Below are 243,793 nucleotides of genomic sequence, written 5' to 3' on the forward strand. Positions count from 1 at the left end.
CAAACTATGCGATAGGGAAATTTGTCAGCCAGGCTTTCCAGGAACGATTGCATTGATTTATCTTCAGCGTGGTATGTCTCAACAAGATTTCTTCAAACACTTCATTCTTAAAGCTATTTCCCTTTAAGATACTCCTGACATTGCAGCTTTTATAGCTTGAAGCGCTAGAAGGTTGCTCCTCAGACGGTCGTTACTTCACAAACAGTTGTGGTTTTGACAGTCATGGGCTATGCACTGCGAAATCCCAAATCTCGGCACCAGAGACTGGAATTCTCCTTTTAAAGAACAATTCTGACTTTCCTCAAAGCTTTCTTATTTTATTTCTCTTAGTTCCTTGTTATACTTCCTGGAGCTGAAAAGGGATTTTTCCCTTCCCATGAGCTTCCTACATACCACGCTCGTGAGCGTGTTCTCTCTTGTGCCTATCCTCCCAAAAACTTCTCTGCCGTGGCAGTTGGCTACATTACAAGTGGAGGATGTAGAATAATAATATCCCCTGGGCCCCTTGACGCCAGGATAAATCCTGCATGGCAGCCACAGTCACTGCTTGTCCAGGAGAGCTGCAGCAGGACAGATAAGAAAGGCATGCGTACTGCGAGGAGAGGCTCCACGGGAGGCAGGCGCCTCCGCAAAATGGGAGCTCTGAGCACCAGGACAGAAGCGCCTTGGATATGCAGACCAGCCAGAAAACAAGGAGATATCCTAATTCCACAGCAAGTTCAACCTTTTTTCCATTACGGACTCTATAGCTTGAAACAGTTCCTGCTTTAATCCGGAGCCTCCTCCAGTAAGACCACAGCAGCGTTCATCCTGAGCTGTGAAGGGAGAACGTTTGAAAGCTCAGGCTTGGCAGCTTTGTCTGGAAAAGTGTTGCTGCTGCCATAATGCTCTGGGAGAACGACAGAGAAAATGTAGGCTGCTAAAAATTAAAAGGATGAATAATGTAAACAAGCTGATTAAATTCTGTAACCTCTTCAACTTCATGGCTCTAGGGTGGCTTAAGTCCTGTTAAAATGAATGGATTCTGCAAGCTGGGAGGAGGAAATTAGAGTTGGCTAACAGAAAAAAAAAAAAAAAGGCAAAAAAAAGAGCAGTGTGCAATAAAAGAAGGCACAAATAGCTAAAGAGAAATTGCTATTTTATTTTACCCATCTGGTCTGCCCTTGTGGTGATCTACCTCATTATTGTGTGTGGTAGAAAATGGTAAGTGCCTACAGACAAGGTTTTACAGAATGCAAGTAATTTTTTCTACCTAGTTATCCTATCCTGTTTAAAGGATGTTTAAAGAATACCATGCCCAGAGCACTTTCCAGGGTAATTGTGTCCGTACAAATCTAAAATATGTTCAGATATAATAAAGCAAATTTCCTGTTCTGTCCTGTTTCAAAATTCCTGAGATGCAAAATGTCTTCAAATTAAGGAAAGTATGAAGGGTAAAACTTCTTGCCAGCCATTCCTTTCTAGCACAGACTTATTTTCACTAAGATTAATGGGTATGACTCCATATAATAAGGTAGGGGAGAGAGTAAACATAAACTATTAAAATTGTCACAGGTTGTCATTTTTGCGTATGTGAACCTAGAAGAGACATGGGATGTTTTGTGTCTCTGTCCTTTGCCAAAACTTTGTCAAGTTGAGAAGCTTCACCTTCTCTGGGGTGTCCCAAAGTACCTACATGATGTCAATCCTGTGAAGCATGTGCCCATTTTGTCTGCAGCTGGACAAATGCATGCAGCTGGAGAGCTGTCTTTGGCGTTACCATCAACATGCTTGTCAAGCCCTGTGGAGGACAATATAATGCAAACACATGGTCACAGGTTCCCTTGGGATCCTTGAGGTTCAGAGGTGCTCTCCACTGCAAAAGGACACTTGAGCCAGTAAGGGTGCAGACGGGCAGCTGGCACAGTAAGAGGTGCAGGTGATGGGATGTCATATTCTGAACATGCCAAAATGGGGTATGTGTACCCACAGCAGTGGAATAAGACAGAGGAAATTTCTCTTTTCCTCAGGGAAGTATGGGGAAAAGCGTCACTGAAAGAAATCTGTGCAAGTCTTGAGCTGGCAATGTCATTAGCAGAGGAAGAGGTCAGGCAGAGTAGAAATGCACGTACAGATTCACGCTACCTAGTGAACACGCTTCTGGAGAAACACACCAGTGTTGAAGTGCACACTTTGCTCTGAAAAAGGGTGATGAAGCTACCACTCTGGAGGTCTTGCATCAGAGAGGAACATGATGTAATCAACTGAAATATCTCATGAAATTATCAGTCCTCTTTCTTCTTCTCATACCATAAATACAGCTACTGTCCCACACGAGGAATCCTGGCCAGGCAGGAGAACGACTGAGAGAGGTTGAAATAAATGTTCCAGTAAGAATCAAAGCAGTAGAGGGACTTCAGTGAGTTCAGTCCCTTGTCATTTCTGGCAGTCACATCAACTAACCCCATAGGTTTATAAGTGATCAAGCTCTATTTTACAGATAATTAGATTATTTTTTTTTTTGCCTTAATGCCTCCAAGTAGAAAGCTATTCCAGATCTTCATTGTAATAATGTCTAGAAGTCTTCTAATTATCAGCATAAGCTTCTTTATAGCCAGGTTATATTAGTTCCTTAACCTAAATAACACTTTCTCCGCCATGGGATTTCCTTTGTTAATATATTTGGAAAGACCAGCCATAGCCCCTTTCAGATATTAATAGGAACCTAAACAACCCAGGCTGGGTTTTTTCTTATTATTTACACATGCTATCCTTAACAAGTGGGAGCAGAGGAGGGAGAGGTGGGAATCTGGGGACACAATCTGCATTAAACTTGAGTCAGAGGGTTAAAGAGGCTCATCATTCAGAAAAGAAACACCCCCAGGTTCCTCCCTTTCTAAACTTGTAGAGGAGTTAAATAGTTCAGACAAAACTCTGATCTTCAATTGCCTGAATTGCGCTAGATGCCTAAATATTGCATTTGATATAAAATAAAAACGTGCCAGTGAATGTTACCATCATTATAAACTCATGGGAAGGAGTTTTCATACGTGCACTGAACTTTCTGTCATTGGTTTATTTTCTCATCCTGGCTTGTTTGATTTTCGTTTACTTATGATAATAGAGGGAAGAGAAACCTCAGCTGGTTTTCCTATTCAATTTTAAAAGCATTGGTATAATTTCAAGCACATAAGAGACAATATCGTATTGTTAATGTGTGATTTTATAAATTCTTTGAAAACTAAACTAAGTAGCACTGTTTAGACATTAATTATATAGAGACAACCTTTGATATAACCAAATACAGTGAATAGAAGCTGAAATTAAATAAAATCAAAGTAGAAGTACAATACAAAACTACAATAGCCAGAATAAGTGAACTTTGGAAAAAGTTATTTAGAATAATGGGAGTTTCTACAGCAGCAGCAATTTTAAAATCAAGACTGTATGCTTTTCTAAGATGTATACATGATCTTAGAGAAGAAATTAACTCAGTGAAGTATTTAGGTTATACTAGGTGTTCATAGTAATCCTGTCTGTCAATAGTAACCATCTATTTAAAATCATTAGATGTATTGTAAGATTATTCAAACTGCTCTAGGCTAAAGCTGTAAAAAATGAGGTAACTCCACTGCGGAGGTTAAGCTGGTAACTACCTACTTTAATAAAAAGTTGGAGTGGCAGCAAAAAAAGCTTATACACCAATATGAAAGAGTTATGCTTCCTTTCAATGATTGTGTCCTGTTAGGATTAGTAATTTCTCTGAAATAATGAATACACTAGGTAAGGTATTCATTGATATGGGTGGCTAGGGGAAACAGTAAGACTTGCAAATTGGTTCCCATTTGTGCTTAAAAAAGCAATTGGAATTGAAAATCCTTGTGAAATTTCTCCATAGGTGTTGAGGATGCTGAGAGAAGGTGACTGGAAGATTTCTACCATACAAATTTTGAACAAAATGCCAGTAAGGCCACAGGTTTATATTAAGTACAAACACACCCCAGTACATCAGACCTGCCCTTTAATGTTCAGCATGAACAAAGCATCTCCATATTGTAAGCAAGATTTATCCCAGGAAAATACAATGTGATATTAAGCAGATGCTGCCCTTCAGTCACCAAAACATACAGCTGTAGAAATGCTGTCTGGAAGAAGCCTCTGGAGTCATCTAGCCCAAAAAACTGCACTACTGCCAGTTGTCAGCCCTGTCATTGCCTTGTCACATCTTGAATTCCTGTGGAGAGGGAGATCCCATAACATCTCTGGGTACCTGCTCCAGTGCTGCACTGCCACCTTACATTATTCCCACGTGCTGCCTGCCAGAGTTTCCTAACACCCAAACTGAACTCCCATTCTGTGGGCATTGCCCTCTGCTATAATTTAAATTGAGAGAGCTTCAGTCCATCATCCTCGTAGCAACCTTTCCTTAGCAGGATTGCCCCTTTGGCAAGTTTTAACTTGGTTTGCTCTTCATCTACAGTCATGTAACTTCCTCTACCACTTTATTCATAGAATCTTTTAGGTTGAGAAAGATCTTTGAGATCATCAATTCCAGCTGTTCACCCAGGGCTGCTAAGTCCATCACTACAGTGCCTTTGTGCACCACATCTACATGTCTTTTGAACACTTCCAGGGATGGTGACTCCACCACCTCCCTGGGCAGCCTGTTCCAATATTTCGCCACCCTTTCAGTGAAAAATTTTTTCCTAATATCCAAACTAAACCTCCCCTGGCATAGCTTGAGGCCATTTTCTCTTGTTCTATTGTGGTTGTCTGGGAGAAGAGACCGACCCCCATCTGCCTACAGCCTCCTGTCAGGTAGTTGTAGAGAGCTATAAGGTTTCCCCTGAGCCTCCTTTTCTCCAGGCTAAACAATCCCAGTTCCCTCAGTCGCTCCTCATAAACCCTTCCCCAGCCCCGTTGCTGGTCTCTGGACACGCTCCAGCACCTCAGTGTCCCTCCTGCAGTGAGGGGCCCAACTCTGAACACAGTGTTGGAGGTGCAGCCTCACCAGTGCCGAGTACAGGGGGGCGATCACTGCCCTAGTCCTGCTGGCCACGCTGTTTGTGGTACAAGCCAGGATGCTGTTGGCCTTCTGGGCCATTTTTGCCTCCCACTGATTAGTTACATTTCTTGGCACTCCAATATTCCAAATTTTAAGGTCATTTTAGTATTCTTTGATGGGGAAAAGCATTGCATTTCCCCTCACCTTGTAACATTTCTAAGATTTAATTCTCCATTCTGCTTGGCTTATGAAGCAATTGAAGGACCGACTCCAAGTTCACTGAAATCTTACGGGAAAGATCTCAAAAGTGCTGATTTGATTTCAGCTTCAGGTGTGCAATTTTGACCTTCTTCAATACATTGAAGAAGGTCATTCCAGAAGTAAAAGCGCAATAAGACTACCAGCAGTAAGGTTCCCCACATATAGCATGAAGCTTAGCAACATGAACTAGTGCAAAGGGTAATGATTTCACCTCTGTGTCCAAGTAGGTGTGAATCCAGGCCTTTTGTATTCCTCAAAAAAGTATAGAAGAGGCTGAAAGGGGGAAAAACATGAGGAACTTTCTTTTTGACATACTGGTGGTGGAGCTTTTGACAATAAGTATTAACTAGTTTCATGTTTCTCTTCTGCAAGATGGGGAGAGAGGAGCATAAGACAAATTTTTTACTAAGTGCTACCCCATGTACAAGGTACAGTCTTTTGAAATATCAGCGCTCTTTTAGAGCATCTGCTCTTCAAAGGAAAAAATGACAACTGGTTTGAATAGGAAATCTTAAGCCCTAAGCATAATAGATAAAGAATGTGCATGTCTTTTGATGTAACCAGAAGTCTTTGATGTATTTATAAAATCTTCCAACTCATCTTGTATTTTCAGACAGTTAATATATGGATTAAAACAATTAGCTATAACTAACACGTTTTACAATGTTTTAAAGCTGTTCTCCTGGATCTTCCCTTTTCTTTCTTCACCGCTGACACGCCTGCTACTTTTGGAAGCCATATCACTGGTTTCTATAGCCAAAGGCAGATGTGTTAATACAGAAACACTTAACGACCCAAACAAAGCTTCCATAATATAAATGGAAACTAAAAGCAGAGTGTGTGTTGGATGAGGGAAACCAGGCTGTTGCTATGCGGCTGGTTTCATTTATAAAGCTGACAGTTCCCTTGCTTAGGAGAGCAAAAGCCAAACTGTACTTTCATTTCATGACATGACAGTATAATCCACACTAGCTCCACTGAGGTCAGTGAATTTACTCTCAATTTATCTCTTGGGGAGCAGTATTTGGCCTTCACTAGAACAGGATTTCATTTGCCACCTTATAAGATAAATGTGTTGGAGACATTTAAGAAAACTCTAAACTGAAGTACTTATTCTGTAGAGGTACCAGTGTTATTAAAATCATCTTATTCCTTTTCAATGACTGTCATCTATGAAGAAAAAAACTCTTTCCTCTGGGTTTTGGGAATTTTGTCAGACAAGCACTCACCACTACTCCTGCCCTGCAATCTGAGAATAATGCCTTCCCTGAAGCCCTCCTTTAATAGCTCCACACTTGTCTGGTGCTTCCATTTCATAGAAAAGTTGTTGTCCTCAGAAAATATCAAGAACTCTTTTGGCTTTTTGGACACTTATGAGTATTTTTCATAATAAAAACAGTTGTTTTCAAATCAGCAGAGTGCAATTGCATGTGCTAAGAGAGTATTCACATCTCCTCTGCTATAATGAATATGTCCCAGGGCTGTGGTATCTATCTGCCCTTTCAAACTGCCTGCTTAATTTCCCCTGCAACAACACAGCACCTGCTGCTCATTTCACCATGGGGACTCATGGTGAATTTTTTCTAATAATATTCATGCATCTGTCCTGCACACTTTCTTATGTGAATATCCCTATTACTTCTCCTTCAATCAGCTTACTTTGTTTCTATGACCTTTCTTTTATGTATAACTAGGGACTCTGTGCTATGTGAAACTTTATCACAAGTGCCACCTGGTCTTAAGAGTTGTCCACATACCTGAATGGCAGACATGATGTACCAAACACCAAAAATAAAACAGAAAGCCTCTTGGTCTTTAGTTCATGTATTTTATGCTTTCAGAGAAGGTTTTCTCTGTAGAATCATATGGTTTAGGGAAAAATGACAACAAAATGCTCTTTCTGCTTCATATCTCTTCTGTCTTACTGTCCTCTCATCACTTCTTTTTTTGCAGGTCAGTGCAATTGCTCAAACCTGAGTTATTGTCGATCATTACTGCAGTTAATAAGTAATGCTTCTGCTCTTTGCTTGATCCATTGCTTTCTTAGAACTCCACAGATAATGCCACCATGGCTCTTTTCCAGTGATGTACTGGACAAAATGGGGGCAGGATTCAGCCTGGGATTAAGACATATAAATTGCGTTGTCTATGTTTGAGCCACAGGAGAAAATCACTTGCTAAGCTCAGCCTGAATGTAGATGCCTCATGTCAACTGAGACATGCCAGGACGTCCAACATATCCATAAAGGACAGGCAGGCATGACACTAAGTCATGGGAGATCTGGAAAAACAGGTCCAAGCAGAAAGCCCTAGAGCATCTAATACTATGTTTAAACATCTACCACCAGGCAACTGCAAGCCTGTTGCTAATACTGTCTCTTTTTAGATGCGCTAATCACAAATTAATCCTGCCTTATGTTACACAAGAGGGTCAGTCCAGCATGCTTTATTCAGGCAAGAACCACTCCGTTGGTGGATGGGCTTTTGCCTGAACAAGGCCAGTTGGTTTGGGTTTCTAAGCATGTCTATAATTACTTTTAATGCATTATCTACTTGAAATACGTGGTTTTGTTTAGAATATCCTTTGCTAAAGGCAGGTTTGTTATTTTTTTCCTAAAAATAAATGCAGGTGAAATCTGCCAGATTTGAAGGGTTTCTTTTCCATTCTCATGCCATAACTTTCAATTTTTGCTTCCTGTCTAGCACATAGGTTTCTCATTATTTCCCTTTGAATTGCTCCCAGATTCATAATGGGCCCTGTCTGCACTCCTGTTAATAGATGTAATAAGCAATGGATTTTGCTTAGCACTTTGTTGCATCAGGCCTGATCTTCACACATTTTCTGTGGGAATTCTGCAACATTATGGGCCAGACCTGTGGTATGATCAAAGAATCAGCACAACTTGTAACTGGTGTAAGGGCAGTTTCCAAGATTTGAGTAGTGCACGATGATCATAGAATCATAGAATCATGGAATCATTTAGGTTGGAAAAGACCTCTGAGATCATCAATCCAACTGTTCACCCAGGACGGCCAAGTCCATCACTAAACCATGTCCCTATGCACTACACCTACACTTTTTTAAAATACCTCCAGGGATGGTGATATCACCACTTCCCCGGGCAGCCTGTTCCAGTGCTTCACCACCCTTTCAGTGAAGAATTTTTTCCTAATACCCAAACTAAACCTCCCCTGGCATAACTTGAGGCTGTTTTCTCTTGTCCTATCACTAGTTATCTGGGAGAGGAGACCTACCTCCACCTGCCTACAACCTCCTTTCAGGTAGTTGTAGAGAGTGATAAGGTTCCCCCCAAGCCTCCTTTTCTCCAGGCTAAACAACCCCAGTTCCCTCAGCCGTCCCTCAGAAGACTTGTGCTCCAGACCCTTCACCAGCTTCACTGCCTTTTTCTGGACACGTTTCTCTAAACAAGCTGATGCTTTTCAGACTTGACCTGAACCACGTTTTTGGTGCAGCTGGCCTCTTGTCTTTAGTCCACATTTGTAAATGGATTGCTGCTCATTGATTCTGGAGAATGATCTTAAAAGTCTTCCAAAGTGGCATCTATCACACCATGTTAAGAAGTTCTCTCCCAGTTTGCACCACTTAATAGTGAGTAATAGTAAATGAGAAGCAGAATCTGGAACACCTTGTTCAAACTGTTCAGATGTCCCATCCTCTCTCTCTGCCACCTCAGCAAGGAGTGTTGTGCGTTGTCATAGGAGCTCCTGCTCTGGAGCCTCTGCTTGACTTCATAGCACTTGGGGCTGAGCAGCTGCACCAGTGGATAACGTCCTTATACTCCAGATTGTCTCCAGCAGAGTTTTGTTTACTTTTGACCTTACAAAGATGAATTAATCATAGCCTTTGACTTCTGATTTTTTACCAGGAAATGTCCTTTCTCCTGAATTAAAAAAAAAAAAATCCCGTAGGCTTGGTTTTAATAAATGTGGCTTATCTTCTTTTGGATTTTCTTTATAAATGTGACTCTCCTGGTTTTGCAAACTCCTCCTCAAATCTCCTGCTGGTGCCCCATGCACATACATCAGGCAGATGAGTAGAAGAAGACAGGAAGAAAAACTACTGTGTTTCAGTGAAGCTGCATTATATTTCCACATAATGCCTTGAAAGAATGAATAACACAGCAAATTAAAAGGAAAAGCTACTCAATGGAATTGAGTGAATTAATGAGAAATAGACAAATGCCAACATAAAGAAAAGGACTCAAAACATGGTAAGGCAAGGAACCAAGAGAAGACAGTTCAATGAAGCCCACATTCAACCTTTAAACATAATCTTTTCCCTTTTTAAACAAAAATAAAAAGTTAGAAAGGAAAATGCTGGAGGTCTCCTGCAAGAAGCTTAAAAAAGAAAGTAATCAAATGGCAGGAAATACGAAAGTTCGAATGAGGAGTAAAGGCTTGGAAAAGATGCCTGGGTCACTGAGTCTGATCCTCTGCCATTTCAGACAATCTTTCTGGTAAACTGAGCAACCACCCTCAAACTAGCTGAGCTTTTTGTCCCTTCACTCCTAAAGGGAGGCCACTGTGACATTCCTAATTTCCTGTCTAAATTTGTCTAGGTTAGTGCAAACCACTGATTTTTTTTGTTAGCATTATTAATCAACTTCAGTATCCTCTTATATTCACCCCATATGAGTTACTAATACAAAGGAAACTTTTTTAAGAACAAGTAGATCTAAATTTCTCCTTTATGAATACATTATGATTATCATGAAATTTAAGTAGTAAGCGTTATCTTGCATGTAATAATAATATTTTAGAAGAGTATTTAATAAAACTCCTGATAAATAAATCAACCCATAACCAACAAAAGTAAGAGATACAGATCAACGATGCATATTTCTGGAAACTGAAGAGCATGGATGATGCAGGCTAAGATGAGTGATAAAGTTTCCAGTGCCCATATCAGCTTAAATTTCTGCTGTGGCCTTAGGGTGTCACTTTGCCAGTCTGTGCTGTGCTGTCCCCATATTCACTAAAATGAAAATAGCAGCATGTCACAGTCACCATGAGGGTGAAGGGTTTCAGATCCTGTGATAACAATAGTTATAGTTTAAGTTGACTAGCAACAGGTGTTTATCGTGAAAGTGCTGCACCCTTAATTCTTATATGGGACAGACATATGTTTCATATACAGTACATGAAGTGTGTGTCATATTTCATATAGCAATACTGAAGACTGCAATATATTAAAGCTTCTTTCATATAATGAGCTCATCTATGATCTCATAGAAACTAAATCTTTGAAAATTTTGCAATGGCTATAACATTTGTAAAAGTACTTGTACCATATGAACTGCAGTACATACTCCCCAGCAAAAAGCAGATAGCATCCTAGTCACATCATGGCACATAAACATATTAGTAAACAGAAAATTCTAGTAGTAGGAACCTAGAATTAATTAAATACTGGTAGTGAGAACCTGAGAAGTTAAAGAACCCTGAATATTTAAGTAAATCACAAATTAGAGGGGGCTGCTTGCTCAGTCCTGAAAAAGGCATTTAGCCAAATGAAAAAGTGAGTGGAAAAGGGGAAAACCATTAATTTCCCTCAATTAAGGGAAAGTAAAGGAACTTCATTACTGCAATTAATCATAGAAAAAACTAGATAAAAGTGAGTTGATACAGGGCCAAATTATTCTGTGTTCATACACAGAAACACTTGACTTGGCCGAGAGTTTCACAGAATGCATTAGTTTATGTGGACATCAAGGTGTAACTCATGTCACCTGCCTTTTGGTGTTTACACCTTTCATAGTCTACAGGGAGACAGATCTTCTAGGTGTCACTCACAGCATTTTAGATGCCAGGTTTAGAGTGGGACGAGTCCTGCCTAGTTCCCAGCACTGACTATAAAGTGAGGTTAGACACCCAGCTCAGAGGCCGGTGCGCACTGTGGCGTGTGGCCTGCATCTACAGCAGGGTTCAGCTGCCTGGACACAGGTACGCCATGTTGTTTTGGCCATTGCTGGCGGTGTCACCTGCCTCCTGCTGTTCCAGCAAGACACGGGTTTCCCAGTTGACCCGTGTCATATCTGCTGTTGCCATGCACGTACCTTGATAAACTGTGTCACCTGACACAGAACTGTGTGCCTGCATTTAGGCAACTCAATGGCCTTCAAAGGCCCGTGGCATTAACATCAAAGGGGTATGTAAAATACGAACAAGAAGCGTAATAGAAAGTTTAGTGGAGAAGGGAAGGAGAAGGGAGAAAGCGAACAACTTCAAAAAGGATTTCCTGTACACTTAAAAGCCACCGCAATTTAATACGTCCTACATCTGGAAGTCCAAATCTATATGCTGATTAACCTGGACTACAGTTTGAACCCTTTAAGTGAAAAAACAGGTGTTTATCCAAAAAAGGGGAATATTCTTAAAACCTAGTTGTAAAGTTCAACCACTCTAGAAAGAATAAACCACTCTTAATGTTTTACAGAAAAAAGAAAGGCAAAGCAAGAATATTTCAGACTGAAACATGTGGCAATATCACTCTTTGCCTGAAGATTTTTTATTACAGAAAAAAAAAATATTATGACTGCATTTACCTACTGGAAATGAAAGTTCATCTCGTAACAAAGGGGTGTGAAGCAATTACATTTGAAATTGTCTTTGCATGGGGAAAAAAACTCCGTGTGCATGCAGATCTGTATATCGTGAACATGATTTTTGGAGAGGTTGATTTTTGCGAGGAGAGGGAGGCTTGCACTGAGCTACATAATGAAAGCACTAGCGTATGCACTTTGTGAAACAAGATAAAGGCTATCATCATATCCTTTCTTATTAGAGAGTAAGGTACACGGTGGGTGAAGCAAAGAATATAAAAGATTTCTCTTACAAGGCATTTCAATTGTTGCTTCTCCATTTAGACACATTGGAATAAAGCATTAAAAACACCGATCTTCTGTGGTATTGAAACCAATCCCAGTGGCCTTGCACAATTTATCTGCAGGCACTTGAACAACCTTCTGAAGTGACCTAACTCTCTCCAGTGATTAAACAGGAACGTATGCGTCAATGTCCAGTACTCTGAATCATGTGTAAGGTGGACATCTAAAACCATCTTCTCACAAGTCGCCTGAATTATTATATACCTTCTTTCCACCTTGACCTACCCTAGGTTCATGGTCATCAATGATTTTTTCCTTCATTGATTTATTCAGTCTCTTTCTGGTCATGTTTAATTATGGTTCCTGTAACATCCTGCAACAATAAGTTTCACTTTTTCTTATTAACTATTGTGTGAAATAAAGAACTGATTTGCTCTTAAGATTTTGTCCTTGGCAAAATGGAGGTGTGTTAAAATTAGACTACGACCATCCTTGTGTAAGATTAACTCTGTGTGTTACAGAACTTTTTTAGCCTTACAGATAAGAATCCCATTTGAGAAGGTGTCCATGTGAATTGTCTTCAAGACTTAAATGACAATTTTTCTGTTGCTTCTTCAGAACTTTTAAAATGAGCAGTTAAATGCACAGTGATTTTTTCTAAAATCTCCAACAATTGTACAAGGCTGAAGTAACCTATTTTTCACTGTTTGCAGCCAAACTGCATGAAATGTTAGCCCACTGAGTTGCAGACAGTCTTTTTATTACAAGGGTATACAGTGCCTGCCACAAGGGAGACATAATTCCTGGCTCTTCCTCTGTGGCTTTTTTATTCTCCCTGAGCAAATATGTTCTTGTCAGCGCTGCATCTAGAGTTTGGCTGGGTGGCTTCTGTATTCTTTCATTGGCTGGCCATTTGTGTTGGAATTAGCATTTGCCTAGTCATCTGAGACACGGTGTCAACATCTGGAAAACATTGGGGACATTGAATTTGTACTTTTCTTGTGCTTGTAACATTGCTCATATCCCTTAACATGAACTATTTTTGTTATGTTTTTAATATTAATTTATTGAATGTGTGGGTAGATTTATAATGATTCCATTTTATCATTTTAGATATATACAACTTTATTTTAAACAATATGCTTTCCAAGAATTTATTTCACCTATTGTTTCAATTATGGCTATGAAATAATTATCAGAATGGATAGTTATAAACATTATGTCTGTTTGGTAGCAAGTATTTTGCTGTTGACTACAAGAATCAGGAAAACTGCAATACTTTACTCAAAACACATGTTCAGACCTAAGATGCCTACTTGACAGAGGGCATTTTCTGGATTGAATCTCTCTGATGCATCTCATGAGCATTTTCTATGAAAGTCCTAGGGGTAATTTTACACTATTGAGTATTTTATGCCACATGAACCTTTCCCTCTTCCATTCTTACTGTTCTGTTGCCCACACCATTGCTTTTTAGGTTTTTTTACAGGTTGATTTAATAATTTATGCGCAAATGCTGTTTACTTTTTTTAATGGGAAGTGGGCCCAGTTTCTTAGCTCTTTTTTAGGTGAATTTAAATATTAAATATTTAGGTACTTTTAGCATAGCTGATCCTGCATGCTTAAAGCATTAGAAAATTTATTGGCAAATACCAGATCATATTGAATGAATCACTTACTATCTCTGTGCAATAGTTGTCTCACCTTTCAATCTAGGGACAATAATCCTTACTGATCTCATAGGGATAAAGTCACTTATGCAATATGTTGTACAGCTCTCTAAATACATAAAATATAATGTGTGGTTGTCTGTCATTACTATTAAACACCCATTGTTTCAAAGTAGATCACTTTTCAGATCATATCTTTTCAAAATGAGTTCATTGACATTAAAAATTAATTTCTGTCTGAATTTAATTGTATATAGCACATAATTCTTATTAAAGAGAGCTAAACTGTCTTAAATTATGAGAAATTTTGGTTTTGAAAGTGAACAAGTGAATATAACTAATGACTTGACATAGAAAAATAAAGAAGACTACAAAAACTTTGGTGCATTACTCCAGTTCAAATTGATTTTAAACGTTTTCTTCAGTCCTCATAGAAATGCACCTAAATCTTTCATAAAAGGCTCTCACTCAGAGTACATCATAGAATCGCAGGATGGTTTTTGTTGGAAGAGACCTTCAATGATCATCTGGTCCAACGCCCCTGCCATGGGCAGGGACATCTTTCACTAGACCAACTTTCTCACAGCCCCATCCAACCTGACTTTGAACACTTCCAGGGGTGGGACACCCACAGCTTCTCTAGGCAACCTGTTCCACGGTCTCACCACCCTTATCATAAAAAAAAGTCTGCCTTATATGTAATTTAATTCTACACTCTTTCAGTTTAAAGCCATCCCCCCTTGTCCTATTGCTACATGCCCTTGTAAAAAGTCCCTTTCCAGCTTTCCTGAAGGCCCCCTTTACACACTGGAAGGCTGCTAGAAGGTCTTCCCAGAACCTTCTCTTCTCCAGGCTGAACAACCCCAACTGTCTTGGTCTGTCTTCATAAGAGAGATGCTCTAGCCCTCTGATCATCTTTGTGGCCCTTCTCTGGACTCTACTCCAACAAGTCCACATCCTTCTCACGTTGGAGGCCCAAAAGCTGAATTTAGTACTCCAGGTAGGGTCGTATCATAGTGGAGCAGAGGGGCAGAATCACCTCCCTCGACCTGCTGGCCACACTGCTTTTGATGCAGCCCAGGATGCGGTTGGCTTTATAGGCCGCAAGCACACATTGCTGGGCCATGTTGAGCTTCTTGTTCACCAGCATCCCCAAGCCCTTCTCCTCAAGGCTGCTTTCAAACCATTCTCTGCCCAGCCTGTATTTGTGTTTGGGATTGCCCCAATGCACATTCAAGGGACCTTGTACTTGGCCTTACTGAACATCATGAGGGTCACACAAACCCACCTCTCAAGCCTGTCAAGGTTTTTCTAGTCAGTGGGAACTTCACTGGACTGCCACAGCTTCTCAAGTCTGATGGACAGTGGCTTAGCCACTTCATCTGCCAGTTCCCTCGGGACTCTTGGATGCATCTCATCTGGTCCCATGGACTTGTGCACCTTCAGGTTCTTTAGATGTGCTCAAACCTGATCTTCTCCTACAGTGGGCTGTTCTTCATTCTCCCAGCTCCTGCCTTTGCCTTCTGTGGTTTGGGTAGTGTGACTGGAGCACTTGCCATTGCTGGGGCAAAAAAGTCACTGGGTACCTCAGCCTTCTTCACGTTCTCTGTTTTCTACTGTCATCATATGATAAAATTCTCTTTCTTTAAGAAAAAAAAAACAACTCTTTTTTTAAATCAAGCAGCTGAACAATAAATAAAAGAATACAGGAGTCCATAAACCCTTTTTTTCACTGTTTTTTTTCATTCTAGCTCCAAGCCTCAAACAATAGAGTTTTAGTCATTTGCAACTGTCTATGATCCATAACACTTGTTTTTAATCAAGAGAAATTCCAGTTTGATTAATTCACACTACAATGTGAGTGTAGGCATGAAGCCCTCCCACAATTCCTGAGGAAGCTGTCCCACTGCGCTGGCTGGATGGAGGAATCTCTGTCATGATCACATCCAGCAATGCATGGCCCTCACAGGAAAGGAACTTCTTCTTGACCTGCTGGGTGGAAATCTCTCTGCGTCTCCCACCATCCAATGAAACCAAACCAAAACAAACTTTTGGATGAGCTTCTTATAGAAAAATGCCTTCCATAAAGCTCTACCCAGACAACAAGCTCACAGTCTTTACAAGCACTCCTTCTTTTTCTGATGCTATCACCTGCCTGACAGTAAAAACTGACCCTCAAGATCACTGCCCTCTTCAAACCTGTGCAGCTTTGGACCTTTCCAGGTTGTGGGACATGTCAGTCTCGAGTACCGTACAAGAGACAGCAGGCCTCAGTTTACGGCAGGTTTTAGGGCATGTTGGGAAAAGACGAGGATAGAATACCTTTCCCCACTGTTTCATGGAAAAACGTTTTTCTCTGCTGCATGATAGTAGGTAACAAAATAAGAGGAAGATCAAATACCTTAAAAAAATAAATTCTAAAAAAGGAAAAAGAGACTAACATTTCAATGATGTGAAAAGGAAGCTTTTGGAGTCTGATTTTATATGAATTCAGTAAAAGAGGAGATATTGGGCTAAGGGAATAGATGCCAAACTTAGGCGAAAGAGTAACGTAAAGCTGCAGCTCAGAGTAGACATTTAATTATCCTTTTACAATTAGGTCACCATTTAGGAGGGTAGAGGGAAGGTAATACTGCATGTGTCTCTCTTCGCTGAAGGCATATCTACAGGTAACAAATGAGCAAATATGGACACAGAATAGTTGAGAAATGCCATGCGTGATGTACAAGAACCCATCTGTTGGAGTAGGCATGGTGGGTTTGCTTTGGGCAGTGTGGCAGCAATGCACTGGGATGGGCTGTCCGTGTGTTATTTGTTAGGCAGTCCCGTGAGGAGCAGGTAGGGCAAATCCTAAGCAAAGCTGCTTTGGAGAGCTCTCTTTCTGAGCCCTTATGGCTGGTTGGAAGCTGCTTGAAATGTGGAGTCTGCAATTAAATAATGTCCCTTTGTCAGAAAGTGGAGAAAAGGATAAATCCAGATAGATGTAAATGCATATACTTGTAAGGAAACGTGTCAAGTAGTTACTGTATTCCCACAGTAATCAGACGAAGAGATGTGCAGTAAAAAAGGGAAGAAATAAAGGAGCTGAAGAGGAAGTAATGTGGAGGGAAATCAAGGGTAAGAGAGAAAAATGGAAGACCATGAGATTCATGTATGCATTGACTAACACTGTTTAAAAGTCAGGCTAGCAGGCTTTTTGGTCAAGCATGCAAGTAAGTTACTTCAGGTTTGCTGTTAGTTTTTTCTACAAAATGCTGATCATTGATACGTTGCCAGAAGTAGAACAGAGTCACAGAGCGTAAGGGGCTAAACAGGGGGGCAGGCTTTTGGTACTTCAATGTAGTCCCTGGCTTTCATTGTAAAGAAGTTAGTATCACTTTTCCAACTTTTTTCTAAACAAAGGAAAACATTTCCCTCTTTGAGTTTAAGCACCTAAGGCAAAATGCATGACTTCATCAGGCATTCTGCTAGTTAATAGTTAACTATTTTAAGAAAACATTACTAAGAGCTCTTTGTCTTAACTGAATGAGCAGCTAAGTTTGATGGTTTAAAACTGGCCTGGAGAGTCTGCAGAGTGTATATGCATGTAAGAGGGACAGGAAGAGGATAGAAGTACTCAGGAAAAAATAATCTGAATAAAATATACTACACCATGGTCAGACTGAAATGAAGACATAAAAATAAACATTGCAAATATTTTCTAATGTAAAATGTTTAGTTTGAGTTCTGAGCTAAAAAATTTAAACTCTGTTTATCACTGAGACGGCAATCCAGATAGCTGCATTGCCTCCAAAATCGCTAGCACCATAAAGCACAACTAAAATTCTGTGAGATACATGGTACAATTTAACTTGGTGCACTTAAAAATGCAAAAAAAAAGAAAACAAAGAAACAAACAAAAAAAACAATTCTCACCCAAACCCAAGGAAACTACTTTAAGTATTTTGCACTGGTTTTCTCCTAAGGCACTGAAAGGCAGTAAGACTACATGACATTACAAATCAACAGAGACTGTTTTTATGCATTCCCTCCACTCCTAATCTTACTCTAAAATCAATGGGAATTATCCAAGGCTTCAGGAACATTAAATTCCCAAGACATTTGTGATTCCAAGAAAAGAGTGAGTTGATCATAAAAATCAATGCCAATAGTCTGGTTTATCTCTATTGACAACTACTAGCAGCAGAGTGTTGATTAGCATCCTCTCCTTCCCTCATTTCTGCATCCACCCATGTATTAGTTCAGAATCAAGTTGCCAAACTGGTGTTAAGATTTTAAACTGTTTTGTGCTTTCTTTCTTTCTCCTTTATTCTATTGGATCCTAGTCTCACGTTGGATGACACATTCATGACAGAAATTAAACTTATTTTATTTCACACAAATCCCTATTAACTTTAATTCTTATTGCCACCACAATCTCCCGTAGTGTCAGTGCAACTGATGCTGACAGCATCTCAGCTGTCTTGCCCTAGCCCTGGAAGGCACTAATAGGGTGACCGTGGGACTTTGCTGCTCTCTCTTTGTCAAAAAGAGTGTCTAGGAGCTGCAGTGCTGAAATTTTGGTGCTGTCAGAAAGGAGCTTGTCACAAGTACCCCATGGCTCCCACAGCTCTTTGAGCACACCCTGTCAAAGCTACATATATTTTCTCCCAATGTCAGCTGTGTCACGAGTCCCACTGGTTAAAAGACAGGTTGTTGCAGGGCTTTGCTGAAGAAACATAATAACTAGACATGAGTTGTCTCACTGGTTTTTCTGGCTCACAACTAGTTTAAAATAGACTATATTTTGTATGCTCTTTGCTCTTACCGTCCTGCTTTCTTTTTTGACTCTTTATGGCAGTGTCTCTTACTTACACCTAAGTGATGGCTTTACTGAATGAAGAAAAAGGGACATAGAGGGTTGTGCTGCTGCTGTGTGACTTGGTAGCCACGCATAGTCCCTTGTGCCACCCACAGTGCAACAATGCTTTCCACTTCCATGCTCATCTCAACGACAGCAGCCACCAGTGCTGTTAGCAGATGTTCCTTCCTAAAACAGCTTGGCTTAGTCTCCAACAGCAAAGAACTCATGCTTCGAGGCCATGTCAGTACCTCAGTTTTGAGATGGCTGGAAAAAGGTCCTGTGCAAAGCCAAGACCCATTATAGAGAAGAGGACCTCACTTCCCTTTCCCATCCCCAGTGATCAGGGTATTTGTTCCTGTCTTTTTGTTTCCTTGCTTAATTTTGAGAGGGAGAATGTGTGGGTGATGGGGAGATTGTCTTACATTGTCTGAAGGAAGCAAAGTTCAGTACTTCAGATTTGGAAGAAAGAGAAAGAAGGAGATTTTATAAAAAATAGAGAAAACTGCCTTAAGTCACCCTTTGCCTTCCATCCCTTCCATGTTTTGTCCCCCCGAAAACACAGTCCTGTTGTCTCCAGATGCAGGGAACAAACTATTATTAGATGCTGCAGAACACTGCCTGGGTCCTCCACGTTTATCTTTAGTTGTCCTGTTATCTTCTCTGATTGCAGAAACACGACCCTGCTTCTTTCCTGGCTGCTTGTAAAGAATTTCCCAGGCTCAGGCGTGACTTCTACCACCCTGTCCTTCTTTCTGTAATCAAGGTTCAGTTTAGTTGCTCCAACTTACTGCACGGACCATTAATAAATGGAGCTACAGAATTTCTAATGTGACACTCTGTTGAGCCTTCATAAGTATTCAGACTGAAATATTGAAGGATATTGTTTCTTTAGTGGTGGAGTTGCCTGTGTTGAACTTGTATGGGGAATTACATGGTCACTGCATCCATCAGAGTTCCTGGGTATTTTTTCTTATAGTTTGCAAGACTAATATCAAACCTGATAAAACATCTATGAAAGTTTCTTTTTAAGACAATTGCAAAAAGTACTGGTATCTAAATATGCTCCAGCTTATTTAAAAATTGAAAACAATCCCACAGTTGCTGCTTTTATGCTTTCTAATGAAACACACCCACACACACCCCTTTTTTTTCAGGTTGCCTATGTACAGAGCATAGAGGTAACCTAACCTACAGAGTATTTAAATATTAATTTCAGGCCCTGAAAATAAGATATTGAGTCTCAAAAACCTAAGACCAACACTTTTATTTGCTGAATTAAAACAAAGAACAAAAAGAATTCTCTAATTATAGGTCATGTGCAATTAACTAGAAGGTCAGACAAAAAGTTATTGAGAGAAACTTGCAGGCAGTGTGGGTTGTCAGGGAAGGAATCTCACTTAATGGAGCCCTGCAGCACAAATGTGTGAGGCTGTTTGCAATAACCTTGGGGTGCTTGATAAGAAATGTAAGATGCTTTTGCTCTGAGCTACTTCTCCAGCTTTCCACTGGTTTACCATGGAGTCAGTCCCCCTGCATGAGATCTTTGACAATTCTGCTATAAATTGCATCCTTTCAGAGGTGCCCTGAAGCCTACCTGTTTGTTCCCTCAGGATCTGCATAGCACAGAGGCCTCTGTCACCTTTCCATATATTCTTCTCTAATGCTCTCCGAAATAGCTTTCCTGACCAGCTATAGGATTAAAGCTAAAGAAAACCAGAGACCACTAGCTTTGTCCCTGATGCTAAGCAGAGGAATTCTCCAATCAGTGGTGCTTATCAACAGCCAAGAAACATCAACTTCTAATGCCAAATGTGTGCTGGGGTCTAACACATTGAGGGCTCAGAATTAGACGGCAGTAACATGTGAGGCATTTTCTACTGGTTTCATGGAGTTAATCCAACCTTATTCTAAGAGTTAATGGACTCAAATCTTTAGCATACTCCTTTGAAACAAACCTTTTTCAACTGGTGTGATGCTTCCTGAGATGGGATGCCAAGCCATGGAAAACACGAGAGAGGATGGCAAATCGGTCGTATGTGCATGGAATCTTCAGGCCATTCTGTAATATTTCTAAATGGGTGCCAAGCAGAGCTATGTGAGGACAGAGCCTCCCTTTTCATGGGGAAAAAAAGCCCGAACACCTTTCAGTTAAATATGTTTTTAAAACACAAGCTTCAATTCAGAACAGCACCAATGAGAACCTGAACAGTTTTTACTCTAATTTTTCTTCTTTATCAGATTTAATTTGCATGATCCTTCATTCTCTTACTTCTCATTAGTAAAGAAATCCTTTACTGCGGTGTGCATTGAAGAAAAATGAGCTCAGCCAGTTGAGGAGTAGACTAACATGAAGTGCTTAAATGCAATTCTCTAGAGACATTGATGCTACCTCAGATTTTTACAAACATTCTTCACTACCAGATAGACTATTTTTAATATGAAATTTCAACAGACATAAGCTATCAACATTCTGCTTTTAAAAATATACATATTAATACTGTTCTTCATCTTTACTTCTTCTAGAATAATAGTTTTCTAAGGAAACTTCCACCTCCTATTGCAGCATTTTCTTTTTGACTCATTCTCCTACAAATCATTCCTTCCAATTTTCAGAATTATATGGCCACAATGTGGCTGCATAATTCCTGTATGATCCATTGAGAGTAATAGGACTGGATTGCTCTGGGCAGTTGTTCACCCTGAGGAAGTAAGCACTAGGTGGAATGAAGCAGAAGTGTCTGTTTCTGGTGGATTACATGGGAAAATGAAGTGAGTGCAAAGCTGACAGGACACCTGAGTGCATCTGATTTGTCAAGAGACTCTGCTGCCATCAGGTAGCTTTCCCATCAGTCAGTCATGCCTGCTTTTATAGGGTTGCCATCTCATTAATTTTAATAGGGTTGCTTGCTTGGCTCTGAAGGTCAACACTGATTAAAATTGTTTCAGACTGTTGCTGATAAACTGGAGCCCAGCTGTAATCCTAATAAGAGGTCAAGAAAGGTCATGAATCAGATCCTAGTCGTTTTGGACAATTGGGCCAACAGTTGTCAGAAGAGGGAGTGCAACTAATAAGCGCTTACAAGTGACCCAATAAACAAGTTACAAGGAAGCAGCAGAAATACTGAGTCCTGTATAAAGTCAGAAGTATTAGTTATGAGGCCTGAAGTACCAGTAGTAGCCTTTACATTACAAGGCATTATTCCAGCAAGACATCTCTTTCCCTCTTTCTCTTTTTTTTATGATACAAGCTGTAGCACTAGGTAATTACACCTCAGGTAAACATCCCAGGCTCACTTTGCAGTCAATAGAGAGAAAGATGTTCTTCTAAGTTCAATTCATAATTTTGTAAAATCTCAAATAAGCCAAATGAATCACACCCTAGAGCAGGGGTCCTCAAACTATGGTCCTTGGGCTGGATATGGCCCCCCAGGGTCATCAATCGGGCTCCCAGTATTTACAGACCCCTCTGCCCCTCCCCCGCCGGGGGTTGGGGGGGGAAACCAAGCAGCCACAGATGACGGCCTGCCACTTCATCTGCGCGCCGGCCCCCGGGTTAAAAAGTTTGAGGACCCCTGCCCTAGAGGTTTTCTCTGTTGTTAAGACTCTGAAGTTTAAGATGATTCCATAATCTCAGATGCAGATATCTTCATTGTTACTATCCAGAATCAGCAGACACGAATCACACTGAAAGGTACTGTACTTGTGAAGATGCTCTGCTTTTATTAATAGAAAGGCACAGACTCAAGGAATGTGTTCTTGTATTAAATACATCAACTTCTAGCCAAACCGCTGGTCTCCATAAACACTGCATGAGGAAACATGTAAATGCAGGTCTTAATGTGGTTCCCTAGTCAGAGGTCTCAGCTGGAAATAGACCAAGCTGTTGGAGAAAAAACAGTACTTTGGAACACCAACTTTTTTTGCAAAAATTCCATAGAAAAGAGATGGTTGAACCTGGAGAGACCTTTGGTGGCAAGCCTACGAGGTTTGTTTCAGCCAGCATGCTTGCCTGCCCAAAAGCAAAGAAGGCAAAGGGAAAAAAATGGACAAAAATATCTTTTATTAATATTACTACCCAAATGGCTCTTTTGCAGAGCCCTGCATCTTCAGGCTGAATCTTAGTAAGCTGAGATCTACATGGGTAACCAATAAATCAAAAAGCATATAAGACTTTTTTTTTTTTTTTATGAGAATTTGTTAATTATTAGGATAATCACAAAACCAGTACAAAAAACAAACTGTGAATTGCTTCCTTTTTTTAAAGGCTGGGAGATGCAGAAGTGATAGATGAACTTCCAAAGGGCAAAAGGTACAGTTTTGCTTGGATGGTTTTCATGATACTAATTTTGTCTTCTTTGGCTGGAGAGTCTTGTTATGTACCTTCACAGGACAAACCTTCCTGTAAAATTTCTTGATGTTAGTTGTCTCTGAATTTCATGTGAAGATGTTCTTTTCTTGTGGAGTTTTGGTATTGCTGCCTCTGATCTCAGTCCACTCCTAACTGTTGAAATCAAGTAAGCTAAGTGAGATAGTTTTGAGCTTTAAAAGAATTACATTTTGAGGCTTCTTACTGAATGCGATTATTTCATTCCTGAAACAGGGCCTTGGCTTCTTCAGGTGGCTGAACAGGCTGTCAAACCTCTATGGTCTCTGCTTAGATGTTTGCTTACTGACTTTGCTCATTTCCTACTTGCTCAGGGAGTCCAAAGCAAGAACCTGGGCATGCTGGAAAGGTGTCTAGAACAGGGCATGCATAAGGCCTTATCAGCTGTGTTGACCCTGGCTGTTTGCGTATGTGATAGCTGGAAATTACAAACCTGCCCAAAGAAAGGACGTGGAAGGCTGACTGACAAAGTTCTTCTTTCAGGTGGCTGAACAGGCTGTCAAACCTCTATGGTCTCTGCTTAAATGTTTGCTTACTGATTTTGCTCATCTCCCACTTGCTCAGGCTGGTGCAGGTAGTGTTACTTGTAAACAGAGCTGTGAAGATACATGCAAGGGAGACAAGTGACACCTCAAAACAGCTTAGATATGTGCATTTCCTTGTAACTGAAGTAAAGCCGTAAGCAAAGAGATGTAAGACAAGGGTGATACCAAACCTCTGACTAATGGCCCACTTTTGCAGAAAATTGAGGTGAAGACAAATACTGAAATGAGCCAGGAGACTATTGGGCAAAGAGCTTTATGAGAACTGGTCTTATAGCTCATACTGCTAGTACTGACAAGAAACTGAAGAGTTCTTTCATGGAAAAATTTGGGTTTTTTTTCCTAAACTTCCTGCAAAATAAACAATCCCAGCCTAATTAGTCATAGTAATACCATTGCCTGGTCTGAACAATGTAACTTTTGATGGTCGACCAGTTAGAAGTCCAGACCTACCTCAGAAGCCATATCTTGTATTTGTTTTCAAGTACTCATCAAATCCAAAGACTTTCAGACAAAAGATGTTGACCTTAATATACTAACTTTTCAATATTTTTTTTAAATGGGAATATTTCCAAATAGTTCAGAATAATACAGAATTTTTTTTCTCAGCTTCAGAGAGCAGCTGGAAGCAACTGTTGAAAAATCTCTGTGAGTGATGTAGCTGGGCATATAAGGATGATACATTTCACCCTGTGTCAATTGAATAAAAAAATCGGTGTTTGACCTTGTTTACTATGCTTACTCTATATTCCATTGATGAGCTATCCAAGTCTGTCTTCCTTTCCCAAAGCTGCCCTACCTGTATTAGATATCTATTTTTGGAAGAGGCGAGCTGCCCCTGGAAGTCTTTCTCTCTCTCTTAAGTTAGGTGAGACAAATTAAAATCTGAAATACCACATAGTAGTAGTTTGCAAACTCATAACGGTGCATTCAATCTAATCAAATTTAGCAGTGTGCAATAAGTTGTATAGCCTTGATTTCACCCTCCTTATTTCAGTCGCATTATTCTCTGTCTTTCAGTAGACTCCAAATGTCACAGAGATGTTTGGGACAAGAAGCAATTGATAAAATTCCCAATCAAAGATATTTTGACTCTAATATCAAGAACAAGAGCAAGTGACAGGAAAGTAGGGGAAATGGGAAACTTACCTTGCACAAACATATTAGAAGCATAGTAGCTGTGCTTACATTCCTTCAGTTTATCACTGTTTGGTGTTCGTCTGAGGAAGGTGATATTTAACCTGATGATCTGCAAGACAGCTATAAAAATGAGTTTCTATAGCACTGCTTTAAGCTGTGGCCATGCTGAAAATGCCAGGGAGCTGGGTGAGGTATACCCAAATTGGGACAGTCTTCTATAAATGCAGGTTCTCCCACTTTGCTGTGGTAGATCATGTAATTTCCATACATCTGGGTTGTTTGTCCACTTTTTTGCCCATTGCCAAAGAAGAAATATTTCAGAAATATTTCAGAAATAAATTCCCATTCCCTAACATTTGATTCCAGTACCCCAAAATGACCTTGACAGCTTAGGAGAAACCCCAGCACCAGCCTTCCACGTCCTTTCTTTGGGCAGGTTTATAATTTCCAGCTATCACATACACACACAGCCAGAGTCAACACAGCTGATGAGGCCTTATCCATGCCCTGTTCTAGACAGCTTTTCAGCATGCCCATGTTCTTGCTTTGGACTCCTTTCCCCTCTCTGCCAAAGAGAGCTCCAGGTCACAGTAAACACACACGAGGTCTTGGTGCAAAGTTGCTCCCTTGATTTGCTGTGCACCCATGGGAGGTTGCTTGCAGTTCCGATACAGAGTCTCCTGCTGCAGTTTTTGCCTGCTGTTCAGCAGACAGCATTTTTTTTTCATTTTTTAAATTTTTTTTTCACATCAGAATTGATATATGAAAGAACTGTCTTCCACTGCATTACAAGGTAGAGGAAATCCTGATCAGAGGTTCGACAACTTCTGGTCTGGGTTGTTTTTTGCAGGTTTTTTTCCTCTTTTAATATGATACTGAAAAAGAACATCCTAGAGTTCCCCACATGGTTTTGTGAAACATTTACTGGCACTGAAAACACTTTATGGATTCCAGCCACTATTGCAATATCTTTGATCTGGAACTGTGACTGCTCCAATAAACACATTCTCTGTGCATGATGCACTGTACTTCTTTTTCACCTGGTCTGTTTCATTTAAATGCTTTCCTCTCTGTGTATTGCTTTTAACTCTTTAATATTACTATTTTAAATGTTACGCTTTAATAAATACATACTGATTTCTCCCAGGTTCTTAATACAGTCGTGTAAAGCAAGAAATAGTATAAAAAAAATCTTGGGAAAACATAAATTAAACTGGTTTGAGATGAGAAGAAGTAGCCTAAATTTTCAGACTTGCTGTAGAAATGTGTAAGGTACAAGTACTTTTTAGCAATGAATGTTACATTCCAAAGCAGTGCATTGCTATAGCAAGAAGTCTCAGTGTAGGACAGAAGTGGTTCAATAACAAGTGTGATGAAACAGAAAAAGAACATCAGGATTTACTTTCAATAATTTCAGGGCAAGCACAGCAGCAAAACTGCATTCTAAATGTCAGAATAAATATTCCATGCTCAGAGACTGTATCCAATCTATGCAACACTGACCTATCAGTTACACCAGCCATTTGTCTACTGCATTCGGAGTATGGGTTTTAAAACGAGATGGTAATCACAAATTAAGGTTTTCAGGCAACAAGTCAGAACAAAACAAACCTGTAGAAGAACAGGTAAACTTTTGAAAAGAAAAATTGTATAAACAATTCAGGAGCACAACAGCCACTGATTTATTTCTTCTTGCCATGATCCATTTTCACTCCAACAAAAGATTTCTTTCTAAGGGCTTCTAACAAAAGGAAACATGTTTACAGATGTAATCAAATATCAAGGATAAAATAAGACATTTGGAAAAATCTTGAGTGTCTTATGCCAGGAAGAAAGACTTGTTTCCAGTAAACTGATTTTGTACTCCTAAATGAGGTAAGCATATTTTAAAAGTCTAGTTACGTTCTAAAACCTTTCATCTTTTCCAGACATGAATGCATTTTTTCCACACTAGACTAGGAATTCAGTCAACTGGACACTCAGATGCAACTGATCTGATCAGACATAGATGTTTACATCCAAGCTGGTCATCTGGCTGTATTACCTAGCAAGGACTTAACAGTCGAAATTCATCTGGAAATGGGTACCTCACTTCATAAGGTGTGTTTCTATGCATGCGATAAAAGCCAAATCCTAGGAGTCCCTCTTTCTTTCCTCTGACTGTGAAAAGAGGTATGGATGTGCAACCCAGGTATCAACGTTTTTGTGGTAGACATCTCAGGTCAGGTAGGATGAATACCGATTTGAGGGTCAGTTACAGACAACACATCCACGTTACTCATATCATGCTATAGAGCCATCTTCAGTCTTCATTTGCAGCTAAAAGCAAGACAGGAGTCTTTCATCTCTATCTTTTATCATTCTAAAGTAACGGCCGTTATGCTATGTCAGACAGCGTACACCAGCCAGCAAATCTCATTCAAACAAAACGTGCGGTTTTTCAGGATGGAGGGTAAAAGCAGTGTTACTTTCAAACACAGACATCTTCTTGATGCTTTCAAGGGGTTTTCTACCTACTGTGCCACAGGGCCAAGGGCAAGAAAAATCAATATGTTATAGTTACCTACTACCAAACCTTCAGTCTTTGAAGCCATTGTCCTTTTCTTCCTTCCTGACAAGAACTACACATTTGACCAAAAAGCTCAGATATGTCAGGTCACCACTTTGTTCAGGTTTCGTTTGTCTTTTATATTTTTATATTTATATTTTTTTATATTAAAGACATGTTAGTATCAAATAAATCCTAGTAGATAAAGGATTTTTTTGCCTTCTGGGACTTTGTTATTATTTCCAGCTCCCCCTTGGTTAAAAGGTGTTCAGCTGCACTCCTTGGCATGTCTGCATCCTTTCTGTTAGTATTCCCAAACGTATTGCCTTTTAAGCTTTCTCCCTCTTACCACATTTGACAGCAGTGTCTCCATTTCAGCCTCGGTGCATTAGCGAGCTTGACTTCTGCAACACAGAGAATTTCTATCTGGTTTGGGGATATTGCCTGGGTAAAACATACGATGATTTGTCATTCAGGCTGTGCTGCAAATTGGAAGCTTTATTATACCTGACAGCTGTTGAAGAGGGCGGCGGTGAGGAGGGAAGAGCTGCCTTGTGTTCCAGGCTGGCTGGTACTGGAGGGAGCGACCCAGAGTCCAGCTGTACATGCCACTCCAGGCTGCTCCGGGGCTGTGGCGGTCCCATCACACAGGGCTCCTGTGCCCACTGCCCTGTGCCCTTTAACTTTATGTATTGTAATGCATTAAACTAGGATTCCCATCCAAACAAGGCAGGGAGAAGTGGGAAGTACTCTGGGCTGTTTTCTTTTCAAAAAGGCACTCTTCTTTCAAACTCAGTCAGTCCCAGATTTTTACGAGTATGATTCAATTGCTAGCTCGTTGTTAGAGGGTAACCATTTTGTCTTTTTTCAAAGTAGGAATGAATAGTCAAAGTATAAATTCTTGATTTTCCAGTAAAGGGGCTATAACTATAATGCCATTCCAAACAATGGCTCTAATTCTTTCCACCCAATACTTTTATTTTCCCCCTCTGCACTAACTCATAGGAATGAAGCTCATATCTCTGAAAAGTATGTTTACTGATATATGCATTTGTGGGAAAACATAGGTCCTTGAAGTAGTAGTTTCAGAATACAAAGTGATGCAACTGAGAAACTGCCATTACTCTTGCATATCTCCTCTGGAACACATTCATTTCTTCATGCACGATTGCTTTTATATGTGCACTGCTTGTGATCTTGATTTTGGTTTAATTAACTTATTCTCTGTTCAGAAAACATGTAGACATTACCACCTGACCGAGTCTTAATTTAAATATGTAGAATAGAATAAAGCCAAACAGAACAAAATAGAACAGAACAGAATCAACTTGTCAATGTAATTAATATAGGATATTCTAGCATTTATTAGTTTTTAAAGTGCACTTCAGTCATATGCATATTTTAGCTTTTCTCTGGAATCATAATGGCTAAAATATTATTTTCTCTTCTTGAAAAAAGAAGTGCTGCATATTGGACAATATCAAGACATTTGCAAGTAGTTTAAACTATCATGAGATCTGTCAGAAATTGTGAAAGTTGGCAACGCTGTTGAGCACCAAGAATTTACTATTTTTTTGCAAATGATAAGAAATTACTCTTTTGGACTTCTTTGTTTATTTGGAACACAAAGAAGAAAAAAAACCCAAGATTTTATTTTTAATTGTTTATACTGAACTTGTCTAATAATATTTAGAGAAAGATATTTCTTTTGGAGCAGTAGTCTTTATTCCCAAATCCTTTGTCTGGGTGGCTGAGTGTGGCAGTTCTGGGTAACAAGGAGTATTGGAAACACTGAAGAAATAAGGTTTTGGCCTTCTTTTGAGTGGTGTCTATAAAGTGGAGTCTTTGCTTGGCTGATCAGACTTCATCTGTCTGGTCTCCCTCTGCATTCAGCTGCAAGAAATAATCACCTCCAGCCACATCCTATAATGTCAGCTGAAAAGCCCTCTCTGGGTGCCTACGTGTCTCCACGGAGGGTTCCTTGATGAATACTGAGAATAGATAGACAGTTTTTATGGAAGGAAAAAAAAAATTAGATGAGATGGATCCCTCCTGATTGATCATGAGGGGAAAGAGCCCTGCCCCCATCCTGAGCCAGTGAAACCTGCTACAATAACTCATCCAGGCTTTAAACAGTCAAAGGACTGGCGATCCTGCATTCCTCCGTACATGATGAGGAAAGCTTCAAAGGGAGCTTGTTCTTCACTCAGACTTCAGCAAAAATACTAGGTCAAAGGTTGAGGGTTTGTAAACTAATAATCCCCAGATGACAGGACAGGAGCCCTTACCAAAATTCTTTCCCACTTTTTTTTTTTTTTTTTTCCTTATTTCTTTACTTCTATGGCGGCTATGTCAGAAAATGGCCAAAGGAAGAGAATTTTTAACACACGCAGCAATGCTGCAAACATCTTCGGTAAGGAGGGAAAGCATACATACACATTTTCACATATACATTTTAAAAAAAAACACGCATAAGCCTAAAATAAGCTTATGGTTCAACTCACTGAAGGCTGTATTAACATTTGCAACAAAGCTCATTTTTGGTGTTTTCTGTCTATCTTTTTTTATTTGTCTTGGAGTTACCTGAATTGTCCACTAAAGAGGAAAAACAGGAATTCAGTTGATATCCCCACCTTTTTTGGTAAATGAGTTATTAGAAAAGACAAAGCAGATCCTGGATGCAAATTTCAGTACACGGTCTGTACACAACCAACACGAGGCTTTGAAGTTTCATATGGGAGACTTTGTAGCAGGGAATACAAGCAGAAGGTTTGCAATGACCTGAGGTGCTGAAATAGTCTTTAGGAGAACAACTTCCAGTGAGAAGCATCTGTTGTCTCTCAGCCAGCAATCTCAACCTGTGCAAGATCAGGAGTTTATCTCCAGGAAGATTTCTCCAGCTCAAGCTTCCACAGCTCAAGTACTCTTGTCTCTGAAAAAACGTGAGACAAAACAGCTCACTCTTTGGTCCCTCATTGCTTGATCTGTGAAGGAATTTCTTTGCTGGGATTTCTATATGTGTATATAGATAATGATATCTACAGCTACACTAACAGGAAGAAAGCAGTGCTCTCCCACTGTACAACCACACTTCTCAACACACGTAAGGTGTCGCAGAGCTGAGCACAAGAGTAGGGTGGTCACAGCTACTGATGTCGGGGAGGTATGGAATTTTTTAACTACCCAGCAGTGGGACAGAGGCTAGAAAGACTGGACTGTGCTAAGACCTGACAGCAAATATTGAAAAAACATTGAATTTGACTCCACAGTTTTCTTGGACCATTATGGGCTTTGTCTGAGAGATGTATGGTCAGATCTGATATAACAATCATTCTGTATATGGGACCCATCAAATCAGCTCATTGGTTTTCTTACAGCTAGAAATATGGATGAAAAATGGACATAACTGTATCAATTTAAAGGTTAGGTGCTCAGTCTGAGCTGGTTATCCACGTTCTACTTATAACTACAGAGGTGAAGGAAGAATAAAAAGAATTTTGTTAGCAGCTCCTCTCATGCCATCTGGGAATTATTAATTTGCAAGCCTTCACACTCTGACTGAATTTGTGCTAAAGTCTAAGTGGGAAATCGCTGCTTTGAAGCTCTTCTCAGCCTCATGTGCTATGACAACCAGATCTCTGTAACTCAGCCTGTCTGAAGCCCAGACGAATTGCTGTAACAGGCTTCACCAGCTCAGGGCAGGTTATTTATGCCCATACTCATTACTCCAAGTGGGAACTATCTTCACTTGCCTAAAAGATAGGCGGGTTTAACCTTTCAAGGTCTGCTTAAAAAAACGCTAGAAGCCTTTAGAGGGCAATTCAGCTACCTCTTATGGACACCTGTTTTAGGACCTGCTGAAACCTTGAGCTGCAGCTCTCCCTTTCTCCCTCTTTCCCTGATGACAGGCAGCTCCCAGCGACCAGCCCAGAACAGGCATTTTCTCCAAGGATTACAATGAACCACTCAGAGAAAATGGCAAAAAGAGGTGTGGAAGAGGAAGACAAGATCAGTGGGCATAAAGCTAAAGAGTAAAAGGGTTATGGCATGTAGTGCTTCACAGGTGGAAAAATAAATTGCGCATCCATTCATTTAGTCACGTACAACTGCTTCCTACACAGCACTGCTTTTTTTTTGTTCCTGCTGGGGGCTTTGTTCTATCCTCCATCCAAAGGAAAATACTTCATTTTTTCAGAGAAATAGCTTTGTCTGCAAAATTTTTTGTCTTTGTGAGCAATGACCAGAAAGAGTTGAAGGTAAAGCCACAGAATAGTGGCCCCTGTCCATGTATTCTACCTCCAACATAGCCAGTGTGGTTTTCCTTAAGAATAGCCAATTTATCATATAGCAAATACGCAACATGCTCCATATCACTTATCATAGCCAAAAATACATGACAGAGAAAAGAAAGAAAATGTTCAGTGTTACAAAATCAACAGACCTCATGCTCAGAAAAATGTAAGCAATTTATTGAGAGTCTAACTGGTATCATTCTGCATGATCGTAACAAAGCGGGGGAGTTTAATTGTTGGGGAAAAAACAATCAATCTTTTACTAGAATCTGAATGATCAAGGCAAAACATGGCATTGAGCCCAGCTTTAATAACATTCAATGACATATGAACCTTAATTTTCTTCAGTAGAAAGGTATTTTTGTTAAGTACTTTTATTTCTTTCTTTTGGACAGATATTTGACTACTGTAGAGCATGTAATACGCACAAGCTGCCTTCAGTTTGTTTTGTTATAAAGTATGTGTTGTCCATTTCTGGATTAAGAAGATTTTCAGAACTGGAAATCCCTGAATATACCATTTTAGATGCTTTTAAGAATTTTCTAAGCCCTCTCTGGTAAAATAGATTAATTAATTAGAAAGCAATTTAAGTTGGTATAACTGGCTTCCATGGAAATAATAAAATCCCCAGCTCACAAGCTGTAAAACTGCATTGCCCTTTAATACGAGCATATCCAATATTTGATAGATCTGTGATCTTTGATTTTTTTTTCCAGAAATTGTCCCAGATTTCCCTCGTATATTTTCTTTGCACTGGCTTATCTGCAAGGAAAATCCCAGCTGTTGCTAAATCCAAGTACAACTGAAAAAACCAGACCTTTGAATTTTCCCACAGCACTTCTGCTTCTGCACTTCCTAGATGATGGATGAGGATTGGTTTGAGTCCAGGAGTTTTCCTGTGCACTGTGCCATGAAAAGGTGGGGGTGAAACAAACCAGGAGAAATCTCAGCTAGGTTTTGTTGGTTTTGACCTACGTTTCCTTCTTGTAGTCCCATTGTATATACAAAAGTTTCACCATTAAATTCTGTTCTCGCAGGCAGCCAGTGAACCATCCTGAAGTCAGATGAAATTGAAATATCTCTATGAATATATGCAAAGTTAAAATCTGTCTTTTAAACATCTGTAGACAAAACCAGTTCTGCTGAGGGAACCTAATACACCCTTGATTACATATATGATGCTGGGAAAGGTTAGAAAGAGTCCAGGGAAGAAATGTTGGCCTTGCCATTAGCTTTCATTCCCATCATTCCTAGATTCATCCTATATAGGTACATTCTCATGCAGTTAACTAAAAGCAAGACGTTTTGTCAGAAAACAGAGTTGTATCCAGCTCTGGGGCCCCCGACATGAGAAGGATGTGGACTTGTTGGAGTAGGTCCAGAGAAGGGCCACAAAGATGATCAGAGGGCTGGAGCATCTCTCCTATGAAGACAGACCAAGACAGTTGGGGTTGTTCAACCTGGAGAAGAGAAGGTTCTGGGAAGACCTTCTAGCAGCCTTCCAGTGTGTAAAGGGGGCCTTCAGGAAAGCTGGAAAGGGACTTTTTACAAGGGCATGTAGCAATAGGACAAGCGGGGATGGCTTTAAACTGAAAGAGTGCAGAATTAAATTACATATAAGGCAGACATTTTTCTATGATAAGGGTGGTGAGACCGTGGAACAGGTTGCCTAGAGAAGCTGTGGGTGTCCCACCCCTGGAAGTGTTCAAAGTCAGGTTGGATGGGGCTGTGAGAAAGTTGGTCTAGTGAAAGATGTCCCTGCCCATGGCAGGGGCGTTGGACCAGATGATCATTGAAGGTCTCTTCCAACAAAAACCATTCTATGGTTCTATTAAAACACCCCGTGCATTTTAACATTTGTGCCACTATCCTGGTTCCACTTTATTTCCATTTGATTAATCTTTCTTTTCCCCCTTTTTCTCCTTCCCTCCCTGCCCAAACAAAAATATTTCAAACTACCGGACAATGGAAATTTTAGAAAATGTGATTCTCCATTTCCTTTTTGGATGGAAAACAATCCAAAACCTCATAAATGGCCAGAAGACTGGGAGAAACTTTCCTTCTCAGTTCTGTTGCTAACAGTTACATTTGACATATTGGTGAAATCTTGATCCAATCATATCTGTACAAAAAAATTCAACTGATTTTAACAGGAGCTGCTTTCATATCATATCTTACATCCGCTGATTAAGTATGATTCTCTACTGCCAGAAGATAAGAGGCTACTCATTAGTACTGGTCTAGATATTGCTATTTTAACTTTTATCTGGACGTCTTACGACAGGAAAAACCTCTTCTCTGTTAGATATGTAACAGCCAGCGTGTTACAGCCAGGGTTGTTTCTTCTGAACTGCAAAACGAACCCGGTGTCTTTGATGCTGCTAAACTGCAGAGCCACATGGGTTTGTATGCAGCTGAATGAATTTTACTATACATTTAATAGACCTTGTTACATCTCTAAAGCCAAAGAAGATATGCATACTAGTGTCATCAGTGCTTAAAGGCATCATTGCTGGTACTTGACCTAACAGTGTCAAGCACACTGTTAATTATAGTTACATTAAGTGATCGGAGTAAAAACTTGCTGAATTTCAACTGGTTGGAAATGGCTGGTTGCTGCCCTGCTGTTTTGGTTGGATTCTAGCATTAAATCAAAAGGTATGTGAGTGAGTGTTTGAAGATTCCCAATGGTTAAAAATTGTAATATGCCAAAAGGAGCATGAATGACTCACAGCTATTTTAGGAAGAGCATGCTGCAACAAACTTAAAACCATTATGATGGATTTACAACTGCATTTATTTTCAGTACTACCTCCTGCTATAAAAAGGTGCAGAAATTATTTCAAGTCTCTCTTGCTGGATGAAAGGCCCTCACAAGCAGGGTAATTTTAAACTACAGGAAAACAAAAGGAAGCACAAAGAAAAGGAAAACTGTTTTCCAGTCACAGTCTTTTTATGAATTACTTAAAACAACTGATTTCAGCTGATAGTACCTTTGTGAAGTCCGAAGACATTAACTGATTTTTATTGATCTCTATTCTATTGTAGTAAGCCACTACCAGCTCCACATATAATGACCACAGTCTGACAGCCTTTGTGATGATACATTTTGAAACCAAGTAAGTTTTATCACTGTTCATCACTGCCTTTAAATTCAACTGCAAAAATGACATCATGCTCTCACATAAGCAATTATCAATGTTTGCTCTGGGGACCTTTGACTTTGAAGAGAACTAAATGATATGGCTGTTTGCATGCATAATATCCTAATATTTGCACAGGCTAGACATATTTGCACAGGGCTGTGTTTATACAGGTTCCTGTCTAAAGTGGCTAGCTAAAAACAAAGTCCCTTCCTAAAGCTAGGCGATCATGTCAGCATGGAAAGATGCCGGGTGGACTATATCAGGCAAAGGACTTCACAGGCTTTTTGGATCCAAGCTGTTTTCAGGGGTTCAGCTGCCTCAAAACAGGGGGGTCTTGGGCTTTGCTGCACTTCCCTGCACAGATGCACCCCAGGGCTGCATGAAGAGCTGTTCGGTGCTCAGCTGTGTGTCAGGGCTCTGTCTGCAGGCAGATGGCCAGGAGGATGGGGCACAGGATGGCATGTGCTCCTGCACCCTACTCGCAGCTAGAGTTAAGGTGCAGCCAGTTTAGAAACAGCCTTTACATTTTCACTGGAGGCTGAAATTATCTGTAATGGCTTACAGGTTTAGCCTGGATTCTGTAAACACTTAAGCATTTGGGAATGGTCAGAGCCTTGGCAGTGGTGGTGCCGGAGTAGCTCTGGTGCCTGCCGGCGGAGCAGGGCCATGCAGGCAGGAGGGATGCTCGAGCACCCCGTTCCATCCTCCCGGACCAGCGGGTGCTGAGCTGGTGCTGAGTGAAGAAATGAGCGCACACAACTTACCAGGAGGCAAGCCGGGCGAGGTGTGCTGGGGGCCGTGCGACAGCACGCTGTGGTGGGCAGCTCTCCTCTCCCTCCCGCCGCGCATGCTGGCTGCCTGGCTGTGCTCCTCAGGAACAGATATACATCATCTTGAACTCGTTAAAATTGTCCTCATCTCTTATGGCTTTTTTTTATTTCTTCTTTTTTCCTTACACAAACAAACAGTCTTTACCCTCCCTTCACCTACAAAACAAGGGTGATACCCAGCGATCTGGTAACCGCTCAGGATATTTATTTTATTACACTGGCCTTTCACTTCTGAAGATTAGAGAGGCCTCCGGGGGCCATGAAAACCTTAACAGTGAAATTCAAAGGGACGTGGAAATGTTTTGGTTTGAATTCATTAAATATCTTACATGTGTGAAAGCCTTCTTTACTAGTTTTTCTAGTAAGGCCAATATGGCATGTTGTATTCTGGAACTGGGTTTGATCTGGGACATCTCTCCTGTGAAAAACATCTGGCTGAGTCATAGGAAGATGGATGATGTCTCTGCTCCAAGACCCAAGGCAGGGAGGGATCTGTGCTGCGTGGGGAGGGAAAACGCTGGGGGACAGCAGGGATCAGCAGGATGTACCTAACCCGCCCCACGGGCAGGGCTGCAAACACCCCTCCCGTCTCCCCAGACTCAGGGCAGCCATGGGTCCCACTGGAGGCGTTTCTGCCCCGAGTGCCCCCCTGCAGCTGGGGAGCAAGTGTGTGGGCTCAGGGGGTGATGCAGGAGGGACTCCTCAGAAATGCTGGGACTGTTTCAGTGTTAGAAGCCACAGCCTTCAAAAATTAAGGCTGTAACTGTTCCTTCTCAGCTATGAAGGCTTCAGCTAATGGTTTTGGTAGGAGCAGGTGCCCAATTAGCCAAACAAGAGAGCAACCACTGGCCTTGGCATACAGCAGAGATACTCAGACCAGGGGTGAAGAAATCTGAGGGACTGACACAATTTTAAGAAGTAGTTTTGAAGAAATGTAAATGCATCCATAAAATCCCTGGCAGATTCCCTTCTTTGGTGAAGAAATTAAGATGCCTTTTGTCCCCTGTTAAAGCTTTATATTATTGCTGTCACTTGGAAATGCTGCTGAGATGTTTCTTTTTAAAATGCTGTATTAAGAAATCAGAGTCAAAGGCACACAGGTGGCTTTTCTGTCTGGCTGCTAAACGGCTGTCTTAGAAAGTATGCAGCTCTATTTTTAGGGAGGAAATGGGTTTGTGGATTAAAATTCAAAGGATAAGGTAAACAATTGCTCATAAATCTTTACTGTGAAAGATTATTTTTTTTCCTTCAGTGCAGGTTACTGCTTTCACAACATGTTGAAAGAGATCCTCACTGTTTTTTTTTCCCTATATAGGCTACGCAGGGTCTCAGGTGAAGTAATAAAATATGTCAGAGCAGCACAAGTGTATATGGAGGAGAGAGGGGCGGGGGAGGTAAAGCCAGCAAAATTAGCTTCTGATAGTCAACTTTCCCAGCTGGAATTAGATTATGCCACTTGTGAATATTTCATAGTTACCAGCTGAAAGACATCTAGTCAAGCAATTAAAGCCAATCAGTGGAGGATCTGAGTGTTTTGCTTCCTCAGTCAGCTAAATTAAGCTACAAGTTGTAGCTTTTTCTCCTGTTTTAAGGGGGGGGGGAAACAAGAAAAATTATATACTTCTTCCTACTGGCAATGAAACGCAGGTACAATTTTGTCAGCAAGTGAGGGTGTTGCTGAGGGGTAATTCTGCCCCCCGCAAGGCTGGGGGAATGGCTCAGGGGCTCCTGTGGGAGGCAACATGCTGGGGAGGGTGGGCATGCATCTGTGGTCCCCTGGCCCCTGCGAGGGCATCAGGGAAAACCCTCTCTTCCTACCTGACAGCACTGGAGAATGTTTGGCTGGCTGAGGCGGCCTTCCCCCGCTTCTAAGCTAAACTCTCACCGATGTTAAAGGCAACAGTCTGAAGGAGGCAGCAGGAGAGCTTCGTGCTGCAGCTCAGCCCTCTTTTTTTTATCTTGGGGGTTTTTTTTCCCTTCCTCCTTTTTTCTTCTGATGTGATGCTAGGGCCATGGAGCAGATTACTTGCAGCAGAGAGCAGAAACAAAGTTCTTTCCTGAGGACCGGTGCATCAAGAGAAATTAAACCTAATGCTCATTTTCTAGAATAGCATTAACTTCTATGAAGAAATGAATTGTTCAGCTGGCCTCTTAATCTAGATGACAGTTTTATTACAATTAAAATATCACTTCTAGGCGGCCCTTTGTTTGCATTTGACAGATTTTATTGTGTTTATATAGGCTAATGAAGCAGAATGAAATTATGCAGCTTATATTAAATTTAAATGACTGATTTATTGTATTTAAAACCCAAAATTTATCATGCATGCTTTTTAATGCCACACAAACTACATTAGTTCACTATGGTGGTTTATATTCTACTTTGGTGATTTGCCCAACTGAACAAGGTTTTGTGTGTGCACTAAAATAAGGTGAATGAATGTCCAAAATAGTTAAAACAGAAAAGACTGTTTTTAACCATTTTAGAAGGGTAAAAGCATTGTGATGCTAGGTCTAGCCTGTGCTTCAGGTCAGTGGCTCTAATTTCATGGGTAACTATCAGTGATTTCACTGAAGGGCTTTGAGTTTTTGCCAACTGAGCTCAACTTTCCATCCACTCGTTTTCATTGTTGAGCTTTCTTGTTTCTTATTTTTATTGATTTGGCAAACTCTTATTCACCATTGAACATGCGGCTCAAATTTTCCCTACAGCATACAGTATTTGATAGAAAGGAGCAGCGAGTATTCAGGTTTCCATGTAGGTACTGAGCTGATCACCATAAATCTGAATGCAACCTGATTCACATTAATTCTGATTATGGAATCCCTCTCACTTTACTTTAGATTTCTGTCCCGTAAGATGCTTACAGCTCATCTCATTACTCCATGTTTTCTTCCTTCATTAGTAGAGAATTAGGTATGTGGTGAGATTCACTGAATATGTATTTTAGATACTGACTTTAGGATGAGGTGTGTCTTGCTGTAATGCCTCTATTCCATTCCATATAGAGGAAGCCAAAGGTGATTAGTTCAGATGAAGAAGACATTTACAGTACATTAATCTTTTAGTCAGATTAATCCCATGGCTAATATCTGAAATATTGCTACAATATTTTCCATTCACAGTGAATACTGGTACTTTTTTTTGTCAATATAAGCAGAAATTAAGGGCTCGGGTAAAACTTCTTGTAAATCAACCTCCAAAACAAATAACTGAAATCTCTGCCATTAGGGTGTATCAGACAATTCTAGGGAGCTTTAAGTACACCAAGAAGTGATATTTAAGAATAGCCATTCTGCTGAAAACTAGACCTTTAGGGAATAAATTAATTTCATATATCCAGCTTGAATCTGATAACCAGATCTGGCCAGAGGAACTACGGAAGGAGAATTTCAGAAGATCGTTTTTCTTTTTTAAGAGCAGTGCTTGGTGAACTCTATGACATCACAGATTTATTCTCCTTTGTAGTATTGCTATGTCTTCAGCTTGGCTTTCTACTTTGGCTGTTAGCTCATTGACATATATTGTTCCATATGTAATACTGTGGGGAAAGGAAGATATCAGGGCTGATTTTCTGCTCAGTTATTAAAATGGTATGATCGAGTGAGCAATTTAAATGATTTCTGTGATTAAATATGTAGTGTAACAATACAGATATTTGTGGGTATGAGTAAGCTGGACCTAGGAGTCAGCTTCAGTTTCTAGGACTTTATGCAGGATGATGAGTCTCACTGCCCTCCTCCTTCAGCTCCCAGCTGTCTGTACATAGGATCCGTAGTATATGGATTTGTCTTGCCTGTAGACTTCCAGCAATTTCATCAACAGAAAGCCTTGTGTTATCTCCAGGATTCACTGTGCTGATACCAGTTTCTGTTCAGTGTAAGCAAAGATTTGGTAGCTTGTATTCCTTTGTGGTGCCAACCTGAATTGTAGAAAAGTAGGTCTAAGCAGGAAACCAGGTGGAAATAAGATTCTGGTAGATCGTTCCTACTTCTTGCTAACTCCTTGTTCAGCCATGGAAAACATGTAGGTTTGCACTACCTATATTATACAGGCATATGGCAAGTGCCATGCATCCCAGAAAACAGGATCTTCTTTAAAATATAAAGACTCTGATTCTGAAATACTTAGGTTTTTATATCTGATGTGAGGAGTGGCTGTGTCTGGTCACATAAGTTCAGCATAATTTTCGTTTGCATGACTCACTTGAGGAAATAATACTTCTTCTCCATTGAATTTCTAGTGAGAAAAGTTAACACACCATGTTAGAACAAAAAAAAAACCCAGTACTGATGCTTTGAATAGAGGTGCTTTAATGTACCACAGTCATCCTCCCTAAAATCAAGGTGTCAGGGCCTAGACCGAAGCCCCATGTGTTACCCGTTTCAAAGTTTCTAGCCTGAGGGTGGATTTGTGTCTATAAAATGGGTCCAGGGTCCCGACCACAGATTGCGTGAAGGGCCCAGAAGCTCTGGCAATCCTGGAAAGCTCATTAGTGAAGAGTATGTGTTGTCATGGGAGCTTTTCTTATATTAAAAACAAAACAAAAAAACAAAACAAAAAAAAAACAACCAACAACAACAAAAAATACTAATGTGCCTTTGAGCAAGTGAACAATATAGTTCCTCCTTGGAGCAGCATCACCTATTCCTTTCTGTCTGACTCATGTGGCTTCTGTCCTTTTTGCTCTGTGTAAATCACAGTGATGCAATGAGTCTTATAAGCAAAGTTGTTCCTGTGTGCTAATGATGTGCTTGCCCACTTGGCATTATTAAATAATGCCTAGGTAAATTGTTGTATTTTTGTAGTAGATAATTTATTGTAAAGTAAATGTCAATTTGCAATGTAGGAAAAGATTAAGGATTGTGACAAAAAAAAGGAAAATGTTCTTTGTAGATGAGCTTGTGTAAAGAATATGTACCAAGGAAGGGTCTTGTCTCTGTGTATGGATCAGCTGTAAGTTGGGCACGATCTTTGAAAGTGATGCTGTTCAGACTTACAGATCTGAAGAAATCTGAAGAGACATTTGATGCTGTAGACATCGTATTGCCGCACTTATCTGGGATAAGACACTGGTGGTTTCTTTGTGATAATTGAATCATGGAACAGTCAGAGTTGGAAGGTACCTCTGAGGATCATCTAGTCCAGCCCCCTGCTAAAGCAGGTTCACCGAGAACAGGTTGCACAGAGTCATGTCCAGAATAACTTCCTAGTTTCATAGGACAGCAAAATTAAAAATGTAAATACATGATCATCTGCTGATTTTCCCCTTATTTTGTGATGTGAGGAGTGACTTGTTGCTTTTTCCTCTAGAAAGTTTTGGGTGCAAGTTGGACAAGACAGCTTCATGGAGGGCCTGAGAATCACAGAGGACTGTCTTTACTCAAAACTAACCGGACAAAGCCCTAAAGGTATTAAATTTTTATTGACAACTCCTGCTGTTAGAGATTCCATGTTTTCATTTTAATGCTACTGTTTTCATTAAGTCATTTGAATTAAGGAAGGAAGATACTCCATTCTGCAGTTTACAGGCAGAAATCTGTCTGTTAATGTATTTAATCGGCCTTTTAAACCATTGAGACTCTGCAGTCCAGGCTGTATATAAGACTATATGGAGCAGCAGCGAATATGCCAAGAAAGCAGTCAACCCCTACAGTTGCCAGAAAAGGTGTTAAAATTTTTCACTGTTCTAGTAGAAGCTCACTGAGATATGCAAAACTTGTTCGTTAAGCACCACCGCCGAGTGACAGATGCTGACATATATAATTTGACAGCTGCAAATACCAGGTACTAGAAAGTGTCATTTCCCATAAGTATAAAATAATGGGTCATTATTCCCTGACAGATTAAAAACCAAGTACTATGAATAAATGAATCTGTAATCCTGCGTACTTTAAAAGAAAAATAGAACATTCTTTTTCTTCTTCCAGAAATAAAGGTGATTTCCTTTGTTCTCCTCTCACCTATGTGCATTGCCGCCAATGGCCAACCCACTGATGAGGTGGAACAGAGAAGGGAGTCACTCACTTCATCTACTTAAGGCATTTGCGACCTTTATGCTTCCACACCAGGGATACTGGCTCCCCAGATAGCCAGTGCAGAAACGACACGTGCATCCAGCAGGTAGCTCAGAGGAGCAGCTTGCTGCCTCTTGCATTGCGAGAGGGTTCCAAGAGCACAGGCACCCTGGTTAGGTGCCCAACATGAAGGGTGCAAATACATGCTTCTCGAGGGTTGCCTGTCCCGCTTTGTGTTGATTGATAGGATGCACATCGTTATGGGGCCCCACAGGAGGGCTCAGCTGTGATGGCTTCTTGCCTTTAATTCTGAGCCCATGTTTCTGCTGCTGGGACATCGGCTACAGTGACCTTCCTCAGGCAGACAGCTAACAGTGGGGAACCCCTGAGATTTCAGAAGGAGCACCATTAGAGATGTTTTTCTTCCTCAGGGCAGGGGAAAATCTGACCACTGGCTGAAAGTGAAGCACAGGAGGAGCAGAGACAGATCACACTCAGCAGAGCTCTGCTGGGGCTGTGCTTGCTGTGCTTGCTGGAGGGGACACATCTTTCTGGAGGCTGGAGTGATGCTCTACCTAACGCAGCCTGAATCCTAAATCGAGCCACTGGGCACCATTCCTGATATGAATACACTTAATGCAATTAACAGGAATCTAGCTGATGTCAAATCGGTTTCCAGTGCTTGTCGGATCTTACCAGCCTTGCAACTACAAGTATGGCTATACTGAACCCTGTGATTAGCGATTAAAACACTGCTATATCTTCTTTCCTCCCTCCTACCCAATTATCAAACCCATCATCAATGTAATATTATGTTGCACTAGCTGCTGCTGAGACCGAAGGCTGTGCCCCTGCTGAGGTGGAGGATATTGTCCAGTCACAATAACTCCATCATTGTCATGGAAAGGAGCATGGCAGGAGCTATGGCAGTGCCTTTGAGTCACTGGAGAAGTCACCTGAAGAGAGGGTATCTCTTGACATCTAGATAAGTAGGCTCTGGCAACCCTTCCCAGCAGCTCAGTGAGAGCCAGGCAGCTCATTCCTGCTGCAGAAAAGTGCTCCTTGGTGTCTTTTGGGACAGTGTTTTCTTTTGTGCGTTAGGTTCTTTCAAAAAGGAGCATTATTTATTCACCTATTTCAGCTTCTTTAAATCTATGTGCCTCAGATGTAACACAGGATAGGGCCATTACAACTGACAAGTTTGAGCTCTTGGATAATAGAGGCCCCACAGAATTTCATTCTAATTCCTGCATTAGGCACTTCCTCGTTTTTTTTCATGTGAGTGCAATCGTTCACATAAAAGACAAAGAAAATAATGCCTTCACCCATTACTTACTGAACCTGTGTTGGTAAGGTTTTTAACAAAATACTTAAAGCATTTCAATTAATTTAAAAATGTAACTTGCATTATCCTGCCAGAGCAGTATAGACATTTAGATGCTTTGGCAAATCATGCCCTGTTTGAGGTCTGTTCTTTGTGCTGATTTTTAGTGAATTACTCTTGCTACTGTCTTTTTGTGTGACATTAATTAGAAGCATGATAAAACCAGCTGGAAAAACAACATTGAATTTAATGGGTGGATTTCCTATTATCTTTAGTGTTCAAGCATTTTTTGATGTGTCTTCTGCATTTAGCACAGTATCCTTCTGCTCTGTGACTGGGCTCCTAGGAACTATAATCATATAAATAATTATTAGATGGAAGCTAAAAACAGCACGACTGTACTGAACAAGTGTGCATGATTACAAATGTGTCTGTATCAGTGGGAGTGAAAGAAAGTGAATATGCCTCAAATGTTCAGATGTTAATAACTCATTACTCAGGGCTCATAAGTATTTGTTTAAGGGATGGATTAAAGGGAACTCTTCCCTTTTCCCCAATCCATTTGTTTCTTCTCCCATATTTAAAAATTGACAGCAGTTCAGAGATCTGCAGAATTTGTTGAGGTTTTTCCATGTTTCACTTCTAGAAGATTTTATCTTCAGGCTGCCAATTATCAGGCTGAACTAGTTAAAGGACACATTTCTGGATGCCTCACACCAGTATTTGTGAACTCAGCCTCATGTTATCCATGGCATAAGATGCCAGTCTTCCAACACCAGTTCTGTTGACAGACACTGGGGCAGTTGATTGGCAGTGAGGTGTACTCTCAGCTTCAGGTACATACTTCTGAAGTCTTTGAAGACAAAAAGCATTGAAACAAGTTGGCAGATAGGAGATTACAAAGCTGCATAGCCAGCATTTCACAAATGAAATGAGTGTTTTTCCTCGTGTCTTAGGCTCCACATCAATCAAGTCAACTATTAAAGAGCTGTTAAATATTGTTACAATGATTACTTGAGGCAAGGACCAAACTTCTATACTTTTATAGCATATGTGAGATACATGTATTTAAAGTAACGCTGGTTAACTTTCAGAGAATATAGGTAACTCTTTTAAAAAAAAATCCTGTCATATATTAATGCATTTTTAGCCCTTCAAGGGCAAGATTTAAAAGGTGAAGGAAAAAAATCAAAAAGTAAGGTAAAAGCTTCTGTTGAGGGAGCTGGAATGCATGCCTACATGTTATCATTTTCCTCTTTTATTTCTACCAAATTTCACTTTGGTACAGCAGATGGCTATAGTAACAACACGTCTGTCTCCTTGGTATTTGTTGGCAGTCTAGTTTGCTTTTGTGTGTATAGGGTAGGAAGAAGCTTTAAAGGCAGTAGCTCAGGATGTGTGGTGCATGGAGCACTAGTAAAGTGGTTGAGACACCGCTGGCAGCAGAAGTCTGCAAAGAAACCATCATATCAGAACAAAACCAGCTGTCTGCCAGCACCATAAACTTTAGGAAATGTTGTGGGTGATTAGTTGCTCCTCTTAATGTGTGAAAGTTGGCCTGACTGCATACAGGCAAAATAAACTCCCTTTTACTTCTTACCACTCATACATTGAAATCACAGAACATTATGGGATTGATTATAAACCATAAAAGCCAGGAAGTTCAGTTTCAGAGTGAAAACCATGGCAATGACTGTCTCTTTCTATTTGGATGTCATTGCGTGAAAAGCCAAGGTGAAATGAAAAGGAACAGGAAAAAAAAAACATCAAATGGGAGTGGGACAAAAAACTCTAATGGGAAAAGCAACTCAGTCAGGAAGGAACACTCAAGCATATAATATAAGGCACCTGGCCTCTCTGAAGCTTTTGGTTTTTTAAGTAAACCTTAGTGGTCCTAGAACAACAGCACAAGAACGTCCAGCAAACACACATTCTGCTGAGTGCCACATAGTCTTTCCCCCAAAGACAGAAATCCTTCCCATTTCCACCATCCCACTAGCTGGAATATTCTAAATAAACACCTCTTCAACCAAAGCAAAAAAAGAATCTGGATTGATTGAAAAGAAGAGAGTATAAAAGGGGGTTTTGTTATGAAACCCTTCAGTTAAATTTTTTTGAGATAAACTGTTTTGAAGGTCATTTTAAAATTGAATCAACTGTGATTGTAAATCTGGGAATTTAACATGGATTAAAATTATCCTTGTTTTGTGCTGCAAGGCAGTTTGAATGTTTCTTTCTGTGAGGGATTTCTCTCACTAAATTGATTATGAAATAGGTGTAAAAACCAAGGGTGGAAGGTGGGGCTGCTTAATTTTATTTCTCTTTTATATACCTCTGAGCCTTCTGCTTTAAGCAATCATAACAAAGATAAATATTTATATAACACCTGCCAGTCCATGGCTTAAAAGCACTTCACACACTTCAATATATACTATTGCACAGACAAAGGAAAAATACAGTTCTAGGGTGAAAGGTAATTTCTAGCTGATGGCAATGCTGGAAAACAGAAAGTAAACAGGGTTTAGAGCAAAGTAAACCAGAACTATTCAAACTGGGAATTGACTAGAACAAGCTAATACTTCCACTCCTGCAAAACTTGTCAGTGGGAATTTCAAAGCCTGATTTTCCTTATCTTTTGTAAACAGGCTGAAAATCTTAGGCCCCACAAAATAAACGGATGCTTTAGTACTTAGTCTAACAAAGGATAAGATTTTATTCCCCCAATTTAGTAAGATACAGCCTTGGAAGAAACGGTAAGATCTGAGTGAAATTGCCCACAAGGAGTTAAGAGGGGCTGTATAAATGAATAATGCTTTTTGCCTAAGCAATAAAACTAAATTCTTGGGTAGGGGGAGACCGCAATATTTTTGAGTGCTTTTTCCTCACAAAAATGTCACAAAAAGATTTTCTTCCATTCAGCATGATCCACTTCATTGTATTTACAAGGAAAGTAAAGGAAATGAAGACTTTTATTCTCAAACATGCCGGTTTTGCTTCTTAATGCTGGTCAGCAGCCCAGTGATTTAGGAGGCCTCCTCAGGAGAATACCAGGACTAGCAGATGATATCAGAGAGATCTTTATTTTTTTTCCTGCTCTTACTGGTCAACAATGAGTAAATAATTAATGATTTACTAGAGAAAGCTGGGGAGCAGCAGACCCACGGGCCTTAGGTAAAAGTCCTAGAGGCTGCTGATGTTCACTTTCACCCTGTGAAATGCATATTTAGAATTTGTGGAAAGTAGGACACCTCCGAGAGGAAGGCATGAAAGAGCCCTGCCTCCAAATGCCATCTCACAGGACAGATTTATTTCATAAACATAAGCAAACTTCTAACTTTTGCATGTGTAACCTTAATTATAGCAGATTTCAACATTTTTTTCCCCTTTTAAGCCAGTTAAGAGATTTTTCTGCTTACTGGGGAGACTATTTTAAGAATCAATTTAAATATCCTAAATGATTCTGTATAAATAGTACAAATATGCTAAATTTAACCTTTGAAGTAGTTCTTAGCTCTTTTGCTTCCAAAATGAAATCGACTGAATAAAAATTGCTCTGGATTAAAGCGGCATACTCTATTTCACACTCGGCAGAGAGAGACCTCAGCCCAGGGCTATGAAGGTAACTGTTCTATAATGAGCAGCTTTGGTCCCTAACAACTTCAGGTGAGGTTTCACAAAATTTCCATCACGTTCTCTCAGATCCCTCAGGGTCAGTAGGAGCCAATTTACTCACTGCCAGCCACATTGGTCCGAACCAGCTGGAACAGGGCAATACTGCTACCTCAAGACACTAACCCTGGCCCCGGGGTATTCTAGCTCTGTAGGTGCAACAGTTACCCTCCCCTAATCTTTTCTCCACCCTTCCTAGGAGGGATGGTTGTTGCTAGCCCAAGCAACAAGTTGCATTGCCTCTTGTTCAGGATCAGTATCTTTCAAAGACAGCTACAGATCTCCCAACGAGGGTGCTGTGCTTTGCTGTGACTCCCAAAGCTTTTGAGGACAGCCTCCAGCACATGGGAGAAACTTGGCTTATCATAGCCAAGCCAGCCTTCTGGCACCCCCCTCCCACCTTTTGGGGCTCACAAATCTGCCCTCTCCCCAGTCTGAGCTGGTGCTCTGGCATTGCTGAACACAACCTACTTCCTTGGGTCACCTGCCTGAAAGTAAGAAGCAACACACCAGAAGAGTGTTGCTTGGCTGCTCAGCATGGAGCTATCAGCAGCTACAACCTCATTTTCTCATGGGACTTCCCTGACCTTCAGGCTACAAAAGAGCACAAAGAAAAGCAGTCTTTGCCTTTGCTGCTGAAGCTAGGCCACAGGAATGCGTGAGGCTGGGCCATGGCATGCAAAGGGAAGCTCTTTAGCCCAACTGCTATGGCATCTGCTTCAGAGGTGGGAGACTTCAGTGTTCTGTCCTTGTTCCCAAGCCCGGTAATGTATTGTACGTTTAAGAAAAGTAAGAAAAATACATAAGCAGAGTTGGGAGATAGGGTGGGAGTGCAGAGCTTCCTTCTACTAACTGCAGCAATATCTCTCTTCTCCCTCCTGCCTTTCTCGTGTTAATTTTACTGGGGGTGGAGGGCTGATGTCAGCCTCCTGAAAAGAAGTTATGGGGGTGGAAAGCCCTGAGCCCTCATTTTCTGCTTCCTGCTCAATGCTCTAAGCACATGTAAGATGCAGGCTGCAGCACAAGATGCATTTCCACAAGTTCTCAGACATTTTTCATGGAAAAAAAGTGAGCAAATGCTCTGAGACTTTGCTCAGGCACATGGTCCGGAGCGACAGGAGGCTCCTGTGATCTCCAATACAGGGAAGAGGTGAGACTTTAAATACTCTGGTGTTTTCATTAGCTAACATCAGGTTTTGCCTGCTCTGTGTGGTGGCTACTGTGAAACCCATTCCCTTGCACTTAATTCTCATTATACTTTTAAAAGGATATTTAAGCACCTAACTTGGGGCTGTAAATTGCACAGAAGCCTAAAGATTGCATGTGGTAATGCTACCCGCCAAGGAGCCTATGCCTTTTTCTAGATCTGGCCAAATGCTTTACAGGGAAGGCCTTTTGCTCAGTTCTCTCACTGTGTTTACACATGTTTTAGAATTGCCATTGCAAAATAAGAGATTTCCGTGCTCCAAGGGCCTCTGTGCATTCCCTACACAGATTTTGCTATGCCAAGGGAAATGCTTATTCAAATAAGAATGGTGGTAAAGAAAGTGGAGAAGAAAAATATCAGGACAGAAGAACAAAACTGCATTTCTTCTAGTTCCATCAGCTTGGCCATATTTTCTTCCTGACAGCAACTTTGAAATGGCAAAGGAATTCCTTCTTCCAACTCTTCCTGTGACCTAAATGCATAATTGATGAAAACGTGTTGGTTACATGAAAGCCTCACAGAAAGCACCAGGAAAGCACTGCAGATATTTTTTTTTTGTGCTTTTGCCGCTATGTTTTTACAGATGTGATACGTGGTTTAAGAAGCCAAAGCAGACAGTAGTGCTTTAGCTCTGCCAACTATTCCAAACAAAGGAAAAGGTTTCTTTCCCTTTCCCTCCAGAGTATCAGTCTATCAAGCTGGGGAAAAAAAAAACAAACAAACAAAAAAAAAAAAACCACAACACTTTAATTGGCATATCTAAGAAAATTCACGACCAAGACTGCGTTCGGAGCAGACGACGGGCAGGTGTGACCGCGGACAGCCGGGCCCGCGCAGCGGCCGCGCTCAGCCCGCGCTGGTGGCGGCGCCGTGCCGAGGCTTGCAGCGCCACCTGGCGGCCGCCAGCCCGCCCCGCAGCCTGGAACAGCTGCTCGCAGTTGCGGCGGCACCTGGGGGCGGGGGCGCTGGGGCACGACATACCCCGAGCGCCCGGTGCAGCGGCAGCGTGAGGGGGGCGTTTGCCCCGGCCTGGGGCAGGGGTGCCCGAAACGCCGCCTGCGGGTCCGGGGGCAGTCAGTGCGGAGCGCCCGGGTGGCACTGCCAGTGCTCCTCCTGCACTCGGGGACGTCGGCCTCTTTCAAGTGTCCTCTGGTACGTGAACACCCTTATGATCGATCAGGTCTTTGAAGCTCGCAGAAAATCTAAAGGTGAAAACAATTGTGGAGCCCTTTTGGCCCTGCAGGAAAGGGATGAGGACGGAGGGTGCTGGCTGCTGTGGTGAAGTGCCAGCCCATCGTGCGGGGTGCAGGTGGAGCTGTAGTAGGTGTAAGGATGGGTTTGGTTTTGCAGTGCTCTGAGGAAGGCAGGCTGTGTGCATCTGGAAGAGAAATAAGCTAACTGCAGCTGCTGGCACGGCTGCGTAGCGCGGTGCTGAGTGCTCCTCCCCTGACAAGCTGTGAGCCTAGCAGCAGCAGGCGGTGGGAAGACAATGGTCAGGAGACCTTCTGAGGACCAGCTGGAAAGTCAGTCCCAACAGGGAGGATCCTCAGCCAAGTATCTCAGTTCTCCACCTTTTTCCTCTGTGCGTTTCTGTTCCCAGAGCCCTACAGCGCCAGGACAATGGGGGTGGGAGGAGGTGGTGGTGGTGGTGGTGGTGGCCCCTGGCTGTGTGGGGAGGAGGTGATGGCTCTGCTGCTCTAACTGCTGTTTGCGCGTCGCTCTAGGTAGAGAAGGGCACCTGGTGTTTCCATGTGTGGGGCCCGGTGTACCCGTGGTTTGAGGGAAAGGAGTGGTGCAGACTGGGCTTTGCTGGAGGCTATTTGTGCCAGGAACCACGGGAATGAATACATAAATGTACTGCTGAGGGAGCACACAGGATGAAGGCATTGCCCCTGCGGGAGCAGGAGTGCAAAGGGTCAGTCACTTGTTTCTTGGCCTTTATCTTGTGTCAATAGTGAGTAAAGAAGAGTAAACTTCTTTGATGGGGGTGAGAAGAGAAGGCTCACCTTTCTGCAGAGCCATGTTGTGTGATCCACAGAAGAGCAGGTCCTGTACTAGTCTGTGAGGGGTTGGCACCAGGCAGCTGCATGTGCTCCGGCATGTCCCTTTGCCATAGGAAGACACTGTAGTCTCCCCCCTCCCTCCCGCTATGCCCATCAAGCAATCACAGCTGTTGTAGGGTTTTACGCCGGAGAGGATGGTCTCACAATGTCTGAGTTTGGCACTTGCACCAGCCACTTCTCACAGATCCCTGGTTTCCCTGCACACGCAGACTTACCTTGAACAGCAACGTCGTGATGGTTTCAGCAGGGAGGCAGATGGGCGGCAGGAGCCTTACCTTCAGTTCTCGCCTCTCCATCCAGTGAGCAAATGTAACCGCTGCGAAGAAGGCTGTTTCCTTCCCTGGCCTAATGGATATGTTCATGGAGAATGAAACGGCTTCGGTAAGAAAGGCAAAATACTTCATAGGCTCCTGAATGGGGCATTCTCCTGAGAAAAAGGGATCTTGGCAAGGGAATAGTTCCCCCTTTTCCCCCCATATTGAGGAAGCTTGAACACCAAGCAGCCAGAATTATAACATGGAGCCAGAAGAAGAGCAAATGAGAAAGTGTATGCTACTGTGGTCTATATGTACTAGACCATCAGATGAGCAAGCTGGCCTCTGGTCCTGGTCCCCTCAACATCTTGTCTTTTACAATTCACCAGCAGTGAATGTTTATTCAGTGGAAATAACGTTGGGAACTAGAATATTGCTTAGTTAATGACTTTGTTCCTGGCAAATTTGCATTCTGCTCGATAGTCCCACTTCAATAGAAAGAGCAGATGTGTTGATTTGTTTGGGGTTTGGGTTTTTTTGGGTTATTACAGAAAAGCGGGGAGGCAGAATGGGCTGGGACTGAAGGTTGAACAAGAAGAAAGGCAGAAGTGTTAGGAACAGATTAGGAAATGAGGAAAGAAGGAGGGGGATAAGGGTGTTAGTTACCTGCCCTACCTAATCATCCTTACACAGAGGGAAAATGGTACCCCTGGAACAGTGCCTGTGTATCTGGAAGGAGGCACTCTGGCATGGTGAGATTACTAAACAGGAGTTACTGTAGCTGCTGAAAGCGCAGGGATTTCTGTTGCCTAAACCCAGCTTGGCAGAGAGAAAGGGAATGGTTTCATGTATGTTCCCACAGGCTTGGAAAGGAGAGGTGCAGCAGAGACTATGACTTATTCCTTGTGCTCCTGTGACTAGTGCTTTGTGGTAATGTTCCTTAAAAGTTGAGATGTGGCCAAAACATAATTCACATTCAATGCTGATTATCTGTGATGTGGAAAACCTCCAGCCAGACTGTGTTTGTACCTCTAATTATAGTATCACTTGAATTAGTTAATTGAATAAATAAATAATATGATGAAACAGGTGCAAAAATGTAGGGCAGAGATCAAAAATCATTAATTACTGCAGTCATCCAAATGATGATTAATCTGAAGTAGTGACTGTGTAGAAGATTAAATATTCTGGTCAACAACAAATGGATGTTAGGTGTTCTGTCCTTCGGCGTTGTCTGTTGGGTTTTTTTCAACCATTTGAATATTCTGTGCCAGTGAAATACCTTAAGGAATGAGAAACTGTGGACCAACTGTTCAGAAGTCTGGAAACCTGGATTTTCAAAAGTGAGGAATTTTACGGAGACAAACTCAGACTTTGTCCATTCTGTTCTTGTAGCTGTACTTACATGAAGTCAAGTACTGTGTTCAGGCTACAGTAAGTCCTAAAAACCTGATGGATCCCCCTGGTATGGTAATCATGAGAGTATAAGCAGGAGCCAAAGTTCCCTATGAAAATCAAAATATGGAGCCTGCATCTCAACATCACTCAGAATAGCCAGCTGAGATGTCTGTAAGAAGTCTAAAATGCTTGTAGGACAATGCTCCTTCTGGCTTGCCAGGAAGCCAACCTGAGCAGCAGTTAGCAGAGGAGGACCTGCAGTGGGGTACATAAGTGAGCTGTGCTTATATCAGCAGGTCAGGTGCTGCTCAACACCTAGAAGACCTGCATTATGGGGTTTAGGACATTTACCTAACATTAGGTAATAGTAGCTAGTGTGAAAAAAGAAAGGATGGTGATGGCATCTTTTGTGTTTTGTTTTAATCCGGAACTCAGTGCTGACCAGGGCCATTCTGGGGACTTTTGTAGAGTTTGTGTCCTCCCCCTCATCTCTGAATTGCAGCAGAACTTAGGTCTCTTTCTTCCCAGGCTGGGGGACTTGAGCAGTCTGGTTGCCCTCTCCAATTTATTCAGAAATTTTGGTGCCTAATGGTCATCTAATCTGAGAGTCAAGTGAGTAAAATCTGTCTCTAGGCAAAGTGCAACTTTAGCAGTGATCTAAACATAAATATACTTTATACATCTTAAGGCTTCATAATAGGGAAATACCTTTCTATGTTACCTGGTGGGAAACCTTAGAAGTAGATAACTACAGTTCATCTCACTTTTTAATTATTTGGAATGGTGCTTTGCCATGGCACAATTATTGCAGCCACTCATTCTGCTGCATTTATCAAAGGAGAAACACTCAGCTAGCATTTGATGCAGCAGCCCTGCAGCACTCCGCATCAAATTATGTGCAGCACAGTCACTGCCCAGTTCTCTCTAGCAGCTATTGAAAGAAAAAGTTTACTTCAAAGGTGGGGAAAGTTGTCTTTAAGAATATATTAGGAAAGAAAAACAATAACATTGGTTGTACTTGATAGAAACGGATGTGATTTTAGCTTTAATTTAGGTATTACTCCTTCTTAGTGATGAAGCTAGCCAGTGAATGCTTCACAGGGGATGGTTCTCCCAAGAGTTAGATACCTCTGTGGATGTAACTTTGAGACAATGAAGCAACTCTTCCTAGCTAATACAGTTGACTATATTACTTCTGCCCACCCCCCCACCCCCCCACCCTTTACTGAATCTTTGTGGATTAAGAAAGGCTGGTTAATCTGTAGGGTATGTGCTCTATAAAGACAGCTGGCTCACACAGACATTGCTCTGAATGTCGTACAGGCCAGGAATGGACCACAGGGGCTTTGTAAATCCCCACAATGAGCCATGCACTGATTATTCAGGCTGCAGAATCATTTCTCAAATGAAACACAGCTGAAGTGCCAAATACTGACTCTCCCCGATCCGGCTGTTACATATGGTAGTGTCTTCCTAACCAAATGACTGCTGTGGCTGGGGAAAGCACTGTATCTATAGGAACACTCAGATTGTTTTGACCCTGACTATATGAGATAATTCTGAGGATAACAAGGGTTGAAATCATTAACTGTGCTTCTTAATTATGCTCAGAATGCAAGAAAGATTAAAGGAGGGATGCAGAGTTGATCAAAAGCTGTAGCTACAAGTCAGCAATTCCTGTCTTGTTCTGCCCAAGACCTCACAACTGCTTCGGGATACAGTTCTTACAGTCATGTCCCAGTTCCTGATGGCTTTCACTGTGAAGTCACTAGTTACTGGTTGAGATGGTGAATGTGTGTAGATTGATCTGTGCAAATGCAGCAGCTATTTTTCTGCAAATTTCATATTTTTGGTATTGCTTTGTGATAGCAAGCCAAAAACCAATCAAAAAACTCCATGCAGTATACCAGTGCCAGTAAGGCTTGTGTTTGCTGTGCGTGCCCTCCAGCAGGCAGCAATACAAAATCCTGTATGCCACGAGAGGGGCTCGTCCACCACAGGTGCACCTTTCCTGTGTGGGATACAGTGTCTGTGCTTGGTGGGCATCTGGGCCACCACCATGAAGAGGAGCTGGAAGCAACGTCACAGTTGGAGTAGAGGAGCAGGACAGCACAGGGGAATGATGTTGTTTGTAGGAAATACATGGGGAGGAAGGAACTCCTGAAAAAGCAAAAATGCTCATGGATGGCAATAGGCTGCTTGGTTTAGCCAGCATGAGGACCTAGGCAGGATCCACAGTACACAGCTGTACCAGGGCAGCGCTGAATTCCTCTCAGCTTTTCCCAGCTGTGCCATCACAAGCAATGACAGGTAGGTCGAGGGCTCAGTCCCCCATGTCCAAATAGAAGCTACAGGAACTATTACTACTTAACTTGCTGCATGCCTGATGCCTCCTGGCTTTTTGGTAGATGCGCTGGAACGTGTTAGGGCCACAGCCATCCAGAGAAGAAGCCAGAGGCTCTGGGACTCCAGCATCAGCTTCTGAAATAAGTAATTTAACTTAAACTAGGATGTTGCTGGTCTATCAGTTTTATCAGACTTGTTCTGTGAAGCTTCTGTAATGCTTCTTTTGGATAAAACATTAATCAATGTCCCATTTGCAAAAAGCCATAGTGCCTAACATACTAGCCAAGCAAGTACAAAATCAGGGTGAAGCCCATATTCTTTGCTACTACCTAAAAGTTAGCCTCTGACAGAGATTTAAGGGATGTTTCATCCAATTAAATGGGCATGATTGAACCTGCCATTTTCAGTCTTTGAGCTTAGCTCTGAGTAATATGTACAAAGACTAAAATCATAAGGGCTTTGCAACATCTAGCTTTAAAGAAGTTTCATGGTTATTGTAAACAGAACAAGCTGGTAGGAGAAATCTTTTTTTTCTTCTCTTTTTAGATTTCTTTAATAAAGGATTTATGATGCTGAAATAAAAAACATTTTGCTCTGAAAATAAAAGAGCCAACTGTCAAGCCTGATCCTTTGAAGTCCACTGCATGAACTTTACTAACACCATACTTAATATTAGCTAACCCATAACTGAGTTAGATAACCTAAATCATTCATCAGGCTTGAGTTATCCCTATAGGTGGGAAAAGAAAAATCAAAATCATACAGAGAAATTAAGATAAATACTTCTCCAATTAGTAAGATGTTCAAGAAATGTTTTCAGTACTGTAGTCAGTTTTATTTAAAAAATAGAGTCCAAACATTGTTTTTTATAAGGTGCAACATATATACCATTTTACACAATAAAAAAAAAATAAAAAAAAACAACAACAAAACCAAGCAAAACTATATTCATAATTGTAGTATCATTTCAACACGGAATCAGTGGGTCTCCTGTAATTCTAAAACTTTCTTTTTCTGCTTCATCAAAGCATAAGAATTAATGATTAGTATCACTTTGACAGCCAAAGCGTCTGGCTAACGTCATCCACGTTCTGTACTTGAACAATAAACTTTCTGGTACAGATTGCTTCAAGTACACATGAGAAGCTGAATGTAACTGAACACAATTCATGCAAAACAAAGGTACAATACTGAACTTGCATCATTCAAAAGTTTTTATTCTCTTGTTTACTTTGACATCTTCAAAGTCCAACTGCTTCAACACAAGGATTGAACTGAGGCTGCATAAAGTGAGCACTATATACTGAAGTATTTATGTAACTTTCAGATTGATCAGGCTACGTGACTATTTTGAGCTCTACAAATTTAAATAAATACTTAAGGCTGAGATCTATGCCTCTTGGAATAACTTCTGAGACATATTTGGGAATACAGATGGGAAACAGTGACTGATAATGGACTTGTTATGGGGAAATACATTAAATCATTACATCATAACTGTATTTTTTGAGAAAAGCATGTTATTAATTTATAGTAAGAGTGTTCCCCAGTTGGATGCTCATGCTAAAAGCAATGAAGACTATAGCATGGAGGAATTTTTCTAATCTGCAAAGTCTGTCCCTGTTTCAAAGCCCTCCTTGTCACTCTAGCATCATCTCAGCCTTGACAATGCCAAGCAGCTGAAGTTAGCTATGACTATGCCATTTCTGGAGAGCTAGGTATCAGTCCCTGTTCTAAGGCGGTTCATCATATATTGAGCAAACACTGGAACAAGGAGCAGCCGTACACGTTTACAAATCCAAAGCTTTTTTCCTTGATGGCTTAGATATTTAAACTGTTTCTTCTAAAGAGGAACATGTTTGACAGAAAAAAGCTGTACACCTATTTAACTACCATCTACTTGGGTGGTAGTCCCAGGGTCAAACTGCACCAGCAATGAGTGCATAAATCTCAATTCCTTCTGTTGTTGTTTCTTACAAACCACCATGCGGGTTTTATGGATCCTGTTTTCAAGCCCTGAGGGCTCCTCATACACAGGCTAATAAGACAAGGCAACAAGATAGCACAGGGCTGACTGTTGGTTTTAGTGGCTCATGCCTCTGCGTATTAACATGAATTAGCTACACAAGTTTATGCCTGTGCATAGCCACAGACTGAGTTTAAGCTGATAACCCAAATCAATACCCAAGTGAGTTTGTATTCATGGCCAATTTAACCTCGGTTAGGTGACTCCATGCCTTTCTCAGGAAATGGCCACGTTTTCCCATGTTGATATACCATCCTGGTTCCTGCTAGCAAACATTGCCCTCAGTACTACAAATGCTTCTCAGAATTAGTTCTGCCATGGACTACGTTATGATGCGACATGGACTTAAATTTTCTTCACTAACAGAGAAGGCTTTAGACTTCATTTCCCTGACATATATGAAGCCTCAAGTTTGATTTCAAATAACAGATGAACTCACTTCCCAACTTATTGCTCTTGCCTGTGAGCCGAAGATGTATTTAGAAGTGTCCGAGTGGGGACCTGTATGCACTCTTGTTTCCTATGTGAACATAAAGAAAGATGGAGGAAGTGTTCATCAAACGTGTGTATTAACATTAAGAGCTATAAAAGTGAAAAGAACACAGTCCTTCAGTTTTAATTTCAGAACAAGATTGCTCTCAAAAGTCAGCCTATTTATGTTAGCCAAAATCCTTTAGATTCCAGTAGTTTTGGGTAGAGACTGACATTTGAACTAAGCCTTGCTTGGATTTAGTTGTGGGAATGGACTGATTTTATTTTGTGACGGCATCTCTCTTCAAATGAGGGAATCCAATGTTTACAAGCTTGTTTGTTGGCTTCGTTGGTGTTTTAGGAGTTTGGCTGATGACAGCTTCACAGAATAATGTAAGAAACAACAACATTATGTTTTATTTCCTATTTTCAAAAGGAAAGGGTTGCTCTGTTCTATAGTCCACATAGTTTTAACAATATTCCTTTAATAATACATTGTACTGCAGATGTTCAGTTAACAAAAAGTATACACACTGAAAAATTTATGGGCTTTGGCCAGAGCTACATGTATTTATGTCAGCCCATTGCAAACACTATTGTTATATGAAATACTTTGCAAATTAAAATTATCCCTTTACTTCCCTTTCTTTTACCTAAACAATTTGGGCCATACTTTGTGTGAATGCAGTGGGACACATGCCAGAAGGAAGCAGGGTCACTGGAGATAAGAGAAGGAATTTGTGAATGTAACTTCAGGCATCTAATTTGGGGTGGACCTGGCTAGTTGTCTCAGTTCAGCGAAACAATAATCATGCATATTGCCTACAGGCTGGGTCAACAGTCTGGCTTTTGTCTGGACTAAGCAACAGCGTCTTCTGGCATGAAAGGACTCTACTCATCTCTGCCCATGAAGACCATCTGGACACAATGGACTCAAGCGACTGGTATCTGTATGAATTTGAACAAAAATACCAGAGGTCTTCCCTAAATGAAGAGACTAGGCTCTCAGAGGGTCTGAAGGGGATTCAGAGTATCTAAGTTAGGATGCAACCTCTCTCCAGTCTTTAAGCTTCTAATTATAAAGCAAACACTGGGCAGTGTGGATTATATGTTACTGACAGTAGAATTTGGTCTTCTGTTACTAATAGCAGTATTGGCTAAAGTGCTAGTATATTAACACAGACAGTGCTGACCCTGTGCATCTCACACAGTACCAGAACAAGGGTTTTGGAAAATTTAGCATTTTTACCTGAGTAACTTGGAGGTCCCTACTGGGGACTGTTAAATCTTGTGTTCTTGGTGCAAACAGATCAATAATTAAAGCTTTGCTATCGTCATTTGCATTCTCAGTCCTTTGATCTTGTCCAGCCACAGTGCTGTGGGCAGTGATTCCATAGTCCTAAGAACTGGCAGATGCATAAAGAGTAGATCTGCTGCAGAATAAATGTCTGTGACTGTTAATTCAACTTCAGCAATCCCTCAGCAGGTGCACACAAATGCTAAGAAATAACAATGATGAAAAGGAACTAAATGGAGAATCAGGAATCAATGCAGAGCTTCATTAGTTTGTGAAAAAATATGATGTGCACAAGGCCAGAGAGCTGAGGGATTCAATCTCTTGTCACTAACATTGATGAGTAATGGATACAGTCTCCCTTAAGTGCTTTTGAAAACTCCTCCACAGGCTTCTATGTTTTTTCCTGTTGCTACAGCAAACTACATAATACTAAATATTAAAGTACCTGAATGCAAAATTGCATAAAAACAATAAATCCTTACAAATAAGTCACATTTCAACAGTAATAAAGGGAACTTGATTGACAGAAATGCTAAACTGTATAAAATGTAAAGGACTAAAGCAGGGAGCAGGAGACACTACGTTTTAAAGTGAGATGAAGTGTGTTCTTGCTCCTTTAACTGCAGTCTTCATTCACTTAACTTTTACAAAAATAAATGAAGATGACAAAAACTTTCATTTTAAAATATGACAATTTTTTTCCTTCATGAAAATGGTGTAATTCAGTAGCGAATAAATAGCCATGATTTGAGTAACAAAAGCAACTGGCATTACTCATACACGCTCTCTAGTTTGGAACACAAATCTTTATGTCTCCTAACAACTTATACATAAAAAGTATCTGCTAGTCTTTACACCTGCCTCATGAGTTACTGTGAACATTGTTGCATCCCACTGGCGCTCCTGGCTCTTTGTCTCTAAGCACCAAATCACTTACACCCACCAACCCTCCAACTGAGCTGTTGGGAATCTCGTTAAGCAAACGCAGCTTGATGCCCGCAGCTGCTCAGAGCTTCCAAACTGCCTTCCTCATTAAGTAAGTGCCATCCTGCATCCACTCCCTCCGTCAGAGGCATAGTGGGCCATTCCTCATACACATTACGATTTCTCTTTAAACAAAATGAAACACCGAACATAGCCTTTGTGTTAATCTAGAAGGGACTCCTCTGGGGTTACTTTCTTCTTCCTTTACCAGTCTAGTTAAACATGATAGATTCAGGGTCCTGGTTTGCCATTTGAGCCATATGTCTTAATACATCCTTTTTAGTTATGATACCCAGCAGCCTCCTAGAGGAGAAAAGGAAAGGAAAGGTCAACAATCATCTCATATATCATCCGGGTTTTTTCCCTGTTCAGCTGTAGGGACATTTTGTGTGTGCTTCCACATAGCACTGTCCATCTCATCCATTCCCAAATGGCTATCTTTTACAAAAAGCATTCGCACCTCATGTTTTGTTATTACCCCAGCCACACTCATTAAGTGAAATACTTTGGATTGTTACCTCTTTTTGTTGGGAACATGACTTAAGTGAGGAGCTACAACTACTGAAACTTTGTACAACAAAGTAATGAGTTTCCTTAGGCTCAGACTGCAGAGGACCAACAGCACAAACTCAAAGCACCGATGCCCTGAGCTATGGTGTGGGGTTTAGTAATACACAAACTAAGCTAAAGCACAGACTTTCTGAAACTCTTACTGTCCAACAGCATAATTCCTTCAAACTTGAGAGATAATTTATCATTTATGTGAACCTAAATGAATTATACCTGCTAAGATTGATGAGGCTTATGGGATGTCTGGCCCCAAGAATCAAAAATTTCCAGACTGTCATTATTCAAGGGCTTTTATTTCCAGTCCTTGAAGACCACAAGGCTCTGAATTTTGAAATTATGGTATTGTTACAGGTTTTCCTCCTCTAATTTCATGTAAGTGCTAGAATTCAAGATAAACATTTCCAAATCCAGGCACCTCAAATCAGGACCTAAATCTGTGTCCCAGTAATGGCTTTTCTTTTCTTAATGCTGAGGACACTGCATAGATAGTAACAGTTGATACACAATATTTTTTAATAACAAAAAGTCTTTTTGCAGAAGACTAAACTTTAGTCTTCCACATTTGAAAATGGTGGCTCTAGTTTTGCTATCCTGTTGTAAAGTTTCTTCTTACCACTAAATCCTGGGATGAGCAATGATCCCAGAATAGCTCAAATCCCATTGGAATTATGGGGTATTATTTCTAGTGCACATAGGGCAGCTTTTTACTTTCCTAATTTCATGTTTGCCCACACTTCTTCAGCTGGTTTTTGTGGACTTTTGGTTTATACACTTTTCCATTAAAGAAGGCTGAACAGATTAATTTTCCTCCACTGACGGCTTTATCACAGTCTTCAGAAGCATCTAATCCAGCTGGAAGTCTAGAAACAGGCACGTTCTTTGGAAACAATACTACTTGCCAAATCTGCCTCTGTTGGAAACTCAACAAAAGTGGGAGTCAGAACAGTTTGGTTTGTATTTTTCTTCACCTTATCTAAATGCCAATACACTAAAGATTTGAGAGAACAGAATGAAAACATGACAACTAGCAAGTGCCCTTTTGGTTCTGAGTCTGACTTCTGCTGCTGCCCTGGAGGGACACTAGGCAAGCTTCCCCAATTCTTCCGTTCACAAAACAGATAAAATCAAAATATTCACTTGACTGTCTCAGAGGTGCTGATTATTTGGCTTTATTTGTGTCTATATTTGTGTCTATATTTGGCTTTAAACAGGAAAAACGGTGGGTTTGTTAATGCTGAAAAAAAAATCAGATTCTCTAAGCATGCTTGACTTAGCATCTACTCACCCACTGCGAGTGACAAGACACTGCCGGAGTCCGAGTTTCCGGAAAATATCTACCACAGTCTCCATTGGCGTGTGGTCAGTGACAGTGAAGGGGCTCAGGTTGAGAATACGCCGCAGCTTCAGTGGATGGGGACTGTTGGGTGGCAGTTCTGGGGGGTCTTCAGTGAAATACACGATGGAATTGCTCACCACCCCATCCTGGCGCTGTCTTGCATTCTCTGTACAACAGAAAGATCAAGGTAGACAGCGAGTTAGGCTTAATAATAAAAGAAAACAAACAAAAAATCCTCCTTTGGAAAGCAAAAGTAGTACTTGCTCTTTATTCTTAGTGTACTGAGGTCCCAGAAGTTGGGGTTACTGAGCAAACTTGAATTTCCTTGAGACATTGTTCCCTTGAAGTAAATGTAAGTGATACTTTTACAAACATATGCTTTTGCTTGGTTGGGATAAAGCTTTTCTGAATAAATAAGCAGCTCACTGCCTTCACAGACTTCACTGATCCAACTTCTGTTCAATTCAAATAACCATATGTAATTTCCTCCATTGTGAGAATCACAACAGAAACTTCTATTATATGCCTGAAGAAGCGGAGTCAACAGCTGTGTCCCAGTCAACAGTCCCAGCTGGCTTGGAGCAGCATGTTTGTTCCCAGACTTCTCAGTGGAGTTGGGGAAATCTGGGCATGGTGAATGGATTTATGAACACAAAAGTAGGGAAAGACAAATTCATGTCGCAGGGATCCAAGGGCAGCGTGGGTGTTGTTCTAGACCAATACACCTCTCTGGCATGCAGGGTGGGTTTTGTGGTTTTGCATTTAATTCCTTAAATAGAGTTTGAATATCTAGTTCTTAAAAGGGCAGAAAAAATTAGCATCCCACTTAAAGGAAAATAGTGAAGGGAAGAACAATATATAGCAGTAAATGAGCTTGATACAATTTTCTCAACAGTACATTTTTGACTACTTTCAAAAGTTCAAAAGCTATTATTCATACTTTGATCAAACTATGAAGTCAACTTCACACTGCATCTGGGGTTCACATGATCAGTGCAAGCCTTTTACTTTAAAGAATGCTTCAAGAAGAATTCTTAGCATAGAAGTAGTTTATTTTTAGTGTTTACCTCATTTCTACTTAACAGTACAGGTTTTGGACAATTATGACACAGATTTCAAAATGATAGAAAACTTCTCTCTCCCCAGAAGCACATCATGTGTTTGGCTGTGACGGTTTAACTCATCTTTTTTTTTTTTTTTTTCTTTTCTTTTTCTTTTTTAATTCTTAGAAATGCTTAGTATTATTATCTTTGATTAATACATTTTGCTTCTGTTCTTGAGAGGTACAGCAAATCAGACATACTCAAAGCATATGTATATGTTCTTGGAGCGCATTGACATCAATCAAAGTGCAGAAGCCTGCTCCTGTGACTTGTAATGTGTAGACAGTAATGGTTTCCAACATGTTCCAGCTGCACTTTTTTTCCGTTTAATGATCATTTTCTTGCAGTATTTCTGGAACTGGAGCAACGCTGACTCTAACCTAACATCAGTACAGTATATGATTTTCAACCTTCTCACCCCTCCTATTACAAGCCCTATTGCAATTTATAAGAATGATGCTAACTTGGTCTCATCTTGTTTTGATTCATACATCTAACTTCAAGTGTGAATATGCCTGTATAGCTCTTTGATATATGATCTGTGCTAAGAGGCAACATTCATCAAACTGAAGGCAACTCCCACCCTTTGTTAGAAACCCTTGACAGCTAGGTATTTCCTTCCTGAAGTGGTATTTCCACCCAAAGCAACAGGCCCAAGCATTTCAGTTACCGCATCGTGGCTCCCAAGGCATCAATGACCCTGAACAACAGTGATTAGCCAAAGCCATGACTTCACTCTTCAAAGTCAAACATCTCTCTGGAGAAATTTGAATGATGTAGTACTACTGAGCAAACTCCATGGCATTAGAAAAATGGTGGACTTTGTATGCAGCCTCACTGGATGGGGGAGTTAGAGTAAAGGTAAAACAGAAGAACAGATCATTTTTGCAGTCAGTGGGTAAGAAAAACAGATATAACTTAACAGAAAGAGCAAAGCAAATGGATGCCGATGCCTGGGTCTACAGAGTAATCTATGCCGAAGGCTCATGAAAAATGGCCTGTCATATTCAGGAGTTCACAGTTCACAGCCTGTATCAACTATACTGCTCTCTCAACTCCACATTGGGAAAAGTACATTACACAGGCCACGTGGCTCGTGTCCAAGACTCTGCCTTTTGTACGATGCCTCTGAAGCTGGCCAAATTTAAGAAGAGCTTTACAAGGTCAAATACTCCCCTCCATAAGACTGTAAAGTAGGTACCATCTAAAATGTAGACACCTATTCCCAGAGGTCATCTCTTCCCACCTGACCTCCCTACCTGCTCAGCAAGGACAAGTGGAAGGACGCAATCCTCCTGAAGGTGCTTCTGAGCAATTGGAAGTGGCATTGCCATTCATTTTATAGGGTCTGGATGCATTTCTAGAGCGGGCTTAGTGCTCCACTTAGTAAGAAAGATATTATGTAGGGGTAAATCATGAGGTGGAGAGCTGCATGTGAGGGAATCGTAGTATTTATTCCCCAGAGTGTTTCCTGGACCACCACACTGCTGATGCACAATTTGTTGGGCCAGAGAAAGAAGCTGAAGCTTCTTGGTTGAAAGCAAATCTCTACATAGTGCAATGTGTTGTCATAGAGGCACCAAAGCTAGTTCAAACTGCGGAGGCATTCTGCAGGGCACGACGCAGTGACAGAAGAGATACTCGTTTGAGCCTGACTGCTTTTCCGAAGACCTCATTGCTTGGCTACAGCTCTGCATAGCCGGGGCTTATACTGTTGCCAGGCATAACTCCAGTATCTCTGGATGCTGTCGAACCGAGCAGGAGATAAGAACTCGAACAGGAGAATAAAAGATGCTTCACCACATGTGGTGTTTACCTCTTGGTAAGTAATTTTATACTTCAAGGAGACTTAGTGACCTTTACTCCATGAACATAACTACGAAGCAAACTGAGCTGAAGGTTAGCAACACATTAGCTAGTGTGTGGTAATGATGAGCAGTGATGACTTCTGTAATTAATGCAAAGGAACTTTTGCCTTCAGTGAAAAAGGATTAGCTATGAAAAAGCTGCTAGCATGGTACAAACCCAGAGTTTTCCCATGCCCTGTACTGGAAACATATAATGTGTCTTTTGGAAAAGTGAAACCAAATACAGATTTTAAATTGCAAAGACACAAACCTTACTGAACAGATTAACTGTTTATCAGAGTCAGTACAGAATGACATCAGGAGCTGTCATACTCAACCCAAGAGAAAAAGGGTCACCAGAGTTTCCTGACAGCTGAGGATTTTAGGAAAACTTATCTATGCAGAGAACTTCTTAATTTTAAATCTCAGTTTTGCCTCAGATCCTATAAAAGATGCTCTTGATTAGAGCTGATCAGGAAACCGTACCTTCTCCTCTGGAAACTGTGAATATTAAATGGTTTTCAACAGGAAAACATTGTGATCTGGTATGTTCAATGACTTTGTTTATAACTGATATCTTTGTTATCAGTGCATAGCTGGACTTTTTCACACATCTAGCAAGCCCATTCAGCCATGTTGCCATTTATAACTTGAATAAAAAGTCTCAGTTCCTCAAACTTCTCTGACTCGCTTCAGACAGCATCTGATCTTTCTGCTTTTAAAGTGAGGGCTCTGTGTCTTCACTCCATGCAATTTTCCCACTGACATACCTCCCTGCAAAGGAGACACAAAAGGCTATAAAGTTAGGATGGCGGCAAGTGTTACAGCCACAACATGGCACGGACAATGTGAAAGACAGGCACAGAGTAGGCCAAATACACCTAAATTCATATTTTTCACTTCTCACAGGGGAATACAGAAGACATTTGAAAATCATTAGCAAAAGCAGGATGAAATACAATTTGTTTTACAAATGGTATCAGCTCTTGGCATTTACACATTTGGTGAAGTTTCAGATGCTTTCCTAGCTTGACCATACAAAGTATCTTTTGTTACTACCAAAAGAAGATTAGCTCTCTGAGAAAATCAAGTTGTTTGAAAGGGGTATTGCATCTAGCAGCCTTGGAATTCCATCTAAGTGTCTAATATCCTCTTAGACTGGTATACAGAGGATTCATGGAGACTCTTTTTTTACTCATTTTTGGAGGAGGGAGGGAGGGAGGAACAACCAGTGATAGTGGGCTTTTAATGAAAAAGTTAGATACCCACACTTGGAATTACAACTGTAGTTGTAAAATCCTTAATTACAACAGTACAATTAGAAGAGCTATAGAACTGGCACTAAGGCCTGTTGTGCTTTCCCATGTTTTGAGAAATTAGTGACAAAACTAAATGCAAAATGAATTGAGTTCATACATTATTTTCTCTGTAACTGAAATAACAACTCACACCACAGAAAGGAAAAAATGATAAAATAATTTCTTACTGAAGAGAATTCCTTAGTACAATTTAAGGAGAGAAAACTGGACTTTGTCATTTCTTTTCTTCTGCATGTAATATTGATGCAGCATTAGTGACTTTCTGCTATAGGATGAGGAAAGGGGAATCAAGTGACAGCTGAGTGCCCTTAAATAAATGGATATAAATTTTAGGTCTAATCACTTAGACTGAGTCTTTTTATGTCTAGGAGATGGATGTAAATATGCATCAGAAAACCACATGCTTTAAAGAGCACTGTGATTTCAAATTTTGTTACAGCTTTTTAAGAAGCAAGCAGAAAATTATTCTCTAAAATAGCACTGATTTTTCCATTTATGGATTTTCTGTTCTGAAGAATATGGGAGTTTCCATCTGAGACAACAACTTTTTAAAGGTACCAGAAGCAGAGGGGTGAAAATGGCCCATGCAGAGAGTAATTCCACGTCAGGGAGATGAGGATATGCCAGATATTCCACTCCCCTGCAAAGTGCAAGGCAATCACACCCAGCCAGCAGCCTGCTTGCCTACCCCACTGGCCTTCAGCTCCACAGGACTGCCAGAATTGGGAGTGGACCATGGGGGTGATCTGGCAGGCTTGCAGACCTCTGCAGCTCCAGATACCCTGGGAACAGGGAAGGTGGGTTAACACCGCTTTCACCCAATATGCCTGTCTCTTCAATCCCCACCTCACCATCAGGCCAGTCAGGAAAGGACCTGATGGGTCAAAACTTTTAATGACCTGGATCGGGCTCTCAGGCAATCAGCCAGCTATCCACTGGATGCTTGACAAAATTCAGTCATCTTTACCAACAACATCCTCTACTGAAAAGTTTTCCACCCCTAGCACAAAATACCTGCATGTGAGAAAAATTGATAGAGCAACAGAAAGGACAGGGACTTGCACTTTGTCACAGGGTGACAAAAGTTCACGACTGCCCCGGGTGCTGTTGGCAACCCACGGAGACTGCAGGAAGCTCAGTACTGCAGTGGCTTTTGATCTGGTTGTGATAAAAATCCTGGCCATATGAGTCAAGTTTATCTCTATTGTCTCTAGCAGAATCAGAATTGTATTGTAGTGACAGCAAAACTAAGCCCACAAATGTCAAGCCCACAGAAGTCTACCAGGTGGCATGCTGCAATAGAAAACCTTCCAGCTATAAGTCCTAGCAACTAGTAAAAGCCAGACCTGGTGAAGAAATTCAGTTTGGTTCTTATTTACCCAGTCTTCAAAGTGAATAACACCGGTAACTTCCTACCCTACCAAAATTCCTTTCAAAAATGAAACTTAAGTACACTAATACTCTACTCACTTATTGCAAGAATCAGCTCTCGTCTCTGTGCAAATCCAATAAGTCTCTCCGAGTCTTTTGAAACCACTACTGGAAAGCCATTGTAATCAGTCTCTTTGATTAGTGTCTCAACATCCTCCACCGTCATACTGTCCTGCGTCAGAACAGAGAGAGGAGCTTCACCACGCCGTGGTCTCATGACATCAGTTGCCAGGGTTCGGTGGGTGAATTCATCCTTCACATCCAGAAATGGGTAGCCGTTCAGGTGAATGTGAGCTTCATAGATCCCTTCTTTACCAAAGGCATCTGCCACCCACTTGCTTGTGACAGCTGCAGCCATAAGAGGTACAATGTACTCCAGACCTCCAGTTAGCTCAAACATAATCACCACCAGAGAGACCGTCATTCGAGTAACACCACCTGCCAACAAGGAAAGCAGTAAAGTTTCCCTCATTGCTCTTGAAGTATACACACTAAGCAACTCATTTCTATTTTTGAGTTTTACATTCAGAAAGCCATGAGATTTTTCATGCTGAGTACTTTCCCTGTATATTTTGTGAAGTATTTTGGGGCTTATTTCACTGAAGAAAGAGATTTTTCATTTACTGTGATTTTCATCAAAAAGATTGAGTGAACTTACTCAAGCCAAAGATGGTAACATTGAAAAGCAAATAATGAATGCTAAATGACTAAGCTATCAAATGACAAAGCATACCAAAAAATTAGCTATACTGGATATCTGAGAAACTAAAACTGAATCCTGCCGTTAGCCCTCTAAAATGACTCCAAGAATCAGCAAAGTACCACGGCTGGAGCAGGTAAGAGCATCAAGAGCCAGCCTTCACGTTGGTTTACCTATCACATTCATACTAAAGAGAAAGCTACGCATTATCTTTGGGCATGACATATTTACAAAATCCTAACTAAGGCCAGTTTAGGGCCACTGCAAGAGCTATGTTACAGCTCAAACCCTAGCTTTTGATACCAGTATAACATACAGCTTGAACTGTATACAACTTGGTTTGAGGCCATCTAGGCATGCAGCCATAGACAAGGTTGTAGCTGTATTTTTCAATCTAGCCTTTCCGTATTAATTTCATAAGAAAGCTCCTTACTCCTTCAGTTTACATTAAAGGATAAAAATAATCACAGAACTGCAGACAAGTGTGCATGTATCACTGAATTATTAGGTAACATTTCTTTGCCTCTGTTCAAAAGGTAAATGTAATAAATCTGCTATTTTTAGGCCTTAAAATACAACACCATTTTAGATGAGAGAAATCAGAAACAGGTCATTAAAAGATGCTTTTAATCTGGCAGCATACAGGAAAATTTAATTGTTGATCATTTAACATGATGATCCCTATATGACTTTCATCTGAGGAATGCCTTAAACTTCTGACTCTGAAAAGCTGACAGCAGATAGCAGAGTAAGGATCATTTAATACTTACTTCATATCTCTTACTCTAAGTCTTTGGCTTAAGAACGAGCAGTGACCATTCTGTTGTGTCTCACCATACTATTAAAAACACTGCACCTTGATTTGGACCTTTTAAAAGAAGAAGTGATTGCCAACTAACAGATCTACTGAAATATCAGAGCAAAACTTCTGTGGATCATTTCTTTTATGAACATTAAGGTCATTAATGGACTCTTTTTGGTTTACTCTTTTTGACAGTAAGGTTCATCCTAGCTATTTTAATGTGTCTACACTGCTGTAGGTGTTCACATCCAAAGGGGTGATCCAGATTGCTTTTATAATCTCTAGAGAAAAAGAGGCACTTCTGAGGCCAAATTCATCTGGTCATTTGCCTGGTTTTAGATGTCTGCTGCCAGACAAAACTGATCTTTCCAGTACCTCATTTTTCTGTTTTAACTGTGAAGGGTGTCATCGCAGCTAGCTCAGATGTTGAGGTCTACATCACAGACTTTAAATTTAGACAAGCAAATCCCACCCTTCCTTCCTCTATAACTGATCGCACAAATGATCCTGCTTTTCCAACATGAGACTCCAAAACTGAAATTTTCCAGCTTTTCCCTGAGTACATCTTTCATCTCAAATCTATGCAATTACATTAATCATGTGTTTACCTCCCCACGATTATTTCATCATCTAATAATAGTATCAGCAACAACAACAAAAGGAAGTAGAACTTCTATACAAGTATAGAAGATAGATATGGTCGGGCAAAAATGTGTTCAGACGGCATGCTTGTAACATTCCTGTTGCATCTATGACTAGAAATTTGATGTGTGAGGTATCATTCAATGACCTTGCTTTAATAGTTAACAGATCATTCCTGTTATGTCAAATAAATCCTACTGATTGAATGGAATCAGATATTGGCCTAGGGTCAAAATGAAAACCAAAATACAGCCCAGTTGATCACAGTGTGACACACAGCAAAAATAAGACCCAGAATTTTCACCTCTGTATAGCGTAAAATTCGACCAGAACTGGGAATTTTATTCCCTGCATTGAGAGAGACCACAGTCTTAACAAGGAAGTAGCTTTAGTCCAGCTACAGTGGATTCATTACATCGAAAAGGAAAAAAACAAGCAAAAAGACTCCTCCCTGGAAAGCTGTAGCCTAACCTTAATTCTTTCTTTCCTTCTATGTGCTTTTCAACAGATTACACGGATTACAAGATTACAGTTGGTGACTGCAAGCCTCGCTGTTGACTATCTGGCAGATCACTGGAGAGACCGTTAGAGGAAGCTGCCCATGATTCAGCCCACCACATCTGGATTTCAATTCCTATTACATCCAGAAATGCTAGCATAGCATCTAACACAGACACAAAGCCCTCATAAACACTTTGTAGCTCCCAAATATCGCTGTTATTCATGCACAAACCAATGATCAGCAGGTACTGTACCCAAACAAGCTGCTGCTCCCACCATAGCGTAAAGACCCGGTGTGACGCAGTCTGCACCAGGCCTGCACCAGTTCCTGAAGATGATCCAGTCATGATGGTGATACGCCAGCTGCTCTACTCCGATCCCAACCATCCTGCCAGCCATGGCTCCAACAGCCATGCTGGGAATGAAAAGGCCTGAAGGGATCTGGAATAAAACATAGATACATGAACACCTTGACAAAAAATTACTAATAATGAAATTAGTCATCAAACAATCTATTATTGGCAGCAAGAGAACCCAGTTTCCTTATTAGATGCTAGCTTAGAAGGCCATAGCCTTATGGCAGCCTACAGTCGTGTTCCCCATGGTGTGAGACAGGTTTCTGCAGTGACTGAGTTTGTGTGGCTACCTGTGTATTAACAGCTTTATAAAATGTTAATGTGGGGGTTTTAAGTAATTTTGAAACCTACCTGCTGCATCACACTGAATTTGATAGATAAATGTTGTTTCTGGATACTTGTCTGCTTTTAAAGTCAAGATGTTCCTGGTTTTGCCTTTATTGCTTTCTCAGCAGGAATTCAGGAGCTGCTGATGGTTCCATCATGGGCCTGAGAATACGCTTCACTGAAAATGACATCTTGATTTCACCCTCTATCACATGCAGTACTTTATAGTTTTATTGCTACTCTTTCAGGATAAATCAGGCCAGATTTTAAATTAAATGTCAAATGCAAAATAAAAATTCAGAGAAAGGAGGCTGACTGCTCAGAGGCAGCTATTTGTCCATCTCAGTTTGCTATATATTTTCCAGGAAGCAATATGAATCATTATCTTGTTATCTGCTATACAAACAAGTCACAGGTCCTTAAAAAACAGTATTAAATTGAAAATAATTTAAAAAAAAACCCACCAGAAAATTAAAATTCACTTTGCCTTGGCTAAGTGCATTTCCTTTTAGATGTCAAGTGCACTTGCAAGTTGAGAAAAATTTCCTGGTGGGGAAGACAACTCAGATGTGTGGCATGGGCTTGCTCGGAGTTCTTGTTGTTTTTAGAGAAGCGTTGTAATATCTTTTTAATTCTGAAAATACACCTTGAGCTTCTAAAGAACTAAACTAGCAGCCTCAGCATGGCCTGGAGGTGTTAGGGCTGACAACAGCAAGTGCTATCTCCCCCACCATATGATTTTGCTGATACAGTTGGATTGAGTTTTCTAGAATTGGTGGGTAAAGCTATTTTGTCTGTTCTTTTACAGAATGGTTGAAACTGTCAATTACTTCTAACAAATTTTAAACATATAGAGTAAATAAAGAACCGCATATCAAATAAAGAACCAAACTCAGAAGTTTTTAAACAAATGAACAAGCCTAACAACTGACTGCCAGCCAAAAATCCGTTTCTGCAGTGAAGGCCATCTCATTTAAAGTCCTCTTCCAGAAATATTACACCTGCAACATCTAATTGCTCTTAAACTCCCACTTGTTCTCCCTGCTCAGGAAATCAGCAGGACGTAGTCACTGGTCCTGACAGACCTACCATTCAATAGGTCTTGTCATCAGATGGAGAAAAAAGAAAAGAAAACAAAACTCCAACAACTTCCTACTGTATTTTGGGTACAAGGCCTTATAAAAGATGGATCCTCAGCTCAAGAGCAGTGTTTAAGGGGAAGATGAGATGCTTTAGCTTTGAGTGTGGTATAAAACATAAAATATGGTATAACTCAAAAAAACCCTGTATCATCATCTGCTCCAATCAGATCTAGAACTAAATGCTCCGATAATTTGAGATGTAGACAGACAGATATGTGCTTTATATGGGCTCTAGCAATCACAGATATATAGAACTCACCACAAACATCTTTGTATATATGGAAAGCTTGGATAAATTGTTGTTGGACCTTTCATCACTCATTTATGGAGAGGAGGAGGATGGGAATGAAAAAGTTGCAAATCCAGAATAATCAAATCATGCACCTATCGGTCCTCTCTCATTCCCTCTTTTTTCCTTAAAACGGTGCTTCAAAAGATTCAAAAATAGAACTTTTCAGCAACTTATATTTTTGTGAGTTTTTAACCGTGCAAATCAGTAAATGTGAAGCTATTACTTCCCTGAGCATAGCTACCTTGAGGCACATTAAGATATTAATTCAACAACACAAACAACAACGTAAATAGCCCATATCCCTGTGAGAGCTGAAAGACAGCTGCAGTGGGAATCATCTTGAATTTGCTTATTGGCAAAAGTGGATTTAAATTCCCACCCAAATTTCTTTTTCACTCAGTGAAATCACAGATAACTAGAGGTGAAAGAGCATCCCTCTCCTGCAACAGGGGCCAGCAGAGCAAGGTGCTGGCAGGCAGGTGAAGTGGCAGGCATCTCAATGATGCCCACATGGGTGAGTGTAGGTCAGAAGCACACAAACCCTGCCAGATGAACCATAGCTGCTGACAGCAACTCATCTGTGCCTTGTGCTCATGACAGCTTCTGCGCCTGTCCCTGATTTACCTTCATGCCGAAAGTGAATATTGTGATGACAATTTTAAACACCAAAGCCAAGGCGAGTTGCCACATGGCCGTGTAGACTCCAGGGCCAGCAGGTCTGTCGGGAATGTCATCCACCGGCCGAGTCATGTTTGGGTCATTGACATAGTCGCAGAGCTGTGAGGACTCCAGGGCACCACAGTCATTGAAGAGCTCTGAGATCAGCTCGCTGGTGCTCCTCCGGGTGTAGGGGTTGGGGTAGGCGATGATGGCGGTGATAGCCGTTATCACTATGACCTCCAGGACTGGGTATTTCCCAAGTCTGGTGGTTTTTCGTCTCCTGCACCAAGCGATGTTGCATCGGATAAAGAGGGTCCCCCAGAGGCCACCGAAGACACCGAGCAGGATGAAGGGGAAGAGCTCGGCCATGTACCAGGGGGTGTGGTACTCCACGTAGAACAGCACCAGTCGGCTGTTTCCAAAAGGATTGATGGACCTCAGTGTGAAGGCAGCCACAAGAGCAGCAAAAAATGACCTCCAGAGGGTTTTCAGAGGAAAGTAGTAGCTGACCTAAAACCAAGCAGAGACTATAAACATTTCACTGAGTGTGACAGAGGGAATTTGCTTTAATTGCCATCACCGTGTGTTTCACCTGTGACTCTATGTCTCACTTTACTGGGAGCACTAGTCCTTACCACAGCCAGAACATGTTGACAAAAGTATTAGAAAAGGCATTTTCAGATTTCAGATAGGGAGCAGCAATCAGTTAAAAACTGATAAATGTAAAGCCAAAGTTGCTGGGTAGAGATGGTAAGGTGGGTGCTCAACAGCTCTGCCCATGTGTCAGCACTCTGAAAGCTGGAAAAGCCTTAGCACAGGGACACATTTCCAATTTGAAAAAAATCATTTATTTGCCAGTGCTGTTCTCCTACTCAAATTAAGCTAAAATATCTGGGTATTTGTTTTTACTAGAAATCAAAGATTATTTTTGCTTTAGAAGAAAAACAAGCATATAAATATCTGAAAAATAAAGAGGAATCATAGAAAAAAGGTATCAGATGAAAATATATTTATTAAAGCAAGCGAACTGCCAGGTCTCACCTCTTCAAGACTGAAAAGCACACCTCCAATCGGAGCCCCAAAGGCAACAGAAACTCCTGCAGCAGCTGCAGCCGAAAGCACCTACAAAGCAAACATTTACGTACGAGGCATGAGTCCTTGGAAACACTGAGCATTCAGACAGGGAAATTAGAAATTAAGTGATCCAACCTCACCTCTCTTCTCTTCCCTTCATTCTTGCTGTACTTTGAGAAAAGGCTGCTGAAGAAGTTCCCGCAGCAACAGGCCACGTGGACTAACGGCCCCTCTTTCCCGAGGCTGAGGCCTGAAGATACCACCAGAACCAAGGTGACTGTTTTGATTAAAAGTGTCCACTTGCCCAGGTAGCCCCTAATAATGAACCCGCTCAAGATGGTTTTTATCTGGAAAGCAGGAAGAACATGTTGAAGAGCTGAAGAGACCTTTTCTACTCTGAACTCACAGATGGAGTTAAAAAAAATTGCAGACTGCTTGAAAAGAGACAGTGATGGAAAGAAAGAAACCACAGGTAGGGTGACTTTCCCACAGGGATATATATGAGCAGGGGTTAAGAAGACCACACTTTTACTGTTGTGGGTGGTCCCCTGCATCAGCAAGGACTCTCACAGAGATCAATAGAAATATGAAACTCTTACATATCTCCTTGGCTTACAGGATCAGAGTTAAACTAGACTCAACTTTAACAAAGCAGAAAAAAAGCAAATAAACAACCACAGACTTTCCCCAGTTGAAACAAGGAAAAAAAAAAGTTATAAATGTTTGGAATGGCCATGCCATAAAAGCATGCAAGTATTATGAAATGAGAAAGTCCAAGAGATCTTACTTTAACACTTTTCCTCTTAACTTTGCATGTGAGTGGCTAGAATAGACACAATGCACATGCATTACACATGGGTTTCAGGGTGAGATTTGGGAAATGGGCTGGAGCTGAGCATCACCTCATGAGGCATTTACCACTTGGATATTAGATTTACAGGTAAGTATCAAAACTTTAAAAACACTTACAGACATATCAAACATGTAACAAACAAATGTGACTACTTTGAAACATGGAAATTATTTAAATATTTCAAATTATTTGTGGGGGGGGTGAGGGTTTCTTTTTGTAATTGGCTATGAAACATTTGGACGCTTCAACTAGAGATGAAGAAAAAAAAAGTAAGCCAAGATGTCTAACATTTGGGCTGTTGATTCTGTCTGCCAGATTCCTAAGTAATAATCCCAATGGTTCTACAGCCTTTTAACAAAAGGCTGCCCTGATTTCAAAAATTTTGAGTAGCTATGCTGTTTGAATTACAGAGTTCCTTATTGTAACAGCTTAAACATAGACTGATGCTCAAAATGTAAAACATTGAAAACCAAGTAGATATCTTGGCTGCCATAATGCTCTCACACCAGCATGATATTGTGTACAAGGACACAATTTGCAGAAGATGAACACCAGGCACTTTTCAGGTATCCCAAATGATGGGCATCTCATATCTTCAGTAGCTTAGGAAACCTTGGCTTTGTAGCCCTCCCTCTTAATTTTATTTTGGTTTTGTTTAAAGCCTAGTGTAGAAAAAGACTGATTCCGTAACTGAACAAAGTCATTTAATCCAAGGAAAATTCTATATAATCTTCTAGTAGGTATGTGTCTCAGCCACAAAAAGTTGGAGTCCATGAAGTGATGACTGGGAGCCGTTAATTTTTAATTCAAGCTCTGGCATTGAAGCAGTATGTACATTAACCTGTCACAATGCCATTTGAACATTTTCTACTATGTAAAATTTAGATGGGCACCATAAAGGCAAGTATACAAAGGAATGAAGCAAATGAGATGGAAAGACAATCTCCTCGTTCCTATGCTATCACGTAGTACAGTTCAGGAGTGGGAAAAGACAACAAATTATAATTTCTTTGTTTTGTTTGGTATTTGGTTATTCACCCACAAAGGGAAACTCACCTCTGGGATTCCAGAGCCACAGGCATAGGGAGCAAACACTCTGACCAGGGAGACTGCCAGGAAAGCAAAACATAGAGCCCACATAATGTATAGAAAATAGTTTAGAATGTAAGCACTTGCACCCTAGAAAAATAATAGTAACAAACATTGTTAGACAAATGCAGGTTGGTAAATCTCACATTTCTACTAGGGATCGTGATGGCATTGAGCTTGGTCTTTTCATTTACATGCTAGTTGCTGCTTTTTCTCAGGAAGAACACATGACTTTTTATACTCCAACAATTTTATTAGTCATGGAAAGAAGTAGCATACTAATATATACCTAACCTAATCCATATAGTCTGTTTGCAAGGAACCCAAACACCTTAAAAAGAACATCCTTCAAATGCTAAAAAATTAAGCCAACCACAAAAAGTTCCAAAACATCAAACAAACCTGTCATAAGGGCAAAAGTAACTGGTGATACAAAAGCAACTTAATGAAGGAATCTGCTATGTTCATTCCATGGTGGGTGACAGGGAAGAAGACCCTGATACATCTTTTTCTGAGGGCTGGTATTCAAAGATCAGCTATCCATGCAGATGCTGATCTTTTCAAACGACATCCCTGTGTATATCAGTAGCCAGCTCAGTTCACAAACGGGAAGGGTAACACCATAAATAATTTTTTTTCTTCTATATGATGCTCTCTATGATAGAGTTGAAAATCATTTGAAAACACAACAGCTTGACAGATTGCACACAGACACATCTCGGTCATTTTTGCCCTGATATTTTAGAAGCATTCCAGTCAATAATGAAACTTACCTTCAAACTGAATAGCTTTACTTTACTTACAGAATGGAAATGCTAATGATCATTAGCAACCGTTGACTGTGCAGTGCCATAGTGAAAGCATAGTCAATATAATATAATAATAAGTACATATTTATATTATATAAATATAATATAAATAATAATATAATAATATAAGACCTTCAGGCTTTCTACGTGCGTCCAATGGTCAAGTCAAAACTGTTGTTAAAGTCTGCCTTAGATATCTCTCCCTCTTCACAAGCATAATTTTTAGATTAATTTCAAAAACCCCACCCATACAGACAATGGAGAATCTAGTCAGAGGTATCAAATTGATATAAGGAGCTTAAGGCTTCAGGCAATCTCCTCTAGCAACATGACACTACAGAATGAAAAACAAGATGAACCTCAGTGTATGAATCGGTATGAATCCTTCACCTCTAAGTGAACTCTCCCTACCGGATGCAATCCCAGCTGCTCAGGAACATCAGGGCCCCTATATCTGCTCTGCAGAACAGCAGCCTGGATATCAACATTATGATAAATCAAGTAGGAAACCAGGCATTAATCAGTTGTACTGTGTCTTCAGTTAACAGAGCAGGCCGAGCCCATTTCCCAGTCATAAAAAAAAAACTAGAGCTAAGAAGCATCCCTGTTTGCAAACCTGCAAGGAATCAACCTTTAACAGCACAGATGCTTGCTAGCCTCATTTTCCAAGTCTCTGTCCAATTGAAAAGACAGTAAAAGAATCACTGCCCTTATCCTTATGGATATATTTGGAAGAAGGGCAGTCTGTTAGGGTCCTCTTGTGCTTGCTGAAGTTAGCAGCTAGCTTTGCTGATAACAGCAGAAGAGCACTGCTATGCCATCCGCCAATGCCCTGAGACTAAGCAGTCATGGATCCCACACTTACAGTGATTGACATCCATCTGTAGTAACCACGGATCTTTGTTGCTACAGCTGAAGACAGTCTCATGAATGTCTTCTCCTAGTGCTTTCAATTACAAACAGCTATGACAATATTTACTCTTCCTCCAGAGAAAACTCTGCCCCAGGGCAAAATTCTCCTGTCAGTGTGAACCTGGAGTAACTCCAAAGAAGACCAATGCCATTACAAAAATTTGGCCTTACAACATTGAATGAAAGCTGTAGTTTTGCTTCTAAATTCACTGGAGTCAAATTAACTTTGTTTCTTTTTACTACTTCTTCTTTCACATGTCAGAAGTCATATGAAAACTATGTCAGCTCATTACTGCAATCACACATACACCTACAGCACTGTGGCAGGACCCCACAAGAGTCTATATGGCCAGTTCAGTCTTACCCCTTGGGACAACTTTCATTGTTACATTTTCCAGATATCTGGCATTCTGCAGGTCCAATTGCAGCAGTTTCTAATGATTAGTAATAAGAAAGCCTTTGGGAAGTGAAGTAGTTAGTAACTCAGTATAGCAAATGGCTCATTTCTCATTCATTACATGATCACAGCGTGGGTTGTGATCGATGGTGTAGAGTCCATCTGGAGGCTCGTAGCCAGCGGTGTTCCCCAGGGGTCATTACGGGTCCAGTCCTGTCCAACTTACTCATCAATGACCTGGATGAAGGGATCGAGTGTACCCTCAGCAAGGCTGTGGATGATACAAAACTGGGAGGAGCGGCTGATACACCAGAAGGCTGCGCTGCCACTCAGCGAGACCTGGACAGGCTGGAGAGTTGGGTAGGGGGGAACCTAATGAAGTCCAACAAAGGTAAGTGTAAGGTCCTCACCTAGGGAGGAACAACCCCATGCACCAGTACAGGCTGGGGCCTGACCTGCTGGAAAGGCAGCTCTGCAGAGAAGGACCTGGGAGTCCTGGCGGACAGCAAGTTGACCATGAGCCAGCAGTGTGCCCTGGTGGCCAAGAAGGCCAACGGGATCCTGGGGTGCATTATGACAAGTGTGGCCAGCAGGTCAAGGGAGGTGACCTTCCCCATCTACTCTGCCCTGGTGAGGTCACATCTGGAGTGCTGCGTCCAGTGCTGGGCTCCCCAGTTCAAGAGAGACTGGGAACTGCTGGAGAGGGTCCAGCAGGGAGGGCTACAGAGATGATGAGGGCACTGGAGCATCTCTCTGATGAGGGAAGGCTGAGAGAGCTGGGCCTGTTTAGCCTGGAGAAGGCCGAGAGGGGATCTTATCAATGCATATAATTATCTTGAGGGCGAGTGTCAAGAGGATGGGGCCAGGCTCTTTTCAGTGGTTCCCAGTGACAGGACAAGGCACAATGGGCACAAACTGCAGCACAGGCAGTTCCACCTGAATATGAGGGGAAACTTCTTTAATTTGAGGGTGACAAGCACTGAAACAGGCTGCCCAGAGAGGCTGTGGAGTCTGCTCCTCTGGAGAAAGAAAAACCCACCTGGACGCATTCCTGTGCAACCTGTTCTTGGCGAACCTGCTTTATCAGGGAGTTGGACTAGATGATCTCCAAAGGTCCTTTCCAACCCCAACCATTCTGTGATTCTGTAATTAGGATCGGTAAAAGCCTTATGCATGTATGCTGGAAACAGAGACCAAAAAGGCTTATCAGCAGAGACGATCCCGCTAAGGCCTTTTCCACTAGTGGCTCAAAGGATTCACCGGGGCAATAACAGTAATGAAGCAAGTAAGGGAACTGAGCGAAGTTTTGTATTTTAGTTTGCAAGGTTGAGCGGTGTTTCAGATCTGGTGTCAGTCCAGTTTAGGTACAAATGGAACACAAAAACGACCCTCACAAAGTCAGAATACAGAAATAAACCACATCCCTCAGGATGCCATCCAATGCTTGTTTTCTCCAGAGGCCCAGAGCTCTATTCTGACTGACTGGGAATCTCACAATTTGCAGACTCCCTCCTGTGGACCTTACAGAAATGCGCCTCCTCAAGGCCCTCAAGACTGACAGATTCAAGGCTGCAAAATTGGAAAGTGGGTTCCAAATATAGAGGGACTTCCCTGTCTTGCAGGTCTTAGCTTCATGACAGGAGATCCAAAAACCCAGGGATGGGAATCCAGTCCATTGCTGGATCCAGTGTCACAAGCTACAGAAAACATGGGGTCCGTTCCTCTAACTTGAATAGGTGTAAGGCACCAGAAAAAGGGCCCTCACCTCTAGTGAAGTTGAGGTTGGGACCAAGCTGGATCTGCAGAATAGGGAAGGTGCAAGTCACCAGCTACTGGCTAGAGATCTAGCTGAAGTGGATGGCATCTGCTGTGCTTTAACACATCCAGTCCTCCAGTGAATTTGAGGTTTTGAAACTCCCTTACATCAAAAAAAGCTCCTCACCTGTTCTTTGAAAGCAGTTCAGGACCCGAGGGATGAAGGATATAATTGGGCTACAAAAACAGTGATTAGGGAAGAAAACATAGCCTGGTACATGTCTGATACGCTATTACGTTTTCCATAATAATTTATATCAGGACTCTGCTTTGGGCTTATTTCATAGGAGAACTAGAATGAAAACATTTTTCAAGAAATGCCATAGGAAACGTCACAATTCTCAGTGAGAAGACATGTACAGGGTTTATCACAGCCTTAAATCAGCAAAACCACAAGGAAGAAATGATCTAAATCACAGTCCCAAAATGTCAAATATAGTTGGCTATGATGAGAAAGAGTCATAGTCATTCATAAAAAAGAAGACGTGTCTGACCAGAGTACCTTTAGGAAAATTGTTTCAAATACTTTTTGCCTAAAATGTGCTCCAAATTAGTCCTTCTGTACCCTGCTGTTTTATAGGGCTGTTATGGAAATGTCAGGCACAAAGTGAAGCAACGTAAAAAAAAAAAAAAAAAAGATAAAAAAGGAAAATTATCCTGAAACCCAGTCAAATTCAGTGTATTCTGTTCCCTCCTAGAGTTTCTGCAGCTACAGAAATCATGCAAGACTTGCCCATTTCTTAAACTTTTTGGTACCAAACAGAATTTTTACTTTCCATATTCATATTTTTGTTGGGCTTTGCCTGGGATTTCAACGTAACAGTATATTATTAATATTTACAGCATTCATCGGTCTGTGGCAGCCAGAAACCCACAGATCTTAAAGGCCCATTTGTTTAGAGAAAGAGCCTAAAACTAAGCCAAGATGAACCCTTTTTCCCCTGCTGTGACAGTACACTAGCAGGTGAGAAGCCCATCTTGAATACAAAGTGAGTAAAGTTTCACAGTGCCCACCTAGCTGATGCCTTTCTTACAAGCCACGGCATACAAGAGTCATGACTACTGATTTCAAGTAGCAGGTGAAAGCAATAAATTTTCTGAAGGATGTACTCCATTTATATATTTGAGCCTTTCAGAGAAACAGCGTGTCAAACACATGCACAGGATTTTCAAGTCCCATAACAATTTTAACAGTCTCCTCATCTTTCCCCTCCCGCATTTTTTTTGTTCTCTTAAATTACAACATCATCCTCAGTCCTGCAACTTTATACCAGGGTAATATTCTTCACTGTTACAAAGAGACAACTGCCTAAACCATCTTGAAGACCAGTGCAAACTGTGCAAACCTCTGGCAAAAAGGAAGCTTGGCACTGCGGACTGGCAAATGTGCAGAGATTTTTGCCTGCGATTAAACGGTGGCAATATTCAGGAACAGTGAGTACCTCACTACTTTCATTACGGTTAATTAGAACTACGGAAAATTGGGCTATACATATTCACAGACACTCTCATCTAGTAGTACTTGTACTGTAAACCTAAAGCAGCATTGAAGGGAATGTGAATGACAAACTTGTACAGTGACGAAGGTGCCCTCAAACACTTTCTGCAGGATCAGACAACCTCCATGCTGGGGGAAGAGCCAAGACAGTCTGAGTCACCCATTTTTTAACTGCCTGACTGGAGATGATTTATCCCATAGAAGTATATATTTTCTTCTCCTATTATTGACCAAACTGCGTTATCAGATATTTTTTTAAAAGTCCCATTACATACTTAAGCCAGTTCTCTTCCAAGCCACGTTCATCCCACCTCCATGTCATATTCAATTTTTGTCATATTCAAGTCACCTGCAGAAATGGGGAGGAGGGGGGATCCAAGACAATAAATCTGACCAAAATGTGAGTTATGAAGGGATCAATATTATTCAATACATTGAATAGCTTAGGTTGAAAATAAAATGTCTTTTTTTGTATTTTTTAATGAAAGTGTCACCTGCTAAAGGAATATAGAAAGAATTGTTTTGATTATCTTCAAAATGAAACTTTTACCTGTTCTGCTTTGAAATAGCATCCTTTGTATTTAAAATTACTACAACTTTGAGCAAAAGGTATAGAGAAAACCCCAGTCTTAAAATACAAGTTTCATGTCAGTCCAGATCAGCTTTTTCCCTTCCTGCCCTCTCCCCCTGCAAATTGTTCACTTTGGCTGTCTCCCAGGGAGCCCATTATTTCCCCAGCCTTTGGCGCTAGCTAAATGTTTTGGTATTTGATAAAGAAACTGGTTGCAAGGGTGTAACAAGCGGTTCTTATGCAGCTTCCACTACTACTCACAGCATTGGAATACACAAAAACCATCTGCAATCCCCAAAATTGCCTCTTAAATGTATTTGTTAGGCATCATCTCTTTTGCCCCATAAAACTTTGTTTAAAGGAAAAAAAAATTGATAGCAGCTCAGGTTCCCTGGTGAATATGTTATGAGTGTTATGAAACACTTTTAGTTTAATACTGCTAAAAAGAGAAAGCATTCTTGCAGTTTTCCAATTTCCATCACACATGACACTGAAACAATAGGACCTCTTCCAAGTTAAGCAGGTATTGCTTGTGGAAATGTCTTTTTTTGCAGCACATTCAGTTCATTACTTTCTCTTTCAGAGATACTCTCTGGAGGGAGCATCAGCAAGTATGAAAAAGGGCATTGCCTGGCCTGCTGTGACCCCAACCTAATCAGGTCTCCCGTACCTCAGACTGGCCTACAAGAAGTTCAGACCATTTCTGCCACTGGGGACATTTGTCCCTGTCATCGAATGTAGTTTCATTAGATGTCCAGCAGCACTGCTCGTGGCTGTACCAGAAGGCAGACAGGCAGACACCCTCCTTCAGGTCTGTCATCCAATCCACAGCTAAATCTATCACTCCAGCTAACGTGCCTGGAAAAAGAAATGCAGAAAGAGAAACCGTGGCATTAAAAAATATCAAGTTGCAAGGAAAATATATCCAATTATAGCAACAGAAAAAAAAAAAAAAAAACAAAAAAAAACCATGATCTGGGGAAGCAGCTGCAATGCAAGCATGAATACACCAAAGAACTGGGGGCAGTCACTGGGGGCAAAGAAACAGGCACACCAGCTTGTTGTTTAAGCTTTAATGGCCTCTCATCAGCTTTCATTTTAAATATCGCAATTCTCACACTGACTGATCGCTGACTAGGGAAGGCATAACTGACGTAGGGCCTGATCCTGCAGCCTGTCCCAGGCAGGTGCACCATTTGACTGAGGTAAGGAGGACATCATGCGGGGTCTCTGCGCACATACTAAGCTGCAGGTCTCAGACCACACTGTGTATTTTGGGGCAGGGGAGGAGAAGGAAACGTGTGTTTCCCTACAGCCTTACTGGTCCCAACACAACAACCTTTTAGAAGAACGATTTCGGTACAGAAACAATACGGATGCCAGATTCTGACTTAATCACTGAGGAGAATCGGGCTCTCGATGTGCACCCTCATTAGCAATCCAAACATGCAGCAGAAAATTATCCTTCAAATCCTTTCTGTACCAAACCTACCCTTACTTCAATTTTTCTCCAGTAAATACACAGAGCTACAGTGACACCCGGTGGCCACCGAACACAGACACAGGTAAACTGGCTGTGGCCAGGCACAAAAAAAGAAAATCCTGCTTTTCGAGGGCATTTGCCTGGCAGCAGTAACAGCCTGCCCAGCAGCAGCACCCCCAGAGCAGGTGCCGGCTGGGAGGGGGAGGCTGGGAGCAGCCACAGCACAGCACGGCAGGGCTGCGGTCGGTCCCCGTCTCCATCCTTTCTGGAAAGCATTAAAGAGTCACTTTAGTGTTTTCCAAACCCCTCTCGTACACAGTGGAAAGGAGAAGTCAACATTATTTTTACGAGTAATAATTAATAGAATTTCAGGAAACCAGTAATGGATTTAAACCGAATTTATCAGTGCATTTCAGAAGAATTAACACACTGGGGACAAAAAGGCTTTGGAAAATGCAAAATAGTTTGGGTTTATGTTCCCAAAACTTTTAGCTTTGTGGCTCCTGCTAAGAACGCAATTACATGTAGCAGGGGTGGGGACTGGTCCCCTTCCCACTAGCAGCTGGGGCCCACAGGTGGCTTCAAGAGCCCGTTTATTCGACCTTGACCTAAAGTTTTCTGCTTTTGATTTCTGTGAAAGAGAAAAAAAAGCTCATTTCAAATGATTCAGGCACGTGTAACCTGTTTTTTATTCCATAGAACAGGAAAGAACCACCAGTGTTCACACAGCCTTACACATAAATATATCTTCTCACCCCTTCAAGAAGGATACTCATCCCCACACTGACAAGCAATGTGACTAGAGTAGCAGTGAAGAATTTTTGTTGTATAGGAATAACCTGAAGAACTATACAGATATACTAGACAAGATCACAAAAAGAAGGGCTGCAGAAGGGAGTAATGACGTCTGTTCCAATTATTTTCTATCATGAAGACCTTGCCTTTCTCTTGCTTAGCCTATTCCATTTTCCCAAGTTTCTATTGAAACAATGAACCATATTCAGATGATCATATATCACTGTACTACTAGTAACGTCAGCATGTGTAGCTTACTGAGTTTTGCAGTAAACTCTAAATTCTCCAATTTTCTGAAAGTTTAAGAAACCATACGAAGAATTCTCATCCCTTGGACACAAGCACCAAATGCTGTGCCTCTTACATCACTTGATGGACCTCAATAATTACCCCAATCTTTAAAGCTCACATCACACTTAACCAGGCAATTGAGTATTAATGCTGCCTAGCAGAAGGTGCAAAGGAAGGCAGGCTTTTGAACGGTTTTCCCCGATACAGTTAAAGAGAGTGAGGAACAAACATGCAGTTCTCTAATATAACAAGCTCACATGCACCCCAGTACCTGTAGGAAAATGTGCTTAATTATGCAGCTGATCTAATCCCTTTCTCCAAACGCTTTGGGACCCACATAAGGAGGAAAATGCTACATGCAATTTACTACACTTACTTCACACAGAAGAAAATCATGAGAGGGCAAGATCAACACTTGCAGGATAATAGTGCAACAGTGAATGCTTCACAAGACACATGAGCAGGGTTAGAAGTTTTCCAAGTTCTGAATCTTTTCAACTTCAAGTGAAATTAATGGAAGTTGCAGACTATTCAGCATCTCAGAAAGTCAAGTCTTTAATTTCTTGTGCTTACCATGGCTGTCTAGACTGTAACAGAGCATAAGTTTATCTCCTTACTTCTCCCATCAAAGGAACTGAACTTGTTCCCTTTCTATGTAACCTCCTGCCCAGAATGAAAAATAATGAAACACTCCAAAGCCAGGGAATGCTGAATTTCAGTTTAGATATTCGACTTTTACATGTCTCCTTTTCCTTTGGATAGTGATAGCTAATACTCATGTTTTACAATGCCCTAATGAGAATGCTAAAAAATTTCTTTGAAAACAGTTTTCCTGATGCACCTGTGCCAGAAAACAGCATCACCCAAGTGGCTCGGCACTGAACTGCAAAGGGGATTTTTGCACATCCAGCTCCAGTACCAGAGCTTTTCAGCTTTACTATGATAGCACTTTTTGTCACATAGCTTTACAAAACACAGACTCTTCTGCTGTTCTATAAATAGCATATACTTTCAGTTGGCTAGTAATAATGGTTAGACTGAGGGGTGGCCCCTGGTCTGCAGGCAAGATGGAACAGTAAAAACTCAGAATTCCTTAAAAATAAGTTCCTAAAAATTCAGCACCCATACCTAAACATTTTTAGGCTCATTTCCCCATAGATTGCTTTATATTTCTCCAGAAACTGTGCAAACTTTCTGACCGAGACAGGCCCCGGCAGTGCTCAGTATCTTTTCTGGAACATTGTACCAGCAGTTTTCACCTGATCTCCACATCTAACAGCACTTGTGGGTGTTCCCTTTCCTGCCCCCTTCCCAAAGTGAGCAGGATATGGCTCCCAAGAACCCATTTCCAGAAGCTACTTAGTTCTACTCCAGCCACTTGACAGTATCATACACCATCTTCTCCTTCCATATAGCACCTGAGAGGGTTGGAGGTCCTGTGGGTACACATCTCTGAAGCAGCCTGGGAACCAGCTGTGGTGGACTGTGGTGGCAGCAAGGGGCTCCACTCAGGCTAATTTATGTGTGCACTTGTGAATTTTTGGTCTGATCCCAAATGGTTGCTGCTACATTCTTAATATACTTTGATGTTACTCAAGGCATACAGCTCTAACTCTGAAGCTGACCCTGCTGTGTGCAAGAAGCCAGAGCAGACCTCCTCCAGGGGTCCCTTTCCCACCTACGCTTTTCTGGGACTAACGAAGGATGCAGGTTTGACAACACTCCAAAAATGACAAATCATACTGCCAAATGGGACAGTCTTCTCCTTCCCCCCATCAGCTCCTTCCCATCAGCAATATTTTGATTGCTTGTGGCTCTGTGGTGACCAGCCCTGCTGAGAACAATGATCAGCTCAAAATTAATCTGGCCAAAACCCATTTTTTCCACCAAGTCAGTTCTCAGATTCACTTTCCTACACAGCTACACATGCACAAGGCAACAGGGCCCAATGACAGGGACACTGGAGGGCAAAGATTGCTCCTTTTGGCCACATCAGCTTGTTGTTGGCCATGAGCAGGCAATATTTCAAGCAGAGAGGGAAACGACGCAAAGTGCCTCTTGATTGCACCATCAACTTCACCTCCTTTCTTCCCAGACCTGGTTAAGAAAGCTCATCCACTCATCAATAACCCCCCCAACTCATCAAAGGGATGTTGACCCCTCACTGAGGGGGAGATGGTGCCTCTCCATCTTTTCCCTCTCCCAGAAACACTGAAGGCACAGACCACGTGTCATTTCGATCGCAGGCAGAAAACATCTACAGGGCTCAGCCCAGATCACAAGCACGTGATTCACAAGTCCCTGTTCCAATTTAAAAAGAGGCAAATTTGATTAGACTCTTTGAGGTAAACCACGTTGCTCTTCACCCTTGTCACTGAAAAGGTTGCACAAGGTCACGCATCTCAGCTGCAGCTTCCCCTGACCTCCGTTCCCAAGCTGGACCTGGCAGCATTAGAGCTTATCAGAGGTCAGCAACTCTGGCTTCCAACAGCTTTGAGGATTTCAGCAGGAGGTTTCATTGCAAACTGAAACCAAAACAAACATTCTGGGATATTTTTACTAAAACGGGACCGTGTGAGTGTGCACCGCATTCTCTGTGTGAGTGAGGGGATTACTGACCTGCTTGTGGGAGGTTGCTAGAGCCCTGAAGGGCTTGCTCTAACTTTATTTGCAAACAGAATTCTCCATCCCAGATGGCAAACCCTGGCCTTCAGGCAGTGTTTGGCAGCCCTGGTAGTACACACAGGCTATCAGACTCTCTTCCCATCTCGCCCTCCCATCAAAGCTTTTGTGGAAACAAGCGTATCTCTACAAAATAACATAATTGGCCAAAAATGTAACTTCAGCAACATTTTCTCAAGAACTTCTCCAGTACTTCTGAGACTCCTGAACAACTGTAATAGACATATTAACTTGATGGTTGGTAAGCAGGAAATTCATACCACTTGGAAACTGTGAAACTTCACATCACGCTTTTACCAAGCAGCATGATACAAGAGCACCCTGACATCACTGAAAAGGCATTAAAAATGGCAGCTGTTTCAACTTGGTAAGACAAGTGCAGCTTTCCAAGTTGGAAGATGTGCTAAAATGAGCACAAAACAGGAGCAATTCAGGAAATTAATGGATTTGCCATCTGAGTTTGAGCAGGGTGTTAAATATGTAATGTCTGTCTGTCCTGGAAGCAGATCTGAAACTCAGTCTGAAACTGTTTTCCCTTCATGCATATATAAAGAAGATGACCCAGTGAATATAGCAATTTACAAAGCTCTCCTTTGAATGTCTACAGCCAACATTTTCCCTTCATCATCATATCTACTTGCAGAATTAAAGTGAAGACAAGAAAGAAAATCCTACCAATAAAATTGACTTCTGTGAATCAAAGATTCAGAAAGTCAAAGTAGCCCATCAAGTGTAAAGCGCTCAGATGCATATTTCCAAAAGCAATAAAAAATCCCTCTACTTGCAAATAACGCTTTTTCTAGGTCAGCACTCAGCAGGAGACTTTGCAAGAGGGTATTTTTCTTAAGAATTATAACTACATGGATGCATAGCTGTCTTTTTAGCTTGAAACATCAGTGGAGAGGCAATGAAGTAAAAAGAGAAGCTGATGGTACTGCAGCAAACTTAGGTGAGATGGTTTCAGGCATAACTGTAACGCTAACGCACACATACCTGCCAGTAGTCCTATGAGAAGCATTACAACCCATCCTGACCAGGCATCCAGCAGACTCTTGATAAACTCCCATATGGATTCCTTACTTTTGCTTGTAATCTGAAATTAAACAGATATATATAGACATGTTGCTGATTCAGGCTGATACAGTTTTAGTGTATAATGTTTAAAACAAAAAATATTTAACCTCCTAGAAGGTGTATACAATTTCTCTACTGCCCCCAGTCCCAATCATTTTTGAGGGATGTTCTGCTGACTAAGTTGCTGGAAGTCCTTTCATATTTACAAACTCAAGACAAACCACGTCCAGATTTTTAGAAGTCCTCCTCAAGTCATACAACAAGGTAGGAAACAATAACTTCAGAAAACCGCTTGTTTCTCTCACCACCAGGATGGCTGTAACCCAGGGGCTGTGAAGCATCAAGGCCAGACACCTTTACCTTTCTGTGGCGGTCGGTGTCACGTGATTTCTCCCGTAGCCAGTCGATGGTGTGGAAATCTTCGTAAGTTCCAACATCAGGGAAAGGCTCATCCAGAAAATCCATCAGGTTGCCAGAACCATTCATGTCTCCTGCATTGACCATATTAGGGTCTGTGTGTAGAGGGAAAATAAGTATGTCAATAAATTCATGCAGCTTTGCCAGACATTTCAGAATCAAGTTTTCCAAAATACCTCCACAAACCACAAACTCAAGAGAGCGTGGGTCAGCAGTCCTGCTGAGGACTTACTGAAATCTGTGCATTGCCACTAGAAAAAGTATTTTGCTGAATACTACTTCAACAGCTTAGGAAATCCTAAAACACACATACAAAAAACACAGTGCCCATGTGCAGAAGTACCAGCTTTCTTGAAAACAGCCGCAAAACCCAAGATGGTTCAGGTCTTCTTCTGCAATGATGCATCCTGATCCCATGGCAGAAGTGCCCTGCCTGCAGGGAGACCATGGAGTAGGCCAGGTCACCAGCTCAGAAGACAAAAGATAACTCACTAGAATTTACAGTTCATCAGGAAATGCAGATTTTACATGACACCATCAGTCATATCTCTGTAGCGTTGTCTGGTTTTGCATGCTCAAAGCTCCCTGCATTGCTTCGCTTTCCTTCCACTGTTCAGAAGGCAAAGCTCAAGATCACGGTATGTCTGCTTTGCATGAGGTCTAGAAATGCAGTATCTTCCTTAGGTTTGTTTCTCAAGGCTAGGAGCAGAACTATTCTTGGGAGAAGTTCAGTGGTCACCCTCTGTCCCATATACAAACTTTCCAAATCTGCTTGTAAGAAAGCAGGGGGACAAACCGACATCACATGTCCTGCTAAAGCGCAAGAGGAAATATGAAGATGCCTATCCCCAAACTAAAACAAGCAGTTACCAGAGGCATTTGATAGTTAAAGAGGAGATCAAACTAGGCTGTGAAATAATACACACTCTAGAGTATGGCACACAGGCTAAGTGGACATTTTCAGCCCAGAAGTTTTGGGGGACATGGTTTCTGGGTTTACAAACTACAGATACAAGAGCAGAGTCACATCCATGCCCATTGCTCTGAGGTCCTGGAAACAATATCTCCTTCATGCAATCCACATAAGCAAAGCATGAAGAATTTAATTCATAACGACCGTACCTCTCTTTCCCACAGAGAGTTTAGCAACATCTGGCTAGGTGGAAAAATGACTGTTATCTCCTTTAAAGGTCAGGTCCCAAAGTAGTCACTAATATGACAAGCTCCAGAAATGGCTGACCTCATTCCTGGTGAGAGAAGCCTTTAACAGCATGAGAATCTATTAAATGAAGTGGTTTAAGCACACAGGGTTGGATTAATCCAACTTAACTTCAGCCATCCAAATGTTTGGTGCCTGAACGGTAAGAACGACCTAGGCTGCCTCTAAAGACAGAGGAAGATGTGTGCAAAGGTGTGTGGCAGGAGAGTGCCTGCTTCCTTTAAAGATATTTGGTCAAGGACCTTTTTCAATGCCACAAGGGATAATAAGCAAAGGAGGAAGCCTGAACAAGAACATAGAGGGACACAAACCTGATGCAGATGATAAGGGAGATGGGAATGGGAACCAAACCTGGTCAGTCACACCCACTGATGAGGGTAGTATAAGAGTGTCTGTTCCAGTGAGGTTGTCTGATTGGGCATCTTGTCAATTGGGAAACTACGGGAGACAGTGGGGGAACTGGGAACAAAACACACAGAGACATAGACTTGACAAAGCAAACATGGAGGCCATGACAAGAAACAAACTTCATCACTCATACTAATTGAAGAGCTGTTAATTGTGTGTGTGCCTCTGGGATACATGGTCAGCTTTGCTAGTGGTTGAACTTGTACATGAGAAAGTGGCAGTCGTGTCCCCCAACGTGGGCAGAGACCTCGGGTCCATGGGCTGGGCTCCAGCAGGTGGGCAGGAGGGTCCTGGGCCAGGATGGCTGGAGGAAGCAGCCCTGTGCTTCTACATCACTTAACAAAGTGTTGCTCTAAAGAGTCATTGATCCCACCCATCCTAAAATTGGTGCCTGGGAAACGGGGTCTTCCAGAGAGGTTTGTAACCTGAAATAGCAAGCCAAAAACAAAAACAAAAACAAAAAAAAACCCCAGCTAACAGGGCGTTACAAGAAAAAAAAAAAAAAACATAGGAAAACACATAAGAAAAAATGGGGACAGACACAGACTTCAGGGGGTTTATAGAACTGACCCAGGAGAGTCTTGACTGACACAAGATAACTTTTGCAGATCACTGGTGAGGCTAGCACGGTACTAACAACTGCTACCCGCTTTCCTCCATCAGGTATGGAAACACAGACTTCACAAGTAAAGAATTTGGATCTTTGAATCTGTGAGGAAATCTCCCAGTTTTGTAATTGGAACAGGCAAAAATATGGCAGATAAGCTTTTAAACAACAGCCCACGCGCCCTGCTGCTCTGCTCAGTCCCCCTTTATTGGCTGCCTTTTTTTCTCCTTCTCTCCATTTTCAACAGTTTTACTTGAATGCTCTCCATGTAATATTTTTCCCCGGTGAGGACTGTAAGGATATAACAAGCGTGAATACTCAGCTTTGTCAGTGTCTGCTCTTTGCACTCCACTGGGTAGGACTTTCTGGACGACACAGACAATGTGCTTAGCACAAGCAGCTGAGAAAAGCATTATCTTGCAGGCAACCAGCAGGTCACCATTATAATGCTATAGAAGCCTTTTTAAGTGCGGAAATCAAGTAATCTCCAAGCACCGTGACATGTTTGTCTGAAAGAGAATCAAGCAAGGGAGCTGCAGCCTGGAGAAGGAAACCAAATGCAGAGCAGGTGTCCCTCACCGCGCTGCTGAGCACAAATAAGCTGCTGCAAGATTGAGGAGATTTAAAAAGCAGCAGGTAAGAGGAGTGCCAATTGAACTAGCAATACTTTGCCAGATGAGAGCACGCTCCTACATTTACCAAGGGAAATGACAGTCTGAAGGTGGGATGCTGTGGCTGACACCAGGGGGCTGAAGTTGCAAGTGGAGCTTGAATTCAGTGTCTTGTATACCATGACCAAGAACCGGAATGGAAACCTGAAATGAGGTGAAAGGATAAGACCATGCTATTATTTTGTAACGCTGTGATATTTTGCAGATCATTTATTTCACCCTATACTTCCCAGACAGTGAAGAAGGACCTGTGAAGAACATGCCGTTCAGACTGCTTGCCTGCATAAGGCAGCCCTCCCTGCTACATAAACAAACTTCTGGGAACTCTTGTGCTGAAAGCATTGGCAAGTTTTCCTTATACTACAAGAAAACTACCCAACGTGCTAGTTATATCACATAAAAAATAGCTTCTTGAGTATGTTGTCAATGCCCAGCACATGACAGTATTGTGATGGATAATACCAGGCCAGACCACAAGTATGTAGGGTAATTACAATCTCAGCCTGAATCTACCCCAAAAATACGTGCTACACAACACGTCCAGGGAGAGAAAAATGTGCTAGAGACCGCAGGGACATGGAAGACTGAGAAAACAAACAAAGTTTAAACTAGGTAGCGTACCAATACCTGGAAATTGCAGCTAGCTGAATGATGATCCGCCTTACAGTTCACTTCAGGTACTAACTACACATCTGAAAACAGAGATGTGATACCAGATTATGCAAACCCCAATTTTAGTAAGTAAAACCTAGCTACAGCACTTTTGAACCAAGTACTACAGCATTCCCATCTTAAGTCCTAGCACTAAGCACTACAAGTATCTCTTTCTCTTTATTTTGCATTTATTTATGTCACCTTACTTCAGCATCTGAAATAATCTCTAAAATTTATTTCAGGAGAAGGTAACTTGCCCTCTTGGAGATGCTTGAAAACATGCTTCCAGTTCTACTGGCAGAACTGGACCCTTACACATATAACTCAGTTATATGTATTTGAATGCAATACATACAAGTTAAGGGCAAATTAATCTCATCCAAACATGAATTTTAGCCACGTGTACTGCAGCAATCCACTCCAACGATGGCAAAAGTATGAGCATTCATGATGCGAGTTGTCTCACCCGGCATGAGAAATCTGCACTAGACTCTGGCCACTAAAAACTAGACTCCTTTCATTGCTGATGAGAGGCAGTAAACTCTATACAGATGAAATTTATCAGATCTATTTTAGATATTTACATTACAAAGAGATTGTTTCCCAGAAGTGCTAGTTTCTGTTTACAAAGATGTCAGAGGTAGACATCCACATCTCCTCAAATGAGTCCAACACTACCAATACAAAAGAAAACACTGCAATACCATTACATGCAGAATTAGTAACAAATGCAAGTCACAGTCACTTGAACACCTGAGCACCTAAGAGATTTTGATACTCTGGCAGAGCTTATATACACTGAAAGCTGTTGAATCTTTCTGAGTAACTGACATACGTATTTTCCCCCTTCGTTGTTCTGTGTCTTAGACATCCTTGCTGTCCTTTCCACTACTTTTCCAGATGCTGATGCAACACAATTTGTGCAAGGGCAACCATCTCCTGCTTAGTCCCTCATTCTTTTCCTAATAATTCCTGGCATTCCACCAGCTTTTCCTAGGGCAGACATCCAACATTTTCACTGAGCAGTCTGCTGACTCCAGGCTATGGTCCATGAAACTCAGTGGCCAGTTTGGAGCCCATCATTCTGTGGTCTCTTAGGCACATTCTCCCCATTGCTTTGCCTTTTTTGACTTTGAATTACATCTGCTATTTTATACCCTGAAATACAGTAGAGAGCCTTCTTCAGCATTTAACAGTAAGCTCTCACTTTTACTGGCTAGCTTAGTATATATAGAACTGAACATTTTTGTCAACGCTCTGCTTTAATAATTGTAAACAGGTTCTTGCTGAAAACTGAATGAGGAAACAAAGAAATCTGACTGAATTACATAGTTCCTGAGCTCAGAGGGTTCTGGTTAGCAGATTTCCCTGGATTTAGACCCATGCCAGACTACTGCGGTCCTATAGATGGAACAAAGGCCCAGCAGGGATCAATTCACAAATTGAGAGAGGCCACAGCACTAAACTGGCAATTGTGTTTCTTGATAGAGGCTCTCCTGGCTGCCACATAATCCTAGATACCTTCCAGAAACCTTCGGCCAGGTCAAGCTGATATTCAGTCCCAGATCTCTCAGCTAGCCACGCTTGGCACACAATATTCTGAAGCAGAAAGGAGACATTGCCCTACAAATGCTGGAGGTGCTGTCTGAGAGCAGCTGGAAGTAAGGGTCAAAAGACCAAAAAGATTGGCCCCTGAGGTTTGATGACTATCGGATAATTTGTATTTAACCACTGAAGCCTCCTACATAAAGAAAGCAGAGATTAGTGCAAACAACCTACAGAAGCCAGAGTGCAAACACAGGGAGCTGCCCGACAGGCTGGGACACACCAACAACCACAGCAGGTACTGCATGGACTGCAGGTCTCTTCTGTTACATTTACTCACTTGTTTTTTTTTTTAAAGAACCAGAAGTATTATCATATTTAAGGTCATGGGTTTTCTGCAGGTCTCACAGTGAGTAAACTCATCATGTGATTGGGACCAGTTGTACGATACACTGCAGCTTGGAGCCAAGTTTTATAGAAGAGAGATAAATTACATTTACAATGGGAACGCTGACAACCTCTCAGCTTTATAGCACTATTACAGTACGTGCGAATGTAGAAGCCACAGCCAGAAGAGCTCTATTGATGAACTGACATTCTAGGTATTATGTTGACTGACTGGTCGGATTTGAAACGTATTTGACATGGCAAGCACAGACCAAAACATCCCATGTTTCAAAGAAGCTGAAAAGTATACTGATGGGAAACAACCAGCTGAACCGTCATCAAAGGAAAAGTCTTGGCCCTGGCCTATTGCTATTAGACATGCTAGTTCCATGCTATGTTCTCCTCATCCTGTTTTCTGTTTTAATTGGATACATTGCACTGAGGCAGGCAGTACATTTTTTTAATGCAAGTCCAACGAGTTTCAAGTTACTTTCAACAGATCACAGTTACTGAATTACTTCAACACTTCAAAAGTTTCTAGCAGATGAACATTCACCTACATGCTTTCATCTGTGTGCCGCTTTCCTTGAAGACAGTAGTGGGGGAGTTGCAATGTGAAACATCACAGTGTGCAGGCAGCAAAGCACACCTCTCTTCAGCGACTCTTCTGCTGTAGCATAAGGAAGAAGTGAACCCGGCAAGAGGCTGGGGGAAGAAAACAGAAGCCTGAAGGCCAGTTGCAAGTTCCTTAATTCACATTAGTTTGGAGTGACTTTTCCAGGGTGTTCAAAGTATCACCTGTCCCGTATCTTCCAAATGTGGCATGAGTTAGCTGACACACAAAAGCAGAAGACAGTGCATCTCAGGACTTTTCTAAGCTCTGGCACCAATACACATACAATGATATACGTACAATACTAAAACGAGGAGATTCTACTCCAGACACAATGCTTTTGAAGTGATTCATGGTCATTTCAATTATGACTCCATCAGGCTGAGCATGCCACTGATCTGAATGGTTGGTCAGATTAGCACTGCTCATACGGCATGACATGATGGCAGGTACTGCACAAACTAAGGAGCACGGGGGCTGTGAAAATCCACGGGATTTTCTGTAGTACTCAATAATGAACAACGCAGTCTTACTGGTTTACTAACTGGCAATCATCACAAGCCCCCTTGGCGCTGACGGATGGTTTGCCACTCGCTGTGCCCTTAATACTTGTATTGACTGTTCCTAGTACCATATTTTCAAAACAGCCAAGCATGGTGTCCCAGCCTCATGGCTGTCACCTGCTCAATGCGATCTGTCGAGCAAAGGCACCTCACCTTGAGAGCTGGGTTCTTTGCCAGCATCCACCCACCCCTCAGTCCCAAGGGATTTAGACACAGCCACAGAGATGGACGCAGAGCATCCTCCACACAGGCCTCGAATCCAGGCAGTTGGGAGGCCAGCGCTGCTTGCAGCGTGAGCTGAAGAGGTCAGCGTTGAGAAGGAGTCCTAAAAGGATGAGGCTGAGAGAGAAAGTTCCTAGAGCTGGGCACAGTTACACCACAGGTCTTAAGAACTACCTGGCCAGAGAAAATGGGGCCTGGTAGCTGAGGAAGTCAGCAAGCAAGATTGTTAAGAGACACCTTGAAAGACATGAATGGAAAGTACAGGGATATGATTAGGGGTGTATGTCTTTTGGGGAGGGGTTGGAGAATGAGGTCTGTTTAGTCTGGAGCCAGGAAGGCCAAGGGGGGGTGTTGTGTTTGTGTGTAATTCCCCTTCCACTGCCTGCCACGTAGGAGAAGACAGTCTAGAAACAGCGATGTGACATCACACCCTACAGGATATAGGAGGCAGGGAAATGGTTATGAAACATTCTTCTAAACAAGAATTAAGATGCTGTTGGGTAGCAAGGAAGATGTCTTCAGCAAAAGCAAGCAGGCTGACTCATTGGCAAGTTAAACAGGTGGTTTTCTGCAGGTCAGAAAATACCCATGAGCAATTTAAGACTATTCACCTTAGAAGCCTCAGACTGAACAAGCCGATTGATTTATTGACCTTCTGTTTTAACAACGGTATTTAAAAAAAATAAATATTACAATGGCTTTGGATCAGAGCAAGGTTCAGGGTCCTGGAAAACACTGAACCCAGTTACAGGCCTTTTTGGAAACATAATACGGCACACTAGAAGTGGAGAATAATTAAGTTGGGAAAATACAGAGGGAAGATGGGATATTAAAATTGGCAGATGCCTTTCCTGCAATTCAAGGACTAATTCCACAGCCTCTGTATACGAGTAAATAGCACTGCAAACCCTGAGCCTCCTGCCACACAAGCACAGGCAGGCTGCAATATTGGAAACGTTACTGTAAAATATTGCAGCATCCTACTGCATGGCCCCACCATCACATATTAAGGAGTTTCCTGCTATGAGAGTGTGGGCAAGCTAAACACAGTCGCATCTTTGATGTGCAGCTTTACCCTGAGTAACCTCTATGGAAAAAATTATGAAGCCACAGCAGAGCTCAAAAAAGACAGGGCACCAGATCACAGGGGAGAGTGCCCAGGAGAGAAAGGGAAAGCGCAAGGGAACATTTGGGATAAATGGTGGAAAATTGAGGCAGAAAAGGCTCTTCCAGACCAAACCGCAGCTTCTGACCACCTCTCCTCAACCACCACACATGCTTATGGGGTGAGTGCAGAGGACGTAACAGGGCTGGCCAGGAGCATAGGTGAAGGGAGGCATGGAGGGAGATGGGGCACACCAGCGCACCCCAGGAGCTGATAACCAACCATCGGGGCTTTCCAACCCTTCAGCAACAGCCACACTCTGTCTTCTTTTCTCCTTCTGGGAGGCCTCTGGTCACCACGCTTCTCTTCCTCCAAGGGAAAAACCTTACCCCAGTGTCCTGCACCCCACTCCATCCCAGGACAACGCTCCCTTTAGAAACCAATTCCTTTTGGTATGAAGTATCATGTGTCTGATCTCTGTTCAAGATTTCTTGGAAAGTCTGAGCAAAATTAGTCCAGCTGCTGAGTTATGTCAGAAAGGAAAGGAGGGGGGGAAATCCCAGCTCTTTCCCTGTGAGCTTCAAGTGGAATTTTGGCTCTATATAAGAAAATGTTAAACTCACGTCTCTGGTTCCAGTGAGTCTTAAAGGTCCCTCCAATAAATTTAGTTGTTAGCGTAGATGTCAGGGCTGTGGAAAAAGCAGGAGGGAAGCATTGCTGACTCTGGAACATCCATCTGCATTTTTCAAACAGAGCTGAAACATCTCTATTAAAGGATGCTCTTCTGCTAACAGTCCATCAGCTTGGGCAGATGAGCCCCATGGGCCTGCATAAATCCCACATGCCCTTGTTTCTTGAAGGAAACAAGATTTGATTAGATAAAATTCAGAAAGCCTTCAGCATCTGGGGTAAAAATCAAAACTTCAAAGACCAGACAGACTGGAAATCCAGCTACCAGTGTAGCAACATATATAGTTTCTGTTCTTGATTTCCCTCTAGTCCGTCCCCTTCTTCACAAAAAAGAGGGGTAATTTCCCTCCTGGAGCAGCTATTTTTACTGCCAGAGAGCTCCAAGCCAGGGCTGAAGGGTCAGGATTCCTATGCAGTTTTCCTCCTCATGCCACACAGCTGAGCTTTGCAGCACCAGGTTTGGTTTTTCAGTGCTGCTCTGTCTCCTCCCTCAGAAAATGATGGGATTAAGGGGGGGCAGGGGAGCGGAACAGTTCTTGGACTGCAAAAAAGGCAAATACATTCAGAGAGAACAGAGTTTCACTGTCAGAAGGGAAATGCCCTAGTATATAGTCACTCCTAAAAAGCTCTCCCCATAAATGGGGTGTTCAATGGCATTAAACACACCTCACTGAAAACCTTTTTAAGCCTTCAGCTTGAAATAAAGCTGATAAACCTGTAGTAGAAAAGCCATTAATCTGTTCTACCACGTCACTTCTCATGATTTGAGTCGAGGCAGTGAGTCACTTTCACACAGAGAGGGTAACATTTTCCTGCTTGATGCCGATGGGCTGCACAGTTACAGACAAGGTACTTCGCACCGCCAAAAGGAAGCTCCCCCACCCACAAGACAGGGAAAACTTTTCCTTGGGGTGATGTTTGAGAGCAACACGTCAAAAGTGGTTTAGAAATAGAAGCCTACAGAACGCTGCCAGCGTTCCTCTTTGGGCATTAATGATTGTATGTGATTTTTTTCTGTTCTGCCGGGCTAGAGATGAAGACATCGGAATACCTGGTGTGTATGTATGCACAGGCACACAAATGAATTCGGCTCCTGACCTACAGCCTGATCCCATTTCATTAGATGGGAAAAACCCAACACACACACACACTCTTCGAGCACCCTGCAAGCTGCAGCCTGATAGCAAAAGCAAACTGGAAAAGGACTGGTACCTATGCGCACTATGTCACTGTTTGAAGGTTGCGCACCATGCCAAGCCGAGAGCAGCTCAGACCTAAGAGAGGCTCACGCGACACAGCACCGACCACCAACACACGCGAGAGTGCCCTGAACCACAGGTGAGCCAGGGGGTGGGAGCCTCCCCCTTCCCCCTGCACAAGCCCTGGGCTGCAGTCGGGATCCCGCTCACTATCCTCTCCAGGCCAACAGACAACTTCATGATGAAGCAGTTCCCAGATCCAGGAGGTTATGGCATTCTGGAGAGCCTGTTTGCTCCAGGTAGATGGTAAGGACCCAACCCCACGCAAACATTCCCCTCCAACACCATCTCCTCCCTCCTCGTCTAGTCATTGTTTAAAAGCCACCAGCCACTACCTTTGACAAGGTACTACCTTTACAAGGCAGCCCCCAGCCCGCACAGGCACTCAGCACCCGTGGGCATGGGTGAGCCAGGGCACGGCACCACGGTGCTTCTGGGCAGAGAGCCCTCCAGCTAGGGATGTTTCCAGGGTCACCCATTTTATACTAAACAACTGCTAGAGGACTAAATCCTTCATCTCTGAGTTGCCCCAGCATAAATTTTAACGCCGGCACCTTGTCTTTTGTTGCACAACAGATGCCTGACTCAGACTAGGAGACCAGGAGAACCACCACCCCGCACATATTTCCATAGGGTATTTAAATATGCCCCGGGGGGGGGAGAACCCATTGCATTTTTATAACCCATGTGTGGCAGCCCTGCTGTGCACTTCACATAGGCGAAGAGCCAAGCCTCATCACACCTGGTGAGCAAGAGCACAGCTTGATCACCGGGACCAGTGCTGGAGAGAACTGACTCAGCCTTGACTTCAGAGGGAGTCAGGAGAACAAACCCAGCATGGGTGCTGTCGGGATGCAAACCCCTGCCACCTCATGTCAGTCTTGGAAAAAAACCCAGAGGTTCTGTTGGAGAAAAATATTTTTTTTTTAACTATAATAATCAGTTATGAAGAACCATTGTCCTTTCTTACTTCAATAATTCATCATATCCTTCCCTCCCCTTCATTTTCTGATCCTGACACGACTGCATACCTGATCACTAGAAACCAGACCTTATCTCTCACCGGGATGTACAGCTTCCTTCAGCACAGGAGATCCAGTCTCCCCCATGAGTGTATGGGTGAGCACACAGAGACCCTACGCCTGCCAGATTTTCAGATTTTTCCAATAGTGGGAAAAATTCATTTGAACAAAGAACAGGATTTTCAAGAATAAGAAAACTTCCTGCAGGCTGGGAGTGAAAAGTCACCTGACTTTCTGCCTGGTGAAGCTGCGGCTGAGTCATCCTCCATTCTCTGGCAAAGGCACAGAATTATTTATCAGAATTCTTAAAGAAAAGGTGTCATTTCATTTTTCTGACTAGCATAAGCTCAAAAACTAATGCATCTTCTTGCATTCTAGCATTTATATTAGAATAATTTTTAAAAGTAGTAAAATATTTTTTAAAACCTAATATACATTTAAAAAGCAATACAGAAGAGAAAAAGAAACCACAGAAAAGTCACCGTTTTTTCTCCACAAATACATGTCTTCATATATTTGTATAGAGTGCGTAGTTAAACACCCACACCAGGAAAAGAAAGCAGACTCTGGACTTTGCTTATGTAAATACCAACAGTCAAAAAAACCAGTTTAGCATGGATTTTTATGCCTTTTGGTGATTAGCATTTTGTGTAAGAAGTAAAAACCTGCTTGTCATCTTGCATGTTCCTCCTGGAAAATAATTTTTCACGCTTCTGTTAGATGACAAGCAAAACCTACCTTACACTACAGCAAATTATGCAGGAAACCTGCCGGACTAAGTACTCTGAAACCACATCAGCAAAAATTAACAGTAAAGGAAAAGCCTCTTTCCCCAAATACATCTATAACCCCCTAAGCAAGTTAATCCTCATTCCTTTATAAGCTTAGACACATCTGTCTGTACAATAACTTCCTTTAGGCATCCAGGAAAAAATAAACCACCAAAAAACCAACAACAAAACAAAACAGGGAATGCAAGCGAAACACTATTGCTGCTTTCTCTCTCTGCATGACTGGATGATGATGGCTGCTCACGTAAATACAGAATTCAGCAGACACCCGAAGGAGCCATAGCAAAATACAGGGACAAAGGGCCTTCTTCAGCTTTAAAGCTCCATCTGGCAGCATTTCTAACGGAGATGTCAGCCGGGAGATCAGCACAGAGCCAGCAGGCAGCCTCTGCACCTGCAACCCCTCTGCTTGCAGAGAAACTGTGCCGCTTTATTTTCAGCTGAAACTCTGCCCAACAGAGCTGGAGCTCTAGGATGGCAGCACTCGAGCAATTGGGAAATCAATTTTTCAAAGAATTATGCTGCTTACCTGCAATGCAACATCATTTAGCCCAGTCCCAAAGATTTTAATAGCATCCTTTCTTGGGTGGTATGGCTGCAAAAGCAGTGATGTCATGGGGAGGAAGCAGTAACAATCACGTGACTGCATCCTCAGTCTATAGGATATCTGACAGGAGACGGGGACAGAGGGAGATGGACCAGGCTGTAATCCCACAGGATTAAACTGCAAGCCTCTTTACCCTGCCCTACCTACTCGGTCACCATTAGAACACGTGCGCCTGTTTTCCTCCCTAACCTGAGCTAATTATTTTTGAAAGGGGTTGTGGATTTTTTTGCGACAGCAACAACAATACATTTTTCGTGAGGAAAAAGCACGGTAAGTACGCAATGTGCACACCAAGAAGCATTCCTGTTGACGCCACAGCAACACCCAGGTGTCGGATTTTCTTTCTTTCATCTCTTAAGAAATATGTCATCGCAGCAGCTTGGAAATGAGAGAAACCACAATTTCACCATCCCTTGCGTTTTTCCTTCTCCCAGTGCTCCATTTCAAGCTTAACCAGACCGACTTCCTTCTACCTTCTGCATCACGTTCAAGCTCTGCAAGCTTACCTCAAGGGTTTCACCCCTATTACCTTCCCTTCTTTGTTCTCCCCACCAGCCAGCCAGGCAGCCCTCCACTTGCAGACTTCTGCCTTTTCTTCAATGCAACTGTCACTGCTTGAGATTGTCCTATATGCCAGCCATCTCTTCCTTTTCAAAACTTCTGTTTTAGTTTTTCCATCAAATATTTAAAAACTAGAACATCCTAAAATGGTGGGGGGGGGGGGGGGGGGGGAAGGCAATTGGCCTGTCACATTTTGGTTAACTATTACATCTCAGAATCATATTTTGGGGGGATCTGGGGGTTGTGTTTTCTTAATTTGGGTTTGTTTGGTTTGCTTTTTTAAACGATTTTATTATACTCTACAATGTATTTGAGCTCTAAAATGAAATAATAATTTCCAAAGTTCTGACTCTACATACTGTGCACAAGCCACTAGGCTCACGTTCCACAAGGCACAACAGGTTGTAACTGTTCTTGGTAAAGATTGTGTACGTGTTTGTACATGTGCAATGTGTTTTATTTCAGGACATTCACCTTACTGCTCGTTTTCTCATATTTAAATATTGTGCAGACTGGTTTTACCCCTAAGGGTATCCAGGGATGTGCTTTGTATTACCAAGCAGATGCAACAGCTAGGCAGAGGGAGATCTTGCACAAGCCACGAAAACATCCAGGGGTGAAGGAAGGCACACGCATGACTTCCACTCACCTCAAAGGCTAAGGAATGCAGTTCTGGAAGACCTTTTAGTCCCAGTGTGTTTAAGCAGGTATTTATGGATGCACGAAGCAGGTAGCCCCGGCCCAGCAAAGCCAGCCAGTTGACACAGGGTGTACAAACCCCTTTTTCAGAATGGCTATACGGCTCCTCCAAGTGTTGTCTATAAGCTGAAGAAAGTTCTTGTACTCCTTATTTCTGGTACGGACTCCCCATACAGAAGCCACCTGTTGGATTTTATTGTGAAATTTGAACACTCAGCTTGCTTCACCTGAAGTTCTCATACCTTTCTGGAGTGAGGAGCACACCTTGAGAGAAGAGATTTGATTAATCCCTTCACAGACAGCACAGCAGATCACAGCTCTCTACCACTCCCCGATCAGTAACAGCCCCAGGCCTATTATAACAATGTCAGTGAGGTTTGGAAAAGCGATAAAAGCCCTAACTTCCCGCCATGGGCTGTTCTTTGGGCCCGTTAAAATCAGTATTAATAGGCCAACTGAATGCTGTGGAGGAAGTTAAATTAAGCGCTCAGTGTTTGTTTATTTTCTTGATAACGTATCTGCAATTTGCCTTAATCAGTTTATGAGGGGGAAATACGGAAAACAGCAAGTTGCTTTTAATTGGTCAGACACAAACATCTGCACCCGGGAACTTCTGTGCCACAAGACACACACTGTAACACAAACACCGTGCCCTAGACACAGAATAGTAAATTTTGTGCACTAACCAAGTGAGCACAAGGGTCTCAATTCCTCTTTTTTTTATCCTGGACGGACTTTCCTCAGTTCACTTCCTAATTTTTCCTTGCCTATTACCACAGTTGAACTCAATGAGTCTGCTGCTGAATGTGTATTTTTAGTTGGATGGTCTAACCGTAAAAAAACTAAAGGGACAGAATACCTAATTCTCTATAGAAATTGTGATTCTATAACCTAGATATGTATGTTCACATTTAAGAGATTATTAGAAATAATAAGAAACCAGAAACATTCCTAAGAAGCTTTTAACTCCAAGAATACTGAGATTTTCCAAAGTGCAAGCAAATCACTTAACTGACATTTACAGATTCCAAAACCAAATCAGCTTTACTCTTTGGTATTTTCTTCCAATGATACTCTGTCAACTGTGTGGTCTCAGGAAAAAAAAAATACTCTTCACATAATGTTTTTGGAAAGATTGTTCTTGCTTTTGCTAGCCTGCAGTTTCTCAAGTCTCTCTGTAAATACATTTTCCTCCTCTCAAAGGAGACTGGAGTCAAAACACACTGTAAAGTGCCCTCTTCCCTAAAAATTCAAACTTCAGTTTTACATCCACTGGAAACAAAATACATAGTTCACATACTTCCTAGAAAGAAAAATTGCTCTTTTTTATACAGCATTTGTCTTGCAAAGCACTTACAAGAACCGCAGCAAGAAATACATATAAGACTTCATTCTTATAACAGAACGCCCATATCAACATACCCGTTATAGCTTTTGTTGTTGATCCCGAGGTTGCTGAGACAGAGACGGTTGGTATTCCACATGACTATTTCTAGCAGACCATTTAAAAATAACCTCAACTCTGTCATAGCCTTAATGCCTTGCAAATACTGGACAGAGACAGGAGTCACATGTCAGTGCTATTATTTTGCCTCAGCTCCTGCAGCTGAGGGTTGCAGAGAAACTGAGAAATGGCCTTTCTGTAGTTATACAGGTTTAACGCTTCCTTTGTGAAAACAGTAGTAACGGTCAGCCTAAACAAGTCAAACGGTATTCTTTTGAGTAGCTTCCACCTAGGAATTAGTCATAAGTAAGATATTACAGAACTAAAGATGTCAACTTACTTGCAGTACGGATCTACATAGTACAAGCCTCTGTTGGGGGGGAAAAAAGGTAGTTCAAGGTGTTGTTAAGTGGAACTACCCATGAATTCTGGGAATACTCAACTATGAGCCTCCGATATAGCTGTCAGCCTATGGTGAGCAATAAGCACATGGGAGAACATACCGGCCATTCCTTAGACTCTGCACCCCTTTCAGATCTTCAGTGTAACCTCTCTAGGATCTCTGATGTCACAGATTTCCTCTTACTTCTTTTTGAAAATTCATTACATTCACCTAAATGACATTGTTATTCAAAATACAAAATTTCTTTATAAAAGCATCATGAATGTGGCAAATATAAACCATTCAAAAATGTCTTTAACATATAACAAAACTCTATTTCTGTTTATGGCAAATTATTTATTTTGTAGAAGAAATACTTTCAAATAATACAAAAATGACACAATCATACAGAACTGTGACAAAAACGAGAGAGATGAATACTGAATATGATAACTCATTACCACATCAAGACAGAACTCATTACAGCAGTCAGAATCACAGATGCACAAGAGACGCTGACAACATCTCACAGCAGTCACTATTTAAAAACACCAACTGAACCCCCTGACAGAGAGGCCACCAGACATTGCCCCTTCATTATACAGTCACAAAACAATTCAGGGTGGAAGTGAGGTCCCTATCCCAACCCCCGCTGAAAGCAGGCCTAATGTGACCAGGATGCTCTGGGCTACGTCCAGTCAAGACCTCAACCCCTCCATGGACACAGCTCCACCTCTCTGGGCAACATCTTCCAGTATCTGACCATCCTCATGGGAACACGGTGTTGTCTGTTCTCAGTATACAGCAAACATTTCTGGTGCCACCGCACAGTAACTTTTGATAAACACTACTACGTAAAGGCCTCCACTGAACATGAGACATCAAATTCTGACTAACTGGTCTTTTCAAGTAATGAGCACTGAAAAGCTTGCTGTCCCTAGAAATTTTACCCAAACACTAAAAATTTCTTACATTATTTGATTTTTATCTGCATAGTTTCTGAATATGTCTAGTTGTGCCCAAGGAACCCAATACACACCCACCAAAGCTTACTGGCAAAAACAGACTTCAGGATGGTTAGCATGATAAATGCTAAATATAATTTAATTTCATATATATTGCTATACGGTCAAATCACTTGATGCCTGTAATGGTTATAGGCCATCCTAGGGAATGGGGGATACTACTTGAATAATAAATGTCTGCGTTAATCATCCTCATTGATTAATGATTTAGGTTTACAATCTTTTTTCCATCACTTTTTGCCTCAGCTTGGACAAGTAAAAGCGATTAGTTTCACTTTCAGGTTTTCCTGATCTTTGAGAAGGTAACAGAATATAAGCTCTTGAAACTCACAAAGAACACTGACTGACTTACAAAATATTTGAAAATATTCTGATTGGTTCTAATAAATTTCTTTAGGTTTTGGCTGTTGGTGTTTTGATTTCCTGACATATTGGAATCTAGAACCAATGAAACCTTTACTTTAAGAGACAGCATGATCTTCCTTCTAGGAGATTCCAGCCAGCAATTTGCAAGGTTAGTCTTGTGTTGGGCACCTCTCTTTGTAGGTAATGTATAATTAGAAAAATATGAGAAACTATTATAGTAGCTTAGTAAAAGAAGTATTTTTTACATACTTGCAGGATGCAAGGACACAAAACTGGCATTCTCGGGAATTCAGGGTGACAGTCTTTCATTAAAACAAATGGTCACAAGTGAAATTATTTCTTTGCAGATTTTAACTGGTCCAACTAGCAATCAAGTGAGGTATACCTTCCAAAATTATACACCTTCTCCCCTGGAAAGCATCACTGTTCAACAGAACTTGCATGCAGTAACCTCAAAGCACATCCTTTAGGATGAACATGTATTTAAGCACCCTTGCTTAATGCAGCTGCTTTCTGAAATCAGCACATATGTACTTTCCTGCATGAGATCACTTCAAAACTGTAGAAATTACTATAATAATACTTTAGCGGTCTTTCCACACAGCTAGCTCAGATTGCTCTTTTAACTCCCTTTTCATTAAACAGCAAAACAAAGACCTGTCACCCTTTTCCTTCCTCCGTTTAAAATGAGAATCTAGTTAAGAATATAAAGATATTTTAGACACAACTGAAATGAAAACAATCTATTAGTGCACAGTAAGAACATGCAAATGAATTCTGCAATGTTTAACATCACTTCTAATCAGTGTTAAACACATTGCAGGTGATAATATTTTGCTATAACACAGACAGTGCTAAAGGATACAATGTACGTAATAAGCTACAGATAATAAAGCTGAAAAAAGTGACAATTTTAGAACATAGTATTTTCATTTCAGGTATCAGAAACAAAACCAGCTCAATGGTTCCATTCTACTGTATGACAAATACTGAAGAACAAAATTTCAGTCTTAAAATACATCTTAAAGTAGGTATTTTCCTTCAAGGAAAAAAGGCACTATAAATAAATTACACTACAGTGAATTTGCCTGAACTCACTTTGTTTCTGTCTTCCAGCCTTTAAGTCAAATAAAACAGCATAAAAACTGTACACGCTCTTAACAGGATAGTCGATCTTTTATAAAATAAGTTGTCTTCAGAGATGTCAGTTTCACAACAAGGAAAAACCAAGCCTTGTTGCAGTCGCCATTATAAAATATATATATATATATTTATATATATGTTTTTGTTTACTTTTACTTTTTTTACTTTTTTTATTTTTTACAAAATGTGTATATTAGCTTTCGCACTTTTTTTTTTTAAAGAAAGTTGGCTAATCTAATAACTTCATTAAAATAAAAGCGATAAATACTTCATGTTTACAATGCAACATGTCATACATCATCAGCTGGCAGAGGAGGTATGTTAATCCTTGGTCTTGTAAAAAAAGCTATCTTCTCTCTGTGATCAAAACAAGATAAAAAGGAAGTCAATCAAATATATGCCTACTTCTTTCCCCCACCCCCAAGAACATAATATCTTTACTTACATACTGAACTGATGGTTTATTTGAATACAAGAAACTTAAAACTATTAAACCTCACTGTATACCTTTGGCAACTTTCTGTTGAACACAATTACAGGTTTTGAAAATTTAGGTAGAAGCTTTATACAACTCATTGAACATCAGTCATAGTGGACTGTAAAAGGGTTTCACAGGACAAGCCCTGCATAAGCCTCTTCTGCAATGCAATATTCACCCTTGTACATTTTCAATAATGCCTACCAAAAAAAAGGGGGGTGGGGAGGAAGATGGCATTCAAGAGTTATATTTTTACTTCTTTATTGAGCAAACAGTATACGCTGTAAAGTGTCACAAGAAATGGATGTTTGCATAAAAAGAGCAAGAATTCAAACAAGGAAGACAACTTTTGCTTCATTTTCTACATCTCGTTTTATTCAATTCCCCATTTTTGTATCTCCATAGACAAAGCATAACCCCCTGTGTCTCATTACCAGAAATGTAAGATGTAAAAACAACCCTAAAATTTGTTCCTTTTAGTTCCTCCTCACCTTTGTGAGAAAGACCTTTCCAATACGATTCAAGCAAAATAAATTACATTAGAGGACAGACAGCTTTCCTATTTCACTTAAGTATACATTTTCCCTGAAAAAAATTTCTAAAAAACTAAACACTGGACAAACAGTATGATGTAACACTGTAGCTGAGCTGCCCTCCATGTCTATGCTGCAACTAACATTTTCTTTCTCTTACTGTTACTCTCCCAATGAAAATTCTAAAAATTTTAATGCTAAAGTAATGAAGTCTTCCTGTGAAATGCACATTATCATTGTCCCTTCTACACAAAACAGACTGTGAGAAAAAAAAAATAAAGCTAAGAGAGGACACATACCACGTGAACACAGATGAAATAGGAAAAAAAATCCAAAGAAAAGGCTTCTGGAGAGAAAGCTCAAATACTATTAAGTCCTTTTTAGGGAGAGAGTGTTACTAGTAATGTTTCTGTATTACATTAAACAAATTTGCATTGAAGAATTGACACAGCATTTGAACTTAAGAGTGACTAGGCTAAGTTGAAAGAACCACCTACGTTATGTGGGCACTTGAAATTTTTATTATTTCTTTTTTAAATTTCACGTGTTTTGGAATTGTAACACTGCTGTTTTACCATAGCTTTGGCTCTTTGCACTATAAATAATTCAAAGAAAACTTGTGTCCAAATCAATATACAGTTAAAAATCACTGCCTATATAGAAGACACAGAATTTAAGCCAAATGCTTCAGAGTGCTGCTTTAACCTCTCTAACGAACCGTTGCTATGCTATTTCAGTACCCATTACCACTTACCTAAAAGTCTGCACCTGAATAGGCTCCTTCTGATTTTGCCCACGCAACTGGTATATTTCTTTTGATGCTTTCTTTAGCATCTTTTCAGCTGCTTGCTCTTGGTGATGTTCAAATTTGGTCTGTCTGGTCTAAAAAAAAGAATATAATACTTAAAATGGTCACATGAATAGAGAAAACATAAGAATTCCCACGTTAAAATAATAGATTTTTTCCCAGTCACCACAGTAAAACCACACAAGTATATTGTCCGAAATAACTGTTCATCTAAGAACTATAAATTCAAAAGACTGAGAGGATTGTTTCATTTCTTAATGTTCTTCAGACATATATGTATTCAATTAATGAAATTTACAGCACATAGATCTGTCAAATAAGACCTTAAAATAAATTCAGGCTCACTCCTCAGCTCTGATACTCCAATGACAATTTTGTTTGTTGTGCAGTTTTTGCCACTTTTTGCCTCTGACTTCTTTGTCCAAGAATGGGGTGGGGTGGGAATCAAAACACATAATTAGGGAACATTCCAAATACTTGTAAAAAATGAAATATCGAATCACTATAAATTTACTTCAGAGATCTGCAGTAAGAAAATTATTAAAGTTCCAATAATAAATATCTAAAACAAAAACAAACCAAAAAATGCCATCGGCAAATAGTGCCATTCTCTAGTAACTGTCCTCAAATAAATACACAGTTTGGTAATAATCAATGCAATGCCTTTTGTTGTGCTAACTTCCAAGAACATAGAAGCAACATTCATTGTTTAACGTTCTGTAAAAACAGCTCTTTAGACATCTTGTCACAATCAATTTTGAAACCAGAAGTTTCTGCGCATGTCGAGTGCTCACTGATGTTACCATACCTGCCTTTCTGCTTCCTTCAACAAGTTTCGGAACCGCTCATCCCGAAGGACCCAGTGGGGTAGATCAGTCTGCCCTCTGTGTTGAGCATCTTCCAGACGCTGTCTCAGCTCTCTTAAAACACATATCTCCTCGTTCAGCTGTCTCTGTCTAGTTCTGGATGCCTGGAGATCCAGCTCCAGGTCTAAGGACGTCCTTGCCATAAGCTCAGCCAAAGATGATCTGCAGGACTGCTGAGTTATTAGGATTCAAATAAAATATGCAATATATTACTCTCAACATGGTATATTGGTCTATTTTTAGCTATATAGAACATACATTTCCTGTACTTATATCACATAGTCTTTCCTGACACAAAGTTTTGGAGAGATTATTTGAAACCCACAGTGAAAGGCTAACTAGGTGTAAGTGGGTTTTGTACCATACATAAACTTTCTCAATTAATGCTTTCTGCTACCTCCTTTTACAGTTTCCTTTTGGCTTATAAATATATTAACGAAATTTATGGACTAAACTTTCATGTTATGATGATAATAAAAGGGTTGCAATATGAAAAACTCATAATGGAGTCACGGTGTTGGAAAATACTGTACTGAGCAAGGTTCCCCTTAAAGAGGGCTTTATTCAATACTGGTTTTAAGATACATTCTGCATCAAAATGGGAGGCACGGCTGTCTACTTCCCTATACCAGCAAGAAATTAACACCTGCTAGCCCGGCTAAACACTATGCAATTTATATACAAGGCATGAATGCCTTACCTGCCCTTCTCTGCACACTTGTTCCGAAGCGTGTGGGGTGGCACAGGAGCGAAAGGACAATTTAACCTATTCATAACTGAATACTTGGGCCTCAGACACCGCGGTTTGCTAGGCTGCATGGGAGGGGAGCTGGGTGTTTTACTGTCACATTCACACACACTTCCCCAGGCCTGCACTCTGCATCATAAACTAGATTTTAAAGACTTAACAAAGTTTCCATCTAAATCAATACAAATTCAGTCCCTGTAAAACTAATTTTTGTCTGCCACACTTTTTTTCCCTCCTCGGTAACTGTTCACAACTATATCTCACTTCTCTGCATCTATCTTTTAGCTTAAAAACCCCAAAACATGCCCCCCTTCCCCAACTTCATTACAGAGGCCTTACACATTTCCTAAAAACATCAGAATGTACCTGTAGACACCTAAAGCTTAGGTATAAAAGTACCAATGTTCTAGCAACTCAGTGAAAAGTAGTAACCCGTTTCCCAGGTATACCTGCTTATATCGTAGAGTACGTCTCTCCAATGTATTCCGGACAAAAGGGGACTTCCTTGGCAGAGTTGAACTGTCACTGTCACTGCGATACAGCTGATTAGAAAAGATAGTGAAAATGCAGGCTGCTTACAAGGTTGTCTACATTAAGAATCCTGAATTAACCTTCTTCTTTTTCTTTTGAGATTTATTTTTAGTAAGGTACTGAAACTGTCTTGTTTTAAGCATTTTATTTTTTTCAGCTTTAGTTATTTATAAAAATTTATATATAATTGTGCTCATACTGTATAGTTACAAGAATTCAAGAAACTTCAAAACTATCAGTGTTTTACAGGTAAGTTTCATCAAGCATTCTACTAAATATCCAAGAGAATGTAACCTAAAAAACGGGAGAGGGGAGAGTTAAAGGCAATATTTCTTCCTAAAGCATTTACTGCCACTGGCACAAAAAATACAGCCTCCCATTTTTTTCCTCTCTGATTTTAAGTAAATGTAGATTAAGTGAAGGTGTTTAACAGTCTTTTCCTTTTTGCACTACCTTTGTTCTGATGTGTGAGAGTGTTTTACTCACATTTCCTATATCACAAACAGATATGGAATCCAGAAATCAAACTGTAGAATTTGAAGGGGTCCACAGATGCACTGTGCGCAATGTAAATAAAGAGAGCAAAACCAAGACGGTCCTTGGTTTAGAAAAGGCAGAAAAGTTAAAAATTGTTACTGCATTTTCAAACACAAGCTCCTAAAAGCTTATGAAAGAGTACAATTAAAACCATGTGCGTTCCGCCAATATTGCAAACCTCAATATCCATGTATTGACCTGCAATACTGTGAGCCAACTGCTTATAAGCCTTTTGCCACTGAACACTGCCATCAGCTAAGGTGAACTTGAAAACTGTTGTGCTGATCCTCAATTACTTGCACCAGTGCACCCAGGAATCCTAGGTCCCACTGTAACCAGGGGACCTCTTCCTCACTGCGATGTTTAAATTCAATGAAAGATTATTCAGTAGAATCAAAAAAGTACTATATGTTTCTTAGAAGAAGTTATAAAAAAAAAATATGTAAAAAACACTTGTGTGGAAGAACCTCCCCACACTTCTTTTTAAGTCTTACTCACTCTGCAAACATATTGACTTCGGGCTCCAGGCGAGAAGGTCTGGGAACGAACAATAGTGCTACTGCGAACAAAAGCAGAACCCCGTGGCCTGCGGCTAGTTCTCTCTTTTGGAAGAATAGCAACTTCTTCAGGAAACAGATCCTCAGTGTTAGTTTCCTTATCCACCTAAAATTTCAATGAAGGAAAAAAAAATTATTTTTTCCTTATTTTCTCTCTGACCAAAAACAATCGGATATTTCAACAATATAAAAAGTAAACAATTTGCCCAGCTAGCTAGGTTCAAGTTTTAATGAGCACTGAGAACAGAGGATGAATCACCTCATTTTTAAAAAAGTTTTAAAACTAGGTCATTCAAAATTATAAGATTACTTTTCAGAAGCCTTTGCTGGAACAGTAACAATTATGAGATGCAGTTATAACGTGAATCATAGCTGCAGAGCACAAGAACATTCAGCATCGGCAACTGGGCATTAACCAAGCTACCACCTGATCTCCAGCCTCAACAGAAGAAAACTGTCACCTTTCAATAATCAAGGTGATTCTGAAGCAAGCAACTACCTTAAAACTGGAGAGAGTTAAAGAAACTCAACAAAAGGGAACTGAAAGACTGTTGAAGCAATGACACAAGAACACTAAAATAATCAGAAATACAGAAAACATGCTACTTCAGCAAAGCTTTTAAACTTTAAGATAACTCCTCAACAGGAGGTATGATCTTCCCTAAAGGCAACATGTATGGTTTATGTTTCTCTACTTCAATGGAACTGTGCTGATTTCAACTTGTTCAGGATTATTTTCAGTGTCTCATATCTTGAATACAAAAGATTTTAAATTCATCAGTTTCAGCACAATCGTTCTGAAAACTTCAGCTGTATTTATTGTAACATTGAAAAAGGAATGCAAGTCTTAAAACATTGAGCTTCTTTCTTCACAATTCCTTCAAACCCCCTTATTTCGAAAAGCACTGGAATTTGAATGTGATCTCTTCTGTTCCAATTTCAGGTCAACATAGATATTGAAATGAGTACATCTTTAAAGATTAGATAAACACCACAGTAAAAATTGCTTGCCTTTTGATATAAAAAACCCTAATTCTGTCCAGAAATAACTAGTAAACAAAAACCCTCAGCTCTAAAGAGGGTGTTTTTAACAACTCAAAAGGCACACTTCTGCCACAAAGGCAGTGCTTATACAGGGTTGTCTATGTCATTTCTGGTTCTTTTCTCTCCTGATCAATTTGGACTCAAAGAGCAGCAGTAACACACTTTGTGTGCGCCAGGCAGCGTGGCAGTTTCCGTACTGCAGTGTCTTCTCTCATTACCTTTAGTGGCGGAGGCTGCATTTTTCCAGAACTGTACTGGCCTGCTTGAGTTGCAAACATGTGTCCAGCTATTGAATCCCCGCAAAATGGCTCTGGATAAGGAGGACTAGTCTGGGTGCAATTACTGCATCCACTGTCAACAGATTCTGCTTGCCAACTCCTAAAGTCAGAACATCACAAAAATTTTGTAGGTATTAAAAAAACCTATGCAATTATGCATCATGTTTATATATTTCATTATCCAGGTTGGTTTATCACATTATTTCTCCAATAAATATACAGAATTTTCAAAAGGAGAACATATCCTGCTTGCATTTGTGCAGAAGCAAACAAGCAAATACATTTCATGCCAAAAAAAATAATCACCTTCCTTAATTTTCTGAAAGCTTATGTTCTTGTCTTTATAACAACACTAAGAAAACAGTAACAAAGACAACAGCGCAACCAATGTAACAAACAAGGAGTATTATTAATGATAGTGTTGCAATAAACCTTAAGCTAGTAAGAGCTGTGTTGCATGTTCACTCCATAAGCATTGCAATGTGTATCTTTGACATTTTCCCATGTCGACACAAAATTTTATTTGTTTTTTAGTACAGTGCTGTTGCAAACCCATGACAGTTGCCTCCTTAGCAAAGTTTGTTTGATGTAATGTCTTCCCACTCCCCAAATTCCAAGTCCTCTAAAGTCAGCCAGCTATTCATATACAATTTTCTCCCATTTGCACATCATCGCGTAATAACAGAATTTTATACTTATAACAGTAAGCGGGAGCAGACCTCAGACTAAGGACCTGCTGTTTCTCCTGCTGTATTTCAGACAACACCCACAGAGTAAATGTCGCTCAGCTGTTTGATGAGGTATTTAAACTACTTTTACCTTTCTGATATGGCTTCTGCCTGATCTTCCTTTCTTTCCATCTCCAGGATTTCCTCTTCTGTGTACTCCAGTTTTACCCTCTCTTCTGCCAACTCTCTCTCAACTGCTTCCAGCTGAGCAGTGGTCCTAGCTAACAGGGCTGTCACTGCATCCTGAAAGGTAAACTAGACTTCAAATAAACCCATTTGAACAAACCAATGTATTTAATGTATATTATTCAGAGAAAATAAAAATATAGCCACTGTATGTTCCTTAAAAAAAAATACAATCAAATCTGTCCCGAATCTTCACGAACAAAAAGTACATGGTGTTCCATGAACACTTCTCCTCACAGAAACTGGGCAAACTTGATCTCACTGTGGAGCATCATCTAGCAACTTAGATCAGAAAAGACCTCTGCAGGTCACCTAGTCTGGTGTGTCCTGGCCAAAGCAGGGACAGCTTCATAGCCACGTCAGGTTGCCTAGGGCCCAGTCAAGGGCTGAAAAATCTTCAAGTATGGAAATTGCGCAGCCTTTGTTGACAACGTCTTGAAGTGCAGTGGCAGAAATTTTTAATGAGTTTTAGTGTGTTACACTGGAAGTGTGTGTACAAACATACACAGAGTACTGTTTCAAGCACCTGTCCAGGCATGGCCTAGGTTTTAATTATGCTTTTAAAATCCAGCTGTTGCCACAAGAGCTAAATTAAGATACTACCTTCTGTGCACCTCAAAACCAAAGCGCACCCAAGATCACAACTAACCACCCAGCAGGTCAAATAAAATAAACAAATCACTTTTTCAGAGCCATACTGTTTTAACTGTAGTTACATTTCCAGAAGACCGAGGAATACTTTCTTCACACTGGTTTTTGTTTTTTGCTCTCTGAGGGTCTGAACCAGTGAAGATCTGAACAGTATACCAGTGAAGCTGCATCTCACCAGAACTCTCTGCATCAGTCAGGTTTATTTGAGCAATGCCCTGCAAAGAACAAAAAGCACTGACCACAATAAGATAAACACACACTGCAGGATAGACACCTTCTCATTTAAAGAGTATTTTACTTATAATGTAAAAAAACCCACTTTATCAAATACCAATACTGCCTCTTACACAGAGACAGTTTTGTTCTCTTGTGTTACGATGTTTAAAATAATGAATTTCTTGCCTCTTGCTTACTACCAGGAAGGGTCAGGGTAAATACTCAATATTTTAAGCAAAAAAAAAAATAATTCTAAGACTGATGTAGATACAATGGTTTCAGCTGACAGCTCTTAATATTTTATTAAAAAAACCCTCCCATTACAAATCAGATTTTTACATTTGCTTAAATTAAAATTACTTGACTTCAGTCTGTGTTCTTTTGAGACAGCTATATTCTGAGATACCCTTCCATTCTCTGGTCCTCAGAGGCACCTTCCAAAGGGAAAAAAATGTTGTGTAAACCAATTTTTTTTTTGTCTGCCTATTTATGTAATAAATGGGCCATAAAGGAATTTTTCTACTTTCCAAAGCTTTTTTTTTTTTTTTTTTTTTAAATCAGTTCACTAGCTGGACCTAGTGATAATTTTACATTAGCTAGCCTTTAATTATTGCTTTTGGCTTTATCTGGCTATCTCTACAATCTGTTAATTTCCATGCTAATGCTAAAAATATTTTCATTTATATCACTGGAAAAATCATGGAAAAATTGTTTTCATCTCTTACAAAACAAATAGCTGGATGCAATAATTCTAATCGTAAAGGCGGTAGGCAATGTATACAGAAACTGCATTCAACTTTAAGCAGGTAAAGAAACAGTTAATGAGAAAATAATAATAAATAATTGTATTGTTCGGGCTCTGTTTAAACAGGTGTATAAAGGACAATGGAGAAAAGGTTCTGAGACTAACAAAATAATGTCCTATTGGGATACAATATGTTACTGAGTACATCATTTCATGGCAGTATATTGGAGGCTACAAACAGAGATGCCTTTTCTCTTATATATAAAACAGAGATGTTTTCTAATTATTTTCTTGTTTTGATGCAGTGTAAGAAAGAAACATGTATTGAATACTCACACTTTTGCATCAGAGTTAGGAAATGCTTAAAATGTGCTGGGTTTAGTTTTACAGGTAGAGGGTAAAGCTGTTTTCCTGTCGTCAATATTGGAAAAAAAATGTATGTTGACTCTTAAGATGTCTAGATGTCTGACACTGCCCTACACACTGTATTTATTAAGCACCTAGGAAAGCACGCCAAAGAAGCTGTTACTAACTGGGTAGAAAATCACCATCAAGCCAATTAATAACTATCAGTACTGAAAGTACTGATTAATATTTCACCTCCACCTCAAGATTTGGAGCTCACTCGAAAGATGAGGAAACCAAGGTGGGTCTGCTAGCAGTCTGTCACATGCCTGCTCTGACACATTTGTTAACAGCCTGGATGGTGGAATAGTAAAAGTATTTCTGCATTTCTTGGTGATGTCAAACACAGATTGTAACACTTATCAGAAAAGGATCAGAATTCAAAACCATGTTAAAAAATGGGATGGATGTTCTGAAATAAAAACATGAAATGCAAAACGACAAATTTTACACTCAAGAAGAAGAATTCAAATAAATTAAAGACACGGGGAATAATTGGTTGGTCAGGGTTATAAAAGATGAAAAACTGGGAACGAAACAGCAGTGCTGTGGGGTTGCAAGAAAGGCAATTGCATTTCTTTGATGTTTTTACATGAGCTATATATGCTAATCATGGAAAATAAAAACTCCCTTATCTCAACATTGATGAGACCACCAGGGAAGAAATAAGCCAACTTAAGGAAGTACAGCTTCAGAAAGCTGTAAGAAAACAGAAATAGATCTTTCAGCAAGGCAGGGCATATGAGTAAAAGGTTGAGGGAATGGAAAGACCATCCCACAAGTTTAGCAGATTTACTTCTCTATGTAAGTGAAGTTTAGAACTATTTGACAGAAGAAGTTGGTTTTATTTTTTTCTTTTATTCCCTGTTATGTATAAATATTTCTATAACCTGGGATAAATGCCAGCCTGGCTTCTGCATTTAGGAAAGCATTAAACTGGCATAATCTAATTGAAGGAAAAAAAAAAAAAAAAAAAAGCAGTCATCAAGAACTTCAGAAATATATGGATGATTAAATAGATGGGAAAAACTGTAATCTGAAGAGATGTTGAAAGACAGAGGCCTTGTTGATAGAGGCCATCAAAGCAGTTCCAAAGAGAGGTAGCAAGTATTTCTCAATTTTAGAAAATTGTTATTTTCCATTTAAGCAAAAAAGGGCAATGAATATAATGTTGAAACATACTTCAATGCACCTAACCTTAAGAAACCGTGGCACTGTTTCTCTCTTTTTGAGCAGCATTGTTACCTTACCCCGAAGTATGTTACCAACTACTGTATGTAAACAAAGACATTTCTCACAAAACTACACTGACTATCAAGGAGGAAAAATTCCTACCAACATAACCTGAAGACCTATCATTTTTTTGCTAATTCAGGAATAGTTAAAAGTGCCCTAAACTTAGGTTTAAAGGTGGACTAACAAACATGCATTCTTGACTAGATTTGCTCAAACAAACACCTCTTATCCATAGTCCAGCAAGACTACCCAGTAAGCTGCCTCTACCTCTTAACTACTCTGATAGGCTCACAAAAAATTCACTAACCCATTCAAACCTCTCACTGAAGTGGCAGCCCACTCACTTCAAAATAGCCATGATATCAGCCTCAAAGCAGGTTTATTTAAGCATATTTATATTTAACAGCTAAATGAAGCTAACATTTAACACATCTAAACACAATTAACACAGGTAACCTATCTAAACAATTGCTACATTTATTTGAATGCATCTTCATCAGATGCCTCGCTCAGTTTGAAGTAAAAGTTTGTGTAACAGAAACCTGTCTGGACCACTATTACCCTGCAACAAAGTTAAGACTGATATAATAGTAGTCCTCTTTGCCCAGTGTTACATAGCAACAAGAGGCTTGGATTTTTTATTTTTTTATAGGAAACTATTTTAATGATACTGATTCATCATGCACACATTACAGTGCCATGCAGAAACAGAAATCTTGAGCACACTGTAGCCTAAAAGCTGTCATATTAAGTTTTGGGGGAAAAGTTTAATTTTCTTCTTACACAATCCCTTCTTGCACCAAAATTTAGCAACAGCAGATTTTTTTCAACTTTCTGCAAAGCAGACATTTGTGAGAAATGCATTCAATCAATAAAAAAATAAAGAGTTATCTACTCAACCCCATTGCAATCAATGTAAACCTTGTATTGATTTTCAACATGCCTGTGCAATATAACAGAAAACAGTAGTATACATAACATTACTTTCAATACTGCTTAAAAAGCTCCAATTCTCAACCTCTGCAAATTTTGCTAATAATTTCCAAGACTTTACATAACTTAAAATGCACATATTTCAACTTTTTAAAAATCACACCTTTTTTTATTAACAGAAGTATACTTATGCATGTGAACAAATGGATACATTAACATGTAACTCCATCAGCACTTCTTATAGAAAAATATTCACCTTCTTTTTTTAATCTTAAAAATTATTCGCCAAATAACTTCAGTTTCCCATATCACATAGCTTTTAAGAAAAAGAACCACTTACCAATAGTTCTTCTTGTTGCTGATGGTCAACTGAACAGATATACAGCTGCAGTGATTTTAATTTCAAAACGCTTGAATGCACAGGGATTCGGAAGACTTCATTAAATATTAACGGCATTTGGAATTCCAAAGCTCTAGAGCAGTAAGTGGTTGGTGTGCCTGACTCAAGTGGTGGCAAATAAACTCTCACATGACTGAGAACATCAAAACAGAAAAACAGCACAATTCAGACAAAGAAAGCTATTTCACATTTCTCAAAATCAGGCTAAGTAAAAACATCAGTGTAACTGCTACATTAAGAATCTGCTCTGGGATCTCCTTGTTACAGGAATTTAATTTGTATTCTTAACACAGAAGAACTGCAAAGCTAATGTGGAAATGCTATCTTTTTCTAACTAAAACTAATTTATTTTTTTTTAGTTAGGTAGTTTAGTCAGTTTATTTATTTCAAGCTTGGTGCTTAAGCACAGGCACCAAGCAGCACTAGAGATGCCCTGAGGTATCCAAGGCATCTACATGGGGCTAGCAAGTACGACATAGGATCTATGGGAGAGCTATAGCCTTCCTCTGAGCAGCAGCAGCTGGAGGCCAGGTGCTATGCTATGATATGTCAAATGGAAACACATGCCTATGTTTAGGCAATTGAATTGCCCCGTGTCACTGATCCATTTCTTCCTTCCATCCACTAAGCATACCCTCCCCCCCCCCCCCCCCCGCCCACTTAACAAAAGCAGCACAAAAGGAGGGCAAAAGAAACTTGCAATCATCGCATCCATCTGCCATCTTAAAAAAAAAATAAAAATTAAATATCTGGTACCATTTCATTTGAGACTCCAAGCCAAAAATAAAATCTACACCAGTTCTATCTGGCAGAAGACAGCAGAGCTACTTAGAGAAGGGTTTCTCTGTTCTTCCTGTCCTGGCTGCTTGTCCAGCCCCCCCAATACCCTGGGGTTTGTCATACCTTTCCTTGTGCCAGCAAACAGCTTCATGCAACTGTGCTGTGAACCGGTTTAGAAAACCTATCTGGGTTAAAAAGCTAACCTGGCATAAAAAAACTCCCCAAAACCACCAAACAAAAACAAATAAAAAAAATCCACCCAAAACCCCTCAAACTACAAACACCAAAAAGACCCTCAAAGCTAAAAAAAAAAAAAAATAATAATAAAAAAATCCAGCTCACAGGCTCATTCAAGCTGACTACACAGCTACATGAACCCTTCTGGCACCACCAGAGAGGGGTTGAGACTGACAGGCAAGTAAACAGAGGACAATTGGAAGAGCTCACTACAGTGGAACTGCCGCACTGGAGTGTGAAGCATCAGTTAGCTAAACGGCTTCACATCCTGTAAAAAAGAAATCCAAATACTCTGCTCAAGGGCTGCTGCAGGTAACCTCCCCACCACTGCCCCCAGCAACTGATTCAGTGAATGTACAGTTGCACTGAGAAGTTCATTAAACTGGCTAAAAGCTTTTTCTGGTTTTGGTAAGACAAACTTATTTTTTGACCAGTCAAGCCAATTGATTTACCCTGCAGCCATTTCTTGATTCCAGCCCACAGTTAAGTAGAAGGATGGGGAACAGAACTGCCTTTTTGAGAGTCATTTAGATGCCCAACTGCCTTGATGACAATGTCCAACAAACCCTCTGGAGTAATTTTTTTCTTCAGTGACTCTGCTTTACTTTCTTAGATGATGCCGATTTCTTGTTCTAATCGCAAGGCAACATGGCTGAGTACTACTCAATACTCACATTTTCTCCCTATCACATGCCTTTGCATCCACACTGAAAACAAAGTAAAAGGCCAACACTAATGCACTGACCTAATGTGAAGAATTTCCACTAGAGGTTTGCAGGGGTAGCAAGATGAAGCATTCTCAAGAAAGCTCAACTCATTCAGTAAGATGTATATCAATTTAACAACTCGCACAGAATGACTTCTTTTACAATACAACACCTCCATTTTTCCCGCTTTCAAACAACCTCTTCCAGAGATAAAGATCAATGATTTTCATGTGCCAAATTTCTTTAAAATATGCTAAGATACATATCACTAGATAAAATGGTGGTTTATGGCAATGTTGGCATTATTTAAGAAACACTTATTAGAATAAACTAAATAACGTTCTATGTGATGTGATATGGAATGTTGAAAAGTAGCACAGGCTGTCTGCACTTGTTCTCAGCTAGTACTGGTGTTAACACTATCTTCAGAGGGTCTTTCACACATACTCAAGGAGCTAATGGCCACAGAAGTCTGCAGATCTCCCAGCTGGGGTTTTTGTTGTTGTTTGTGTGGTTGTTGGTTTGGGTTTTTTTAAAGATAAAGGACAAGCTATCTCTTTTACTGATCAAGATACACGTTGCCATAAGAATTTGAGAAAATTACACTACGCTTATTCTGGGATACATCACAGATAAGCTGTAGAGGAGCTGTACAGGAAATAATATTTCTGGAATACTGCAAATAATGTAGACAGCTTTCTGGCCAGAAGGCACTTGGTGATGAAAGCATGACTTTTGACATTTTTGAACAAACTTTCCTGTGCATAATAAATATGTAAGAACAAGGGTCATTAGAGACCAGCCTTGTTACCTGACCAGTATGACAGAGGTTCCATAAAATTAACCCTTTCCTCATGTAACTGAGACATACCATCTTCTCAAGAAATGGCTTGATTTTGCATGAAAGCAAACAAATCTATGGTATTTACGACTGTGGCACAAAACAAGCAATGATCAGACTTTAGGTGAAATTTAAGCTTACATTTTGCAGTTTTCTTTAACAACTAGACTAGTAAAGTTCTTCAGCTGTAATACATGGACTAACAGACATTCGCTTCCACTGTCATGCCTGGAAAATAAATTTCCTGTTAGTCACCAAGGATCAATACTGTGTTTAAGAGAGAGAGATGGAAGATTAAAAAGATTTAAAGAATGTAAAAGCACCTTTTGTGTTAAACTAATCTCTTATAAAAATCAGTTTGAATCAAAAGCAATTACAGATATCACACTGATATTATTATTATAACATTATTAATAATATTAGCTACAGTAACAAAGTTATCAGAACTAAGAGAATTAAACATTCCATTTGAGAAGAATAAAATTCCTTACTGTGACTCTTGATAGTGAACAGGTTTTATAAAATACATCCTTTGGTTTAAACAGTTACACCATATACATACACATTTTTGTGTGCATGCACATTTGTAAAAACGTGTCAGTTACATTAGACAAATCAGTTGCACTATTTTCATTGGTTAATGAAAACAAATTAAAAACACCTACTCTTTCACATCGGCATCAATTTTGAAATGGAACAAACAAATCCGGCTGAGCTTGGGAATTAATTTTCCAAAGAGTAGAGATAATTCTGGAGGGCTGTCTAAGGCATGGCATCCTGCTTTGCACTGCTATAATCTGCCCTTCTCCACACTACTCCCACTACCAACAACAGCATGCCGTAAGCACAAGATTTCAAAGCTATATTTGGGAACTGTATTTGTATTTGTGCCTCTTCACCTGTGACTTTCCTAAGGTAATCCTTTATCTGGCATGAAAAGATCTCACTCACAGAGACATATCTCTATATCCATACTCACACTAACGGTCCAGACAATGAAAATAAATGCTACTGAAAGTAGTAATGAAGGTCCTTTTCTCAGCCAGCCTTGAAAGGACATTGAATGAACTGTGGTTAAGGCACATCTCCAGCACAAAGTGGCATGTGACTGACTGATCTGCACATCTGCTAAACTTTGGCTGTCAGTTCAGGAGCTTAACACAATCCACTGCAGTTTAGTTCATTAAAAAGTTAAAACTAAACCCAAGAAAAGTAGTGAGCGATTCCTGCTGACTTGACAGGGAGAAAGAGGAGTAACTACTTACAGAAATCCAACGTGTATTTGCGGTTCTTCATTACCGGCAGCATCACCATAAACAGGCTCTTCCAGATCTTCATTCCTGCAGGAACACAAAGTACTGTAAACTACACACTGACTTCAGCTGTTAAAACATAATGAAATTAACATTTATTTTATGATTTGTGGATGTAAGCAATTGTTTGGTAATACAGGAGGGATTGGTAATTTAGAAGGAATTGAGATACCTATTTAAAAAACACATAGAATTATTAAGTCACAATTTTAAAAACTGAGGTCTTAGCTCTTTCAAGATATTCAGGTTATTTTTATACTTATCCTGTCTTCTTTTTCTCTTTAGCATCCTCAAAAGCTTATCTGCTTCCCAGTTACTGTTTATTGTGCTAAAACAATTGTATAAAGTAACATGTCTTTATCCATCTTTCAATCACTTGGTCATCCTACACATTTTTAGTTTTAGCAATTCATATATTTCCTCCTTGCAGTTTTACTTTTATCACATGCTACTCAGAATTTTAAGTCACACTGTATAATTTTATTTTGTTATAGATGGTTGAAATAAAATCCTGATTTAAGACTAATAAGTTGAGAAAACTATCTTTCAAGGGAGAAATATATGGCGTTAAAATGTTAATAAAGTAAAAGGAACTTGGCACTTGTGAAGATGACAGTGGAACTGCAGGTAAAAAGTTTCTTCTTTCCTTTAAAACGTGCAACCTAATATTTTTATGTTACTAAGAACTAGCAATTTTGAATGCGTACTCAGAAATTTACAAGAAATTTTTTTGGACCATGTGGTAGAACAGGAATATTTCCAGCTTACTATGAATTTATACACCTGACCTTTTGCTTAAAGCTTCAAACACGCCACTGTCACTAGCCAGTGAATGATCTGAGAGACATGCTGAAACTCGCCTGGCTCTCCTCTCCGATCTTCTACCACTGTCTCCTCGCAGAGTTACAGCTGTCACAGAGAAAAAAGTAAAGACAACATCAGCTCAAGGCAATCTCTTAAGAATTAAACAAGAAGCGTTTATTGTACCAAAGCTAAGAGCAAAACAGCACAAATGCAGTTCACTGCTTTTTCATTTAACTTTAAATTAAAAAAACCTAGAGTACAATTGACCGGAGATTTTCTGTGGGAGAACTAAGGAAGGAAGTTTGTGGCTAATTTCTCTCTGACAAGACTAAGTATAAACCAACTGCATTGTTGTTAAATGTTTTTCTGGTAGAATAATCCCTCCTGGAGGAACACTTAGATTAATTCAACATATGTACACATGATATCCTAAACTTAAGATTTACTTACTGAATATACAATAGGTTGAAAACATACACAGAGACTAATTCTTTTAAGAAGTTATCTGATAACACAATGCTAAGTTTTGTTCTCATTTGTTTCCTAATACAAAGTCTCAAAGCATTCTGTTTATACCATCATATAATAGCAGCTTTTATTTACAGTCTGAGAAGCATTATCAAAAAGAACCAGCGCTTTCCAACTCACTCAAGACCATTTTTTTCAAATTCTTGGTGAATGACTTTGAAAACTGACTGGGGGAGGAGAAAGCAACGCTCAACCTCCTCTCCCAGCCTTCCCTGAATCATCGGCAACACCATAAATAGCAATAATTTTCATGATGTAAATGTATCGACAAAAATTACATTATATATCAGGTTTTGTACAGGTATAGCAGCTACCAGTCCTTTGAAGTATGTGCACAAGTGGTAATGCTCAAGAATTGCATAGGTAAGGTTTGACACTTCAATGACAGCTCCTAACTTGAGGTTGTTTTCTTTTGAGTCCTAGAGAGAATCATTAAATAGACTTGTGGAAGTGTAATTACCAACTTTCCCCTCTTTTGCTTAAGGCTCAATGGCTGTCCTCAAAACAGAAAAGCAAGTGCAAAGAGATGCCACTTCAAAACTGGGCAAAGCATCTTATTTGTTTCTATTTGTGCTCTGAAACTTAAGACACCATGGGAACATTCACAGTTTCAGCAGACAGCACTTGGAGTGACAGTAGCCCAGTGCATATCGCATGGGAGACAAGTACCAGCTGTCTGTTATGTACAGCTTACTGCCTCCCACCAAGGATGAAACGCATCTTAACCAAAGTAACAACCTGTTAAGTACCTCTGTTACACATTATCTTAAGGCATCACAAATAAAATCAGCATTTTTTGTGCTGATTAGTATTAGTACCTAATCATTAAGTTTCCTTCAGCAGAATGCCAGCCCACAGCCTGAACTCCACCTGCAGAGCCCAGCTGAGGTACAGTGAGCCACCCCGCTGCATGTGACCCATCTCACCTACCACCCAAGCACCACCAGGACAGAACATGAGGACTTGAAGTTTGATAAAAGTTCCCCAAATTAACACTGCTGTCAACAGAAATGTTTGGCTGAGGTTAGCTTTAACCCACTGTGGGACAGGCAGACAGACAGGATGCGCTGAGCCCCGCAGTCCTACACCAGCCAGAAGTACACTCCTGTTATCAGGCCACCAACACCACAAAATACCAAAAGATGTTCCAAAAATCACAAGGTCCTGTTTGGAGACAAAATTCCTGTATATCAGTAGAGCCAGTTCTCTGTCCCTTTGGTTCTATAAGTAGCCCTACGGACCCGGACCTCCCCTCCAAATTCAATGTTTAGTCATCTTCAGCCATGTAGGAAATTTATCTGCTGACCAGGAACAGCCCAACCTGCATTTGTCTCAATGCCTGGAGAAAGAACCACCCTTTCTCCCACCTCCAATTGTACATGATCCCACCTTTACTGTACATGACACACTGTGTACTGACACTCATGTCATCCTCACCACAAGTGAGAGCCAAGTTCAAGCTAGCTTACAGAAAGCAAAAAACCTGTATTTGAACTGTGCTCTCCTCTGTATCACTTGTACAGTGTGGTGGGTTGGGGGGTTTGGTTGGTTTTTTTCTTCTTCTTCTTCTTCTTTGCTTTGTGTTTTTTTTTTAAGAACTTTTAATTTGGTAAGCCCACCTCTGAGTATTTATCACTGCCACTGGTATTTACGTAGAATCAAATCTAGCACTCTGTAGAGACATCTCTTAATACAAAAGCTTCCCAATAACTTTAAATCTCTAAAAAGAGGCCAAACTTTGGAAAAGTATGTAAATTTTGTATGAAAGTGCTCCTATAATTTCTGTACTAACTTCACCAAGTTACACTAGGATGACCTCTTTCTGTAAATAAGCCTTTGGCTCACCCCTCTATGTGAGCACTTTGCATAGGTGTAGTGGACAGAAGACCTCACAGGCTCTCTCCTTTGGAGGCTCCTGTTCCCAGTTTGTCTGGAAGGAAAAAATGGTCTGAAGCATCAATATAATGTCATTAAAAACTGACATTTTACAACAATGTTGTGTAATCTGGCATTCACTTGCTTACTGCCTGCAGGCAGTGGAAGAATTTGATAACATCTGGACAATCCCAGTGAATCTGGGAGAGATGCAAACACCAAAACATGGCCTTGACTAGAAAAATAATAAAAAAAAAAAAAAGGTCAGCAGGAAAAATTGGTCAAGAAGAAAGAAACATTAGGTTTTGGTTTAAACAGAACATGGTTTTGCACAGGTTTGAGACCTTTCAATGCTGGAAGCTGAAGAATTGTTTTAAAATAAAGTTTTTATGATAGACAATTACCTTTCATTTTCTTATTTAAGTAACAAAATCAGTAAACAACATATATGAATTTCCAGAACTGCTAGGTGCCAAAGCTTGCTAAACATGACAGTTCTGATTAAAAGAATATTCTCAGGTGTCATTAGCTGGAAAAGTGAACTTCAAAGGAAATTTTGGTGTCTAAGATTTCATTAGCTAAAAAAAAATACATCAATAAATGTAAAGCATGTTTCACAAGCTTAGAAAACTGGCAAATACTGCACATCAGCTCAAAATGCACTAATAAAAAGAGTCAAACACTCTCATAAAAACTAAATCAGACACACAAACAGACCTTACCTACCATGATGCTGTCAGGCATTACTATGATATAATAAAGCTGAAGGTTGCAGAACACTTTCTCTAAGAATTTAACTACAGCCATGACTATGCTGTTTAGTTAACATATCAAAAAAAATAAGTATGCCGTAATGATTAAACAGATACAGCACAATATCAAACAAAATCAAATGTAGCAAAATCTCCTATTTCTTCACATGCAACTAAAAAAAAAATAAAAACAACTAACCACCAACCAACACTTCACACAGAAAAACACACTAGGAATTACAGGCAAAAACAGCACAGTAAGTAATTTCAGGTTCACTTACAGTGAATTTTTCTCTTGTGCCGCATGAGAAACAAGACAAAATGAAAAGCAGACAATGATAAATCATCTTTTAGATCTATGACAATATTTTGCAAACAAAAGATCATTTAGGCATTAAAGGAAACTTGGCACTTGAAAGATTATTTTAGGATAGAAAGGAAGAGATAGTGAAGATATTAAAACCCCATATTTTATTAAGATGTTTCCTCCCACTCCCAGATTTATAAATACGATGGGTTTGACTTCTCAGGCATAGTCCCTCATTTACACATGCCAGCATATTTCACAGTATATCCCCAAGACAGATGCAGAACAACAAAAGAGCAGATCAGCAACAGAACATCAAAACTGCAGCTCCTGAAGAACTCCTTGAATTTGCTCAAGTGCTGCTTCGGTGCAAAGTATGTGCATTTGATTCAGTGTTAACCCTCCTGGCCCCCAGAATTTGCAAAAATTACCTCATGTCTTGCCTAATGAAGGAACAGGCAAACGATTTGTCGGAGCCGAGACTTACTGGTTTGCGAGTGTCGCATTATGCTACCAGACCGTTGGGTGGCAGCAGCAAAGCACGCTGCATAGTACCTTTGTGAAAACCACCTCCCCGCAACTGGGGGGTCCCAAACTGTGATATACGAGCTTGATGGTCCATCAAATTGTTCAAGAAAAGAGTACAAACCCAAAACAATTTCAAAACTTCCAACTGCTACTTGCAAACAACTGTATTATAATTGCAAACCCACCAGCTAATGAGTGTAAGCTCAAGGTAGTCATAACTCCAGGCAAAAAAAAGCAGAAACATTAAACAATTTTCCCTTAAGCAACTCTTTTCAAATTCAAATATTAAAAACGAACAAACAACAACAAAAACAACAACAACAAAAAAAACACCTCTCAAAAAAAAAGACAGGCTGGCTACCTTTTAACCATACATTCTCCCAATCTGCCTCAAAAAGCAACACAAAACACAGGGAAGTCATAACCCCTGTACTAGAAGCTGGAGCTGTACAGCACAGCAGTGACAGCAGGTACCACAGGCACGTTCTGCCAGAGGTTTTCAGAGAAACAGAAATGCGTAGAAACGTGACTGAGAAGGGAGAAAAGGAAAACCAAAGCAGGAACTCAACCCTCATCCTACTGCTCCCTAGGTCCTCAGACCAGGCCTTCACTTCTAGGAAACACGTACGAGCTATAAATGAACTACTAACATATTTTCACTTACCACAATGGGTGAAGACATGCTGTGGTCTGATCTGAGGTTTAAAGAAAGCCTCAGGAAGCCTCTTCATGGCACTAATTTAAGCACAAGCTTACATGCTGGTCTCTGGAATTCTGTTTATTTTGGTCTGAAAGCTGCAATATGGGCACTAGAAATGTTTACATCTAGTAAATGTAAACTCTGCCAGCACTATCTTCTGGCAGCGCTAGTTGTGTTAAGGAAAGTAGGTGAGTCTAGACTCAAATGCTGTTTGAGTAATATAGGTTTTTTAGCACAGTGGTGGCATTTTCTTTTTAAAAATAAAAAGCTGAAAGCTTTTCCTTAGATACTGTCAATGTTCCTTCTCATTATCACTTGACAAGATTTTGGTAGGATAGTATAATAGATTCTCTGGTTATATTTCACATTATTCCTGATGTTGTAGGCCCCGAATGCAACATTCTATGCAACTGCTAACACAAGAGTTTTAAATGTAGAAATGGGATGGGAATTACAATCTTTACTATTAAAAATATTCTCTAAAAGCCCTTCTCTACTGGTATGGTTTTATTAGAAATACAAGAAAGGCAACACACAAAAACATCATCATGAAGAAATACTCTTTTTCATTTTACCAGTTCTTCATTTGGTTGATTAAAACAGGAAAAGAAAATTCTCATGTGCTTGTATGCTCAGGTTTTTAAATGTTTGCTCTTTAAAAAAAAGTTTCTTTCCTCTTTTGATCTCTCTAATTTATGTTTCTCAACTGTAGTGCCTCAGAAGCTTCCACCAATGCAAGCTAAAGCAAGTCCATTAACTTCAGAGTCAAACAGGAAAAGAAAACTCAACAGTATGTGTGTTGTGGTAACTGCACACAGCTCTGCAGTCACAGAGCACAGGTCCTCTGAGACAACCACTCGAGTGGACACTTAACTTCTCACACAGCCCCTGCAAAAGATGCTCCTTGGCTGACAAAGCACTCTGCTCCTGAGCACAGGGCACCTCGCACTCATGACCGCCATGGCACTGTGGCTTCTGCTCCACTGCAGAACTTAAGACATCATCGGAACATGGTCGGGGTGTGTGTGCAAATTCAGCATGGAGTCAGCCAGCCTTCAAGCACTGTCAGCAGCATGACCTCATACCTGGTTTTGTGGTTGGGGTTTTTTTGGGTTTTTTGTGTTGGTTTGTTTGTTGTTTTTTTTTTTTTTTGGGGGGGGGGGAGTGGGGGGGTCCTATCTCTCCTAGGTTTGTGTTGCATTAGCTTGTAAGAAGAATGGCAACACAGGCATAACTGTGGGCCTCAGATGTAATTAAACCATACTTTTAAAAAAAAAAAAAAATCCAGTCCAAACCAAAATATTTATTCCTTGATATGTTGCATTCCAAAGAAAGTCCATATTCCATTCCCCATATTCCACACAATTAATCACTATTTTAAAAACTATTTACAATGATTTCTCTACTCTTTCACCTCTTTGCCCTTAATCTAAAGTTTGGGATTTGGGGGTGGTTTTTTTCATTTGGTTAGGTTTTTTTAACAGCTAACATATACCATGTAATTTTTAACTGATGGAATTATAATAAGCCAAACTGAGGAACAATCTCTTCTGTGCTAATATACTTAGCTCTGTGTGACATTTTCTATGATAATGTGACCAAAAAAAATAATGCCCAGAAACTCACCTCCACCAGTTTGGACAGCAGTCAGCTGTGGTCCCATTTCTCGCAGCCCTTCATTGTCCACAGGGTAAGTGGGTGCCTGAGACGAGCTCGTTCCTTGTGTATCATCATCACCCAATGCTGTGGTCTGAGCCCTGAGCATTTCCAGAGCTCCTATGCTTGCCATCTCTTCAAAACCTTCTGACATCTGAGCCAAGGGAGAATCTCGAGATGCAGAGAGAAATGGCGTGTCCAGAGGTGAGCTTGGTGGGGACAACGATGACAAGGAGGACCGCGATGACAGGGACGCCAGGGACTGCGGGGTATCCAGAGACCTCCGCTGCTTATTGAAATTTGAGTGTCCAATTGGATCAGCATATGGCACATCCTTTGTGAGAGACTCAAAGGGAATTATGTCAAAGCGTAAATGCTGGCCGTAGTCTGTAATGCTGTCTGATTTGTCATACTGCGGAAGGCCATAGATGTCCGTAAAGCTGACTGAGCTGAGGGAGCCTCTGCTGGAGGCCAAGGATCCTCGACTGGAGGCCAGGGATCCCCTGCTGCTGCCAGAGGACATTGTGAGAGTGCTAGCCGACAGACTACAGCAGGCAAAGAAAGAGAAAACAAAAAAGGCTCTTTCAAACATAATCAGAAACACCAGCGCAGACATAAAAATGTCAATCCAGATTACACAAGCAGTTCTACATGTATTCAGTACAGCGACACAGAGAGATGATTTGGCATTTTAAGGTCTAGCTCATGGCTCTTGCCCTAGTCTCAAGCACAGCCATGACTGGAACAGCAGAACTGACAACTAAATCAGGACCAAGTGCCTGAAAACAAATGGTCCAACAGGACAAGCCTACTCTTTCCTCCAATGTGTAAGCAGCCATAATTTGGCAGGTAAGAGGCCAGAGCAGGATATGCATCAGTGGACTCAATGTAAAGCCAGGAAGGGTAATTACCATGATCCAGCCTGAATTTACGTTAATGACTGGTCATAAACATATCAGGCAGAAGAAGTGCAAAGGGATTTGGAAAGTCCTAACAAACTGTTGTGTAAGCCTCACCCTCACAGTTTTTCCAGTGAAAAATAGAAAGGACTTTAGGATGAATCCTATTCCAGTTCCTCTTACCAAATCTCAGACAGTGAGAGAGAGAAGAATATGTGACAGAGAGAGATGAAGTGAGACACAGCAGGAACCGAGCTTTTGATGTTGGCATGGTGTTGAGCTGACAAATCCCGAAGAGCTGCATCTAAAAAGGCAGCTGTGAGTGTGAATATGCAAAATGTTCTGGCCTTCTGTGTGGGTCTTAACACATTCTCATATTTAAATGGCAAAATTCTGTCATCTCACCAGGGATCAAAAACCCCTCCTTTAGAGAAGGTATCACAACATTAAAATCTCACAGAACTTCAAAGAATGTTATCTTCGTATTAGTAAAACTGTAACAATATTACAACAGGTCTTAATTATGTATCTTCTTTTCAGAAAATGAAATAATATATAAATTCCCAAAATACATAACAATCTAGCCCAAATAGCTATATCTAGCTCTCTCTCTCTATATATATGTAAATAATACTACTTATAAAACTCTGTCCAAATCATCACATTCCATACACCAAACTGTACAAATTTTGCAAAAAACTAATTTACTTGGCATGTATACATAGAAGTACTAAAAGGTAAACTTTATAGTTCATTAATATTCTTCTTTGCTGTAGTTACACTTCAAAACCTACCGGTTTTACATAACTCACCTTTTTAACTGGGAGTGTAAATATGAGGTTAAACGTGTAGCTTCTTCTAGTTGCATAAGCAAACAATTTCTCTTTTCCTGTAACAGTATCCTACAATTAAATAGATACATATTACTATTTTTCTTCATTACAGTAGTGCTGAAGAAGTGCTAGGAGCCTTCCAAGTACAGAAAAATATTGTTGCATTGCAGTTTGGAATATAAAAAAGTTTCACTGTTTAATGAAAAGTTTTAACTTATGCAGCTCATATGAAGCAATGATAATTCCAGCAAGAACACAAGAACCAAGACACCAGAATTCTCAGACAAGAAAAGTAATTGAGGCACAATGTAAGAGTCATGATGTTGAAAGTACATTACAGCAATTAGCAAAGTCATAAAAACTCCTAGGTAAAAACATCAGACTCTACAAGATTTTTTTTTCCCCTTGCATCAGCCTGATTGTGCCAGTAAAATACAGAGAACTACTATAACTTTCATTGCCTTGGCAGGAAAAAAAATATTCCAAATAGGCCTATTATCCAAGCTAATTAGTGTCGAATTTCAAAGATAAAAAGAAATTTTTTGGAGGACTTCTGTTAAGCAGTAACCACAAAATTCAACTTTGTGCTCTAATTCTAGTTGTTTCAAGTGTGTTTAAATATAATTATATTTAAGCAGGTGATACAGCATATTGAATACCACGCTATGATAAAAATCTCTTGCTGCAACTTATTTTTTGCCCATTCTAATAACAAGCAGCTGAATTACTCAGTACCATTGCCAATGGGAATGTACCTATAATGCTGTCTCATACACCTATAACATATCTTAAATTCTGTAATTTGAGATTATTAAGACTTCAAAGAACAGATTTTATCCACTGATATAATTTATACTTTTCCTTTCCATTTATCCTTTTTCTGAATCCAGAATTAGAAGTATTCCTGGTGGTTTGTTTTTCCAAGCCCAATCACTGAATTTCAAAATAAAATCAGGGTGGTAATCTGTTTTGTGTTGCACATGTTTATGTCCAAGGAAGTTACTGCTCCAAGCCCTGCATTCACAAGTTGGCTGGAAACTGGGGTTCTGACATACACTTTGGAGAAAGCGTATCAAAACTTATTTCAGTGTTTCCATCCTTCCTCAACTGCAAAGACAGCTGTTAGAATTCAACATATTAATGGGCAGGAAAAACAAAACAAAACAAAAAAACCCGCACAACAAAAAGGGAGTCATTCTAGATAAAACAACAAAATGACAGCACTAGTTTCAATAAACTTTGTATGTTTAAGATACAAAAAAATATGTCTTTGTTAGCAGTAAAAACATAAATCTCTCAACTTCTTTGGCCTGCAAATTCACCAATTCATATTCTGGCAAGGGGCTGTTGCGCTACACTCCAGCACTCCACTGCCCTCTGAGGAGGCTGCCTTCGTTGCAACCACACAGCAGAAGCTGCACACCTGAGCCCATGCAACACTGAAGCTCTTCTGCTTCTGTGGACCCCAGACAAGATTAACCAAGTGGTGCAAGGAAGGCAGGAGCTCAGTTATGTAAACTTATATGACAAAGGCACTGCATGAGGAAACCAAAAGAAAAAGACAAATGGATGCAAGAAGCTTAACTGACTCAAAAGCTTGCAGGGGAAAGAAGGGTTATCTACACCACCTACTTTAAAAAATACACTTAGGAACCTACATCCCACAGTCACCAACGCTGTATAGGTACCTGCGCTAAAGGGCAAGTGATGCCTCCAACCCACACCACCAGCCAAACTTAAAAAAAAAAAAACAACAAAAAAAACAACCACCACCACCCCCAAAACCAAACCAACCAACCAACCAACCAAAAACCCACACCAATTAAACCCCACATCTATCATACAGATTTTAAGGTAATAAAGTTCTGCACATAATTCAGCGCCTTTAAAACTCAGTAACTGAACAGAAAAGGTAATTATTTAAAGAGGAAAGTTCTTCGTATTTCACCATTAGGAGAAAGTGGAAATAGAAAGGAGAACTAGGAATAGTTTTGGTTATTCCTGAGCCTAAAACAAACAAATAAATAAATTAGGGCTACTAATAGTTAAGTTTTCTTCCATTTTTTAATAAAAAAATAGAGCACCCTTCAATATTATTCTAACTTCTACTCAACTTTTTGCTAGCATTTGAAATATCAAGTATCGCATTGGAACACTGGTTTCCACAGCATGAACTACATGGAAAAATAGCTTGGCCTTCTTTCCAACATAGTATGCACTACCTAACATGAGAGCCCAAAAACAACAAATAAAACTTACTACACGGCAGTGTAAAGTGAACTCCCTTTTCTGTCAGCTTAAGCTGGAAATGCAATGTAACGATACTGCAAAAATTACAAAATATGTAACATTGAACTGTAGGCTGGCTGTGAATTTTCTATTTATTACCTGAATTTACTGTCTGAAGTAAGCGTTTTCAAAAGATCTGAAGCTTTTAAAATTTGTATATGGAAGGCACTTCCAAATATCTTAAAAGTGTCTTAATTATGTAAATATTAACCTTTACACAGAACACATTAAAGCTAGTTCATGTAGTTTTCCTCAAGTGTCAAACCTGGGGTTTTACCACTAAGAGAAGGAAGGCAAGGAAACAAGAACAAGTACTTTCTTGCTTTCACTGGAAGCAGTCTATGGTAACAAGAAGAGGTGAAGAGGTTTTGTCCATTTCTTTGGCTACAAGAAAAACTGTGCAACTTTGAAATAAACATAGTGTTTCCACTAATATGTTTGGGGGGTTGTATGATTATACATATAACTTGGTATTTAAGTTTTCAAGAATGACTCTATTTACTAAGTTCTCTGAAGGTTAGAGTTGGGATGTGGTCCCACTGCTGAGATTGCAAATTAAAAGGAAACATTTACTTACAAAAGGCAGTAAAATCTTAATTATTTAACTTTCCAGTTACAAGGCAGGAACCAAACATAGGAAAGGATCTTTGTTCTGATGCTTTTGGAAATGAATGTTACTCCACTGCAAAATCTTTCACTATCCAGGTACTGTTATTCAGGTCTCCGTTATCAGACAGTATTACTCAGACTTTTTCCAAGCATTTTTTTGTGACTCTCTTCTGATCTATTCTTCCTATTCAGAATTTTTAGACGAATGAAATGAGAACTAAATAGTTAACACCACCCTAAGTCTCCTTCAGAAAACTTCAAGCCCGACATTAAATAAAGGCAGCCAGGAGCAGTCTTTTCCTTTTTTGAAAGCAAATTACTCTAGTAACATTTTTGTTTGTTTGTTTCTTAAACATAGTGAAATTTCCTACTCCTGCTTTTGAAACTACGTGTATGGATCTTATAGTAGATAAGAAAACAATTTAAGTCCCCAAACCTTTCAGTGGCCCCATGAGCAGATGTTGCTCGAGCCCGCTGAATTTCATCCTCCAAGCGCCTTTTCTCTTCCTCCAAACGTGCAATGTCTTCTGGGGATCGTCTCTGCTGACTGATGAGCTGCAGCTCCTGAAGAAGAGCCTCCTTCTCTTTGATGAGCTGAAGACGGTCCCTGTCCGCTTCAGCCATTCCTGGCCAAGATTCATTATCTAGCAAGGCCAGCTGCTGTTGTATATTTGAAACTCTTAAAAAGAGGATAAATATATTTCAAAATGTAGAAGAGACAATGATGAAGACAATAAAGAGGAAAAATATCAAAATGTGAAGATTGTTGACTTCTATGATTTTTTTTTTCTAAAATTCAAAACAAAATTGAATGGAGTTTGGAAGGACTATTCATTTCTGGGTGGTTTTTTTTGGTTTGGGGATTTTTTTTTTCCTGTTTTGTGGGTTTTATAGAACTGCAAGTGCTCCTAAGTGTGTAGCTGTATAAGAACTACAGTGCATTTATCTATTACATGGACAATATCTGCCTTTAAGGCTTTCTCATTTTTTATTAAATCAATTCATATTTCAGAGCTCTTGAGTTTGCTGCCTGTACAGATGAAGAAGTTGATCATAATTTCATTTCTCATTCTTCTACTACTGGATCTTAACTCGGGATTTCAAAAGTCCAGCAAGAAGTTGAAGAGGATGAAGGGAAGATGCTTATCTAGTGACAAAAGGTCCATATATTCATGATCAACTTGTAGAGGAATGGTTCCAGGGGCTGAAAATATTAGGCAGTTCTGACCAACATCAAACATTTAAGAGTAAGCTGTCAGTAAAACAAAAAAATATATTGGTCTAGACAAAAGATATATTGGTTACAAAACACAATGGCTTTAGATGGATCCATCATCAAATCAAGCAGTAAGTATGCTAACTTGATTTTTTTTCTAATAGGCTTTATAGCCAAAAGTAGCTTCCTATACCTCAACGTGATGGACCATTACATTTTAAGAAAATGTTCTGCTAAAAACAAATTTTGAACTTTTACAAATATTACAAAGAATCCTAAATCTAGAAATTTCACAATTTTTTCTTTTGGCAATATCAAAAGGTATGTAAGCATAACAGGGAGAACACTTTTACTGCTAGGTATTTATGCTAGGTATGTGGGCAATTTAGGCACTTTTGAATTTTACAGTTAAAAGAAAAGTAAGAGACAGTCTAGCTTTCTCATTTTTGAATATTTGAAACTAAAGAACCGTATAACAGTTATGCAGTTGTACACTTCAGTTTCGTCTTGACTTTGAAATGGTAGCACTCAAAGCTCAGTGCACCATAGAAGATTTATCACCCTTTAAATAAATAAATAAAAGCACATTTAAAGCCAGCCATAAAAGTGGGATATGCATTCATTCTTTTGGTAAGTTAATTTAAGTAATCTTTTGTCCAAAATATCTGGTAAAAAAGGAAAGATAATAATAAACAAAGCAAGGTAAAAGCACGTAACAAACAAACAGAAGATCCACAGAGCGGTAACATGTGTTTAAGAATAAAAGAAAAGGCACAGACATGACAAAGGTAAGTTTTTCCCCATCTAAAAAGAAAACCTCATGCAATGTTTATTTCATACTGACATCTGGAAAGCATTTGGCTATCTTATTATCAGGGGAAGGGAAAAAAAGTATCAATATAAGTAATTCTGCAATGACTGCATTCATGTATGAATAAGAATTTTACTGTGACTTTTGTCAAATAGATTCCCCCCTCGCCCTTAGATTTCATTTACAGCAAGTAAACAACTTGGATATTATGTTATGTTTTAGTCTAAAGCAGAATACTTTATCAAGCCCTTCAATACCATTTACTCCTCCTCGCATTAATAACAAACTTCCTGCCAATAGCTACTGAAAGCACCATTGTGAATCGATACGTATATTCCGCAGATTTCATGCTTCAGCTATTGTGCCTGAATTCCAGATGCAGCTTCCTGGAGAACACCTCACCCCATCAAGCAAAAGTCAGGGCCAGGAAAAGCAAGCAAAGTCAGGACCCCTTCTCTCCCCTTCCCAGGCTGCTGCGCAGTTAAAGAATTAGTAAACACTCCTGAAGGCATATACAGCTTGATTTTCAAGTGTTCAGTGCCAAATGAAACAAATGGGGACTCAAGGTCCTTTCAACAGAATTACAGAATTCAGGTACAATTGAGTTACATCTTGGCAAGCGAGTGTGAATCAGATGAGCCCTGGCAACATAATCTGAGTGACCATGCTCATAAGCTCTTACAGAGCCTGTGGATGAAAGATGACGAGATGTGTCTGGTGAAGTCTCTGGGTGGTTTTATAAGGTAACTGAAAGACTGACTTTCCTTCATTTTAACAGTTACAACTGTTTTGCTAGCTATTTTTCTAATGCAGGGTGGGCTGAGTAAGAAGCTGATCATAAGAGCAAATAAATGCTAACACAAGCAACAAGCAAGAAAGAAGTACCAGCATGCGACAGGGGAAGGTGGGATCCCCCCTTCCAGTGCTGTAAAGTAAAACAACACCCTCAATACAAGAGGTTTTAATTTAGACTCTTGATCTTGCTGAGAGCACGTAACACCCTTTGTGTATGACATTCCAGTTTGTTTGTTTCTTCCTCTCAATTTCTGTTACGATGATACCTTGAAAGTAGAAAGTTGTTGTACAGTAACTTATTTATAGTGTTACTAAAGGGAAAAGTACTGCTGTGGACAAGGTTTGTATCACTGAAGATTTCCAAAATCCTATTACAGTATTTACTTTGATTCCCTTGACACTATTAACATTTGAGGCGGCTCTTCTTATCTCTACATTTTGCCTTTAAGCAAAGAAAAAGCACTTGCAAAACACTACATAATTCAGGAATCTGTTGGGAGGGAAACTTCATCACCAATAAGCCAGTTTTCTGCAACCTGTATTTCCTGCAAATGAACCAAAGCTTTTGGGGAATTCTGTTGCTTGCTTTCCACTAAGGACTCCCTCTGCATGGTCAGTTGTTCCAAAAAGCTACCAGTGATAAACTTTGTAAAATTTATCTCCGTGGCTAGAAAACATCCCTAAGGGCTTTTATGGTCTCACTCACTCAAATGAAGAAAAATATCTGAGCAGATATAATAAAACATAATAAAACCCCCTTTTGAGCATGTTTCATAATTGCAGTTTGCCTTCTCCTAACACAAGTTTTTCCCTTCCAATCACAATAAATCCATAAATAAGCAACTTCACTGTGCCCGTCCACGCTAGATTTTATACCTATAATATACCAGTCATTCTCACTGCTGGTATGTTAGAAAAAAAGCGGCTGCTTTGCATTTTCAGACTCAATGCATACATTCACCTACTTTAAACATCCACTTAAATAAATCAATGACTAGACACAGATTGCAATTTAAAGAAAATAAATTTATGAAGTTGGTTTTTCAAACGTATTTTTCCTTCCTATTGGAAACACATAATTCCTTCTCATTCCTTTCCTATTTTTTTTAAAGATACTTCTTAAGGGTAATCACTGTAAAAGTGTACTTTTATCTGGCCTAATGCCAGACACTGAGGTCTTTACTGATAGGGCAATTTAACATATTCCTGGGGAAAAAACAGTTAATTTTGAGCCGTCAACATTCCAGGCATTTTGCCCATTCCCATCCTTGCATAACAAGTGCTGAGGAGCTTGCATTCCAGGCTGGAGTAGGTGGTATCAAATGACTCCTTTCCTAGGTAGGCAGACCGACTTGCTGCTTATTTCAGTATTTAAAAATTTCAAATGGAGATGAATATAACAGCTCCTGTTAAGCAGAAAAGCAGGAGGGGCACAGGTGGGATGACAAAGGTTTAACCTTGGTGATCTTAAGTAACTGATTTGAAATGGCAAACTTGCCCTGAGATGGCCATACTAACGTAGCTAGAATGATGCCTGGCCCAAGATAATGTAGATGTAATAGCATAAGGGTAGAGATCAGTACAGCCAGTAGTTTACCACACAAACTATATCATGGGCGGGGCGGGGGGAAGCATCTATTTCCAGAATTCACAGCATGTCTGAATTCTTTTATATATATATATATATATATGTGTGTCTATGCAGACCCCCCTTGACAAAACTGGGCAAATCCTTCTGTCATTGGAAATATCTGGGGAATCTAAAAGATTTTGTTAGCGTCTAGAACATAATTTTCAGGACTGCTATATGAACCCAGCACTAACGAAATTATACTGCTGAGCTCAAGAACATTTCTGTTTAGAAGAGGTTATGTATTAAAATATAGCATGAGAAGTGAGACTTAAGTAAAAAATTACTTTTTGTGACATGAAAGAGTTACAACTACAATTAATCCCATGTTTAGAGCATTACTGAGATTATGAACAAGAGGTGTCCTTGGATGGGAAATACTCTGAAGCAATACAAAGGGTCCTAACTCATGCTTGTGAAAGAAGCAAATATGGGTATGCTACAGCTGGCACTTCCTAACCTACAAGTTCTGGTCTTTCTAGCTTAAACAAGTTCTTCAGACTTAATTCGTTTGAATTTTCTAAGGGAAGAAAAAAAGAAACAACACCCCCCCAAAAAAAAAAAAAAAAAAAAAAAACACACCAATAACACCCCTATATTTAAATGCCTAGACTTTTGGGTGACCTATCAGACCATTCTATAGCTGAGGCTTTTGTTACCTGTGGGATAAGACCACCGGTGGGGATATAAAAAAAAAACCCCACAGTTATGATTTGGAGGAGAATAGTGTCTAAAATCATGTGAACACACAGAAATGATCAACATAAATCAGTCCAGCTTACTCTTTTCCTTAGGTTTATAATGGGACCCAGTTCTCCGCCAGTTCAGGTAACGGAACTTATCCCATATGCAATACTAGAGGAGGTAGCTGTGGGACTGAAGACACATAAGGAAGGGTGTAAAAACTCAGTAATTTCTGGTATTTACAGACCCTCTTGAGAGCAAATTATGATTTACATCCAAAGAAGGGAAGGCTAGAGAAAGGGGAAGAAAGAAATGGAAAGAACAAGAAGCTGGGGAACTCAGCCAAATGCTCACAAAATTTCTCCACTGTGTCTACTTTGGCTGTTCCTGCAAGTATGTGGCACTGTGGCTTTGGCGGACAACACCAGCATGCTCTGTAGAATATCCAGCCTTCCTGGCAGCCTGATTCAATAACAAGGAGGTCTTAAAGTGGCTTAAGACACTCGTGAAACCTTTAGACTCCACTGGCATTTTGCAGATAAAATTAGATATTCACTTTTAGGAAAACTGCAAAGCATGCTAAAAGCAATAGAGACAAATTAGTATTTTCCCCAACTCACAGGTAAACTGGCATAATGAAAACTTCAGATGTTTCAAGAGCATGGCTCAGCTCCTCTTATAAGCAAAAAAAAAAAACCAAAAACTTTTGTGTTTAAAATCTGACACTGGGAGATTTAGGTTTAGCTGGCATGCCTGAGCCATATATTTATGAGATATGAGACAAATTACTTTATCCCTAAATCAGATTTTCAGATTAGTTTAGCAGAATAAAGCATACAAATCCACTGAATTTTGCTAGAAATTAGGCAGTTACACTTTGAAACCTGCCTACACAAGATGAATTTTAACAGGAAAATACCTGTGTTATTGTATCAGTGCTTGTAATACTGCTCCCAATATTCAACCAACATGTATTTTGTCAGTATAAGCACAAATTGCACTGACATACTTCTGCTTGTGCTAGTGCTTTTAAAAGCCCAACTGAAAATTAATTCCAGTATGAGACAAGTTTGTAACAAAGTAACTATTCAGCAACTATACTGAAAAGAAAGTAGTAACATTCTTAAAGGGAACATGGAAATATTAAGCATGGCTGAGGAGGAAGCTTTTTCAAGACTACAATTAAGCTGTTGACAGCCACTGCAGGATTTAAACAATTGAATTTAAAAATAACATCTTTGAATTCAAATTTGCAGAAGGCATAAACAAATTACTGCTTCTGCACCCCAATTAGATAAAATGGTTGGATATGCTTGTTTTATTTCATTAAAATCAGCTGCCATCAGACTGGATTATAAAAAACACAAAACAAAACAAAAACCACAGGTAAAAATTTTGGTGCTTCTTACCGGAGGGATCATTTTTGATCTATTGATTAATATACTTCACAGGATATGAGGCACTGCAGCAATGACATTTCATGATATTTTGCTAATAGACTTCATGTAGTCATTGTACTGAACTGCACAACTGAAGAGTTATCAAAGAAAAACAATTTGCTTTTGATTTCTCTTTCTATGAAACAGTCTATTCAGAAAAGTGCTTGAGGGGTACAGTTTCCAGTGTGCAAATGCTTTCATGAGAGGTGGTCTCACTGAAATAGCAACTGAAACTAAAGACGGTATTTATCCAGGCAGCTAGGGGCTGTCTGTTCAAAAAGACGGGCCTCCCTTCCTCCTGCTTCTCTGGAGGGCCACACTGACAGATCTGAGAGAAGAAATTTCATGGAAATAAGGTACAGTTTATTTAAAAATAAGGGGGGTGGGGGGGGGGGGTGGGGTAAGAGAAGAGTAAAGAGCTGAAGAAAAGTGATTGAGCCTCTCTTCAGCATGATTGGTGAGCTAAAACAGAATTTACATGCCTCCTCCCAGAGCCTGGATCAGACACAGGAGAAAGGACCTCTTCCCTAGCATGCTGAAGATGTCAGAACCCACAGCTCACAACATCTGAAATACCCATGGGAAAAATTAAATTGCAAACTATCCAACTTCCTTGCAGTGGGAAACTGAAGGGACGAAAAAAAAGAAAGAAAAGCAGCTATGTGAATGTCTTAATATATGCAAAGGCCAAACCACTCAGTAGTTAGATTTTTGAAGGAGGAATTAAAATCACATTATCTTTTATGAGGGAGGAGAGATATTTTGGAAGTATAAGCCAACTTTTCTACTATCACTGAGTCTCATCTCCTGAATTCCTCAGGATAGTTCATTCAGAAATCCCAACACTGCACTTACTTGCTCAGACATCATATACAGAGAACATACTTTTTTTAAAAAAAGAACCAAAACTTCTTTACTACATATGACAAGTATTTTGCTTCTGTCTAGATTCACAAGAGTGACTAAGATGCAACTTGCCTTTCAGTTTGTGGGGCTTTTTTCCCCACTTTTCTTTAAGGAAAAGATACTTTTCTCCTACAGTCTTTTCAGTCTCCCATTAAAACTTGGAAATAAGATAGTTTGTCTGTTGTACTTATTTGCTATATGTTTTCACACCCCATTTGACAAGCAAGTAGTCATAATATACTGCTTTGCAGTTGTGACATACTGTAGCATTTTAATTTTCTACGTTGTAGATTTTAATTCATCACAGCACATTCTATCACCCACACTGCAGTAACAGTAGATATTTCATCAGCCAAGGGAGAACGAACACAAAGATATTTAGTAGAGACAAAAGTCCTACAGAAATGCCAGCAAGCTAAGGGGAAGGAATGCATGATAAATGAAGAATGCAACCACAGAGATAACTGGTAGGGGCAATGAGCTTTATGCAGTTCCACTCAAAAGCCGAAAGCTGATTACTTCCGTACAACATACTGGGCAGAATAAGGCTACTATTTTAAAGTAACTAACATGTTTTTGCTAAATAACAGCCCATTGTCAGAGCTGTGATCCTGGGACAGTAAAACTACCCTTACTGCAATCACTATTCTCTAGTTGGAAGGTTAGTTACCTGGATTTTCTACACTTAACATCAAACCCCAACTCACTTCTGATGTTCAGATATACTGCATTCCATGCAGAAACAAATGTTCAGCATTTCCAACTGAGAAATGCTTCCCCTACTAAAAAAAAACCCAACAAAATAAAAATCCAAAAATACCCCAGCACTCCATCTTCTCCCTGCAATAACACACAAGAAGTGTTTTGAAAAACACATAGAAAAGGTATGTCAGAAAACAGAACCAAAAACATTAAGTATGATCTTCACAGCACCAGTGTGCTCTGCTAAACTTAGCAGTATAAGACCAAATTCTATCCTTCTTTCAGCAACTGTCATGAAGCCCTAAATTATCAGTGAACTATTAAGTGCTAAGGCCTAAGTCTGTGACCAAACAGGACACTAACAGGATTTTGGTTTGCCTTTTTTTCGCCCAATCATTTAGCCTTTACTAGGTAATAGTCAATGGTATTCACATGCAGTACTTTACAATGCAGGCTTTCATTCCAGTTACAAATCCTGAAGATTTAGCTGTGTATCTCTAACATGCCTGTACCAGTGTAAATTTTTTTTGAAGCCTGTACTGCATCCAAATGTGGGTAAATTTTCCAAGAACAACAAAATTGTGAGTTGCTATAAAGCTTCCAGTACCTGTCAAGACATATGACAGCATTACGGTTTCCCCCACAGGAAAAGTCACCATAAAATGAAAAAAAAAAAAGAAAAAAAAAAAAAGGCAAAAGTACTAAACTTTTTTTATCCCTTGTTCTGAGTGATGTAAAAAAACCTAGCAAAAAATAGACAAAGTTGAAAAGAAAAATCTTAACTTAAAAAAATTTTAAAACTAACGTTAAGGTTTTCAAAGCTAACTAAACAGAATCTTTTAAGTGTCAGACTATTTTAATAAAGGACTATTCTATCAGTACTAATTAAAATAATCATAAGTGCACAAAATTCCCGTGTTCAAGTCATCATCCAGACACTACTGTCCAGAATATGCAGCAAATAATTAAAAAACAATGAGGTTAAATAAGGACTTACTAAACTATACTAGTAGATGTTTTTAGTAGTAAATAAGAATTAGGTTTACAAAGCCATGAAAAAACAATACAAGACTGACCTCCACCCACAAAAGAAATACTTATTATAAGCAATTACACTGAATACTAGTGAAGAATTAACGTATTCCAAGTAATTATTCTTTTTATTTAACACATCTTTTTCAATATCAGCATTTATTTTTAGGTATCCTTTTGTTCAGCTCTGAACATTTTTCATATATCTCACAGGAAGTTTTGCATTCTTTCTTCATACTGAGATCACGACTTCAGTGCGTTAAACTTAGAACACAGGTATGCAAAGCTCCGAATATACCGAGGGAGTAGGCTGATAAGTGTAAATTTAAAGAGTTTATACTGAGGTTTGAGAAGAAGGTGGAAAAAAAACCAACACAAAAAAACCCATAAAACAGTTCATAAAAACTACTGCAATTTTGTGTTTATACAAGTGTAGAATGGGGCTGACATTTGACTTTATCTCTGCAAACAAATATAATAATTTTATGATAAAGTCTTAAGTTTACCTAAGCTTTTATTAGCTGTGAACTACTCAACAGTAGGCAAATTAGTCTTCCTAAAGACATTTCAGCTAGAAGGCTGGTTCCAGTTCTACTTTGAAAACTATAATCACAAGAGTAAAAATAAAAACCAACAAATTTGTCTTTAATTACCTTTTCTTGGCCTCTTCATATTGCCAGTTCAGTCTTACTTTGTCTACAAGTCTTGTTTTGTCATCAAACCCAAACTTTTGCAGAGTTGAAGAACACAGAGAAAAAGAAAAAGAGAGAGAGAAATGAGAATTTAGAAACACTCTCATAATAAAAGGCATAACTGCCTCACTTACTAGACTCACTAAAAACTTTCAGTGCTTGCAGTAACAATAAAGATTAATTTTAAGCTTTAGAAATACAAAACTGGTTTATTGCCAAAAACACAGAAGCAAGCCCTTCCAATAAATTATGATCTTGGAAATAAAGGGTTAGCAAACAGGATCATAGATGAATGGTCACAGCTTTTCCATTTCATCCAAGCCTAAAACACAGAGAGTATTGTAATTGAAATATTTTACCACTTGATGCAGCTATTTTATGGATAGTTTAATTAGAAGTAATTCAGGTTACATTTACTGTACTGCAATATGTTACCCAGCACTTAGATCATTAGTGTGTTTTAAACACTATCACAAAAGCATCACCTGATCCTTGAACCAGTCCTAGAAAGAAAGAACATTTACACTACAACTCCTACTGTATACAGACCAGTTTCTACAGCAACTTCTCTCCACCCAACAGCATCAGCAGTTTTCCTCTAAGGATGTATGTGTACAATCTAATAGTTAAAACCCAAGTCCCTATCTAAGCACATTGCTGCACCTCTGGCTTTGTCATATAACTGCTGCTTTTGCTCTCTTCATCATCACACATGTAAAAACTCCAGCTCTTTTTTACTCACATTCCACTACTAATAATTCAGGAAAACAATTTATATAATTATGTAATTTCCACCACCACCCCCCAACGACCTATATCTGATAAACACAATTTTCAGACTGTACTTAGCTTGTCTTGGATGGCATTCAATGTGCATTGTGAAATAGAAAAATGCTGCTATGTTCCTTTTGGTAATTTGTTTTGGAATTGAATAATCACATCCACCACCAGTCTGAAAAATGACATCCCAAAGGCACCATCTACCTAACACACTGAAAGACAGCCTAGTGTTAGCTAAGTTTTCTTAGATGCTTTAGGAGTATATCTTCTTAAAAACATGGATTTTCTCTTCTGTAGAGGCCATCTGGAGATATGCAACCTGGCAGCTAGTCAGCAGTGAAAGAAGACAATAGACAAGAAATGGGATCATAAAAGCCTACAACTGAAAAGTAACACAGTTGAATAAAATTTCCAACCAAGAGTAGAATAACATCCAAACTACAGTACTAACAAACTACAAACAGGTTGTCTTCTTGCTTTATTGTCAATCTCATCCACAGAAACAAATGTTTTGTTGCTGAAGAACAGCTAGGCTGCCATAGTGTTAGTGCAAGCCAAATTTTTATTATTTGGAATACACAATTTCATTCACACAGAACTATTTCCAAGGAATGCTAATACATTCTTCTCAAATACCATATTTAAAGGCATATTTGAGCATAAAGGTATGGCAGACTAGATCAGAAATTTTATTATTTTTTAAGAAAAATACTTGGACACCAGCAAATAGTTCTCTTGTCTCAGAGAAAAGCAGCAGAAGTCTACACTACACCTTTGATGTATATGAATAACAACGAAAAGCATGATAAAACCAAGATTTAAAATAAATAAATATACACACCCATCACTACCAGAACACTAAAATCTCATGTTGTTGCACAATCAGGTCTCTACTGCAACTTCAAGCTGGTTAAAGCATTTCCTTCCTTCCTGCATCATTACAAGTATCAGTAAGTCAGAGCTGGTGACATGAAGAGAAGAGGTCCGCGGACACCTCAGTAAGAGCTGTTACTTATGAGATGAACCTGTGGTCACCAAAGTGAGGACACAAGAAGTGCTCTGCCATGCTGGCTCAGTCTGGGAACTGATTTTACCTGTCACTGACCTGCAAGCATGTTGCTAAGCCCCTGTGCCACACTCAAAAAGCAGAACCACAAAACACTGCTCAGATGCTCTGGGAGCAATAGCAAATGCAACTCCCTCACCACCAATATTGCTTTGGATTTTTTGTTCTGCTACAGCCAACACCTCTTAAATTAAAACAAGAAATAACGATGTATCACCACAGTAAAAAAGCAGCTTATTTTCTACAGCAAATGTCTCGCATAGTAACACATACCTCTCCAGTGATGTCAGTCTGAGAACAAGCATCACAGTGTTGTTGAGGTAAACAGGAGTCACTGAGTGAACTAGAATTGTGCTGGAGATCCTGCAGGGAATCTGTAATACAACAGCTATTCCTGAATCCATCTGTTAACTTGGCCAGGCTCTATAGGAGCAGGGATTTAAAAGCAAAAAAAAAAAAAAAAAAATTAGAAAAACTGCTTTTTATAATCCTTTTATTAATAGAAAACAAAGAAAAACGTTCTGTTTTAGAAATATGACAGGTAGCTTAAAAAAGAGTACTTACAGAAAGTGAAATTCATTGCAGTGTTATCAACATGCAGAAGCTTTGCTTTGAAATAAACCTCTCCTTTTAAAAGATGCATCTAACAGTAAACAGATTTTAAAATTACTTGTTTTAGATCTGTGCATGTTTTAGCTTTTATATAGCTTGCAGTTCTCTCAATCTAGCAGCTGTCAACTTTCAAGTTAACTGATAGGGAAGACAAATGAGATTCATCTCCGCTTTTGCCATCTTCTGCACAGGTTACATTCCTTAGCCACTACTGCTATCCCATCCACCTTGTATTGATTGTATTTTTATGACAGTTGATTTCACCCTTGTGGTCTCTTACCCAAAGTTCACAGAGTTAAAAGATATTTTACACTTTGGGTTAAGTAAGGGATATCTGCAACATATCTAGACAATGACACAAACTGTGAAGGTAAAGCAGAGACATCTAGTCTTTAAGGGGAAAGGGGAGTAAGAGACAATCACACAAAATAGGAACCATAACTTCTTTGACAATATAAGTGTGGTTGGAAGGTTCGTATAATTCCTTTTTACAAAGATAAAATTGTTAATATCACTTATTTTCTGATTGTGTATTCTTTTTCAAAAATTAAAGATAATGTAGTATCAATAACAAAATCACTGTGCAGAGTCATTTATGACAGAGGTCCTAAGTACTATGCGTTGAAAGAATGTTTAAAAAAAAGACATTAAGAAATTAAATTCTGTCCCTTCATCAAAAGTTAAAGGACTTCAAATTCACATCAAATTGCATGAAAAAGATTTATCAGAAATTTGAAGAGCTATATCATTTTATAAATCATAACATAATCAAACCACTTGGTTCTAAAAATACACATAAAAACTCTCAAAACCACTTACTCCAGTGCCTAAACTACAGAATCAGGGACAAGTCTGGAGCACTGCATTGGGAAAAGGCTGGCCCTCAGGAATCTCAGTGGCTCTGACAACTGCTTATTAGCAACAAGCCCCCATTATTGCTCACATCCAATCACCAGGAGATCTCTCAGTCTTCAAAGTACAGTTTAAAAAGAGTAACACATCAATGCTGTCTTTTCTTACAACAAATTCATCAAGGACAAACCTGTGTAACAGCAACTGGTTGCTGCTCACAGGAACAGCAAGACCATCTTGAAGAAAAAAGCGTCTGGTTTCAGAGCCTAGGAAACATCCACAAATTACAGCAGGCCTGAAGCTAGCCAAAAAAAGCAGCTTTTTCTGGTGGCCTCCATTTCCATCATACACAGCCCATCCCTTGGTTCTCATTATATACTAGTCCTCCCTCAGGCCTGCCTCCACTAGGGATGAAAGAAAGGGAAAATACCCAGCCTGGTGCAGGACGAACGAAAAATGAGTGGGCTCCCTAGCCACAAGAATGGGAGCCCTGTCCTCCTCCCTGCCACCCCACCAACCACACACACTCTGTCTTCCTGGAATCATAGAATGGTTTGGGTTGGAAGGGACCTTTAAAGATCATCTAGTTCCAACCCCTCTGCCATGGGCAGGGACACCTGCCACTAGACCAGGTTGCTCTAAGCCCCATCTGACCTGGCCTTGAACGCTTCCAGGGATGGGGCATCCACAGCTTCTCTGGGCAGCCTATTCCAGCGCCTCACCACACTCATAGTAAAGAATTTCTTCCTTAAATCTAATGTAAATCTACCCTCTTTCAGCTTAAAGCCATTCCGCCTTGTCCTATCACTGCATGTCCTGGTAAAAAGTCCCTTTCCAGCTTTCACCTGTAGGCCCCCCTTTAGGCACTGGGAGGCTGCTAGAAAGTCACCCCAGAGCCTTCTCTCCTCCAGGCTGAACAACCCCAACTCTCTCCCAATTAGGGAAAAGCAGGCAGAGATGTAGGTACACACCACGTGCTACTTGGCAAGCACGTGCTACTTCAGTCTCCATCTGGTGGTACTACAAGATGCAAGTGGAGCTGGGATTTGGTGCTCAGCACTGGCAGGGGCAGAGGACAGTGCAACGCCTGGCATGCTGGCAATGGGACAAGGCTACCGATACCTGCCTCCAGAAGCTCGGTTTGCCTTGGGTCCCCCAAAAAAGCCAGTTCTACTGCCACCTCCAAATTGAACTGTGCCATCTTAGTATGAAGGACAAATAATTTCTTCTCAGTCCTGAGACAGGAAAATTCAATTTCAAGTTACATTACCAAGAAGTCCTTAGCTAGCATCCCCTCACCCTCCAAGACCTGCTGCAAAATTAACTGCTCCATACCATGGCAAAAAGAAAACCAGTGACTTCCACTTTATGATAACTGAAAATTGCAGGTTCCTGACTAACTCTCTTTTTAAAAACTCAATAGAAATCACCCAGTTCTGTCAGTTTCCTGCTGTATGGAGGATCAAGATGGATCCCTAAAGGGTTTAAAAAAAACCCACAGAAACAATAATTTCCAATCATAGCTACACAAACATCAAACATCTAACATGTCCTCTTCCCAGTAAGTAGAGCCAGTAACATGAACAAAAACTGAGGATTCAGAAAGCCTGACGTTTCTCCCAAATAAGCTACGTCCCATCTGGCACCTTTGGCTAACACATTTTATGTTAGAAGCATATGTTAACACCAAACATCTTGATGCCAGAAATTCAATCTAAACTTTTGCCCATATTTCAGCTACTTTATGTACTCCTGACACCCTCCAGCATCTCCTTGGCGGGTAAGGAAGGGCTGCTTGGCTGCTGGACAGGTTTCCCATCCAGGCACAGTTGCTGAACCCTGGATACTACTTAAAAATTACATAGCATTTAGCAGGTGGCAACCACCAAGTAGCATCACCTTAAATTACATCTATGTGCAGATGTAACTATGCTCTAGGGTAAGCATATATGTTTTGAGTCCTTCTAGTTGGTTAAGTGAAAGCACAGCCTCCCGCAATCCTAACACGGAAGATCACAATGTGAGTTAGCATACTTTTAGATAGAAACAATTTACATGAACTTCTAGGACTAATATCCTCCCCAGCTATACGGAAGAATCCATCTTTCATCTGGGGTTTAGGAATTGTTTATGGTAATCCCACAGAAACTGCCAGACCAGCCTATCAAATGGATGTGAAGTTCTAGGCACACCATTCCCAGACCTACCCAAAAAGAGAGAAATGAGCACAGTTATTTCATCACTGTCTGATGCTATCTGATTTGGGAGATCTCTGCCACATACGGTTCCAGTGCAGTTCACATCTAGCCTACTTAGCCTATTTAACGGGTAACAAAAGGAAAGTAATAGAAAAAAGAAAGAAAAAAACCACAAAAACCAAACTCCAATGCTTCCTAAGGATAACGGACAATATTTTAAAATCATATACACATACTGGAACAGAAAAAAAAACTACGAAAGGGATTGGGCAGGTGGGAGGGCACACACACTGCTTTCAGGAACCCGACCACGCACCTTGATTATTCAATCTTATAACAAAGATTGCTCACTTTTTTGAGCAGTGACACTGTATATTTGGCTTTATTTGTAACCACAGCACCCAGTGTAAATCTGACCACCCTCCTCTTCCCTTGTCAGTCTTCTCTCCCACACAATTCAATCCAATTATCATATTTCTATGGCAGCTACAATTTTCCAGGCACCTACACAAGACTGAGTCACTTCTGCTATGTTTAGGTCTGTTACTTACAGTGGCCAGATTTAAATTAAGAAATAGTAAGAAATTGTCTATTTCCTTTCTCTGAAATAAATCCCCACCTGTTTACATCATACTTCAAACTCCTCTATAAACAGCTTTCAAAACAAAAAGTTTTTCATAAGAAAGCTTGCTTTACCAACAATAGCTTTAAAATGTAGCATTTTCAAGGACAAAACAATTTCAAAATCGATAATAAATTAAAAATCAAATTCTGAACTCATTAGGAAGATACTTAAAATAGACTTGCGCTTGTTTGGCAAAGCTAAATAAATCCGTAACACTAATCTTCAACTAATTATAAAAAGGCAAAGCACAGAAAAATTTGGTGACAACAGAAGTATTTAATATTTTTTTCCTCAGAATTAAAAAAAAAAACAACCATCAGGCAGAAAGCTGGATACTTTTGCAGAGCACAGTAAGTTGGCAGAAATATACAATTTTTACAGCTGTAGATCTTGTAAACTATGGCATTTAATCCCTTATATCAATTGCAACAATACATGCAGAACTGTTTTGCATTCTAGGCTTGTGTGGAACAACTCTTTCCTAGATTCTCCTGGACTATATGTCTATTACTGGATGCTATCATAACACACTGTCATTAATTAGAAAAATGATACCTCCTAGACTGGTATTTCCTGTATGTCACATAGACCCATGAGGAAGGATGGCAACACTTCCCATTTTTCCTTCAGTCTTGTGCAACCTCTATATTCTGCTGCTGCCAGCCAGCACTGCCCAATCCTTGATGCCAAGCTTGATCCTAGACTTCTAACTCCCTCAACACTGCACTTAAAGAAACTGCAAGTGCACCTAGAGTTGGTTTAACAGATATGATTTTCAAGGCACCTCAATGATTACAGCTGGATTTAGTACCACTGAGAACAGAATATATAAGGAAAAGGGGGCAGGGGGGAAAGAAATCTAGTGGGGGAGTCAAAACAAGGCCAGTAGTTAAGCTGCTCCAAGATCTCACACACAAATCTTTAAATTATCAGTTAGTTTCCTAAAACGTGCATCACTGCATCCATGAAGAACTGTCTAATCATTCCTTACTAGCCAGGCATGTGGAAGACTGAGAATCACTTCAAAACTTGGCCAACACATAATATCAAACATGTTAAAAGTTGCCAAGGCAGAAACTTCATAGTGACTTAAGTGTTTTCTCTACTTGAACAAGGATTTGTGGTCCATCAACTGACTTTTGGGTAACGCATCAGAGACTGAATAATTGTATAACCATGGAAATTCATTATATGTAGATTATAAGCTGCCCATATCATTTAACATAAAAAAACCCAAACCCAAACCCCAGTGAAACACTACTGGAGAGCAAATGGAAAGAAAGTGTTTGAATGACAATATTAATTTAATACGGTCCCAAAAATTTAGGTAACAGATGCCTTTTTTCATATAGCAGTTCAAAGACTGAGTAAAGAAAATTGTCCTTGTCATCCCTCTGTATCTGCAGCATATTTTGGCAACTCTGTACTGTAGTCCCTGTGGTGGCAGAGGCTTGCAGCCCTTTGATCAAGCTTCTATCACATTAATAACACTGACACAGCAACTAAGAGGCAAGAGCAGGGTACAGAATCCATTCAAAAGTTAGATCACTACTCAGGTACCTATGTCCCTTCAATCCTTGTGCTCAGATTCATAAAATAAAGCTTGCATGATGGTTTCTGTATACATTGTATTTGCTCATATTCTTTGAGAGTTTTGTAGAGAACATTCACAACTAATGTGTCTTGATATGGGTACTTAAGAGGAGAGTTTGGGACAAGAAAAGGAGAACTGCCAAACTGTGGCACAGTGACACAGAGATCCAGTTCTGTGAAATGCTTATAAAAGGAAAAACATGGTAGACAAACCGATAAACATTTTAGCACATGAATTCTCAGTCCTACTTCATTATAATACATAATGAAAAACAAATAAATAAAACTTATTCTGATTTTTTTTTTAATGCAGCATAATTACTTCATAGCAGTCTCTATAGTCAGCAGCAATGGAAAGCTATATTTAATAAAGCCATTGATCTAAATGTAAGGATAGTACATTATTGTCCTGGTTCCAGCTGGAATTGAGTTAATTTTCTTCTTAGCAGCTGGTGCAGTGCTGTGTTTTGAATTTGGTGCGAGAACAATGTTATAGCATACTGATGGCTTTGGTTGTTGCTGGGTGATGTTTATACAAAGTCAAGGACTTTTCAGTTCCTTGGGCCCTGCCAGCGAGAGGGCAGGAGGGGCATGGGAAGTTGGGAGGGGACACAGCCAGGACAGGTGACCCGAACCAGCCAAAGGGATATTCCCCACACCATGTGATGTCATGCTGAGTATATAGGCTGTAGGAAGGAGGAAGTGGGAGGACATTCAACATTATGGCATTTGTCTTCCCAAGTAACCATCACATGTGATGGAGCCTGGCTTTCCTGGAGGTGGCTGAACACCTGCCTGCCCATGGGGAGTGGTTTTCTCACTTTTACTCTTCCGAACATCTTCCCCTGCTTAGTTGGTGCTTAGTTGCCAGCTGGGGTTAAACCATGACAATTATCTAAGATGAAATGCATATAAAATGAAATGCATATAAAGTTTTGTGTTCACAGTATAGACGATGACTACTTACCTCTTTTGAGCTGCCTGCTATTGGCAATTATAAAATAGAAAAATCAGTTTAGGCTACCCTATTTCCTTACTTAAGCTGAGTAACCCAAATATAATCACAAAAGAGAAAATAGAGGAAAATAGCAGCTATTTGTTCAGCAGCATAATTTTTACCTGCATAAGGTCCTGCCTTTCTTTTTCACCTGTGCATATAGCCTTCTTTATGGTTCGAAGCTCACTCATTATAGCTTGTGCTTCATCCAGTCTATAGTTTGTATGAGCACTTGACATCTTACGATCAATCCTGTTGAAAAGATTAAGACAAAATCAGTATTTTTTACCTAATTAGAAAGTGCATAGATGTTTTAAGACCTCTTGTTTATTCACGTAACACTTCTGGGAATAGAATGATAGTCTAATTGGAATTAACACAGTACTCAATGACAAGTACATTCTAAAGACAAAGCAATGCAATTATCTGTCCAGGTTCTGCAGAACCAACAAATTTCCTGGTTTTAATGTCCTAACACACTGCTTACTTACAGGCAATGTCTTACAGGCTATTTCAAACAACAAAAGTAGAGTCAACTTAAAACTAGCCTACATGGTAATAACTCAAAAGATAAAGATATTGGCAGTCTAGCTGTCACATTTTCCATGCACACATTGCAACATCTCTTCCAGAACTTCTATCTGACCTTGATTTAGAGGTTTCTAACAAAGCCATTTCATTTTCTTGGGAAGAAATTTTTAATTTGTAAAATTTTACTACCAGTGGTTTCCTGCCATTATGGGCATCTTTGAGCATCTTTTCTAGAAGACATCGTTGTCCCACACTGAAGAACATCACATCAGACCATCCCAGAAGATTATAAATGCAAACTCAACAAGGAGCAAGAGCACTACTCACTACATCAGGTTGAAGTACTACTGTTTCCATTTGACATAAAAATCTCTCACCTTAAGGGGGACATCCACTGTCTGAGTTTTCAACTTTTTTTCTAACAGTTCACAATAGTAAAGGCCAACAGATCAGGACACAGAAACTTAGTTCAGTCTATCATCTTGATAATTTGCTTTGATTTTTAGATAAAAGAACCAGACCAGAGACTCTGCAGAACTTACTAAAAGAACCATCTGGATTTACAACAAATTACTACGGGATCTTAACAGACTACCCACAGCAATTACCGAAAATTGTGTTAAATTCCTGTTAAAATATTAAAACCTCAGTTTTCCTGTTAATCTAGCATAGGAAGTGTGTACATAGAAAAAAGGTGGTATGGTAATGGTCCCTAAGCCAACGCTAAGAATGAACATCTCCAGGAAAGGGTGTCTCTGGTTAAGAGAATTAAAAATAAAACATCCATTGCTCATTACACGGGACATCAACTTATAACAAGATGTAGTAGGACTGGCTATACTATATCTATAGATATATGACAAGAATACTCAAATTCTTACTTAAAATAATGAGAATAACTAAAGGTTTCAAGGTAGGTGTTATATTAAGCTAAGAGTGTCAACACCCATTCAGTATGTTCTGTCAGTTAAACAAAATCAGCGAAATTCCACTTGCAGCAGATTACTTGCTTTGAAATTAAAATATTAAAATAATAAAAAAAAATCTAAATGCTTGAATGAAAGCCCTGTGGTTTTATTGTGCGGTTCACAATATTTAGGAAAAAAATGCAGGTTGGTTTTCTATGGTTTTGGTTTGTTTGGTTTTTTTCTGACAGTTCCTACTTTTGGAGGCAACATAAATGAGTCCAAACATTAAGCTTTCTACTTACACATAATTTTCCCATGTTACATAAGAAAATGTATAAGCCTTTGTGATTTTTTGTTCAAGAACAAGTAAGGACTTAAATGTCATGTGGATTAAAGATGGGGGGTTTGGTTGGTTGATTTTCTTTTCTTTTTTGGATGTTTACTTGAGTCTTCACTAATTTTTAGTTAAAATCCTGAAAGGATTAGGTAAAACCATGGTAAAAAACCTAATCCAAATCACTACAAGTTACACAAAAAAGATAACATGTAGTTTTATCTGAAGGTTACCTTAATGTTAAGAACATAGATTCCACCCAAATATTAGATCCAAAAATGCCTGCTACACAACTGCTCATTATACTGTTTGCCAGGTCCAAGGTGGCATTTCAGGAAAAGAAAATGTTTTAATTTCAACCAGATTTTTGTCCACTTACCCACATACTCATGGTAATTTTGGAGCCCAACTTACCAACTGGTATTTGTTTAAGGAAATAATCAGAAAAGTTTCTACTTCCAGAAATATCTGAGCTTAAATCAGTATTTCTGTCAACCCAAATTGACTTAAGCACCTTATAAAATTACTTGTTACGCCCTGTCTGTTAGCGTTTTTTTCCTCCTTTCATAAAGTTAACAGGAATCTTCCATTTTATTAATGGAAAGCAGCAAGATACAAATAGAGGTGAGACTTTTGTATGAACAGAAAGAACATCCAACTGATACACAGAACCATGAATAAAATACACATTTTCTGAGGAAGATGTTTCTAGGATACACAGACTATTAAATGCACTTGCAGTGGTTTCAGTCCTATATGGCCGTTTATGTGTTCCTGTTTTCTGCCATGTGCTTTCAAATACGAGTCCCCCCATCCTCACCAAAGCACAGGTCTGTAGTTGAATTAAAATCCAACTTTAAAGCTTTTGTCAGGTCTCATATCCTCTAGTCTGTAGCTACAAATTATTTAGTCAGTCCTAATTCCCTGTCTCTCCCAATTTCTCAGAGCACTTACTCTGCTCTTGCAGTCAACTGGCCAAGTTTTCGTTTCCTTTGTTGCTAAGCGCCTCCTTCCTCAAAAATTCCTGCTTTCCAGCAGAAGGGTCACTGAAAACACAGGGGAGGAGGAACTGTTCCTAGTTCTCAGTCCCTGCCACCAGGTCAGAGGAAGGAGTTTGTTCCAGGAAAGGCTCATCTTTAACCCTCTAACTCTGGACTGCGACAGGATCAGCCACACCTTAGGGCAAAGGCACCTGTGGAGGCTGAGGAGCAGCATCATGCTGGGTGAGATCTTTGCAGGCTTTCAACAGGGAGCTCTAGAAAGTCTCCAGTGGGTAACAGCAGACGGTGATGTCCAAGGGCTTATCACAACATTGCCAAATTTGGATGAAACTGTAGAAAATACAGCTCTAACAAAAAAGCTGAACTGTAGCATTATGAAGTTTGAAATTTTGACTATACTGGAGTTGTAGAAGCATTAAAAAAAAAAACCTCAATCCTCTCTCCCCCCACAAAACCCCACTTTTCTCTAGTTGTTTAAAGTTTTTCTGTTTTGTTGTGATGTTTTTCTTTTTTTATTCTCCTCAAAGATGGCTAAGCCATTTTACTAAAATTAAAAAGGACAGAAAACAAAACTTTGTCCAAGGCAGACACTGTACGTGGTAAATGTCAATGCAACAGATTTGTGTTTAACAAAGGCATCTGAATCAAACAGCAATGTAAACCAATGGAAATACTGAACAACTTAACCACCCTCACCATAACGTTTATCTCTGAGAGCTATAACCAGCAGAGGTTGCACAGGCAGCTGGACGGCAGCAGGTTCTGATACCTGCTCATAATGCCATTCTGGTCACACTTTCAAAGCAAACATTTAGCCAGATGTAAAGCCCAAAGTGTGACAGGTCCTAATATTGTTCTTGGCTTATACTTGAAATAAAGCAAAGAAAATTACTTCAAAAAAGCTGAACAGGATGTGTGCCATTCTCAGTTTGGCAGTTACTTGGATTTGACCTAGCACAAGAAAGAAGAAAAATTACACAGACCAAAAATTTAGAAAAGGTAACGAGAGGGGAGAATGTCTGAGATGTAAGAAACTTAAAAAGAAAAAAAAAAAACCACCCAACAACAAAAAAACATATCAGCATTTTTGTGTTAAAGAAGGAGTAACGTGTTACTTTTTAGACAATACAGTTACTCTGTGGATATGCAAAAACTGAAATACATCAGCTTTGGTACTTGATTTTAGTGACCTTTCTCTCCCAACAAATACAAGGGATAGGAGAGATCGCTCAGGGACAACTAGAGCACAGTCAGACTTTAGTGTGATTTGTCTACTGACTACACAAGGAGGCTAGAGAAACTTCTCTTTTCAGCTGTTAATGTGAGTACTCTCCAAACTGACTCACTTCCTACTAGAAGCAAAATCCTCAAAAGAAAGCATGTATCTCATCAGAAAGGCAAATAAAAAATTACTTAAAAACACAAAACAAAAACAAACCCACAAGCCTCTGGTTCACACGTGAAGACGTCACTGCAGACAGCAGAGCTCAGCAAGGCACAAGCACTGTCAGAAATTCACTGCAATCCCAGATAACACACAGGCGAAACATTCTCCCCAGCTTCAGTGAGCAACAGCAAATACCACCCAGTGCACCAACCAGACACGGAGTGACTGTAGCAACAGCAACAATGAGCAGCACTGAAGCACTGAGTTGTCATGCTTGAACTTTTAAACTAGATTATTAGAGTGACTACAGACTAATCAGATACGCTTTAAAATAATTCCTCTCTTGAACATCTCTCCTATCCCCCCATCCTGGAGTACGGGTGACTTCTCTTGGGCTAAAATCCAAGACTAGCATTTGTATTCTTAATCCATTTGCAGACTTTACTTTTCAAGAAGTTGCACTACTTTGCTGGACTATCTTGAATTATATTAATTAAAATAATCTTGAGTTTCAAATGGCCTTCAAATACTTCTATCATCCTAGTCAAGTGGTTAGTCCTTTTATAAAACAATTGAACCTATACCCATAAAATAACCCAATAACCAGGAAAAGAAAACAATTAAAGAAAGTAGAAAAGGCAAGGTGATTCTTACTCAGTTAAAGTATGATTAAGAACCCCATGACAAAATTTCTTTTGTTCTGTTACTGCTCATATATATAGGCCACTATCCTAAGATGTTGACTATACTTAAAATATTTCTTAAAATATTTGCTATTTCAGTATACTGAGTGCTTTATTTTACTAATTTTCAGTTAATATCATACATTAACAATTCCCATAGCTACCTGTAACTACCTTCATTTAGTCAATAAAAACATACTTATGCCTGAAAATTATTACATTATATCTGCCAATGAAGGATTTTGGTTGAACAGGTTTTCTTTTCTGAAGCTTTTAAAATGCATTATAAAACAAAACTCTTTTAAGCTGAAAAAAAAAAAAAAAAAACCACCACCACACACAAAAAAACCCAACCCACAACTCAGCAACCAAACCACCAATATTAAGTGCATGGGCTACTCCCTCTCCTTTAAAAGTAGCATCTGAGTATCTCCCTTTAAATCATTTTGTTAATATAATACCTATCAAAATCAAAGTTGGAAAATAAGTAACTTAATTGCTCCAGGATCCCTGGAAGTTTTCCAGAATTACTGAAGCAAAGTGTGCACCCATGCTTTGTAACACCAATGCAGCAATAAATCCATAGCTTCAAAATATTTCCACATGTACTGTACTTACGCTGCAAAATTCATTAGACATGCAACAGTTCCAATGTTTTCAGGAAGCGCCTGCATTAGGCAGTTCATTCACATGCAAGCTGGAAAAAAGGCCAAGATTTCTAACACCACGGCCACATATCCAACGCAAATCCAAGAGCGCTTCAACATATGGTCTTAGCCCCTGGCCTTGTTGAACAAATCTGGAAGTCACAACAACCTGTATTTACTTGCCACCTCTTCCATGGCCTTGCAACCTCTCTCCTTATCCCACTGGGCATTCCATGTATATGCTGTTTGTGTAGGTGACTAAGCAGCACACAGATGGAAGTCACTCAGTTCCCATCTGATGGCCTGCAGGAAGAGTGGCAGGGAGAGGGTCACCACAACCGTTCACAACCTTTGCCACCACTGAGCGCAAAGGAAACAGAGCACAGGCTGCTTAATAGCCTTGGGAGCGGTGGCAAATTGCCCAGAGCTATCTTTACTCACAGAGAGGAGACAAGGAGTCACATCTACATGCACTCATTCTGCACACATGCAACAAGATCCAAGGTCTCACAGACCATCAGATTTACACACACAAATCAGCTATACTGTGCAGAATCAGGTGGCCTGACAATCAGGTAAAAGGAAGAGGTAGTGTTGTGGCGTACAGCGTACCCCTCAGGAGAAATACTGTGCCCAGCCAGGAAGCCTTGGTACTGTTTGCAGGGAAGCTGCTCTACTGCATGGTGCTTTGTTCGGGCTGCGCTCCAGGCAGGAGGTACCTCCAGAAAATATTTGGAAAAAATTCTAAAAATCTAATCCCACCTCGACAACATCTTAAGGAAACAACAGGGCCTATATAACTGTTTTCACATGTGAATCTATGAAATCACCAATCCAACCAATTCTGTCCAACCCTTCTTCCATCATTTTACACTATTCTCACCCCACATCACAATCGTAGCAGAAAATCTTAAGAAAAACGATTAAGAGGTTTCAACCTTTTTTCTTTTTGGCAGTGCTCTTCTAGGAAATTCATTCCAAGGCGTATAAAGTAAAGAAGAAAAAAAGATCCTCCCACAAACTCTTAACTTACTCTTGCAGAGTTTCCACTCCTTTTTCCTTATATTGCAGCTCCTGCTTCATCTGTGCCAATTCTCGTTTTAGCCTAGAAAGCTGAATATAACAAAATAACTTTAAGTAATAATATGCAACAGAAACTTTCATAATAAAAATAATTGGTTTTCCAATACAAAGTCTTAAGTTACTTCAAAAAAATTGGGAGTGATAATCTAAATCCTCTTTAAAGTTTGCACTGAGATAACAGAAGACTTTCTGAAATATCGTAAGACCCAATGAAACAGCAATCACAATATTCAACTTTCAAAGTATTAATTTCCTCATCTATTTTACTGGTTTCTACCTGCAATAGTTTATGCTAACAGATAGCAAGTTTCAATCCATATGATTTTTCTTCTCCCCTTGTAGCAGACAGACACCTCTCAACTGTCTTCAACTCTTCAGTCCACTTAAAAAAAGATGAACATTCAATGCTGTTTATTGCTCAAAACAAAATCACTAGCAATAGCGGCCTTCTCTCCCAGAAATGGCAGCCTGATTTTCTCCAGTTATTTTCATATTGTCCTGCCCTCTCAATTCCCCCACCAATTACCCTGATCCAACTAGAGCATAGATCAAAAGTCACAAAGCAGTGATGTCTCCCAAAACATATTTTTGTGGTTTTATGAAAACAGTTACCTGAGGAGGTTGGGTAGAGCTTAGAAGGGCACTACCAGCAGCAAGAACGATCTGCATAGAAATAGCTTCTTGACCTCCAAAGTTGATAGATAACTGAGGCCAACATGGGGAGTAGGATGCAAGGGACTACAGACAAACTGGGGGAACAGAGGTGTTTCAATGTGTGGCAGGGAGGCTTAAGACTGAACTGAGACCCCAAAGAGGGGCAGGGATAGAAGAAAAAAACCCTCTCTTCTCAAGCTATCGAATTTGGTACCTTTTCTAAAATATACCAAGTGCTTTTGGTTTCCACATGTACATCAATAAATGACAAAAACATTACTAAAAAAGAGTAGGGGGGGATAGGAAGAGAGCGCAACAAGAGAAAGGAAAAAAGTTTTTTTAAAAAAAACAGTTTGTAAAAAAATAGTTAAAATATCCTACATATCCAGGCATAGATTAATTCTGTCAGCTTTACTCAAAGAGTGAGGGGCTTCACGGCAGTTCTGGGGATGCAAACCAAGACTGTCAGTCCCGCCATCCTGTGTGGTCCTCTTCCCCATGTGTTCTTGCCCTTTCCTCAAAACTCATGGCACCAGCCCCCAAAACACTCCTATACCCTCACCAAGTCTTTCAACACTCACCAAAAGTAAAATGAAAAAAATGCATCACTAATATCATGTACACAAACACTTTATAGTGCATATTTTATTCTATTACCTGAAACAACTCAATGCCTATGCATACATTCAGTTGAACAGGCTATCTTATGCACTTAGGAGATCATTTTGTTTTAAGATGCAGGAACAGAGAGAAATTGTCCTATAAGACGTTGTTTATTTTCTTTAAATACTATTTAAATAAATAAAGCTTATTTTCTTGTTTAGAATATGCTGACATTTACAGTATGCAAAACAAGCAAACACTAGTCAGCATGTAGTAAACATATACAGACAGACAGAATAAATGCCTTTGAAGGGTGGTGAACGGGATTTATTTTCAGAGGCACTCATGTGAAAAGTCATCACTACAACAAAAACAGAACACTATCCTGCAAAGACAAGTATTTTTTATTTATTTTGTAAGCTGACTGCCTGGCATGCTAAATAACATTTTATCCATTAATAAAAAGAAACATGCCATCTAGAAGTGAGTTCTAGAGCTTAATATTATAAGCTACTTTTTACAGTTGTTTATGACTATAGCTATATAGCCATATTTTCAAGCTACATCATTTTTCTTGAAACCAATGTACAGACTTTAACTCTTTGCTAGAGCAGCATGGGAGAAAGTCGAGAAGTTAACTATTCTTCCTTCAGCAAATACAGTACCAAAAGCATTAATCTTGTTTAAAAATATATATTAAAATGGATATTTCTATTACAGAACTGCTTGTTACTGTCAGAATGCTTGAATTCCCCTCCCCTCATAGAGGAGCTCTGGCCAAATCAGCTAAAAAGTTACATTTGGCCAACATATCACATGAATTGTGAACAGATTTCCAACCAAATGGCTAAATCTGGAGTTCAATAACATTCAAGGAACCCCACTGAAAATGGGGAAATGGTGAAATATGAAGGCAGTGGGTTTGAACTGCATTTAATCAAGAAATAATCTGGCTGCAGAGTATTCACTACTTGTGGCAGTTCGCACAGAGATTTCTGAAAGACAGGCTGAGTTCGCCTCTGATATCCATGATAAAAATCTTTATGCTTGTAACATGGAAAAAACATTACTTTGCAAAGCACTGAAATGCAGTAAATATATACTCATTTGCATTGAACAATAGGTCAGAGTAGTACAGCAGTTTTAATATATTTCTAAAAATGCATGCAACATCCAGTGTAAATGCTGAAGTAAAAGAAAAACACATAGTCCCACTCCCTTCCCCATGTCTAATTCATATTTTTACAAAATGAAAAAAAGATTACTCACTCTGTCACGACGGCTGGCTATTTCTGCTTTAATCTGATATGGATCATACTTGGTATTAGTTGAAAATCCAGAGAATGCTAAACAGATGGAAAACAGCATTTTAAATCTTTTTTTTTTCCCTCCTTAATACATTTGTTAAGATGTGGCACTATGTAACAGATCATTGCATTCATTCTTTGTGTTGCAAGTCACAAGGTTTTAAAATAATCCTCTGTGCTAAAGTAGAACCAAAGAATTACCTTTGGCCTGTCTGACTTTTTTTTTTTTTTTTTTTTTTTTTTTTTTTTGTCCTGAACAACAACAAAATGTGTATATAGCAGCACTGCATCTAACTTAAAAGCAACTGCCTTCCATGACAGGATGGTGGCATTTACTGATGCAATTAACAATTGGCAATTCCTTCCTAGGTATGTTGAATTAACAGTATGATAAGGACTAAAGTAAACAAAACTATGGTCAGAACAAAATTCAATGACCTACAGAAAGAAGTTGCTTCCTAAAGCAACAGCATGGGGAACCAAATACAGATCAGCCTCTGGCAAGTGAGCTTTTAACACAAGCGTATCTAGAGTCAAGCAATGATTTCAAGCAGCAGTATTACAAGCTAAAGCCTAGACAGATGAAATAAAGGTCCTAGAGGACAAGACCAACCATGATTTATTGAGTAAATCATTTACAGCAGCACTGGCCCAATGAAAAATGCCTGGTATGTGAGTGGATGGGGTTGTGCTGTTAGACCTACCATCCTTTTGTAGGGCTGAAGGTTGCCCCATATCTGTATCTGCATTGCACTGAGCTCTTTGACTCTCAAAAGAATACTGCAATGCCAAGGTCATGTCAAGTGTGCAGGAACTTACCAAAATGAGTAGTCATGCCTGGGCTAATTCTCTAAATCCAGGATTTTCTATGGAAATTTTTTTTTTTAAACAGTGCTGATCACAACTGAGTCACAAAACTGCTGCATGGGCACCTCCCTGCCAACCCACAACCACTGAGCTCACACCACCTCCCACTCATAAGCACACAACACTGAGTTAATGGCAGCACCCACAAGCAGGGAGAGGAAAAAACAGTTTGTGAAGTCTTTGTTCTTTTAACACAACATACTGAAACAAGTGGTGGTGGAGGCAGGAATATGTGCAATACAAGCACCCAGCTTTGGTCATCTAATTGCACTTGAATGAGGATCCTAAGATTTCCATACAATAAACGGAGAAGCAAGCATCCCAGAGTGGAGTGGAGGAATCAAATTAAGAAAAACAAGTGGAGAAGCATTGGGAAATCTTGGAGTTGACAGTATGATTAAACCCCAAAAGGGAAATTTTTTTTAAAATGTATCAACTGACTGATCAGCCCATCACATTTTCTCAGAACAGATGCATATGACCCTAAACCAATATAAAATATATTAACATATCTGTAGAAAATGTAAATATTTTTTCACCTGAAAACAAGTGAAAGGTTTTATTTAAATGATTTTATAGTATCTTATCAATTCCACAGATATACCTAAAAAACTAACAGAAGATTGAGAAACATAAAAGTCAATTGACATAGCATTTGTATTCATGCTACAGATAACCTCCAATTTTGTCATTTTCAGTCATATTTTGTTGACGTTTCAAGCAACTGTTTTTTTCCAAGAGCTTTAAAAATATGAAAAACAGGTTATATTTTTCTAGTATACTATCATCTTCAACAGAGGTTTCTGTATAGACACCTGAAGTAATTCAGCAAAACACGCTACAGAACTATTGCAAATTTTCAAAAACAAAAAGCCCAAGCTCCAGAAATGTGTTGTAATACATGTATATTTAAATTTTATAATCTAAAAAAATATTAATGACCATATTCCAAGTCTTTAAACAGTAGGTAAACACTCTTTTAAAAGTATTTTTTAATTTCTTTCTTAATAATAAGAAAAAAATAATCTTTCTTAATAATTCTTGAGAAACTTGAAAATAACAGGGAGAAATAAGACTAGTCACAACTGTTCAGTTATGTCACAAACTAAATCACCGAGTACATATAATTAAAACTAAACAAAAAGATGAGATAATCCCAGTTCAACAGTAGAAGAACACTTGGTCAAGACCACCTGGGACACCTCAGCCCTACAATACATCTTTTATTCAGGATTTTGGCATACACATGAATTACCTTGGACTAGTAAATGCCTGTGGATCAGTAGCTAAACACTTCTATCCAGATGCCTGCTTTACCACCCCCACCATGGTCAGATTTCTTGAACATTTTCAGAAAGGGCTAAGCAGAGCTTCACATACTTATCAAGCACTTCACATTTACCAGCAAATCCTGCAGTTAAACAATGGCTGTACACATGGCAGCCACTGAAAAGCCACCAGCACAGTGAAACTCCACTCCACACAGGGCTGGTGGATACATCCATTTGATACACTTCTTTGAACTAGATATTTTGACTTTTCAGCAGACACCCCCTTTCTGGTTGCACCAGCCAACAGCCATGAGAGCAGCGCAACAACTTTAGATTTCAGAAAAAAAGTTATCATCTACTCCAAGCTACCAGAGACATCTAAAGAATGAATAGGGCAAGAAATCAAGGCTCTACAACCCACACCACCAGCGTTAGGATCAGAAGCTGGCATTCAAGAATGAGGTGCGCTAAGGAGACACCGCTTACTACTTCGTGGTTAGAGGCACTCTTGACCATAACACCTTGCCCTTAACTCTTCATAAATCAATAAACCAACCATGGATCCACAGAAGGCTTCCCCATGTCAAGGGCGGAATAAGCTATGAATTTAGGAGAGCAAGTAGGTGGCTGGTCCAGCAACATTTAGTCTTATATTTGTTGCCTTGCACGAAGCGTCACTACGGCTGGCCCTGAGATGACTACAGATGCTAGCTGGAATATATCCCCATTTAATCTTAAAAAGGCATGTTCTCATAGACCTAACAGGAAACAGAAGTCCCCGAATAGCAGAGTCAAAAGAGAGCACCTCACTTCTGTAGTCAAGATTTTCATTCAGAGGACAACTGGATGATGGAAACATGTCACACTATTTCTTAAACCACATGTTGTGAGAGGCAGATGGGTAAAAAAAGAAAAGTCTAGTAAACTCACAGCTGGCATAAGAACGGCTGTCATCCTCACACATTTTGTGCAATTGTTGATATTCTTCTTGAGCTAGTTCAAAACGCTGCTGCTTTATTTGGTAAATCTCTTTCTTGGCATTGAGTGCCTCCTGGGCAACTATTAAATATTCCTTTAGCATGCGTTCCTGCTCCCTTCTCCATTGCTCCCTTGGGTCCTCAATTTGTGTGAGCTCTAAGGAGAAAAGCATTAAAAAAAATAAAAAATTAGGACACTTTATCCCACAAATACAAATTATTTTGTGAAGGTCTGCTCTTAACAAGCACACTTAACACTACAGGGCTCAAAATCACTCCAGAGATGAGAAGAAGGAAGGAAGCAGAGTGAAAGAACAGGAAAAGCCCTTTCAAATATAAAAGGCATTTAAATCGGATTCTTTTCTTTACAAACTAGAGCAAACCCAAAGAAAACAGTGTTTTGGATCAAAAACAGCCAACTTGAAAATTCTGAGAACTACCTAAAAACCCAGAACTACACAGGAGAGTGAAAGGAATCTCAGTGCTTAACCCGTAACTCTATAAATGATTGGAACAACCTGAAGATAACTACATACAACTTCACAAGTGTAACATCCCAAAAGGTGACTACATCTGCATAATTAAGAACAATAAGGTCATTCAACATAAAAGTTAGCATTTTAATCTCAAATCCATAAAATCATTTAAATGGCTTCTTTTTTTGCTTCAAGTGCAGCACCCTCATGCTTTCCCTTTCCAGGGTTTAAGAACAGTTTGCATACAAATACAAGTAAAAAATAGGTTTCCGGTACAGAATCTTTCCCGTATATGTTAATTCTTAAAGTTACTACCATACAGCAATTTCTTTGCAATTGCAAAGACATTTGAGAAAGACACAGGCCTTTAAAATCCTAAAGAAATTATTGGTTCATTTGTTTTCTTTTGGTGGCGGTGCTCAAGCTAGCAAGTATGTTTTACATGACTATGTCCACGTAAAGTCTCATGTTTAAGTGAATGTTAATTTCTGATGATTCAGGCTCTACCAGAAAGAAGCTGCTGCAGATGCAATGTCAGTCTTCAAAGGAGTGACAGAACCTACATACAGTGAGGCAAGCACCTAGTCATTTTTTCCAAATTTTGTTTCTCACAAGAGATTAAAGCCAGTTATGTTTTGTGTTAATCTTGAGTACATAATTCAGTATACTGGAGTCAGTGATGAAATAAGAAAGCATAAAAGATTGAGCCCAATACATTAAGAACTAATGGCGTCGAGGTCATGCTAGGAGCTCTACCATTTGAGAGCCCTCTGAAAAGTACATAAACAAAACCAAAAAAATCATCTATGAACAGTACTTCCAACAGATTTTTATATTACATTTCTAACAACCTTTTCTTTCAACAGCTGTAACTTTTCCCTCCCCACAACTCCTCACACTGCAACAATATAATGATCTGCAATTTCTCCCTGCATCCCAGGGACCCTCAGTTCCCAGCCACACCTTTTGGCTCCAATGCCCCCAGACTACCTCTGCAGCCCACAACTTGACGTGCTGTGGCTTGTTCCAGTCTCCATAAATCCTTCTCTGCATGCAGGGCAAGCAGAAATAAACCAAGTTCACATGGCAGCCCATCCTTTACTGAGGACATGACAATTTGCAATGCTATCTCATCTGTCTAGAAGTGTTCCTGGAAACTATGCAAATTTAATATTCCTACAACTGCTAGTCCCCTATGGAAACCATGCAGAAATTAATAAACACTTACAAGACAGAAAACCTGGATCCTAGTGCCTCTTTTTGAATAGAAAATTAATAGCTCTAATCTCAATAAACAGCCAAGGCTAAAAAGTTATGTTGTATCACACATTAAACTTCTGAGGTGCTCCACTATAGGGCACTACATCTCTTAGCAAATTATTTCAGAAGCCTTCTAAAAAGCTAGCAGCAATCTTCTGAGGCAGAAAACTTCTTCAGTACAGTACTGACATTCTCTTCTGTTTTATAAAGTACAGAGGCTTCACTTTGCCCTGGATTTCTACAGTTTTGTCATGTAACAACAAAAATAAAGCTAAATTGTATGACAAAATTCACTTCCTTCGTTTCTTTATGACCAATTAAAAAAAAACCCAAAAAATAAAAAAAAACCCCGACCTACAGTAATTGAAGAACATCCCCAGACAAATGCAGAGAATATATTATTCCCTCACTGGGGAATGCCCAACTGGTTAAAGAAGACTTCAAAGGCTCCCAAGACTCTGAGGAGGAGGGAAAGGAATTCTGTGGCTGGCAGCCGCCAAGGTTTTTAAGCAATGGTTGGACAAGAGCCAACAGCAGCTTAGTAAGGGTGTCAACAAAGTACTGAATTTACAGAACAAGATTGAGATCGGCATTGGAAACACTATTGAGATTTACAGAGGATTCCTCTGTTTCTGGGGTTTTTCAATACAAACAGAAAGTTATTGCCTAGAAATCTTATTACTTTCTGAGTAAACAAACATAGCAAGAGGCTTAGAAAAATCACATGCATTTATGTTTCCTTCTAAAAGGTGCAAGGCAAAAAGCTTGAGATGGTACACAAAGCCTGAGAGGTCCCTGGTAAGCATAACTTTAGAAACACTGTCTTTGAATTATCCCTTGCATTTTCTCACAGTATTTCTTGAAACCGAAGCACTTCTGTTTCATCAATTAACACAGAACTCCAATGCTGTATAAAACATTTAACCCGGTCAGCCGCTAAAGGCAGTCCGAATGTTTTCACGTGGAAATTGCTATTCCAAGTATTTCAGGCATAGTTCAGAATACAACATAAGGGACTCATTTCAGAAAAACATTTCTTCATTTCTGCACCAACTCTGCCACTTGCCTGACACCATCCCATGATGCATATGACTGTCTGCTCATTAGTTCTCACTTCTACAAAGGAGGTTAATGCAGTCTTGATTGGTATCTTTGTTGTCCACAGTTCAAAATTGGACTAAGTATCCTATTAATTTTTGAATAATTATTATCCAGCTATAATATCAACTCTGCCTTCCGTCTGAATATAAACCTTGCTTGTATATGCAAGCACTGTATTAGCCTAAGGGTGACAAACCCATTTTGCTGTGACGGTTGAATTACCATTTAGGATAATATCTGTGGGCTGCAAGTAATTAGTTATCATGAAAGAGACAAATTTTGCAATCTTGTTAATTGCAGAACGATTCCTTTCACTCTGTTCAGCACTGGCCCTACAAAGTTTCTATCCTTCTGTTCATAGATTACCTTTATTTAATTTCTAATATGATTAGTTTTACTTTTGCAGACCCATTTATATTACTCTTCTCTTTCTGTGCCTTCCCATTGAGCAGTTGGAAATTCAATTTCTCTCTGTGAAGACACTCTCCTACAGTTTTTGCTCTCAACTGCACGGAAAAAATGCAAGCCAGATCTGACATGTCTACAATGATTAATATCCTTTCTGTAAGTTCAAACTTGATGTCTGTGGCAAAGTAGCTAACAACAAAGCCTGAAAAGCGAAAAAGAAAAAAAAAAAAAAAAAAAAAGAGAGACTGATTTCCTTTGCATGCAATGGTGATTCTTACTCCTATCAAAGGTGCCTACTGGTGAGATGCTTTAGTAGCTTTTTTATTCATAGCATTGCAATGGGAGTTCATGTTCTACTCATTATCTACAGAGGCTGACAGCCTTTTATAAAGTTCAAGAAAACAAAAAAGAACAGTTGCCAATATCCTCATTTGTTTTCTTGTTTAATATGTGCATTCATGCACATATACATATGTTGGTGCAAGTGTACTCCATTACTGTACTCCAATGTAAACCTCACTTCAACATTAAGTGAAGTTACCATGACAGTTTAAACAGTAATCATCAGGCTACCTGTTCTTTTAAACAAAGTTATTGTAAGAATTTCCTAACAGTCTGTATTTATTGCCTTTCAACTGCCTCAGCTATCTATCTTTGTGATCAGGGCATTAACAGCTCTTTAAAGTTTATTATTTAATTTGTGATACCTGTTAGTTTCACAACAAGTAAGTAAGTATCTCTGTGGGTCAAACAACATGGGAAATTTGTTATTCTGTTGTTTTGTTGTTTCTTTTTTTAAATAAGCAATTATGAAACCACAATATACAAGTAATTCCAATGATGGCAGAAAGCCAAAAAATTATTTCTACACTTCTATTTTTTTAATTGACTAGATTTCAAGTAGGTACTATTGCGGTTGTTTTTGCAGATTATACTATTTACCATTGCTGTGAAAGCCTATATAACTACTTCTTTTTTCCCCTCCCTGCCAGCTCCCAGTTCCCACAATATTGAAAGCATTCACTCATTGGTGATAAGACGCTTAATGATAGCAGCACAACACTAACAGCAGCAGTAGTACAAAGCTGTAAAGATAAGACATTTTCTTAAAAGCAGAACTGGCAAATGTGCCAGACAGTTGTGATACAAAGCTCAGCAATAGTCCAAGAGGGAAAACGTTGGAAATTTCTCCCTCTTAGTTTCCAAAAGGGATATCTGTTGTCTTTTTGATAGCACTTTGTACTACACTAAAGCATAAAGCCCACATTGCTTAAGAGAGGATGGGACTATTGTATTTCATAGTGCTTCTAATTAAAAATCATCACTTTCTCTCAGAATGTGTTTTGTTTGTCAATACAGAAGAGTGAACTATGGATGACTGGGAAAACAGGAAATACAAGAGCATGACAATCTTAACATACGACAAAAAGCAACAACTAAATCACTGATACTCCACAGTATGACAAAGCAAAACAAGATAGTTTTATACACTGTAACTCAGTCACAGATTGTAGAAGTCTTTACAAATGGAAGAAGGATTGTACCCCCATTTGAAAGATGAGAAATTATATACAGCAAGAAATTATTTGAATACATTTTCTCACTGTACCATGAGGTGCATAAATGGTACTGGAAACATAGTTAATGTCATCAGGTAACATCAGCTTGCTAGGATTCCTCAAAATAATCATACATCTACTCACGATTTATGTGGTCCATATAATAAACTCCAATCTGTTGATCGTAAACAGTTTCCCATCCTAAAGGAAGCTCATCACCAACACAGTCAGCAAATGTCAATGGCTTTGTAATCCTGAAAAAATAAAAATAACACAAATAAATACAAAAGGTGCAGAGTTTACACTGCACACCATTTGATCACAAACTAGTTATGCTGCTTAGGAATGTGTTAATAATTACAAACACACAGTTTCAAAATAAAATTTCATTTAAATATGCTGACAGATACTCCCTAAACAGGTAAGACAAGCTTCTCCCTTCAGGTTTCCACGTTTAACAGTTTAATTACAATGGCATGCAGTACTGCCAGTTTTTCTCCCATATTGCAAAGAACAAAAATGTGAAACTGGAGTTCACCACTGCTGAACACTAGTAGAAGCTTTATAGGCTTTAACTTCTTTAAGGTGTCCAAGCAGTATAATTGTTTCTCCTAAAAAAAAAAAAAAAAATAAAAAAAAAAAAAGGAGAGACAGAAAATTTAAGAAAGCACTATATAGTAGATTTCTCCTCTTTTCAATTATACATCTCCAACTGTTAATGATATTTCGGTCCAGACCTATCCAAATTACTTTCCTCTCCCTCAAAAAGAGGACAAACACCTCTAAAGAATTACAAAGCCATTAAAGCAGAAATAGTAACTAAGAAGTAACAGCATTACTATCTAGCGGCGTAAAAATCACACACTGCTTGCTAAGCAAACTCTTCATAGGCCAGTGACTAATAGAAAACCAAAACAACAATTTCAGTATTGATAGGAATGTTGAAAATACTGGGTTACAAATTCTACAGAAACACTCTAAACCAACACTGTTCTAGAATATAAAGATGTATTAAAAAAATAGAAGGATCAAATGATGCAAATAAAAAAATCCTTAATATTCAGTCAAACCTGATCTATTTCCAAAATCATCATTTTAATTGTTACCTAACCCTTAAGATGTTTTCCTCTAAAAGCTGCCATAGAATTCCTTTACAGAAAATTTATTAATATAGTCACTTCAATTATACATGGGAAATAGATCCAACACATTCAGCATTTATTTGTTGAGGTGTTTCTAGCACATAGAATGATGACAGCTTTGCCAAGATTACATACATGCATTAATTTAGGGGCTGAGTTCAGTTCAGCATAACCCATAGCATAATATTGTTTGGCATAAAATGGAAATTCCATTTGTATAACACCCAGTTAAGGTTTCCTGACACCAGATTTGGCCTATACTTACAACCACATTGCAGAATAGAGATCATTAGGACCGGTTATTGCACTTGATCTGACAACACCTGTATAAAACAACAACTTTGTCTGAACTAAAACATGTCTGTGTCTGAGCTAGAAGCCCTTCCCCACCCCAAAACAAAACCAACCAGAAGAAACCAGTGGCAAAGACTTCTAATGATGGAAATACTACTACAACTACACGGTAGCTATTCCAATCACCCAGTAAGCACACCATTCAACCACTAACAAAAAGCACATAACTACACACATAGCAAATAGAAAAACTGCATTTACCTGCCTCCTAAAACTATTTTAGTATTGAGATTAAAGTGTTCAAAATTAACTGTAGTAGAATAAAAAAAGTTATCCTCGCTAGCTTAAATGTAATGTTTGAGCAGCTTTGTACAACAGTACAAAGATCAAGATATTTAGGTCAAATAATAAAGAGCTTGATCATATACTATGGATTCTCAAACACATATAAAAAGTTTAATAAGATGAAGATGTACATAAACTTGTGCACCACTATTTAAAGTAATTTTTTTTCCATTACTGACAAATATGTAGTTTACATCATGTAATCATGCAAATCCAAAGCTGCTGTATTCAAAAAACAAAATGTTACTATGGACTGGCATATGCATTCTTTCAGTAATTCATCTAGCAGTCAGGGAGACCAAATATTGCCAAAATACTTCTGATCTCCCTGGAATTCAGTCAAAATTAAAAATATAACGTGCAGCATTTTTTCTTAAAACTCTCATGGTTTTGTTCTGAAGATATCATGTTTACAATTTCTCCAAGTAGTCTAGACATTGGCTCCTAAATTACCACATGATAGACAAGATTTTCTTTGGAATGAGTTATGAGACATGCTTGCCTGTTATACAAACACACCCTCATCCTTTTTTTCATAAATAAAACCTGCACATGATACTCTAACCTTTTACACTACAAGAACTTCAATTCAATGCTCTCCATGATTCCCACCAGGGTTCAGACTTCCAAGACAAGGAAAACACTCACTTTCTGGAAAAAGGAGACTGAAGAAAGCCAGTGCATCTGGTCTGACCAGTTTTCATTCCAATGTTACAAAGCATGCATGAACAGTTTAATTAATGGTTTTGATGGAAACCTTGTAAGAAGAAGAACACACAAAAAACTGCCTTCCAGATATTTAGACCATTATTAACTTGATGTTGCTCATTTTAAACTATATTGAAAGTTGCTCCAAATCGGATTCCCTTCAGACAAAGCACAACATCACACTAATTCTCAGTTCAGTTACAGTTACATCTATGTAGCTTGAACACTCTTTGTTCAATTCATCTAGGTCAAAACATGCAAAGCTTAAGCTAAGAACTGCAAGTCTCTCCCTGTGTTTTGCACTGGTTTAACTTGGTCAACAGAAAAAAATACATTTCTGGTTTAACCAGCACAACTCTGAAGACAAGATTATTTTTTTTTACAGTTAGGGAACTTAAGAGTTTCCAGAATAACAAAGACAAAACAGAACAGATGCAGATATGTATATTGGAGGTCCACCCCAAACTGCAGCAGTAGACTGCTGAAATTAAGTATCTTCTGGAAATATAGCTTGACTCTCTTGTGTTTTTTTTTTTAAATTAGCTTAAGCACTGCAAAATGGGTCAGGTCTTTTCCGCTTCACTATAAAAAACTGTAGAAGGTACAAGTACATCTGTAAAAACATTTCAAAGTATTAAAATAAAACCAAAAAACGTTATTAAGCATTATAAAGACAAAGACAGAACAAAAATGCTGCCATCCTTAATTAAATAAAAAACAGGGCTGACCTGAACTATGCTAATCACAGTAGTAAAGAATAAATATGGCATTTTATCTGTCACCAGTGATCATCCCCTGCCCCACTCCCCACCCCCTCCAACTGGTAGAAAGTAATAAGAAGGTTCTGAACTTCCAGTTGAAGACAGAATTCATCTGGGATCAGTTTACAACATTATCTGGTTGCAGCCACTGGACCTACAGCCCAGGTACAAGTGACTGTTGTCCACAGTAGCTAATTCTGCATATATCATAGCCAGACATAACTACAGATTAACCAGTTTGCTGAGTCTTCATTATCTTGAAATGTTTATAGTTTCCCGAAGCAATGATGCTCCTCAGTCATTAGGCACCCAATCTTTGTGACTGTGAAAACCTTCAAATGCAAATATGGAGACATAGAAGAAAGCTTTCATAACCTAAATCCTGCACACCAAACAGAGAAAAATCTTTGAGCATTTTTACACACCTTGGATTTGTCACCTCTAACTCTGCCCAAATTAAACTTTTTTAAGAAGAAATGGAAGTCTATTATTTGCATATCTGAAAAACTCAAGTTTTATTAATATTTTCCCTGTATCAATTATCAAGCTAAACAGAATGCAGAAATCAAACTAGAAAACCGAACAGTTGAATAAATGAAGAGGTATTCTCCTGCTTGCATACTGATTTCATGTCTTCATCCATTACCCATACACAGAAGGATTCCAGAATATATTACTACAGCTTTCTGAACATGCAGCAGCAACAGGTATTTCTTGAATGCATCAGTTCATGCCAGAGAATGGGTGGGAAGGAAAGAAGATAGCAGAAGGCAATGGCTAAACGTCATTTCAGATAAATTACTGCAAAACTGCTCTCAGCTTTAGTATACTTTGTTAAAAGAATCTAATTTCCACCCCCAAAAAACCCACAGAAAGCCTCAAGCATTAACTAATAAAGGAAAACTTCTGGTTTCAAAGAAAAGGTATACTTCCACACTCCAAAACACACTTTGACTGATAGTGTGGGGCAGCAATTTCATTGTCATGGATTTTAAAAAACAGAACCAGATCACTAACACCAAAGGCATCAGAAAATATGAGATAAGATCCTCAGTCTTCCCATGGCCCTGATGCCACATCAGAGGGCCCTGGCTGCTTGAAATCCCTAGATCTAATTGAGCAAAACTTCCGCTGGAAGGAATTAAATTAAGACAAACAGAGTCTGTTTTTGCAAGATCTTGAACAGGAAATCGAAAAGGTGTTTCCAACGTAGAAACTAGCTGTCATCCCTCAGACAATGTCTAGATGCCTAAATTACCTCCAGGGTCACCTTATCTTCCAAAGCGGGCCTGGATTAAGAGGAAAGCACTAACCACAAGGACTAGTTATGAAAAAGAACCACCACATCCTGAAGAAAAGCCACTGTTTGTAGAGGCGACAGAGTGAAGGATGCAAGACCAGCAAGTGCAACACTGCTTTTATTTTTCTTCCTGATTTTGTTCAGGTCCAACAGCAGAGGCAGCAAAATATCTAATAAAAATTGATATTCCTCAACAGGCAACTAGGAGAAACATTCTCCTAAATCTGATCTGAGTCTGAATAGCCATCTAATGGGATAGGTGGTTTTGCCCAACAAATGCAAATTACAGGTTAGAAAACTGTATTAATTCACATTACAGATGTGAAAAATACCAGGCGATTTAAACATGAGTAACAGTATAACTAGAAAGGAATTAAACACCCTGATAAATCTAGCAATAGTTTAACCAAAGTATAATTATTACGCTGAGTACAGAAGTAACAGGCAAGCAAGAAAGTGGACAAGGTGAGAAATCATGCACACACTTAAGGAGGTAAGAAAAAGAAGTCTGGCTGAAAGCTCTTTCGATCATGAATGTAAGTTATAGTCATTGTTACAAAATTCAACTAATCCTTTTGTCTTGTGTCATGGTTCTTATTACCTCTAACCACGGGGGGGCGGGGGAGAAGAACCCAGGAAACAGCAGGAATGGAAGACGATTTTTTGGTTGTTTCACAGACACAGGCAAGAAGAACTGCTTACGCTAATGGGGACAGGGGTGGGGGTGAGGTGTTACTGCAGTCCTGGAGGTACTTCACGGACATCTTCTACCACGATAGTTTGGGCCTGGGCAGCAGCACGATCTGGGCCTGCAAGACCTTCTGTATGAGACACAGAGAGGGTCTGTGGTCACCCAGCTGTGCTGTGACTCCCCAGCAGCACCAGCTCACCCAGTCCTCCCAGCAGGTTGCCCTGAAGAGAACACACTCCTCCTCAGCAGCCACTGCCTCCCACCACACAGGCAGGCCCAGGCTGCCTGGCTGCTGAAGCACCGAGCTCCCTCCACAGCTCAGAAACGGGCCTCACCAGTCAGACCCACACAGCCTCACCTCATGGCAGCACGCACCAGCCAGGCGCAGGTTATTTGCAGCAAATGCTGCCAGGAACTCCAAATCCCCTCTTAGAGGACTCGAGTACACCACGGTTTTCCTCACTGTCCCGTCCTTTATCACGGAATCAGCTCTCCTTAATAAGCCAAGTCATGAAAACAAGCTGGATTTTGAAATAACGTTTGGCAAATTACATACCGACTACTTAGTCAAAAGTACAACAAAGTTCACCAAACTGTATGTATCTTTTCAAGATAAAATTCCCTTAACTTTTTTCTTAATCCAAATGATGCATCTTTACTACATAATTTAACCTCAGGTTCTGAATAAAATAACTTACTGAACATCTACTCAATCCTTCATTAAAATAAATCCACCATACAGATGGACAGACAGAAACTTGCACAAATGAGATTCTGTGCTCAAGACAAAGACTTAAAGAAGGTAACTTGTATTCAGAGTCATCGCTGGAATACATTTCCCTTCGAAATAAAATACCACCCTACAGCAAGGAAATAACAGCACAAGCTCTTCTAAAGGTCACTTGAAATGCAGTCTTTTTAAGACCACACTGTATTTTGCAGTAATTTTCATTCTTTTTTAAAAACAACTGCAAATAAGCACATGAAGGACTGCTAATAGTGTCAAATCAGTGTATTTGCTTCAATTAATTTTAGAGTAACATAAGCCCACACAGCATACATCGATGTGCAAAACAAGGCACGGGATGGCCTTAGCCTGCTACAGTAATGAATCAATATCATTAAGTGTGGAGGAAAATGTGTGTTCATTATTAGATAATTTTTAATTTATTTTCCTTTAGTGGAAACAAGTGCTAACTGCCTTTAACACATGATATTATAAACATGGACAACCTATGCTGAGACAGCTGACAAGCATGTCACTCCCACAAATATTTATTTGTCCACCTCCTGAGCCATGGTTTGCCACTGCTTGCAGCAAAGCAAACAAGCTTGTGGCAGTTCCTTTTAAGTGTGGAGTTAAAAGGAACTGCCACCAACTTGTTTGCCTTGAAGCTACAGCACTTCAGAAACTGGTCAAAAAACAGCTCTAACATCTGTGCAACAGGGCAGTATAGAAGGTAACTTCAGCAGCCTTCCTACTCCTCAGTCCAGAAACTGCCCTTGTTTTACAGCCACCTGAGCTTACGTGGGTCAAGAAAAGGAATTGGTATCAGCTATCTAGCTCTCTCATGAGTTCATGCTGAAGAAAACCATTCAGGAAAAACAGAAATAATGTTACAAAACCTCAGGAGATTGACCAGAATGCACAAGGACTCTATTTTGGCACCCAAAACCTCACTGGAATCACTTTGTTTCCTACAGCATTTCAGGTCATCAAGTCCTGTGTCGTGGACTACATTGAATCAATTAACTCCAAATCAAAAAGTCACTTTTTCATGCTAGGCACTCCCTTTACATTTTTTTAAATCTCAGTAACACTTTTCTGATGGGCAGGGTATTCTACAGGTATTAGATGAAAACTGGTTTTCATATGCAACATATTCACACATAATGCTAATAGGGCAGGTGGCCATGAAAACCCTGAACAATTAGATTTTGTGATTCAAAATGTGTGAAGCTACATGTATAAGTAAAAGAACCTATATGATTTGTTGACTGAGATGAAGCAAGAGAAGTTTATATTGCCTACAAACACCTACAAGAAACATACCTGAGGACACCCTCCAACATCCTTTCACTATTCTAGAAACAACAAACATTTAGGAACAAGCAACAACACCGAAATAATATCCTTTTGGTTTTATCCTTTATCATACCCCAAAAAACCAAAACAGCTAAGAAATATTGGCTTAGTATGTTGAAACATAAAATTTAATGCTATGTCAAATTGCAGCTCTCGCAGAACTAGTCTGGCTGCTCAGGAACTGCTGAAACAGTTCCACACAAGCAGCCAAGTCTTCCAAGCAGCTATCCATTTCTTAACAGCAGCTATGATCCATATCCAAATTCAGAACACAAATATTATGGAAATTCTTGCTGAAAATATACTCACATTTCATCAAGATGACCAAAAAGTCCTCCTTCAGAAATCATTGCCGGGTTAAAAGTCAGTGCTTTTAAGAAAACTGCTTTTGTTTCTGCTGGGTTGTTTTTGTTGTTGTTTGGTGGTGGGTGGTTTTTTTTTTTAACAAAGGATAAACAACTAAAAAAATGGAGGCAGAGGGGTTAAGTAAGACCATCCATAAGTGCTTTAGAACACATTTTGTTTGTGTATGCACAGATAGCTCAAAGTTACAGACAACTATATAAAGTCACCAAGCCAGAACCCAAGATTAGCGGCAGGGCAGAGGCAATCAGTGGAGGGACTGGCTGAAAGCAGGGAGTCTGGGCAGCAGGTGACTTGGCATCTAGACTAGAAAACACAAAATTACATATAGCAGTTGGGAATATACCATAAGAGGCGGACAGCAGGAATATGCAGCAGATAAGACAGATAAGGGAGGGGAAACTAGGAGACTACAGTTCTACTAAATCAATGTCAAACTGGACCTTCGTGTTGAATATGTTCTTAGCTAGAAACAGTAACATGCAAGTTATTTATGACTTTTCTTTTGCCAATCCTAATAAAACTGCCTTTGTTACTCAAAATCTCTAAATATTTACAAGATGTTCTCAAGGACTTGCATATTGAGAGACTAAAAAAAAAAAAAAAAACCAAAACCAAACAGATAAAAATCAAAAGCCTAAACTAAAAGCTAAGGAAAATGTAACGGGGAACTTCAGAATCTGAGAAGCAAGCTGAATCCTTCCACCTGTGTAAGAAGCCTAACTTGACACTACACCTGTCTAGACACAGCACAGTTTTAGAACAGGTAAGCAAAAGCAGCATTCTAGTTTCACTGATTCTGAATCAACGTTTATGACTTTTTCACCAATTTCTGTGACTAACAGTGTTTTCCAACTACATGCTATTGATAATTAAGGTCCTAGTTAGTAAAGGCCAGATGTGCAGTTACCTGTTTATTTCTTCCATTCTGCAAACCACAATTCTGCAACCATCTGCTAAAGAAGAGCAAGTCACACAGCTGTCAGATTTCCACATCCTCAGTACATATTGAAGCACATTTCTATGTTCAGTTCAGTCTAACAAACTGCTTAGCAGTTGTATCCTTAGTTTTGCAATGACTCTTTTGGTTTGAGAGTTAAATTTCTGACTATCTTAATTGGCCACAATCCTGCCCACCAGTTAACTAAACTATCATAGAGGAGTCATCGGGAGAAGTAATGAGTTGCTACACCCTTATACAGAGGACTGTGTATGTGTGTGTAAGCATATGCATGCACACACAAAATTTCTGACTGCTGGTCTCAACTTCTGTATGCAACTACCAGATGAGGAGGAAACACCTGTACTTTCCTAATGGAAATTATCTGAGCAAGGGTGAAAAGGTGCATCTGTGAGAACTTATCAGCAAGTTCTTAGTAATAAGCCCTTTGCACATGAACAAGAATAATGGGAGAAGTTCAAAGCAGGAAGAAAATGAAGCAGGCAGGAAGAAACAAAATGGGACATAAAACTCCAAATTCAAGTCCATTAAGTTCCACGTGTAAGAAGAAAGGAGACATCATAAGGCACTTTACATCTCAATAACAAGTAACTAAAAAGGTCTTAAATGCTGCAAGACACTATCATGCAGTGGAATACTTCCTGCAGACTCTTGCAGGATCATTTGAAGTTTATATCAAGAGAGATTAGCACGTCCTCACTATTACATTGCCTCCTTCATTTGTAGATTATTAAGGTATCTTGGCTACACAGAAGTAAAGTTCCTCAAAACTGTCTTTCCATCTACTATGTTCTCTCACTAACCTCCTATGTCCTATTTCCTGAAAGGTTATGCCAGCACTTGCTGACTAGCAAGACTTACCCTTAAGTCTGACCTTGCTAGACCAAACTTTTTTTCAAAAATTTTTCTATCAAAATTTTGAAGTCTGTGTGATAATCCTAAACATAATGCCAGAGATTTTTCTAAAACATTCTTACAGCCACTGGTAATTCCAGTTTCTGCACATTTGTAATGGTTAGTTCTGCACTGCTGAAGGCATCTCCATCATTAATCTTATCATTCTTCTTTACCAACTAGCCAGGCTGGAAATAAATTAATTAATAAATACACACGCACGCACCATTTATTGATTTGTTCAAATGCTGTTAAAGTGGTAAATGACAGAGGCTTAACTTAAGCATTCTTCAACAAGGAAAGCACTCTAAAAAGGCTATGAACACTTTGCATCACTTTAGACAAGTCTCAGTCAACAAAACTGAGAATCTTAAGTTACCCAGCAATCTTTGGGCCAACTAGGAGGCAAGTAGTTGAAGACACACAGAGGTTAACACTAGAATCTTGAAGTATATATGCAATTACATCCTGATGCGGTTACGACTGTTTATTAACAGAAGAAAACCCTTCTCCTACACTGAGAAGGCATCATGCTAGAAAACACGCCAACTAACATGATGCTAGAGGGAATTTATGCTTCTGTAGTCTGGGAGAAACACTGTTTTGGAATAGGCTTTAGCCAAACTATACTTAACTCCTAATGTTCCCTTAGAGGTAAATTGAAATCTAATGAGCTTAGAAATAGACACCTGCCATGTCTACATGCGCAAACAAGCTCAGCACTACTATCAGTGAAAATTTAAATGATCTGATGTTTTAAAATATTTTAAGCCCAAATCCTCCAAAAACTTACTATACTTGGAGTATATGCAGAAAGTGGCAAACAATGGGAGGAAAAAGTAAATGCAACTGGACTGAGTATAAAACAATGGCTGGAAAAATATATATTCAAGAGAACATTCTTTTCAAGTCTCTGAACAAAGTCATGTGTAGATAAGTGCCAAAAGAATATGCATACCATGACTTCACATACATCTTATTAAAAACAAATTGTGAGGTAAAACAGCAAGCAAATGCCTCACGCCCAGAAAAGTCTACACTGCCAGCTAATATTAGAAATTCAAGACAAGGGGTTCTCAATCTAACCTTTCAGACCAGCTTTGTTCGTCCTTCTTTTCCAGCCCACTTGAAAACTGTTATACTTGTCTTGTATCTTTCCTAAAAGTACCACCTATGGCATTTCTCAAACGTGTTCAATTATCACATTCCTGGAAGTTTTATGGACTCTTGTACCATTTCTATTTAATGTCTTCTAACGTGCTACTGCACTGTCACACACCAACTTTGCCTGTACAGCTGAGAAATTTTGCTTTGTAAAAGGCCATAGCCCTGGCCCCAAGCCCCCATCAGTGGAGTGGGTGCTCATGGGTGCAGAGGGAAACCTGGGACTAGAGGGGGCATGACACTGTGCTCCAGCAGACCCCTACCCAAACAATGCAACAGACCTGTAAGGCAGGCTTTCCAGACTGCTTCTCTTCTTAAGTTACTGAACTAAGCTGATAAAGCAATACTTTATGTGGGAGTGAAAGAGGGCAACTAATGTGACATGCACACACAATTCAAGCGCACCGTTTCAATCCCTTGCCTAAAGAGTTACTGAGCTCAACTTCGCTCTAAGCAACTGAAGCAGAAATATGTTGACAGGGTCTTTGATGCCTCTGGTTTTAGACTCCGATTCTTGGAAGCAGTGATCTATGGCAATCACCTCATTATATAAGGTTTTTCTGCTTTTCCAGGAGTTAGAGATCCTTAGCCAAGCACATACGGGTGCATGTTTCAGCTGCCTAGAAGTGGTGATGGACAAGTCGGTAGTGACTTGTATATATTAGCACACACATACAGACATCCTCAACCTATCTTCTTACTTAAAAGCTCCATGTTTTAACTGGTATTACAAAACCAGTTAATGCTTACCTTTAAGGTATTGAAAGTGGTCTAAAAATAAATCCAATCAAGAAAACTGTGCTTAAAATGTGCCTTTTATTTTATACCACTGGAGCAACAACCCTCCTGGTAAGTTACATAGAAAATAATTTCTTTAAAGTCCAGTAACTACCTAAGGAAAAAAACAACGGTCCTGCAATGATTTGCAGCCTTGCTACATTTTCTTCTCCACAGGTCACTCTTTGCCTTTAGTTTAACATTACAAATACAGCTGCCAAATTATTTACACTTTGCGACATGCTAGCTTATATCATTTCAAAGCTTTTGATTCTCAACACTACCAACTTACCAGTCACAAATACAAATTCATGATAGCTACAAACATACAATGTTAATATAGGTGTTGGGGAGAAGATTCTCTAAAATGTGTACTTAAACTCTGCCAACTGCTTCCACACTCCAGTTTGACACCCTTGTCAAACAGCAATTTTCAAGCTTTTAGGAAAACTTAGCCCCTGTTTTTCCAATATTTCATTATCCCAATATTATTACCATTCCCCAAATACACTTGCCTCCAACAGTCCTCCTTAATGCTGCCCTTGCAAATTAACACAGTATATTCCTCAACCTATATTAGTAATTTAGTAATATATCCTAAAGAAACAGACAGTTTTAGAGATTTATGTTCATTTGATTTTTTTAAGAGGTTGAAGAAGTCTGATGCTATTACTTCTATGGTTGCCAGTAACTGTGCAAGATATTATATTTAAGCTTCAAGCTAGACCAATAAAGCACTTCCAAGTAAGTAATGTGAGGAATTACTCATAATTTCACTGTCACATTTTTTATAAAATACAATAAAAAATATTTTGTGAAAAATCCAGAGAAATCCAGCACCATAATGTACTTTTAATGATAGTGATAGTTCAATAAGGGGAAAAAATAATAATCTTAAGACAATCTGCTCAAACCCAATATAAAAGATGTTTAGAATTATTAGAAAAAATAGTTTTCAGTATAAGAGACTAAACCAAAGACTAGAACAGCACAAATAATGTATTTTTTTACAGTGCAAAATTTCAAATCTGCCAAAAAATAAGGAAGTGAAAAACAAGCAACATAAGATAAAGCACAATTACAGAAGACACATCATGCCATCAAACCTACGCTGATCTTCATTTGAACATAACTGAACATTCACAAGTAACACATACCTCTTCACTAAAACAGCAGTGGAAATTAGATTAAATTTATAGTAACATACTAAAGAGACTTCAACAGTAGATGGCCTCCTCTTCTTCCCCCCCATCTCCCATGACCAAGAAGGTTAAAAATAGAGGCTTCCGTTTCCTTAGATTATTTTACTTTAAACTTTTCTAGAGCACTGAAATTAGCTGCTTTGCCAGCTTCCTACATTTGTGTTAGAAATGAAGGAGTCTTAAAAACACGCTTCCATTTACAGCAACTCAGGAAACCAACTTCTGTGGTTTGCATTATTATTATCATTTGTAAATGACAAATCCCTCTAGAACTTGTAGGTATCCCTTCCAAAGTTTCACCCAAAGGCCCCCTGCACCACACAGTAGCATATTCTGGGGTAATGTGTACTTGCATATTTTTCTATAGTTATACATTCTTTTGTAGTTAGTAAATGCAGATATTTTCAGTGCACAGCGGTCAATTCCCCACAGCCAAGAGCAGCTCCAGTACAAGGAAAGAAAGCTTAAGAGCCACAGAAAAGGATCTTCAGCTCCCTCCCTCCCAGCTCTGAGCCTTCGAGGAAGTCGGAGCCACAGGAAGCCTTTAACTTCCACCATGGCAGCACAGAGTGGCCCCAGCTGTCCAGGTCCATATTTTAAGGCCAGAAGGAACCACTGTCATCATCTATTTGACCTCCTGTCTAATACAGGCCACAGAATGTTAGCTGGTAATTCCTGCATCTAGCCCAACATCTCGTGGTTGACCTAGAGCATATTTTCCATAGTGATAAGAGCAGTGTTTGTTTATATTGAAAAAGATGTACACGGTAGAGTACGTATCTGAACTCTTTATCTGGAAGTATTGCCTACCAACAAACAAAAAGTAGCACATATCCAAATACTGCTATAGTATAAAGTTGTATCATCTACACATTACTGTAATGCAGTGCCACCCATTCATTAGGAAGTCTGGTATGCTTCATTTAGGCATTGCCTCATTAGGCAATTTTTTGATTGCTTCTAATTCTGCTAGACTGAAGTTGTTATGGCTCAAGTTCTTCTTCCTGAGGGTGCGCCTTATTCTCATCTCTTGTGAGACCTTTTCAATTAAAACAGCTCAGCCATTTGAAACAATGAAGCAGAGGAAAAAATGCTGTCCCTCCTCAACCCAGTGCCAGAATTCCGACAGCAGTCTCCCAGATAATATCAGTGCTACTAACACCGAGACCTGAATTTTTTAGGTATCCTACCCTCCCCATGGAAAAATGATCAAGTTTGGTCAAAGCACAGGGGAGTGGAAGAAGGGGAATATCATTGCACATACTCAATGTACCTTTAGTACAGAAGCCCTGTTCTTTGCAGATTTAATCCCCAATGAACATGCACCGGCTTCTCAGGACCTCTCCTGGCTACACACCCCAGTGTGCCAGGACAACACAAGGCTTGCTCCAGCTGCACAGAGCAGCTCCAGAAAAACAATTCCAGTACAAGCCTGCTCCCCGCTCCTTGTATTCTGGGAAAAGAGACTAGGAAGCCAGTTTCTCCTTCCAGTCTCAATGCAATCCTAGTTAGCACCTGAACACCATGGAGGAAAAGAAAGAAGCAGGCACACCATGGTATAGAAGGATGCAGAGCATGAAAGGCAGGTGCTGGAAGAAGAGAAGGTAGCAATCAGAAAGCAATAAATGATGCACAAAGGCACTGAAAAGGAGGATAAGCACAGGCAGAAGGACTTAGCAGCAGAGCTAGAGTAGAAGGGACTGGTTGGGAGCAACGTGAACAGGCCACAGCCTAACCACCAGGATGGGTAAAGATGGGATCAACCAATGATGACTTCGACATACCTCAGCTCTGAGACTCTGAACATGACTGTTCTCCCCTGTGCACTCCACTCCCAGCTTTCATACAAAATTGCAGGTAGAGTTTATGGTATAGTTGATTAACAGCTTGGTACCACCAAACTGGAGAGATCCCATTGTCTTCAAATGCATCCTCCTCTGCTACCCTAAACTGCACCATCCCATCATTTCATAGCACTACTACTTCTAACACTCATCTGATCATACAGTAAGCTTGTAGTAGGCATGCTTCAACTCACTAGAACTGCAAAAAAAGTAATGAGGAAGGGGAAAATTAGTAACTGGGCTTTTTTCCCAGGGTTACTGAACAGAATCAGTTTAGCTTGCTATCAGATGAGAAAAAAAGGCAATGTAGAGGAGGCAGGTGGTGAGCAAGATCTGCTACTGTTCTTAAAAATCTGTTAATCCAATTGCAGTGTACTATGGGTACACTAAGCCTCACTGCTGGGGGGGTGGGGGTGTGGAGTAGGGGGTTGGGGACAGACAAAACAGGACAACACCACCCAAACAAAACCAGAATGCAGCCACATAAAGACAATGGAGACCTTAACTCTGGCATTTCAGAACATGTCTATATTTGGCTATGCAACTTGAATAAACATAAGAAAACCTTACATATACATCACAAAAATATCTGTTAGGAAGAGTACATTTAGGCACCAGGATCCATATCTTAAAGAGGCTTCTAAAGCCTGAGGGGACAAACAAAGCCTATTGAAGAAGTCTCTTTGCTGTATACTTGACTTTCTCAGAAAACGAAAAACTAAAACTTCAAAACCACCTTTGAATATCCACTTCTAGGCAATGGTACTGTTGCCCCCAGAAACACGTAATCCCCAACATGAACACTTCTTTCGTTGCTCATAAAAGGTTAAGACCTAACAACATAGGAACTTGACATGAATAACATGTTTGGAAACCACCAAATTAATCCATTTCTCTGTTAAGGCTGGTGAAAAAAAAACACACACTGGAAGCTCTTCAGGAAATAATTAGATATTCATGAAGGAAATTAACTACTGAAACGTGTAATGATTGATTGACCAAACAACCATTAAATGAAAGGTGTGTACAGGGAGACAGCTACTGTGTTTCGAGACTTATCCTCAACAGTATGCTTACTAAAAACTATTTTTTCATAGTAACTGCAATTAAAATCTCCACTCTTCTTTTTCTCAAATGGGCCTATCTAATGCAGAAAGCACTTACATGCAACAACAGAAAAGCCACAAAAACATCAGAAATGCAGACTAAATGAACTGCAGGAGGAGAAGCGGAGGAAGGACAAAAACATTTGTATTTCCAAGAGGCCTTTCTACTGCTCAGAAGAGAAGATGAGGGTTAAGTCTGACATATCAGAAGTCTAAGCTCTTCTCAGTGCTAGCAGAAGAGACATACTACTTAAAATACAGAAAATTACCTGCCCACGGAAACAATACAAAGCCTTGTCAGAGTAACTGTTCCCTGAATTTCACAGTCCTTTGGGTTACTTGCAGAGGAAACTTCTAAACTTTTAGTTTCTTTAACTTCAATTTACCTACTTTGTTCAAAACTTTTTATGGGCGAGACCTAAGCATCAACAGGACCCTCTCAGCCTCTGAAGTGAGGATGGTAGGTAGAATGGTCTCCTGGGCTTAGGAGCTAATCAGCAAAATCTGAGACAGGTGGCAAACTTTTCCAAAGTTTGAAAGCACCAGCTATGTCCAATTACTAAAAGATCTACTGATTCAATCTCTGAGTAGCTTGAAAAAGAAAAAATGCAGTTTTCAGAAGTGTTGTAAGCCTGCCTGCTTAGTTGGGTTGATGAGCAATGCTTCAGGAGGTCCAGTAAAAGGAGGGCATGAAGCAGACTGAACCACGATTACTGTTCCAGACAGCAGATGCCTAATGTGTGCTGAAGACTTTGTGACTAAAGTCTGTTTAAGAGACCAGGACTTCAAAAACTTACCATCAGCTCCTCAAAGGCTATTAGGAAACCCAAGTGAAGTGAAAGGGAAACTATGGCACACAGGAAGGCAGGAGAGCGTACAAGCATGACAGGAAATTCCCAGAAAAATGTGGTAATGACTCTTACGCACTTACTCTGTTCCACACTTTATCATGTATCTTTTTCTAAAAACCTTTTACTATTATCCATTCAGCAAGCCGACAGCCTCTCATAAGACAGCTGTGGAAAAAGAAACAGGAGTACTCCCTCTTTCCTCCCCCATCTTGTACTTATGCCACAACTGAACAACTAATTTGAAGAAGATATTCTCTCACCATTTCCTAGACCGCCGCTGCTGCCAGGAAAGCCCGTCTTCTGCCGTCACCCTTCGTCTAGCTTCCTTTCACAGGTCTTACTTCCCCATAAGTGAACCCAGATGTTTACATACATCACCACTCTTCCCAGTGTTAAATCCACAAGATTTGGATTTTCTGATTTTATACTGCCGCAGCACAATAAGAAGGAATTACTGAAGATGGAAGTTGTCAGAAGAGCAAAGGTCTTCAGGCCATTGTTCCCCTACTCATAATCATAGTTGAAAGTCCGATCCTAAATTTTTACCATCCTCAAGAAGTTAACTTTCTTGACAATTTTGCCCTCAAATTCTAGTTAGAGCACAATGAAGATACCACTGGTTAAATAAATTATCATATTGCATTAAATCTATTCCCTCCCCCCAAAATTAACAAGGTATTTTTAATCACCGTTCTGCAGCACTGCTTTTCAGCCTATCTGATCATCTACAGTCTCTTCAGAACTGCCTTCTCATGCAAGGAGCCTCACTGCACTCCCAGTTAAACCCCGTTGCTGTGTTACATTTTAATGGAAGCCTAGTTTTTATAGATACAACAGGTCTAGACCCCCTCCTTCCCTCTGGCCACATATTGAGCAATGCATCTTACTCACAATGAGTTAATGCTGCTAATTCCTGCAAAAGTTAATTTTATGGAGACAATTAATTTTCCCCAACTCCTCTCAACAAAGCAGTAGGAAACACACTAATTTAAGACACCAGTCAAGCCTCAAGTAGAATGCTGATTTAGGGAAGAGCACTGATCCTACTCACCCTCACTTACCCTGCCCCCCCCCCAAAAAAAAAAAAAAAAAAAAAAGAAAAAACACCACCACCACCACCACCCACAACTCTCTAAAACAGAAAACAACGTGATAGGTAGCATATCAACTATCCATGAAATCTCTAAACCACACTGCTTTCTGAGGTGGCACTATAGCAATGCTAAGGGCCGACCATCCAGGGACACAAGCACATTTCTACTGGTTGAATAATCTGTAGTTCTCAAAATCCTAGCAAACACATAAAAGGGGCACTATTCAGCATTTACTACTTCCCAGAAAATGAATGCTGACAGAAGCAAAGGACAGGATGGCATTGTTGTTGCCATAATACAAATCCAGAATACTTTAAAGGATAACACACAATTTACAGACAACTGAGCCAAAAGGATTTCACAATGTAACAGTTTATGCCATCCAAGAACAGTATAAAAGTAAACAAAAAATGTTTAAAGAGCTCTTGTATAAGGACTCTAATTACTTTTAAAAGAAAACAAATTACACAAATGCCATCCTCAATAGCAGCTTGTCTAACACATCATTTAATTTAACAGGTATTAAAGATACTGTAAGATATTGTAAAAAAGGACAAGTTCTTCTCCAACTTTTAACATCCATCAAACTTTAATGTTAAAAAGGAAAAAAAAAAATCATTGTGTTCAGAGATCCAACATAAATTTTGTTTCTTGCTTCCTTCAAAAGTATCCATGAAAATGAACTCACCTTGTCCTCAGTAAACAGCTCATGCTCATGTATTTTGCACAAAGCCCAGCATGTTCTTCCATTGTTTTAAACCTACACCGCTTTGATCTACAATTTCCAAAACAAGAGATCTACAAAAGCATTCAAACACACCTTCCAGATCAGACATGTGCTTCCCCATACACACACACACATTAATGGCACAAATTACTCAGCTCCCTTTACATTACTGTCAATCACAACCTTTTATAAGCACAACTTTTGACTGTACAAGCTATATAGCTACCCGAACAATGACAAAAATACTTTTTTAGTACTATCTTCGTGGTTTTTTCCTGGAAGCACACACATGCTTTCTCGCAGCACTGGGAGTGACCCAGCCCTCCAGAGCTGAGGGCAGCTGGTTCCCACGCAAGGACAGCCAGCGCCAGCAGCACCTCTGCAAGCCCCATGCTGGCATCACCACACTGCCTCGTGGCACATGCTCCTCCAGCCCGTTTCAGTGTGCCAGAGTGGGACGCGGGTCCCATCTCAGGAGCTGGCACAGGAGTGGCACATGCTGACACCTTCACGATGCAGTGTCGCAGAGGAGAAACTGGAGGGTTACTTGACACTCATTTATAAATATAGTTTTCCCTTTAGCATGCTGTCAATAGTCACATGCATCTTATTAATTTCCAAAGTATTCTGATGACCTTATGGATACTGCTTTCCCCAAACAAAACCACTACAGGCTGAGCTGCCAACCATTCTGTACTGTGACAGACACCTATTACTTGTTCCCATCAACCTTTTGATGAAGAAAACTTTCAACTCAAGCTACACAGCTAAAAGAGCTTAACACATGAAAGCAAGCACACTTGCAGAAAATGAAAAACATCTACCTTTACAGTTGCACTTGCCAAACACAATACAATAATATAAATACGAAGATCAATAAACCCCAATTTTTAATGCTCCTTAAAAAAAAAACATACCAACTGCATTTGATTGCAAGATAGAAAGGAAAGGAGAAAAGAGGATAAGAAAGACCACACCATTCCATCTTCAAATCAAGCTTGTTCACTGCTACATTTCCTACTGGTGTCATCAGCAAAACTTTATTTCAAATATCTAGGCAAAGTAATACAAAGTTCAGTAACTGAGGCCTGTCTTTGGAAGGCTGCAACGGAAAGTATCAAAGTATCAGCAGTTTTAGGAAGTGCTTTACAAAGGAAAAGCATGAACATGAGCAAAGCCAAAAAGAATTTAATCTTCGCATTACTCTTGTTTTATTTGTATACATACAATCACATTATTCATTTATAATGAGAACACCACTGTGAAGTTAAGAAACACTATAATTAATGCCCACCTGAACACCAGATACAAAGAGTTTAAAAGTAACATTACGCAAGGAAACATATGGCAGAGCAGAGAACTGAACCTCATTTCCCAAATCCCAAAACACTACCACTGAGCTATACTCTCTCTTGCTTTGGAGAGGCCCAATTCAAACAGACAAGCAACATTTTAGGATTGGTATTTCACAACAACTAGAAGAGGAGGTCAGAAAAGGCATTGTAGTAATACGGATGGGAGATAGGGCAATGAATCTAAAGCAGGATTTTGGAAGACTGGGAAGAAAAACCTAAAGGCACTTTTCTGTTCCTATCAAGTATTTGATAAGAGTAATTTAACTGTCTGCTTTGAAGATTCAACTTATCCTTCCAAGTAGCTATTGTGATTGGACTATATTAGAAATCTTCCTGAAGTCTTTGCTTAAGACAACTTTATTATATACAAAATGCTATACTACTGCAAATAAACAGGTAAGAACGTTATGAACCCATATAACAATGGTGATACATCCTACAATAATACACATTTTATGTATGCTTTAAAAATACAACTCTAGGATAAATAACTAGTGCCTACAACTTGCACAAAAAGGATGTTAAGCTATCTCTGTAAAGAAAGTAACATTACAGTAAAGATCCTGTAAATTCATATAGTAAATTAATTACACAAACACTTCCAGAGCTTGCGTACACAGGATGCTTCCAGTGTTTGCGTACACAGGATGCTTCCAGCACACCCAAAGCAGCTCTGCCCTGGCTCCCATGCATACAGCTTCCAGCTACTTCAGTGTGGCACAGAACTCCACCTAATACAACCCAGCCTACACAGGGCTTGTTAGCTCAGGTTCAGTGATGAATTAACCACAACCACCTGGCTCTCGACCAGCTCAAAGCACGAGCCGAATTTGCAACATAGCATTTAGACACAACTGAGAGCGTCTCATAATGAAATTGCTTACTCACCTTATTCACCTCACTTACTTCATCTAGTGGAATAAACTACTCACCCGTATTGCTACATGAAAAGCATTCACATGGAAGATTGAGGGCCCTGTTTATTCACACCCAAGCTTACTGCACTCCAGCTTTTTCAGGTAGAAAAATCTGTGCTTAATGAAGGTCAAAACCAAAGTGAACAATCTTTGTTGACAGCAAAACCAACGGCACCCACTGCCCTTGACAGTATTTCACACAACTCATCTCTGGTCCTTATGAACAAAAACTGATCGCCAACAGCTCCGTGAGGTATATCAGTAGCAGGTGTCTCACTGATAAACCTGCAGGACTCTATCTCTGCTCAAGATTGCACTGTTTGTTCATGAATACAGGAAACCAAACCTAAAGCCGGGCAGCATACCACAGACAACACAGCTACGCTGGAAGCTTAAATCTGTCCAATGCTGTGTTTCATGTGTGGGGGAATAGTGCATCCATTACCACAGAACAATTACAGCATATACCATAACATCTGTCACACTCGTCTCAAAATGTATTTCTATGACTTGGTAAAAACATTACTTGGTTTATAGGAATTGGCTTCTGTTTCAATTATACTGGCTATTAGAAGCTAGCAGACAACATGGGCATAAAAAAAGAAAAAAATCAAGGGCTTGTAGTCCAAAAATATGGATGGATACGTGATTTTTATTATAACAATAATAATTAATAGGCCTAATTGGTTTTATTTTATCGATAAGTTTCAAATTTTAGGGAAACACCCTACATAATTCAAGTACCTATGAAAGTTAATGAGAGTAGGAGGCCTAGTAGAAAGTGAGAAGCCCATGTTTACACCTAATCAGGTATCAGAAAATCTGCTCAGGAGCAAGTGAATGTAAGTACCCCAAATCCAAGGCAAAGAGCATCCAGCAGAACTTTCACCTTCCCAGACACCAAAGTCAATCAACTATAAAAGACACAAACCCACAGGAAACCAGACTTTATCAGTCCTGGTACTCACAGAAATACCTGATTTCTATAACTGGTAACATTTTCCACATAACATCTACTGCAAGCTTCTTTAGCACATCAAGCTCAGTACCCTGCAAGGCATCTTCCTGCCCTACCCTACACATTCACGTGCAAGCTACCCAAATATTTTCCCTTCCAAATGTTATTTTCTTTAAAAATACATTAAATATTTCCTTTAAAAATCCTCAGCTAGTCCTATTTATGTGACTATTTGCTGGGTGGAACAAAGTTAGATGCTAAGCTGGAAATACTGTAACAGCTGAGTATTTTAACTGGCAACACCCTTGTAATGACATGCCTGTGTGTCATATCAGCTATAGGCTCTGCAACCTCACAAATCTGACATCTCCCAGTTTGAAAAATTGATTTAGCATGTTTATCAGAATTTCACATGCACATGTTCACAGACATTCTTGCATTAAAAATACCCAAGAGTATTGTATAAATTGTATATTCATGAGTTGATGCTTGTCAGTAACGATCTCAGTAGACAACTTGGGCAGGTCAATACACCATCCCTCCAAAATTGGATAAAACTTTTGTGCCACGCCATAAAACAATTTATGTAATAGTAATTTTTCTGTAAAATAAAAAACGAAAGTGGAGGTCATATATTGCTTTTAAATTAAAATTTTATCTCTTTCCAGATAAAAATCAACAGCTTTATTACCTGTACTGTTCCACCAATACAGGTGTGCACTATTCACACAGATTAGCTGTGTTGTACAAGGGACTTGTCCTAAGTAAACATAAACTGTACATCAAGGTTGCTGCAATTCATTGTGCATCTAACAGTGCTGGGCTTGGGAGATTTTTTTCTTCCCCAAATTTGAAAGCAAACATATGGCAATATACACAAAGACCACACTACCTTTTCCTTACCACAGGCACCTCAACTGAGAAAAGGGAGGTTCAATCCCAATTTTAGTATTTCTTTATAGTTTGTTGCTACATTTTATAACTTGAACTTTGCTGAGGTTTATTTTGTTGCATTTTATAAACCTAAAAAGGGTTGGGGGAAAAGGGGAGAACTGAGGTAACCCTGGATTCAGTAATCCAGTAGGTATCAGTCTTGATTTAAAGTATTTCTCCTGATTAAAATTGACCCACCCATGAGAATCAAAGAGATAGAAATTTGGACACGTGCCAGTTCATACAATAACTATGTTTATTTGTCTTAATAAATATTTAAGAAACATGACTTGTGGTATTTGATATAACTGAGCCTGTGGTTAAAAGGCCTCTCTCCGTGACATAAGCAAATACAGTCTCTCCTCTTTATTTGTCCGACTTCTCTTCAACATTCAAGGCTAATCTGGTTTTAGGTCAGGAAAAAGACTGCAGTCTATCATTTTAAACAAACCATTGTAGTAAAACGTGAACAGGAAATTCCTAACTACACTGTTCAAAGAACAATGATTAGAAAAACAACGCTAGCTCAGAAAGTACAAGGAGCCTACAAACTATCGCAGGACAGTTTGGGTGGAAAAAAAAAATTAAACAAAAAAAAAAATCAAACACACAAATATATATCCACCTTGCTCATTTTTTCTTCCCTCCCACCACTCCCCACCCTGTCCTTCCCCAAGGGCTGGGAGTCCTTTGGACCTTGCCAAGGGAGAAACCTTCGGATCAGAAGGGGGAAGAGTGCAGCATATGCAGCTTGCTCTGATACCTTGGAAATATCCGGCCTGCGGGAGTTAGTGCAGGCATGCCATTCATTCCACAACATATAAATGCCCTCTTTAGAGCCTCATCCAAGCAGCAGTTTCATTTGGATTTTGAGGCACAGGTCTGCCTTGTTTTTCAATAAGTTGCAAGCTATTTTTACTGTTAAAAAAAAAAAAAAAAAAAAAGCCAACGTTTTAAAAGTGTGCTTGCTAGCATACAGACTATATAAAATGAGTAAAGTGTGGGCTCAAGGAAAATCTTCTGCATTAGTGTTCTATTCATAGCACAGATTTCCCTCTCCTTAAAAAAAACCAAAAAGACCTAAACCCCCAAAACCTCCCAAAACTCATTATTTTAAATTCTACCAGGTGTAGTATCTTAAAACGTTCAGAAATTCTTTAACCAAAGGGCTCTGACAAATATTTTAAAATTACTCTCGTAAAAGTCTGGACATCGTAGCATCTTCACTATTGGGCAACACCTCACCCCCCACCCCTCGATGTATTCCTAATTTGAGACAGAAATCACAATAAAGGGAAACTATTTCACTTTTAAAACTATTTCACTTTTAATGTAATGTACTAACATTAAGAGCCTATTAATCTGTATAACATTTCAGGAAAACATTTTTTTTTCTTTACAGAAGACATCCTAAAAATATCTGGATACAAGTATTAGTATTAAAATCTTCATCAACTTTGAAAAATAAGCTTCAGAGCACATACATAGAAGGCCAAAGACAGAAAAATGAACATATGATCTTGAAAGACCTGCATTTTAGAGAACATTATTCATGTACTGGAGGGCAGGAAGAAAATTTCCAGAGCCAGGGCACTATCCATTAGTTCTGGGGTGTTCCTAATGGAACCAGAGTTCAGTTACCAGCTAATTTATTTTTTTAACAGGACAGAAAAGCTATTTATAAATGCTCCATTGATTGTAAATTTAAAGAAAAGATACTTACAGTTGTGATTAAGGCAAAAAATAAATATTATTTTCTTTACCAACCGACTTCAGAAAGAATATAACAAATATCTGAAGAACGACGTGGGTAAATGGTCATATTTGCAAAACTTATAAAACCCCAGATGTTTACATACCATACATAATTACACAAAGGAGATATTCCAGATATTTATTACTGTACATTTTAATGATAAAGTGATGCAGCTGTATTTTAGAACAAAACCTTTTAAAAATTTTGAACCCTTCACATGTAAGGCATTAGAAGAAAAAACATTAACAATATCTTCTTTCAGATACTATTTCTAAAAGAATCAGGTAATGGCCAAAAAGCTTTGTACAAGGCAGAAACCAGAGAAACTCTTTAACTCTAGAATCCAAATTGAGTCCTGGTCAATAGTAATGAAAGCGTATTATTGCCTTGTTTGGCAGATACTGTGAAAAAGAAGGGAGGATGCAGCTCACTCCTAGCAGACAGATGTCCAGAGCACAAGATCACTTGTAATCATTGCTACCAAACAAAAGCCCTGAACAGGCATGGACAGATCTGCAAGATTACTCCCCAGAAGTAATTTACCTAACGCTACGTATGTTACATCATACTCTGGTACAAGATAATTCACTCTGTACACGTAACAAATTCAACATACAAGGCACTTCAGAGTTAAGAAAAATGGACTATTTTCCATAACCACTGGAGCTTTATTTAGCCTGTCAGATTTCCAGAATACTGTGACAAATTTTATGAACCCTTGTTTAAAAAATATACGTATGTGTATCTTCATCCATATGAACCATCTGGTGTTTTGCCTTTTATTAACTCACGGGAAGACATCCTATAACATGGTTTAGCATGAAAACAGGTTTACATCTAAGCCAAATGAAATGTTCAAAGTTTTCCTAGATGCTCTTCTGGGAAAATACAAGGTGCTTTTTTTTTTTTTTTTTCTAAGCACATGACACACTCCTAGGAAAGTCAGGATATCAAAATTTGTGCCAAAATTCCCACAAGTTGTTTCTGAAAATGTATTAAAAATGGCAGTAGCTGATAATTCCCTAAGACGCCCTTGAATCACTAAGAGCAGTTTCAGTACAAAGAATTAGGAGATTCTGGGCGGCATTCACAGGCAGTGATAGAAAACATTACTGTGCTTTGTCTTTAAACAACAACAAAAAAAAAAATTAAAAAACCAAACCTGATCATGGCTCAGCTAATCTTCCACAGAACATCTCCCACAAACATTTCTCAATTCCAACTTCCTAGACTGTAAAGTCAGAGTAGTGTTTACCAACAGAAGCATTGAGGCTATAAGCTGCAAGAAATCTTATAGATAGTAAACTGCCTGAAATTTCGGGTGATTAAACGACATTGCACAAAACATTCACATACTCCTTCTGACATACTTTTGTTTGGGTACCTGCTCACGGACTAAAAGAGCTTTTTGCTTTGAAAGCCTTCTAACATGTTTAACTGAAGAAACTTGCAACACTTCTCCAAAACTTCACATAAGCGTATACAGAAAACTGCTAAAAAAGACAACCAGGAGTTTGCAAAGCAGCTTATTTTGTAATAAGAAAATAATTCCTGGAACTGGATATACAGCATCTTCATAGTACCATCAATCAGACTCCAAGAGTCAGCCTGATCATAAACACCTTGACATTTCATTCCAAAAATAGACTAAAGGGAAAGATTTTTTTTAGAAGCAATACTTAAAGGGTTTATTTCACAAATTTTTTTTTTTTTTTTTTTTTGGGGGTGGGGGGGTGGGAAGACTGTAGCTATACCCTATTAAAGAAACAAAACAAAACAACCTAAATAACCCACTGAAAACAAGAAGAAAAAATCCCAACCTAACACTTTAACACTACTTAAGACAAGCGTGCAGGGTTCAGCAGTTAATTTCTCCCCTCAACATTTATCATCTTCCCGAACAGAAGGCACTCCAACACACTTCAAGAACGGTAATCATGTTCCACAATGCAGATCAATTCAAAGGGACTTAAGTTGGAACTAGTCCTTCAGTAAGATAAAAAATGCTTCTTCAATTCAGAGTTATGAGAAATCACGAAGTCTAGCTGAATCAGTACGCAAGACTCAAAATGCCAAGAACTATTACACACAAACTATTCCACACAGACAACGCAAAAGAAAGCATCAGGCCAAGCCCTACAATCTCTCGTTCCCTCTCTGTGCATGTTCCCCTTGACTAAGGGAAAAGGCTTAAGAAGCCTGTTATTTCTTCAACTCCTATATAAGTGTGTTGTAACTACCTTTGATTGATACAGGTAACTGGAAAGTTTCTTCTTTCTGAAGTCCTGGCTATAAACAAATACATTATAATACTGAACCACATGTGAATCAAGCTGCAGTTTCCAAGGGCTGAGAACTGAGTGAAATCAAAAACAAGTTTTCACAACAGATCTTCCTCTTGATGACATGAAATTTACTCTCAAAGTTCCCCTATAGCCAACAAATTTATGGTTAACCAATCCAGATGCAAAATACAGCTGATACAACAATACCTGACCATTTTTAATTAAAATGCTTTTGCTTTCCTTTTGGGGAAAATAATTTTTTAAAACCTCTGTGAAACATGGAGATTTAGTCACAACAATATATTTTGCTATACAGACAAGATAGAAGCATCAAAATCAAAATGTGATTGAGTAGGTGACAATGGATTATCAAAGTACTTCTAAAAGAAGAATTCACTGTCTGAAGCATTATCAAATGAAAAATACTGAAAGCTCACAAGTATAGGTGTATTTAGGGAAGGACTGTATTTGATTACCCAAGAGGAATCTCAAGATGTGAGAAATTAGACCATCATTTCAACAGACAGCATTTTTAACTATCTTTCCGCAAGCTGGTACTAGTAAACACTCCTCTAAACAAGTAAGTCCATTAATTTCATTGGCCCAACCAAGCAGCTACATTAAGCATGAGTGGAACTCAAATGCCCGTGAAGAGTCTTCAGCACATGATGCCTATTTATCACAAATCTCAGTATACCTGTAACCACAAGAGCACCGCTAGGTTTTTCCTTGAATAAACTATGAGCTGGCAGAAAAGCAAAGACAAGACAACCCAGACCAACACAAAGCAGCGTACACATTTCATCACTCAGTACACTGCGTGCAGTTGGTAATAAGCATATGAATATGCAATATGAATATACATGTTCTTCAACTGAATTTTGAATAGAATTACCTATTCCATTTCCAGTTTTTACATGCATTCCAAATTATTTTTTTAATTATATAAAGATGAGGTCAGTTATTCTTTCTCAATCTAGCTCATAATGGATAACCATCAGGTTCATGTGCATTAGTCATCAATTATAATGTTAGAGACTATTTAGATACTACTAAAATTGACCTATGATCCAACAGCCATGATGGTCATTAAATCCATTTTTCTTGGGTTTTGTGGTTAACTTTGAAGTTTGGGGTTAGGGGATTTTTTACCTATGTGGTATATCATACCTGTAATACTGTCAGTCTTAGTCTTATCCAAAGAATGTAATCTGGGGGAAGCAGAAAACACACAAGTGGTCAAACGGTAATTTCCAAATACATGCAATGCTTTCTCCATCTACTAATTATCCCTATATTGAAAAAAAAAAAAAAAAAACAAAAAAAAAAAAAAACAAAAAACCAAACTTAGTTTACTTTTTATTCTGAAAATCTCTTTTAAGCATGCATGGAATTGCTGTTCAAGTCAAGTAACTTTGGACTGTAACCTTTGAGGAGTGTGTCACAATTTGTTTATGCTATAGAATTAGATAATTATGCGGTACTTCAGCTGCCTTTCCAAACATGGATAAGCCTCTCTTTCTAAGAATGTGTTGTATATTAAGGTTTTTTTAGAAGTCTTATTTTTAGCTGTTTAAACTGTAATCCAAAATTAAATAAATATTTTTAAATATTATGCATTTTCAGCTTTGATATCAAACTTTGCCTTTTGCCATAAAGAATCCCAATCACTGTGTGTGAAAGAGCTTCAGCCTAAGTACCATACAAATCAAAATAGTTTCAACAAGATTCTCCACAGACAGTTCATCTTGAAAATAACTCTTTCAGAAAGCTATGAAAGATAGCCTTTGATTCTCTGTTGCTGGTTCAAGGGTGTTGATATCACTGTACTTTATTTTTGTCCCACTGCCTATTAAATATACTGAAATAGAAAAGTCTTTGGGAAAAAAAATAAAAAAACTAGTCACTTCAGTTTTTGATATTCACTAATTCAGCCCTTGATGGCAATCAGCTCCTTCAGCCAGAAAAGCCAGTGGTACAGCACAGAATTGCCTACCTCTTGCAAACCACAGGGAGACCACCAAGCTCATCACTAGACACAAGACTTCCCTACTGCAGTAAACACTCACAAAAAGGCAGAGAAACGAACAGAGATATTCTCCAGCTTATCCAATCATGCAATGCATTTCTAGAGCAAGCCTCACCAGGACGCTAGCTGTACTAAATGGCTGACTCCAACAATTCAACGGGACATTAAAAGTGACAGATCATCTCTCACCATGCTTTTAGCACACCCTAATTATACTAAATCCAAATTAATTTTCCTATCTGGAACAGAATCAAGAAATTATTAAGACCATTGTAGCATGGCAGAACAAAGCCTACATCCCTGTTCCCTTGCCATTAATGACTAGTTAAGAACTGAAGGAATTATCTCCACAAAATAGGCTTGAGATTGGTAGCAAGGCAAAAAACACATCAGAGTCTCTGCTCCTCTCCATAAGCAAAGAGACAAAAATTTTGTTCATCTAATTCAGATATTATAATCTCCTCCTCTATGACCTGGCAATTTCAACCTTGACCCATTCAGGTCCCTTAAAAAATTCCCCAGTCACACCGTCACAATCTTTTGAATGAGTTATAGCTCCAAGCACTGGTAACAAAGCCACCCCCCAATAGCTGCGCTGCAATTTTTGTTATTACCTCGATGTGTCTTTTCACACTCCACCATTCCTCAGTTACACCCTGTACTTCTACACCCAACGGAGATCTTCCTTGGAGGTGCTCCACTGTCAAGATCCTCCCCACATCTAGCTGATCTTGGATTCAGTTCCCTCTCACACAGCTCTCCCTCCCAGGTACAGGCAGCACTGCTGATACCCTCCCCAGGCACCCATCTGATCCTAGATCCAGTTCTCTCACACACCAACTTTGCTCCCTGCCAGCAAGGGCAACACTCACCACTGACTTCACCAAATCTCTCACGGGTGTTTCCAAGCCATTGCCGATACCCCAAACTCAGTCCTCAAATCAGTTCTGCTGCTTGCAGACCTCTGACTTCTTAATAGCCACTTCAATGCTGCTACTTAACTGAAAAACTCTGACACCTATTTAATTGACTTTTGTTGGCTTTTATACGTCCATCTTACATCTGAAAATTGAATCCTTCCTTCTTCGACATAACTTGAAGCTTGTTCAGAGGTGTGCTGTTTTACTACGGGGCTATTTTAAAAATCAGTAGTCAGGACTGCCATTCACAAAGAGGATTTACTCAAAGCAGGTTTTAAACTGACTCATCACTTTTGCCTAATCCAATTCCTCATAGAATTAAACTTAATTGACATAAGCCACTTAAATACCCATCTGCCCTGAAGGTTAAGTCAGCTTAGGGAACTAAATCGGCTGAAAGCTACCCTCCCCCAAAAGAGACAATTAAATACTGCATAGGGGTTTTTTTGCTAATTCATCTTACCGTAAGGTCAGATAAGCACTGGTACCAGTGCAAGAGAGGGGTGAGACCATGTGGCTGGTGGAGAGAACACTGCTGCTTTTGGCAGCAGCTAACCAGTAGCTCAAGGGTGCTGTATTGCGAAACCTTGCTGAGCATGCACGCTGCTCTGTCACAGCAGGCAAAGAGGTAGGAAAAGTACCTAGTGCATGTTTTCTTTAGCTAGCTTCTTTCAACCAGAAACAAGTTGAAGATTACTTAAAAGCTGTGATAGTGGCTGGCTTTGCTGGTGAATGTGAACTGTCACATCTGTAGCAGATAACATATTCAGGAAGTTCTATTTTTAACTGTAAGCAGAAAAAGTATTAACTTTTACTTTGTTTCACTACAATATCAACTACATACTTCTTTTTGGCCTCACATACAACTTTACAAACCTCTAACTTCCAGTAGACAGCACAAAATTATAAACGAACATTATGTTTAACAGGCACCTCTGTGAAGCTTAAACAGGACTTTGCTATAGAAAAAGTTTTTTTTATTGCCTACAAGACATTTGTTCTTATGTTTGCACAGTGCTGTCACTGTATTTACATTCACTAAAAACACGAAGTTGTTATCTCTCGAACTAAACTTATCACTGCAATCCAAGCCTAAATAAGAATTTTTTCTCCAGATAACAGAACTTGTGACATTTCACATCTTGCATTCTCACACGTGCAGATTATAGATCCTGAAAAGCAGACATTTCCCCCTCACGCCCTTTAGAAGGTATGTTATGCAAATACCCAGTTTTCTTTTGACATTGCTTGGTGCTGTTTAATGACAATAAACACAACCATTATGCCTACACTGACTCAGATATGCGCTGATTTATACATACAAGAAATAGGAAAGTACCTTCACCGACAGTTTTAAGCACCAAAAATATCAGACCGATCACTGCTTCTCAGTTTATAAAATGCAATGCATATGGTGAGGCAGTCAATACAATCTCACAGAACCTTTCAGAAGCCCTCATAACATCTGCCATCACATTGCTGTAACACACTGAAGTCACAAGTGCTAATTTAGTCCTTTCTAGCATGCACACAAATACAATAAAGCAGATGTCTGCATTCCTTATCTAATTGCTGAAAATACATCCATTTAGAGGCAAAATCTACACATGCACACAAAAAACCCTTCACCTTTAACAAAATGTTAAGAAGCTTAACAGTGGTTTCTTATTAATGAGGTTACCATCTTCTTAACAGCTGTTTTGATGCATTAGCACACATGCATTAGGTCACGCAGTTTTATGCTACCTGATCTAGATTTTCAAAGTGTATGTATTTTAACCAACAAAAAAACAAATAAATAAACCACAATTCACTACTATTGTACTGTAAGGAAAACATTTCACCTTTAGGAAGAAACAGCGGATGCCTCTGACCTCTACTTCACGAGACACCGCAAAACTACTAAAAATATTTAAAAACCTCAATGACTGGAGATGTAGCACTCATTTTTAACTTTAACACTGAATTAAAAGAAAACATGAATGCTCACTTCGTACAGGCATTGCTTTTTCCCAAGCAACATAAGTCAAATGAAGTCAAAAGCTACTTTAAAACATGTACATCAGAGAGGTGTGATGGGGGGAGGGCAATAATTTAAAATTATTTACCATTAATCAGCTGATTAACATTTACTCATTATCAGAATCTATCAATCCAATGAAAGACTCAGCTTGAAAACATACCTAATACTAATGCATGTTAATTCTAGGATGCTCGCACCTACATTCATTTTTAACCATAAACATTTTCACGGGAATCACTCACAATATAAAGTTAAATATCTGCCTGTTTGAAGACCTACCAGCCAAGATGAATGTATCCCTCCCCTGAAAGGCAGAGAAGTAGACTTACCATAGCATATATATATGTGAAACTTTCAAAACAAATGTCAGATACAGCATGCTTTTAGAAATATTACTGAATTATTCTGAACAAGAACTAAAGTACAAATATATGCAGATTTCCCAGGGAGGCTTAGGGCACTGCAGCCTTTTCTCAACACCATGTGCTGCAGTACGTATTCCCAGTCATATGCCAGGAGAGCAGCTGCACAGCTGCATGGCTTTCCCATACACGCTCTGGCTGCATCCAGGCTTGACAGTTGCACAGAAAATTCAAAACATCTGGATTTCAAGTACTACTTTATATGCAATGCTTTTAATATAAATTCTATCAAGTCCACCGTATTTACTGCTAACTTGAGGTAATCGAATGATACAGTGACCCAGATACCTCAAGGGACAGGAATAAATTGGATTTCTTCCTTGCTGTATTAAGAGAAACAACCAGATAGATAAGCTCTCCACTTTCTAATGAAGGGATGGCTGCTATGCCAGTCCTTATGAAATCCATTTAGAGAGAGAGATATATTATATGTAGGTCAAATACTATATCATGCAATGGAGGCAACAAAAATACATGGTCATAGACAATGGGACTTCAAGCAATAGCTGACTTAAACCAGGCATATAAAATTGAATTAGGTAATTTCATCTAGAGAGCTAAAGGAGTAGAAAAACTACTCCAACATTTAATATCTCTTACCATTAAAAACATATCATATTTCTGGTTTCAACTTCTGACTATCAGATACTATTATAAATCTACTAAACAAAAGAGCTCTGTATCATCTCTTTTTATGAAGAATATGCAAACCACTTCCTGAGCACCTCTTCAACTGAATAAATTCAGCTCTTTTACTCTCATGGGAGAGCATATTTTCCAGATCCATACTAATTCAATTTTTTTTTTCTGTTTAGAATCATCTCCAACTCTTGCAAGCTTGGCACTGACAGCCTAGAGAGCCAATTTATAAAATCATAACTAAATTAGTATTTCAGTAGTTCTGCTCCCCTTGAAAAATTTTCAAAGCATCACTTCCAAAACTACATTTCTGTACTCTATAGGTTACATTTTATGTTTTCCATTAACTGTGTGCATCACAGTCAAACAAAGAATGTGATTTAAATCTGTCCAGTCATGGTAATGTTTTCAGAGGGAATATTAAAATAACTATCAACAATCACTTTGTTTTCTTCCCATTCCACAAACAGCATTAGTTCAAAACAAAATTATGAGTTGACACAGATGATAATCAAAACACAACAAAGAGGAAGTCTGAAAACACATATGAACTTGAAGCAAACTTTTCAAAAATGGCAGTGATACTAACTATTCTGTTGCCTTCATCATTCTTGGAATTGAATTATTTGAATTACAATAATGAATTACAATAATTGTGACTCTCAGTGCAGGGGTTTAAGCCAGGCCCAGAAAAAATGCTATTTCTGAAAAACAGTGCTTCTTCCAATCGCCTTCGGGTTGCTGAGTAATGTCAACTGGACAGATATGTTCCAAAACTCTAAGAGATACTCTCTTGCCTTGACAAAGAGGCCAGTGCCTTTCTAACTGTATCACATACTGGTGTGCCAAAGGATCCTTTGCCTCACCAGAGATGCACATCTTCCAATTTGGGCAAAAGACTTCAGAAGCGATTCTTGTTACTTCACAACCCTCTGATCTGGCCTCAGGATCTTTGCTCCTCTTCATGTATCAAATAAGGCAAGAAAACATATGAAAGCATAGTTTGTCACTAAAAATGCTCTCTTAATACCAAACAAGAAGTAGTTAAGTGACTTAAGCCTGGAATTTTCTCGCTTCAAATATCTGACATATTATCTTGATTTAAGCTTTCTACTTGCAGTCTCCTATTGCTTTATAATACCAACTGGGGAAAGATAAGTCACATTGTGCAGCATCACACAAGCATGTGGATTTGAACACCTCACTCTGACACTTGCTGTCACAGAGGTAGCAACAGTTCTAACAGACTGTCTTTGTCCTATCAGACAGAGAGAAGAGGCAAACTGAGTAATACAGACATTTGCTAAAAGCAATGAAATTATGAGAATAAAGTCCTGAAATAGTTCAGAAAAAAAACAACCAGCACTTCTGGACTTCTCTGCCCATTACTCACTTGAGCATTTCTACTCTGCACCCCTAGTAACACTGATACCTGCCTAGTGACTTCCCCAAGTTGACTCCTTGTTTCCAGCCCATTAGCCTTTCCTGCTTATTTCCAATCTCTACAATTCTGATTTTTCATCAGGCTCCTCGTCCTGCACATCTTACACTTCCTGACCCCCATCCTTACATTTCACACACAGTTCTTATATTTTACCTTCCAACTTCACCTGGGCATCGCATGCTCCCCCACATGGGTATTTTCTGACTCTGAAGATTACGCATCCAAACTCAGTGCTCCTCCTTTTCCCTCGGGGTTCCCTGCACAGCCAAGAAAAGAGCTGACACCTTCACACCCTGAACTCTCACCAGACTAGTTTCTTCTTACCTGTTTTTCCCTGCCCTACTGGTTTTCAGTCCAGTTCCCCTGGTTTTTTCTTCCCAGGCTTCAGGTGCTATCCTCCTTCTCCCTACCCCCAACTCCTTATTGCTTTGCTTTTTACCAAAATTTCCGCCCCTTCTATCAAATTCCAAGGCCGACCCTACTTATTCCCATAATCCTTGTTCCAACCCACCTCTTCTAGAAGGCCAGGGTTTTTCTCCTGTGCACAAGTTACGCAGTGGTTAGGTCTCAGAATTAAGATGCTGATGTCGGACACAGGATAAAAAAACTCTGATTTCAGTCCAGCTTGCAGGAAGTTTCTGCAAAGGCATCTGCTAAAATCTAAGTCTTTACCCAGCCCATACTGATTTTTCAATTCCCCCCAAACTGGCCAAAATAGATGATTTCTCCATGCGAAAACACACCTACACAAGCTTTAAAATTCTTACTCCAAAACAGCATTGCTTAAATCTTCAAACAAGCAAGACAACTTGCTTTAAGAAGCTGAAGGAAACACTCCCTCTTCCCTAGAGTTGTTCCAAAGAAACAACACTGTATTTCAGCTGAAGTTTCCACATACAACAAATGTAACAAGACTCACCAGTTTGGAAACCTTTTGCTAAACTCCAACAGTTTTGGCTAAGCTCTAATCACGTGGAAACACAGTCTTGTAACAAACAGCAACAGTACTAAGATTCTTGGTGCCACAAGGACCGCCAATATCAACCACAAATACAGTGAGTCTTTTACAAGATCATTTACAATCCCAGTTATTGACCAGAATTTCAATACAGCAAGTACTGTGCAAACACAAGATAAAGAGGCAGTTCACTCTCTCGAAGAACTTACAATCTATTAAGATAAAAGACAACTACTACCCAGAGATGAAAACATGCAGTGAATGGCTCCATTCCGAGATCTTCAGGATCTGCTACACAACTGTCCACAATGTATTCATTACACACAATCCACACAGATCAACACAGTATCTTCCCCAGCCTAACCACTAATTTGATACCAAAGATGGAGAAACATCTGCTCATTTTAGCACTCTTCTATTCTCCCTCTTTTTTCTTCATTTATTCCACTTTTTCTTACCATAGAAAATCAGAAGGTATCCAATTCCAAGTCCTTTATTCCCTCTTACTTTGTATTATTTTGATTTACCTCCCTTGCCCTCATCACCTTCTCTTACCCAGACTCCAAAACCCTTTATAGAGCACATTTCTCCTTCCTCAACTTCTCAAATTGGTGTTTGCTTCTCTTCTCACCTTCAATGGTAAGAAGGGCGGGGGGGGGGGGGGGGGGAATTTTGTTTTGTTTTCAATCAAATAACTGCTTCAAATTAAATTCACTAACAAAACCATAAAAAAGGCTGAGAAATCTCAGGGGAATGCTGAAAAGAAAAACAAACAACTAATTGCCAGCTACAGGGAAAGAGGAGCCTGTGGGGATGCTTAGGAGACTACTGCCCATAGGAAAGCTTGGAGGTGCTGATTCTCAGAACCCTAATCAAGTGCAGCATGGCCTGAGGTCCCATGGTTTTGTCCAGTTCCTCCTGTATAGAAACAAAATCACTCAAACACGGAAAGGGGGGGCTGATGTGTCACACTGCACCAAATTCAAAGTACAGAGGTGCATATGATACATAAGGTTGTTCCACCCTCCACTTTTTAAACTTTTTTTTTTTCCCCAAAATACAGCTTCAGTACCATTTCCTTGCTGCTCTGACCTGTCTCACCCAAGCTTGAGCAGAACACAGCTAACCTGATCCTTTCCTACTTTGCTGCTGCCCACAGGAATCTGAATAGCTGCAATGAAAACCAAAAAGACTGGTCACTTCCCGCTATGCGGAAGAACACAGATGTCTCACTAAAGTAACAACAGTAGTCTATTCTCCACCAGAGATTAACTCTACAATCATAAAACTAGCTCCTGCTACTCGACTTCTGTAGAAACCACTGATACATGCTCATGAAAACATCTTGTCTTTTCTATCTGCCCCAATGTAAATGTCTCAGTCTCTGCTCCACAGCCTGTTCTTACCCAATGTGAAAAATAAATCTAAGTTTAAACACTGGTGTGAAATATTTAGACCAATTTTCTAGCATCGTGTGGCATTTCAATTATTTCTTCAAAACATGAAGTCATAACTTTAGCAATGCTGTAAGTTGAACGGTAACTGAATCGAAACACTCTAGTAAATGGCTAAATCTTTTTCATTATTTTCTGTATGCAAGATATTCCAAAAAACATACAGAAAAGCCACAGACATGTTGCTATGTCATCGGTTACCTTTAGAACAGCATATTACAAATTAAGCTAACAACATGTATATGCATTTTAATGTAGAAAATTGTGCTATCTAAAGCATACTAACAAACATGTAATGCCTCAGCAAAAAATTATGTGCGTGCGTAAGTATGTCTAAATAATGAGACAAAAGATCTTGATCTGATAGGTGAATATTTAGGCCATTTAAACAGTTATGTATCATTGTGCAAGACTACAGGAATCTCTCAAATTACTACAGTCTTTAACTCAGGCTGTGCTTAAACGTTTCTGTGGCCTGCTTAACATTCCAGGCATACTTCTGGCAAGGTAGCTCTGGCTGAGGTTCAAACTGTCCTTGTCCAACTTTCACTTACTATAAAAACATTGTTTAATATAGAAAAGTATACACAGAGACATATGTTTCTTATTTTGCAGACACCTAGAATACTGACACTTGTGTTCACTAACTTTGCGTGGAAATTTTTAGGCCAATGCTTCCAAACAGCGTTGTATCCACCGGGCAGGACCCGCTACAGATAGTCCACGCTTCCACCAGCTTTAAGCCACGACGCTTAAATATTGCTTATAATGCAATTGTACTGAAAAACACAGAAGCAAGCCGCCCGTATTTATTCACCCTAATTAAAACGAGAAGGCCTAACTCGGTCTCACCACGCACCGCCAGGCCTGAGAGACGTGAAAACTCTGTCCCGAAACAGCGCAGACGGGTAATTTGCAGCAGACCGCGTATTTGTCAAATTAACTGCAGGAATTTACCGGGTTGCTTACCTCCACACAGCGTTATCTTTTATGAGGAGGTAATCTACCAAATTACTTCAGCATGCCTCCAGCCTGCTGCTGCCAATTAGTTCAGCCCGGCTAATAAATCAGGATGGCCGAGCCCTTCGGTTCCAGTGGGGCTAGCCCGGCATCTGAGGTACCAACACAGGCGGCACGTTCCTGCCTCCCCATCTCCCCGCACACACGGACAACACTCGGTCTAAGCGCCCGCCACGGGCAAAAAAAGCCTCAATTCCCTTTTTTAACTTGGTCTAATTGAACACCTACGCCGGCGACAAACCCGTCAGCCGCCGCGGTAGGGGCTCTGCCCCTCACGTCTCCACACGCACCGGCCCAGGGCCGGCGTGACAGGGCCCCCGCACCCCGGGCCGCCCTCCCGCTCCGGGGCGAAGCGAGGCGAGGCGGAGCGGACAGGGGCACCGGCGGCCCCGCCGCCCACACCCTGCCCGCGGCGGCGGCCAGGGGAAGGAAAATGTCGCCGACGGGGCCGGGCCCGGCCAGGCCGCCGAGGGGCAGCGGGAGCGGAGAGTGGGACGGGGAGGCCTCCCCTGCTCGGCGGCGGGGCCGGCGCTCGGCGAAGTGAACCGCGCCCGGGCCCTCCTTCCCCCGGGATCTCCCTCGTCCGCCGGCGACTCCCGCCCCTTACCTGTCCCGGGGGTCGATCCACGAGGTCTGCCGGGTGTTATGGTCGATGTAAAAGACTCGCCCATCGAAGTCCCTCGCCTCCTCCCAGCCAGCGGGCAGCGGTAGCTCCGAGCTCTCCCGGCCCCGCTGCCCGCCCGCCGGCGGCCCGCCGCCCTGTCCTGCCGCCACTTGCTGCTGCCGCCGCCGCCGCCCGCCGCTCAACCACGGCATGGCCGCTCCGCCGCCGGGCCGACGCTGCCGCCCAGCTCCGGCCGAAACGCGCTCCCCGCCCGCCGCCGCCGGGGCAGCTCCCGTCCCGCCCGGGCCGCGGCCGCCCGCCGCCGCCTCCTCCTCTTCCTCCTCCTCCTCCAGCACTAACAGGCCGCCCCGCAGGGAGCGGGACTCGGGCGGCTCCGGCTGCGCCGCGCCGGGCTCATCCTCCCCCGCGCCAGTCCCGCTCCGCGCCGGGACCAGCCCCGCCGCGCTTCCTAACCCCGCCCGGGACCTGCCCCGCGCCGCCGCGGCTCCCAGCCCCCGAGCTCGGCCCGCCGGCCCGAGCGCCCTCGCCCCGCCGCTCAGCAGCGCCCCGCCGTCGCCTCCCCCCGCTCCCGCCCGGCGCCTGCCCCGGCCATCTTCCCTCCCTCCCTCCGCCAGGGCCCGGCCCCCGCCTCCGCCCCGCCCGGCTGTTCCCACGCCGCCGAGGGCCGGCCCGGCCGGGGAGGACCCTCCCGCACCGGCCCTTTCCCCCGGCCCGGCCCGGGCCTGCGGGGCTGGAGGGAAGCGGCGGGGCCCGGCCGGGCGGCCGCACCCCGCGCCGCGGAAGCCGGGCCCAAACCCAGACACGTCGGCTACGGAGTGAGGGCGGCAGCCCTCCGCCCCGGGCCCGGGCCGGGGGAAGGTGGCTGAGGCTCCACCGGGGCCCGTCCTGTCCCGCCCCGGGGCTTGTGCTCTGCCACGGCCCGCTGGGAACGGCGGGGGGGCGCAGGGAAGGGGGAGCCATGGTCGGCCTTCTCGCTGGGTCACGCATCCCTCGGCGCCCACCCGAAAAGCCTTGGGAGCGCTGAGCAACCTGGATGCGCATAGGGACGTGGGGAAGGGACGGGTGTCCGCTGCAGAGCCACTAAAGGTGATGGAGGAGAGGTGTCACAGCGACCGTGCTGTCCCGATGCTTGGATAATGGTTGGTGGAAAATTATACATCCACCTTGCTGGACACCTCAGCTCGGTCCCCTAATTTCACCCTGCAGAGCAGAAAGCAGCTGTGTCTGGTTTGACGTGAACCTGCAAGGCAGAGTTCCAGCTACCACCCAGAATTAAATTCCCCAAAACTTAGTTAAAACAGGGTTAAAGTTGGCCTGTTGTACTTTATGCCTTTCCAGGATGCTGACTTCAGCAAAATCGTTGGAAATGAAGAGTTAAGGTAATGCAGGCAAAGCTTCTGAAAACTAGGAAAGGAGTTAATATATTCTCAAACAACCTGAACTCAGCCCCCTGAAATTGGCAATACCCTGCCAGGGATTATATTGCAATTCCAATTATGTTCCACTTGCGTTCACCATTTTAAGTTACAGCTCTATGAACATTAATTGCTGCAGTGTGCTTATAAAGGCAGGAAGATAGAGGACTTTTGCTCCTGGCTTCTTAGGCCATTCTCTCTTCTCCTCACCCCATTAGTTATCAAGGAACAGATATAGATAAGGTGGCAGATCAGGTGTTTTACCTATGTTTCAAAAGGTTATTTCAATAGTAGTAGGCTGGAGTCTTCTTACCAGGGCTATTGTCAGCAGTGAGGTGTGACAGGAGAGTAATATGTGGGTTTAGGGATGATTTCATACCAAAAGATTTCATACCAAAGCAGGGTATGAAACTGCGAGGGCAATGGTGAAGTAGGTGAAAAATGTGGTAAAGGTGTAAAATTTAGCAAATGCAACATTGTAGACCTGATCTTCAAACACACAACAGCTTATGTTTGGATCAGCACCTTTCAATGGAGAGTTTGCTTCAGCAGACCCTGGGTGTTAGGCTGTCTCATGTGGCCCCAAGAGTTCAGCATATCTCCAGGAGGAAGGTGCTGCTTGTGTGTTACAGATGTTTCTGAGGCATATTTCAGAGAACAGAGTTGAGGCACAGTACAAACTCTCTTTTTCAGTGGTTGCAAGTTCCATTATGTTAAGTATGTCTCCCAGGTTTTCACAGGTTTTATTTAGCAGAGGCAGGCATTCTCAAGTGGTCCAGGTCTATGGATTTTCTAGTTAAAAACAAAGCAAAACAAAACAAAAAACTGTCCACTGTGCACCACAGCTCAGCTCTGCCTTCATTGCTTTTAATGTCCTTGCTGCAATTACCTTAGCACAATGTCTGCACAGCACAGCACCATGCCAAGACACTGGACTAGTTCATAATACCTGGAAGCAGTAGAGCCAGGTTGCTATAATAATCCACCAAGACTAATTAGCCCTGCAGAGGATACGTGCAGCATCACCCTCCAACATGGGCTGGTTCTTCCTCATCAGTCCCCAGAGTCCCAAGAGAGAGTCAAGCTTCAGTGAAGAACCTGTAGCTGAAGGTTGCAGAAACATTGTAAGACTGACCATGGAGGCAGTAAAAAGATTTCAAATGGGTGTGGGGAGCTCAGCACAGAAGTGAGCAAGAGGGGAAACAGCAGGACTGAGCGTGGAATACTTCATTCAGCTCATAGCCCTTCAACTAAATTCTTGTCTTAACTTTGGCAAATTGCTCCAGGTTAGCACCAGAAAAGGACTTGGCTGGGCTGTAGTTTCTCAGGCAGAATTATGATGCACATGTTCTGTGTAAAACACGAGCTGTATGTCCAGTGTGGCCTAGATCTCATGGATTCATTATAAGTGCTGTTGAGGATGTATATGCTACTACATAAAGGACAGGTCCAAGATTTTCGGGTGCACTGTGGCTACTTCTGCAACTGGCAGCTTACATCTCCCTAAATCTTGAACAAACATAAAAAAAAAAAATCCTTAGATTCTGCCTGGGCAAAGTTTGCAGGCTAAATGTGAGAATATCTCCTAAAAACCTCAGATTTAAAATTGTCCTAGGCTTTTGATCTAATTTTTAGGCTGTCTGTATCTAGAAAAATCTTTAGCTTCAATTAGGAGCTGAAGCTTCTTAAATGCTCGTGAATTAAGGTGTTGAAAAACCTGATTCCAAGAGTCCAGCCAGCTGTGCACAGAGCTGCCTACAGTACCAGTAGGAAATGACAGGGCTAGCAGTTGCCTCATGAGAATAGAAACTCCCTCTGTCTGCAGCATGCTCATGCCAAAATGCCAGGCAGGAACTCTCAATTATTTTTCAGACCAGAATGGTACCCTTCCTCGGATGTTACCTCATCCTTCTGCCTGTTCCTTTGGAGGAAATGAACAAAGCATTCAGAAGCCAAGGATTATTTTTGAGTAACACAAAAAGGCAAAAAGAGAATAACCTGAAAAAGTCACTGTAGTTTTCATGCCAAAGCACTAATTTGCAATGCGTTTTGTGCCATCCTTCCCCCACAATGAAACTCTCCTGACCCTGCATTGCTGCTTTTCCCTTTTATTTTCTGTCCTCTTCGATGTCTGTTATGCTTCAAGGTGGTAAAGGGAAAGAGAGGGATGGAGAACCTGATGCAACACAGCATATCTCTGGTTTGGTTTGCAGAAAGAAACCCCTCTGCCAAACAAAGATGACCTGCATAGTATGGAACTGGTGATAAATAGAAGATTTCAACTTAAAAGAGACAGAAGTCTGCCACAGGAAATTAAATGCTTTCAGCACACGTTAATCAGTCTGCACAAATGCAAATATATCATATTTCTTATAAAGATATATCTACATAAATTTACGTTACTCCTTTGTCTCACTTGTATCTTCTCCACATATATATAGTACACATCTCAATTCTCATGTATTTCACACACCTTCATTCCACACCTGTTTTCCTTTCCTTCCATTTTTTTCCACCCACAAACATTGCTCACCCATTCACTCATTCCTCAGTCACACCTATTCCCATTAACTCGAAATTACATAAGCAGCTTCTGTTTGTGTACCCTCCCGTGCCATCTTCAGTGTTTATAACCACAGATTCTACCTACACATCTTCCCTGTTATACATGCTCTTACACCCAGGTCTGTAATAGATACCAGAACATTTTCCATAGAAAATGTAGGTAACACTTCCCACTGTAAGTTGTAGATAACAAGTTCCAGCTTTCCTGCTGTCCATAGGAGAAGCCCTTAATTCTGCATAAAAATACCAACCTCATTTTAGCACTCTACTTCTTTCTCATGATTCCTGGAAAATGGCAGCCAGTCAGAACTGTTATCTCATTGTGTAGAATAACAACTCCATTCTCATCTTCTAGTTGTGAGTACTTATTTGCAATTTATTTCCCATTTCCTAGATCTTCCAACCTGTGTGGGACCTTGATAATGTCTTCACACCTAACTAAAAACTGTCGCTTCTCTGTGATCATAGATGGCATCTGGAATGGCAGAGCAAAGGCTCCTTTGTCATCACTGTCCTGACGCTATCACACTCATCCTGCAAACTGGGGCTTGCTACTTTTCCTGTATCTAACAGAATAAAATCATAAGAGACCGGGACGTATTTTCTCATTAGCTCTGTCCCTTCAGGGCTTTTTTATTCATCACACATACAGATATATGTAAAAATATAAATATAAATTAGAGATAGAGAGGGCCTAGAGATATATATGTACACACATACATGTTCACATACACACAGAAAGGCATCTTGTAAGGCCCATCTCTCCAAACCAAATAAATCTGCACACTGCGTATGGCAACCTATTAGCTGGCTGAATCGCTCTGTTCCTGAGAAATCTGTCTCAGGGATGGATCTCCTTGGGCGGCCGTACAGAGATTTAAGCATCCTCCAGCATGGTGGAAACTGTGCTGGCTGCCCCGCTCTTGCAGCCGCAAGCTGGTGTGGCATCTGAAGTTCTTTCAGAGGGTTGCTGGGCAAAGAAGAGATTTGACACTTGAGTTTAAGTATGTGGAACAAGGTGGGACATTGTCCCTTTTGTAGGGGTAGCGATTGAGATGTTATGGAAGAGGAACTGGACAAGCACCAATCCCTGTGGATTACATAGGGGTTCAGGGGTGGTGTAATACCTGACACAGAGATACGGTATGTAGTAGGAAAGGTGATCAACAGTCATCCACTGCAGCGGAACTGAAGAGTAGCGAACCCTCAAACCCTCACTTGCTGTCAGCAGCCAAGAGCAGGGCTCCAGGAACAGATCATCTGTTGATGATCATTCTCTGGTGCAGCTAGAGCTGTGAAGGGTGCCAGGAAGCAAAGCAGACATGTAAAATCCCTGAGGACTTTCAGGGTGGGAGACAGAGTAGAGAGCTGTGTCTGTGTACACGTGACGGAAGCAAGTCTTTCTCTTTACACACTGAGCAGGCCTGATAAGATACTCTTCCTGAGGCAGGGTATTTCCACATAGAAAACAGACAGAAAATCCCAAATCAGTGGGAAAAAAAACAGAGGATAAATCTGAATCTAACATGAAGCATAACTGAAAGATTTCACAAACAAGAGTGTTTTATCAGGAGGCATTTATGTAGGGGAAGATTTATTCATTCTGCAACAACAAGTCCATCTGAGAAATACAGAAGTAATCCTACAAGCCTTTTGTATTCATGGGTATTTGCCCCCCTGCTTCTTTTCTTCGTAGTAATTCCAATTAAATGGACCATGGAAGGTCTGTAGTTACAGTCTTTGGGTCAGTAATCCACATCCAGCCAAGGAAATAAATAATAACAAGCTATTGTGTGCTTCACTTCCTGGTAGGGAAGTAACATTACGAGTTGCATTGCCATAGTGCGTAGTATGCATACATGACACGTGAGGTAGTTGGCAAAGAGGACAGTACATCTGGGCACATGAAGAGAATAGTCTCTTACAGTATTTTTGGTTCAAGTGTTAAGGCTGTGGTTAGCTTTTGAATGAATCCGATTCAAGCCCTTAGATACTCACTGCAAAGAAACGTATACATAACTATTTGTTCTCATATCATTATGCCCACAAAACACTGAAATATGTATATAGTGTGCTTGTATAACGCACATTTGAAATTCTGTAGCATACCAAAATTCTTCCTTTATGACATTGATTTAATACGCAGTCTATAGGTAGAATTATTGAACAGAAAACTTTGAAGAAACCAAATTATGTAGAAACAGTAAGATATGACACTCCTCTAGGCTTCGCAGCTTACAAACAGAAAAGTTAGAAAATATAGAAAATTTAGATATTAAATAACTGTAGCAATAGATTTAAATATCAATCAATTCCCCTTAGAGTGCAGGCCCACTTACATCCAGCTTGCATACCCCTTTCTAATCCTCCATGTCACAGCACCTACTCATTTCTCTCTCAAAGGCCCGAGATAAAGGCTGTGTGAGTTTCTCTTCACCATTCCCAATACAATGTTTCACACTGAATCAGCGGTCAGTAGTACTTGCTTCAAACAGTGTAAGTGCTTGTACTCAGGAAATCCCACCGAACATGTTTCCCTGGACAAATCCCATTCTTCATGGTACACCCCAGCTTGCCAACCATTTCAATGCCCAGCCTCAGCATTTTATCTATCAAAACATCAGCATTTTATCTATCAAAACATTTAGGATATTTATAATCATGAAAAGTGTTTTGTTTTTTTTTTCCCTCATAGACACACACGAAATGTTTCATGTGCCTTCCTGTGGTACATTCTGTCCCAGTGAACTTTCAAGTCTGAAGCTCATCATGAAGTGTTGTGCATAAATTGCACAACATGTAAAAATTTAGATTTCTAAAATTCTCTGAAGGGATCTGCTGAGTCATCAAGCTAGTTTCGTCAAAGCAAAGCTCCTGCTCTACCATCCCACTGCAGGGCTTGAGAGAGTAGGGGGTAGTTACTCCAGTCGGCTCTCTCATCTCTATCTTCACTGTGAATACTCACCCACTTACTCTGTTTGCAAACTTAAGCCTGTTTCACTTAAGTGCTTTCCCAGACAACTATAAATAGGCTCTTGGAAGTGGTAATTAAGTCAGGACCACATTCACTCACAGGAATTTAACAGCTTCTCCTGGCAGAATACAATTGTTTTTTCCTCCTCCATCCAGGTCTTTGCAATTGGCCACAGAGGACCTGGAACGCTTTAACGGTACAAACCATTTGCAGTATGATTGTATACTGGCACGATATTATTCCTTTTCCTTCATTATTCATGCTGCTATTAATTTTTATTAAAAAAATAATGTTAAGAAACAGATTCAGTCTGAGCTCAGACTTGTCATGAGCCCAAAATAAAACGAGGTGGTGGAAGAAAGGGTGGAGCTGACCAGGAGGGCCCAAGGACTGGGCGACGAGACGGTGGGTGCTGGGGAGAACCTGTGCAGATGTGAGCAGAGACAGCTGTGAACTCCAGTGTACAAAAATATATTTCAACTTACCGTGATTATAATTTAAGGCTTATTGTACTATATTTACCCCACATTATACTAGCGTCAGTGACTGCAATGACATTCTTGTGTTACTTGCGTCATTGTGACAAGTTGCTGTAAGGCAACTTCTCTAAAAAAAACATTTGTTGACATCAGCTGGATTTTTTTTTCAAATGCCGGTTAAATTAAACTTGGGGGAAAAAGGTTAATCTTCTGGAGTTTTGTTTCACTTTATACTTAAAGTAAGGGAGATTTATTTGTCCTATTGGCTTTTACAAAGAACCCTCTCATACCAGCATGCTTTCATATGCCCGATGACCACAGCCCACCACATTTCAGCCCCAGCAGGGCATGTTTTTTTGCCTCCTGGCCTTAAAGCCATGGCATGTGCTATGACGCCCCATGGTGAGGAGGCCCCCTCCTTGCTGCCGCTGCTGTGTGCTGCTCGGACAGGGTGCTTGGCGGAAGGACTGAAGACTGGTATGTGTCTTGTGTTGATGTGAACGACGACAAATGTATTCACTCTCCTGCATAAAGCTTTTGAAGAGAGAAGTTTCTAGATAAATTACCATATATAGGCTTTCTGCAGGATTCCCCAGCACACTCGCTCAGTGACTCCCAATTACTTCAACAACAGTGTAGTGCTTGTTCTCACATTGACATCACCGGAGAGATATTTATTCCAACACAAGATGTTTGCTGTGCAGAATATGCCCAATTTTGTTTTACAAAAGCACATTATTGCAGCTGATTTTTTATTTTCATCCAAAGATGTATTGTCTGTGGTATTGCATACTCTTAGGGAAAGAAACAACACAAAACAACCCCCCACAGCCCCCTTTTTTTTCCATCTAAAGAAACATGCCAGTTCACATGTGTTCCAGTAAGTATACGTTCCAGTTTGGTAATACAAGAATAATACTGGCAATGCATATTGTGATTTGGATACTGGAAACATGCTACGAAATCTGTATGATGAGAATGATTGTACCAAGTCACACCAAAGTCCACCCAGCCCGGTACTGTATTTCTAATGGTGGCCGCTACCAGCTGCCCAGAAGACTGTAAGGACAAATCAAGCATACAGTGACGTTTTTCAAGAACCATCTTCCAATTGCCAGCAAATAGAAACTCAGGATGTTCTGGCCCAGAGCTGTTATCCTTGTATTCAGCAGCTCTCAAGGGATTTTCTTTACTGAATTCATCCAGTTGTTTTAGCAGCCACAACATACATGGCAAAGATCTTTATCCATGCACTTTGAGAAGTACTACCTTTTGTTTTGAACCCTCATGCTATCACCAGTTGACGCTTCCTATCTGTTGTGCTAAAGGAAACTGATTATTCTGTCTTCTCCATGCAGATGTATCATATCCCTCCTCCATCCTTGCCGTGATGTAGTTTTTTGTGATTATCTCCAGCCTTATCGAGGAAGAAATCTCTTCATTTTGCTCAACTTGGAATGAAGTGATCATTGTTCCTCATTCACCATGATGACTGACCAACATATTAGACAACAGGGTTGGATAATAGTTCCCACTGGTCTGTCCTTTCTGAAATGAAGGCAAAAATACAATTAAATGGTTTATTTTGTCCTTTGGTGAATTTTACCACATGCAGTGGATGTGCATGGAAGTGCTGAATCTCAGAACCCCCAAAAGCTATACCAGTTCAGAAAAGAAAAATTCGTTACAGCATTCCCCAGTATGCCTCGATGAGAAAAAACCATCCATAGTACTATTACATTAATGTTATAGGAGTATTACTTTCATAACCAGAATAGTTCCTCCTATATAGCAGTCATTGATATTTATTCGGGGATTTTTTTCTTTTTTTTTCCTTGGGTTTTGTTTCCTTTTTACTTTTTTCTGGCCAGCACTGTGAACCCAGCTGGATGAATATTGTTCTTTTAAGTCAACAACACCCTCAGAAATCAAGTCAATATTTTGTTGTGGTGAACAGATCATTGCTAGATGCAGGATATATGCAAAGAATTTCTAACTTCTTTTATTTCTAATGTTCAAACAGAAAAATAAAAATAAGCAAAATTAGTTTGATGATTGTAATTTTTGTCCTCCGTCATCCCTCAGTGAACATCGACTCACCAAAACTGCCTAGGCAAATTACGTAGGCAGAAGACTTCTGAGGACCCTGAGAGCTTTTAAAGGTCAGATATACTCAAGTTCTTGTTAAGTTTACATTAAAGTTACCATTTAAACTGACTCCCAGAGATTATTTTTTTTAAATATAGCTGCATTAATACTCAGTGGGTCACATACAATATTAAGGAAAGTTTAAATGCTCATTTGGCTGCTTAGAATTTCTTCCAGTTTAAAAACATCCAATTAGTTTTTTTAATTTAATTCTAAGATCTCTCACCCCTTTAAAATCAAACTTGTAAAATCAGGGCTCTTTTCCTTTATGTTACCTTTACTACAGGAAAATCTGCAAGTTTCTGTAATGCCTAGTATTGTAAACACCATATTGCTATACTTGGTATAGCAATAATACAGCCAAAAGAAAAGCATATGCTGAGCTCACTATATTGAATTAAGATCAGTATCCAGCGGTGTACTTCTGTCACTAAACAGAGCAATTTGGCACAAAGTTAAAAAGCTAGGATTTTATTCATTACTTGACCCAACACCTCAGCTGCACAGAATGCCAAGGTCAGTACCCTCAGAATAGTTTGATGCTGGGGAGATCCGTGCTGAGTTACTCCTTTTGTCATACCAATATACTGCTGAAGATTTGGTCTGGCTCCAAGCAGAGCAAGCGTCTCTTCTGTGCTCCTCCAGAAAAGTAAACGTGTTTTCCTCTCTATTGACTTTACCAGCAAGGTAGGCATCTCACTTTGGAAGCTCTGGATTTTTATATCCAAGTTACACACTTCGAATTGCCTGAAGCAGATAATGAAGATACCATCCTTTAGTAATATTTGTTATACATGGCTGCCCATCATCCCGAAGAATGAAAAATTTTGTGGCAAAGGCAGGGCTGCAAACCCAGTTCTCTGGGGTGGGAGGCAGCTGATTTAATCACCAGACTTTCTCTTTGCACAGCGTCTTGCCTCATTCACTAAACACTTCCAGCCTGTGGCATGCAAAAATGAAAAATGCTAAGTTCTGTCAAAACCAAAGCTGAAAGGTTTAAAATGACACTGAGTATGGAGCTGAAGAGACCTTCCTGGATGACCAGCACGACTGCCCGGTGCCACTGACATTAGACTCTGCAGGTCCAAGGGCTGCGTGTGTTTCCTTTGTAAACTCTGACACTGGGAATGCCAGAGGGAAATTTCCAGGGGGGAAAGCTGAGAGAAGCTGCTTTTTCCTTTTAGCAGTTGCCAGTATCCTGCAGATACCCTGCTGAAAGACGGAAAGGGGGTTGCCATGCCCAGCTTCCAAACCTGGATGTCCTGAAGAGGTGAGCTGCCTACTGAACCACTCTTTGGTTTGTAGGTCTCAGGCACCACTTCTGCCAATCACTGACATAACTGGGCAAAAACAAATCTGCAGGCCGTGAAATGTTTCATGGAATTGCATCAACACAAAAACCAAACCAAACCAAACCCGCAACCAAACAGCACGTGTGATGTGCCTCAAGTCTGGTGAGCCATAATTTTCATCTATGCCCGAATTGAAAATTATGGATTATACTAATTCAACCTCATTATCAGATCTGATAGAACAATAGAGAGGTCATGGGGTTGGGGGTGTGTGTGTAAGAAAAGGAAGCATTACATTTACAATGTTATTCAGAATGCGATAATTGTGTGCATGAAAGCTCTGGCAGCGCATTTGATCTTCCTGTTGCCATCCAGCTGGCATACATTATTAGTATGTGCTTTTCTATGGCCACCAGCTCGGCTGAAGTTCTGGTCAGCATATTTAGGATGTCCTATACTCTTCTGAATATAAGAAAATCCAGAAAATGAGCAATGAGCGTTTCATGTGGCGTTCTCTTTTCCACTGTGAGATTCCTGACTGTGGTTTCTTTTTTTGCTGTGGCTGTCAACATTATGAAGAAGTTTTAGGACCTCAGTGCAGAAAATACGCTCCTTGAAGCGTATGTCAGTAGTATACTTCAGGGCTGAAATAGTAGAATTTTTCTTTTGGCTGGAAAAACTTATAAATGACATTTCTCTTTTCTCAGAGGTTATTTCAATACTTTATTTTTTTCTGTAAGACAGTCTGTATATGAACTAGGCTAGTAAACAGCTAATTTTCCTGCTATCAATACCCTTTGGGAGTATCAATTTATTAGAAGTAAAATGACATATAATCCTCCCTCCCAACACCACCATTATTTATGACTAATCTATTAATAGGTTCTATAACTTGGTTTTATTAACAAAAGATACGACTGCATATTTGGTAGTAACTCTCTTGATATCAAGGCAAAAAGCCACAAGATTAGAATCATATTTTCTCAAAAATGCTTTCTAACAATAGATAGAATTCACACCAAAGAACATCTTGCTAAGAATAGACGGAATTATTGTGTAAAAATGCTTCATGCACAATGGAAAAAATTCCAGTAATTTTGGCTCAGAGGCCATAACAATTTGTGACAAAAAGAAAACGATGCTGTCACAAGCACAGAAAAATGTTTTAGCTCTGCTAGCGTGCTGCTTGATTGCTCACTCCAGCTAAGCCTTTCACCGTCTTTTGGAAGAACTTAACCTTTCTAAAAATTTGCCACTTTTAGGTTGCTGTCTATCTCCTATATTAAAAATGTTGTTGTCACTACCATATGTGAATGCAAATTGAGATTGCTTTTTCATTAGATCATTGGGTTTTTGAATGTTTCATCCCAGTATAACTTGTCTTGAAAAGGAGTGCTTCAGTAGTATCTTCAAAGCTAGCTCATTAATCCTCAGAACACAATTTGATACCCGCACAACCTCTGACTGCAGTTAGACTTGCCAGTGCACTCACTGCCTATTACGCTAATACTGTATCACACTTCCCTTATACATGTTTTTCTTGACTTTTCAAGCTCCTCCTTCAGCAGAAGAGGATCCTACCATTCTTAAATGATAGCCCATGATTAGCATGATTAGCAACAGCAGCTTCTTCATCCTCATTTTTAGCATCCCACTTACACCTGAAAGAAAAGTCCAGTGTCTTTAGAGCTATGCTGTGTTTTTCAAGAGACATGAATCACACCATTGCAATTACCATGAGAAAGGACAGTCTGTCATTAGGGTGTGGTCAACGTATGTGAAATGTGCATGTTTCACATCATATGAGCACATAACTTGAACATATCACTCCTCGAGGCAGGTGTTACAGCCTAACCAAAGCAAACAGGCTCACCTCCAGCTCAAGCGATGCCACGGTGAATGAAGCAGCCACTAGTGAGAGCCCAACTACTCACACTGTGCAGAATGGCCATGCTCCCTGCTGCTGCATGTCCCCCCTTCCCTTTGCCTTGTGCCCCACAGGCAAGGTGAGGAACCAAAAACCGGGAAGCTCCACTGGGGCTGTGACAGCAGGACCGGAGCTGCAAGCTTCGGGGCCCAGACGGTTAATCTCCTTCTCAGTGTGTACTTGGTGGGTCTGCACATTGAAAGTGGGGAGGCCTGACTTTCATTTAATAAGTCTGTGCTCTGCCAAAGCAGCTAAATGTAAAATGTCCCCGTGTACCCCATTTAGAGAAGTCTACTGTAGAAGAATTGATACCTTTTATTAATACATTCTCATTTAGATGTATTTAAATGTTTGGTTAATTTTAATTTTGGACTTGTCTACCCATAAATTTGAAATATCTAATGAAACCTGTTCCTGGCAGTTCAGACTAAATGTGGAGGTCTGGCTTTAGGCAGGGCCATGGCATCAGAAGTCCTGCTATGTTATACAGCTGACAGGAAGGTTAAAATTAAAGCCATTCTGGAGGGCACACCTTCAGGAGACAGCTTAATTCTCTCCTTTTTCACAAATCATTGTCATTTTTTTCCATGCAAATTACTTGGCCTTCAGTATCTTCTCTCATCCTGTGTGAAAAGCACTCGTGCATTTCAAAATCTTTTGAGAGTCATATGTGGCAGCTGAATTTCCCTCCCAGAGTTTGGAGCTTCAACCTTCGCTTCCTCTATTAACCACAAAATGCAGAGCTGCCTCTTTAAAAAGAAAAAAACAAGGTAGGGAGCATAGCTTGCTGTGATTTTTATGTTCTTTCACATTTTCCTGCCACACTTCCTTTATTGTTGTCTGTCATTAGGATAATTGTAATTTCATCTGGCTTAGACATCTGTCATTTTGTTTATCTTTTCTGTACCATACATACCAACAGCACAGCGTAAGTAACAACAGTAGAAGAGTGTTTATGTTAATAACAACAAGCATACAAGGAATTGTTCTATGTCAGGTGCTATCTTACAGCATCCCGTTAAAAGAATAGATTACCAGTGAACACTAAACACCTGTTTTTTTACATTCTTTAGTAAATGACTAATGTTTACATACAAAGAGAAGGTGATCTCAATTGCAAGCAGTAGCAGCTGGCAATCCCATTGCCAAATCCTTGCAAATGTTAGCCAGTTAGCAAAACCAACAGTTTTCTGTTCATGAACTCCAACTGTCAGTTTTATTTGTTCGCAGCTAACTGAAATATTACCTATGTATATAGGATTGCTAGCCAAAGACCTTCCCACAGCTGGTTGCTGGCACCAAGTATGCCCCATGGATCAGTACCTGAGGTGGCATGATGACAGGATTTATCTTGATAGAAGACTTCACAGGTTATCAGAGAAAGAGTAGAAAGATCCTGTATGTAAGCAAGGTGAAGCCATACAGGGTCCTAGAGGAGGAACAAACCCTATTTCCTGCCTGGCTGGGATGGAGGGCAGGCGGAAAGGAGGAGGAAAGGAGATACTTCCATTGTTTACAACAGAATAGAAATTCCAGCTCGCAGACACTGAGAAGCAGAGGCCTGAAAAGACGTAATGACATTCCTTCTGCCTCACGTGCTCACCTCCAACTGGTCTTTGAGAATCATTTCCATAAATACCTTCCAGGAGGAGAAGCTGAAAAGTATTCCTTATGCACGGAACATGAGCATCTGAACAACACACATTTCTAGAGGGAAGAACATTTCATTGACATGAAAACCAAGGTAGCACACTACACTGTATTCAACAGACACCTCTAGTTTGGAGGTAAACAAATTTTCCATATTCCTACCCAAGCAATGCCAGAGGCAGAGGTCTGATTCGTGAACCAAAGCCTCCAATTTGCCAGCTCCTGGTACTGCAAGTTAAAAGCCAGCACAATAACCAAAAGGGAAACCAGCTATCTTTTCAAAGGAAATCACTTCTATTACAAGGAAACATTCAGAAGTCTTTATGAAAGCCAGGTAGACAAGCTGATTCTTGCAGCAGCACTGAAGTAAAAACCAATGCATTAATTATTATCATTATATACATGCCAATTAAAAGTAAACCAATTTAATTACTAATATTGATTGTGGGGTTTTATTTCCCGATTGTAAGAAAATAAAGTCTTTTGAATGTGTTTGCAGTATCGAACACAGTCTTACAAATTGTTCAATAGGAACTTTACTTGTTCATATCCATGAAGTTGCTCGCTCACAGGACATGTATTTTGGTAACCGACGCATAACTGAAAATTATGAGCAAAGAATGTAGGTTGTACCTGTTTCATGGTTCTGTCGTTTTAATTCAGCATTTCATATTATATGTTTTGTCATCTTTCATATAATTGTATTTACTGAAAGCTGTCTATACATAGGTCTAAAATATTTTTCCAGAATTAATGTTACTTCAGGTTCCTCCTTTCCATCTCAATCTGTTTTGGAACGCAGACCAAGTCTGAAAATTTCCAGCCAGAAAAAATGTTTATGCTACTAGGCAGGGCACAATACATACCTATGTATATGCAAACACTCCCCTTGCTGCACAGCACTGCCATTTCTTTCCAGCTTTGTAGATCTTTATTAGAAAGTCGATTTATGGATAATGCTTATCCAAATGAGAGCTGTCATGACAGCATCTGAGTTAAATTAGGTGTAGCACCATTCATTTTCTGTGCAGTATAAGTCCTGCATAGCTAGTTTTTGCCTTCTGTTTTGTATTAACTATCAATGTTACCTGCCAAGGAGTTTCCCTTATTGAAACCAGTTGAATTTTCAGTTTTTCGTTTGGATAAAACCCTGAAAGCTGGAATGGAAGGAAAGTTAAAGACTTAGGTGTCCAATACTGACTTCCAGTCAAAGAATAAAAAAGAAGAATCTGGTCAAAAGCAGTTGAGCACCAATCACCCTTAAATCTTTTGAAAAAATCCCAGCCCTGTGTGTTTGAGTGTAGTGTACTATGCTGTTAGCCTCCTCTCCCAGCTTCCTTAAATCGGTGTGGAATGACACCAGCTCAAGTAGCACACGTTTAAATGGTAGAGCAAAGGGCAACTTATTACCTGTCTTTGATAGTTATGTCTGCACAGTTGTGTTCCCTTAGTTCTGTAATATCTAATTATATAAATCCTTCTGAATGTTTATCATAGAGTTTCAAGTGGATGTCATACTCTGCTACCCACATACTTTAATACTTTTAAACAGCCTTAAAAGTAGAGAGGATATTCAAAAATCATGTGTTTCCTACCTGGTCAAGGCTCTTCCTAGTTGTGTCTGTGAGAGAACCACAAGTTATTTTTAAATAAAGAGCTTTATTTTTTTCTTTCTATAAATTCTCCAAAGGAAGGAAGTCTTTACCAGAAGACTCCTCAGGTTGGTTTCCTTTTACTGGCATAAGAAATGTCATTTGATGGTTTGCCTTGAAACTGAATCTAAACGTCAGCGCCTGTCCAGGCCCTCCTCCAGACTGACTTATCCACCAAAATAAAATGTGAACAACCTGAAACATTTGTAAGAGTTTGGCATGTGATACACAGTGTGTTTCTCAGGACACAGTTTTTGTAATGTCTGCTTTCCTGAACTGCCAGAGATGTGGCAGCGCTGTGGAGGGCAGATTACCAAACAATGTCAAACACCAGGAAAATTAAAGAGACAAAGGAGGAAAACCTCTCCAGCAGTAGGAAACTGAGGTCTTCAGAAGACAAAGATCGTCCTTCTGCCTTAAAAACTGAAAAAAAGTCTTTCACAATAATCTTAATTATTTTTGCCACAGTAGTATCATTTAATCATAAAAAGAAGAGCTGCTGTAAAAGAACCATATCCTTTGTAGCTACATCAATAAATTATTGTGCAAGTGACTCTTCCAGCCCAGGCTGCAGTAGACAAGAGTGGTCTAGCATGTTGCCATACTCAAGTGCAGTTTCCAGGAAAACTAAAACAGGACTATGGTATGGTGCTGTTCCTGCACTAGGCCTGTGCCTCTAAACTTCATTGCCAGTGTAAACAAAGCAGAAATTTTGTTATACGTAAACTTAATTAATGTAAATATAAATTTAATAAACATACATTAAACATTATATCTAAATTTAACTCTGCCCTCTGATAGACACATAGAGCAGTACCTTCTCTTCTAATATGGAAATCTGCATTTTTTCAAGTAACACTAACATCCTCTTACCACACCAGAGTAGCACCATGCAGCGTGGGAACAGCGCGAGCACCCCAGGGGGGCTCCAGCTCAGTACAGCACGCCAGCATCGCAGGGTTCAGCAAGCTCCGGGGTCTGCGTTCTCTGTAACGGGAGTCAGATGAGTTTCTGAAATTGGTTTTCTGGAAATTCTAGAACTTCAGAGTCGGTGGAATAGGACAAAATTTATCGGTGTGTCAGAAAAAAAGCTGTTAAGGAAGCAGGGGCACCTTTATTCCCCTTCCTGCAAATCCTAAATTTGGCCTCAAGAAACACTTTGTGAACATCAGTAGTAAAAGATGTCGCTGTGTTCAAAAGAAAAAAAATACAGCTGAAGTTTGTTAAACTATGTAATGTTTTGCAGGAAAAATGGTTTACTGAATAAATACAACTAATATACATCGCACTATACCCAAACAACACGAGGGATGAGGAGGGGGGGGGAAGGTACTAATGAAATGACAGGTATTGTGAGAAAAAGGGCCGAAGGGATGTAGGGGCTTTATCGCACCTGTCGTGCACCCAGGGCAGCGCCTTGGCCACGCACCCCCCGAGCCACAGCGCTGCAGGTCACCGGGGCACCCGCCTCTCCCGCACGGCTGCGGCGGGGGTCCCTCAGCCGCCCTACGAGCCTCCCCTGGCCGGGCAAGTCCTCCGGCCCCCCGGAGCACCGGGGAGCGGCAACCCCTGAGAAAGAGCCCGGGGTGGGACCCCCCGGCGCCGCTCGCTCTCCGCATGGAGCATCCCCCTCCCCTGCCGCCCAGAGCCGGCCCCGGCGGCCGTGTGCCTACCTGGGTGCCAGCCTCCCTCCACCGCTCTCCAGCTGGCCCGAAGACACGGCTGCTTTGCTTCCCGTGTGGGCTCTGCTGGTTCGCCAGGCCTGGGACAGGGAGAACGAACCCACCGCAGGGCTCCCCGCGGTGCGCGGTGCAGCTTCAGGGCTTGCTTAAGGTGCCTGCCGCGGGGGGGATACTGGCAGGGCCGCCTGCCCACAGCCTGCCTCGCCGGGCGGGGAGTGCCCAGCGCCGCGCTGCCGCCGGGGGGGGGCGCTGCCGCCGGGGGGGGGCGCTGCCGCCGGGAGGGGGCGCTGCCGCCTGGGGGGGGCGCTGCCGCCGGCCGCTGCCCCGGGAGCGGGAGGCCCGGCCCGGTGCGGCGCAGGGCCCGGGCGCCCTCTGGCGGCAGCGCGGCGCTGGACCCACCTCCAAGGCGCCGGGAGGTGGCCGCGCCCCCGCCCCCGCCCCGGGGTTTTTGGGGGACGGGAAGGGGGCAATAAGCCATGTGGCCCCGCCAGCGGGCTCAGTGCCGTGCCGAGGCCACCTTAGCGACCCGCTGCGCTCAGAGACCTGTCGACTGAAGCGGGGGCCGCTGAGGACCCCGCGAGCCCCTGGCATTTACACTACATCCCCTCCACAGGCTTCCCTCCCAGACCTGTCTATTTTTCCTGAACATCTCCCTACACATGGCTTGACGCTGCTTGAAGGAAGGCTTTGCTTTCTCCGCCATAGATCCCCCCTCAAAGGCCACCCTAGGGTGCCCCGGGCCACCCCCTGCCTTGTTTCACAGGCGATGCTGCGGGCTGGCTGCCCCCACCGCCACTTGCCGCACAAAGCCCCGCATGCCAGGGCAGCCTTGGACTCTGCGGCTGCTGCTGCTCCTGCCTTGTTTCTGCTTTGGCTCATCCTTTGTGACCATGAGTGTGGTTATTGTTCCAAACAGAAGTGCCGTACGGAAGGAATTGTGGGTTCACTGCGAATTGTGGGTTCATTGCCACCGTCAGCTCCCAGACAAACCCTGGAGGGACATCCCAAACAAACAAACCAACCCACCCTTCTGGAAGTTCCTTTGTGGGAGGAAGAAGACCCAGGGGGTGAGTTTTGGGAAATCTTTGTCACATTAACGCTTTTGCTTTGCCTCAGAGTATGTTGGGACCACATGGGACATGAGATAACCAGGAGTAGGTGCAAAACTTCCAGATGCAGGCATGCACAGCTGAGAGCAATGGCCATCTGCTGGAGTCACAGCATCATGGTGCGTGAAGGAGATGTTGATGGGCCACATGGGAGCTCTGAGGTGCTGTCACAACCTGCAGAGAACTGCAGCCCTGAGTATCTACCAGTGTGGCTGGTCAAAGCCAAACTCCAAACCCTCTGCATTCAGATAACAGGAGTGAGATGCTGATGGGATCACAGGAGTGTGAGATGTTGATGGGATCGTGACACTTTTGCTTTCTGTGGCTGCCTGAGGGTGAATCCCTTTTAAAGGCATAACCACGCTCACCAACAGAATTGCAACACCCACTGCCTCTCTGAAAACATAGGGTATATCATCTGGTACATATTTAGTAACTTTTCTGATTTAGCTTTCTCAAAAATTAAGCAAGATTACACTTACCAAAACCTCTCTGCAATACAAAACAATGGTGCTATTCATATATGACGTGTATGACTTTGCACTGACCCACACATTTACAATAACATGTGCCATGTTCAGGGTATGTCAGGGTAATTACTCATGTGTCCTGGTGCCCACCTGCTGAACTCCCAGCTGGTTTTCTTAATGAATCATTGGCAGGTGCGTACCTCCTCTCCCAAGTTCATTTAAAGGCAAGAAAATGGAGTTCTAAACGTACCTCTTTTTCCTTTATTATGAAGACCAGGCTCGTGACTTGCTGCAAAAACAAGTAAGCAGGTACAATGCGCTCACAGCCATGCTGCCTAAGGTTCCTTGTGTCCTCTTCTCCAGCCTCCTTGCACATGCACTTGGGGCACCCTGAAGAAACCACAGAATCATACTGGCAATGCACAAAACCACTGTAGGACAATCCCTTTCCAGACAGACAAAGATTACTATTAAATTTTTCTAATCCTTGTACATTCTGAAAGGTGAGAATAAACACAGATTTGTGGTTGTGGACATATACATGCGTTAAGCCATGGAAAGTAAAGCTAGCCTAAAAACCTGCAAATATTTGACATGGCCATTGTGGACAATATTTCCCTATCCCAGTCTTGGCGAGTTCACTCATTTGATGACATTTCTCAGATTTGCAGTCCTTGCTTCTAAAGAACACTAGTTTCTTGTGCCTTTAAATGTAGGATTTGCTTACTTTTGTCTGGTGCCATGACAAATTTAGGCATCATTCTGCTTCCCAAAGTGTGGGACATTAAGAGGTAGAAAGTCTGCACATGAACCAAACATCATCAAGAAAACAAACACCTAGCCTTTCTTTCACTTTTTAAGACCTTTTTATTTTTAATAAATGAATAACTTGACAGAGAAGGCAGCAGCTGAAAATAAGTACCAGCTGTGGAGCTAAACAATTCCTCACATCACTATAGCTTATGACTTTGTCAATCAATAGTAATATATTATTTTCAAAGACAATTTAATGAGATGCTGAGTCTAAAATGTGAAATACCACCATCCATTAACTTTAATGATGTAAAGGCATTCAGTCTTCTAGTGTTCGTACATGCCCAGAGGTATCAGATTGGAATTTGGTGAGGTCAGGCCAAGTGTGGCCTCAATAGGGGATAATATCCTGCAGGAAACAGTAGGAGACATAGCACTCACTAGAGGACACCCAAAGCTAATTTCTCTTCCCAATTATACAGGTGCAACACCTGTGTTACAAGTGACAGGATTTGCTTACCCACACTGTAGATATATTTGAGTGTGTAATGTAAAGACCTTTAATAAAAGCAACAGGTAAGAGGCCAAAACTTTTTAAAGCCTTTGAACAACACATGAGGTGCCATTCCATCTTCTGCCAAGCACGGATATCCTTCACTTTGTTATTCGATTTCCAGAGATTTTATGCAACTCCTGTTTTAAAGATGCAATTTGAAACTGGCTAGCCAAACTAAAGGTAAAGATTTTCTACATTAATTGCTGAAACATCCATGATAGCCCTTACATATGTACAATTTTGCTATGGAAGATATCTGACAAAAATATGAGAGAACTTGGTCTCAGGTTTTTATTGCAACAGTTGTTTTGAAAATGCGAGATACTTCACACAGACAGTCCCAGAGCAACTATCAGTAACAAATACTTTCTCTGAGCACCATGAGTCAATTGATAACCCAGAGCTACAAGGAGGATTGGCTTGTTATGAGTCGAGAGAAAGTTGTTGTTGTTGTTTGCTAGAGCCCCAAACCCCACATTTAGACTATTTTTTTTTTATTGGTAGGTTGTACCCTCTAAAAAAAAAGTGCCGAAGATTGTGAAGATCCCGCTTAAGAATGGCATAACAGGAAAAATGAAATCAATATAAACATCATTCCCAGCTTCCTGAGGAGGAACCCTCCTCCTGGGCTGGAAAAGAATTTGAATTCAGGAGAAAAAAAATGCCCTGATTTTTAACTACTAATTGAACTGGAGATTAATGGCATTAAAACAGCACTGCTGGCAATGGTGTTTAGAATTCCTCTCACTAGACAAAATGAAATATATTTCTGAAAACCTTTGTTGGAGGTGTTCCACAGAACAAAGAAGCCCAAGCATATCGCTGCCATCTCCATGGCAGCAGCTAGCACAGGGTAGTTTAGGTTGGCAGTAATTTCTGTAGAAGCAAGAGGATTACAACACAAATGACAAAAACTTTTGTAAGAGTTCTTTCAAATAATGTGAAGCTTTCCAGAGTCTGAACCATAAAACATCCACAGATGAGCTGAAAGTGGCATCCCCAGTATATCAGTTTCCATTTTATAGGAAGCACTAATGCTATACACAAATCCCGCCCTAACATACAGGAAGCTGTTCCAATTAGGTGATATAAAAAATGATGGGCAAGGAATTTTTAACCTGAAGGTGATCAGCTATTGTCGCATTTTTGTTGGGTTTGATATTGGCCATGCAGAAAACTAAACGTTCACTGAAGAACCCTTTTGAAGAACCCTTTTTTTTTTTTTTTTTTTTTTTCAATGAGTGTGAATTTACAGAAGGAAAGATCTGAATTCTGGGGTGAACCAAAGTCTAAGCTGTGCTTTTTGTGTCATGCAAAAGCTTTGATGAATTCTGTATTGAGCAGGAGCCCAAGGCTTTCCCGGCCAGGTAGGTAACACCTGCTAAAGCCCCATTAGACTCTAGAAACATTATTTATCCACACCCCTGGAATACCCCAAAACACAGCAGCTGCAGATAGAGCACATTTGAACTCTCATCAAGTGGATCCAGCCTCTCACAACATGCAGTGACAGCTACTTAATCACCATTTTCAATCACAAGAGCACATTTCTTTTAAAAGCGAGTAACCTGGGTTCAGGGCCCTCCTTATCTTGAGCAACAAGACAGGTCTGTGGTTAGCACTGCTGATCCCCCAGCTGTGCAGCCAAGCTTTTCTGTATGATCAAAATCTTGCATTATTCTTTGCCCCTGGGTGACCCAGTTTCAGCAGAAGGAACAGAGGAATAGGGTGTCCCCAGAAGTTCCAGGCGTTTAACTCTGTGTGGTATTTTGCTCTGTGCATGGGATGTGAAGGTAGGTTTTCTTTTCCAATCTGATTAAAGAATATGCTGAATTTTATTCTCATTCACTGTGCTGGGAACAAAGTGGTAAAACCTGAGGATGCTGGGCTTCTGAAATTCACATTAGAGCACATTAACCTGTAAGCATCCAAACTTCTGTCTGAAATTGGTATCAACTTATTCCTCCTCCCAGCTCAGGTCTCCAGCAGGTAAGCCAGAGGAATAGTTTCAGGACCTTGTAGCAATGATGAATTATTGCTTTGTTTCACTCTAGTGGGCTGTATCTATAAAAAAATCCTGAGAATACTGTCCTAAGGTTTTAACTTAGATACTTAAGCAGAAATCTTTAATTTATTTAATCAACATTGAAATTGTTATGTGTCGAGTAGCTAAGGATGGTTGTTGCAAGTCAACAGCACTGCAATTGCATCTGTGGTCTAAAACACTGACCAAATTATTTTAAGACGAATCTTTATCTTTTAACAATTTTGCTTAAATTCATAAGAAAGAGACTTTCTTTTATGCTTTTCATGGGAGTAGAGTTTCTGTCTCACTTCTGGTTTTAGGTTTTACAATTTCCTTCTGCAAGAGTTCCCAGGTTTGAATTGGTTATTTCTCTCAATAGTAACCTTCCAGCCTTTCAGTCTGAAGAAGTACAAATTAACCCATCAGAAATAATCCATTATAACCATAATAACCCATTATAAAATTAAAAAAGAAATAAAAAAGAAATAAAAAGAATTCATGCAAGAGAAGAAAAGTATTATTCGACAAGTGATCAGAAAAGAGGCTTCCAATAACTAGCATAGACATCACAAGTTACCTGGTTGTTTTTTTTTCCATAATCCCGTTGCGAGAAGGCAGAACTAAGGTTAGTAGAGTTTTTAAGCATATTTAATCTCCATGTATGTCTATTATAGGAAAAGACTCAGTTTCCTAACTAATGTTAATTGGTTTCATTATATGATGTCAGCTGATAATCTTTTTCCCAGTGATGATTTGGCAAAAAGGCAGCTTGTCCTAAAACCAAGCTGGTATCTGTAGCTGCTTGTTTGCTACTCACTCTTAATGGTGTTAAATCACTGATCCTTAGTTCAGCCGTCCAGGTGTTGTCTGAGCAATGCAAACAATTTTCTGAGGACTTCACAGACACAAATCCATCTCCCAACAGTTGTGTCTAGCATTGCACAGAGATTAGATCACTTACCACAGGAGCTGGGTAACAGCATTTTTGTGGTTCCTAATCCAGACTTTGGTCACCGATACCAATCTGCCAAAGTGGACTGATGCAAAAAAAAATGTGATTTGTGAAGCTTGAAAGCAGAAGCTCCTCCTATCAAGTCTATCTGATCTGCTGTAAATTGTTGCTGCTTTAAAAGACAAAAAGCTCTTTTTCATTGGGACTTTTTGCTTTTTGTGTTTACTCACCAGCACTGAATTCATCATTTGTAAAGGCTGTGCTAATGTGGGTTTCCTCTGCTGGCTTTCCAGTGACTGAGCAAAATTTCTCAAGGTTTTGTGCAAACAATGGATTAAACTGGCTTTGGGGTTAAATCTTCCTATTGCAGCATAATTCATCAGACTGCAGTGAATGGACAGAGAAAGCTATTAGTCGGGAGTGACTAGCATGGATATACCTTAGGAGGATGTTGGTCATCTAATATAAGATGTTGGCCATTAATTTACAAATCCCTGTAGCTCCGAAAGTTAATTTCCTGAGAAAGGTTTAGGCAGATGAGTACTAGCATGAGGACGGGAACTGCCGAGACTCATGTGTGCTGCAAAATATATTTTATATGTGTTATATAAATCTGCAGTCATTTGCACTCTCCACTGTCAGATGTACCTGCTCTAAGCTTTCCATATTTGAGTGCTGGGCCCTCAGTCAGCCATGAACTCACAGAGCAGCTAAATTGTCTCTCCGTGTAACTTATTCTTTTAGTCTTCCTTCTGAATCTGAATCCCTAAAGTAAAAGTGTCCATTCTCATTTTCTGAGTAGAAGACAATTTCAGGCTGAATTCTCCACAGGCAAAAAACATGTTTTCTGAACCTCCAACCAGATTTTATCCTCTGCTCATCCCTTTGTCAAATCACCTTCCTCTCGTCTTCCCTTTCTACTTGTCTCTTCTTCATTCACATTTTACTGCCTCTCTCACGTTTTCATCCTCAGTGACTCAGCCAGCTTTCTTCCCCTTTACCCCTCACAACCTTTTTTCAATAGTTCCTCTGTTTGGTGTTGCTCTTCTCCTCTGCCTCCTGTGGTTTGTCCTTCATTGGTCCGATGCTTGTGTGTTCTTTTGTCTCACTCTTGATCTCTGGTTGGCACTAGTTGTTTAGTCAAGAAAAAATCTTAGACCTCTTAAAGCATTAGAGTGGCCATTACAATAAGGGTGGGTTTAATTTAGGTCATTTAAAAAGAATTGGATTTCCTTGTCAGATTTTCTAGAAACAACATGATTTTCAAATAGAACAATGGGGTAATTTCCATGGTATGGAATTCAGATAATTTTCTTCAAACTATTTAGTTTTTCTTTAGTTTAAACCAAGCAGTTCTGGTGGCATGTCCTTCGGCAGTTACATTACATGTCACAGCTTAGCCTTTTAAGACTAAAATTAAAGAGCAATCTGCAAGATGCTTTTCTAAATTCCTTTTGACTTCCACGATCAGACTACTGTAAGGCTCACTTCTCAGGCTAAAAGACTGAATTCTCCCTTCACACTCAGGTTTTGGTTCTATCTACTCCAATGCACTTCGTATTTGTGACAACCTTTGAAACAGATTTTCTGAAGCACTGCTGCATCTCTGAGAAGTAAGCAATGCTTTCGTCAGAAGCAAGTTTTTCTGATCAATAATAACAATCTTCATATGACTGCTGTTTAAATGTTCATGTCAAAGCTTGTGAAATCTGTGTACAAAACTCCTCCTGGCATAGCCTATGGGTGATGTCAATGCTTTCTTCAAATGGATTGATGACCAACCTTTGGAAAGCAGGAGCAGCACCTGACAGCAGCCTCTGAGGCCTGGACTGAGCATGGCAGCTCAAAGGACCCTGGAGACACTGAAGGCTGCCACCAGCTTCGGTTACTGTCTGCATCGGCTTTCAGCATCACTAGGACTGTTTGGGAATCCTGGACTACTAGCGCACCAAGCAATGTTTACTATGTACAGCTGCAAAATGTAAGTCTCAGAACTCCTGGGTTGTCAAATGAAGCTATTTATTTATTTATTTATGAGATGTACTGGCAGATACAAAATTTTCTGGAAAATAGCAGCAAGAAGATAAGGTGTTAATGCTTTTGCAACTAATCACACCGATAGGTTCATGGGATATGCTTTCATGGTCTGGAATCACAGAAAGACAGGATGAACTGGCATGTGCTGAGCGCCTTCCTGCTAGAGGAGTGTTGTACCGGTCAGTTTGAAACCCTTACATTAAAAAGCACAGTCACTTCGACAATCTCATTTTATTCCGACCGTGGGTTAGAACATTTAAAGCTATGCTTAACCAGGGCTAATACCATGTCTGTCCTCCTGCATAATGCAGGCCATGATCTCTGATCTCTGTGTGAACTAGTGCAGATCAGTTCTAAACCAATGTTGTTAACAATAGCATCCTTTTGGTGCCTTTTGTTAAAGGCGCTATCGCTACAACAATTGATTACAGTAGGCAAAGTGCAATTAAACGAACACTGGATTTACACACCTCTGAAAAACAAAGCCCACCTGTGCAGGAGGTCACTTTAGAAATAACACTTGTCAGCAACACTGAAGTGAACTCAGCTATCCAACCGAGGCATAGCAATGTTTCGGAGTTAGTTAATAAGAAAGAATTCTTTGGGTGAAAATAATTTGTCGCATAGTTTATTTCTGTCCCCCTGAATTCAAACAGCAAATTATGAATGTCACTGAAGAGTCACGGCTGAACCCAGAGAGCTCCTTGAGCAGATGAAGTCACTGGGTTGCTATGTTTATCCTGTAGCCTTGCCTCACATTTCTCACAGGCATCTGAAGCCTGTATTATCAGAAGGATCCTTGGCATCCAGCACAATGGCATGTTTATGTTAGGGAAAGGATCCCACTCCCGAGGGTAGGACGAGGGCTGCAATCCCGGTAGGAGCAGCAGCACCGGCTTCCTGGGCCATGGGCTGGTGTGGGGAGAAGGGGAAAGGAGACACGGTGGCTGCGGGACAGAAGCTGCAGCTCACCGGAATTAACACACGCACGCCAGTGAACGTTTCCAACATCCCTCTAGCTAAGGAAAAGCTGATATGTGGATTTTGAGCACAACCCTTATAAATATTTCTTAGAACAAAGACTGTAGTTTTTTCCTAGTGCTTCCAGGATCATAGCAGCCAGCGAAAGCTTCTGAGCAACCAAGGTTTGCAGGGGGTAACGTCTTCACCGAGTCTGACTCTGTGACAGACCTTTATTCAAAAGTCCTGGAGACTCCACAGTGACTGCTCAAGTTTCCCAGTTCCCCCTGAGCAGCACTGGAGGAGATGATGGAGGTGTTGTTGGGAAGCCATGTTCGGTACTGCACGGGAGCTGATACCGAGCATCCAGCCCAGCATCCCTGATGCTGACCGGCTGAAGGTGGTACCAAACAGGGCATGGTCCAGGCACCTCTGTGAACTGCCACAGCCGTGCCATAGGCAAATGCAGCCAGGATGGATACACTTGGAGAAAAAAAGTGGTCTGGGCAGCACAATGGGGTTCAGCACACATGGCTGCTGCCTGAACACCATCCGTTGTGTCCCTGATGTCCTCAGTGCTGCCAAAGGACGCAGTTCCCATCTGAGTCGCTGCCATCAGGGAGGACTCTGCTGAAGCTAGCGTGGTTAGATGGGGCATGGTGGGCCCCCTCCCTGCTCTTTTGCAGCGTTGCCTTCTGCATCATCTACCTCTTTTTTCTTCTGCTTTTCTTAAGTTCATTTTGGCCTCTCTTTGAAACATGATTCCTGCTTTCTTTTTTGTCTTTATTTCCACATTTGACCCATCACTTGTTAGTCAGCCCCTCTGCCTGTTGTAATTTTTATTACATATTTATTACCAAGATGTCAATTAACCATAGTACATTTTTTTATAGCATCCTAGAATCTGCCTCTTTTTGCTTTCATTCCCCCTCTTTTCTTCATTCTTTTCCCTTGATGTCCCAGTTTTTCCCCCTTTGCCTTGCATGACACCAATCTTTTTCTGCCTCTGCTAGTAACAGCAAGGCAGTATCACACACCCAAGGGACTTCTGTTTCCCTGAGTAGGGCTTCAGAGTACAAAAAACCCCCAGTGGTTCAGCAGATCTATTTCAGTGCCTTCTGTGGCTCCCACCATACTAATCTTTAATGTCTTTATTGCCTTAACTTTTTGTCAGTTGATAGTGTCTTTATTGTACAAGTGGAGAAATGTCATACAGAAAGGCTATGCATCGGGGTTTACACGTATTTGTAATACTAAAGCTCAGCTGTGAGGTCCACTGAAATCAATTATTCTGTAAATCACATATGAACAGCTTAAGCTTTTCAGTAGGACTTCTGAAAGTCCAGTAAGTGGATGGCCACAATGTTATATGGAGAAATCACTAGAAATCTGACTTTAAGTGATTTCAAATTCATCCCAAGATCTAGTCATCTAGTCCTTTTTTTTTTTTGGCCATGGCTAGCTACGGGGTATTACATAGTTCTTTTAGAGAGAGATTAAACTTCTCCATATGGGCCAGTTTTATTCCCATACTTTCAAACTGCTATTCAGCCATAGAATTGATATTTCCAATCTCTTCCTCAGGCTATGAATGTTTCATTTCTACTTCTGTAGCCTTCGGGGGTTTTGAGCACTTGTGTTGTGCAAGGAATCTTTTCCCCCTCAATTTCAGTCCGCCAGCAGCGGCAATACAACAACGTAGTGGGTGCAATGCCTCGAGTTTCCAGTTTCTGGTATGCTTTCTCTCCTACATGCAATGTATTTCCTGAGGCCACGTGGGGCAGGCTGGATGGACAGGTACAAATTTTTCTCATCAGCTGATCTCAGGTATCTGGTAATATTTTGGCAATGCTAACTCCAAGCAAGATCAATTTTTTTACCTTTCCAAATTCATACCATAATGGATCTGCATATTCAGCTGCTGAAAATCAGCTTGCATGTGCAATAACCTTGGACAGTCAGAATGTATATGCTTTTTCAAAGTATCATTCTGGAAATTAACCTCACACTTGGCCTTTTCCACATATATCCCAAGAGAAAGGGGCTCAGGTGACGTGACGTTCTGTGAACTGGATCTTATCAGTGCATACTGTACCCCATTCCAGTTATGGGCTGGTATTTATTGGTTTTATAATTCTGAGATTAGGTTCACTTACATTTTCTTGATGGACATAGAGTTGGTTTTGGCGCAATATTTGAGAGCCAATATACTCCAAACCACCATGCTAATTATTGAACAATCATCTCACCTCTCTCAAGCAAGGGAAATAGAGTAAATTATTTGAGTAGTGGAAAGGGGAAAAATGTCAGCTGAAAAATATGTTTTTATGAGCCAATACTGGAACTGACAATGCAGATGTTGGCAAGAATGAAAGGAATCCCAGTTCAGTTTTGAAAAAGGTATATTTTCACAGAGAACATGTCTCTTCTGGGAACCTTTAATTTAATGTACATTGGTTTCCTATTTTAAGAAAACAATTTGCTGTTAAACACTATGCCAGCCAGACTTACATTTTTTAAGCAAAACCTCTTTGTCCTGAAGTATTTTAACGGCCTAAAGAGCAGGAAATTGCCTGTGACATTTCAGTTTTTCCATTCTAAGGGAAAAATGGTCCAAGGTCTAAAAATAGCTCTCTCCTGAAAAACACCCTCCTTCTCATGATTGTAATATACCATAAGCCATGTGACAACAAAGACATTTCTTTCTGAGCCTCGTGTTGTTTTTAATCAGCTAAATCGGCAATTAAGACTGTCTTCATGTAAAACTGCTGACTTGAATAAAATTTTTGTTTACTGACTTAACCCAACTAACTTGATGACCTACCCTGCAGTACAGTGTCTCCTGTTCCTCCCTCTTCCTTTACCTGAACACAAATTACGTTGGTCAAAATTGCATATTCACCTGGGGAGAAAATCTCAGTAGACTTTGTGCTATCAGCTTGTTTTGCTATGGGGCACTTGTCAGCTCCATCCGCTATTTGAGCATCTACCTTTGAGAGGAATATTGAATATATATTCATGCACATTTTGGTCTGCAGCCATGAACGAACAGGTGAGGTAGATAGTATGTATAAATAAGGTTAACAAAATGCATCATGTGGTAGATTCATGCCAAGGAGTATGTTATGGAGGTCAAAGATGTGTGCCTTATCATCACGTCTAGATACCAAGCAGAACTCAAAGGGAGTCTTGGTATTCAGATCATTCCCCCAGCAGTGAATTCAGACATGTGAGTGAATCACACGATACTTGTTTATTGTCAGCTCAGAAAAAATAAAGCAAGACTGGTTTATGTGTAGACTGAGGCCAGTGTGGAGACATTCCTAGACAGGGTGGAGCCCACAAGGCGAGCGGTGCTGTCGCTGGGGATGCAGCAGGTCCCAGTCTGCACTGAAGCCCAGACGGAGCTTCGCAGGGTGATCTCTTTAGTGGTGAAATTTGCTTAAGAGGTTCTTGCCCCTTATCTCTCTACCTCAAGGCCCCAGCCTCTCACTTCTGTCTGCATTACAGCTTGCTGCCTGTCCGCAACGGTGCTGCTACAAATGATTGTGGGGCCAGGCTATCGTGTATGTCCCTAAAGCAATCTAGGTTAAAAATAACCTTCCAAAAAAGTTCTGCGTTTTTGAGTTTTAAATCAAAACTATTTCAGCTGCTGAATTTTGCAGACAACCCTAAAAACACCTACACAAGCACAACCGACATGGTAACGAACTGACCTACTGAAAGGTAACTTAGCTTCTCAAATTCTAAACCAAACGTGTCATGACAGTATGCACAAAGAAACTATGCGTCCTTGCTGGTGAAAAGCGTGGGACCTTTACTTTCCTACAATACCAAAACCTTAATGAATGCAAACATTCACTAGGATTTAATGAATCACACAGCCTTGAGGGATCAAGGTTAGACAGGCTCGATCCCATTGAAATCAATGGAAGCTTTGCCTCTCCCTTGTTTTGAGCTAAGATATTTTTTTTTCTCCCATTTTTTCTTCAGGGAAGGACTGGGAGTTTTAATATAGCCTGGTATTTGACCATAGACTACATTTTATCATGTATCAACATGTGGCTAGCGATAGACTCCTGTATTAGAGACCTAGGCAGTACGGTGGGAAAGGATGCGAGGAGCTCCACCCAGACCACCCCTCTGTCCATAGGCTTGCTCGTTCTGGAGACTTCATTGCACTGTTTGTCTAAACTTATTTTTGACAAAATGTTATTTTAAAAATCCCACACATCTCCTTAGGTGATCTATTCCAGTGTTTAGCAGGGCATTTCTTCACCCCCCTAGCCTGGATGTGACGCACCACCCGTGTTTCATAGCCGCACATCTGGACAGATGAACAGAACCCCTGGTGGAAACAGCCATGGCAGCAACACAGACACTCGGTGCGTGTCAGGTGCTGTTTGTTCCTTTCTCTTTTAGCCAAGAAGAATAAATGTAAATCAAACCCAATGATTTAGTGAATATACCTATCAAATATAGCTGGGGTTATTGGCATTTTTGTGCATACATGAACTCAAAAAAAGTGGAACGATCAGTTGTTTTTGGTTAAAGTTCAAATTCCTTGCCAGGGAATATTGGTGGTTTATTAGTGTGAGGAAATGCTGGCATAAACACATGGATAGAACTTTTTTTCTTCCCTTACAACTACAATAAGATAAAATCTAGTATTATTGTAGGTCCTGTGGGAAGAGATAATATTTCTATTGACTGGCACATTTAAAAACAAAGTCTACCAACATTGTAAAGGACGTATAGCAGAAATCAAACTAGAAACAGCATATTATAAACAAGCTGTTAAATCACTTGCCTTCATTGGGACACCACTTGAAAGTGCTTTACAGCATTGTAAACAGTCAAAAGATAAATCCTTGCATCAGATGAAAAAATTACCAATGATGAGATAAGCTGCTGTCTCAGAAGAGACTGGAAGACTGGAGAGGAGAGGAAACAAAGGTCCTGCAGAGGTTCCATATAGACAGACAGCATAGCAAAGTCAAGACTGTGTGGGAGAGGTGGAGGAGAAGTTGGACTGCTAGGACAAGTTGAGATAGTAACGGTCACAAGCAATAAGACCTGCTTTGCTGGCAATTTAGCTTTTCTTGTAGTGTACAAGAATTTTTGTTAAATTTTCTTTTCCCTTTTCTCTGAATCCATGAGTATTGTAGAAAATGGAGGACAATTAAAAAAGTAAAAACTAAATTACTTAGATTTCTGCAGCTTTTTTTTAAAAGTTTAGTTAACTTTTTGAGGAATCTGTTTTCAAGACATCATCAGCTTGTCAACACTGTTTACTCATTCCTCTCAATCTATTTATTTATTTATTTATTTATTTATTTATCTATTTATTTATTTATTTATTGTAATCGCCCTTGTTGCAGCATTTGGGACATCTCTCTCTCTCACACACAGCACTTGCATATAAAATGCCACTTAAATGACAGGTTAACTTCACCTGGTTTTGTCTAGCTTAGGTGAAGTTTGGTGGTGTATACTAGAATTAGCAAATGTATTTTTACAGGTTTACAGTTAATAATTGTATTATTACAACCATTACAGTAAGTTAAGAGAAGCAGGTTTTTAGGGAGCATGTCACCTCCCAGCCATTCTAGGCATCTGTTTGGGAAAAGGCTGTCTTAGTCTCTATGTTGACTGTAAACGGAGCCTGAAGAGACCAGTTTAGGTATAGACGTCCACATCAGATGAATCATACCCTGAAAGTTGTGCTGAATATTCCCGGTTACTGAGAGCACTGATTTTGACAGCAGTTTTGTAATAACTTGTAGGAGTTGTTTCCGGCTTTTGCAATACCTTTGGGTTTGGTGAAGTGTCTGATGAAGAAGCAAACACTTGCAGACTTTTTGGCTCTGCCTAAGTGAGGAACTAAGAGCGCACCTTGCCCACAGGCAAACATGTTGCAACATAAAATGCAGATAGCTTGAAAGAAAAATAGAAGCATTAAAGACACAGCTCTTTACATGCCCTAGAGGAAGAGGAGAAACTGGGAAGACCTTTGTAAGATAATTCAGGGAAGACTTATTTGACACAACCATGATGACACTCATGTTATTGGTATTAAAAGTCCTGACTTCTTACAAAACATACTTTGCTACAGATGTAATTAAATAAAGGGCAAAATAGTTTAGTACCAACAAGGAAACAAGTTCACATGTAACACGTGTTATTTCACATTTTTCTAACAGGGCAGTTAATTCAGAGCCAGCTCTTTGAGGATGGTTAATATCTTACACAACAAATAAATTAATAATGTTAGTATATACAAAAGAGGACAACTGGTAAAATGTAGTCACAGTTGCTGCTCAACAGCAATTATCACAAAGATGAACCTCTGGTCATATGTGACAACTAAGGTGGTAATTCAGCTGGTTCATATAACAAAACAGTGTGGCTACTATAGACTAAAATTAAATTTTGCAGTTCCTTGACTATAAAATCACTCGTGCTGCTGTCCTTATCTCTTGACTAAGCTCTTGTTCTGAAACAGCATGGGGGGCTGGGGAGGGAAGGATTTATCCTGTCAGGATTTCATGATGGTGTTTGCGGTTACTGGGAATCTGTACGAAAGAGAAAAAGTCCCACTTAGCAGCAGGAGGATGACAGCTATAATCCCGATAGGAACAGCAGCACCAGCTTCCTGTGCCACTGGGCTGGAGGGCATGTAGTAAGAAGGAGGAAAAGCGATGCTCTGGTTGTGCATTACAGAATAGAAATTCCAGCTCACGGGAATCAGGACACAGAGACCAGCGAACATGTAGAAGAAGCCACCCACTAGGAAGAAAGGGGTAATGAGAGTTTTGTGAGTGATTCCCATATAAACATTTCTTAGAGCAAATATTGTGGCGGTCAGTCCCAGCAAGCCCATGAACATGGCAATCATCAGGAGACCCTGAGCAGCATAAATTTCATGGGGGATGGAGGAGTCGTAGTCACTGAATTTATGGCAGAACTGTTCTCTGTAGCCAGATGAGATGTGAAGGTAACTGATGAAGCAGACTTTCCAAATCCCCACCCAGGCGATGCCAGAGGAGATGATGGTGGTGTTGTCCACGTGCCACACTCTCCATTCCACAATTCCCATTGAAACCGTGCACAGGATCCAGCCTACCGTACCCAGAGCGAAGGCAGCTAGCTGGAGGTGCGAGGTGCTCACCAGGGAGCTCATCCTCTGAAAGTCTACTCTGTTGCAGACACGGTTGTCATGTGAGGAGAGAGGCCCTGGAAAGAAACAGTATAAAGTCACAAAGCCAATTATAGTTGGGGTGAACAGGTCAACCTGCTGGTGAAAAAGAAAAAGCAGGAGAGAATACATGTACAGAGGGAGGGTTAGGTAGTTGCCTTTCCTCAACTGTAATGATTTGTTGAAGTTTAATGTCCACAGACAAGTAACGTTTAGGTTTTAATTCTCTATATGTCATTGTATCACAAGGAGGAGTCTCTGATTAGCTCCCATTACATTCTCCTTTTTACATTCAGAAAAGGAAAAATGACATCTTTTCCCAAGTTAGTTTCTTCCTTGGTAATTAAACATTGTTATGGTTCAAAGATCCTTATACATGTTACGTATAACCTATCAGGAGCCCTAGGGTTACTGGCTAGTGGAAACTAAATCTAACACAATCCTCAGGATCCTGACTGTTGCAAGAGACCTTACACAGCAGCCGCAGGAGCCGCACTCCTCTCTTCTGGCAGCTGCGGTTTGGGCGCAGCAGCCCATCCTGAACAGGTGCTGGGTTTGTGCTGCCCTTACCCAGAGCTGCTGGGACCAGCGTCAGGCAGAACACGCCATCGTTCAGAGGCATGAGCAAATCCAGGCCACAAAGTCTAATAACAACCACTGAACTTCTGCCATTTTTAGATTATTTAATCGTGAGTGCATTAGCAGAAACACTTGAATTAATCAGAAGTGCAATGCTCTGTGCTGGGGCTGGAACCTGGATGGGATGCCATTGCTTTCCCACCCTCAGACTTTATAACCAAGACTTCTTCAGTGTTTTCCCTTTGCAAATCACTTGTTCATAACCTGCCCAGCTTCTGCAGTTCAAATCATCCTGATGCTGTGGTGGAAAACATTTTAGTCATTTAGCCTAGCAAAAGATTTTAGGTTTTCTTGCTGACTGTACATTCTGAGTGCAAATTAGGGTTTTATTCTAACAATAATAAAAAACTCCTATCAATTTCCCATGTCTTTTGTACAATCTTCTGAACAATTATAGTAATGATCTGTGATCAGAGAAGATGTGGCCTTGAATTTATTATGTAGATCTGAAAGTGTTTAGGGATCTTTATATTTTATAGCTTGTCTGAAATATCTTTTCTCCTGCTCCCATTGCATTCAAGACTGAAGAAATACTGTACCAAGTTCACTCTAGTAATAAGAAGATAGATCTGCAACTATGTTTTGTTACTAAAGCAGTAACTTCTCTCTTTACTTACCTTAAACTAACAGATTTGGTTGGTGATACAGTCTAGTTGCAAAAATCAGTCTGTGGAAATCTTAAATAAAAAGTATCTTTGTATCAGTATGGCCTTAAGCAAACACTCCATCTTCTTACACCGCTGCCTACTATATGCTTACTTCAGTCCTGAAGCTGATGCCAGTGGTAAAAGGATGGGACAGAGTGGTTTTTGACACCAGCTAAACACAGTAACATCTGCAGTTTTATCATTTCGGCACTTCAGAATTCATTTATGTATCTCCGATAGGACTGATTTCCTGTGGGATGTATTAGTTCCCATTGTTGCAAATGTACATTTCATCCTTTCCTGCATGGAGGAAATTGCTCTGGAATAGCCTCCTGTGTTTTTATCTACTTAAAACAAAACTGATTTATAAATGCTTTCTCAATCTGCTACATTATTTACAAAGTGGCTATAAACCCCCCTATCTAATTAATGGCTGTTACCAGCCCTACAGGAGAGCAGCCCCACAGGACAGTACGAATGGTTTTCTTCCTGTCCCAGTTCCACACCGAAACGGTGCCCTTTTGGTACGTGGCTGGTGACAGGACAATGCTAGACAGAAAAGGACATGACCCAAAGGAGCCCTGTGCTGACGTCCTTCTGCTTCTGTTTGAGTCAGCTGAGCCCACAGAGGCCAAACCTGAACCGTATTAAAATCCCATTTTGTGCAGAACCCAGATTTCTGTAACACTTTTCATATACATCATAAACATTCATTTAAACAACTTGCTGATTTCAAGGTCATAAAAGACAGGCGAGCAGCCCAACCCATGGCACCGAGAGCTGTTCAGAGTGTGATGTCAGTGTGTATCTTCATAGACTGAATTTACCCACTTGCCTGCTCACAGAATTAAACGAAATTGTATCTGTGATTACTGAGCCCTCTATCAAACCTTCATGTGCCAAGCTGCTTAGAGTGGTGTCCAGAACTGAATTATAAAATTAAAAAATAAGAGGAGTTCTCTTTTCCCTGTGAAATTCACAAAAAAAAAAAAAACAACGCAGAACAAGCAAACGTGCAGGGTACAAGAATTCAAGGCTTATACAAAATTTCTGAAAACATTGGAGAATAGCCAGCTAACAAAGGTGGGCTTTGGATGAGGTACCCAATGTCCAGACACAAAAAAATGCTTAGGTAGGAAATTATTCGTTTTGGCTCATTTCTCCACACCCTGGCCACTGGACCTTATTTGATCTAACGTGGTATCACTGACTTAGAGAAACATCAAGGTGAGAAAGAAGTACTTTTGAGATCGGTGATGAAATCAAATTGCAGTTCTCATACTTGCCCGGTTTGAAAAATCAGACAGAAGCCTATACTTATGACCTCATGGTATTAAGATTCAGCAAGAAAATAAGGAACAAAATATCACGGAGAAATAGTTGCAGGAATTTGCTTGCTGGGTGAGAACGTGCCAAAATTAAGCCAAAGGTCTAGTTTGTGGTTCCAGCCCCTATTGCTAATTAATAAACACGCTATGGGTTTTGCGGGTATCGTGGAAGGAGAACAGGTACGTATCACTTGCGGGAAGCATTGATTTGAGGGGAAGACTTTGGATAAAAACATGTTTAGTCTCGAGTGCGTGATGCAAACCCTGAGCCCGAGCCCTGCCGCGGGTCGCAGCGCCCAGGGGATGGGGACATCGCGCCGCAGGGGTCCTGCCGGGCCAGCAGCCGGGCCACGCCGTGTGCCTGCCAGCGGACAGCGAGCAGCGGGGACCCCCGGTTCCCCCCGGTTCCGCCCCCCCCGCCGCAAAGCCCCGCCGCCCGCCCGCAGCAGTAGGCCGGGATCGGGCTGCAGAGGGCGCCCCCCCCGGGCTGTCACCCGTCTCCGCCGCCGGTTCGCGGTGGGGCCGCGGGGCGGGGGGGGCGCCTGGCAGCGCCGAGCGGCCGGGCCGAGCGCAGCGCCGGGGTCCCGCCCCCCCCCCCCGCCCCCCAGCGCGGCCCGCGGTGGCCCCGGGCCCGGCCCCGGGAGGCGAGACCGGCGCTGAGCTCGGCCCCGGCACGGCAGCGACATCCCTGCGCGTCTGAGGGACAGGGGGATCCCTGCCGGAGGGATCGGACCCGCCGCTGACC

At 40.3% G+C, this 243,793-nt stretch overlaps 3 protein-coding genes across 11 annotated transcripts; all 3 read right to left on the minus strand.

Annotated features, from left to right (window-relative positions):
- Nucleotides 1-53,981: 53,981 nt before the first annotated feature.
- Nucleotides 53,982-100,429, minus strand: CLCN4 (chloride voltage-gated channel 4). 6 transcript variants are annotated; one of them, XM_080376918.1, is made up of 14 exons: nucleotides 94,154-95,897; nucleotides 93,385-93,529; nucleotides 88,922-89,011; nucleotides 87,277-87,428; nucleotides 86,836-86,935; nucleotides 81,262-81,449; nucleotides 74,557-74,679; nucleotides 72,788-72,994; nucleotides 72,615-72,695; nucleotides 71,538-72,083; nucleotides 69,051-69,237; nucleotides 66,191-66,589; nucleotides 60,401-60,617; nucleotides 53,982-58,848 (listed from the first exon to the last, which is right to left on the minus strand). In XM_080376918.1, the coding sequence occupies exons 1-14, from the start codon at nucleotides 94,178-94,180 to the stop codon at nucleotides 58,758-58,760; spliced, it is 2,553 nt and encodes an 850-aa protein (XP_080233044.1). In that variant the 5' UTR covers nucleotides 94,181-95,897; the 3' UTR covers nucleotides 53,982-58,757. The 6 variants fall into 6 exon arrangements, with proteins under 6 accessions (XP_080233044.1, XP_080233046.1, XP_080233048.1 ...); XM_080376920.1 differs by lacking the exon at nucleotides 88,922-89,011 and adding an exon at nucleotides 90,267-90,382 and having other exon boundaries at nucleotides 93,343-95,897; XM_080376922.1 differs by lacking the exons at nucleotides 88,922-89,011; nucleotides 93,385-93,529; nucleotides 94,154-95,897 and adding an exon at nucleotides 99,619-100,429.
- Nucleotides 100,430-103,118: 2,689 nt separating this feature from the next.
- WWC3 (WWC family member 3) lies at nucleotides 103,119-207,251 on the minus strand. 4 transcript variants are annotated; one of them, XM_080376914.1, is made up of 23 exons: nucleotides 206,572-207,251; nucleotides 168,686-168,795; nucleotides 163,691-163,894; nucleotides 160,585-160,661; nucleotides 158,009-158,088; nucleotides 151,607-151,736; nucleotides 144,881-145,030; nucleotides 142,723-142,796; nucleotides 133,291-133,533; nucleotides 129,936-130,025; nucleotides 128,195-128,769; nucleotides 121,863-121,983; nucleotides 121,027-121,101; nucleotides 119,903-119,989; nucleotides 117,137-117,329; nucleotides 113,309-113,476; nucleotides 112,516-112,667; nucleotides 111,637-111,796; nucleotides 110,316-110,480; nucleotides 109,199-109,291; nucleotides 107,944-108,174; nucleotides 107,082-107,209; nucleotides 103,119-105,673 (listed from the first exon to the last, which is right to left on the minus strand). In XM_080376914.1, the coding sequence occupies exons 1-23, from the start codon at nucleotides 206,778-206,780 to the stop codon at nucleotides 105,607-105,609; spliced, it is 3,582 nt and encodes a 1,193-aa protein (XP_080233040.1). In that variant the 5' UTR covers nucleotides 206,781-207,251; the 3' UTR covers nucleotides 103,119-105,606. The 4 variants fall into 4 exon arrangements, with proteins under 4 accessions (XP_080233040.1, XP_080233041.1, XP_080233039.1 ...); XM_080376915.1 differs by having other exon boundaries at nucleotides 121,935-121,983; nucleotides 206,572-206,901; XM_080376913.1 differs by having other exon boundaries at nucleotides 113,327-113,476; nucleotides 206,572-206,901.
- A 12,435-nt stretch (nucleotides 207,252-219,686) lies between these two features.
- On the minus strand, nucleotides 219,687-243,465 carry CLDN34 (claudin 34). Its single transcript, XM_080376931.1, has 3 exons — nucleotides 226,203-243,465; nucleotides 220,993-223,678; nucleotides 219,687-220,138 (listed from the first exon to the last, which is right to left on the minus strand). The coding sequence occupies exon 1, from the start codon at nucleotides 240,564-240,566 to the stop codon at nucleotides 239,775-239,777; it is 792 nt and encodes a 263-aa protein (XP_080233057.1). The 5' UTR covers nucleotides 240,567-243,465; the 3' UTR covers nucleotides 219,687-220,138; nucleotides 220,993-223,678; nucleotides 226,203-239,774.
- Between the last annotated feature and the right edge of the window lie 328 nt (nucleotides 243,466-243,793).

This window comes from Falco punctatus (genome assembly GCF_963210335.1).
Source record: "Falco punctatus genome assembly, chromosome: 2".
In the NCBI taxonomy this organism is placed as follows: Eukaryota; Metazoa; Chordata; class Aves; order Falconiformes; family Falconidae; genus Falco; species Falco punctatus.

Excerpts from the sequence above, each read along its gene's own strand:
- CLCN4 (XM_080376918.1), bottom strand. The coding sequence starts at position 94,180 with ATGCTGGCAAAGAACCCAGCTCTCAAG. Across the intron at positions 89,012-93,384 it reads CGGCACACAGATGAAAGCAT|TTCCCCCACTGTCTCCCGTA; the intron begins GTAGGTGAATGT and ends TTTTGTTCCCAG. Across the intron at positions 66,590-69,050 it reads GGGAGCAGCAGCTTGTTTGG|GTGGTGTTACTCGAATGACG; the intron begins GTACAGTACCTG and ends CCTTGTTGGCAG.
- WWC3 (XM_080376914.1), bottom strand. The coding sequence starts at position 206,780 with ATGCCGTGGTTGAGCGGCGGGCGGCGGCGGCGGCAGCAGCAAGTGGCG. Across the intron at positions 142,797-144,880 it reads AGACTGACATCACTGGAGAG|TTTGGGTTTGATGACAAAAC; the intron begins GTATGTGTTACT and ends ACTCTGCAAAAG. Across the intron at positions 128,770-129,935 it reads TTACACTCCCAGTTAAAAAG|TCTGTCGGCTAGCACTCTCA; the intron begins GTGAGTTATGTA and ends TGCCTGCTGTAG.
- CLDN34 (XM_080376931.1), bottom strand. The coding sequence starts at position 240,566 with ATGTATTCTCTCCTGCTTTTTCTTTTTCACCAGCAGGTTGACCTGTTC.